Here is a 207,821-nt window from a genome sequence, read left to right as displayed (position 1 = left end):
ATAGATAGATAGATTGATTGATTATATTGGAGTTAAGGCGCAATATTTCCCCCTTAAATGTTGCAGAGTAGAAGTAAGTGAAGTCAAGTTAAGTACACCTCAAAACTCTACTTTAAAGTGAAGTCACGTAAAATGAGGAAAAACAGAAAAAGTGCCGTTAAAGTTACAGTAGAAAGTAAATGGTGCCATAATGTAGGTCACCCAAACAAAGTCTCAGGTTGAATTGCAAGCAGCTGTCCTGGCCACTTCCTGCCTGGCATGGAGAAGGAGTGCTGAGCCCGATGGCTGTTCCTGCACCGCCCAGTCGGACTGTATGAGTTCAACATTAAAATGGCTGACAGAGAGAGAGAGAGAGAGAGAGAGAGAGAGAGGGGAGAAAAGGAGTAAAAGGCCAAGATGGCTGCCAAAGATCTCATCTGTATTCATCTCTGTGACCTACAAGACAAGGAGAGCAGATGCTTGGCTCATAAACTTGGTAGCACCTCCAAACAGACATCCACACTACAGGACAAAGCAGCCAGAGTTGAGTGAAAAAATGTGCGGTCTGACACAGTCTGAGGAGTTTTATGTCTTTGCTCTGCCCCTTCCTGATCAGCAACATCTTCAAATATCTGCATCAGTGTGAGGCAAAAAAAAAAGAAAAAAAAAAAAAGGGCTTTTTGGCAACACTGTATTTTACAGGTCCCATAGTTTCGTAATAATTTCCTAGAAAGGAGCAATAAAAGGTTCCTGGAAAGAATTTGGTTGTAATTATAGGGAACGCGGAGACATTGTTAAATTGGTACATGGCCAGTTAATTAATTCCAGTTAATTAATAGCAGTGGTTGCCAACCTAATGACTTACCAAAAGTTGACCTAATAAATCTGAGGGGTCGTGAGACAAATAACACAATATGAAAGCAGAAAAAAAACAGCTACACAAAATTTTATTTATTTACTTCCAGGAATTCCTCTAAACTTTTTTGTGTAAATTATGTAGAAATTTTTATGTTTTATTTCAAAGTACTCAGGTAATCACTTTTTGGTTGAATAATTCATAACCCAAAACCAATAAGACGTTGCTTCATTTGGTTGGGAAGCACTAATCTAGTCTTTTAGTCAGTGCAAAGCAGCTCAGCTGATCACAAAGAAATGTGTCTATAGTCAAGCATACTATTCAAGAAATATGCAGAGGAGAGTTTCATCAACAGATGAATATTTACTTAAATGATTTCAGGTCATAAATATTTGAGTGGCTCTTTCCAGGGAATTCCTGGGAAAGAATCCTCAGATGCAAATAAACTAGGAAACTTTTATCAGGTTGAAAAATTCTCTTTTGAAGGTGTTAATCCTTTCTATTTGGTATTAATGTAGTTATAAATAGTTGGAAATATATTGATAAATGCTCAGTAAGTTGTTTATAAATAGATTTTAGTCTAGATCCTCTGAAACTCTTTCCAGGAAGAGATTTTTCACAACCTGTCAACCCTAAAATTGTTCTTATTAATAGCATGCAACTTAGATAGAAATGGCTTTCTTAGATAGCAGTACCATCAACTCTATGGTGAGCGCTTAGGAGGCTATTGTGGAAATATTATACTTGGAAACACTGAGTATTCAGACATAGTTCAGTAGCATCTACACATCCATCAGTGATCCAGTGGAGTGGAGGAGGTTTGTCTAGAAAGATAGATTAGTCAAAACAGTTATTGTGCATGAGAGACATCCACCGAGACAAATGGAAACATCAGGTGACACAGAAAGAGAAGGAGAGCTTGGCGAGTGTGGGAGGAAAGTGGATGGCCAGATGTGAGCAGAAAAAATAGAAAAGGTGAGGTCAGTCAGGCTAGTGTACAGTATATTCGCACAAGTGAAGCAGACAGGCCACATTTGAACAATTCTTCAGTCTCACAGAATGACTCACAGAAATGTGGTTGATTTGCCTGAACTCATCAAGCTAATTTTCAAATATGAAATACCTCTTCCTTCATTGGAGAGGAAGTTTGCAGACACATTATTTTGCAGCCTGATATTAAGTTCATCTTTAAAGCAGATATAATCAATATCTTTATAAGAACAATGGATGAAGTGACTGTGTAATATGAATGAAAGGTGTTGCCTGTAGTGACGAACCCACAGAGAATTATCGCACAAATCTTCAGCCCTACAGAGCATTTTAGTATCTTTCAGCTCATTGTTTTGGTTTACTGTCACGTTCAGTTTTCAGTGTCGTTTTCACCAATGCCACAGCAGGCAGCTGTGATAGTGCAGCGTTAAGCAGCTAAAGTGCCAGAGATTTCCTTTAGTATTTGGTGGTGAACAAAAACAAAGCAAAAAGAGGGTGAATATTAGACTTATGTTTTTTTTTTCTTCGCCCTTGGGGATTCACAATTAGTTTAAAGTAGCCAAGGTTTGTTACTACTACATAGCCAGTGTTGGCATCAACAGCTGTTTACTTACCAGTCTTGACAAGAGCTTCAGCCATTGTTCATTTACAATACAAGAGGTTATAATACGTCCTCTGAGCAGCCACTTCTTTTCTTCAGAGCAGCCTGGACACTACACTGCCTCGGTATCAGAAAGTAACGATAGGGGCTGACTGGGCTGGGGCTAGCTGGTTAGCATGCTAACTTCAGTAGAACAAGAGGGTTGGTTTCCACTGCTGGAGACAGCTGTTGGTGAGTAAAGGAATTAGGTCTGATGTTGAACTTACAACATTTCTTCTAGACTCATTAGTAACAGATGAGATTGACAGTTCATTCTTAACCTTGGGAAAAAAATAGTGAGTAAACTATAGGTTAGGTATCCTGTAAAGTCAGAGGTCAGCTGTAAAAACTCCTTTATTGGAGCTGGGAGAGCTTCCACAGGCTAAGATCCAATTAAAACTGAGATAAAACTGTATTTATAAAGTGCTTTTTATTTAGTACATACTCTGTATGTTGGACTGTCAACAGCTTCACTGCAAAAGGACAAAAGTCACATTATAAGCTGCAATAAGTACTTTTACTGTAACTTTAATGTGTAAAAGTAGCCAAACCGTCATTATGTACTCTGGAAAATGTCAAAACAAGGCTTTTTAAAGACTTAACCATAATTGCACAGCAGAAAGATTTTCAGCCATTTTTCTTTTATGCTGGTGGTTGTTTGTCCTGCTCTTGTGGTTTACCCAGGTTGTTGTTGTTTACCGTTGCACTCAGCATGCAGCATGTGAAGAGTTAAAGCAGAAAAGCGTGAGGAGAGAGGGGAGAGAGGGGAATGGGGGAGGAAAGGGCAGAGAAAGAAAGAGCAAAAACAGACCAGAGATACTTGTGGTGAGAGGAGGAGTGGTTTGAGACTGAAGCCTCATAAAAAAAATAATTTTGCAATGGGTGAGGAAATAAAAGAGAGAGAGAGAAAGGGGAGGTGGGGTAGGGGGGCTGCATGCAATAGATTTTTTTTGGATAGAAGTGTGCAGAGGGAAAAATATCCCCAAAGCATTAAAATGATTCCTGTTTTACTGCCCCTCTCACTTCTCCCTCCTCACCTTTCCTTTTCTTGCTTCTTTTTCTTTACACACTGTTTTTCTTTACACATTTGCTTACAATTAATTTTAAGAGGAGAGAGCCAGGGCGTAAACTTTTCTTTGCATAAACCTGAACACACACACACACACACAAACACACACATACAGTATACACGCATGCAGACTACAGCTGGGCCTGGCCAAGAGGCTCAGATGTTTCAAGAATACCAGATGCTCAGCTGGAACGTACTTCCCTGAAAAATGTGACCGTTCTATCACTTTTTCCAACTGGTTCCTCAACACATGACTGGCTGGCTGCGTGTCCAAAACAACCACCGGTGTAACTGCATCCAGACTGCGCCAGCAGGCGAAAACCTGGTCAGTCCTGGTCTGTCGGGAGGTGAAGATTTGTCACACACATCACATCTCTTTGTTCCATCCTCTTTGTCTTTGCACCGTAATGACATTCCTCAACATGGAAGTCTGGATCACCGGGGCTTAAACAAAGCAGGTTAGAAGAAAAAACATTATGTAGAGAGTCACACTTGATGTTAGATCTCAAGATTTTTAAGAAGTAACTTAAAGTTTTTTTCTTAAAGTCATACTTCTTTTTAAAAGTCTATTTGGAGTGTGAATGGTCAGATGAACTTTGTTGGTATGTTTTTGTATTTCATATGTTTGGTTTTGATGACGTTTTTTGTGTTTCTTGCTCTGTTAACATGGTCTTAATAGGTGGAGATTATTGCTGCACTGTAACATAGTGCATAATGGTGTAGAGGAATAATTGTTGTCAAGGTAACAAAATAATGGGATCCAAAAAGCAATAAATAATGAAACCATACAAAACAACAAAGTACACTTTAAAATGCCAATATGTCTTTAAAAATCACATCACTTGATTTTGAAAGTGTACAGTTGGAGGACATTATTATTCTCCAGAGCAGCACATACTGGAGGAAAAGAAACTAAGAACCATAAAAAAGTGGAAAAAATTGCAGATGTTGACCTGATGGATGATGAGGTCATCGCCACCACCAAAAACTGTGTTTCCAAACACTTCTGCCTCCAATAAATTTTCCAGTTTTGAAAAATGGTGTCAGTTCATTATGACATTGTATTAGTTTATGGATACGAACTGTCAGAGTAGTTACATTATGAAGATTACAACATTGTATGGTTTCAGTATTCGTTGCTGGGACACTGTCGCAATCAAAGCCACTAAACTGAGGCTTCAATCCAGGTCATCATTATGTGAAACTGCCAAAATGAAAACTGTGCCATCTCCAAAATGTCAACAAAGACAGTGATATTTTTAGTGATGTTTTTAGTTATGATATTTAATGTTTTGTTTGTCTACAATGTTTGTAAATGTTCACATAGTGCTTATAGATGGTAAATCAGGGGATTAAAGTAAAGAGTTACACAACTGACTATAGTGTGTTACAGAGACATTTCCCTTAAATATATATATATATATACAAAAAATATGTTTGCATTTAATGTTTTGCTGTAGTCTGTAGTGTGAAAAGGTGTGTGTGTGTGTGAATTAAGACACTGGTGAAAAGATTCTGAAAGGATAAAAAAGAATGTTATGACTGTTTGTAGAAAATAGTTTAATTTCACTTTATCTACTGAAATACAAAAGTGAAAACAGGCAGAAAAAAAAATCTCATTGCATTTTATTGATATGATCATCATTATAAATATCATTACCATTATCATTGTTATTAACTAAACGAATTCACCTTCAATTTTGATTTGAGTAAAAAAAAAAAAAAAAAAAAAAAAGAAAGAAAAAACATTGAGCACCATCTGTGTCAAAGTTCATAAATAGCATTGCTTGTTATTCTGTGCCAACGTCTGGGTAATTTCGGGTGTTTCAGAATAAAAAGAAACTCCCTCACCTCACATTTACCCTCTGATCTGATCTAATTCACCACACGCTGAGTGTAAACTGGGATTCATTTCCATCATTGTCACGTTATGCCTCTGTCCAGCAGGACTCCAAATGACAATGTACAAAAGCAAAAAAAAAAAAAAAAAAAAATTATAACTTTACCAGGAGAACAATAATAACAATAACCATACTTATAATAACAACAATTTCCCATAACAACGATAATAATTAAAAATTGCACCATATTGTTGGAAGCTGTACCGCTTACTGACACATTTGGACAAGCAGCTCTGCTCGAATTCAACAAGAAATGTACTGGAATGTTTCAAAACTGTCATCATCACGTTTTAACAAAAACAAAACAAAACAAAAAACAACATTTCCCGTCTGACTGCTTGCACTGAAAGAAGAGTTTTGCCTGCACGTCTGAGTGTCTGAAGTTGCAGTTACACAATCTGGCTGTGTGCTGACATAAAAAAAAAGGAGAAATCCCCTCCAGCAGCCTCATTAAAGTCTGACTTTTGTGGACATAATTCTGGTTAAACAAATACCAATCATAAATCCAAAGTCTGCATTGATCAATACTAATACTTTGCATAAGGGATGTGCTCATAATAACAATAACTAAAACTGAACATGGTCATCTTTGGTGTTTAGTAGCAGGGCTGGGTATTGTTTTAAAATTTTCTGAATTAGTGCGGATATGATACCTGAGTAGCAAAACAAGACTTACTTCAGTACCTTCCTTTGAGAAATATGAACATTTTTCTCCTTTTTGACATGAACAAAAGAAGCCACAGTTCTCAAATGTTAAATGTCGTCTGAAAACAAGCAACAGTACGAGTGCTTTGCTGGACTGAAACTGTCTAAAGTCAGCAAAATGTAATTTAAATCTGGAGCTATTTGATCTGATGAATCTGACTAGACTACCTGGTGCTGTGGGCACATTTCTGGCAGTAGAAACAAGTCTGAGTTTTGATACCCAGCCCTACTTAGTGGTAGAAAGAAAATCAAACAGATACAGGTGATATTGCTTGGCCGAACTTTAAAACTTTAGGAGAAAATGTCATATTGAAACAACAAATTTAAAAACTCCCGCCAAAAAAACCCCCCCAATGAATGTATTCCAGAGCAAAAACTCTCAACAGAGATGATGAATTTCTGAGTAAAACCCAAACAGAAACACAGATTTCTAAACAAAAGTTTCTGGTTGGGAAACTAATGAATCAGACAGCAGTTCAGCTGGAGTCGTCCAGTTGGAGAAGAGGAAGGGAGGAAACGGGGATTTTTTTTTTTTTTATACCTGGGATGTGAGAGAGGAGAGGCGGGAGGGCAGTCGATGAAGAGTCTTTGTGAAGTTCCCTTCTCTATGTGAGACTGTGGGTATGTTCTTTAATCTCTGAACACAGAACAGTACATGTAAATAGTTAAAATACAAATACACATTTTCCTGATTTCAGTTTCTAGGGCCTTTCTCTTTTTTTTCCTCTTTTGTGGTACATACAAACCACCCAAACCTGAACACATCGTCCCCTTTCTATCCCCCATATCTTCTGTCTTTTTCCTCCTGTTGCTCTCTCCTCCTCCTTCACTTCTTCCCCCCTCTCAGTTTCCATCTTCACCCGGCCCTCGTTCTCTCTCCCCCTCTCTTTCTGTCCCTCTGTGGCAGTCTGTCAATCACCCGTCGCTTTGTCTACACCTTGTCCAGGAGGGATCTCTGGCAGTAGAGGAGGCGTCGAGGCGTCCCGTACTTCCTGAAGAACAAAAGCGCTCCCAGAGTGACGACCACCAGCACCAGTAGCAGGAGAGGGATCACCACGGCCACGGGCCCGGCCCCGCTCTGTGATTCGTCCACCTCGATGATGATCACCTCCTCTTCCCGACCCTTCTTGGGCTCCTCGCTCTCGCAGCCCATCCAGTCACGGAGCACAGACTTGGGATAGCCGGACTCCACCTTCATGTACTGGTTGTTGAACTTCCAATACTTGTTGGCTTTGTAGAAATATGTGTAAGCTGAGGAAGATGGAATCAGAAGTTAAGTGCTTTTATTCAAAACACAAAAACACAGCTGATTTTCAGGGGCTGTAAATGATTATTTTTATTATCATCCAATCTGCCTTTACTGTTCTCAGCGAATAGATAAATCTTTCTACCAACTGAACGCCAGAAAATTTTGAAAAATGTCCAACACAGATTCCCAAAGCCCAAGGCGATGTCTTGAAAATGCCAAAATTCAAAAACATCCAATTTATTATCACTTACAACAAACAAAAGCTGCAAATCCTCACATTTGAGAACCAGAAACCAGAAGAAATGTTTGGAATACAGACATTTAAATGCTCAGTTTAAAAACAAGGGAAACTTACATCCATCTTCACTCATGATGGCAGCCTTGATGTTTTCAGGTGCTCCGCTCCATGTGCTGATGGGCTTTGGATAACCGCTGTCCACGGTGCGAGTCTGCTCGTTGAACCGGTAGTACCTGCAAATGACACAAAGAGAGAACTATTACACATCCATGGCATAAAAAAATAATCTGAACGTAACATTTATATTCCACAATTCTGCAACCGGCAGTTTTTCAGGCTGATTCTGATATTTTTTAGACTCAATATATTTGAATTTAGCTAAAACTAAAAGAAGAAAGAAAATGAAATCTAAGTGACACTTAGCGACAGACTCACTTAGTGCCTCGGAAGAAGTATGTCTGTCCAGTGGGTGTGTAGAAAAGAGCAGCATCCAGCTTGTCTTTGGGTAGACCAGTACCCAGGTCTTTCAGGCTCTTGGGGGAATCCTTGTCCATACTGGACTCACTGAAAACCCAGTATCTGTCACCTGGAGATAGAAGAGAAAAAAAAACATAAGAAACATAAGAAAGGAGAAACAGAAAGGATGAAGGATCAGAGGAGAGAGGAGATCAAAGAGGACCAGTCATTTATAGTCAACACATGAAATTCATCATCTGGTTTCAGTCTAATCTCAAAAGGAACCTACCCTTGAAGAAGACAAATTTCCCATCATCCCTCTCATAGGCGGCGTTGATGTTTGAAGGCAGTCCCCTCCAGAAGTGACCAATGGGCATTGGGTAACCTGGCAACACCTTGTTGTTACGCACACGCCAAAACCACTTGTCCTGCAAAACACATAGAGTTACATTGCCTTTTAGACATTTTTAAAATTAATTTAATTCATATTAGTGCCAAGAAATTCTTGTTTTTACTTGTATCTATTCCTGGAGTTTCTAGTATTGCTGCTTCTTTCAGTTTCATATGGTTGTGAATTGAATATTTTTGTACCATAGGTCGGTCAAACCAGGCACTAAACAATAAATTGAAAAACGAATTGACGGATACCAATCATCGATAATGAAAACAATCATTGCTTGTAGCCCAGATCATATTATTCAGGAAACAATAATTAAAAGGTTAATAAGGCAAAATTAGCCAGGGTTATTCCATTTTTCGTCTACAGGTCCATGTTAGTTAAACACCACTACTTGCGACTACACAACACAGCACAGGCACAATCCAGCTCTGTCCTGCTGATATTTACAATTTGGTCTTGGGAAAGTTTGAGAAAAAAAGGTCTCCTGTACCTTAAATACAAACTTTTCCCCTCTGAGGACAGCGATGGTGTCAAAGTGTCCCTCGCAGATGTCTGGGCCATGATCTGGCTTGTCAGGGTTGGATGGCTTTGTGGGTCGAGGAGGAGGAGGGGGAGCCCCAGACTTGGTTCCTGTGGTAAAGGTGTTGAGAGAGAGAAGTGAGAGATGGATCATTTGCAGTAAGACCAACCTACAAAGTTCTGTACACACTCTTCAACTTTTATGCTCAAACACCCAAACACTTACAAGTCACTGTTCTCAGCTTTTTCATTGGCTTTTACCTTATTTTTATAACGTGGCTCTGAAGAAACATTATTACACTTCAAACAAGTGCACTGTTCCCGGTCGAAAGGACATAGGGCTTTCAAGGACTTGCTACATTGTTGGATTGCCAGACTGCACAAGTATAATCTATAATTTCCATACTAAAAGATGTCACAAGACCATTATTGGAAACTTTCATTGGGAACATCTCTGCAAATATCTGCTGCCAATAGATTTCCAACTCTTTCCGGAGACCAACCCACCATAAATTGCCTGGATGCCTCTGCGGTCGTCGTCAGGGAGCTGAAAGTTTTCGGTGTCAAACCACTGGTAGAAGGGGGCCATGATGGCTGAGGGGTTGTTGGAGTGCTCCAGACCAAGAGCATGACCCAACTCATGGACGGCTACCAGGAAAACATCATTACCTTCAAATAGAGAGAGGGAGAAGGAGAATATTTAGTTCGCTCTGTTCTGGTTTGTCTGTAGATCTACCTCTCACCGTCTACTCTTCTTTCTCTTACCTCCCTGGTCGACATTTCCGGTGGTCCAAGGCTCGGCAAGGTCAAAGTGTGTGTCTCCCCCAATGCCCTGTCCAGGGAAGTAAGCATGAGCCAGGAAGCCACCTTCACCATCGAACGGTGTGCTGTCCCCGTGGAAACCCTCTGCGAAGGAGAGCATGATGTCTGCGTACTTGTTGACCTTGCCTCTGATGTGGCTGTAGGGGATCTCTCTGAAGGTGAGCGGGATCACGCTCTCCCACACCTTGAAGGCCTTTCGAATGGCTTCATACGTGGCTCGTTCTCCGACCTTAGGGGTGTAGTTCTCTATGCTGTTGTAAAGAATAGAAACGTAGGGATTCAGGGCTGGGATGGTTGGAGTGAGAAAGTAGGTATGTGAAGGTAAAGGTGTCCTGAGTGTGATACTGACCTGAAGGTCACCTCAGACTTGTCCCACTTCAGACCCTGAATGGCATATCTCTTCCTCCTCAGGTTAGTTTTCAGCTGCGGGCCGAACTTGTCAGGGACACCACACCGTGGCCTGCTCATCGCCCTGGCAACAGCAAAATAAAATTCCCACTTTTCAGCTATGTAAAACATTTTCACTGCTTTGAAGGGCACATTGTTTGTGAGTGGTAACCTTGCTTTCTTAGACTCCCTTAGTTTGTCTTGCAATCTTCCCCAAGTCATCAAATGACCTCCAGATGTTTGAATCCATAACTTTTTATATATTAACAGATAATGATATAAAACCAAGCAGTTATTATTAAATCACTGCAGTCAATCAGGACTCACTGTAACGTGTTGGAGTCTATGGAGCCGGTGACAGTCAAACCGTAAAAACTCTGCATGGCTGCTATCGCTGTTTCGATGGACTTCGGCGAGCGGATGGCCTGGGCTCTGACATCACCTGGAGGCAGGTAGCCAAACTTCTGCAGCCAAGCCTGAGAGAGAGAGAGATGGACAAAAAGAAAGAGAGTAAATTATGTGTTTATTTTAAGATACTTACTGAGACTTTTGTTTGTGGGATGCTTTGCTTTCTGTTGAACTAAGCTAAACAAAGATAGCTCCACCGGAGACAGGATGTTATTACCTAAATAAGACATGACATGATGATTCCATTACACACAGCTTCTTTTATCAGTCATCAGACAGAGATCTTATAGATGATCTTTAATTAAATGCATTGCTATTTGAGTATTTTAGCTTTGGACAGTCTAAATGCTCTCACAGAGCTCTTTTCACTCCACTAAGAGAAAGCTTCTAAGAGAGAGACACTGCAATTCCACCATGTTTACTCCAAAATCAGGTCTCCAGACCAACTAGCCGACTCTGTATACTCTGCAAAAAACGTGTCAAAGCAAATGTGAACTATATTCTGCTGATCCCACATTTTCAAACCACAAATTACACTGTGCATATAAGTACCTGATGTAATAATGAGAAACCTCCCTATTGGCATCATGTGCATTCAGTAAGTATGTACAAATATCAGTATTTTCTTTTAGTCAGGGAGATTTCAACAATTTAATAACCTTAGACTTTTACCTGTACAATAAACTGAGAAACAAAAACTGAAGCTTTTACAAAAAATATCAAATATGTAGGATCTTATTAAAAAAGTGAGAAAATGTGATATTCTGATGAAGTCAACACCCCCCTTTTCCATAGTTGTGTCTCAAAATAAATGAAAGAGACACTAGATTAAGACACTTTATGCAGAAGAGGAGGAGGGTATGCTACAAACACTGCATATGGCTGCCTGCAGTCTCTCTCATCTGGAACAACAAAATCTAAATATACAGTCACTTAAACCCTAAAAAAAACCCACTCATCGTGGCTCCTACACTCAGTATACAAAAGTTTTGGTACAACACTTTATATTTCCATGAAATACAACATACAAACAACTAAAATAATTAGGAAAAGCAAAAAGGAAATGACATTTAGCTGCTAAAATGCAATGAGGAGGCTTGGAGGTTGGACAAGCACTTCTTGGAAGTTTTGCAACATAATTGTTTTTTCTTTCTTTCTGTTGTATTTCTAAGTCACCCAGGCGGGTCTTAGTCAGAGATGCCAGAAACAACGCGAAAACATCTTGGAAAACATCTTAGTCAACAAAAAAGAGGGGATCGGCCACTTGTGTGGACTTGTGGGTCCTTGACTTCTTCCTGGCAACTTTCAGTGCTTGTTATGACCTGCTTTTCTGAGCTCAGATGTGTAACAGATTGTATAGTGAATAAGGGAGACAAAGGGTGTGTGGGTTTTTGTGTGCCAAGCTGACTTGTTAACCTACAGCAGCCAACACACACTGAGGTAACTCAGCACGTTAAATTTATTGTTTATTTATTAAAAGCTAACACCAACCCCTCTCACGTCCCCTGATTTATGCTGAGCTCGTTACGGGAAACTTTGTTGTGGGGTCATAAGGAGGGATGAGAGAGGAACTGAAAGCCAAATAAAACACACAATCTGAAAACACTGATGTCATTTTAGTCACAATGACCCAGAACGCTGTCTAGACTTTCGCAGCCAAAGACAACTGGCGGTCATAACGCTGGAAAAAGCAACATTTTCAGCAACATTGAGGCTCCTCAGAGAGTTTAAGATCTTCCTGCTGCTGTCTCTGTCTGTCCTCCTCCCCCTTCTCTCTCCGTCTGTCCTCATGTCAACCAAAACCACCACTATTTATCTTTACACATGAAAGGCCAGCCTATTCTTTCCACTGCCTGCTGCTGGTGGTCTGAGACTGGACTGAGCTGCTGTTAAAGGAATAGTTTGACATTTTATTCACTTTCTTCCGAGTGTTAGATCAGCAGATAAATACCAGGAGATTGTTTTTGCATAATATTCCTTTAAAGCTGAATAATTAACATGTTATATCTGTTAATTTTGTACAAAAACTTAAGTGTACACTTTTAGAGGAAGTGGTCGGCATATTTTTTTTAACATCATATGGAGCCAGGCTAGCTGTTTCCCCCTGTTTCCAGTCTTTATACTAAGCTAAGCTAAGCTAAGCTAACTGGCTGTTAGCTGTAGCTTCACGTTTAAAAAAGATCCACGTGAGAGTGCTATCCATCTTTTCATTTCTTGGGCCCCTTGGTGGTGATGTTGAGGGTTAACTGCATCTTTAAGTGTGTGTTTCCAATTATCCCTCTGCGCACACGAAGTTAACACACATTTTCATCCCCAACCACAAATTAAAGTTGGTGGAATTACCCCGAATTCCTTCGTTAGCGTCATCTTAACCTCAGATATCTCTCTTGTTCCACCATTTGTGCTGGTTTTCTCTTCAAGCTAGTGAAGGGAAAAGCAGGGGGAGGGATGGAAATGTAGCAAACCGGGACAGGACTACCTGGCCATAGACTGCCTGTGTGCACACACAGCTACTGTTAGTCATGTGGTGGGCAGAGAGGCCAGAGAACAAGGTTCACTTATGAGGACCTGCAGAGAGGCAGCTTATCCCCCTACTCCCCGTCTCTGTATTCACAATTTCTTCAAGATTTCTCTGGATTATTCAAGCATCTAGTTAATTTAATTTATCCCCTGACTCTCGCTGAGTCAATCTGCCTCTAACACCGACCAAATTTACTTTCTCTGCCCCTCTGCTGAGTGCTGCTAGTGTGTCCTGTGGCTCCAGTGTGGTGACGCGTCTGCTTCTATAAAAACACTCCCATGAAAAAGTCTCCCCCACACCGTCAAGACCTCCACTTCTCTCCCCTAGTCCCAAACTACTCCACACACCACCACCACCACCTCCGGTTGGGACGCCAGGTATCCCAGCATACACCCCTCCTCCCTGGAATTCCCAGCAGCCACCATCAAAGCTTCTATTTATTGAGAGTTGTACATGGCCGGTATTGTTGGCCTCGGAGTAGCTGGGTAGCTCGCTACGCAGCCATGTGTGGTCAAAGGGCTGGCTGCTGGTTTGGTAAACACACCCCTGGGTCTGTGTGCAGTGTGTGTGCAGTGACATGAGGTCTGAACATATAATGCACAGACAGTGAAACACAACCAGCGTGATGTAAACAGGTTGTTTCGGTGGAGCTGTGTGATGTATACATAGATTCTCTGACCCTACTGTGACCTTACTGCTATATGTGGAGCTGAAACATTTAATTCATTGGATTTTTGTCAATCCTTTAATAATTTGTGTCATTTTTAAGTCAAAAAGGTGAATGTTTTATTGTTCCTGCTTCTTAAATGTGAGGATTTGCTGTTTTTCCTTGTCTTTAATAATAGTTAACTGAATATCTTTAGGTTTTTGATCACTGGTTCGACAGAAAAGGCAATTTGAATATGTTACTTTAGGCTCTGGAGAAACCGTGATGGACATTTTTCGCCTTTTTCTGATATTTTTTAAATCTATTAATCAAGAAAACAATCCTCAACCCCACTCTTCCCACTCTCTGTGCAACATGGACAGCCTTTTCTGTGCTGGGCCCCAGATTTACTGTGTGGTTATTTGATTAAACAAATACATTTGGGAACAGATAAGCACAAAATTGAACTTTTTTTAAATGTCAGGTGACATTGTGCCTTAATGGTGCATATTCCTGAACAAATGTTCAGTGGCCACAAACAACCTGAAACACAGTGAGGCTCAAGCTTTCAGTGCTCTTCAGGGCAGCTTCTAACTTTTGTAATTCTTGAAAACTGGGACGAAGGTGCTGTGCAGCATGTCTCAATGTCTCAATGTGTCACCCATCGCAGGACACATGCTGTAGGTGCCATCTATTGTCACGCACTCTTACTCATATTCACATGACGCTGAGTTGCAATTTGCTTTCCACCGACCACAACTTCCTACAAGAGTTATAAACAAACAAAAAAAAAAATCCCCTTTGCTTTTATAGATTTGTGGTAAAAAAAAGGGATGATGACATTTTCATAGGAAGTAAAACTGACATTAAATGCATCATATATATTTTTATACAATACCTACTAAAAGGAACTAGAACTAAAACAGGGATAAAGGTGTAACTGTGCACAAAGCTACATTAAAGTATACATTTTGCAGTGCAGTAATGTGACTTTGCCCAATTGCTTTGTGTATGACAAGGCTACCGGAAACTGCCTCTTGGAAAGAACGACGGCCTTTTTAGTGTAAATCTGTTTTTTCATGCTTTAGAAATGAGTTGGATACTTTAATTGCAGTCTTTAAAATCTCAGCAGGGCCGACGGAAGGAAAAAGGACAGGCAGGAGGCTGAAGGACAGCAGAAGATGATCTAAAGTGCAGAGTTACATTAGAGAAGGAGCGGTAAAGACATTAGAAGGAAGAGTGGTAAAAGAAAAGCAGGGAGAAAGGAGAGTTAGAGGAGTATGGCTGAATTTAAATTTGAGGGACTGAGTCAGATGTTCCTCTCGCTCGGTGCCAACGGAAAAAACAGAGAATTCTGCTCATGAGGGGCTGAATCTCACATCACCTTCATTTCTTGGCTTCTCTGACTCGCTTTGCGCTCACACCAGCGCAGTGTGATATTTTTTCTACATTTACACTTCTGCTGGGTCAAACTGGTCACATAATACAACCACTGGATGGTTTTATTCTGCGTAATGAAGCCTCATTACACTGAAGCCTGCCAACAGTACACTGATAAAAATCTTCACTGCACTGTGGGACAGTACAAATGACTGTTTTGAGGTACTTGTAATTTACTTGAATATTTGCATTTCACGTCACTGTATACTTATACTACAGAACTACATTTTAGAGTGTATTTTACTTTTTACTTCAATACACATGAAAGCTGTAGCTGCTACTGTAGCTGCAGATTAATATTTTTTATAAAATATGATGCATAGTTGAATAAACTTCACTTAAGGTATACTTATATACTTTGGTTATTTATTTACTATTATAAATTACTGAATGGGACAATTGGAGTTGCTGAGTTGTGTAAAAAATCCACTTATCCAATGAATACTAATTTGTAATGATCCTTTCTGCTCAATGAGTGCTTTACTTTTGATTCTAAAGTGCAATTAGCTGATAAAACTTCGACTTATGTAAATGTTTAACTGTAGTACTTTCAGCTGTAATGGATTGTGTTTACATTTTGGTCTTGCTTTTTGCCTGTTAAAGGTTTGTTTGAGGGAGTTTTCCTTTATCTGAACCAAGGGTCAAAGGATAGCGGCTGTGGTTTGCTGTACAGGATGTAAAGCCTTTGTTCAACTCACAAAATCTCTTGCTTTTGTGTCATAGACAGTTTTGCAGTGAAGGAATAAGTTTTTAGACCCTAAGTAAGCAGCAACACCACATAGAAAAAAAGTAAAAAAACATTAACAGTATTGACAGCAAAGTATCCTTTAGTATCAAATGTGAAAGTACTCATTATAAATCACATTTTAGACCATTAATGACGCATTGGTTAATCTTAATGTGTAGTTTGCTGAGTTGGAGCCATAACTATATAATTATAACTATAACTTGGGTCACGTGATGAAAACTCAGCCATCTCCTTGACAACTGAGTAAACTCCATCCGGTGATGAAGGCCGTGAGACGTAGCTGAAAGCTCCAGAAAAAGGAAGTGAGTAGACACTGAGCTGTGATTGCTTTTGTCAACTCTTTGAATTTTGTTATGATCATGCACTGTTTTCTATAATCCACAGTAGTCATTTATTTTGTAAGTCAATTATGGAGTCTGTGAAGTAGAAATTAACAAGTAAATGTGTGGTAAAAAAGTACAATATTTCCCTTAGTAGAAGTACGGTATTTAAATGGAAATCTAATAAACTGTACTTGAATGAAGTACTTAATAAATGTACTGAGTTAATGTCCACTACAGGAAATTGGCCAAGTCTTTAGCCAAGATTTCAACCTCATTCAAATCCAACCATCTGAGCACCTGAGACAAAAACTGCTCAAATGTAAATCTGGGTCCAAACTATGGTAGAAATGTATCTATCTTGACAAAGACTCACGGATCTACACTTAATATCGTCACAGTGGAAACTTTCTCTCTTTGATGTCCTCTTTGTTCCCAAGGTTGTTACCATTTTCTTAGCTGCAGGGCAAAGATAAGCTGCCTCTCTCCCTTGAAGTTCACCGGTTTCTCATTAAGGCCGAAGCAGCCGATTGTTTTTGACATGTCTGAAGTGACAGCCGCTGCCTGTCAGAGCAGCGTGTACCAGATCCTGAGCAAGGCTCTTCTTTGATGCTACATCAACAGCGACTCTACTTGAGATACAGAGAATTGGACCCAGATGTGTTTTGACCAGATGTGTAAGCCTCCGCTGCGATCACGAGACATGTGTCTCCAGACGGCAACGGGAAATCTCCAAAATTTTTTTAGCCAGATATGGAGAGATCCGGTTTTAGACCCTGTTGTTTTCATTGCTGCCCACTTCCTTTACTCACAAGGTCCGACTAAGCATTTTATTCAAGTGAAAAAGGTTAGACAGGGCAAAAACTAGAGACTGAAAACAGATGCGGGAGGGTACAAAGGTACTCAGCTTTACCAGAAGTGGTTTCATTTTTCAGAGAATAGTTGAGAACTCATTTCTCCTTTGGTGGAGCTCTCTTTTCACTCAGCATGGATTAAGTAGGTTTAGTTTGTCCAAGCCAAGTCAGAGAGGGATGTTCAGATGTTGAGCAACACTGATAAACCACAAAATTCCTCTAAGGCTAGTTTCTCCATCTGAGTTCTGCTTGCTCAATCCTCTCAACCCCCCTGAGACTGACCTCTATCAACGTAAATTACACATTGTTTAATGAAATTGTTATTTTGTCTTTGTTTTCCCTGTTTTTGCTGTCCCCAAGTTTAGTCTACTTTGTCCACACACAGACGAGTCTATCTGTTGATCACAGGGTTCATGTGCAGATCTCAGGTGATGTAATCCTGAGCCCATAATTAAGGCTTATCCTCCCTGTGCATCAGGCCTGTCTGGTAGGTCTGACAGCATCACAGATAAAACAGTGTGGCACAACCTGAATCAACAGACCAGGCATTCACTTTAGATCTGATGTGCCTCCACACGGCTGCGGGGATGTCAGAGATATATTATCCTACAGCTGCAGTAAACACTCATGTTTTCTCACTTTGTTTACAGACGTTCATCACCGTGTCGGTGTGTTCGCCACAGGAGGGCAGCGGCCTGTGGCGTCTTATAAACTGTCTGACTCTCTGAGTTATCCGCCATGTCTGGCTTGACTCACACGCCAGCAACTTGTGGTCAGTGACTAAGGTCCTCCTTCATTTCTTCATGCATCCTGTGTCCTCCTAAAACTACAATCTTTTTTGTCACTCTGCAGTTCTAGCTAATGGACCTCTTGCTCTTTGCAGTTTCCTGTGACAGAAAGACCTCGTATCTGCACTTCCTGACACCATGACTTAATGAGACCTGTTTCCGATGCGGTGCTGTAAATGATCACATTAAACACCTTGTATGTTTCCATGCACTTGTGACCACTTGTTGTTATTGATGTTATCTGCAGGGCGAGGGATGAAAGACTACATTTAGAGCAAATCTAAAATGGGCCGAGACTGGAGGCGCCCAGGGTGCTCGTAACCAATCATTTGCGAAGCTGCACGAGACCCGATGACAAAATCTGTTGTTTAGATGAGAGTTAAACTGCGCTTCAGTGTCTCTTCACAGCCTGAGGCCTAACGTCTCCCAGATGGAGCCCCTCGAGTCCGGCTTGTTGTGAAGGCAGACCAACTTCCCGGCCTCCTGTCTGTGTAGTCTACACAGGCGGATGAAAACCTCCTCCCCCCTCCCATACCACCACCTCCACTACCCCCTTTTCTCTCAGAACAAAGCAGCTCAGCTGAGGCTTTCTAAACTGCACACTGCCCCTGCATGGCTGGACCCCCCGTCCCCCCTCCCTCCTCCTCCTCCTCCTCCTCCTCCTTAAGCCACTAAAGTTTAGACTCATGACATTTTTTTCCTCTGGATGAAATTTCATCTCTTGTTACATCTTCTACTGGACTCTTTTAAACAGTTCTTAGCAGAGGAAAAACAGAGATCAGGAATGTTTGAGGGAGGGAGAATAAACATGAGGGGGATATAAACAGTTCCTCCCTTGCCACTGCAAGATTAGAGAAAACCTTACAGATAACAGTAAAACCAGTTTTCCTGTGAGCTTAAAAACACAACAACATGAGACTGGTGTAAAAAACAAACAAACAGATTTTCTGCTCCAGAATCTTGTGAACTATAGCATACAGCAGGAATATTGTGGAAAACTTACATATTGAAAAAAAGGAACATACACATTATAGCATGACTTGTTGCATAAATGAACAAAAATGTACTCATATGCCTATGCATGGTTTAAAGCAGTCATTGAGCCCAGTTTTTCACGCCACTTACCTCGGCTTTTAGGACATTTGCAGTGACGGAGGTAAAACCAAAGCAGCAGAGACCACAGGCCACTGTGAGGAGCTGGGGCAGCATTCTCGGATCTGCAAACTACCGCCCCCCCAAAAAAATAAGTTTAGAGAACTAACTCTCTACAACACGGGTCCCGCCGTCCTTAAGGGGGGAGAAGAAAAAAAAAAATCAAAACAATATCGATCGGTGCAACTCCGTTGTGCTTCTGAAAACGTGGCAGAAAAACCGGATCCTGCGTGGAAACACAAAAGCGACTCCTTCAGAGCAGCGTGGAAAACAGGCGACAAATCATCAGCTGTCTGCGACAAATGTTCAGCCGCTGGCGACTAAAGCTTCATAGTTTGGCTTCCTTTTTTCCTGCAGTGGGATTGTCTGCAGAGTGTGTGGACGTGGTCAGAGAGAGAGAGAGAGAGAGAGAGAGAGAGAGAGAGAGAGAGAGAGAGAGGGAGAGGTGGATGGATTTTCCTCTGGGTCCTCCTCCAGATGTGCAGACGTCATTTTTTTTTTTTTTTTCCAAGGGTGCCTAACGATTAATGACACAGATAACACCAGTGGAGGGATCAGCTCTGAGATATTTTTGTTTACTTAAGTACACATTATAAAAAGAACATTAAAAAAAAGTCATGAATGCAAAATGTTATTTTGTAAAAGTGCAGAGGTACTTTCAGAAAAATGTACTTAAAGTATTCGAAAGTAAAAGTACTCGAACCCAATGACAGCATTTAGAGGGTTGGGCTGTATTTATACTCATCTCAGTGTTGTCAATATGAAGTAATTTTACATCACTGTTGCAAACTGATCTCATGTTTTATAGACACAGCAAAATCTTCCTTTTTCTGAATTCTGAAAAGTAACTACAGCTGTGAATACTGTGGAATAAAAAGTACAACCTGTGGTGGCAAAGACGTATAAAGTAGGATTCATTTTATATAATCAAGTAAAGTACAATTACTACAAATACGCACTAAAGAACAGTACTCTCACAAATGTACTTAGCTATATTACACCTGTTTTTAAAAATATGTTTATCTTGTTTACTACATTCTTTAGTAACAAAATGACCAGAGCCACTGCTTTTTTTTTGGGGGGGGGGGGGGGGATTTTTTAGTACACTTGGCTGACAACACTTTTGAATGCATAACCTTTGTAGTATTTTGAACTACAATTTTACATAAAATCTCCCTGCACTGTTCCCCTGTATGTTTAACCTTCACTGTTGCAGCATGATGTTTGTGCATGGTCATGTGATTTTGCATTCAGCTGCTTGAGAAGGAAAGTTTCACTGTGGAGCCAGATGAGTTTGTGACATCACAACTAGTTTGGAGCCAATCATGGTGCAATATGCAACTTACACAAGTTTAATATGGAAACTTGAAACCTCCGGTGCACATGCACTGAGATTGGAGGCAGGAGACATCGTGAGCTCAGCACTTAAATGATTGAAATGAAAAATATTTGCATATTCATAGTATGTGGATTTTTCACCGAGAGAGGTGGAGTTGACCTAGATGTAGTTTTAGGAATGTTTAATGAGGTAATAGAACTTTTTTTCTGGAAAAACCATATCAGACATGGAATCATTTTCAAAGCAGAGTGGTGATAGAAGTAAATATTGAAATGCTTTGCAAAAGAACGCATAAAAAGCTCCCCAGAACAAAAGTGGAAGAGAAGAAGAAATGCCCATGTGGCACCATTAGATTTTTTTATACTTCAGTGCACAAGTAGCATTTTATTGTTGTAGCTAGTCAAAATAACTTGTTTGAACTACAGGTAGTGTATATACAGTTAGGTAGTTTAGTCCAGTGGTTCCACTCCTATGGGTCAGACCCTCTTCAAAGGTCACAAGATAAATCTGAAGGGGTCATGAGATGAATAATGAGGCAGTAAAGAAGGAAAAACAGTTGTGATACACACATTTGTAGTCTGTTTTGTGGATTTATGTCTAATCTTGTGAACTATTGGACTATTTTGCCTCATTTTGCCTCTAACAGTTATTTAAAGATTATCTGAAATGTTTAAAGGGGCAATCTAGACATACATTTCTGAAAAATGAAGGGGCTTGCACTGCTTTTTTGTAAGGGGTCACAAGCCAAATAGTTTGAGAACCACTGGTTAAATCTGAAGTGGAATCGCTCTTTGTCAGAAATGCTACCAATTCACTGCCTCTGAAATGTGACAAGGAGTCTCAGTGGTCTTTTTTAAGACTAAATGTTGTAACGTATATCATAAGCTTATCATATCTTAAAAAAACATTAATTTGAAAAGTAAAAAGTGTTTTCATTGAGGGAGGACTGTTAATCATAACCACATATTGTTTTACTGCCCAGATACCTAACAATATCGGATTGATTATAGATAGCATAAATGTATATGCTCACTTTTTTGGGCCAGAGCAATTGCTCCTGGGTAAAACATCTAACTTTTCCCCTCATCAGTCTAATATAAATGTATAAAGGAGGAGCACTTTAGCAGATGACCAGAAATCAGCTAAAACTGAGTGCACCATGGGAAATTTACAAAAAATATTAGGAATCTAGGTAATTACTTATAAATACTTCAGCATGGTGCATGATTAAATTTCCACCAGTGCTTTTATCTGTCTTAAAACATGTCTGATCTGTCTGGGATCATTAAGTTATATTAAATATTTCTTCCATTGCTGCTGCTGGAAGGCCTTGTTAGGTTTTTGTGAATTAAAACAAATGTATGACACTGACACCTTGTGTTAAGAAATAAACGTTTCACCTTTTAGACTCTTTTTAGACATTATCCGCGGCCTGTATAAATATATAAATTTGCAGTGTTTTAAATAAGAGTAGGATTAGGTTTAAAATATTTGATCTGAAGTAAAATTATGTTTACATTTTTATGAATGAAAGACAGACAAGTTGACATCACAAGCCCCGCCCCCTGCCATGAGCTAAAATACACGGAAGTAGCTCAGAACTTGTCAACAAGAAAGGCCGACGGACATGGTAAGGTACCCGACTCCGCTCTCTCTCCTTTTTGAAACGATTTTATTATCTTTTTTCCCGCTTGTGACCAACATATTATGATTCATTTGGATACTTAAGCGTCAAGTGTTGTGCTCGAAGCTATTTTCTGCTGTTGTCGCGGCCCAGAAGAAGCGAACAAACGAAGGTGGATGTTAGGGTGTTAGCGGTTAGCTTGGCAGTAAGCTAGCTGCTAAACCTATAAAGAAGGCGAGCAGCTGCTCCTTCTTCCTGCCCAGAACCGAAACTAACTCGTTTTATTATCTCAGGACGTAATCTAAACTTGAAAGGAACAACATGAGGTATTAATCGACCTGACCTGGATAGCGTAATGATTTTACCTCGGTAGGAATAATAGAAAGACTCTGAAACAGTTTATTTTTGTGTCGGAAATGGTGGCGATCCTGGCGTCATTGTTGAGAAGCTTATGGGAAGGAAATCGTTGTGTTGTGTTGTGTTGTGTTGTGTTGTGTTGTGTTGTTGTTGTGGGCGTGTAAACATTGTGTTAGAGATCAAAATAACTTAGAGCATATTCATACAGTAATGCCCTGATAAATGTATTTTATTTATTTTTTAAATAAAAAATTTATTTATTATGTAATCTATAAAATCGTATTTATGGCTACTTGCAGTATATTGCAGTAATCACTTGTGTTGGACCACAACAAATGCTCCTAAGTTAAACACCTCATTTGGTATTTTTCTCATCAGGCTAATAAGTATATGGTTGAAATGCTTAAAGTAGGAGAAGTTAATCGAAATAGGTTGAAAATCAACTGCGTCAAAGGGGATTAATGGAATTTACGGATTAGGATTTTAGGTAATTTAATTGAATTAGGATGAAGTAAAGTAAGAAAGACTAAATTAAGCAAAATATAAATAAAAGTATTACAGTGTTATTCTTATGTTGAGGTCTTACAGTTGAGATTAGTACTTTCAAACTAACAATTGTTTTTCTCTTTCTGGTTAATCTGCTTATTATTTTCTAATCATTTGGTATGCAAAGTGTAAAAAAAAAAGGACTGTTATGAGTTTTCACAGCTTGTGTTAACATATTTAGACTGCTTCTTTTTGGTTGTTTCAAAACCCGACTATATTTAGTAATACTAAGACATCAGTGAATATTTACATTTGAGAGGCTGGGACCAGTCAATTTTTGCTTAAGACAGATTTGAAAATGTTTGCATCTTAATTATCTGTATCCTGACTGATCTATTACTGGACTAATTGTTTTACACAATTATAAAAAGGCAGCGAGAAGCCAAATCTAGCTTTCATGTTATGTTTTTTTTATGTTTATCATCTGTTAACAGCAGTTAGACAGCTGTCCTCTCCAATGAGATAACCAGGTTTTCATCTTATATCATATGTGGTCTGTGTCTGTAGAGTTGAAGGGGCTGTTGTGGATGCCAAAAAGAGATATTGTGATTTTTCTGAGATTCCTTTTAAAAGCAACAGTTGTTTCAGCCTTAAGCATAACTAGCAAATTAAAAGGAGACTCACAAGGCTGATGGTAACCCTCTGTTTGGACGTTGGCTGGCTTATTTCTTGTCAGAGGAATGGAGTAATAATGCTAAGAGGCTAAGAGCTTGACTGGTTTGTGACAACCAGATCAAACGCACTTTTAATTCCTCTTTTCTTCTTTCACTTTGCAGGTGATGTCTTCCTGAACAAAGCCTGCTAAGATGGCACCTCTCTGACATTTTATTTTTTACCCTTTTTAAGTCTTCGGTTTATTTTATAATTTCCAGCTTTTTAGAGGAGAAGGATTACCACGATGACGGTCACTTACAACCTCTGTGCTCTCCTGGTTTTCACCATAACAGGTGAGTGAATACACATACTGTACATCTGTGTCCTTGTGTGTATCCCTCTAAGGTGCCTACTTTTAAATGTTTATCAAGCGAAGGTCATGTTTGCACTTTTCATGCCGTACAATATTTACGATCTCTGTCAGCCGTGGTGATTACGCACTGGCCTGACTTGTTCTGTTTTTGCTCGTCTCCTCTGCAGCATGCAGCCGTTTTGAGCCTGCCCTCTGCGCTGGTAAGGAGACAACTAGTCAGCACTCTAGCTCATGTTCTGTCTGTGGATGTCAGGAAAGGATTTTTCAATGTCACATTCTTGTTTAATACTTTCCTGTAACCTATAACGTGTCAAATTGATTATAAAAGGAGAAATCAGCCTGAGCAGATCATATTTAGCAGAACTCTCACTTTACTACTTCTCTAATCTATTTCCAACTGTAGTTTGAAAATGGGTGTTAGGAGAGGCCTGTGGGTTTTGCAACATAAAATAAAACACTTGAAGCTTGACATTTTGACCTCTGAACCTTCTTTTCTCTTGCTGTTTCTCAGCCCACTGTGGGCATTCACTTCAAGTCTTAGACAGCAAAGTGGGAGAGATCAGGAGCTCTGCTTATCACAGCTGGTCCTACCGTTTTGGCTTTACCTATGACTGCTGGATCATCAAGGGTTTGGAAGGAGAACCTGTCGTTCTGAGGTACAGATGCTGTGGGAATTTGACATACCAGATACACTGGATATTGCAATCAGTTCCACGAGTTCTACTTTTTCTTATTTCAAATCTTTTCTGCAGCTTTTCCCAGTTTTCAGCACGGTGTAGGAAGGAATGGGTGTCTATAAAATCCTCAGCTGGTGGTGAGCCGGTTGTCCTTTGTGGCTCTAAGCTGCCACCACCCATGGAATTCCCAGGGGGAAATATTACGGTGATGCACCACTTCCTCCCACATCTGTTCCCTGTGTCATCGTTTCTGTTGAACTATGCCAGAGGTATGATGGCAGGGTGCTTTTATTTTCTTAAACATGTTTTGTTTGAACATTTGCAAAGCGCTGTCCTCTTGTAACTTATCAAGGAAACAAATGTCTCTGCATTTCTGCTGCAAGTTCTAGTTCTTCTTGTCAGAACATCTTTATTCCTGTTTCCACAGATTCAGACTCGGGTGAATGCCCAGTGACATCGTTTGAATGCCTGGGGGGGCGTTGTCTTCCCTTCTCCTGGCGTTGTAATGGCCAGGTGGAGTGTCTTGGTGAAGGTCCTGGCCTCGGCAGTGATGAACAGGGCTGTGATGCAGAAGTGGAAACCCCAGAACCCCCAAACCACGGTAGCACACAGGCAGAGGAGACCGAAAGGGAAATGTATACAGAGAGAAACCATGACTGGGACTCAGAGAAACATAAGCCCATAGATAAAACTCAAAGCTCAGACAGATCAGCTGAGAGAGATACTGACTCTGATATGTGGACACGGCTGAAGGAGAGGGCGGAGGAGGAGGCCCAGATGGATCAAGAGCAGCCACAGACTCATAAGGCGCTCGCTGTGACACCCACTCCCATTGAGTGGCCTTGCGGAGGCCTTCTCCAGACATTTTATGGGACCTTTTCCCCTCCAGCTATTCGGGGTCCTGCTCTCTACTGTGTCTGGACTCTGGACCCTCAGGACTCCAGGCCGCTCAGACTGGACCTGCAGCAGCTGGTTCTGGGGCCCGGTGATAGACTCACTGTCTACAACAGAGAGCAAGGCAATGGAGACACTATTAAAATTGTGAGTTTACTTCATTTATTCAAACATTTGTCCAAACAGTCTGTTATTCTGAGTAATATGAAACAATCTTTATAGTGACACGATGTTCCTTTTTTGCATTTTCACAGATCACCAGCGCCTCCAATTACAAATCAGTCCAAGTGGAATCCCATACTGGTGTACTGTCACTGACGTATGAGACACTGCCTGGTTCAGAGGGAAGTGGTTTTAATGCCACATTCCATGTTGGGAGCTACTGCCCTCCATGGGAAGGCCGGTGCGGGGGAGCATCAGGAGGCTGCTTCACCCAGGAGCAGCGCTGCGATGGGAAATGGGACTGTCCCGAGACGGGGAAAGATGAGGAGGGATGCAGAGGCTGCAGCCTGAACCAGTTTGCCTGCGGGGTGGCGGGACAGAGGGCAGTGGCATCTAGCCACTTTGCTGGCAGGCCAGTGTGTTACCCAGTCACAGAGAGGTGCAACTACCAGCTGTACTGCGCTGATGGCAGTGACGAGAGGGACTGCACCGTGTGCCAGCCAGGGACCTTTCATTGCGACAGTGACAGGTGCGTTTTTTTCATGTGTGTTTTGACTGCGTCAACCAAATCTGAGGATTTTCAGCCTGAAAATCTGGTTATCTCACTGCAGAGGACAACTGTTGCTGTTCCCATATTTTGAGAGCTTCTGCATGAGCTAAAATTGAGGATTAGAGTTCATCCTCGATCGTGGAAATAGCAGTTAATGAAACAATCTCACCCCCAGGTCCATACATTAGTTATTCTGTAGATTCTGACCATATCAAATGGCCCTTAATGGTAGATTGAGTTTCCTCAGTTACCATGATTACAAATGTTCAAAGTTTTGGTCTCTAGGCCTTTTCAGACAAAACAGTCTGTCTTCAGGGTCCATTTAGTAGCTCTTCAGCTACTATTATTTTGTTTTTATATAGGTTGCTTTGTCAAATGGTTTGTGTCTTCATTGTGGTCAGGTTAGTTAAGTGCAAGGTGTGTCTTGGTTATTATGTAAGTGTGAGTCAAGAGGATGTGTGCAGGTACCTGAACATGTAAGACTTTAAATGCAATGAAGTATGAGCCCTGGATTTGGTTTATTTTGTGGCTTAACATTTGTGTTGCAGTTAAGTAAAATGTACATTATCTTGGAGTGTGATGATTATAAAAAATACATACTGTAACATAAATTTGGTAAGTTGCAGTGTGTGATGATTTGATAAATATTCAATAGATGAAAACAAGTGCCTGAGGATGTGCGATATGTACGTGTTTTAATTTATTGTTGCATTCAGTGAAATAAAACTGTAATTTTAAACTTGAGAATGGGAAAAAAGGAGTTCTGTGACAGCTTTAGAGTAGTTACTCAAGGAATAACATTCATGGTGAATTGTTCAAATAATTGCGGAATTGACAGTCCCCAGTTTAAGGATGCAACCCTTACATTAGCCAATAAAATACTTCATCCATAGTACCTTTTTACACATTCAAATACAATATTACAGTGTTCACCATGTGCCATAATCATGGTTTACGGATCTCTTTGGTTTTATTTTGGGTTATCCCACAGGCTTCAGAATGCATTTTCATGTGAAACTGAATCTCTCATTCAAATCATCCCTGCTCTAACACACAAATGGCCCCATTGTCCTGTCTGCAGGTGTGTGTTTGAGAGCTGGCGCTGTGACGGCCAGGTGGACTGTAAGGATGGTACGGATGAGGTCAACTGCACTGTCATCCTGCCCCGCAAGGTCATCACCGCGGCAACGGTTGGCAGCCTGGTCTGTGGACTCCTGCTGGTGATTGCCATGGGCTGCACCTGTAAACTGTACTCGCTCAGGACCCGGGAGTACAGGTAACTGTTGTGTACATCGTATTTCAATTGAAAGCATGGGTCTTCATTTTCTCATGCTACCTGCTGTGTAGTTTATGCTGCATTCCTTGAGTTATTTCAGCTCTCTAACTGAAACATGTTTGTTTTCCAGATATTGTAGCATTTCGGTTCTTTTTAATCAAGCATAATGAGCTTTTTTTATGACTACTTCGGCCAGATTTAGTGTTGATAATCTGACATAGTGAGTCACAAGAGGCAGACGTTGTTTTCCTAACTGCTACCCTCAGTTGCTGCCAACACTACCAGACAGCACCTCTCAAACACCTCAGAACCTCCCACAGCACAGCCAGTACACATCATACTCACTGTTTTGGATAAGAGACTTCAACTACCACTTTGCTGTTGTATACAGTTAGCTGCCCACGTGCAATTTGTTTCAGCTAAAGTGGGTCAGGTCATGTGTACTCATTTAAAAATTAAACTTTTTGACTACGTACAGCATCTTTATGAAGACATAACATTAATTACATACAACAAGAACTGACCATGTTTGGTGTCAGTGACCATGTGTGGTGTCGAACATGGCGGCAGTCAGTGTGTATGAATGCATCTTAACATGTCTGTTTTCTTGCAGCCTGTTTGCTCCAATTAGCCGTCAGGAAGCAGAACTGATTCAGCAGCAGGCTCCTCCATCCTACGGTCAGCTGATTGCCCAGGGCATTATCCCCCCAGTGGAGGACTTCCCCACAGAAAACCCCAATGAGGTGAGAGGGAAGCGCATCACAAGGACTGGCAGCTGCTTACAGCATGAATTTAAACCTGTTTTTAATCAGTGTCAGTGTCATGGCTTAATGTTGATTTAAAGAAGCGTTCTGATTGGCTGATTTAAAGCCGCGATCTGATTGTTTGTGACTTTAAATTTAATCACCTGACAGTAATGTGAAAGCTTACCACACTGGAAATCAATCTCCTGAAGTAAGCTGCGCTTATTCTTTAGAACTCCGTTTGAGCGTCAAAAGACCATAACAAGTTCTTTTTATGCTTTTAAAGTTTGAAGAAAAGGCAAGAGAATGAATCCGCTGTCTTACAAACTGAAGATGCAAGCATTGATAATGTTTTTATTCATGGGAAGAGAGGCCACATTGCCACACTGAGTATAATAGTCGACAGTAGCCCTTGTGTCGTCTGTCTTAAAGTCATTTGCTACACCTTAGCAGTCTCATTAATCCCCAGCAGCAGTCATTTGGGCTAAAGAAGGGTGACAGTTGAGGTAAAGCTACTGTGCTGTTGCCATGAAAGTTCACATTAAGGTGCTCTGTTATTGGCCAGTGAGGACAGCCTGGGTGATTGAGGTAGAGGATTAACTGTATAAAACAAACCATGTGCTGTCTATGGGATATGCCCAAGATACCAACTTGTTCCTTTAACTTTGAACGGTGTTTTGTGCATACAAAATTTAATAGTTTGGGTGATTTTAATACCATTTAAGGAAATCAAGCAAGAGTTGTAGAAGGTTTTTTGACTAAAATTTCTCTTTTTATACTCTATTTCTTTACATCTTCCTTCGTGTCAGACCTCGTCACTTTCTCTGAGGGGAATTCTCCAGCTCCTCCGTCAGGATGCCGCCAGCTCCCCACATCGCAGACGCAGACCCCGATTTGTCCGCCGGGCTGTTCGCCGCATGAGGAGGTGGGGTCTAATCCCGAGACCTCCCTCCAGGCCGACTCAGACATCAAGCTCCAGCCAGCAGCAGGCAGACGCTGCTCCCTCTGGTCAGGAACCAGCTCACTCCACTCCCACAAGCTCCTCGTCGGCTGTGGAAGCGGTCAACCAGCCGGTGCCTCAGAAACTTGGCTTGTTGGCTCAATCAGAGCAGCAGCAGCCGCAGCAGAACCAGCAGCAGGAAGTGCCACCTCTACTGCCACTGCCCCCACCGCCGGCCACCGCCTCACCTCCACCTCCGTATGCTCCCCCAGCTCCACCCCCAGCCGCCCCTCACACTCCCCCTGTTGCCGTCCCCCCGAGCAGCCCCTCTCTGGCCTCCATCTTCCACACGCTGGGCCTGAGTATCTCCCTCTTCAGAGCCTCGCCCTCTTCCTCCTCCACCAACTCCATGCCCCTCTCTGCCTCCCCTTCTTTCTCCTCGTCCTCTTCAGATGACGAGGTGCTGCTTATCCCCCTGTCTGAAGACACCACTTCAGAGGATGATGTGCCCATGCTCACCTGAATGACTTCCTCACCCGCCCAGTTAACCCGCACCACCTCTTCTTTATCTCTTTTACCTACTAATAACTGAAACCCAGTCTTTCCACATTTGTTTGAACTTCAGCACAGGAGTGGCCCACAGCGAGACTCACCCTCACTGTGCAAGTCTGGTGCCTTTTTGAAATTGCTTTGATTTGGATTTGTTGACTTATGGAATCAAGTATTCGACCATTTCTAAAGACTTCCTTAAGAAAGTGTAAGTTTCAGATGAAAAGCATGGATGGTGTATGTTGGAGAGTGTGTAGTGTAGGTGAGTATTGGTTGTGCACTTAATTAATGCTGGGCTGCACATTGAAGGTAAACTTTTGCACAGAAGAATCTTCCCTATCCAGATACTGAGGCAGGCTACTGTCAGATTGAATGATTAGAGTTTTTATGATGGAAATTATTGTGTTTGTATGACTGCGACTGTGTGAATGCATTTGCATTTTAGTCTTACATAGACAGTGGAGTATGTTTGTAGATGTGGATAGTCCCCACATACTTCAGCCACTTGCATCCAGTCTCCTGTTATATCACAAATAGTTTAGAAAAAAAAAAAAAAATCCCCTATTTAAGTGCCTTTTGAGGAGTTTCCTGTAGATTGCTTGAGGTGATTGAGATGATTCCTGAGATACACACTGCACACGAAACACACAGAGGCACGTTTTCCTTACATCACAGCACGCATCCACACATCAGTGACGTTATTATAACATGAAAAGAAATGCATGTCAACTCTGCAAGCTGGCAATAATTTTGTGGGACCCCTATTTTAGTGCACAATAATTGCAACATAACTGCGTGTTTGAAGTACACACACACGTGTACACTTCCTAAGTGAATGTATGTAACCTACAAAAGCAAATGTGTCAAAAGACAATCTCTTTGGTGCCTGATTTTAGGATGTGTGTATGAGTGTGTGTGTCTGTGTAGTGTGCACAGGAAGATGAGGTGCCCTAGTACTGAAAGGGGCCCCGAAATCACGAAATAACCTCAACTTGAATCTTCAGCCCCTGAGGGGAAATGATCGCATTCTGTCACGTTTTGACACAACAGACTTGTGGTGTGCCATTTGTATTGTTGTACATTTTATGGTGTTTTTATTTCAGCAAGTTACTTATCCTTTTTCTCTTAAGTTGTGTTTTTTTTTTTGTTGCTTTGTTGAATGTATTAGGGTCAATGTGGAGTAGCCGGAAGTTTTAAATTTGCAGTGTGTTGAGGTAAATAAGAGAAAACGTGATTTTATGATTTTATTAGGGTCAACTTCACTGTATATAAGTAAAAATGTGGCTGAGATTAAACGATTTGCACTTTTAGGTTTTGTGTATTGTGTTCGTTTTTGATAAGTGGAATGTGTGACACCTCAGTAACAGAGACAAGAGTAGTTCCTTTGTGCTTTGTATTCAAAAGTCCTGTAGAAATTCACACAGACTCCTGAAAGAGCTCTACAGAGGTTGTCCTGGAAAAAGAGCAGAAGCTGATATTGTCACTCAGGTGCAGAGGATAAAGGGTGAATGCACAACACAGAGACTCCATGGGGAGACTGATGCTGGAACAAACTACAAGGTAATTATAAAGACTGCATTGAATTTAATTACTGACAGATTAATGCTGTAGGACAGTGGTGATTGGGGATGAATTTCTCTCTACATTGCGATACTGGTTCTTACAGCAGAGTTGGAGCCCACACACAAAAATTCACCAACAATAGCCTTTGATTTAGTCTGGGAGATGACAATGACAAAAACTAACTTTTCTTAATGAATATTAAATATTTGTAGAACGTGGGCATCAAACTGTGTGAGTCCAGTACATTACATCCACCTTAAAGTGACCTGATAGCCTATCAAAGGTGCACCACATGATTGCATTTTTCTCACTGGAAGAAAAGAAAACTAATTTGACGTAATATGGTAAAGTATGTGAACCATTTTGACTAATGCTAGACATTAAAAAAAGTGATCTACAATAGGCCTAGGCCAGTAAACAAGTAAGCTACCCAGACTGATGTAGCATGGCTTTGGTATAAGAGCTTGAACTCTTCTGAGTATCAATAGACAAATGAATATGCAGCATTTTACATTATCTTCATATTGTTGTAAAAATAGATTAAAATTAGAATCAAACTCCTTTCATGTCACTAAAACTTCCAAATATTCTCAGATTTCTTTACAAAATAAAAGGCATTCATTAATGAACACAAAGGGTAAAATTGAATCATGGAATATTAAATAAAAATAAACTGCATCTCAGTATATGAATTTATATACTAATGTGTTTTTATTTATATGAAGGCACCTACTCTCTAAAGACAGTTGGACATTTATTTCAAGTGTCGCTATAATAAAGATTAGCAAGGTGGGATCCACAACAGCCAGAGAAACTTCTTTTTTTGAAACCTCCTCAGACAACATGTGAAACAACTCGCCATCGTCCCCGTGTGACTTTTAAATAGCTTCCAGCCATAATTATGGTTTTACCTCAATCCCTGAGACTCTGGGTGGGGATGCTGGTGGTAATGTTGGTGGTTGAGCTCCCTGGAGCCCTGCAGAAATGCATCTTTGATGAGGTTCAGGCTCAGGTCAGTGAGGTTAGACCTGCACCCATCCACCCAGACAGCCCACCCAACAGGCCCAGACTCAGACCTCTGATGGGGCAACACACCAATCTCAGAGGACGGAGGTGGTCACCTCTGCATGGCCTCTCAGTGAGACAGAGGAGCAGCCTGGGACAGGGGGCCCCGCCCACTCCTGCTTCTCCACAGCCAATCAGGATCCACACCTGGATTCCAAGAGAGAGCGACAACCTATCAGAGGCTGAGAAAGACAGACTGAAGTCAGCAGTGGAAGAGGCTGTGAGGATGGTGTCTTCTTTATTATCAGGTGAAAAACAGACCACACACACACACACACACACACACACACACACCTACAGAGACTAATGTGTATCAACTATTGACCTTTTAACAGTGAACAGAGTAGTGGGACCTTTGCTGCTCAGCAGAGACATCAACAAATACTGCAAGTTTCTCTGGAGCAATTCAAGAACTACCAACTACAACAGGTGTGTGTGTGTGTGTGTGTGTTTTCAGCTCCTGTCCTTCAAACACACTCCTTCCGCCAGATGTGCATCTGCTTATCCTTAAAATTCTTTCCATCCTTAGTTTACATACCACGGAAAACTGATTTCTTTTTCTATTTATTCTAATTCTAATTCTAGAAACTGCTTAAATTATAGAAGATTATATAAACTTAACTTTATGTTACAGCATGAAAATCACCAGAATTAGAGGAAAAAACATTTCAGCAAACAGTCATGTCTTGTAGTAGATGAACAGTCACTCTTCCACATCAATTTTAAAAGAAGGAGAAAGTAAAGGGGATTCGTACAAATATTTGCACTTTAATGCTCAGTAAACATACATTTAAAACGATTAGTAGGTTTAATTGGATCACCCATGTTCTCTCCTGTCACTGGGGACTAGCAGTGAAAGAAGAAAATGGATTTAAAGAGTTAGTTTTCCTCCTTCAGGTGTGGTCGAGCCAACAACAACTACAGGAATGAGACCTGCCTGGATGTGACAGTAAGAATCTGAATGATTTTATTTTATTTCTTTGGTAAAATGGAAAAAACCCATTCACGGTATGTACCTGTATCTGTTCCTTTCCCATTAAATGACCCTTAAAATCCAGTTTCAAGTTAACCCTCCCTGATATCAACAGATCCCCGATGATCACCTGGCTGGATGTGATATTTACCCGCAGCCTGATTCACCTCGCAGGACTGTTTTCAGACCTGAAGGTGCTGGACTCCCTGACACCGACTTCCTGCTCTACCTCCACATACAGTCCACAGACAAGTGTAGAGCAGAGGTGAAGACTCACTGAAAACACAGATCTTTGACATCAGTGTAAAACACATCCACACGTGTTGTGTAAATTCCTTTTATAAAGGAAGCAACAAATAGTTTCACAATAAAACAGAGAGAAACTTTAAGTATTAAGAGTATCAAACTAATAAGAAAACAAAAGACAGGGTTTACTGTGTTATGAGCTTTGAAGACAATAGTCCACAGTCACTGCTAAATATTTATTGTCTTTCAATTTTATTCACATCTTAAACACTCTGTGCTTTGATTTTGATGCTGCATTAAAATGTAAACTGTAACTGTGTCGTTGTGTCTGCACAGATATTTCTTTAAATTATTCATTAGTACAGATATTTCCTTGAATGAAATTACACAACATCAGATTATTACAGTAGCAGATGTTTAAACTTCCATTCACTGATGACAGACTGAAAGAGCAATAAAAGATTGTTGATATTAAAATAAAAAATAAAAATGGTGGATTACAACATTAAACTTTATTAACCCAAAGTCAAAAGTAAGGTGTCTTGGTTTGCACAGGGATCTGCACTCATTAAAATCTGCTGCAGCCATTTTATCATCAAACACTTTTTTATTCTACACTCTCTCTTTCTGTGCACGCAGCCGAGTGTGTTGGCCTACGCCGTCCACTGCCAGACAGACACCCATGGGCGACCTGTGGCCGGGGTGGTGGTCATCTGCAGGGGCAGACTGACAGCAGCCACATACGAGCACCAGGCTACAGTACAGGTATCATTTATTATATGAACCATTCTGGTAGCCGAAGCCTTTAATTACAGGCGGTTTTATGAAATGTTGTCTGTTTAAAGTTTGTCTCAAAAATGACTGATGACACTAAATAAAAATAAACGATGGTACTGTGGGATTATGGGAAGGATTATGATGAATAATCTGTTTTCCAGACTGTGATCCACGAGCTGTTCCACGCACTTGGGTTCTCTAAAGATCTCTTCCACACCTGGAGAGACTGCTCCTCCTCCTCTCAAGGTTTTTAAACCCATTTTAATATTTCTATGTCACTATATAAACTTTAATACAGCCTTTGGTAGTACGCTCTTCTGTAATGCTGTGCAGTTGGTCCACATACTGCTCAGATTAATTTAGTTGAATGACACTGGGTGTGAAATAAAAACAAGCAGCAATAGAAAAAATACATTTAAGCGAGATATAAAGAGCAACTGAAATTAGTGAAAAGTGATGAAATAAAATGAAAAAAAAAACACAATCAGGGAAATAAGTTCTAAAGAAATAGAATAAAATTATAAGAATAATAAAAGAAAGTTGCTCTTCATTGTGTTTTTCTCTGATTTGTGCTGCAGTGGCTGCTGGATGTTTCCCTCGGGGGAAAGTGATTCACTCTGACGGATCGGGCCAGATGAGGATCTACTCCCCCTCTGTCATCTCAGCCCTGCAGAAGCACCTGGCGTCACCTGACCCTGAGCTGGCAGGGCCGCTGGAGAACCTGGTACTGAGAGTTCAACAAACTCTCTAACGCTTCTTTTCAGATTCAACAAAAGCTCTCCTTACCTGAGTCAATCGTCCAGCTGCCGACCTGCCATGCCTTCTTCCTTCAGGATGCGGCTTCGGGCAGAGTGTCCTCCCACTGGGAGTCCCGGGTCCTGAGGGGGTCCATCATGGCAGCAGTGCTGGGGGACTGGACCACAGTCCGGATCGACCCGGTCACTTTAGCCGCATTACAGGACACAGGCTGGTACACAGTCAACCTGAGCCGGGCACAGAGTCTGGTCTGGGGTGATGGTAAGGGGTTATGAAGTGTGTTTACAAAGGAATTACAAAGAGTATATTAGACATGCAACAGGTAGAGTTTTGACATAACTAAAACCACCTGACGTCTGAGTCTTAGGATTGTTTAAAGGAAGAAAAAATAAACAGTTTAGTGATAAATGTGTGTCTTTGTAGGTGAAGGAGCCACGTTTGGCTCCCTGTCAACCTGCCGGGACAACTCCTCCTCCTTTTTCTGCACCGGCAGGTACAATCTAAAGCCACATATTTTATTTTCAACACAATAACTTCATTTCATTCAATTTCTGGTACTAATATTTTTCTCTCAGTGGACTTGGGTGTCATTTTCTTCACCTCCACAAGGGGGAGTGCCAGACTGATCCATACCTGGAGGGATGTGGAGTGTTTAAACCCCTCAAGAATGCAGTGAGTTATGTTTCCTCTCTGTAAAGTCATCTTCACCAAATATTATCCCCAGAATTTTGGTCTGTTTCCAATTCTATGAAGCGGTAATATCTGTATTTTATTTATTTGTAACTTGTGGTTTTTATCACTATTGCAGCACCGTGTTTTCACACTTTCTCCCCCTCTTATCCTCCAGAGTGAATGTTGGATAGAGGAAAACACCAGTCAGTCAGCTGGAGACGATCAGAGTGGGGAGATATTGGGCTTCGACAGCCGCTGCTTCTTCTCCAACCTGACCAGACAGGTGCCTGTGCGTGTCTGTGAATGATTGTCACCTGTGATTTGTTTTGATCAAACTCTTTCCTTCGTTTCACATTATTTCCTTCTGTCTCCACTTGTCTTTCTTTTAGGACCAGAGTCAGTCTCTTGTGGTCAGCAGCTCGGTGGCCGGCCGCTGTTACAGACACAGGTGCACTGGTCCAAACAGGTACCAAATCCAGGTGTCTGGCTCTGAGTGGGTGGCCTGTCCAGCAGGAGGCACAATCCAGGTAGAATGACCTTATATGTAACTGTAGTAACTCAGTATGGTTGTATAGAGACACTGCATCTGAGGTGAACAAAGTTTACAAAGTGCTTTACATACAATTAAAATGATAAAGAAATAAATTACAATAGAATAAAAAAGAGAATAAAGCAAGATAAAATAAAATAAAACAATTCACACTAAATGACAAAATGGTATTAGCTACATAATAACCAACCATAAAGCGATGGATTATAGTAGTTTTAGTTATATTGCATTGCTTTTAGTTTGTCGAGCCTATTGAAGTGGCAGTGTAAAACTATAACTATAAGCCAAGGTACTGCAGGGAAATATACTTTTCTTCTCTACTTTTCAGTATTTGTTTAGAGGGATTTTACTAATATGTCACAGTTAGATTAAAAATGATACACACAGCACCAAGTTTCTTGTATGACGTTTAGTTATATTGTTGTTTTTCTGTTTTTAATTCTCAGCTAAAAGGATACCAGGGTTTAGTCTTCTGCCCTGACAGGAGGTTATGCCTGTACCCTGACATTACTCCTCCCTCAGATGATGTCAGTACATTTCCTGTTTCTTACACAAGGCAAGTATGATTTTTAAAAAAGCACCATCTTGGCTTACAATGACCTGTAACTCATGCTAACCTTACTTTACTGTTTTTTGTTCAGTGACCCCTATGAGACGTTGACTGCAGCCCAGGATGGGACCTGGTCGTCCCTCAGACCTCCGACACAGATCACTGTAGCCACAGCGCTCTGCTTCACTGCTGCTGTGTGTCTCCTTGCTGCGCTCATAGTGTCTTACAGCAAACGTGGCTCCTGCAGGATCAGGATCCACACTGTCCCAGAGGCCCACAGCAGCCTTTAAAAACTTTGACTGTAAACTTTCACTTGTGACAGGGTTGAATAAACTGTATCGTTGATGGCTTTTTTCCCTCATATTTCCCCTCATTTTAATCTCAATGAAATATTTCATTCAAACAAATAACATATTTTTTATTTTAAGATTTACTGAATAGAAAATACAATTAATTCAAGGATATTATTTGTTGTGATCCTGTGTTTGTGTCTGTGTTGTGCTCCACACAATGATAATAAATGATACTGACATTACAAAATGAGAAAACATGGCAAAAAAGCAACAAACAAACAAGAAACAGTAAATTTAAAACTAACAAATTGAAGAAAGATGTGGTGAGATTTAGTTTGATGTGATATTCATGTGTTTTTTTCATACAGGGGTAACAAAGGCAGTTTAATTTGGATTATTTAGAAATTTTGTATTATTAGTTCTCCATTGTTTTGAATTTTGATTTTGAGATGGTTTGCTGTGATTATATATAAAAGTTACATATTAATTTTACTATGCTTCCATACTCTGGATTTAAAAAGTAGTGCATGATGTCTGAGCGACTTTGAATATATTGACTAACAACAATAGCTGCCCATTGGCACACCTGTTTAAATGTCACCTACATTATCTTTAGCAACAAAGAAACAAACAGGTTTGGGTTGTCAACACCACACTATCCTAAATCAAATAACAAATAACCAAGTAATTGTTATTGAGGAGAAACACAATTAACATTCAGCATTTCATAAAATGCCACAATATTAACATATTGTCCAACACAACTATTTATAAAACAGACTCTTCTACAGCTTAACGAGCCAATAAAAAATGTAAGACACTGTCTTGACATCATGACCAAGCAATGTGTGTTTGTGGCTTCAATGTATTTTTATTTATGTGTGTGTGTGACTGTGAGTGCATGTAAATGACAACACAAAAAGCTGTGAAAGCAGTGCACTTGCTGTGTACTTGTACTGGTAAACAATACTGAGACCAAAGAGACCTATGTTATGAGAGTTCATTTAATACAGGTCATAACAGTAAAACATTTACACTGTTACATTGTTGTACTTATTTGTGCATTAAACTTATGCAAGCGTTTTATATCAACAAAAAAGATGACAGCAATATATGGATGTTACCATTTCCTAATTAGTGGTATTACAGTGGTATTTGTGACCATAGAGTGTCCTTTGTTGGACTCAGCACTAAGATGTTGTTCCTATTGTAATATAACTGTCCGGTTTGTTTTAATTGTAGACTGCAACCAGCTCTGATGATCTAGCTATGGAGAAATAAAGATCTGAAAGAATAACACATGTCGCACTCAATCTTGACTGGATGCACATGGTGGCTGTAAATATTTAACGGACGTTCCTGACACATTTGGAATCGGCAGCCTCATTGTTTACTGCACATGTTCTGAGTGCAATAAACAGTTAACAGCCTTTAAAATTACACAATAGCATATTACGCCTGGGATATATAGGGGTTTTATTTGTGTCATGAAAATGGATCAAGATCCCATCCTGGAAAACAGCTTGGGAAACTGGTCAACAACAGTCCTCACATAATATAATTATTACATTAAAGGATTGTAACGTCATAAACATTTAATATCATTGTACACAATCTCATTTCTATTGTACAGATCAGTACAGATGTGCATTTCATTCATGCATTCATTCCACTGTAGTAACACTGGTACAATTTTAACATAAACAGTTAATTAGGGCCGACTACCACAGGCCTTTTTTAAAAAAGTCATTTACTACTGTGCATAAAATAACTGTACATTACAGTGCATAGAAAAAATACAAAAATGAAAAAAATAAATAAAAATCTACCATGTAGGTTGGGATCTAAAAGTCTGAGCGCAGACTTTCTCTTACTTGAATAGGATTTTTTGTAGCTGTGTTTTTCTGTGATGTCCAGAGTCAAAGTGTCTGCATCATGCACTGGGAAGGTAAACCAAAGAAAGAGGTTAAATCAATTCTGACATACATACCAGCGTCACACTACACTACAGTAGTAAGTACAGTAAGCTTAATGAAAATGTTTGGTATCTTACTTTTCATTCTCCTGTTGAATGGAAGATAAGCACTCTGGGATCTAGTGGGAGAAATGTGAAAAGGAGGTAAGGTCATGTTCATATTCAGCAAATGTCTGGTGGGGAAGAAAAAACAAATAAAAACTTACTCCTTCTTCTTATTGTTATCATGACACTCTGCAGCCCTGTTGAGGTGTTTTGTTTGGGAGTTTTCCTTCTTTTTCTGAGAATCCTCCAGTCTTGTCCTTTTAGCACTTTGAGCTCCCTGGTTCTCAGTCAGTCTTCCCCTTTCTGCTATTTCTGCTCGTCTTTGAATTGGTTTGTCTTCTTTGTTTTCCTGCTCTTTGGCTTGTTTCTCCACACCAACATTTTTATAAGTTGTATGTGTGACACTGATTTCCTGCTCTGGTTTGTTCTGTCTAACACCCTCGAATCTTCTCTTGTCCTGATCCTCTACACTTTCACTGAGGTAAGGTTTGGTCGTGAATGTTTCTTTTCTTTGTGCTGGTTCATCATCTCCTCTCTCTTGTTCCTTCTGTCCCTTATCATCCCTCCTCTCCTCTCTCTGTTGCTCATGTTCTTTATACAACCTGTTACTGCCTCCATGTTTACATCCTTCATCATCTTCTGGCTTTTTCTTGTTCTTGTTCTTCTTCTTTCTCTTCTCCCCACTCCTCTCTCTCTCTCTTATCTTTTGGTCATCGTGGTTACTGGCAGCAGGTGAGAAATGTCCACTGGTTGACTCCCCCCTCATGTCTTGAGCATCTGCTGTTTGGAGAAAGTAGAATTATAAGTAATTCAAGCAAAGTACCAAACAATTTGATGTAATCTTCAACTACATGTAAGTTAAAATGTCTGTGTTTGCCTCTTACTTTGGTTTTTCCTGTAAAACAGGAGATAAACACTCTGGGATCTAGTGGAACTGATGTGAAAAGAAACAAAGGTCATTTTCATATTTAGCAAAATATAAAGTGGAGATGAAAAGATTAAAACTTACCTCTCAGTGTGATCCACCTGGAATGTCTGGTAATCAAGCTGTTGATGAAAAGAAAAAAATTATAAATAAATAATCAGATAAAGTGTTAACTACAATAATGTTGGAGTTAAAGTGATCAGTCTTACCAATGTGACTCTGGTATCATTGAAGTTATACCATCTCTCATCATCCTGGGACTTTACTGTTGCAGTGTAATGTCCACCTCTAAGATCACCATAATGATCCACCACAGCGTACAGTTCATACGTCTGGTTCTGATCAACAAAGAAACAATGACAGGAATTAGAGTCAGGAATGAAGAAGAAATATGTTATGATAAAATAGTGAAATATAAAGTAGATATACCTCTGGGATCTGTAGGGTGTAGGGAACATCCACAACACAGCTGTTTTTGACATACGTCATGTAACGGTAGTTAAACTCAAACCTCTTCAGCAGCAGCATCAAAACCTCTGGATGATGCTTTACTACACATTTCTGAATGAAACACATGGGCCCCCAACATGTTGTTATCAGTTGTTATAATTCACTAACAACATAATAGACTCTTAAAGCTTAATGTGCACAAATCAAAAACATGTTCACTCACAACAGTGGCATCAGCTTTGGCATCACAGTGGTCACAGAACAGTTGGTTTTCTCCAGTGATGAAGGAAACCTTGAAAAACTCCTCAATACCATCAACCTGAAAAATGCATCTGTGTCACTTGCCTCTGACATTAGAGCTGTAGTATGTGTTTGAATTGATGAAATATTTTTGGATAACCAGTAAAACATTTAACTAGCTGTACTAACACATACAATCGGTGTCAACCAACACCTGCAGTATTTTCTCATTTTTGTTAATAGATTTCCAGTCAGCTGATGAGATTTAGTAGAAAGCTGAAAGCTAAATCTGCAAAATGGCACATTTAGTCTAGTAATTGTCTTCTGGCAAAAGAAAAGTGCTGTGTAGTTTTGGAGGTTGTCAGATCCTTACCACACTATAGCATTTACTGCAGGGATCCACCAATGCAAGAGGAAGATGCCAAAATGGTCCATCTGTCTCAGTGAGGATATGACATCCAGAACATTCGCTCTGGTGTGTCAACAGTCCAGAGAATATCTGAAAACATTGAACCACAAAGACTGGTGAAAACATGTTATTGTGCAGGTAACTTACACATTCCCTCGATATTAATGATGTCTTTACCTTTGACGCCTCAGGACTGGTCAGAGATAAAATCTGATCAAAGTGCTCTGCAGCATCACGCTGTTCATACACTGTGGGTGGAGGAGGAAGCAGAAATCAATGTGTATTTCTAACAACATGACCATTTTTATATTTGGTCAACTTATCAATTATTAGTTCAAAGAATAAATAAAGACATTAACACTGGATTTTGGGAGTTTCTCAGACACCCTCTATCTGTGGGTTTTATATGACTATATGTTAACAACTCTTTTAAGCCCATGACACAGATCTGAATCACAAGAAGTTTTTTCAGATACTTCTCTGAGCAAAATCTCCAAAAAGCAGGTCTGGTCCTCTAACACACAGTCTATTAAAGGCTTCATGTTGTTCTAGGTTTCCACGACTTTACCTCTGTGGATGCCCAGCTTCCTTGTGATATTATGGGTTTCTGCTGTGTTATCTTTCAAAACATGAAACAAGGTTTTAAGCTGATGGTCAATGTAGTCATCTCCTTTTTCACAGGGGTTCCTATAGGAGATACAAACATAGTGGTCAGTGACACCAATGACCACTGCTGCCTAAAATGTGTGAATGTGAACGTTTTGTAACAAACCTCTCCACAGCCTCTCTGAAGTCTTTGGTCATGAACAGCACCTGCAGCACACTGTTCAAGTAACACGTTGCTCCTTGGTTGTACAAGCCATGGTGCTTAATAGCAGCTGCTGGGAGGAGAGTTTTAATAACACCTTCAACAAATGCCTTCATCTGTTGGAAACATTTTTTATCAAATAATCCACATCGGCGCATTTTACCTTCAGATGTGCGAAACTGTTGATCGCGTTCATTCATTTTGAATCGTTTCATTTCATGAACATGTCGCTCCACTTCTCCTTTCCATGTGGTGCCAGTGGCAGATTTGCAGGTGGGATCTATAGTGTAAACCGATGTAACTGCAGAACAGACGTTCACACTCATAATATTTTCACTTTCTCTTGCTGGAATGTTGCATTGAGTGTGTGTCGGAAATCTTGGTTGTCCTTCTTTTCAATAAACAGACGGCTCACTAGAAACGGACACTAATCATGATTTTGATCAACGAATGATGAAAATGTGGCACAGAGACGGATTTAAGAAACAGATCCAAAGAAACATCCCATAGTTGTGTTGTGTTACACAAATATAATCCCAAGCTACCATAAAGCTTCTGCTTTGTTAAAGTTAAGCAAATTACTCATTTCATGCAGCAGCAGTTTCTTTGTGCTGAATGGTATGACCTTCATTTTTAAATCATGTGTTTGACATGAAGGTCTGTATGTTACAGTGTGGCTCAGTGTACTGTTTACTGAACATTGGCATTGAATATCAACATATGAAGGATTTTTAATGATTTTTTTTGTTTACACTTTACACAACCAGGAGGCTGACTGGTGAGGTAACTGGTCAGGGTTCTCCCACACTACATCAGACTGTCTCTGTATGGAGCTTAGCTGACCTGCCAATGCTAATGTGGCAAAATGGTCCACCCAGTTCCCATTCAGATATTGCTCACTCATATCTTTATACCTGTTTTTGTAACACACATGTGTGGGTGTCCACCCCGGGGGGTCGGTCTCCCTCTATATACAGTAGTTTTATGATACCTTATTTGTTGATTGCAATGTTTGTTTGTTCAGATGAAAATACAAGTTTCAAGCCATACACCGTGCATGCTAAGCTACAGACCACATGGCCATAAAAGAAATGTCTGAAGGAATATGTATTGAATAGAAATTGAGAGAATACTGTGTGTATCTTTTGCTTATGTGTTACATTGTTGTACTTATTTGTGTATTAAACTTATGCAAGCGTTTTATATCAACAAAAAAGATGACAGCAATATATGGACATCCCCATTTCCTAATTAGTGGTATTGCAGTGGTAATTTGTGGTCATACAGGGTTGCAGGGAGGCTGCAGCCTATCTCAGCTGACATTGGGAGAGGGCGTGGTACACCCTGGACAGCATGCCAGTCTATCACAGGGCTGACATGTAGAGACAAACAACCAGGCACGCTCACACTCACACAGATGTACAATTTAGAGTCACCAATTAAACTAATGTGCCTGTCTTTGGACTGTGGGAGGAAGCCGGAGCGCCCGGAGTGAACCCATACAGACATGGGGAGAACATGCAAACTCCACACAGGAAGGCCCCAGGCCCAGGGTTCAAACCCACTTCTGCACCACTGTGCCTCCTGCCCTAAATCAAATAACAAATAACTAAATATGTTGATTATTGAGGAGAAAGATAAGAAATATTCAGCAGTTCATAAAATGACATAATATTAACATATTAACACAATACAAAGGTCTAAAACAACTAATTGAATATTTACTGTATCATCCACACTTGTCTATAAAATGTCTGTGAAGCTTGGAAAACTGATCCCTCAGCTGTTGTGAGGTTTATTCCTTTTTGCAGTTTTATTTATTTCGCATTTTATTTTATTTCTTCACGTAGTTTTGTATTTTTTTCCATGATACAAGTCTGATTGTAAAAGCCTTTTTGTCAGTTTATCATTAGTGATTTTGGCCTCTACAAATAAAACTGACTCTTTCACAGTATAACAAGCCAATGATAAATGTAAGACAATCTCTCCTGCCATCATGACACGTGAACCAGCATCATGTCCCCATGGCTTCTTTTTATTTTCTCATTTTTAAATTTAAATGTATTTTTTCATATATATTTTCTCAATTCTTTAAAGCGACCACAAAGTCAATGACGATACAAGAGTAAAAGTGATAAACATAAACAAAATTAGTTTATTGGCAGTAATGGTTTACAGGTGCAGTGTAGCCTAGTTTGCAGGTAAACAACACTGACAGCAAGAGACCATTGTTCTGAGAGTTTATTTAATCCAGGATATAAATGTCAAATAAAAGACATTCAGTGCCATCTTTTCATATATCTTTGAACAATCTAATATAAAATTGTACAAATATATTATAATAGGTTCGTGCATCTTTTTATCTGGAAAAATGTGTGATTTCAAAAGACCTTAATTTCTCCCTATATTTACATTTTCATTACAGTCAGTTTCATCATATTACTTCCTATTACAGACTAATGCTATGAGTCAGCACTAAATCAACACTCACTGTCATTAAAACGTTTTTATTTGCAGCTCTTTCCATTATTCTGTGGTAAAAAGGAAGTGAAGCATTTTACATGTCCAAAAAGTAGCAAAGGTGATGTGTTAACAGATTGAACCACACTGAAGAAAGAGAAGAGAGCAACGAAAACTCAAACAACATTAACCAAGAAGATAAAAGGCAAAATATACAGTATTACAGTTCTATGCATACTGCCTGATAGCTAAAAGACTGCTGGCAATACTGCTAAGTATCAGAAAGCATCAATTAAAAATACAATATTGTGTATCACAACAATGAAACCCAGTCTTGCAAAATGACAATTTGTGTTATCGTGGACAGATAATGTTCTTTGTCTCATTCTATCTCTGAACTCTAGTCTTTAGTTTTGGACTTCAGACATTGAGGACACCCACGAATTTTCCAGTTTTTCTTTTTTTTCCCATTTCTTTGTGAATTGCCGACATCTGTTTTTGGATCAGATTTTCTGTCAGGACTCCTTTCATTCTTCACCTGATTCCTAATGTGAGGTTGTGAGGTTTCCTGTAAAGTTTCTATTATTTCCGCACTTTGAGCTCCCTGGTTCTCAGTCAGTCTTCCCCTAGATGTTGTATGTGTGACACTGATTTCCTGCTCTGGTCTGTTCTGTCTAACACCATCGAATCTTCTCTTGTCCTGATCCTCTACACCTTCACTGAGGTAAGGTTTGGTCGTGAATGTTTCTTTTCTTTGTGCTGGTTCATCATCTCCTCTCTCTTGCTCCTTCTGTCCCTTATCATCCCTCCTCTCCTCTCTCTGTTGCTCATGTCCTTTATAAAACCTGTTATTGCCTCCATGTTTACATCCTTCATCATCTTCTGGCTCGTTCTTTTTACTCTCACCAACACTTCCATCATTCTGAAGCCCGTCAGTGTAGAGGCCAGATTGTGTCAATTGCTGTCTCTTCCCTGATGTTACTTTATCAGCTCCAGTCTTTCCTTCTTCATCATCTTTAACATCTAGTTCCATCTTCTCCTCATCTCCTGTTTTGTCCACACCAACAGTTTGAAGGCTATAATCTTGTCCAACTTCCTGTTTTTGTCCCTCATCTTCATTAATGTTGTTTTTAACATTGTCTAATCTTTCACTGTCCTGACACTCTGCAGCCCTGTTGAGGTGTTTTGTTTGGGAGTTTTCCTTCTTTTTCTGAGAATCCTCCAGTCTTGTCCTTTCAGCACTTTGAGCTCCCTGGTTCTCGGTCAGTCTTCCCCTTTCTGCTAATTCTGCTCGTCTTTTTGTTTCTCTGCTTTGAATTGGTTTGTCTTCTTTGTTTTCCTGCTCTTTGGCTTGTTTCTCCTCACCAACATTTTTAGATGTTGTATGTGTGACACTGATTTCCTGCTCTGGTCTGTTCTGTCTAACACCATCGAATCTTCTCTTGTCCTGATCCTCTACACTTTCACTGAGGTAAGGTTTGGTCGTGAATGTTTCTTTTCTTTGTGCTGGTTCATCATCTCCTCTCTCTTGCTCCTTCTGTCCCTTATCATCCCTCCTCTCCTCTCTCTGTTGCTCATATCCTTTATACAACCTGTTACTGCCTCCATGTTTAACTCCCCAATCATCTTCTGGCTCGTTCTTTTTACCATCACCCACACTTTCATTGTTCTGAAGCCCGTCAGTGTAGAGTTCATATATTGTCAATTTCCTTCTTCCAGTCTTTCCTTCTTCATCATCTTTAACATCTAGTTCCATCTTCTCCTCATCTCCTGTTTTGTCCACACCAACAGTTTGAAGGCTATAATCTTGTCCAACTTCCTGTTTATGTCCCTCATCTTCATTAATGTTGTTCTTAACATTGTCTAATCTTTCACTGTCCTGATACTCTGCAGCCCTGTTGAGGTGTTTTGTTTGGGAGTTTTCCTTCTTTTTCTGAGAATCCTCCAGTCTTGTCCTTTCAGCACTTTGAGCTCCCTGGTTCTCGGTCAGTCTTCCCCTTTCTGCTAATTCTGCTCGTCTTTTTGTCTCTTTGCTTTGAATTGGTTTGTCTTCTTTGTTTTCCTGCTCTTTGGCTTGTTTCTCCTCACCAACATTTTTATATGTTGTATGTGTGACACTGACTTCCTGCTCTGGTCTGTTCTGTCTAACACCATCGAATCTTCTCTTGTCCTGATCCTCTACACTTTCACTGAGATAAGGTTTGGTCGTGAATGTTTCTTTTCTTTGTGCTGGTTCATCATCTCCTCTCTCTTGTTCCTTGTGTCCCTTATCATCCCTCCTCTCCTTTCTCTGTTGCTCATGTCCTTTATACAACCTGTTACTGCCTCCATGTTTACATCCTTCATCATCTTCTGGCTCGTTCTTTTTACTCTCACCAACACTTCCATCATTCTGAAGCCCGTCAGTGTAGAGGCCAGATTGTGTCAATTGCTGTCTCTTCCCTGATGTTACTTTATCAGCTCCAGTCTTTTCTTCTTCATCATCTGTAACATCTAGTTCCATCTTCTCCTCATCTCCTGTTTTGTCCACACCAACAGTTTGAAGGCTATAATCTTGTCCAACTTCCTGTTTATGTCCCTCATCTTCATTAATGTTGTTTTTAACATTGTCTAATCTTTCACTGTCCTGATACTCTGCAGCCCTGTTGAGGTGTTTTGTTTGGGAGTTTTCCTTCTTTTTCTGAGAATCCTCCAGTCTTGTCCTTTTAGCACTTTGAGCTCCCTGGTTCTCGGTCAGTCTTCCCCTTTCTGCTAATTCTGCTCGTCTTTTTGTCTCTTTGCTTTGAATTGGTTTGTCTTCTTTGTTTTCCTGCTCTTTGGCTTGTTTCTCCTCACCAACATTTTTATATGTTGTATGTGTGACACTGATTTCCTGCTCTGGTTTGTTCTGTCTAACACCCTCGAATCTTCTCTTGTCCTGATCCTCTACACCTTCACTGAGGTAAGGTTTGGTCGTGAATGTTTCTTTTCTTTGTGCTGGTTCATCATCTCCTCTCTCTTGCGCCTTGTGTCCCTTATCATCCCTCCTCTCCTCTCTCTGTTGCTCATGTTCTTTATACAACCTGTTACTGCCTCCATGTTTACATCCTTCATCATCTTCTGGCTTTTTCTTGTTCTTGTTCTTCTTCTTTCTCTTCTCCCCACTCCTCTCTCTCTCTCTTATCTTTTGGTCATCGTGGTTACTGGCAGCAGGTGAGAAATGTCCACTGGTTGACTCCCCCCTCATGTCTTGAGCATCTGCTGTTTGGAGAAAGTAGAATTATAAGTAATTCAAGCAAAGTACCAAACAATTTGATGTAATCTTCAACTACATGTAAGTTAAAATGTCTGTGTTTGCCTCTTACTTTGGTTTTTCCTGTAAAACAGGAGATAAACACTCTGGGATCTAGTGGAACTGATGTGAAAAGAAACAAAGGTCATTTTCATATTTAGCAAAATATAAAGTGGAGATGAAAAGATTAAAACTTACCTCTCTGTGTGATCCACCTGGAATGTCTGGTAATCAAGCTGTTGATGAAAAGAAAAAAATTATAAATAAATAATCAGATAAAGTGTTAACTACAATAATGTTGGAGTTAAAGTGATCAGTCTTACCAATGTGACTCTGGTATCATTGAAGTTATACCATCTCTCATCATCCTGGGACTTTACTGTTGCAGTGTAATGTCCACCTCTAAGATCACCATAATGATCCACCACAGCGTACAGTTCATACGTCTGGTTCTGATCAACAAAGAAACAATGGCAGGAATTAGAGTCAGGAATGAAGAAGAAATATGTTATGATAAAATAGTGAAATATAAAGTAGATATACCTCTGGGATCTGTAGGGTGTAGGGAACATCCACAACACAGCTGTTTTTGACATACGTCATGTAACGGTAGTTAAACTCAAACCTCTTCAGCAGCAGCATCAAAACCTCTGGATGATGCTTTACTACACATTTCTGAATGAAACACATGGGCCCCCAACATGTTGTTATCAGTTGTTATAATTCACTAACAACATAATAGACTCTTAAAGCTTAATGTGCACAAATCAGAAACATGTTCACTCACAACAGTGGCATCAGCTTTGGCATCACAGTGGTCACAGAACAGTTGGTTTTCTCCAGTGATGAAGGAAACCTTGAAAAACTCCTTAATACCATCAACCTGAAAAATGCATCTGTGTCACTTGCCTCTGACATTAGAGCTGTAGTATGTGTTTGAATTGATGAAATATTTTTGGATAACCAGTAAAACATTTAACTAGCTGTACTAACACATTCAATAGGTGCCAATCAACACCTGCAGTATTTTCTCATTTTTGTGAATACATTTCCAGTCAGCTGATGAGATTTGGTAGAAAGCTGAAAGTTAAATCTGCAAAATGGCACATTTAGTCTAGTAATTGTCTTCTGGCAAAAGAAAAGTGCTGTGTAGTTTTGGAGGTTGTCAGATCCTTACCACACTATAGCATTTACTGCAGGGATCCACCAATGCAAGAGGAAGATGCCAAAATTGTCCATCTGTCTCAGTGAGGATATGACATCCAGAACATTCGCTCTGGTGTGTCAACAGTCCAGAGAATATCTGAAAACATTGAACCACAAAGACTGGTGAAAACATGTTATTGTGCAAGTAACTTACACATTCCCTCGATATTAATGATGTCTTTACCTTTGACGCCTCAGGACTGGTCAGAGATAAAATCTGATCAAAGTGCTCTGCAGCATCACGCTGTTCATACACTGTGGGTGGAGGAGGAAGCAGAAATCAATGTGTATTTCTAACAACATGACCATTTTTATATTTGGTCAACTTATCAATTATTAGTTCAAAGAATAAATAAAGACATTAACACTGGATTTTGGGAGTTTCTCAGACACCCTCTATCTGTGGGTTTTATATGACTATATGTTAACAACTCTTTTAAGCCCATGACACAGATCTCAATCACAAGAAGTTTTTTCAGATACTTCTCTGAGCAAAATCTCCAAAAAGCAGGTCTGGTCCTCTAACACACATCTATTAAAGGCTTCATGTTGTTCTAGGTTTCCACGACTTTACCTCTGTGGATGCCCAGCTTCCTTGTGATATTACGGGTTTCTGCTGTGTTATCTTTCAAAACATGAAACAAGGTTTTCAGCTGATGGTCAATGTAGTCATCTCCTTTTTCACAGGGGTTCCTATAGGAGATACAAACATAGTGGTCAGTGACACCAATGACCACTGCTGCCTAAAATGTGTGAATGTGAGCGTTTTGTAACAAACCTTTCCACAGCCTCTCTGAAGTCTTTGGTCATGAACAGCACCTGCAGCACACTGTTCAAGTAACACGTTGCTCCTTGGTTGTACAAGCCATGGTGCTTAATAGCAGCTGCTGGGAGGAGAGTTTTAATAATATAAAGCGTCAAAGTGTCTCCATTGCAACATGATTACAGATGTAAATTAATCTACTGGAGCGCATCTTACCATGAGGCGAAAAGGAAGAAACCCGTGGACCCATTTCCACGTCATTCACGAATCGTCTCATCTCATGACGATGTCAGACCACTTCTTCTTCATGTGTGCTGTCAGTTGCAAAGGGTTTGCAGAAAGGATCTCAGAGTATAAAGCGAGTGGACCTTCAGTTGCACGAATCCCACTTGTCTCTGACTCCTGTTCAACATCACCGTCGGAATGCTTTCACTTTCACTTGTTGTCATGTTGCCTGCAGAGTCGGAAATATTGTCAGTTTTTCTTTTGCAATGAACAGAAACGGAAACTAAATAATGTGAATTATGTATAAAGCATGAAGAGGGATATAGGTAATCGATCCAAAGAAATATCTACACAAATATACAGATCTACAGTGGTTACAAAATAAATCCCAAGCTACAAAAAAGCTTCATCTCTGTTGAAGTTCTGCAAAAGAAATTAGGAGTTATAGCAGAAATTTAAACATATTTCAGGATGAATTCAGCTTTTGCAGCAGCAGATTTAGTTTATGGGTGAAAACTGCCAATTTGAGGGTTGTATAGGTTGGTATTATTTTTTATATGTATTAATTATTTAAATGCCTGCAGCATATTTTTGATGTATTGAATTTTCAACTTTAATGTGATTCAAAATCGTGTTTAAGCAAAGATGAAGATTTAGAGACAAAATTTGTTTTTCAATTCAATTCATCCATATCATTATATTCATTCGAAACCGCCAACAGAACCTGAGCCAGGCCTAACTATAAGCTTCATCAAAGAGGACGGTTTTAAGTCGGTTAGAGAAGGTGTCTGCCTGCCGACCGGATACTGGGAGCTGGTTTCACATCCTGATAGCTGTAGACTCTGCCCCCCATTCTATTCTTAGACACTGAAGGAACCACAAGTAGACCTGCATTTAGAGAGCGTGTTCTGTTAGGTTAATAGGAAACTATAACTTTTTAATGCCAACGACATGTTCTAGTCTCTGTAATAGAATCTTATGATCAATGTGCCAAATGCAGCACTAAGATATAGTAGGACAACTACAGAGACATGTCCGTTGTCTGAGGTTATAGAAATCAATGGTAACCTTAACTACAACTGTTTCTGTGCTATGATGGACTCTAAACCTGACTGAAAATCTTCAAACAAACCATTCCTGTGCAAATAATCACATAACTGGTTTTCAGCTACCTTTTCAAAGATTTTAGAAATAAAGGGGAGGTTGGATATAGGTCTATAATTGGCTGAAACATCTGGATCAAGAGTAGACTTTTATAAGTAGAGGTTTAATTACTGTAACGTTATGTACTGGAACATAACCTGTTAATAAAGATAAGTTGATCAGGCTTAACATAGAGGTCAATAACATCTTTGAACAGTCTTGTTGGAACAGGGTTTATAAGATAAATTGATGGTTTCGATGAAAAAACTGTTGAAGTTTACAACTGCAACTGCAACTGTTTGCAACTCTGAGGCTACTGAATAAGACAGTACATCTGACTCAGCTGTCGAGAGGAGATGGTAATGGAAAATAGACAATTTTATTTCTAAAGAACCTCTTAAGGTCATTACTACTGAGGGCTAAAGGAATACGAGGCATGACTGAGGCATCCACATGAATGTTAAAATCACCCACTATGACTGTATCTGTGCTGAGAACTAACTCAGATAAAAAGTCTGAGAACTCAGACAAGAGCTCAGAGCAAGGGGCAGGTGGACGATATACAGTAGGACTGGGTTTTGTGTTTTCCAGCTTGAGTGTGAAAGACTAAAAATGAGGCTTTCAAATGAGTTATGGTTTAGGTTTCAGGTTAATTAATAAAGTGGAGTGAAAAAGCGCTGCCACCACTCCTCCTCAGCCCATGCTTTGAGGGACAAGAAAATTAATATGAGTAGAGGGTTGATTCAGAGTAACATATTCTTACTGCTGCAACCAGGTTTCAATCAGACAGAATAGATCAACATGATGAGCAGTTATCAGATCACTGACAAGTAGGGATTTTTATTTTTTAATTTGTAGAACAATTGAATATTAAAACACTGAATGGATTTTGCAATAAAAACAGTCCATGCACTAAAACACTTGAAATCTAAGTGAAATCTACCTTCAGAAGCATGAAATTAAAACAGAAACAGTTCAGTGGCGACAACCACACCCAACTGCAGTCATATGAATTCCTGTAAATGTGTGGCATTGCTTGAAAGTGATCATCACATCTCTGTGGCAGAACTGTGGCATAGGCTGATGAGAAAGTTCCCAGAAATTCTCGACCATGTGTCTAAGTCAGTGGCAAAGTTATGTCTTGATGTGTTTCCTGGTAAGATGAGACAGGGTACAAAGTGTCCTTTCAAAGTCTACATGATTGTGTTTCAGGTCAGAATACACCAGTTGTAAAATAAATGTCAGAATACCTACTTTCTTTTTCACTTGATGCCACGCCTGGTGATATGATGCATCAATGTTTTTTCTGAAATGCAGTCAGGAACAGTTTGCACACATGAGCTATGAAGGGTAAATTACTCACACTATTATAAATTGTTCCCGCGAGAAGGATTTTGTGTTTATCTATTATAATAACACAGTCAACAAAAAAAACAAACAAACATTTTTTCTGTTGTTCCTTATTTATGAAAGTAAACCCATGTAATTACTGAAGCACATGAATGTTAATATTAAGAGTTATCTGGAATTTAATGTCAGGACCCTAAATATGCAGCTAGGGGATAGAAAACATAATTTTACTACACTTGGAAAGATGTAATGAAAACATTTTTTTCTGTGTGTGTATGTCCTTGGTGACAGCATCACTCAACAGCATATACTATGAATAAACTTTATGTGCAAACATGCAACTCTGAATTTTGCTTTCTGCTTGCACAATATCCCAATAACCCTCTTTTTATTCTTGCTGCATTTTTCACTTTCACCATATACTTGATTGTCAGACACTTTTGCCATTTTTTCAACATTTGACAAAGTTTCCATATCATCTGCCTTTGGATCACATTTTTTTACATTTTTTAAAATTATTCCTTGCCAACCTAATGAAACTGTCTCCTAAGGTTTCTGCTGCTGCTTCTGGTGTCATCTTTGTCTTTTTCTGCTCGATGATCTGTCCCTCCACACCAAGATCTTGGTAAAGTCTGTTTTGACTAACAACTAATCATCCATTGTCCTGATCTGCCACACCCTTCCCACCATGTCTTTGACTTTGACATTCCTCTCCTTTGTTCAGGTTCATCATCTCTCTTCCGATACCTTTTCTCTTCTCCCTTTTTATCTACAGATGTTTTAAACTGGTTACTGATTTAGTGGTGTTTGTGTATGTGTGTGTATGTGTGTGTTGTGTCCTTGGCCCCTCCCCAGCACAGCTGTACCTGGTTTGGCAGTCAGAGCTGGAGTGTATAGGGAGCATTGAGGAGGCCTAGTCAGGGCCAGTGGGTCAGACAGCAGCGTGAGGCTATGTGTGCGAGTGAACGAGTGGTGACAACGCTAATATTATTGTTATTGGCCAGTGGGTTTGTTGAGTGTATACACAAGGTAGTGTCTGTGTGTTACTCCCTGTGGTTGGGAGGGTGTTTTCTGTTTGTTGTTCCTGGCTGTTGCTCCCTATTCCCCTCCAGCCTGCGCCTTCGGGGGTGGTGGTCCTACCGCCCGGGCTGCCTGGAGGCATCTCTGGGCACCCCGGTTCGGCATCCTGCCGGCCAGGCGGGGGCAAGGATGGGGACCAAATGGGGGCCAGTCAAGGATTTGGCCCCTGTGGAGGAGGGCATGCCTTGCCTGCCCTTGTTGCTCCCCTGTACCACATACCACATTCCATGACACTAGGGCTCTGAGGGGTGGTGCGGGGATGGGGCAGGACTGCCCACCGGCCCTGCTACTGTTGTCGTGCTGCTCCTCAATTTTAATTGCACATTTGATATCACACGACACTAGGGCCTTGGGGGGCGGGATGGGGCAGGTGAGACTCTGCCGTCTACCAGCGGTGGAGTACCCACGCCCCGGCAGCTCCCACAATTTTCCCGTGTGGACTGTGCGAGGAGCCTGCCGTGTGGGGGGAGAAGATCCATTGCAGGGGTGGGCAGCCTCCTCTCATGGGTGGCGGGCCAGGTGGGGGCCTAGGCCGTGCTGCGATGGTTTAGGACCCCGACGGGTAATCCAGGCAATTCTGGGATGCTCTGGGCCCTACTGGCGAATTTGGGGGATTGGGTTTGGGGCTGGGCAGGGGGGCCTGCTATTCTCTCCCTGCTCTGTTTCCTGGCGGGGGGGGGGGGGCTCCATCTGCCTTCCTTCCCCCTTTTGTCCTGCAGGGTCACTGGGACCGGCATGCTGGGCCGCTGTGACGGGCTGGGGCCTCTCCAGTGTGTGGGCAGGCCTTTGGTTGCTGGGGCCATTTGGCCCTGGGCCCGACTTGTGCTGGGGTTGGTGGTCGCGGGCTGGCTGGGGGGCTTCCTGCCTGCTGTCCCTCTACAGGCCTCCTTGCACTGGGGGCAGTTGCCTCTGTACTCCCTCGCGGGCTCTCCTCTGGGTTGGGCACGTGGCTGTCGTGGGGGCAGCTGGGGGCCTTGGTGGCCTGGTTTCTGGCTGCTTGTGCCTTTGGTCTGGGGGGGTGATGTTACTGCAGCCCCCACATCAACTACCCACTACATCAAATGACAATTCAGTACACACTTACACATGCATACACACATGAACGCACACACATACATACACACACACCTACCCCTCCCCTCACACACACACACACACACACATACGGAGCGTCTAATGATTAATGACTATAGAGCAACTATAAATGTGGATGTGGTTAGTTATTGTTAATGTCACTGGGGTTGTTTTGCTGTTGTTGTTGTTGTTGTTGTTGTTGTTGTTGTTGTTGTTGTTTTTCTGTGTCTTTCTCTACCCCCTTTTTTCTTTTCCCCCACATTCTCTGTTTTCCTCTTCCTGTCCACTCTCATTCCTGATGTGGTCCAGTTGTCTTAATATAGTTAAAATATGTGGCAAGACAACTGTCCCACACTGCTCCATCGCAGAATAAATCTGCCCCAACAACACAAGGCATCCAAACCACTCATACTGCTTGCTTATGGTACCGGGACAGGACACACACAAAAAAAAGGAAAAAATAGAAAAGCTGATTGGTCTTACCGGTCTGACAATGCTATCATTGAAGTTATACCATCTCTCATCATCCTGGGACTTGATTGCAGCAGTGTAATGTCCACCTCTCAGCACTTTCACAAAACTTCTCTTAAATGTGTAACCTGTTTTCTTACACTAGATAATGCAGCTATTTGTCTCTTTAATTCACCAAACAAGGCCTTAAGATGATGATCAATATGCTCACGATTTGCAGAAGGGAGCCTATACAAAATAAACACACACAGCTGAATATGAATAAACAACAAAGACAAATGTTAGAGCCGTGCTGGGCTCAGTGTTTTTTTGTTTTCCTGTGTCCTTCTTTCCCCTGCGTCTCCTCTCACAGTCAAGACCGGCTGAAACACACCGGCTTCACACTCACTCATCCCCAGGTTGTTCCACTTGCAGTGTGGTAACACTCAAGGCCCCTCGTCTCCAGTGATCGACCAAAGTGCTTTAACTGCTCCAGAATTTTCCAGCTCCAGTGCTGCCGCCTGTCCCTGCTCGGATCACCTAGTCCCTACGACGCCACTCACCTGCATTCTCCAGCTGAATCCTACCACCTTTTCCCTGGAAACCCTAACCCCTGGCTCCCCCCTCCCCAAGATAATTCTCTTAACATCCGCTGCTGAGATTTACAATAAATCTTTTATTATACCAGTGCCACTTATGATTCTATTTCTGCTTAGGGGTTCAAATCATAAACTGAACCGTCACAATTGTATGCCATTAAAGTTTGGTAACAAACCCTTCCACAGCCTCTCTGAAGTCTTTGGTCATGAACAGTGGTCTGAAGTTCTAGCAACACGTCGCTCCTTGGTTTTTCAAGGCATGGTATGTTGGCTATTGGCAGGAGATAATAAATAATACACTAGCTTCGGAACAGTCTTCGAAACATTGTCTTTGATGATCAACTGTCATACAAGGCACGACTCTTATCTGGATGCATTGTGATTCCTTCAATTTGCCTAGAATATCACCCCCACTGCCACACCTATAGGAAAGTTTTGGTTTATTCAGGGTCCATTGAAGTCTGCACTTACTGCTTTATATAGAGACGAAGAGTCAGAGAAACGTAGATTTATTTTTCTGACAACTGTTTATTTTTTAAACATCTTGCATGTGAAAATTGCAAAAAAAAAAGGGGCGTAGAAGAACAAGGAGATGATGATTATGGTCCCTAAGTGTCACGCTGCCAGTCCACCAGGAAGTATCACGATCACGTAGATAACTGATTTGTGCTGGATTCCGTATTGAGACAGCGGGGCAAGATCATCATTCAGCCTCTCGTTCCCGAAGGCCATCCTCAGGTCATGCCCTGCACACACACACAGTAGAGAAAAGAAATGCACAGACAGAGAGAATCAGAATACACATTTGTGAAAGATGAGCACTCCTCCAAAATAAAAACCCAAGGACACCATTCACACCATTTCAAATGTAAATGAACATTTCATTAAATGAAGCATGTTCTGATCTGCCTAAAGACCTGTTGTTGCTACTCTCTCACTCAGGTGCAGGGCTTGAGTGCAGCTTAACAGGATGACAGAGTGAAAATCAGTGAGCGATGAAATAACTCAAAGCCACTCACATTTCAAGGAGAAAAAAAATATATAGCCTATTTCCAAACATATGAAATTAGTATATTAACCTATAAAACACCAAAGTGCAGCCCACATACTGGCACATGGCACTCTAGCTGCTCATTGGATCTTTTCCTTCTTACCTGGGATCTTCTCCGCTATTTTCTCCCTCAGCTGCTTCACGGTGGTTTTCCGCATCTGCTCATCGGTGTCGCAGACGTCGACGGTGAACAGCTCCCCCGCTATCCCGCGCACCTGGACCTGCCGGACCATGTTGTTTACCGCGTCCCTTCCAGTTTCACCGTCCTCGGGGTAATGACAGCTCGAGTTTCTGTTTCTTGTCTATGAAGGGGATCCGACGTCATGAGGCCTGTCTCTTCCGTTTTTAAAAATGCGATGCATTCTTCAAACGAAAGAGAAAGATAGGCTGCGTTATTCTCTTTATTATTAAAGTTTAAAAATGTCAAGTGAAAGCACTTTATTTCACGGTACGTTGATAAAACTCTTTATTAAATTAGACAAAACTAGAAGAAATAGGCGTAGGCAGTCATTTCCTAACTAAACCCCATAGGCTGCACCTGAGTGATGCTGTAGAAGCCGCATATAATGAAAAAAAAAGTAAAGCCTATATATTTGTGAGTGTGTGTGTGTGTGTGTGCGTTATACATATAACATATGTTATACATACATACATTATAAACGCGGTCATATTAATAACACCTGCTCCTCAGTACAAAGATGTAATGTGGTGGCATCAGAGCCACAGATAATGTCGGGGTCAGAGATATGATCATTTTATGTTCTAGATCATGTCCACAGCATGTGAAAAACCTGTTTCACACATAGATACATAGACATAGAAGACATAGATTATGACAGATGCTGATGGCATGAAGTGGAATAAAGTTACAGTTAAAACAATAAAGTAGGCGATTGTAAAACTCTCCCATGAAATAATAAATTGACTCATTTCTCCAAGGCTATTGGGGATTTCCAGAGACAACCAGACCCGAGACGGTTTGTTGACGGTTGACACTTCGTAAATGAAACCAAAAGCGTGTGCCAGCTTTGGGCTGGACCCCGGTGCAGCTCTGCAGTTGTCTGGCAGGGGGAACTCCAGACAGCAAGACCGTCTCAGACATGGCAGCTGAGCGGGAGAAGCGTTACGACCCTCTAGACTCGACCCTTACGTTTGTGGACAGAGAGGATGAGCTTGACTGTGAGTACCCGAGTTATGGTTTTCAGTCCAAATTTCTAAGTGAGGCGCCGGGATTTCACCTGAGGGCGTGAGGGGTTTGAGTTCATGAGCTTGTCTCCACAGTTTTCAGCTCTACCTCCCCTCTTTCCTGTAGCTACTGTTCTCTAGGTTCTTCTTCTCTCAGTAGAAAAACATCTGCGATCATGAAACTAGACACTTGCCAAAAAACCAAAGCCTTTATTCATAATTCTCATATAGACACATGCAGTACAGAACTAACACACTAATAACACTCCAGAGCACAAAAACAACAAACAGGCTGCAAGGAATTAAAGAGAGAAAAATAATTCCTCACTATTATTGTTGTAGGCCGGTGTAAAATGGCCTGTTGTGATTGGTGCAGAGTTCTCATACATCTTTTACTTCTTAGGCAGGGAATTGTTTTTAAGTTTTTATTTTTAATTTCAATAATCAAATGATTAATATTATAACTAAAAATAAAAGTCAAGCAAGTGCTGTATATGTTCTCCAGGTCACTTAGGATGGGCCAGTTGTACAAGTGGGTGGGCCAAGTTAAGCTATATGTGGATTACAGTGTGTACTTTTTTTTTTTTTTTTTTTACAGTAGGAAAAACATATTAGCATTTCATGTCATTCACACAGTTTCTCTGTGTTTTCCTCAGTCCTGTGTGAAGGTTTCACGTCCCGCAGAGCTCTGATGTCCTGCGGTCACGCTGTCACTCCGACGTCTCTGACCAACTGGTGCCGCAGGTTACTGGACCAGGTAGGATGTTAGTGCTGAACGCTATGACCTTCATTTTTAAAGCATGTGTTTGACGTGAAGGTCACAAAAATAAACTCATACAGTGGGTGGTAAATCAGAAACATGCCATGTGCACTGGGCCTGGAGGTTACAATATGGCTCAGTACAGCCTACTGTTTTACTGAACATCCAACATGTAGTAGATGATAAAGGAGTTGACTCTGAAAACAGAGAGACATTGATAGTCTTTTAACACTTAAAAACAAGGCTGTGTGTGGACTTTGTCGCAGGTGTTTGTACATTCAGAAACAAACAGGGGGTAATTGGTTGCTGGTTTTCCAACCAGTGATACTAATGAATAATTTACTTTTCCATATTTCAATAAAGGGTGAGAGCAGATTTACATGTGGCCAGAGTGGTTGTGGTGCTGAGTGGCCTTACACAGAGGTTCGGAAAATGGCTCTTCTGACACCTGGAGAAATGGAATACTTTGAAAAAACCTTGGCTTCCAATCTTACCAAGGATAACTTTAAAGTTGTAAGTGTCTTATTGATATTTACTAGCTATTCTTGGAACTATGTTTGTCCTAAAACGGTGAAATTAAATAAAAAAAAATACCTCTTCTTTTATCACCTTCCACATCACAGTGTCCTGGATGCAAATCTTCTGTGGTGAGACAGAATGACTCTAATCTGAGCGTCCGCTGCACCGTGTGCACAGCTAAGAAAAAACAGACCTATGAATTCTGCTGGCAGTGTCTGAGGAAGTGGAAGGGTCCAGCTCCACGTTCAGACCACTGTCAAAATTATGGCTGCTGCGACGAAGCAGTAAAAATGCTGAAAACCTGCCCAGATATCGTCTTTCAGTCCGTGAAAGAGGTCACTGGGTGTCCTTCTGTCCGTGCCTGTCCCACCTGTGGCACACTGGTGGAGCACGACAGCACAAAGTGTAAAAACATTGTATGTTCTCGATGTAAGGTGGAGTTTTGTTTTGTGTGCCTCAAGCTGACAAAAGAGTGTTTGCAAACAAGTAGACATTTCGAACGATGCTCCAGTGGTGTTGCCCCCAGGCAGACCGCTATACCTGTGTGGAAGAAGGAATAAAGTGAACAGCACTCTGAGTGCTCCAGTTTGTTATGATGTGTCTTTTCTGAAGTAACACAAATGCACCATTGCTGTATTTTACATTATTCTGTAAATTAAAATTAGCATGCAAACATACTCTTCATTTGAGTGAATTATTTCTGTTTCACACTAAAGTGATAATAATTTAGCCCCGGATTAAAACAATGCTATGTGGATAGAGCTGGTTCATCAGGAGAGACGTCATCCTGAGTCAAAGACTAAGCTTTTATTGCCATGTGCAAAACAACAGGAAAACTGAGAGATTTGAGAGTTGGACTCAGAGAAGGGTGGCACATGTAAATAACATCTGAAAAGTAAAACAGCAGCTCATTATTCTCAGTAATAATGGACTGTACATTATTCATAATCAAATTGTTTATTTCATGTAAAAGGGAATGCAAAGTAAATAGCAATAACAAATAATTTACACTGGTACGTACTATAGACATAATTGTGATAAATGATAATATACATGTATGTTCTACAAAGGTCCAATTCTCCTTTTTCACCTTCAGGGATTTGGCTGTGAGTACAAATGTAGGCAGCCTGAGCAGAGATGAGAACTAGGAGGTTCTTTTGAATGTACCATATCAGGTATAGGATCAATCTCTAACCAGTATGAAGATCTGGTGAACAAATCTGTTGATGATGAGGTTCACACAGTGCGACACCTGCTACTTTTGTTAAGCTTGCTGTTGATTTTATGCATCTTTCTAACAGAACTCACTGTCCACCGTATATCAAGAGGAAAACTTACTAAACTGCTTTCAGATTCAGAAAAGACACAATGTGTTATAGTCACACGAACAGGCAACACATGGCTGTTGCATTACTTCATCATCTCTGCACCAAGAGATCATTTGGCAGAAAATGAAAGACACTGTGTACATTTGATATGAAACACATCTGTATTGTCATTGCAGCTCATAAAACTAAATAATGTACATTATTATTTAGTTATAATAATTATCAATTTGTTTTGTCAGAAAGAACAGATAGATAGATAGATAGATAGATAGATCAGTTATCACATCACGCTGTCTATCGCGGTATCTTCCTTCTTCAACCTCTCGCTGGTATCGAAAGTGAAAGATCACAGGATCCCGTCAGATCAGCAGTGATGCTGCATGGTGAGTATCCCTGTGTTCACCCTCCCGTTCACTACATATCCTAAAAGAGATGTGTTTGTCGGACCGAAAGCGTTATAGTGTAGCCTACATGTGGTACTTTACAGCGGGTTTATTATAGTGCTATTGTATGTTGTTTTAGCCATTTTTAAAGTCTGGTCTTAGGCGCCGGATAATGGGGGATTGAGAGGCCGCGTAACTTCCCATAACACCCAAACACAACAGCTGCGTTCACTGGTCCCTGTCAAATGTTTGTAAAAAAAAAAAAAAAATCAGTGTTTGTTCAGACTGAAAATCATTTAAGATGAATCCCAATCCTGTTTTCGCCATTTACAACTGAAATCGATCTTCTACTTTATTGTGATTTTTGTGGCTCGCTTTCAAAGTCAACGTACTGTATTTAGAGTTAACACATTTCAAGCGGTGGTGAAGTGTTGGAGATCTTGAACTGTACTTTAGTGAAAGTAACAAAGAGTAATAGAAAAATGTCCTATTACAAGTAAAAGACCTGCCTCTATCATTTCAATATTTTAAGTGGAAGTTCAAACTCTGATTAATACTTGTTATGCATTAGAATGGACCTAACCACAGTGTTATATTATTGCATTATTATTACTTATGTATTGACCCGCAAGTATTTTATTGTTATATCTGGTGGCTGTGCTGATAATTTTGACTATTTTATATAGGTGTAATTTTAAAGATACATCATACAACCTCTCCAGAAGAGTTGGGACACTGCGTCAAATCAGAATGTGATGATGTGCAAATCTTGTAAATCCATATTGAATTGAAAATAGAAAAAAGACAACATATCAAATGTTGAAACTGAGAAATGTTGTTGTTTTATAAAAAATATATGCTCAATGTGAATTTGTTGCCAGCAACACATTTCAAAAAAGTTGGGACAGGGGCATGTTTACCATTGTGTTGCATCACCTCGTCTTTTAACAGCACTCTGTAAACGTTTGGGAACTGAGGAGATCAGTTGCTGGACTGCAGGCTGGCCAGACTCTTCTACCACAGAGCCATGCTGTTGTAATATGTGCAGAATGTGGTTTGGCATTGTCTTGCTGAAACATGCAAGGCCTACTCTGAAACAGACGTTGTCTGCACGGCAGCATGTGTTGCTCCAAAACCTGTATATATCGTTCAGCATTAATGGTGCCTTCCCAGATGTGCAGGCTACCCCAAACCATGGGCACTAATGCGCCCCCATACCATCACAGATGCTGGCTTTTGAATTGTGCACTGATAACAAGCTGGATGCCCCCTCTCTTCTGTAGCCTGGAGGGCTACTTCTTTCCAAAAAGAATATGAAATTTTGATTCGTGAGACGACAGGACAGTTTTCCATTTCACCTCAGACCATCTTAAATGAGCCCAGGCCCAGAGAAGTCAACAACATTTCTGTATCGCGTTTAGATATGATTTTTTCTTTGCATGGTACAAATTCAAATTTAGCATATATTTTGCAGAAACAATAAAATATCAGCATTTCAACATTTGATATGTTGTCTTTGTTCTTTTTTCAATTAAAGATGGGTTTACATGATTTGCACATCATCACATTCTGTTTTTTTTACATCTTACACAGTGTCACAACTTTTTTTGGAAAAGTAACCAATACCTACTGTCGTCAAATAAATGTAGAGGAGAAGTACAATATTTCCTTCCATAATGGAGTGGACTAGTAGAATAAAATAGCAGAAAGTGGAAATACAAGTTAAGTACAAATATCTCAAAACTGTAAGTACAGTAGTGAAGTAAGCCGAAGTGTAGGCTACATAGTTACTTTCCACCATTGGTTTTAAAGTATGAAACTACATGTAGACTGATCCAGTCTATAGAGAATCAAAACTATATTACAGGTATCTTTATTGTCATGTACATTAAATATTGTCCTCTTCACTTCACTTTATATCTGTCGTATACCATTACAGCCAGGACATCCTCACGTTTTGAAAGCTTAGACAAATTTTTGCTCTAAACTTTTAAATACAAATATAAAAATAATGGTAATTTAGATATTTGTATGTTTTGTGAGTGTAAAATGAGGTCTCTTCAGAAATAACATGTGCTACTCCCTTAATGTTTGTCCTTCTGCGTGTGTTTTGTAGGTCATTTTATTGCTAAGAAAAAAACTTCTGCAAACGTTCCTTTGAACTTGTGAATGCTTCCTGTCACTTAACTTCTGCTGTTTCTAATGTATTTTAACAGGCTCAATTCAGGTTAAGTTCAATAATCTGAAATTGTCAACACTCTCATTTGAAGGACATCACTATGAATCATGACCGTGTGGAACTGTTAAGAGCGAAACTAGACAACTTTACTATCTCAGGTATGTGGCATAAAAATGACGATGCTTGCCACAAGCATGTGGCTCACAGATTTTCTAAAATGTATAATAATGTCCCAGTTATTCTTACACTTCATTTTAACTACTGTGTCTCTAGATTACCATGGCCTGAAAAGTCCAGGTCTCACATGCTATTTGAACAGCGTGCTTCAGGTGCTTTTTATGACTGAAGACTTCCGGGAGGCAATAAAACGGTTTGTTACGTCAGCTTCATTAAGGGTGCCTTTATATTTTTAGAAATCAGAAGAATTGTTTCTTTAGCTCTTTTCAGTATAATAATGGAATAGTTTGGCTTTGTGGGGACAGTGAGATGAGAAGATTGATAACACTTTCGTGTCTATACACTGAATATGAAATGACAGCCACCAGTTAGCATAAACACTGGAAACAAATAGCCTGGCCTATGTTAAGGCAACCTACCATGACCATAAAAGGTCACTGCTGAACAAAAATTGAATTGTAAAAAAAAATACATTGTGGCACTGGCAGGGCCAATGGGGTGACTGGGGGTGACATGGACCACTGTTATAATCTCACTGGCGACCCTAAGTGCCCCCCACAACAGTGTCAGTCAGTGCCAGTGTCAGTGTTGTTTAGTTTTTTGGTTACTCCAGCTTCATATTTGCTGTATGAACATGAGAGTGGGATTGATCTTAGTTCATCTAACTCTTAGCCAGACATCGAATCAGTGTGCTTTACCAAAATGTCCAGTGCACATGAGCAGACTTGTTCTAAACCGTATTAAATAATCTGACCTTTTTTCACTGGTTAATAAAGATGCAGCTACTTCTCACTGTGCCACAGGTGCTGTAGTAAAGATTCAACAACCATTGACTCACTGCTGGGAAAGCTGTTTTCTGAGTTAGAGAGAAGCTGGGCTAGAACACATAGCATCACAAGAAACCTGGGGATCGCAGATGGTAAATTTGGATTTGAGACATTAAACTCAGTGACTCCATCATTAGTGTATATTGATGATGATGTTATCTGACAGTGAAAAATATAACCTAACCCTACTTTCAGTATGCAGGCAACGTGATGCTGCTGAGTATTTTGAGAAGATCCTGTGCTTAAGCAGCGTAGAGGCATCCAAGGTAGGAGCACATTTATTTACAGCATATTGGTGCATGGTAAAGTTAGGAAATGAAGTGAAAAAACTAGATGTAATATAGACTGTCACAGCACTTTCTATAGATTTTTGAATAGATTGCACAACACAATCTATAAAAAACAAACCATTAATGCATATCTTAGTAGATTCTTATGCCTCCACACCAGCAATGGCCAGTGCAGGATTGTTTCTTTTAGACTCAAGGATGAACTGGTTAGATTTTGGTGGTCAAAGTGCTCAGTGACCTCACAAACACAGTTTTGGCTTTGTGAACGTGATATCTCACAACACCTTAAGGGAATTTTTCCAAATTCACTTGCACTCAAGGATGATTTGATTAGCTTTTGATGGTCAAAGGTCACTGTGACCATAACTCACAAATTCATACTCTTTGATACAATTATGACACAATTTAACATAAATGTCTAATAGGACAGAAAGATAAAGTGATGGGATTTTGCGTCCAAATGGTCAATGGTTAATTTCACTGTGACATCATAATGTTCCGCAAAAATACAAATGGCCATTATTCATTGCTGGTACTCAGGGAGGTCGTAACCATAGTTCTTGCAATTTGCCCGGTTGGTGGAGGCAAACAACCGCAAGGTGGTAATTCTAGTTTACAATATTTCAAATCTGTGTGTCGCGGCTTCCTTATTTCCATCAATAGAGATTTGGAGAGATTTTCTGCTCTTAAAGAAAATGCCAATGGACAGTTTTGATTCATATTAACAAAGCAGTTGAGGGGTTGCCATTCTATGCAAATCTCAAAAATGACACACAACTCCATATACTGCTGAAAAGTTTCCAAACTGAATAAATTATATCTCTGAATGATATAACAATAACAGTGATGGTAACTGTTGCTTTAATAAGGCACAAACTCTTTGTTTATCAAAAACTCATAAAACAAGTTATTAATACACCCTCATTTTGCCATAATTTACATGTCTAATTGATATATTTTTTTTAGACATGCAAATGTTTACTTTACTCCTTGGACATGTGGGGGTTCCAGTGCTGTCTATAGTACTAGTATGCAGGGATCAAACCTGATTTAAAGTACTCAACAAAACTATCAAATATCAAAATATCAGTTTAGTATCAGATAAATTCACACTTTGACAGAGAGTCCCAGCAAAAAGCCCATAAAAACATTACTGTTGTTGATTCAGGATATCCCAAAACTGAGAAATTATATTGTTTTAGGAGAAACACTTTGTATGTATGTATGTATTTAGATTATGAGCATTCAAGCATACGGGGGGGAATGTATTTGATACGGCACTAACTGAACCTCTGCTGTACCTTTGTATGTAGATTTTCAAGGGAGAGCTGAATCATAAAACCACATGTGTCAAGTGTAAGACGAAGAATGTCTCCAGGAACTTTTTCTGGATTCTGCCACTTACTGTGGAAAATTTGGGTCGTCAAACCTACACTGTGGTACTGTACTTTTTCTAATGTATTTTTTTCATCAAGGGAGAGAACAAGAACACAATTATTAAATAAAATACCCTGTTTACAGGAGACAGGACTGAAGGCATTCTTTAAAGGAGAAACATCCTGCAGCGTCAACAAGCTGTATTGTGACTGCTGCAATAAAAAGCAAGATGCAGACGTTGTGAGTAATGAACTAGATCTTTTGAAGTCGTCATCATCATCGTGAAAATAAACACACGAAACATTCTGGAAACAAACAGCACAGAAAAATCCCGCCAGATGCTAACATGAAACCAAACCTACTAAGTCATATATTAATAAGCATATCTTATATACCACCAGGCCTAACTGTAAACAGTCACAGTAATTGTATTTACTTACAGTAAGTAATTAAATAAAAAGTATACAGAATAAAAAAAATTAATAGTGCATAAAACCAATGATCTCAGGACTAGCATTGTTATGTAATATTAAAGATATTAGGAGCAATAATTAATTGCACTTGCACCAACTCTTTTCTTACTAAATCTCAGCTACAATAAGCTTTTCTGTTCTTTCAAGATATCATTTAGTATAATAATTTCTGTTTGCAATATATTTTACCAAAAACAAAGCAACATTACAGAAACATTCTGAAACTGAAGAAGCCATGTAGAAATCTGTTGTTTTACACTGTATGTTAACCCAAAAACTTGATTCCATGGTATAGGGCAATCAAATGTGCAACATGAAGTGTCTCTTAAAGGCATTTATCTTGTGTGGTTTAGGGCTGTGAGATGACACTAAATCCACAGATTCTGTCCATCCTGCTGAAGAGATTCAGTTTTGACCACAACCATAGGTGTCATGTCAAGCTTCACTGCAAAGTGGATGTCCCCCAAACTTTGCACATGGAGGTATGTTTGAATATGTTTTATCAGCCAATTGTTTTATGATTACTAATATATTGTGACTTTGTTCTACTTCCCTCTCTTCAGCAATGCACGTATGAACTCTATGCTTTGGTCAACCACTTTGGTAGCCACAGAGGAGGTCATTATACTGCAGAAATCAAATCTTTTGAAACTGGGGAATGGTATCACTTCAATGATGACATTGTTGAGAGGGTGAGGAGGCTTATTTTTTCAATATCTGGTCAGATGTCACTAATCATTAGACAATTAATCATACAAGAACATAAAGTTTAAAACACTTAATTATCCACCACAATATTGTTTTTCATCTCTACAGGTCAAACAACCTCTGTTTGGGGCTGGAAACACCTCTGTGAGGTAAATGGTGCCCTTATTTAATCACCTATGAGAAAGCTTCACATGTACATGGAGCTTGGATGGCAGTTGTATTACTGCAACATAAAAAAAAAAAAAATCACATAAATACAAACAATAGGAAAACTAGACAGCCACGCAGAAACTTAGATACAAAATTCCAAATAGATCAGAACATTCACACTTAAAACGGGCCCAGGTTAAAAAAACACAAAAGGACGTTAAACGATTACAGGCCAAACAACCAGAGGCAAAGCAGCAGCGTCCCTGCGGTGTGCGCCGCAACACCAGCCGCCGCTCCAATAAGAATGCGAACGCCAACATAGAGCATATTATAGTGTGTCCCTTGTGGTGATTGGCCAATGATCACCAAGCGAACTAACAGAAAGACCCTCTCGGGCCAAAAGCCGCTGCAACAAATCTTTATTCTGCTACACATACTGAACCCTTTACTCACAATCAGAACTGGGGCCACTTTATAGTCCTCAGTGCTGCAGCTGGGGTTTATGTGCCCCACTTTTGTTTTTGCTGATGAAATATTTTTTCCTCTTAAACCAGGTCCCATACAGCATACCTCCTCATGTACAGGAAGGGTAAGTTTGCAAATGTACCACATTTACTGATTAGTTAATAGATTTATTTTTGTTACACTGTATTTACTGTGTTTTGAAGTACCTAGCCCTCTGGATTTGTAAATCAGTACAATACTTGGTAGCAGGTTAAGTTCACAACCTTTCCTCTTACTCTTCAAAGTGAGCAGATGTCCTGAAAAAACTGATGAAGTCAACCAGGAAGCTCCCTTCATATATTCTGATGTCAAGGCTGAAGGAAGACGTGATGAGGCAGAGGGAGGAGAGGCTCTTGTTCCTCATCATCAAGTGAAGGATGAACATTGCAGCATAGGGGGAAACTTGATGTGCTTGAATGCTGATATGGTTTAAGAAGAGCTATAATGATATAGTTTGAAAGAAATGGACAGATGGTCAATGAGTTGTTGCCTCAAAGGGACACTGAAGCAGATGGAGACAGTTACATGTAAAGTCATATGTTTACTCAAATGGTTACTCTTACTCTTCACATCACACTCACACAGTCACTATAGAATGAATAAAGCCACTGAGTGTAACTAAGACCACATCATTTTGTATTGATATTGTGGTGGAATCTACTGCTTGTTGGATTAATGTTTAAATATATTTGTTCAACTGTGACCTGACTCACTCAAAAGTATCACATCATCCACAATATGATATAATAGCTATGATAGGACTGTTCAGTAAGACCAGTCAGAAATCAGAGGATTGTGTGTCTAAAGCTTCACACTTTTTTTTTTAACAGCCATCAATGTATTTATGTATAGTAAATGTTTCTGTGGACATTAGGACACCTGTCAAATTGATAACAATGTGATAGGTGTCTTAATGTCCACAGAAATATTTACTATATCTGTCACATTGTTATCAGTTGACAATGACAATTTGACAGGCGTCCTAATATCCACAGAGTCGCAGTGTTATAAAAACAGACAGTGCAGGTTTTTTTTAAAGATATTTTAGGCATTTTATGCCTTTATTTGACAGGACAGTAGAGAGTGATAGGAAAGGGGCAGAGAGAGGGGGAATGACATGCAGGAGCGAGTCAGGCAAGTCAGGAGTCGATTTGGCAACTTGCCTGCTAAGAGTGTTCACGCTCATGTGGGACACGCCCTAACCACTATATCTATTGGGTCGCCTCAACAGAGCAGATTTAATTTGAGCTGAGGATGAAGCCTTCATGTGTCATATCTAAATGCCACATTACATCTTTCCAAGTGTAGTAAAATTATGTTTTCTATCCCCTAGCTGCATATTTAGGGTCCTGACATTAAATTCCAGATAACTCTTAATATTAACATTCATGTGCTTCAGTAATTACATGGGTTTACTTTCATAAATAAGGAACAACAGAAAAAATGTTTGTTTGCTTTTGTTGTTGACTGTGTTATTATAATAGATAAACACAAAATCCTTCTCGTGGGAACAATTTATAATAGTGTTAGTAATTTACCCTTCATAGCTCATGTGTGCAAACTGTTCCTGACTGCATTTCAGAAAAAACATTGATGCATCATATCACCAGGCGTGGCATCAAGTGAAAAAGAAAGTAGGTATTCTGACATTTATTTTACAACTGGTGTATTCTGACCTGAAATACAATCATGTAGACTTTGAAAGGACACTTTGTACCCTGTCTCATCTTACCAGGAAACACATCAAGACATAACTTTGCCACTGACTTAGACACAGGGTCGAGAATTTCTGGGAACTTTCCCATCAGCCTATGCCACAGTTCTCTGAGATCTGATGATCACTTTCAAGCAATGCCACACATGGTGCATGGGCTGTTTTTATTGCAAAATCCATTTAGTGTTTTAATATTCAATTGTTCTACAAATTACAAAATAAAAATCCCTGCTTGTCAGTGATCTGATAACTGCTCATCATGTTGATCTACTCTGTCTGACTGAAACCTGGTTGCAGCAGTAAGAATATGTTACCCTGAATCAACTATCTACTCATATTAATTTTCTTGTCCCTCAAAGCATGGGCTGAGGAGGAGTGGTGGCAGCGCTTTTTCACTCCACTTTATTAATTAACCCGAAACCTAAACCATAACTCATTTGAAATCCTTATTTTTAGTCTTTCACACTCAAGCTGGAAAACACAAAACCCAGCCCTACTGTATATCGTCCACCTGCCCCTTGCTCTGAGCTCTTGTCTGAGTTCTCAGACTTTTTATCTGAGTTAGTTCTCAGCACAGATACAGTCATAGTGGGTGATTTTAACATTCATGCAGATGTTGAAAGTGATAGCCTCAGTCATGCCATGTATTCCTTTAGCCCTCAGTAGTAATGACCTTAAGAGGTTCTTTAGAAATAAAATTGTCTATTTTCCATTACCATCTCCTCTCGACAGCTGAGTCAGATGTACTGTCTTATTCAGTAGCCTCAGAGTCAACTGCAACTGCCTCTCTTGAGCTAATTTCAACAGTTTTTTCATCGAAACCATCAATTTATCTTATAAACCCTGTTCCAACAAGACTGTTCAAAGATGTTATTGATCTCTATGTTAAGCCTGATCAACTTATCTTTATTAACAGGTTATGTTCCACAGGCTTTTAAAATTACAGTAATTAAACCTCTACTTATAAAAGTCTACTCTTGATCCAGATGTTTCAGCCAATTATAGACCTATATCCAACCTCCCCTTTATTTCTAAAATCTCTGAAAAGGTAGCTGAAAACCAGTTATGTGATTATTTGCACAGGAAGGGTTTGTTTGAAGATTTTAAGTCAGGTTTAGAGTCCATCATAGCAAAGAAACAGCTCTGGTTAAGGTTACCATTGATTTCCATAACCTCAGACAACAGACATGTCTCTGTAGTTGTCCTACTATATCTTAGTGCTGCATTTGGCACATTGATCATAAGATTCTATTACAGAGACTAGAACATGTCATTGGCATTAAAGGAACCGCACTAGGCTGGTTTAAGTCATACTTATCGGATAGATTCCAGTTTGTTTATGTTAATAATGACTCTTCTATGAACACAAAGGTAAGGTTCTGTGTGAGGAGCAGTACTTTTCACCCTTTATATGCTTCCTTTTGGCAATATTATCAGGAAGTACCAGACACATTTTCATTGTAACGCAGATGACCCCCAGCTGTACTTATCTATGAAGCCAGGTGAGACTAACCAGGTGGCCAAACTTCAGGTGCATCTCAAGGACATAAAAACCTGGATGACCAGCAACTTTCTTCTTCTAAATTCAGACAAAACTGAAGTTTGGCCTTAAACACCTCAGAAATACATTTTCTAGTATTATACTTACTCTGAATGGCATGACCTTGGCCTTCAGTGCTACAGTCAGAAACCTTGGGGTCATTTTTGATCACGACATGTCCTTTACTTCACACATAAAACAAGTCTCTAGGACAGCCTTCTTGCACCTGTGCAACATTGCAAAAATCAGAAACATCCTGTCTCTACAGGATGCTAAAAGAGTAGTTCATGCATTTGTTCCCTCTAGACTGGACTACTGTAATTCTTTATTATCAGGAGTTCCCGGTAACCCAGTGAAAAGCCTCCAGCTGATACAAAACACAGCAGTACTGACAGGAACTAGCAAATGAGATCACATCTCTCCTGTGTTAGCGTCTCTGCATTGGCTCCCTGTAAAATCCAGAATGGAATTTAAAATCCTCCTCCTCAAAGCCATCAATGTTCAGGCACCATCATACCTTAAAAAGTCATAGTTCCCTATTATCAACAGAACACGCTCTCTAAATGCAGGTCTACTTGTGGTTCCTTCAGTGTCTAAGAATAGAATGGGGGGCAGAGTCTACAGCTATCAGGATGTGAAACCAGCTCCCAGTATCCGGTCGGCAGGCAGACACCTTCTCTAACCGACTTAAAACCGTCCTCTTTGATGAAGCTTATAGTTAGGCCTGGCTCAGGTTCTGTTGGCGGTTTCGAATGAATATTATGATATGGCATTATACAAATAAAAATGAATTGAAAAACTAATTTTGTCTCTAAATCTTCATTTTTGCTTAAACACGATTTTGAGTCACATTAAAGTTGAAAATTCAATACATCAAAAATATGCTGCAGGCATTTAAATAATTAATACATATAAAAAATAATACCAACCTATACAACCCTCAAATTGGCAGTTTTCACCCATAAACTAAATCTGCTGCTGCAAAAACTGAATTCATCCTGAAATATGTTTAAATTTCTGCTATAACTCCTAATTTCTTTTGCAGAACTTCAACAGAGATGAAGCTTTTTTGTAGCTTGGGATTTATTTTGTAACCACTGTAGATCTGTATATTTGTGTAGATATTTCTTTGGATCGATTACCTATATCCCTCTTCATGCTTTATACATAATTCATATTATTTAGTTTCCGTTTCTGTTCATTGCAAAAGAAAAACTGACAATATTTCCGACTCTGCAGGCAACATGACAACAAGTGAAAGTGAAAGCATTCCGACGGTGATGTTGAACAGGAGTCAGAGACAAGTGGGATTCGTGCAACTGAAAGTCTACTCGCTTTATACTCTTAGATCCTTTCTGCAAACCCTTTGCAACTGACAGCACACATGAAGAAGAAGTGGTCTGACATCGTCATGAGATGAGACGATTCGTGAATGACGTGGAAATGGGTCCACGGGTTTCTTCCTTTTCGCCTCATGGTAAGATGCGCTCCAGTAGATTAATTTACATCTGTAATCATGTTGCAATGGAGACACTTTGACGCTTTATATTATTAAAACTCTCCTCCCAGCAGCTGCTATTAAGCACCATGGCTTGTACAACCAAGGAGCAACGTGTTACTTGAACAGTGTGCTGCAGGTGCTGTTCATGACCAAAGACTTCAGAGAGGCTGTGGAGAGGTTTGTTACAAAACGTTCACATTCACACATTTTAGGCAGCAGTGGTCATTGGTGTCACTGACCACTATGTTTGTATCTCCTATAGGAACCCCTGTGAAAAAGGAGATGACTACATTGACCATCAGCTTAAAACCTTGTTTCATGTTTTGAAAGATAAAACAGCAGAAACCCGTAATATCACAAGGAAGCTGGGCATCCACAGAGGTAAAGTCGTGGAAACCTAGAACAACATGAAGCTTTAACAGACTGTGTGTTAGAGGACCAGACCTGCTTTTTGGAGATTTTGCTCAGAGAAGTATCTGAAAAAACTTCTTGTGATTGAGATCTGTGTCATGGGCTTAAAAGAGTTGTTAACATATAGTCATATAAAACCCACAGATAGAGGGTGTCTGAGAAACTCCCAAAATCCAGTGTTAATGTCTTTATTTATTCTTTGAACTAATAATTGATAAGTTGACCAAATATAAAAATGGTCATGTTGTTAGAAATACACATTGATTTCTGCTTCCTCCTCCACCCACAGTGTATGAACAGCGTGATGCTGCAGAGCACTTTGATCAGATTTTATCTCTGACCAGTCCTGAGGCGTCAAAGGTAAAGACATCATTAATATCAAGGGAATGTGTGAGTTACCTGCAGAATAACATGTTTTCACCAGTCTTTGTGGTTCAATGTTTTCAGATATTCTCTGGACTGTTGACACACCAGAGCAAATGTTCTGGATGTCATATCCTCACTGAGACAGATGGACCATTTTGGCATCTTCCTCTTGCATTGGTGGATTCCTGCAGTAAACGCTATAGTGTGGTAAGGATCTGACAACCTCCAAAACTGCACAGCACTTTTTCTTTGCCAGAAGACAATTACTAGACTAAATGTGCCATTTTGCAGATTTAGCTGTTAGCTGTTACATCCCTATGTGGCCAGGGGATGTGGGGAGTAACACAAATTTAAACCTAGGGGAAAAGGAGAGGAGGAAAGCGGAGGTATACAAAAAGAAAAGATAATTTATTTACAATCATTAACACAAAGAAACATCAACGAAAAGCGGACTTCTTCGGAAGGAAGTGGTCGTTCTGCCTGAAACAGAGATACAACAAATAATTAAATTAGTACCAAGACTTTTTTTACTATGTTAAACTTAGGTTCCAAACTGTACCATATCCGGTACACAACAGCTGCTCACCTATTGAATGTTTTAGTACAGCTAGTTAAATGTTTTACTGGTTACCCAAAAAATATTTCATCACATGATGAATTTGAATACAATTCAAACACATACTACAGCTCTAATGTCAGAGGCAAGTGACACAGATGCATTTTTCAGGTTGATGGTATTAAGGAGTTTTTCAAGGTTTCCTTCATCACTGGAGAAAACCAACTGTTCTGTGACCACTGTGATGCCAAAGCTGATGCCACTGTTGTGAGTGAACATGTTTCTGATTTGTGCACATTAAGCTTTAAGAGTCTATTATGTTGTTAGTGAATTATAACAACTGATAACAACATGTTGGGGGCCCATGTGTTTCATTCAGAGATGTGTAGTAAAGCATCATCCAGAGGTTTTGATGCTGCTGCTGAAGAGGTTTGAGTTTAACTACCGTTACATGACGTATGTCAAAAACAACTGTGTTGTGGATGTTCCCTACACCCTACAGATCCCAGAGGTATATCTACTTTATATTTCACTATTTTATCATAACACATTTCTTCTTCATTCCTGACTCTAATTCCTGTCATTGTTTCTTTGTTGATCAGAACCAGACGTATGAACTCTACGCTGTGGTGGATCATTGTGGTGCTCTTAGAGGTGGACATTACACTGCAACAGTAAAGTCCCAGGATGATGAGAGATGGTATAACTTCAATGATACCAGAGTCACATTGGTAAGACTGATCACTTTAACTCCAACATTATTGTAGTTAACACTTTATCTGATTATTTATTTATAATTTTTTTCTTTTAATCAACAGCTTGATTACCAGATATTCCAGGTGGATCACACTGAGAGGTAAGTTTTAATCTTTTCATCTCCACTTTATATTTTGCTGAATATGAAAATGACCTTTGTTTCTTTTCACATCTGTTCCACTAGATCCCAGAGTGTTTATCTCCTGTTTTACAGGAAAAATCAAAGTAAGAGGCAAACACAGACATTTTAACTTACATGTCGTTGAAGATTACATCAAATTGTTTGGTACTTTGCTTGAATTACTTTTGATTCTACTTTCTCCAAACTGCAGATGCTCGCACTCAGGACATGAGGGGAGTGTCAACCAGTGGACATTTCTCACCTGCTGCAAGTAACCACAATGACCAAAAGATAAGAGAGAGAGAGAGGAGTGGGGAGAAGAGAAAGAACAAGAACAAGCCAGAAGTTGATCAAGGATGTAAACATGGAGGCAGTAACAGGTTGTATAAAGGACATGAGCAACAGAGAGAGGAGAGGAGGGATAATAAGGGACAGAAGGAACAAGAGAGAGGAGATGAACAGCCAGAGAAGAAGGAAAACTCCCAAACAAAACACCTCAACAGGGCTGCAGAGTATCAGGACAGTGAAAGATTAGACAATGTTAAAAACAACATTATTGAAGATAAGGGACATAAACAGGAAGTTGGACAAGATTATAGCCTTCAAACTGTTGGTGTGGACAAAACAGGAGATGAGGAGAAGATGGAAATAGGTAGGTCAGAGAGTCCAAGAAAGTTGAATATATTCATAATTGAGGAACATGTCAAGAAACCCACTAGTGGCTCTCAAATAATTGAGAGAACGATCATGAAAATTGAAAATGTGAAAATCTTACAAGCTGACAGCGTTAAGACGAATGTAAAAAAATCAAGGAAGTACTGAAAGAAAATCTGATCCTAAAACAGAAGCACAGGAAGCATTGCCAAGGTTGTCTGAGATTTAAAGCTGAATGAGTCAAAGAGACACAATAACCAAATGCCAAAATGCCAAAAAAACAAAAAAACAAACAGAGCCTGATGCACAGTATAAAAGTAAGGAACGGGGTGCTGAAAGTCACTTGATTGAGGGAATAATCTTTTATGAATTAATTATATTACAAATAGTACTGCAACTTTTTTTAACTGCACACTTCCCTATCCTCTGGGCTACCTACTGCTCATCTATTATTCCTACGAACCCTTTCTAATATAGCAGGCTAAGCCTGACCCTGGTGCACACAGCAAAACAGGAAACTGAGCCAACAATCTGGCCAGTAAGCATGATCATGCTTAGTTTGTAGAGACATTTCATTTGAGTGATGAAAGCCAGTGACCCAGACACTCATGAACACAAATCTTATCAATGCCAGACACACATTTACGGGAATTCACATGACTGCAGGACACACAGATGTGGTTTCTCCTTTAACATGTATCTCACTCACTTGGATTTTAGTGGTGCAGTGGTTTTTGTGATGGTTACTTCACTTCCTGTTTGTGTCTGTGCAAATGAAAAAGCTTTAATTAGTAAGTTTTAATGATCCATGATGAATTTGTTGTGTGCTGTTGCTCTTTTTTACATTTACAATGTATACAGTTGAAGAATTGTACTGTACCTATGACATTTTATTTTCAATATGTACTTATTAAATTGTTATGAATATATAAATAGACACATAAATAGATGGCACTGAATGCAGCATTGTGCTGGGAAATTAAAATGTAAACCCTTTGTATAGATATTTTATTTTTATTTTTTATGTGTTGTCTTATTTTGTAGGTCACTTAGCTCTCAAGAGAGAGGCCTTTTGGTCTCAGGGTTGTTTTACCAGTAAAGTTCCCTATACATCTGTAAACCACTACTGCCCAGTGACTAATGTCATAGATGCTTTAGAGTTTATGTTTATCACTTTGAACTAAATCAAACTGTTGTGTTGTCATTTACCTTTGTCTAACTTACAGGATTCTGTTGGGGATTTAAATGAATAACAAATATCTAAGAAATAATTTGATAATAAAAATAAAGCCTTTTTTTGCCTGTTTTGTGAAAGGTCATAGGTAATGATGATAAACAAAAACTGTTTTTGTTGTTATTTACCTTTATATATCTTGAAGATTTTAGAGTGTGATTTATATCCTCTAAATAAAACTATGTCTATAATAATAATAATAATCATCATAATAATAATAATCACTTTGTAGAAAATAGTAGTTCATGATTGCTTCATAAGGTATTGCCTTGTTGTAAGTCAGAGTCAGAGTCAGTCGTCCTGTAGAACTAAAGTTTGACTTATTAAAGTTGCTGAACTACAACAGAGAAGAAGTGTTTTGGAAGCTCATTTTTGCAGCCAGATTAGTAAAGCGCTACAATGAGCATTTTGCAAAAGTTTAGAGCAAACTTTTTTCACTTTGTCATTACGGGGTATTGTGTGTAGAATTTTGAGGTAAAAAAATGAATTTAATCCATTTTGGAATAAGGCTGTAACATAACAAAATGTGGAAAAAGTGAAGCGCTGTGAATACTTTCCGGATGCACGGTATATGTGAGAGAAAGAAAAGGACATGACGTCAGTTGTTCCAAAACAGTTTTCATCTTCAATCTCACACATTGACCACATGTGGCCCAAGCACATACTAGGTTTTGACTTTGTCTTGTTTTTTTATAGTTAGTTTGTTTTTATTCTGTATGCTGGTGAGATTCATATAACTTTTTTGGGTCAGAGTGTGGTATAGATGGTATTTTCTTGTGTAGGAGCTAAATTATGTTCGTCTCCTTTTTTTGTATTTTTCAATTAGGGATGTGTAATAAAGCAGCATCCAGAAGTTTTGACGCTGCTGTTGAAGAGATTTAAGTTTGACAACTGTTGCAAGGAACATGTGAGAATAACACTGCTACAATCAAGTCCCAGGAGGATGAGAGATGGTATAACTTCAGTGATACCATTGTCAGACCGGTAAGACCAATCACGTTTTCTAAAGCGTTACTTGTCTCAGAGCAGCAGTGCTTCAATGTGTAGTTGTGCAGTTACGTGGTAGATGGTGAAAAAAAGAATTAATCGCAGAGAACCTGCTATTCCTTTTATCAACAGCTCGATCAATGGTAAGTTGACACTTTGACTCAAGACACCAGTGCGTCATCCACTCCTGTCAGCTGTGAACAGGAAATCAGTGACAATGTGAGATGTACATGCACTTTACCTAAATCCTCAGTAAAATTCATTCACAGTAATGTAAAAATATGGGATGATACAAACTTAAATGATGTTGGACAGAGCAAATGCTAACATCTGCTGGGTAAACAGGAACATTGCAGCGTGAAACATGGTCGCCTGGGCCAACAGAGAGATGAGGAGAAGATTGTGAAAAATGTTAAGATAGAGGAGGACAGCAGAACTGGAGCTGATGGCAGGAAGAAGGCAGCAGGGAGTGAAAAGCTCTTCACCTCTGATTACCATGAGTCTCAGTATAAGAGAAATGTTGGTGATACTAAACACAACATGTCAAAGACTGCTCAAGACCAGAAACCAGTAAGCAGTAATACTTTATGTAAAAGAAACAGGCAACAGAGAGAGGAGGAACAGAGTTCAGGAGAAGTTCATGGCCCTGAATTGTATGGTGTAGAGAAACTAAAAGTTAAGACAGATGAACGACATCATCAGGACAATAAGAGAAATGCTGACATTCAACAAACCAAACCAGAAAAGAAAATCAGTGTGAAAGGGGGTGGTATGACAGTTGATGTGGACACCTTGTCACAAAATTTCAAAAAGTTAGAAGTGAAAGATTAACTTCTACAAAGCCGCAGAAAACACAGTCAAAATCACTAAGAAGGAAATGATAAAAGAAACAAAAGGAGAGAAAATATGCACAAAGTAGAAGTTTTGCCCAGGATAATGAAAATTGTTGCTTTACAATACTGCATGTTGGAGCAATACACAAGATTGTTGTATTTTTTGGCCAGGTCAGCCTTATAAAGGCAGTTGTCCATGGTGCTGACAAGCAGTGTTGCTAACTTGAGGCCTTAGATTCACAGACTTTTCCGAACCCTTGAGCAACTTTTTAAGAATAACAATGGAAAAAGGACCGAGCAATCTACTTACTTTTTGGACAAACCTTAGCTACTTTCCAAAGAAGTGAGTCGTCAGTATTGGAGGCTGTGCACTGTGTGAGAGACAAAGTGTGTCCATGTTCATCTGCTCACCTGAGATTACAGTATATCATGTATAATTTTGAAACACTTTATACCAGGAAATATATCTTTGAGATATAAATAACACTGCCTCTTACTCTAACACCCATGAGTCAGAAAGAGGCTGATAATACCTAAAAAGACCAAGCACCAAGTCTCCGCCCAGCTCTAAATGATGCAGTCATGAATGCAACTCTAATAGACAAAGCTGATATTTGATATTCACTTGTGTTATTCACTCTTGATGTTTGCCAGTCAGATGTGGTTTTCCATCTAGTTTGTATGTAATCTAATTTTATTTTTAATGGTGCTGACGTTATATACTCTGTATAATGGCTGATTTCAACTATAATGTTTGCAATGTTGTACTATTATTTTTCATAATTTTAATGTAAAAAATTTAACTTTGAAATTATTTGTCATGATCGTTACATATTAACTGTTCCATATTAATTATTGTGCTACTATAGGCTACTATTAAATACCATAATTAAACTGATTGTTAGGCTATTTGAAAATTGGTGCATGATGTCTGAAAATGCAAACAGTGTGTAAGAAAGTATTTGATAGTCAGCATTTTATCTTGAACTGTTGAACTGTGTTTTGTGTCTTGTTATAATTCTCCAGGTGAAGGCTCTATGCAGATGGCTCTTCTTAGGGTTAAGACACGGGTTATTCTGAGTTTATACTGTGTATGTGTGTAACTTTCCAGGCCCTAGTCTTGAACCAAAGCTTTTTCTGTAGGCTCATGGAATATCACCAGTCTCAGAAAGACCTAAAGAAATGTTTGAAATCTGTCATTGTGTATTTAGATGTGTCAATTTTTTTAACCCTAATTCATTTTAGGGTAAATTCATTCAAATTTGTTAATTTTTATGAGGTGTTGTTTATTAAAACACTTTACCTGTCTAAACAGAGACATCAGCGTCATCATTGTTCAGTGTTGTTTTGGGACTCACCTATAGAGGGTGCAACAGCTCTTTCTGGGTTTTGGATTGACTCTATATCAGGTGTGTCACAGGTCATTACATTTTTACACATATATCCACATCAGCACAATTTGACCAGTTTCCAGTTGTAAAATATCAGTTTGATATTGAATTTTATATGATGCACTCTGTGGAAAAATGTTATTATTTTGCTGTTATTTATCCTGTACAACATTGTTTGTGTCAGACATGAAGAAAACATTCTGTGTAAAAGGAAACTTTAAAGAGAAAGTGAGGCAGTTATTAATGATTAACTAGGAAGAAACCTTCAGTGACACTTTAAAAAAAGAACTGTGTATTATGCAACATTATATGAAAACAGCAGATATTTTTAAACCCGTCACTGATTCCAGGCCTTGTAAATCTTTTCCTTGTCCCAGGATGTCACCAGTCTCAGAAAGACATCATATATTTACATCAAATGATCAAATGTTTAATCCTAAAATTTGTCATTTTTGTTCATTTTTCTGAGTTTGTCGTGTATTAAACCACTTTCCCAGTTTTCAGAAAACTGTGGAGTGTTGTTGTTGTTCACTGTTATGTTAGGATCGACCTAAAGATGGTGCTACAGCTGATTCTGGCATCATGACACTTCTACATAAATAAATACTAAAGCTGACTTTTGTGTACTTGGTTTAAATCACACAAAATCTGCACAAGCACAACAACTCAGAAGGACCCCGCAGCCACACTACACACTGAACAACCCTCGAAGGCAATAAGCTCTAATTGGTCAAGAGACAACACAAAGAGCCAATCACAACATGTGATGCTGCTGCTTCAGTTGTTAGAGGCCGAGCACACTTTCACTGGAGCATCCCCAACACTGCCCCCTGTGTCACCTTTACTAACTGTTCCTTTCAGTTTAGAGGCAGATACAAGAAGTCATGTGACTGCTGGACAGAGGGTCAGGATTCCCCCTCTGGATTCCCCCAACTTGTTATTGCATTGTTTTGAATATGCATGACTCTAAGATAACACTTATAACACTTAATGAAGCTGAATAAGGAAATGTTTGCACACAGTGGTTTCTTTAGGGGAATATACTGAAACACTGCCCAGGTATTATGATGCAAAGTGCTGGACAAACTCTAAGTGCTTTGTGATAAAATTCAGTGCTGTTGTGATGATAATAAACTACCTGGCTCAACAGTCATGCATCTGTAACACTTAATTAAGCATGTTAAAACATCTCATAATAATATAACACATTAGTTTTCACTAAAAATACCTGTCAACAGCAAAATTATTATCATTATTATCAATAGTGACATTAAAATTAAATGACACAGTTACACTGGCAAATCCTTGGGTGAGTGAAGATCCAGAGCTTTGCCCTGAAATCTTTAAATTGCAAACTACAAATTGCAAATATCTAATCAGCCAATCACATGGCAGCAACTCAATGCATTTAGGCACGTAGACATGGTGAAGACGACCTGCTGAAGTTCAAACTGAGCATCAGAAGGGAGAAGAAAGGTGATTTAAGTGACTTTGAACGTGACATGGTTGTTGGTGCCAGGCAGGCTGGTCTGATCAACAAAGAATCAATGGCAGGAATTAGAGTCAGGAATGAAGAAGAAATATGTTATGATAAAATAGTGAAATATAAAGTAGATATACCTCTGGGATCTGTAGGGTGTAGGGAACATCCACAACACAGTTGTTTTTGACGTACGTCATGTAACGGTAGTTAAACTCAAACCTCTTCAGCAGCAGCATCAAAACCTCTGGATGATGCTTTACTACACATTTCTGAATGAAACACATGGGCCCCCAACATGTTGTTATCAGTTGTTATAATTCACTAACAACATAATAGACTCTTAAAGCTTAATGTGCACAAATCAGAAACATGTTCACTCACAACAGTGGCATCATATTTTGGATCTAATAGGCCTACGGAGTTATGCAGCATAATTTAGGTGAATGGTGTCTAATTAGGGTACAGCCTAGCTGTATCTACTGTCTAATAAACAGTCTAACATACTAGGCTAATTCTAGTTTTTGTCTAACATAATTCAAAGTGCCATACGGCTTCCTTCATCATTAATAGTCTCACTGTATTTTCAAAACGAAAGCGACAGCCCTGATGACGCCATTGCCTCTGAGACAGTGAAACTGGAAGGACCGCAGCTCGGTCTCACACACAAACAAAGCAAATAACATGGTCCGGCAGGTGCTGGTGCAAGGGATTGAAGGGAAGTTAAACACGGTCGACGTCTGCGACACCGATGAGCAGATGCGGAAAAAGACCGTGAAGCAGCTGAGGGAGAAAATAGCGGAGAAGATCCCAGGTAAAGCGCTAAAGATCAAGTAGGCTGAACAGCTAGAGTGCAGGCCAGTGCGCAGCAAATGAAATGATATAGACTACTGTGTTATGTTAAAATATATATTCATTCCATATATTTTGAAATACGTGTTATAAAGTAGGCCTACAGAAATGCAAGCAATAATAAGATAAGATAATAAATATTTTATTTATCCCTCTGGGGAAATTCACAAAATAAGCCCATGACCAAAGTTTTCGTGTAGCTGGGCATACTTTGTCTATCACCAGCATTTTTTTTTTATGAATAAGCTATTTTTTTCCTTGAAACTTGAGTGGCCTTGATTTTTTTCATAACTGACCATCTCTACCCTATTAGCTGCAGCCAGACTGTGTAACCTAACAACTTCAGTGGCTGAGCAACAACATTAGGCCTTAGCGGTTACAGCTCAGTTGTATTAAACAACTCATTTCTCATTCCTGATGTCTTAGCCAACTTACAATTCAAATTGAATCTACATTTTCATGTGATGTGAATGGTGTCCTTGAGTTTAATGTTGAAGGAATGCTCACTCTTTCGCACATACTGTACTTACATCATCTCTCTCTTTGCCTCTCTCTTCTGTCTACCGTGTGTGTGTGTGTGTGTGTGTGTGTGCTTGCGTGCATATGCAGGGCAGAGCGCAGATGATCTGCAGATGATCTTCTCAAACAAGCGGCTGGGTGATGATGATGACTCCCTGCTGTCTGAATATGGAATTGAGCACAGATCTGTTATCCAGCTGGTAATGAGGGTTCCTGGAGGACTGGCAGCTTGACACTGCGAGACCACAATCACCATCTTCACTGCTTCTACTTGCGTCATATCTCATGATACACTAACAGACTTTTGTTTAAAAAATAAATTGTTGTCAGAAAAAAAATCAACTTTTTTCTTATTCTTCATATCTCTATAAAGCAGTAGGCTAAGCGCAGATCAGAAGCTGCAGGATTCTCTGACAAATCAAGCACATATCCTTGAGCAGAGGAACATGTTCTCTGGTTAATGTACAAGACCCTATAGTCCTTGAAATACCTTAAGCAGACCCCCAATAACATAAGGGTCAAAATACTATATGTTGAATGAGTCATTAGTTGAAATGTGTAACTGTTGAGGAAAAATCACTCAAGTCCGAAGTTTCCAAAGTTTGCTGTAGTGGTGTGAGTTTATTAGTACGATGAGCCCAGTGACACAGAGCAAATCTGAGGCAATAGACTGACCAAGGGTGACAGGGCAGGGGGACAGTTATACAGTTGAGCAAATGCATGTAAATACAGTTGCTACAGTTGTTACAGGCACTGTGGTCATGATTACAATGAATCAAAAGAAAGTAGGAACAAAGGCATTTGAATTCAGAGACCTCACAGTGTAATCAAGGGGCAGGAAGGGCCCCCAGGTTAAATCGGTTAGCAAGGTAATGGTATTATATGACACCTGAGGAAATTAACAAGAGCAGACAAAGGGGGACACTGCAAGCAGACAGATGGGTGCCAAAGTCCCCACTGCACAAACTGTCTATTTTGTGTAGAGTTATCTAGGATCAAATGTAATTCATCACATTTGAGACTTCTTGTCTGGCAATAGTGGATGACGAATCATCATGTTACCAATCACAAACGTCCTGGATGGTGTCAGGCAGCCTCCACGACTGTCTGTGCGGCTTCTGAACTGCGTGTCTGTTGAATACCCGACTGATTTTACCAAGAGGTCTGGAGGCAGACAGGATGACAGATGCAAATCGTAACAAGTTTTCCAGCACAAAGTTTACGTTGCTCCTATAATTTGGCTTGAATACGGCTTTCCAGTAGATGTGGTGTCAGGTGAAACAGAAACAGAAAGTAGGCTACTCCGACTTTTATATGATGGGGCACATAGTTGTGCGCATCTGTAGCAGGAGCTTGTATCCCCAACAAGCGTCTTCCAGGCGCACAGCTAAAAACGAAAGATAGACCGTTTCTTCTGTCCGGTAGTGGCTTTTTTCAATTTGAAATCAGACTTGTAGTTTATAATTTGAATCGGAATTAATGAATTTATTTATTATTATTATGCTCTTGTAGTTATTTCGCAGGGGAAATCAAGACGGCTACGTTAAAATGGGCTCTTCTGAGTCAACCCCTCAGCTTGTGTGGACCCGGGTTCACCCTGAGCGGCCCCGGGTTCAGCCTGTGCGGCCCCGGGTTCAGCCTGAGCAGCCCCGGGTTCACCCTGAGCGGCCCCGGGTTCAGCCTGAGCAGCTTCAGGCTGAGAAGTGTTACGACCCTGGAGACCCGACACTTCGCTTTGTGGACACAGAGGACGAGTTGGACTGTAAGTACCTGAGGATGGCCGCGGTTAGGGTTAGGGTGAATTATGATGTGTGGATTGTGGATGATGTGACGGGTTCTCTGTGTTTTCCTCAGTCCTGTGTGAAGGTTTCACGTCCCGCAGAGCTCTGATGTCCTGCGGTCACGCTGTCACTCCGACGTCTCTGACCAACTGGTGCCGCAGGTTACTGGACCAGGTAGGATGTTAGTGCTGAACGCTATGACCTTCATTTAACATATAGCCTATATGTTTGACATGAAGGTCACATAAATACACTCAAATAGTGGGTGGCAAAGAAAGAAATTCGTAGTTTAACAATTTTGCATAAGGAGATTGTGTATAGACTTAGTAGCAGTGTGTGCGCATTTGGAAACAAACGGGAGGCTGACTGGTGAGGTGATTCGTCAGGCTACTCCCAGATTGCTTCAGACTGTATGTTTAGAGCTAGACCGACCTGATGTGGCGGAATATTCCACTCATTTGTCTTTCAGATAAAGCACAACCGTTTATGATTTTTGTTTCTTCTTTATTACACACACGCATGCACACACACACACACACACACACACACATACGGCTCATTTTCTCAAAACACTTATCGCAATTCACAAAACCCGAGTAAAATAATGCAATAAATGTAACAAAATGATATTTCAGCAGGGCTATTTATTCTCTAGGCTTAAAACATGAATTGGGTTTCTTACACAATCAAAAACACTTTTACTATTGGTGGGGCTGTCATCATAATTTTGAGTGCAGAGAATTTACTGAGAGAAAGTGTTTACATCAAAGAAATCTGCGCAGAAACACTAAAACTGTTGAGACAATGCCACCTATGCTGCTCTGCATCATCCCTGTGGTCTGCTGGTATTACAGCTTTGGTTACATACCTGTGCTTAAATGTCTGGATGGCCGAGGCAACAGTCATTCAGCTCATGCTGGGCTGGACCCCCTGTCCAGCCTCTCTCAGTGTCAACCCATGGTTGCTAACATAGTCAATTTACATTGCCTGGATTTCATCTGAAAACTGTGCCCTTTTTGTCCCCATCCTCCCCCTCCAGCTCTATCCCTACCTGTCACTTTTCCTCCACTTGTCACTCTCACCCCCCTGACTGCTTCCTCTCACCGCTATTTCCACTGTTATTGTAAAAATATATCTGTCTATAGTGCGTACATTCTGATTAATGAGTCAACAATTAAGCAGTTAGGCATTTGGCCAGGTAGCATGTGTATTGGCCAATTGGTCGATGGGTGTGGTATTTTGAATAGCAGTGATTCCTGTGCCCTTACATAGAGAACTGTGTGCAATGTCATGTTGAATAGCAATTTAGCTGCAAAGGTGAAAATGTGTTTAGAGGTTTGGAGATGTGACCTGAGGTTTGCTCTCTTAGTGTCAGTTTTAGTAATTTTGCTTTTTGTCTCATTTTAGTGTGTTAGCAACTGAAAGACCACAAGCGTGTACATTTTTACAACAACCCTAGAAGCAGCAGCAAGAGGGTGAGGGTGAGGCAAAGTGAGGGTGAGAGGTAGAGAACAAGTGAGAGGTAGGTGTAAAGCTGGAGGGAGAGGGTGAGGACTAAGAAAAACACAGCCACCTGATCAACTCCAGGAAACTTTTGTCAACCTTGTTATCAACCATGCTTTGACACTGACAGAGCCCAGCATGAGCCGATTTACTCTTGCCTCTGTCATCAGCACATTTAGGCTTGAGTACAGGTACATAACCAACATATCACTGTCCATAATTCAGGATTCACCCAATCATATTGAGTAGCCTACATTAGTTGTGTGATACTTATTTACTTTATCAATGGCTGCCATGTCATACATTCCATAATTGTTCAAGAATCCTGCACTATTTACTGTGGAACAAAATGTATTTGCGTTACTCTGACCAGTTACTATATTTTTTGTTTGTCTAAAGTTCAACAATATAATTGTGGAATGGGTCAAATGCTCAGAGAGGCATGAGAAGCAGCAATAATTAACTTGGTTTTGGCAAATAATGCAATAAGACTCTGAGAGATTCAAGGCCACATCCCAAGAGACAACACAATTTTCAATAACACTGGGCAAGTCAGCCTGTCAGAGAAATTCTGAAAGATTGTGCTGTGCATTCGATTGCTTGATTTGACTGGTTGTGGAGAAAAATAAAAGGTTTTGTTTTAGCATTTTTTGTGTTTGTGCATGTATTCTGTAGACTTGAACAATTTCCCTCAGCAATATTCTTTGCATTCAGAACTATGACAGGCATGTGTGTAGTTGGCTAGATAAAAAATTTGGTAATATGAATGAAGTGTGTGCCATTTGGTTCATAAATTTGATTTTGATAATCGTCTATGTAGTTTTGAATGCAGTGCTTCATTTTGCATATGAGGTGTTTATATATGAGGTGTTTTGCCCTTTGGGTGTCTGGTTTTGTGAATTGTGTTAAGTGTTTTGAGAAAAAAAAAGAACCCTGTTTTCAAAATCATGCATTATCGATTGTAAAAAAACTGTAAAAAGTTTCATAGTGTGTGGTGGTTCATTTCCAAACTGTGACACTAATAAATAATTTACTTTTCCATATTTCAATAAAGGGTGAAAGCAGATTTACATGTGGTCAAAGTGGCTGCTCCGTGGAGTGGCCTTACACAGAGGTTCGTAAAATGGCTCTTCTGACACCTGGAGAAAGGGAATACTTTGAAAAAACCTTGGCTTCCAATGTTACCAAGGATAACTTTAATATCAAATTCGTAAGTGCCTCATTGAAACTGTGATATTTACAAGCTGTACTTGCAAACTAAATTTGTTCTGCATGCTGATAAAATAGTGAAATAGAAAAAAACCCTCTGTGTCTTCCTTCTTCTTTCACTGTCTCTCCATATCACAGTGTCCTGGATGCAAATCTTGTATGGTGAGAAAGAATGACTCTAATCTGAGCGTCCGCTGCACCGTGTGCACAGCTAAGAAAAAACAGACCTATGAATTCTGCTGGCAGTGTCTGAGGGAGTGGAAGGGTCCAGCTCCACGTTCAGACCGCTGTGAAAATGATGGCTGCTGCAACGATGCACTAAAAACACTGAAGAACTGCCCAGATATCGTCTTTCAGTCTGTGAAAGGGGTCACTGGCTGTCCCAGCATCCGTGCCTGTCCCACCTGTGGCTCACTGGTGCAGCATGACAGCACACAGTGCAAAAACGTTGTCTGTCCTCGATGTAAGGTGGAGTTTTGTTTTGTCTGCCTGAAGCTGACAAAAGAGTGTTTGAAAACAAGTAGACATTTCATACACTGCTCCAGTGGTGTTGCCCCCAGACAGACTTCTATACCTGTGTGGAATAATAATATATAATAATAAGAAGAATCATTGTTTTCATCATGTTTTGTGATTGGCTCTTTGTGCTGTCTCTTGACCAATTAGAACTTGTTTTAGAGGTGCATGTCAGTGTGTAGTGTGGCTCCATGGTCCTTCTGAGGTATTGGATAGTCGAAGAGTGGACATGATTTAAACCAAGCTTACAAAAGTTAGCTCTTGTATTCATTTAGTAATATGATGCCTTATTTGTTTAATGCAACGTAATTTTGTTCAGATGTAAATAGTGAAGTTACTCACCAAATACCTGGCACACTAAGCTATAGACCACATGGGCATAAAAGAAATGTGTGAGGGAATATGTATTGTTTTTGCTAATGTAATTTGTTACATGGTGTTGCTGATTAATACTGTATGTCCTATTCTAATATAACTGTACTTTTTGTTTTAATTATAGACCACAGCCAGTTATGGAGAAATAAAGATCTGAAAGAATTACAGGAGTCTTCATCACACTGCATTTCGATAAGTTCCCACTGCAGACTCTCTTCTACTTCTTCTGCCTCCATCAAGGAGTCGAGAACAGCTTGATGTCTTTCTCAACAGACAATTTTGGAAGCGCTGAGAAAATTCTGTCATGAGAGAGGTGATCACAGACACATATTTCTCCTTTTTTATCAGAGAGATCGGCCTTTGGAAAAGCAGATTTGATTTCGGACAATGTGGGGAAGTTGCGTCACTGGTCGATTTCTGATCTCAGGGAATAAAACCCGCTGCAGCACGGAGTCACGACTTAGCCATGGGTTGAACAGGAAACTGCCTTGTTCAACTCAGTGGCTCCACCTGGTGTAAGGAATAAGAGATGCAATACAGTCAAGCCATGTTTCATGTGTGGGCCATATTCCATTATATTTTTAGAATATAAAAATGGTCCACGGGCCGCAGGAGGAGAGTTTGTAACGCATGTAAGCTGCAGAAATGTCTGAACATTAAGCCGACCTGACAGCAGATATATCTCACTCTCACTCTCACTCTCTTTGCAAGAAATCCGTTTAGATTCATTTTTGAAGACGGAGATTTGACTTCGGTAAAGTTGGAAAGATATTCACAGATTCGAACTTCGGAGTGCAATAATGAAAACACTGCCTGCTACATAAATACTCAGCAACTTCCGTCTTGTACACTGTAGTGTCACAAAAACATGTCAGACAATAATGGGCTGCTGTTTATTATACAACAATACTTATACAGCATTTCACAAGGTAACACTTGTAACTTGATATTACATTTTCAGTAGGGACAAAACTTCTGTTTCAAATCGAGCTGTCTCTGTGCAAATGTCAAGAAAAGGAAAAAAGGAAAAAGAAAGAGAAACAAGAATGTTAAGATAAGGTAATGGTGAGGTTTGTGAATAGATTCTGAAGTCTAGATGAACTTTACTGAAAGAAAAATAGAGTATAATGAAACGCATTCAATACTTGCTACTGAGCCTTGTTGTTGTGCTATTTAAAATCTGAGCAGAAGGGGGCAGAGTAAGATCACAAGTAAAAAATGATCGTCCATGTCTGTTGGTGTCACAGCACAGGTATTTGTCACACACATTCTGTATATACTAACAATATATATATATATATATAGGCTATATATATTGCTGATTTGGCCATGAAGTTAAGATGAACCATTTTTCGTTTTCATTTCCTCTTCCATACAGGGATAGAGGTCTGTCTGGGAGCCACACCACTTGGGCAGATTTTGTATGGTGAACTGGTCTGGCTGCATTCGCGCTTTAGTTTCAGGCAGACAAAACAGAACTCCACGTGGCAGCGAGGACAGTTAATGTTTTTGCAGTATTGCCGGTTATGTTCCACCTTCATGCCACAGGTGGGGCAGGCCCGGACAGAGGGGCAGTTGGTGGCGCCTTCCACCTCGGGCAGACTGATGGTTTTACATGTCTGCAGAAGTTCCAAGTCCTTGTTGGTGCAGCCGTCGTTGTCGCAGCGGTCAGATCGAGGACCATGACCTTTCCACTGCTTCTGACACTGCCAGCAGAACATGTAGGTCTTCTTCTGATCAGCTGTACAGATGGTGCACTTTACACACAGGTTGGAGAGATCCTTCCTCTCCATATTTGTTTTACACTGTGGGCACTGAAAAGAAGAACAATCACATTATATGAAAATAAGTGCACTTGATTTTGTTTTAAATTCTTGAATAAAAGAAAATCTACTGAAAAGTCAGCACTCAAACCAGAAACCACTGGACCACTTACTGGCTGGATCTCACAGTATTCTGCAGCAGCCAGTCGGGCAATGGTCTCTTCAAACTGCTGCATTTCCTCAACAGACAAATCAGCCAGTCTGCGCACTTCTTGGTACGACCACGGTTTGTTGCACAGTTTGGTACCCTCTACCACTGCAGGGCATCTGAATTTGTAAATCCCCTTCAAACAACAAAAAGAAGATCCAGTTTAAGATCATAGAGAACAGGTAGGACAGGAGACAACAGTTCATCCAACTCAAATCCATTATAACATCCAAAATTAATAAACCAACAACCCACTACAGACTTCTATAGCTAATGGATGAGATACAGAAAATAACCAACGTAAGGGAATTAACCTCTAAACTCTATGAACCTATATCCAGTTCAGATAAACCAAAAAAAGAGTTTTCAAGACATAAGATACCTCATCCAGCTTGCTGCGACACCACAGTGTTAGAGTTTCAGGGGTGACAGCGTGGCCGCAGGACATCTCTGCTCTGAGGCTGTCATCTTCTGAAGCTTAAGTGCACAACAATAAGTGAATTTCAAAACCACAGCATAACCCCAAATACTATCCTTATTCGTCTTTTCTGTGCATGTGCTCAGTGAGAGAGAGAAATGAATCTTACACACTGGATCCAAGTCGTCCCTCCTGTCTACAAACTTCAGGGTTGTATCTCGTGGGTCATACCTCTTCTGTTCCTGTCCCTGAGAACTCATTTTGATTCTCCTACGTGGAAGAAACATCTGGTAATATGATAACTGAAAACTTTTATATTTAGAGCAAAGTCCATGGGACATTCTGAGGCAGCTGTGGGCAACAAAGCTCATATTTGTTAACATTTTGGCAATTTGGCACTGTTATAAGTTTGCTGAATTAGCTGTTTGCAGTTCCTGTTTGCAATGTATCCGTGGGTGTACAGACAACTATCACTGGGTACCTTTGTCACTGAAGAAAACTTAAAAATGTGATGATTCCTAGGCAGGTTCTGGAGTTACATGGAGCCTCATGTTTATGATTTCTATATGGATTTATCAACATTTATTGCTGATGCACATCTGTGATTGTAACATCCACAGAAAGGTACAGACCATACTGAATCTAATAATACATGCATCACGTCGCTGTGTTCAGACTTGACTGGGTTAATATAGTAGGTAGTGATTAGTAGTTTGAATGACCTGTGATCTGATGTACTGGAGACATAATGTTGACAAAACAAACAAAACAAACATCACGGTTACCGCCATATTTTATCACATGACTTAGCTGATTACACCTGATTCACAGTCCTTCAGGGAATTTCCTCAAGTCAACATAAATGCATTTACAGTGAAACACAGTGTGAACACACCTTGAAGAAATATATTGTATGGCTCAAAATATGTTCACTTTGCACACCTGGATGTAGACTAATTAAGAAATTATTAGTGTGGAGATCAATTAAGATAGTAAGCAATCAAATATGTACTTTAATAAAGTTTTAACCATTTAATATGTCAAGTAAAACACACATAAATATGAATTGATAAGTTTGTAGATGCTTATCTCTCACTAAGCATTTTGATGATTTTATTTTGAAGGAGACACCCAGTGAAGGATAAAACCTCCCTGACACTTTCTACCCAGCTGTTACCTTTTTATATACAGTCTATGGCTGTTACACATTAAAAGAAAACATTAATTAGAGGAAGTGGGTGAACTGAATGAATTGTTATGTCTTACCTCGGTGGGACAGATTGTCTCTCTGTTGTCTCTTTTAGGACTTCCGCTTCTTTCTCAACAGGAAGCGCGACGCCAGCGCCTGAAACCACACAAACTCCTGAGGATTATTTCGCTCAGACTCAACACACACAATATCCTGACATGATGTAGCCAGGTTTTGGGTGTAGTTTGGCTGGTGTGTGTGTGTTTGTTTACCCTGGCTGTCGCGGTGTCTTCCTCCTCGCCGGTATCGAAAGTGAAAGATCGCAGCATCGCTTTGGATCATCGGAAAGGCTGCGTGGTGAGTCCTCCCGTGCTTCACCCTCCCATTTTACCCCAAACACAAACACAAAGTCATGTGCTCATCGGATCACAAGAGTTATAATGTAGCCCACATGTGGTAGTTTATAGTGGGTGTGTTATTTTTTGCAACTGTTGCTTAGTTTTTTGTCATTTTTAAGGCGGGATAATGGGGCTGCGTGAGTTTCCATAACACCCAAACACAACAGCTGCTTTCACTGGCCCCCCTCAAATGTTCGTAAAATCAATCTCCTGTTTTATATGGACTTAAAATCCTTTAAGTTTCATTGTTCAAATATAAATCCAGCTGCTTTCTTATTGCATTATGAATATTTTCTTTTTTTTAAGGAGTGATGGAAGAAGTACTGAGGTCTTAAAGTAGCAATTCCACACTTTGAAAATACTCCTTTACAAATAATGGGTACTTCTGTTCATTCTGTTTCTTCTTGCTTTCCATTAACTTCTGCTGTATCTGATTCCTGCTTCCACAGGCTGAATATTTCCATTCACTCTTCAATAATCTAAAAATGTCAACACTGTCACTGGAAGGACACGACTATGAATCATGACCGCGTGCAAATCTTCAGAGAGAAATTGGACAAATTTGCCATCGCAGGTAAGTGACATAAAAAGAAACCGCTGAAGCATAGGGCTCATATATGTCAGGGTTGTTATTAATGTTGAGGTTGTGTGTCTTTTGTGTACTGTTGTGTCTCTAGATTACCATGGTCTGAACAGTCCAGGCCTCACATGTTATTTGAACAGTGTGCTTCAGGTGCTTTTTATGACCGAAGACTTCCGCGGTTCAGTTAAAAGGTTTGTAAATTCATCTTCACAAGTGTTGTCTTTATATTTTGAGACAGATTACATGAAGTGAGAACTGAAATAAAATGTCTCATGTAGCTCTGTTCCTGGGGGCTGGAGCCAGTGGTTTGTTAGCGTAGCTTAGCATAAGGACTAGAAAGACAGGGAAACAGCTAGCCTGGCTCTGTCCAAAGGAAATACACACAGCAGCCCCTCTAAAGCTCACTAACTGACAGGAAGTTACTGATCCCAGGCATGAAATAGTTCACTCTTGGCAAGAAAGCAAAAACTATCAAACTATTTGTTTAAAAGTGATTTATCAGAAATGACTCTAGGATAAGATGTGAACTCAGTCCAGTTCACACGAGCAGATTGTTGTTAAATGATCTGACTTTGCTTCATTGGTTATATGTTTAATAAAGTCACATGTACTTCTCACTGTAGGTGCAGCAGTAAAGATTCAACAACCATTGACACACTCCTGGGAGAACTGTTTGATGACTTAGAGAAGGGTTCGGCTAAAACACATAGTTTTCTACAAAATCTGGGGATTACAGATGGTAAGTTTAGATCTGAGCCATTTCACTGCAGCTGCCCTGCAGAACCAGAGAGGCAGAATATATGTTAATGAGGAAAAATCATTTTTTCTGTCCGCTCACTCCCACATTCAGTGTACGAACAACGTGATGCTGCAGAGTATTTTGAGAAGATCCTGTGTCTCACCAGTCCAGAGGCGTCTAAGGTAGGGACAGTGCACATTGATCAACACTGACATTTAACATTTAACAGATGGTTTACACCTGTGGTCATCATATAAATAAAAACCAACCATAGATTGTAACCGTATAACCATGTAACCAAGTTTGAGTTTTAAAGCACTACATATAGCAGAGATCCTTATGTTCATCAGCAGCATTTTCCAAAGGAAAACAGACCCATAAACAAACCTATCTAAATTTTCCATTCTGATAAAATTATATATTTGAATAATATGACAACGGCGTGATAATTTGGTTTGTCCTAGAGCACTTTAATAATTTTTTTGTCACATCAGTCCGTTAGACAAACCATATGTTACCATATTTTCATGTCTAAGTCTGTCATTTTTCCTTAGTCACTAGAGGCATTCTCCACATGGAAACATACATTTTAGTATCAAATATACACTTACTGTGGGCTTTGAAATGTTCGTGGCTTTCGTCAGTTTGGATTCACAACAATGGATTCACACTTTGACCCACAGTCACAACATATCATCCACAAAACTTGTTAAAACACCTGTGCTCCATAGTCCACTTCCCTATTGTTTGATTTTTTTTTTTTTTATACATAGAATCTTAATTTGTCAGGTAACTATCTGACTTCTTTCAGGTAAACATGGTGCTGTAAAAGTACATGAATAGTGTATAAAGTGTCATGAAATAGAAATACTGAAATAAAGTACAGACACCTTAAATAAGAACATAACTACACTAACTGAGTGAATGTATTTAGTTAATCCACTAGAAAACAGGATCAACAGATCATCAGAAAGTATTGTGTACCAAAAAAAAAGATTCTGAGTGTTATATTCTTTTACCATCATCTATGAAGCTACACAGCTCTAACTGAAGCTCTGCTGGACCTTTGTGTGTAGATATTCAAAGGAGAGGTGAATCATAAAGCCACATGTGTCAAGTGTAAGGAGGGGAACGACTCCAGGAACTTTTTCTGGATTCTGCCTCTAGCGATGGAAAATTCGTACCATCAAATCTACAGCGTGGTATTATGCATTTCTTAAACATGAGTGAGAATTCTGTATTTTTCATACTGAGAGAGAAAAGACGGTGCAGGATGAATAGATATAAAATGTTCACAGGGGAGAGGGTTGAAGGCGTTCTTCAAGAAAGAAAAAGTCTACGGGGACAACAAGATGTACTGCGACCGGTGCAATAAAAAGCGAGATGCAGACATCGTGAGTAATGAATTTGATCTTTATTAGAATATAAGTGACTGTGACTGTCCCTTGTTAATGCAGATGTTTTCTCTATGGTATTTAGGACTGTGAGATGACACACACTCCAGAGATTCTGACCCTCCTGCTGAAGAGATTTACCTTTGACCACAAGAGGCTGAGCTACGTTAAGCTTCACTGCGAAGCTGACGTGCCTCAGACTTTACACATGGAGGTATTTTATTAAATTTCATTTTACATTCACCGTAAGATTGCTTTGATCGAACATTTCTTAAATGGGATTTTGTTTTATTGCCCTCTCTTCAGAATTGCAGATATGACCTCTACGCCTTAGTCCACCACTTTGGAAATCTCACAGGAGGTCATTACACTGCAGAAATCAAATCTTTTGAAACTGGAGAGTGGTATTGCTTCGATGATGACATTGTTGAGAGGGTTAGTTTTTCCAGTGTCACAAATCATCGCACAGTTAAACATACAGCAACATAAAGTTTAACAGCAATTCAGCATTAACGCTTCAGTGATATTTTTAAATTCTACAGGTCAGACAGCCTCTGTTTGGGCCTGGAAACTCCTCTGTCAGGTAAACGTTGCCGTCATTTTAACCATCATTCCCTGAGTGGTCATAATGTCTCTGTGCTTATCACATCGTCTTAAACCCCTCCAACGTTTCTGAAGTCGAAATGCACAGACATTCATGGTCCCCAGGGAATGAATTCTACTTATTTGGTTGACTCCCTGACTTTTGATCTCTTGCCACCATGAAGTTCGCATTTATTAAGTGAAATATCTCTGAATAAACAGCTTAGATACCATGAAATTTACCCAAATATAAATGTTCCCCTCAAGATGAAGTGTAGTAATTTGGCAATACCATCTATTTCCATTTACCACCATCATCAGGTCACAATTTAAATTAGTGCAATAGGTTGTTTTATGTCTGTACACCTGCAAAACTGATGACACTCCCATCAGCCTCAGTCATACTTTTTACTTTTTGTGCTACACACACAAAACATACAGAGTCCTTGGAGACGGGGTCATGGTCCAAACACTTGTACAGACGACTTTGTGTCCAGCATACTGAACCGTTTACTCTCAGTTAAACCTGGAACGTCACTGGTGCAACTGTACAGTCCTTGGTGATGCAGCTGTGCTCGAGGTGACTTCATGTTTTTGCTGTTCCTCTCAAACCAGGTCCCGCACAGCGTATCTTCTCGTGTACAGAAAGGGTGAGCAAATGTGCCATGTTTACATCTTGATTAATAGAATCATTGTTTGTTATAGTTATGAATTTGGGTTTTTAGATACCTAGCCCTCTGGATCTTTAGATTAGCCAAGCCAAATAAAATATTTCTTTGCTGTTTCTCAGTTTAAATGACGTCTTGTTGACACCAAGTCTGTACACTCCCGCTGTTTGTGTTCATCAATATTAACCTCCTCTCTCTCTCTTCAAAGAGAGCACGCATTCTGAAGTCGACCAGGAGGCTCAGCAAACACAATTAGACGTCGAGGCTGAAGGAGGATGTGACGAGACAGAGAGAGGAGAAGCTCTTGCTCATCATCTAAAGGATGAAATTTATAGTGGAGATGAAAATGTGAACCACTTGAATGGTGATGTGTTAAAGAACAGCTACGATGATACGGTTTGTGAGAAACAGGCCGACTCTTCTTGGGAAGTGGAAAAACAGCCAAACCGGAGAGCAGCATCTGTGAGAGCACACAAAAACCTGTTGCCTCAAACAGACACTGATGCAAAGAAGCAAAAAGATGGAGGACATAATGAGCCAAAGAGACAGGAACTTAATACAAACTCAGAGCTCATTACAGCACCATGTGTCGCCAGTATGTTCGAGCAAAACCATGATTCCGTAAAGAAAAGACTGAAGCCAGATGATATTTCCTGGGATGGTACAGGACAGGACAGCATTGCTACGATGACTAGAACAAAACCAAAACATGTGACTGATAGTATCCGAACAAGATCTAGAGCCAATCCTGCAGAAACGATAGGTGTGAGAAATAAAAGGGGGGTAGCAACAGAGGAAGGCATAGAAAAAAAGAGTACTGTCACACAGGAGGCCACACAAACTGTTACAAAGGGAGCAAAAACTGTAAGTCTGAGAACGACAAAAGCCACTAAAAGAAAAGAGGAGAAGGTGAAAAAAGTGCCGTGGAGGTGATTTAAATATGAAGAATAATGTCTTTATTTTCAAGTAATAACTGGTTTCATTCTTTTATCAATCTGTGATCTGTGCATCACTCTGTGATCAGGGATTTTTTTTGTTTAAATAATATATGTCCTGCTTAATATTACAAGTCAAAAACGGTTAACATTTCACTGTTTGATTCATAGACTGTACAGTGTTGGAACTGTCCTAGTATCCTATTGGTTAAGATGTATTCAGTATGACCTGTTTTAGCCAGGGACTGTGTTGTTCATGTCACCCCTATGTTTCCTGTCTGCTAAATGGAAAAAAAAGAGTAAATTCACTCACATACAAATATGGACAATGTTTTTGTTTTGATTGGAAAACTGTATTATTTGATGCAGTCATTAACTTTTATCAGGCAAAAAAGAATCCCTCAATAACATTATTATCTGCAGTGAGTACACATATACAATATATTACCAGTCTCAGAAAGGCCTAAAGAAAGGTTTAAAAAGTGTCATTATGTATTTATGAAAACATTTATTTTTTTAAGCCTAAGTAGTTTTTGTTTATTTTTGTTTGTTGGATATTGAACCACTTTACCAGTCTGAAGACAATCATCAGTGTCATCATTGTTCACTGTTCAGGATTCACCTATAGAGGGTGCAAACTGCTCCCTCTGGGCCTCTGATTGACTCTGAAACAGGTTTTGCTCTGTGTGAAAGGTCTCACAGGTCATCGGAGTTTCACACTTACACATATATTGGCACAACTGACCACTTTCCAGCTTCATTATGCCGATGTATAAACTGTATATATCAGTTTGATAATACATTTTATATGACTCATGACACTGTTTGCATCAGGCATCAAATAGACATTCTGTGTTCATGTCTCGGTTTTATGTTTAATGGGAATACAGGAAGATGTACTAAGAGATGATGTAATGCTATGACATGTGTCATTATTCTCAGTAAAAAGAGAAAGAAATTTTTTTTAAAAAGAAACAGTCGAGCAAGTAGCAGCCCACGAAAAGGAAGAAGTGTCATTTTTATTTGTGAAGTAATACATATATGTAGTGTGTACAGGAAATTTGAGGCATCATAAGTTAGGCACACAGCCTTTATTATCTGCATATGATCTATCTATGCAGTAATCTATAGAAAACGGTGCCTTTACATCCTGTGTGTAATCACCATCAGGATAACACTCCCTTTCATTTAACCACAGAAACAATAAAAGTTTATTTTTATAGCACATTTAAAAATCAAAAACAATATAAAGTGATAGTAAATAAATTACAGTTGTACCATGTGTGCATTTTTAGAGCAGGTTTGAAAAGACTAAATTCATGTTTTCTCTCAAGCAACAGGCCAGTATATTTTTTAATTTTAATTTAATTTTAAGGATGTAAGTGATGGTGTATTTTTCAACGTCTCTCTGATATCATCAGCTTCTGTTTTGGGCGGGCACCACTGGAGCGAAAGACTGTGCAGCCAGGAAGTACACCGGCACAGGAGACTGCACCACAAACACCAAGAAATAACCACAAAAATGGTTGTCCAGGTTAAGGTTTATGGGTTTAGAGGGGAAGCGAAGACGGTCACCCTGTGTGCCACTGAGGAGCAGTTTCAGACCATGACAGTGCGGCAGCTGAAGGAGAAGATAAAAGAGGCTGGATCTTTCAACGACTACGGTAAATCTACTTTCAATTATGGCTACATCCGACCTACACATGTTCATAGTTTAGATAATGTTTTAACAGCCAGCCTACAGAGAGGCAGTGTAAATAAAACACTTGACATTAATGTGAAGTTGTCATCTATTAAACCCAAATTCGTGTGAGTTGGCGAGTTTCAGCATGATGGTTGTGGGTGATGAAGTAAGACTGCAGGTTCAAGAGGGACAAATGAAATTTACGTTTTAAATGACAGTGTTTTTATTTACTCTGGAATACAGATGCTGTTAGGTTGGTCTTCACTGACAGGACGCTGGACGAAGACTCCAGACTGCTGTGTGAATATGGCATCCAGCACATGTCTGTCATTCATGTGACCAGGCGAAGGGAGCAGCAAGGCAGTGGGTGCTTGGCAATCCTTTGATTGACTCTATATCAGGTTTTGTGCTGAGAATCACAGGTCATTAAATTTTTACACTTATACCTACTTTGGCAAAATTTGACCAGTTTCCAGCTGTAAAATATCAGATTGATATTGAATTTTATATGATGCACTATGTGGAAAAATGTTATTATTTTGCTGTTATTTACCCTGTACAACATTGTTTGTGTCAGACATGAAGTCAACATTCTGTGTTCATGTAAAGGGAAACTTTGAAGAGAAGGTGAGGCAGTTATTAATGATTAACTATCACTCACCAGAGATCAGTTTGAAGGAAGAAACCTTCAGTGACACTTTTTTTAAAAACTGTGTATTATGCAACATTATGTGAGAACACAGCAAATATTTTTAATTCTGTCACTGTATGCGATCGTCTTTCTGGGCCTTTTCTGAAATTTTTTTCTGTGTCCCGGGATGTTACCAGTCCCAGAAAGACCTAAAGAAATGTTTAAAATGTGTCATCATGAATTTACATCAAATGATCAAATGTTTAATCCTATAATTTGTCCTTTTTGTTCATTTTTCTGAGTTTGTTGTGTATTAAACCACTTTCCCAGTTTTCAGACAAATGTGGAGTGTTGTTATTTTTCACTGTTATGTTGGGATCGACCTAAAGATGGTGCGACAGCTCCTTCTGTGCCTTTGATTGACTCTGTAACAGGCATTGTTACAGGTCATCTCACACACACACACACTCTTTAGGAAGGTGCTTGGCTTGTATTTGAACTATTTACATTAGAACAAACTTACATTGCAATCAACAAATACGGCATCATGATACTTCTACATAAATAAAGCAGGTTCACTGCTCTGGTGTCACGTAAAACACATCCTGGAGTATGAGCTACTTTCCTCGTTTCATGTCAGTGACAACAACACTTAATGAAGCTGAATGAGGAAATGTTTGCACACAGTTGTTGCTTTAGGGGAATATACTGAAACACTGCCCAGGTATTATGATGCAAAGTGCTGGACAAACTCTAAGTGCTTTGTGATCAAATTCAGTGCTGTTGTGATGACAATTAACTACCTGGCTCAACAGTCATGGATCTGTAACACTTGAATGTGCACATTAAAACATCTCCGAATAATATAACACATTAGTTTTCACTAAATACCTGTCAACAGCAAAATTATTATTATTATAGTGACATTAAAATTAAAGAACACAGTAACACTGGCAAATCCTCGGGTGAGTGAAGATCTGAATTACACTGGGGTCATGTGCTGCTTAATACAAAGTGCAATAGAATGGGTGTTATATGAACAAACTATTATTATTATTATTATTATTGTTATCATTATTAACTCAAAGGCAAATGTGCAAGAAAACATTATTATAAAACATCCATCCATCCATTTTCTACACCATTTATCTGAACCAGGTCTCGGGAGGGCTGGAGCCAATCCCAGCTGACACTGGGCGAGGCAGAGCTAATGGTGCCACATTTGTAAGGAACATGCATTTGTGGTTTGCGCCCATGAAAGATTTGCCAAATCTTCTCTGCCAATGCCCAACAGCTTTTTTTTTTTTTTTGCTGTTGCTATGGACTCTTGTTTTGAGCCTCTGGTACCCCCAGGCACATTATTGCACATTTCATTAAAATGACTTAAAAACAGCAAACACACAAATCAAAAACAATATAAAGTGATAGTAAATAAATTACACTTGTACTATCTGTAGATGAGGTGGAGTCATTGTGCATTTGTAGAGCAGGTGTGAAAAGATGAATTTCATGTTTTCTCTTATGTAAGAGGCCAGTATAGATTTTATTTATTTTTAAGGATGTAAATAAAGGCGCATTTTTTAAACGTCTCTCATCGGCTTCCGTACGAGACGAGAACCACCACAGCCTTAGACTGTGCAGCCAGGAAGTGCACCGGCACAGGAGACTGCACCACAAACACCAAGAAATAACCACAAAAATGGTTGTCCAGGTTAAGGTTTATGGGTTTACTGGGGAAACGAAGACGGTCACCCTGTGTGCCACTGAGGAGCAGTTTCAGACAATGACAGTGCGGCAGCTGAAGGAGAAGATAAAAGAGGCTGGATTTTTCAACGACTACGGTAAATCTACTTTCAATTATGGCTACATCCGACCTACACATGTTCATAGTTTAGATAATGTTTTAACAGCCAGCCTACAGAGAGGCAGTGTAAATAAAACACTTGACATTAATGTGAAGTTGTCATCTATTAAACCCAAATTCGTGTGAGTTGGCAAGTTTCAGCATGATGGTTGTGGGTCATGAAGTAAGACTGCAGGTTCAAGAGGGACAAATGAAATTTACGTTTTAAATGACAGTGTTTTTATTTTCTCTGGAATACAGATGCTGTTAGGTTGATCTTCACTGACAGGACGCTGGACGAAGACTCCAGACTCCTGTGTGAATGTGGCATCCAGCACATGTCTGTCATTCATGTGACCAGGCGAAGGGAGCAGCAAGGCAATGGGTGCTTGGCAATCCTTTGATTGACTCTATATCAGGTTTTCTGCTGAGAATCACAGGTCATTAAATTTTTACACTTATACCTACTTTGGCAAAATTTGACCAGTTTCCAGTCTGTTTGATATTGAATTTTATATGATGCACTATGTGGAAAAATGTTATTATTTTGCTGTTATTTACCCTGTACAACATTGTTTGTGTCAGACATGAAGTCAACATTCTGTGTTCATGTAAAGGGAAACTTTGAAGAGAAAGTGAGGCTGTTATTAATGATTAACTATCACTGAGCAGAGATCAGTTCGAAGGAAGAAACCTTCAGTGACACTTTTTTTAAAAACTGTGTATTATGCAACATTATGTGAGAACACAGCAAATATTTTTAATTCTGTCACTGTATGCGATTGTCTTTCCGGGCCTTTTCTGAAATTTTTTTCTGTGTCCCGGGATGTCACCAGTCCCAGAAAGACCTAAAGAAATGTTTAAAATGTGTCATCATGAATTTACATCAAATGATCAAATGTTTAATCCTATAATTTGTCCTTTTTGTTCATTTTTCTGAGTTTGTTGTGTATTAAACCACTTTCCCAGTTTTCAGACAAATGTGGAGTGTTGTTATTTTTCACTGTTATGTTGGGATCGACCTAAAGATGGTGCGACAGCTCCTTCTGTGCCTTTGATTGACTCTGTAACAGGCATTGTTACAGGTCATCTCACACACACACACACTCTTTAGGAAGGTGCTTGGCTTGTATTTGAACTATTTACATTAGAACAAACTTACATTGCAATCAACAAATACGGCATCATGATACTTCTACATAAATAAAGCAGGTTCACTGCTCTGGTGTCACGTAAAACACATCCTGGAGTATGAGCTACTTTCCTCGTTTCATGTCAGTGACAACAACACTTAATGAAGCTGAATGAGGAAATGTTTGCACACAGTTGTTTCTTTAGGGGAATATACTGAAACACTGCCCAGGTATTATGATGCAAAGTGCTGGACAAACTCTAAGTGCTTTGTGATCAAATTCAGTGCTGTTGTGATGACAATAAACTACGTGGCTCAACAGTCATGGATCTGTAACACTTGAATGTGCACATTAAAACATCTCCGAATAATATAACACATTAGTTTTCACTAAATACCTGTCAACAGCAAAATTATTATTATTATAGTGACATTAAAATTAAAGAACACAGTAACACTGGCAAATCCTCGGGTGAGTGAAGATCTGAATTACAGTGGGGTCGTGTTGCTTAATACAAAGTGCAATAGAATGGGTGTTATATGAACAAACTATTATTATTATTATTATTGTTATCATTATTAACTCAAAGGCAAATGTGCAAGAAAACATTATTATAAAACATCCATCCATCCATTTTCTACACCATTTATCTGAACCAGGTCTCGGGAGGGCTGGAGCCAATCCCAGCTGACACTGGGCGAGGCAGAGCTAATGGTGCCACATTTGTAAGGAACATGCATTTGTGGTTTGCGCCCATGAAAGATTTGCCAAATCTTCTCTGCCAATGCCCAACAGCTTTTTTTTTTTTTTTGCTGTTGCTATGGACTCTTGTTTTGAGCCTCTGGTACCCCCAGGCACATTATTGCACATTTCATTAAAATGACTTAAAAACAGCAAACACACAAATCAAAAACAATATAAAGTGATAGTAAATAAATTACACTTGTACTATCTGTAGATGAGGTGGAGTCATTGTGCATTTGTAGAGCAGGTGTGAAAAGATGAATTTCATGTTTTCTCTTATGTAAGAGGCCAGTATAGATTTTATTTATTTTTAAGGATGTAAATAAAGGCGCATTTTTTAAACGTCTCTCATCGGCTTCCGTACGAGACGAGAACCACCACAGCCTTAGACTGTGCAGCCAGGAAGTGCACCGGCACAGGAGACTGCACCACAAACACCAAGAAATAACCACAAAAATGGTTGTCCAGGTTAAGGTTTATGGGTTTACTGGGGAAACGAAGACGGTCACCCTGTGTGCCACTGAGGAGCAGTTTCAGACCATGACAGTGCGGCAGCTGAAGGAGAAGATAAAAGAGGCTGGATTTTTCAACGACTACGGTAAATCTACTTTCAATTATGGCTACATCCGACCTACACATGTTCATAGTTTAGATAATGTTTTAACAGCCAGCCTACAGAGAGGCAGTGTAAATAAAACACTTGACATTAATGTGAAGTTGTCATCTATTAAACCCAAATTCGTGTGAGTTGGCAAGTTTCAGCATGATGGTTGTGGGTCATGAAGTAAGACTGCAGGTTCAAGAGGGACAAATGAAATTTACGTTTTAAATGACAGTGTTTTTATTTACTCTGGAATACAGATGAAGTTAGGCTGATCTTCACTGACAGGACGCTGGACGAAGACTCCAGACTCCTGTGTGAATATGGCATCCAGCACATGTCTGTCATTCAGATGGTTCTAATGTTATATGGAGGAGGGAGTCCTGGCAGTGAAGATGGTGACATGGGGAACAAGGATGGCAAAAATAGAAGCGTGGAAAGGCTCTCTGGTTTTTAAACCTACTCATGTTCAGTTCCCTTCTGAGATACATTTTAATATCACACCAGAGGGTTTTCAGAGCTACACTGAAGCTGGTTAAATACTCTAAAACCAACACTGTTTGTTTGACACTTCAGTACTTTTACTTTAAAGTTGTTATACCAATGAAAAGACCTCTTGCTTTGCTTTGTGTGCACATACTTGACATTTCAGGCCTTGGTCTTAAACCACAGCGTTTTCTGTGGGCTCAATATCACCAGTCTTAAAGAAATGTTTTAAATCTGTCATTATGTGTTTAGATCAAAGTATTCTTTTTTTAACCCCTAAGTCATTTTTATTAATTTTCATGAGTTTGTTGGATATGAAACCAACCGACCTGTGGATGGTGAAACAGCTCTTTCTGGGCTTTCAATGGACTCTATATCAGGTTTTGTTCTGTGTGTCACAGGTCATTAATTTTACACTTACACTACGTTGGCACAATTTGACCAGTTTCCAGCTGTAAAATATCATATTGATATTGAATTTTATATGATGCACTATGTGGAAAAATGTTATTATTTTGCTGTTATTTACCCTGTACAACATTGTTTGTGTCAGACATGAAGTCAACATTCTGTGTTCATGTAAAGGGAAACTTTGAAGAGAAGGTGAGGCAGTTATTAATGATTAACTATCACTGAGCAGAGATCAGTTCGAAGGAAGAAACCTTCAGTGACACTTTAAAAAAAGAACTGTGTATTATGCAACATTATATGAGAACAGCAGATATTTTTAAACCTGTCACCGATTCCAGGCCTTGTAAATCTTTTCCTTGTCCCAGGATGTCACCAGTCCCAGAAAGACCTAAAGAAATGTTTAAAATGTGTCATCATGAATTTACATCAAATGATCAAATGTTTAATCCTATAATTTGTCCTTTTTGTTCATTTTTCTGAGTTTGTTAAGTATTAAACCACTTTAGTTTTAAGATAACTGTGGAGTGTTGTTATTGTTCACTGTTATGTTAGGATTGACCTAAAGATGGTGCTACAGCTGATTCTGTGCCTTTGATTGACTCAAATCTTTACACTCACGCCAACACTGGCAAATTTGACCAGTTTCCAGCTTCACTGCAGGTCTATACTGTGTGAGTCAGTATGTGAATAAATGTTACTGTTTTGCTGTCATGTAACCTGCCCCACATTCAGTACATTTATCCACATATATTAACTTATTTGGGTCAAACATCAAATAGACACTCTGTATTCATGTAAAAGGAAACTTGATTAAATGATGCAGTGATCAATGATTGACTGAGCAGAGATCAGCTCTAAGGAAGAAACATTAGAAGGAAAACAGTTTCAAAACAACATCATAAAATAAGAGATAAGATATTTTTTAATCTGTCAATGCAGATAAACAAACAGGCCAATAAGATAACACTTTTGGCTAAGATAAACAATCAATCTCTCTGCAAAGGGCAGATGATGGTATGGGCACTGGAAACTTTTAAAAAGATGTTTCAAAAAGCATTGTCAGCAGGCCGGAGTATGTGCCTGGAAAAATAAAGTGATATTTTATTAACAAAATACTGCAAAACAGAAGACCAAATAAATTCAAAAAGAAAAAGGACCTAAGCCGTAACAAACAAATTCTTAAACGGCAGCCTCACAGCAAGCTGCCGCCTGCTCTACACCTCTCTCCCCTCCGACCACTGAATGGCTTGCATTTAATCTTCACCTACCTGGAGCATACCATCCTCTCAGGTAAGTATGTTTTCACACACTTATATTAAAGAAGCAAGATGCAGTGAAGCCAAAAACTAAATGTGGTGGATATGAAAGGATATGTACACGTATGTTCCACCTCATTTTAAATTTATGAATTGATAAATGCAACACACATTCAACACATTCTGATAATGATCACATCTGGCTCGGTTTCTCACCGACAAAACAATAACATTCTATTTACCAGATGTTTCTATGAAGAAATCAGATTTCAGAACCACAGCAGAAAGTACAAAAATACAGAAACGGTTCATTTGTACCACTTGAGAAAAGACACATCAAAAGAAATCTACTTGCTCAGTGTTGTTCACATTATTTCCTCCTCCACACAGGTATAGAGGTCTGTCTGGGGGCAACACCGCTGGAGCATTTTGCTGAAATCCCACTTGTTTTAAAACACTCTTCTGCCAGCTTCAGGCAGACAAAACAAAACTTGACCCTACATCTGGGACAGACGATGGATTTACAATGTCTTCTGCTGTGCTCCACCAGTGAGCCACAGGTGGGACAGGCACGGATGGTGGGACACCCAGTGACCCCTTTCACAGTCTCAAAGACGATGTCTGGGCAGTTCTTCAGTGCTTTTAAGGATTCGTTGCAGCAGCCATCATTTTCACAGCGGTCTGCCCGTGGATATGGACCCTTCCACTCCCTCAGACACTGCCAGCAGAATGCATAGGTCCGTCCATTGGTAGCTGTGCACACAGAGCAGGGGACCCTCAGATCAGAGGCCTTCTTTCTCTGCATAGAAGATTTGCACCCAGGACACTGTGTGCGAGGAGGTGGAAGAAGAGGGAAAACAAATTTCACTATTTTATCGACATGCAGAACAAATTTAATTTACAAGTACAGTTTGTAAATATCACAGTTTAATCGAGACACTTACAAATTTGGTATCCAAGTTATCCTTTCTGGCATTGGAAGCCAAGGTTTTTTCAAAGTATTCCCTTTCTCCAGGTGTCAGAAGAGCCATTTTACAAACCTCTGTGTAAGGCCACTCCACGGTGCAGCCACTTTGACCACATGTAAATCTGTTTTCACCCTTCATCAAAATAAGGAAAAATAAATTAATAAAACTATTACAGGTGGATATGAGCCACTGAACACTGCAAATTATTAACAGTTTGCAGTAACAGTCAGATTTTAGGGACTGCTGGGGCAAAGTCAACCTTTCATTACTAAATCATAAACATCATATTGTTTACTGGTCACTGTGTTTGGCCTTCACCCACTGGTTAATTCATCCCTTGAAAAACAACTCATGAACCAAATCATGTCTTTGACAAAACATTTCTGGAACAATCTGAAAACAGACGGCCATCACTTTTGTTGCTGAAATTTGTAACCAGATATTGATGGAAAAGGCCTTTTCACAGCAGCCATTTTGACATATAATGAATATAATGTATGTCCCTATATCAAGACTGATGTTGCCATATTTGCTAAGGCCATATATTATTATCATATATATACATTCTCTGGATAGCCAATATGAAGAAAAAGGTTGATAACATATATGAAAATTATGATTTTTTAAATATGGCATTATATGTTGTGACCATATATGTTAACTATATATTTAATTTATATATTCAAGTTTATTAAAACAACACACACATGAAATTCTATGTGCTTATATGTTTTACACATACATGTCTATCTTTTACAGGCTTACATATCAACATATTGACAGGCTTTGATACAGATTTAACATCGATATAATATTATGTATGTATGTCTACAAATATACATACATTTGTATGGACTTGACAATTGTTCGAATTTGTAATAGGTTTCATAAATATTATTTTTCCATATGCTGTGGGCCTGTGTTTTTACTTATACCCGCAATATTTCCTGTAGCCTATGGAAATTTGATATATGTAAATATAACCTGTTACATTTATATATGGATTCATGTGTCAAAACCTCTTTGGAGGATAAAACCTGATGGTTAAATGAAGGTCATAGCGTTCAGCACTAACATCCTACCTGGTCCAGTAACCTGCGGCACCAGTTGGTCAGAGACGTCGGAGTGACAGCGTGACCGCAGGACATCAGAGCTCTGCGGGACGTGAAACCTTCACACAGGACTGAGGAAAACACAGAGAACCCGTCACATCATCCACAATCCACACATCATAATTCACCCTAACCCTAACCGCGGCCATCCTCAGGTACTTACAGTCCAACTCGTCCTCTGTGTCCACAAAGCGAAGTGTCGGGTCTCCATCCTCGTAACACTTCTCACCCTGAAGCTGCTCAGGCTGAACCCGGGGCTGCACAGGCTGAACCCGGGGCCGCTCAGGCTGAACCCGGGGCTGCTCAGGCTGCTCAGTTGACCCATTAGAGCCCATTTTAACTCGCTTCGTTAATCTTTCTACGAACTCCTGAAGATCCCTGTCGTGTCGTCTGAACTGCGCCATTTGTGAGTGAGTTACTTTCACTTTGCGATGCAGCTGTTCGTTTCACAGTGTCATCAACTGTAACTTGTAATCGACATTTCTTCTCGTTTTTTTTTAAATTTCTGAGCCCAAAGCCAGATTATAGCAGTGATGCACCACCATCACCAAGACCCTTACACTTAGACCTCACCAAGGAAAACGCGTTTCTCAGCAGAATGGATACACTACAGAGCCTGATGATCTGCAAAATGCATTAATGTGAATATTTTTCCCAATATTTGTAGATACCTACATATCACAGACATCTGCAAAATCACATTTAAGTATTTCATTTTAATTCAATAACTGTGTTCCAGTGTTATGCATCTTATGAAACAAGTACCTTGAACATGTCTAAATCAAAACCTTACACAGGCAAACTAACTGGGACAACAGAAAAGTGTAAAACAATAACAGAATATGCAACACACTGTTATTGCTTTACTTTAATGTCAATGTCATTGTCTCTTTGACTCTAGCAAATTTGACCAGTGGGGATACAATGATGACCAATGACAAAATTACAGAAAACCATGAAAAAATGATTTTTTTCAGAGTTTTCATTGGATGGGCAGATGATTCCTCTGGGTGGCCAACCTGTAGACACGCCCCCGGAGTACACTCCTCACATTTTTGTAAATATTCTCTTATATCTTTTCATGGGACAACACTGAAGATATGACACTTTGATACAATGTAAAGTAGTCAGTGTACAGATTGTGTTACAGTGTAAATTTGCTGTCCCCTCAAAATAACTCAACACACAGCCATTAATGTCTAAACCGCTGGCAACAAAAGTGAGTACACCCCAAAGTGAAAATGTCCAAATTGTGCCCAATTAGCCATTTTCCCTCCCCGGTGTCATGTGACTCGTTAGTGTTACAAGGTCTCAGGTGTGAATGGGGAGCAGGTGTGTTAAATTTGGTGTTATCGCTCTCACACTCTCTCATACTGGTCGCTGGAAGTTCAACATGGCACGTCATGGCAAAGAGCTCTCTGAGGATCTGAAAAAAAGGATTGTTGCTCCACATAAAGAGGGCCTAGGCTATAAGAAGATTGCCAACACCCTGAAACGGAGCTGCAGCACGATGGCCAAGACCATACAGCGGTTTAACAGGACAGGTTCCACTCAGAACAGCCCTCGCCATGGTCGACCAAAGAAGTTGAGTGCACGTGCTCAGCGTCAAATCCAGAGGTTGTCTTTTGAAAATAGACGTATGAGTGCTGCCAGCATTGCTGCAGAGGTTGAAGGGGTGGGGTCAGCCTTTCGGTGCTCAGACCATACGCCGCACACTGCATCAAATTGGTCTGCATGGCTGTCGTCCCAGAAGGAAGCCTCGTCTAAAGATGATGCACAAGAAAGCCCGCAAACAGTTTGCTGAAGACAAGCAGACTAAGGACATGGATAACTGGAACCATGTCCTGTGGTCTCATGAGACCAAGATAAAGTTATTTGGTTCAGATGGTGTCAAGCGTGTGTGGTGGCAACCAGGTGAGGAGCACAGAGACAAGTGTGTCTTGCCTACAGTCAAGCATGGTGGTGGGAGTGTCATGGTTTGGGGCTGCATGAGTGCTGCCGGCTCTGGGGAGCTACAGTTCATTGAGGGAACCATGAATGCCAACATGTACTGTGGCATACTGAAGCAGCGCATGACCCCCCCCCCCCCCCCCCCCTTAACGATAACGACCCCAAACACACCTCCAAGACAACCACTGCCTTGCTAAAGAAACTGATGGTAAAGGTGGTGGACTGGCCAAGCATGGCTGTGTTGAGTTATTTTGAGGGGACAGCAAATTTACACTGTAACACAAGCTGTACACAGACTACTTTACATTGTATCAAAGTGTCATATCTTCAGTGTTGTCCCATGAAAAGATAGAATATTTACAAAAATGTGAGGAGTGTACTCACTTTTGTGAGATACTGTACAATGCTGCTGCTTCAGTAGTTAGAGGCCAAACACACTTTCACTGGAGCATCCCCAACACTGCCTCCTGTGTCACCTTTACTAACTGTTCCTTTCAGTTTAGTGGCAGATACAAGAAGTCATGTGACTGCAGGACAGAGGGTCAGGATTCCCCCTCTGGATTCCGACATCTTGTTATTGCATTGTTTTGAATATGCATGACTCCAAGATAATGTCAACAGGTGGTTGAAGTTATGTTTTTGTGTGGTTCTATCCATAGAGCATTGTTTTCATCCAGGACCAAATTATTATTTCATTGAGAAACAGAAGAAAATCACTCAGATGAATTGTATGTTTCTATATTAACTTTTATTAAACCAGAACAAGCTGCTGTGTGTCTGACTCAGCCGAACACAGTGAGCACCAAGGAGCAGTAAAGTAGTTTCATGAAAACACAAAACAAAAGAAGTGGTGGAATAACAATGCACTTATATTAAAGAAGCAGGATGCAGTGAAACAAAAAACTAAATGTGGTGGATATGAAAGGATATGTATGTATGGTATGTTCCACCTAATTTTAAATTTATGAATTGATTAATGCGTCAGAGACTTTTCAACGTTATAATTCAGACAGGATCCAGGTATGATGATCACATCTGGCTCAATTTCTCACCAACAAAACAATAACATTTTATTTACCAGATGTTTCTATGAAGAAATCAGATTTCAGAACCACAGCAGCAGAAAGTAAAATACAGAAACAGTTCATTTGTACCACTTCAGAAAAGACACATCAGAAGAAATCAACTTGCACAGTGTTGTTCACATTATTTCCTCCCCCACACAGGTAAAGAGGTCTGTCTGGGGGCGACACCACTGGAGCAGTGTATGTGATCATATCTTGTTTCAAAACACTCTTTTGTCAGCTTCAGGCAGACAAAACAAAACTGCACATTACATCGAGGACAGACAACGTTTTTACAATATTTTCTGCTGTGCTCCACCAGTGAGCCACAGGTGGGACAGGCACGGATGCTGGGACACCCAGTGACCCCTTTCACAGTCTCAAAGACGATGTCTGGGCAGTTCTTCAGTGCTTTTAGGGATTCGTTGCAGCAGCCATCATTTTCACAGCGGTCTGCCCGTGGATATGGACCCTTCCACTCCCTCAGACACTGCCAGCAGAATTCATAGGTCCGTCCATTGGTAGCTGTGCACACAGAGCAGCGGACCCTCAGATTAGAGGCCTTCTCTCTCTGCATAGAAGATTTGCACCCAGGACACTGTGTGCAAGGAGGTGGAAGAAGAAGGAAAACAAATTTCACTATTTTATCGACATGCAGCACAAATTTAATTTGCAAGTACAGCTTGTAAATATCACAGTTTAATGAGACACTTACAAATTTGGTATCCAGGTTATGCTTTCTGGCATTGGAAGCCAAGACTTTTTCAAAGTATTCCCTTTCTCCAGGTGTCAGAAGAGCCATTTTACAAACCTCTGTGTAAGGCCACTCCACGGTGCAGCCACTTTGACCACATGTAAATCTGCTTTCACCCTTCATCAAAATAAGGAAAAATAAATTAATAAAACTATTACAGGTTGGACATGAGCCACTGAACACAGCAAATTATTAAGAGTTTGCAGTAACAGTCAGATTTTAGGGACTGCTGGGGCAAAGCCAACCTTTCATTACTAAATCATAAACATCATATTGTTAACTGGTCACTGTGTTTGGCCTTCACCCACTGGTTAATTCATCCCTTGAAAAACAACTCATGAACCAAATCATGTCTTTGACAAAATATTTCTGGAACAATCTGAAAACAGACGGCCATCACTTTTGTTGCTGAATTTTGTAACCAGATATTGATGGAAAAGGCCTTTTCACAGCAGCCATTTTGACATATAATGAATATAATGTATGTCCCTATATCAAGACTGATGTTGCCATATTTGCTAAGGTGAAATATTATTATCATATATATACATTCTCTGGATAGCCAATATGAAGATAAAGGTTGATAACATATATGAAATACCCACACTGAAATTTGTATATGTATACATTTAAAAATTATGATTATTTTATATGGCATTATATGTTGTGACCATATATGTTAACTATATATTTCATTCATATAGGCTATACAAGTTTATTAAAACAACATACATATGAGATTCTATGTGCTTATATGTTTTACACATACATGTCTATCTTTTACAGGCTTACATATCAACATATTGACAGGCTTTGATACAGATTTAACATCGATATAATATGTATGTATGTCTACAAATATACATACATTTGTATGGACTTGACAATTGTTCGAATTTGTAATAGGTTTCATAAATATTATTTTTCCATATGCTGTGGGCCTGTGTTTTTACTTATACCCGCAATATTTCCTGTAGCCTATGGAAATTTGATATCTGTAAATATAACCTGTTACATTTATATATGGATTCATGTGTCAAAACCTCTTTGGAGGATAAAACCTGATGGTTAAATGAAGGTCATAGCGTTCAGCACTAACATCCTACCTGGTCCAGTAACCTGCGGCACCAGTTGGTCAGAGACGTCGGAGTGACAGCGTGACCGCAGGACATCAGAGCTCTGCGGGACGTGAAACCTTCACACAGGACTGAGGAAAACACAGAGAACCCGTCACATCATCCACAATCCATCACATCATAATTCACCCTAACCCTAACCGCGGCCATCCTCAGGTACTTACAGTCCAACTCGTCCTCTGTGTCCACAAAGTGAAGTGTCGGGTCTCCATCCTCGTAACACTTCTCACCCTGAAGCTGCTCAGGCTGAACCCGGGGCTGCACAGGCTGAACCCGGGGCCGCTCAGGCTGAACCCGGGGCTGCACAGGCTGAACCCGGGGTTGCTCAGTTGACCCATTAGAGCCCATTTTAATCTCTCTACGAACTTCTGAAGATCCCTGTCGTGTCACCTGCTCTGCGCCATTTGTGGGTGAGCTTGTGTTACTTTCACTTTGCAGTCAGGCAAAGTCAGAGCAGCACAGCAATGCAGCTGTTCGTTTCACAGTGTCATCAACTGTAACTTGTAATCGACATTTCTTCTTCTCTTTTTTTTTAAATATTTGAGCCCAAAGCCAGATTATAGCAGTGATGCACCACCATCACCAAGACCCTTACACTTAGACCTCACCAAGGAAAACGCGTTTCTCAGCAGAATGGATACACTACAGAGCCTGATGATCTGCAAAATGCATTAATGTGAATATTTTTCCCAATATTTGTAGATACCTCCATATCACAGACATCTGCAAAATCACATTTAAGTATTTCATTTTAATTCAGTAACTGTGTTCCAGTGTTATGCATCTTATGAAACAAGTACCTTTAACATGTCTAAGTCAAAGACATGTCGAGAAACAGCTCTGGTTACGGTTACCAATGATCTCCTCATAGCCTCAGACAATGGACTTGTCTCTATACCTGTCCTGCTAGAGCTTAGTGCTGCATTTGACGCCATCGATCATAAGATTTTATTTAGAGACTAGAACATATGGTCGGCATTAAAGGAACAGCACTAAGCTGGTTTAAGTCAGATTTGTCAGATAGACTCCAGTTTGTTCATGTTAACAATGACTCCTCTATCATCACAAAAGTCAGTCATGGGGTTCCACAAGGTTCTGTGCTAGGACCAATACTTTTCACTCTATATATGCTTCCTCTAGGAAACATTATTAGGAGGCACCAGATAAATTTCCATTGTTACGCAGATGACACCCAGCTGTACTTATCCATGAAGCCAGGTGAGACTAACCAGGTGGCCAAGCTTCAGGTGTGTCTTTAGGACATAAAAACCTGGATGACCAGTAATTTCTTACTCTTAAATTCAGTTTTTGTAATTGGCCCAAAACACCTCAGAGATACACTATGTGATAATATACTGACTCTGGATGACATCACCTTGGCCTCCAGTGCTACAGTCAGAAACCTTGGTGTCATTTTTGACCAGGACTTGTACTTTACTTCACATATAAAGCAAGTCTCTAGGACAGCCTTCTTCCACCTGCACAATATTGCAAAAATCAGACCCATTCTATGTCTAAAGGATGCTGAAAAGTTAGTTCATGCATTTGTTACCTCAAGACTGGACTACTGTAATTCTTTATTGTAAGGATGTCCCAAAAATTCAGTAAAAAGCCTCCAATTGATCCAAAATGCGGCAGCATGAGTACTGACAGGAACTAGGAAACGAGATCACATCTCTCCTGTGTTAGCTTCTCTGCATTGGCTCCCTGTAAACTCCAGGATAGAGTTTAAAATCCTCCTCCTCACCTACAAAGCCATTAATGGTCAGGCACCATCGTACCTTGGAGAGCTTATAGTTCCCTATTTTCCCAATAGGACACTTCGCTCTCTAAATGCAGGTCTACTTGTGGTTCCCAGAGTTTGTAAGAGCAGAATGGGGGCCAGAGCCTTCAGCTATCAGGCTCCTCTCCTGTGGAACCAGCTCCCAGTGTGGGTTCGGGAGGCAGACACCCTCTCTACCTTTAAGATCAGGCTTAAAACTGTCCTGTTTAGTAAAGCTTATAGTTAGGACTGGTGTGGGTATGTCCTGACCCATCCCTTAGTTATGCTGCTATAGAGCTAGACTGCTGGGGGATTCCCATGATTCACTGGGTGCTCTCTCTCTCTCTCTCTCTCTCTCTCTCTCTCTCTCTCTCTCTCCAGATTACTTTATGCCATTAGCTTAGTATTTTTTTTCTCTCCCGTAGTTTGTGTTTCTCCTCTCTTTCCCTCTCTCTGTCCTCATTCTGCAGGTCTCTCTTGGAGGTTTCTTCCTGTTGAAAGGGAGTTTTTCCTCCCCCCTGTCGCCAAGCGCTTGCTCTTTGTGGGAACTGTTGGGTTTTTTCTCTGCAACAAAGTAAGGTCTTGACCTTGCCCTGTCAAGTGCCTTGAGATAATGTATATTATGATTTGGCACTATACAAATTGAATTGAATTGAATTGAATTGAAGAACCTTACACAGGCAAACTAACTGGGACAACAGAAAAGTGTAAAAGAATAACAGAATGAGAAACACACTGTAGTTGCTTTACTTTGATGTGAATGTCAAGACTGTCAAACCACAGCGCTCTGAAACGGAAACAAAAGTTCAAGTCAGGTCAACAAACCTCAAACAGAAACGATAACAACGACAGGGCAGCTTTAACCCGCAACGTCATTCTGTTATTTCAAAATAAACACAATATAATATATAGAATATATATTAAGTGCTTTATTTATTCATTTATTTAACTTTGTGAGACTGAAGCAGTAAATACTCTTATGACACATCCACATTTATCTATCATACTAAAGCACTTCTCTGTGGGCGTCACCGCCTCTGCTGAAGCTCAGCTCATCTCAAACAGACATAAAAGCCTGGTTCAAGCTCAGATTGCTCTGATAATTATCCCTCACGCACTGAGACCTTCCACTGACAATCTGCTCTGAAACTACACAGAGTTATTTCACAGAGCTTTACCTTCTCACTGAATATAAATGCTCAAAACGGGAATCCCGTAATTCCTTTATCTCATGTGCAATAATTTCTCCTCCACCACTTGACTCCTTACACAACTTAGTACTTTATTTTCTTATCTTTATTCTCTCATGGCTGTTTATCTTGATTTGAACAAACATGCTCACAGTTTGGATACTTCCAGCACTTTTATTGTTTTTTTTATTGGATTGTGGTTTTATTGTGATATCATTTATGCTGCCTTTTTGCAAAATGGAATTTCCCCCTGTAGGACAATGCAGATCTGTGCTGAACTGTTATGTTCCCAAAACAGAGTGTACGTTAATGCAGGAGTTCAAAAATAACTGAGCGTCTTAACAGTTCACTGTTCGATTCAGTGCTTCACCCTTAGTTGTAATGAATTACTGAAATCTAATCCAGTTCTCTCTTTTAGGTCCAAACAAGGGACACATTGGGCTGTATTTTCACTTTCTCGTTTGCAGTTATAAGAAATCACGTGGATGATGTGACGTCATGTGTCTGGTTTCCCCACAGTTTTCCATGTCATGAAGCAGTAATGTGCTGTTGAAGCACCGGTTTATTTTCTTTTTAGTGGAGCACCGTGTTTGGTTTCTTTTTCACCAGGACTGATAAATGGTGTCATATGCACCATTTAATAAAACATCCAGGATGTGAAGCTGAATAAGGAAATTCATTCACACACTGGTTGTTTTTGGTGGATACACTGATGTTGTGTTACAGTATAATTTAGTGCAGTTGCATAGATGGCAACAAAGGTAAACGTATCAGTCAGCAGCAAAATGAAGATATCATTATTATAACTGGTAAACAGCCCCTGTTCACATGTTAGCGCTCGTGCTGGAATACCAGGTGATTTCCCACACACAGCACAGATACAGTGAGAATGATGGTGATTGGCTCCTGCAAAAACGAAAGTGTGCTTGTTTATAAAAGCAGAGAACAAAAAGCACCAACTCATTTCCTGCCAGAAAGCTGAACTAACGGGATCCATCTCACGCAAAACAAATCACACAAAATGTGTGAGGTCCAATCACTCGTGATGTATGGGCCTATGGGCGATGCCAAAACGATCGAGACATGCAACAAGGTGGAGAACTGGACTGTGGGGCAGCTGAAGGCGGAAGCAGGGATGAAGTTTCCAGGTAATACACTAAGAAAATGACTAGTTTGTCACATATAGTTTTCTGACACACTTCAGACTGTGGACTTTACCATACATCTTCAAATAGCTTTGTGTTTTTAAAATACATACTGTAGCTAATAGCTTATAATATAATGTAAAGCAGCCTGTATAGAATTTTGCATATAATCAGCATCACGGGGCGTTTGAAATGTGAAGTTGACATGTAGTTTTTTTTTTATATCACTAACGTCTTAAAATTATATTTTATCCTTGAATCTCTTATGTAATTTACAATAACAGGCTTTAATGTGCGGCCAACCTACCAAGGCAAGACCCTGGAAGATGACGCCACCCTGCTGTCTAAATATGGCATCCGTTCCATGTCTGTTATCCACCTGGTGTTCAAGGTTCATGGAGGATAGACGGACTGACAAAGACCAGAAGAGAATATCAATATCATCTAATTCCTGCAGAAAACCAAAGCAAAACGGCTGATAATTTAACATGAAGAAATCTTTTTCATCATAAATTGACATCCTAAACATCCTTGTAATTTTTGTTCATTTTTCTGAGTGTGTCGTATTAAAACGGTTTCCCAACCACCAGATAAATGTGGAGTGTTATTGTTCGCTGTTATGTTGGGATTGAAATAAAGATGGTGCGACAGCTCCTTTTGTGCCTTTGATTGACTCTATAACAGGCATTGTTACAGATACACTGGCAAATTTGACCAGTTTCCAGCTTCACTGCAAGTCTAGTAGTAGTTAGTACTTTGCTGTCATTTAACCTGCCCAACATTCAGTAAATTCTGTCAGTTCATATATGACCCTGCTGCTTCAGTAGTTAGAGGCTGAACACACTTTCACTGGAGCATCCGCCCTGTGTCACCTTTACTAACTGTGCCTTTCAGTTTAGAGGCAGATACAAGAAGTCATGTGACTGCAGGACAGAGGGTCAGGATTCCCCCTCTGGATTCGGACATCTTGTTATTGCATTGTTTTGAATATGCATGACTCTAAGATAATGTCAACAGGTGTGTTTGGATTCTTTTTCAGTGAGATTCATAAATAGTTTCAGAGCAACAGGATGTGAAACAGGTTCACTGCTCTGGTGTCACGTAAAACACATCCTGGAGTATGAGCTACTTCCCTGTTATCATGTCAGTGACAACAACAACATTTAATGAAGCTGAATGAGGAAATGGTTGCACACAGTTGTTTCTTTAGGGGAATATACTGAAACACTGCCCAGGTATTATGATGCAAAGTGCTGGACAAACTCTAAGTGCTTTGTGATAAAATTCAGTGCTGTTGTGATGACAATAAACTACCTGGCTCAACAGTCATGGATCTGTAACACTTGAATGTGCACATTAAAACATCTCCTCATAATATAACACATTAGTTTTCTCTAAAAAATACCTGTCAACAGCAAAATTATTATTATCAATAGTGACATTAAAATTAAAGAACACAGTTACACTGGCAAATCCTCGGGTGAGCGAGGATCTGAATTACACTGGGGTCATGTGCTGCTTAATACAAAGTGCAATAAAATAGGTGTTATATGAATAAACTATTATTATTATTATTGTTATTATCATTAACTCAAAGGCAAATGTGCAAGAAAACATTATTATAAAACATCCATCCAACCATTTTCTATACTACTCATCCAAACTGGGTCATGGGAAGGCTGGAGCCAATCCCAGGAGGTGAGGGTGGGGTACACCCTTGATAGGTCGCCAGTCTATCACAGTCTACCACAAAATATACAGTGGACATATTTAATATTGATGACGTTTTAAGTTTTGTTTTCGTGTGGTTCTATCCATAGAGCATTGTTTTCATCCAGGACCAAATTATTATTTCAATCAGAAACAGAAGAAAATCTCTCAGATGAATTGTATGTTTCTATATTAACTTTTATTAAACCAGAACAAGCTGCTGTGTGTCTGACTCAGCCGAACACAGTGAGCACCAAGGAGCAGTAAAGTAGTTTCATGAAAACACAAAACAAAAAGAAGTGGTGGAATAACAATGCACTTATATTAAAGAAGCAGGATGCAGTGAAACAAAAAGCAAAATGTGCTGGATATGAAAGGATATGTACATGTATGTTCCACCTCATTTTAAATTTATGAATTGATTAATGCGTCAGAGACTTTTCAACGTTATAATTCAGACAGGATCCAGGTATGATGATCACATCTGGCTCAATTTCTCACTAACAAAACAATAACATTTTATTTACCAGATGTTTCTATGAAGAAATCAGATTTCAGAACCACAGTAGAAATTAAAAAATACAGAAATGGTTCATTTGTACCACTTGAGAAAAGACACATCAGAAGAAATCAGCTTGCACAGTGTTGTTCACATTATTTCCTCCTCCACACAGGTAAAGAGGTCTGTCTGGGGGCAACACCGCTGGAGCAGTGTATCTCTTCATCACTTGTTTCCAAACACTCGTCTGTCAGCTTCAGGCAGACAAAACAAAACTCCACGTCACATCGAGGACAGACAACGTTTTTACATTGTGTTGTGTCATGCTGCACCAGTGAGCCACAGGTGGGACAGGCACGGATGCTGGGACACCCAGTGACCCCCATCACAGACTCAAAGACGATGTCTGGGCAGTTCTTCAGTGCTTTTAAGGATTCGTTGCAGCAGCCATCATTTTCACAGCGGTCTGCCCGTGGATATGGACCCTTCCACTCCCTCAGACACTGCCAGCAGAATTCATAGGTCCGTCCATTGGTAGCTGTGCACACAGAGCAGCGGACCCTCAGATTAGAGGCCTTCTTTCTCTGCATAGAAGATTTGCACCCAGGACACTGTGTACGAGGAGGTGGAAGAAGAGGGAAAACAAATTTCACTATTTTATCGACATGCAGAACAAATTTAATTTACAAGTACAGTTTGTAAATATCACAGTTTGAATGAGACACTTACAAATTTGGTATCCAAGATAAACTTTCTGGCATTGGACACCAAGGTTTTTTCGAAGTATTCCCTTTCTCCAGGCGTCAGAAGAGCCATTTTACAAACCTCTGTGTAAGGCCACTCCACGGTGCAGCCACTTTGACCACATGTAAATCTGCTTTTACCCTTCATCAAAATAAGGAAAAATAAATTAATAATGATAAATAATATGAGCCACTGAACATTGTTTGCAGTGACAGACAGTTTTTAGACACTGTGCTGGGGCAGAGTCAACCTTTCTTCACTGAAATCATAAACATCATATTGTTTTCAAGGCTTTTCCCAGCAGCCATTGTGACATATAATAGAGGAATGTGAGAATTTGAAGATGCAAGTTAATTACAGACATGAAAAACCCACAGTAAAAATATTATATGTAGCCTACATATATTGAAACTATGATTTTCTAAACATAGAATTACGTGCTGCAACCACATATGCTGAGGGGATGTATTTAATTTTATAGGCTATGCAAATTTATTCAAATGTGTCAAAACCTCTTTGGAGGATAAAACCTGATGGTTAAATGAAGGTCATAGCGTTCAGCACTAACATCCTACCTGGTCCAGTAACCTGCGGCACCAGTTGGTCAGAGACGTCGGAGTGACAGCGTGACCGCAGGACATCAGAGCTCTGCGGGACGTGAAACCTTCACACAGGACTGAGGAAAACACAGAGAACCCGTCACATCATCCACAATCCACACATCATAATTCACCCTAACCCTAACCGCGGCCATCCTCAGGTACTTACAGTCCAACTCGTCCTCTGTGTCCACAAAGCGAAGTGTCGGGTCTCCAGGGTCGTAACACTTCTCACCCTGAAGCTGCTCAGGCTGAACCCGGGGCTGCACAGGCTGAACCCGGGGCCGCTCAGAGTGAACCCGGGGCTGCACAGGCTGAACCCGGGGCCGCTCAGGGTGAACCCGGGGCCGCTCAGGGTGAACCCGGGGCTGCACAGGGTGAAAGGCGGCCACGTTCGTGCCCAATTCGACCCACTGCCTTAATCTCCCTGCGAACCCGTCGTGTCGCCTGCTCTGCGCCATTTGTGGATGATCGTGGGTTACTTTCACTTTGAAACTACAAGTGACGTGGATGATCCGGTTTAAAGCAATACTGATGTTTTCCCCACCGTTTATATACAACAGACATCGAAACAACATGTCCTTCAAATGACTTCAGACTTGTTTCTGGATTTAAACGTTATTGTGAACATCAGCCTTTAACAGAATGTGAAAGAACTGTTAAAACAAAGATTCATTTCAGGGAGTTTCCGGGTGAGATCAGTCACCACAACAACACTGGCATGATCAAGATGGGCCAAAAAAAACCAAAAAAAAAAAACAGATAAAATGAGAAATGAGGGCACCATGGGTTCACATGTCGCCAACTAACACTTCAACACGGTGACAGCTTTGAGGCTGGACGATCACAACAATCACATTGCTATTATTGTGGCAGATATTGCAATTGCAATATGAGTGGTGATTTCATTTAAAAAGGTCAATGTTGCATTTCATTTCTATATAAAAAATATATAAAAATGATGATGATGATGATGATGATGATGATGATGATGATGATGTGTTTTTGTTGACGTCTCTGTAGCAGCATGATGTTTGACCTTTGGTCTGTTGTGACATTTGCAGCTCTTGCAATGTGGATGTTGCACTTGGCCATATTGCGATTCTGATCATATTTTGATGAGCTCTTCACTGGCTGACTCCAAGTGATGTGGATGTTCACCTCTCATGTGAGACCACTCACATTGTGATTCTGTCTGACTCTTTTTTCCGTGTGTGTGTGTGTGTGTGTGTGTGTGTGTAGGGAAGGGTGATGTGCGGCTGCTGTTCAGAGATCAGACTCCAGTTATAAGAAATCACGTGAATGATGTGACGTGATGTGTCTGGTTTCCCCACAGTTTTCCATGTCATGAAGCAGTGATGTGCTGTTGAAGCACCGGTTTATTTTCTTTTTAGTGGAGCACCGTGTTTGGTTTCTTTTTCACCAGGACTGATAAATGGTGTCATATGCACCATTTAATAAAACATCCAGGATGTGAAGCTGAATGAGGAAATACATTCACACATCATTTGTTTTTGGTGGATACACTGATGTTGTGTTACAGTATAATTTGGTGCAGTTGCATAGATGGCAACAAAGGAAGTGATTGGCTCAAAAGCACATGTGTGGGCTTTAAAATGACGCCAAACGGGCTTTTTTTTGTTTGTTTTTTTTGTTAAACGTATCAGTCAACAGCAAAATGAAACTATCATTATTTTATTTTACATATTTTACTGGATACCAGGTGACTTCCCACACACAGCACAGATACAGTGAGAATGATGGTGATCGGCAAAAACGAAAGTGTGCTTGTTTATAAAAGCAGAGAACAAAAAGCACCAGCTCATTTCCTGCCAGAAAGCTGAACTAACGGGATCCATCTCACACAAAACAAATCACACAAAATGTGTGAGGTCCAATCACTCGTGATGTATGGGCCTATGGGCGAGGCCAAAACGATCGAGACGTGCAACAAGGTGGAGAACTGGACTGTGGGGCAGCTGAAGGCGGAAGCAGGGATGAAGTTTCCAGGTAATACACTGAGAAACTAGTTTGTCACATATAGCCTCCTGACACACTTAAGACTGTGGACTTTACCATACATCTTCAAATAGCTTTGTGTTTTTAAAATGCATACTGTAGCTAATAGCTTATAATATAAATTAAAGCAGCCTGTATAGAATTTTGCATATAATCAGCATCATGGGGCGTTTGAAATGTGAAGTTGACATGTAGTTTTTTTTTTATATCACTAACATCTTAAAATTATATTTTATCCTTGAACCGCTTATGTAATTTACAATAACAGGCTTTGATGTAGCTTAATTGTAGAGTACTTTTTTCCCAGTCATGGTTGCACTGTCAGCTTAATTAAATTTTCCCTTCGATTTTTAAGTGATATGAATGTTCATCTTTTATTCCCACACATAACGTTGTTCTCTGTGTGTGTCTCCCTCTCTTTTCTTTATTGTATGTGTGTGTGTGTGTGTGTGTGTGTGTGTGTGTGTGTGTAGGAGTGGGTGATGTGCGGCCAACCTACCAAGGCAAGACCCTGGAAGATGACGCCACCCTGCTGTCTAAATATGGCATCCGTTCCATGTCTGTCATCCACCTGGTGTTCAAGGTTCATGGAGGATAGACGGACTGACAAAGACCAGCAGAGAATACCAATATCATCTAATTCCTGCAAATAAAACCAATGCAAAATGCAAAATGCTGATAATTTAACATGAAGAAATCTTTTTCATCATAAATTAACAGCCTAAACATCCTTGTAATTTTGTGTTGCGTATTAAAACGGTTTCCCAACCACCAGATAAATGTGTGTGTGAGTGTTATTGTTCACTGTTATGTTGGGATTGAAATAAAGATGGTGCGACAGCTCCTTCTGTGACTCTATAACAGGCATTGTTACAGATACACTGGCAAATTTGACCAGTTTCCAGCTTCACTGCAAGTCTAGTAGTAGTTAGTACTTTGCTGTCATTTAACCTGCCCAACATTCAGTAAACTCTGTCAGTTCATATATGACCCTGCTGCTTCGGTAGTTAGAGGCTGAACACACTTTCACTGTCAACAGGTGTGTTTGGATTCTTTTTCAGTGAGATTCATAAATAGTTTCAGAGCAACAGGATGTGAAACAGGTTCACTGCTCTGGTGTCACGTAAAACACATCCTGGAGTATGAGCTACTTTCCTCTTATCATGTCAGTGACAACAACATTTAATGAAGCTGAATGAGGAAATGTTTGCACACAGCGGTTTCTTTAGGGAAATATACTGAAACACTGCCCAGGTATTATGATGCAAAGTGCTGGACAAACTCTAAGTGCTTTGTGATCAAATTCAGTGCTGTTGTGATGACAATTAACTACCTGGCTCAACAGTCATGCATCTGTAACACTTGAATGTGCACATTAAAACATCTCCTCATAATATAACACATTAGTTTTCTCTAAAAATACTTGTCAACAGCAAAATTATTATTATCAATAGTGACATTAAAATTAAAGGACTCAGTTACACTGGCAAATCCTCGGGTGAGCGAGGATCTGAATTACACTGGGGTCATGTGCTGCTTAATACAAAGTGCAATAAAATAGGTGTTATATGAATAAACTATTATTATTATTATTATCATTATTAACTCAAAGACAAATGTGCAAGAAAACATTATCATAAAACATCCATCCATCCATTTTCTATACTACTCATCCAAACCGGGTCACAGGAGGGCTGGAGCCAATCCCAGGAGGTGAGGGTGGGGTACGCCCCTGATAGGTCGCCAGTCTATCGCAGTCTACCACAAAATATACAGTGGACATATTTAATATTGATGATATTTGAAGTTTTTTTTTGTGTGTGTGGTTCTATCCATAGAGCATTGTTTTCATCCAGGACCAAATTATTATTTCATTGAGAAACAGAAGAAAATCACTCAGATGAATTGTATGTTTCTGTATTAACTTTTATTGAACCAGAAAAAGCTGCTGTGTGTCTGATCTCAGCCGAACACAGTGAGCACCAAGGAGCAGTAAAGTAGTTTCATGAAAACACAAAACAAAAAGAAGTGGTGGAATAACAATGCACTTACATTAAAGAAGCAGGATGCAGTGAAACCAAAAACTAAATGTGGTGGATATGAAAGGATATGTACATGTATGTTCCACCTCATTTTAAATTTATGAATTGATTAATGCATCAGAGATTTTTCAACCTTATTATTCAGACAGGATCCAGGTATGATGATCACATCTGGCTCAGTTTCTCACTAACAAAACAATAACATTCTATTTACCAGATGTTTCTATGAAGAAATAAGATTTCAGAACCACAGCAGCAGAAAGTAAAATACAGAAATGGTTCATTTGTACCACTTGAGAAAAGACACATCAGAAGAAATCAGCTTGCACAGTGTTGTTCACATTACTTCCTCCCCCACACAGGTATAGAGGTCTGTCTGGGGGCAACACCACTGGAGCAGTGTATGAAATAATCACTTGTTTCCAAACACTTTTTTGTCAGCTTCAAGCAGACAAAACAAAACTTGATCCTACATCTGGGACAGACGATGGATTTACACTTTCTTCTGCTGTGCTCCACCAGTGAGCCACAGGTGGGACAGGCACGGATGCTGGGACACCCAGTGACCCCCATCACAGTCTCAAAGACGATGTCTGGGCAGTTCTTCAGTGTTTTTAAGGATTCGTTACAGCAGCCATCATTTTCACAGCGGTCTGCCCGTGGATATGGACCCTTCCACTCCCTCAGACACTGCCAGCAGAATTCATAGCTCCGTCCATTGGTAGCTGTGCACACAGAGCAGCGGACCCTCAGATTAGAGGCCTTCTTTCTCTGCAGAGAAGATCTGCACCCAGGACACTGTGTGCAAGGAGGTGGAAGAAGAGGGAAAACAAATTTCACTATTTTATCAGCACGCAGAACAAATTTAATTTACAGCTTGTAAATATCACAGTTTGAATGAGACACTTACAAATTTGGTATCCAAGATAAACTTTCTGGCATTGGAAGCCAAGGTTTTTTCAAAGTATTCCCTTTCTCCAGGTGTCAGAAGAGCCATTTTACGAACCTCTGTGTAAGGCCACTCCACGGTGCAGCCACTTTGACCACATGTAAATCTGCTTTTACCCTTCATCAAAATATGGAGAAGTAAATTAATAATGATAAATAATATGAGCCACTGAACATTGTTTGCAGTGACAGACAGTTTTTAGACACTGTGCTGGGGCAGAGTCAACCTTTCTTCACCGAAATCATAAACATCATATTGTTCTCAAGGCTTTTCCCAGCAGCCATTGTGACATATTATAGGGGAATGTGAGAATTTGAAGATGCAAGTTAATTACAGACATGAAAAACCCACAGTAAAAATATTATATGTAGCCTACATATATTAAAACTATGATTTTCTAAACATAGAATTACGTGTTGCAACCACATATGTTGAGGGGATGTATTTAATTTTATTGGCTATGCAAATTTATTCAAATGTGTCAAAACCTCTTTGGAGGATAAAACCTGATGGTTAAATGAAGGTCATAGCGTTCAGCACTAACATCCTACCTGGTCCAGTAACCTGCGGCACCAGTTGGTCAGAGACGTCGGAGTGACAGCGTGACCGCAGGACATCAGAGCTCTGCGGGACGTGAAACCTTCACACAGGACTGAGGAAAACACAGAGAACCCGTCACATCATCCACAATCCACACATCATCTCCGATAATTCACCCTAACATCCTCAGGTACTTACAGTCCAACTCGTCCTCTGTGTCCACAAAGCGAAGTGTCGGGTCTCCAGGGTCGTAACACTTCTCACCCTGAAGCTGCTCAGGCTGAACCCGGGGCTGCACAGGGTGAACCCGGGGCTGCACAGGGTGAACCCGGGGCTGCACAGTGTGAAAGGCGGCCACATCAAGGCCCATTTCGACCCACTGCCTTAATCTCCCTGCGAACCCGTCCTGTCGCCTGCTCTGCGCCATTTGTGGATGATCGTGGGTTACTTTCACTTTGAAACTACAAGTGACGTGGATGATCCGGTTTAAAGCAATACTGATGTTTTCCCCACCGTTTATATACAGCAGACATCGAAACAACATGTCCTTCAAATGACTTCAGACTTGCTTCTGGATTTAAACGTTATTGTGAACATCAGCCTTTAACAGAATGTGAAAGAACTGTTAAAACAAAGATTCATTTCAGGGAGTTTCCGGGTGAGATCAGTCACCACAACAACACTGGCATGATCAAGATGGGCCAAAAAAAAAAAAAAAAAAAAAAAACAGATAAAATGAGAAATGAGGGCACCATGGGTTCACATGTCGCCAACTAACACTTCAACACGGTGACAGCTTTGAGGCTGGACGATCACAACAATCACATTGCTATTATTGTGGCAGATATTGCAATTGCAATATGAGTGGTGATTTCACTTAAAAAGGTCAATGTTGCATTTCATTTCTATATAAAAAATATATAAAAATGATGATGATGATGATGATGATGATGATGATGATGATGATGATGATGATGTGTTTTTGTTGACGTCTCTGTAGCAGCATGATGTTTGACCTTTGGTCTGTTGTGACATTTGCAGCTCTTGCAATGTGGATGTTGCACTTGGCTCTTCACTGGCTGACTCCAAGTGATGTGGATGTTCACCTCTCATGTAAGACCACTCACATTGTGATTCTGTCTGACTCTTTTTTCCCGTGTGTGTGTGTGTGTGTGTGTGTGTAGGGAGGGGTGATGTGCGGCTGCTGTTCAGAGATCAGACTCCAGTTATAAGAAATCACGTGAATGATGTGACGTGATGTGTCTGGTTTCCCCACAGTTTTCCATGTCATGAAGCAGTAATGTGCTGTTGAAGCGCCGGTTTATTTTCTTTTTAGTGGAGCACCGTGTTTGGTTTCTTTTTCACCAGGACTGATAAATGGTGTCATATGCACCATTTAATAAAACATCCAGGATGTGAAGCTGAATGAGGAAATACATTCACACATCATTTGTTTTTGGTGGATACACTGATGTTGTGTTACAGTATAATTTGGTGCAGTTGCATAGATGGCAACAAAGGAAGTGATTGGCTCAAAAGCACATGTGTGGGCTTTAAAATGACGCCAAACGGGCTTTTTTTTGTTTGTTTGTTTTTTTTTTTAAACGTATCAGTCAACAGCAAAATGAAACTATCATTATTTTATTTTACATATTTTACTGGATACCAGGTGACTTCCCACACACAGCACAGATACAGTGAGAATGATGGTGATTGGCTCCTGCAAAAACGAAAGTGTGCTTGTTTATAAAAGCAGAGAACAAGAAGCACCAGCTCATTTCCTGCCAGAAAGCTGAACTAACGGGATCCATCTCACACAAGACAAATCACACAAAATGTGTGAGGTCCAATCACTCGTGATGTATGGGCCTATGGGCGAGGCCAAAACGATCGAGACGTGCAACAAGGTGGAGAACTGGACTGTGGGGCAGCTGAAGGAGGCAGCAGGGATGAAGTTTCCAGGTAAGACACTGGGAAAATGACTAGTTTGTCACATATAGTTTTCTGACACACTTCAGACTGTGTTTTTAAAATACATACTGCAGCTATTCGCTTATAATTAGGGCTGTCAACATTAACGCGTTAATTTAATAATTTATTTAATAATTAATTCATTAAAAAAAAAAAAAAAAACTTAACGCGTTAAAATAAATGAACGCCACAGTTGTGTTTACTTCCTGCGTGGGCGCCGAGCTGTGACACGGTGAGATGCAGAGTTCGACCGAAAACAAAAGACATGCGCACAATTCGCAAAGCCGAAGCAATTCGTTATTTATTCATTTATTAATTAATATTCATTATTAATATCACCTCAATTTTAATCGATTGACAGCCCTACTTATAATATAATGTAAAACAGCCTGTATAGTTTTATATAGTATAATTAGCATCATGGGGCGTTTGAAATGTGAAGTTGACATGTAGCTTCTTTTTCTATCACCAATGTCTTAAAATTATATTTTATCCTTGAACCGCTTATGTAATTTACAATAACAGGCTTTAATGTAGCTTAATTGTAGAGTACTTTTTTCCCAGTCATGGTTGCACTGTCAGCTTAATTAAATTTTACCTTTGATTTTTAAGTGATATGAATGTTCATCTTTTATTCCCACACATAATGTTATTCTCTCTGTGTGTCTCTCTCTCTTTTCTTTACTGTATGTGTGTGTGTGTGTGTGTGTGTATGTGTGTATGTGTGTGTGTGTGTGTGTGTGTGTGTGTGTGTGTATGTGTGTGTAGGAGTGGGTAATGTGCGGCCAACCTACCAAGGCAAGACCCTGGAAGATGACGCCACCCTGCTGTCTAAATATGGCATCCGTTCCATGTCTGTCATCCACCTGGTGTTCAAGGTTCATGGAGGATAGACGGACCCACAAAGACCAGCAGAGAATATCAATCATCACCCATGTTTTCCACAATTGTAATGAATCACTCCACTATATCTTCTCCTGAGGATGAGCAGTATGTTGCCATTCCAAGCAGCTGGTAATCCAACGTGATTTTCTTTCCAGACCGTATAAATCTTTTTCTATGTCTCAGCCTCTGAACGACCGAAAGAAATGTTTAAAATGTGTCAAATGAATTAACATCAAATAATCTATTGTTTAAGCCTAAAATTTGTCATTTTTGTTCATTTTTCTAAGTTTGTCGTGCATTAAACCACTTTCCCAGTTTTCAGATAACTGTGGAGTGTTGTTATTTTTCACTGTTACGTTAGGATCGACCTAAAGATGGTGCTACAGCTGATTCTGTGCCTCTGATTGACTCAAATCTTTACACTCATGCCAACACTGGCAAATTTGACCAGTTTCCAGCTTCACTGCAGGTCTATACTGTGTGAGTCAGTATGTGAATAAATGTTACTGTTTTGCTGTCATGTAACCTGCCCCACATTCAGTACATTTATCCACATATATTAACTTATTTGGGTCAAACATCAAATAGACACTCTGTATTCATGTAAAAGGAAACTTGATTTAATGAAGCAGTGATCATTGATTAACTGTGCACAAAAACAGTGTATTATACAACATCATAAAATAAGAGACAAGATTTTTGGCGGGGGCATTTTGCCTTTATTAGACAGGACAGAAGAGAGTGACAGGAAAGGGGCAGACAGAGGGGGAATGACATGCAGTCGAACTGGCACTTGCCTGCAAAGATCATCTGCCTTCGAGACAAGATATTTTTCTGTCATCTGTGCTAATTGATCAAGAGACAACACAAAGAGCCAATCACAACACATGATGCTGCTGCTTCAGTAGTTAGAGGCCAAGCAAACTTTCACTGGAGCATCCCCAACACTGCCCCCTGTGTCACCTTTACTAACTGTTCCTTTCAGTTTAGAGGCAGATACAAGAAGTCATGTGACTGCTGGACAGAGGGTCAGGATTCCCCCTCTGGATTCCCCCAACTTGTTATTGCATTGTTTTGAATATGCATGACTCTAAGATAATGTCAACAGGTGTGTTTGGATTCTTTTTCAGTGGGATTCATAAATAGTTTCAGAGCAACAGCATGTGAGGCAGGTTCACTGCTCTGGTGTCATGTAAAACACATCCTGGAGTATGAGCTACTTTCCTCGTTTCATGTCAGTGACAACAACAACATTTAATGAAGCTGAATGAGGAAATGTTTGCACACAGTGGTTTCTTTAGGGGAATATACTGAAACACTGCCCAGGTATTATGATGCAAAGTGCTGGACAAACTCTAAGTGCTTTGTGATCAAATTCAGTGCTGTTGTGATGATAATAAACCACCTGGCTCAACAGTCATGCATCTGTAACACTTAATTGTGCACATTAAAACATCTCCAAATAATATAACACATTAGTTTTCACTAAAATATACCTGTCAACAACAAAATTATGATTATTATTATTAATATTATTATTAATAGTGACATTAGAATTAAAGGACACAGTTACACTGGCAAATCCTCGGGTGAGTGAGGATCAAGAGCTTTGCCCTGAAATCTTTGAATTACACTGGGGTCACATGTTGTTTGATACATAATCCAATAAGATATGTGTTATATGAATAAAGTATTATTATTATTATTATTATTATTATTATTGTTATTGTTGGAAAAATCAATCAGGCTGGTGTATGTGGTGTAAATAAACCTGAAAATGTACTGTGGACAGATTTAAGATTGATGACATTTGAAGTTTTTTTGTGTGGTTCTATCCATAGAGCATTGTTTTCATCCAGGACCAAATTATTATTTCAATCAGAAACAGAAGAAAATCACTCAGATGAATTGTATGTTTCTATATTAACTTTTATTAAACCAGAACAAGCTGCTGTGTGTCTGACTCAGCCGAACACAGTGAGCACCAAGGAGCAGTAAAGTAGTTTCATGAAAACACAAAACAAAAGAAGTGGTGGAATAACAATGCACTTATATTAAAGAAGCAGGATGCAGTGAAACAAAAAACTAAATGTGGTGGATATGAAAGGATATGTATGTATGGTATGTTCCACCTAATTTTAAATTTATGAATTGATAAATGCATCAGACTTTTCAAATTTACATAATTCAGACAGGATCCAGGTATGATGATCACATCTGGCTCAATTTCTCACCAACAAAACAATAACATTCTATTTACCAGATGTTTCTATGAAGAAATAAGATTTCAGAACCACAGCAGCAGAAAGTAAAATACAGAAACAGTTCATTTGTACCACTTGAGAAAAGACACATCAGAAGAAATCAACTTGCACAGTTATGTTCACATTATTTCCTCCCCCACACAGGTAAAGAGGTCTGTCTGGGGGCGACACCACTGGAGCAGTGTATGAAATAATCACTTGTTTCCAAACACTTTTTTGTCAGCTTCAAGCAGACAAAACAAAACTTGACCCTACATCTGGGACAGACGATGGATTTACACTTTCTTCTGCTGTGCTCCACCAGTGAGCCACAGGTGGGACAGGCACGGATGCTGGGACACCCAGTGACCCCCATCACAGACTCAAAGACGATGTCTGGGCAGTTCTTCAGTGTTTTTAGGGATTCGTTGCAGCAGCCATCATTTTCACAGCGGTCTGCCCGTGGATATGGACCCTTCCACTCCCTCAGACACTGCCAGCAGAATTCATAGGTCCGTCCTTTGGTAGCTTTGCACACAGAGCAGCGGACCCTCAGATTAGAGGCCTTCTTTCTCTGCATAGAAGATTTGCACCCAGGACACTGTGTGCAAGGAGGTGGAAGAAGAGGGAAAACAAATTTCACTATTTTATCGACACGCAGAACAAATTTAATTTACAGCTTGTAAATATCACAATTTGAATGAGACACTTACAAATTTGGTATCCAAGATAAACTTTCTGGCATTGGACACCAAGGCTTTTTCAAAGTATTCCCTTTCTCCAGGCGTCAGAAGAGCCATTTTACGAACCTCTGCGTAAGGCCACTGCACGGTGCAGCCACTTTGACCACATGTAAATCTGCTTTTACCCTTCATCAAAATATGGAGAAGTAAATTAATAATGATAAATAATATGAGCCACTGAACATTGTTTGCAGTGACAGACAGTTTTTAGACACTGTGCTGGAGTCAACCTTTCTTCACTGAAATCATAAACATCATATTGTTTTCAAGGCTTTTCCCAGCAGCCATTGTGACATATAATAGAGGAATGTGAGAATTTGAAGATGCAAGTTAATTACAGACATGAAAAACCCACAGTAAAAATATTATATGTAGCCTACATATATTAAAACTATGATTTTCTAAACATAGAATTACGTGTTGCAACCACATATGTTGAGGGGATGTATTTAATTTTATAGGCTATGCAAGTTTATTTTACATGTGTCAAAACCTCTTTGGAGGATAAAACCTGATGGTTAAATGAAGGTCATAGCGTTCAGCACTAACATCCTACCTGGTCCAGTAACCTGCGGCACCAGTTGGTCAGAGACGTCGGAGTGACAGCGTGACCGCAGGACATCAGAGCTCTGCGGGACGTGAAACCTTCACACAGGACTGAGGAAAACACAGAGAACCCGTCACATCATCCACAATCCATCACATCATAATTCACCCTAACCCTAACCGCGGCCATCCTCAGGTACTTACAGTCCAACTCGTCCTCTGTGTCCACAAAGTGAAGTGTCGGGTCTCCAGGGTCGTAACACTTCTCACCCTGAAGCTGCTCAGGCTGAACCCGGGGCTGCACAGGCTGAACCCGGGGCTGCTCAGGCTGAAAGGCGGCCACATTAAGGCCCATTTCAGACCACTGCCTTAATCTCTCTCGGAGCTCCTGAAGAACCCTGTCGTGTCGCCTGCTCTGCGCCATTTGTGGATGATCATGGGATACTTTCACTTTTAAACTGCAAGTGACGTGGATGCTCCGGTTTAAAGCAATACTGATGTTTTCCCCACCATTTATATACAACAGACATCGAAACAATATGTCCTTCAAATGACTTAAGACTCGTTTCTGGATTTAAACGTTATTGTGATTTTTAATCAACAGTGCAAACAGAGCCTGGCAGTTTTTCCAACAGCAGGTGACAGAGTATGATTATAAAGGATTTATTTCACTTTGTCAAAGCTCATTGTTTATTGTGCATTTTTATATTGGTTATTAAAAGTAATCTTGATGCAGTCACTGCTTCAAGATTACTTTCAGTTGGATTACTTCCAGTTGGATTACTTCCAGTTGGATTACTCTCAGTTGGATTACTTCCAGAGCTTTGCAGTTACAAGAAATCACATGAATGCAGGATGGTCGGGACTTCCCGTCTGCATATTCATAAAACAAACAGTAGCTTAAAATACATTTCATTTCATTTCAAATTTCATTTCATTTACTGTTAAGCAGTGTGAAACGCCAACAATTTCAAAATGATGTACTGTAATTTAGAAATACAGTAATAAACATTACTCAATAAAATGTTTTTTTTTTCAGTGGGGTTTATAAACCATTTAATATCAGATTTTGGGAGAAACAGAATGTGAAAGAACTTCTTAAACAGAGATTAATTTCAGGGAGTTTCCAGGTGAGATCAGTCACCACAACAACATGATCAGGATGGGCAGGTCCTCTCTGTCACAATAAAGAGGCAACAGTTTCAGCTCTTATTATCCACAACAGAGAGAAACTGTGAGGAGCTTCACACACGCAGACATGTGCAAGGGATCAGTCAGGGTGCACAATGGGCTCACGGGTGGGACGATGACGCTCCCCCTGGCCAACACCAAGGCGCAGATGCAGGATGTGACCACGCAGCAACTGAAGGAGAAAGTAGTGCAGGCGATTCCCTACATCCAAGGTAATCAATAAATAATTACTCTTAAAACACATACAATGAGAAATGACGGACATGTAGCCAACTAACACCAACACTATCACGGTGGCATGGTGACAGCTTTAAGGCTGGACGATCACAACAATCATCGTGTGATTATTTCGGCAGATATTGAAATTGCAATATGAGTGATTTCATTTAAAAAGGTCAATGTTGCATTTCATTTTTATAAAAAAAAATAATAATTATATATATAAATGATATGATGATGATGATGATGTGGTTTTTGTTTTTGTGTAGGCTAATATTTTGATGAGCTCTTCACTGGCTGACTCCAAGTGATATGGATGTTCATCTCTCATGTAAGACCATTCACATTGTGATCCTGTCTGACTCTTTTTTCCCTTGTGTGTGTGTGTGTGTGTGTGTGTGTGTGTGTGTGTGTGTGTGTGTGTGTGTGTGTGTGTGTGTGTGTGTAGGGAAGGGTGACGTGCGGCTGCTGTTCAGAGATCAGACTCTGGCCGCTGACTCCTCCACGCTGTCTCAACACGGCATCCAGCACGACGACGTCATCCTGATGCTGCTGAGGGTCCACGGAGGATAGACGGCTGGAGTAACGGGGGACCACCATCAGCGCCTTTCTCCTCCTGCTGCCAGCTCACTTTGCAAACTTTTGGTGCGGGATTCGCACCCTGTTGATTCTAAGGACGCTTGAGAAATAAGTTGTAAGAAGTAATTTGATCTTTTCAGGACATCATCTGAATGAACTTGAAGAAATGCATTCACACATTGGTCGTTTTGAACTACTAAATGGAAATGCTCAGGCATTATGATTAGGCGTCCAATATTCAGTGATTTCTGCAAAGCTGTGAGTTACCCACATTTACATAAATGCCTAAAGAAGACAGGGGGAAACCGGGGGGATTTTATGTGTCCAGTATGTGCACAAAGACAGACATTTAATTCATTAAAGCCAGGTGTGCTTCCTGAGGATGAGCAGTCTGCTGCAGTTCAGAATAGCAGGTGGCCCAGGCCCCTTTGTGCTGGTCATCAAGTAAATGCATTTGTGCACATATTGAGACTGTTGCTTTTTGCATTCAGTGCCTCCCCTCCTTTTTATTCCATCACTCCTGCTTTTGAAGCGTTTTCCCTCTGTTTTTGTGGATTGACGGATGATGGATGATGCCGTCATGCACTGCATATAGATGTGTCTACTATTTGGAGCATGTAATCAAAGTGAACAGATGGAGCAGAGGGGTGTGTCTTGCTGTGTGTCCTGTGCACTGGTTAAGGAAGGAGGGTGGTAAACAGTGCACATTGACGCCATGCCAGTCACACAACCTGCACTGTGTCACACTTTGGTTTATGCCCACACTTAGTTACAAAAAAGAAACAGGTCCATGAGACAGTTTCATTGTGTGTTGAAGAATAAATGCAGATTTTAGGATTGGGATTTACACATGCACTAAATACTCCACAGTCAATGAATGCAAGATCTTCTCCTCATCACATTAAGCTTTGCTTCAACAGTGTAATTTTTGTAAAATTTTGTAACTTTGGCTATTAAACTTTCCCTTTCTTAAGACAATCCATCATCATCATCATCATCATCATTGTTCAGTGTTATCTACCAGCTGCTTCTGGTCCTTCGATTAAAATTGACTTTATATCACTCTATGTATACGTTTACCAAAGGTGATCAGATTATAGACCTCTATACTTATACTGGAACAACTGACCATTTTCCAGCTACGCTATAAGTCCATACTATATGTAAAACATCTGTTTGATATTAAATTTAATATGATATGTGGATAAATGGGACTATTTTACTGTCATGTATCCAACTTACAGGAAGTTTATTCACATATTTGGTCAAACATCAAACAGCCATTCTGTATTCAAGTTAAATGAACCTTTATTAAGTGATGCAGTTATTAATGATTAAGAATCATACAACATTATGAGAGAATACATCAGCTATTTTTCATTCTGTCAGTGAACTTGAACAAATAGGGCCTTAAGACAATGCTTAGTTGCAGTAAGAATGTCACAGTGAAATCTGACAGGAAAAAGCATGACAGAAGAAGGCTGTGGGAATACGCCATGAGCACTGAACGTGTGTGCATATTAGTTTCGGCGCCACACAGGTATGGAGGTTTGTCTGGGGGCCACACCATCGCTGCAGGGGATGAAGTAAGAGCTCGTCTCCAGGCACACAGGGGTGAGCTTCAGGCACACAAAGCAGAACTCGATCTGACAGCGAGGACAGATGATGTTCTTGCAGCCCGTTTTGTCGTGCTCCACCCGCTGACCGCAGGTGGGACAGGCCCGGATGGAGGGGCACTTGTCGACCCCCTGCACCTGAGGGAGAGCGGTGTCCTTACACTTCTTCAGAAGCTCGAGGTCGTGGTTGACGCAGCCGTTGTTGTCGCAGCGGTCGGAGCGTGGAGCTGTACCTTTCCACGGCTTCAGACACTGCCAGCAGAACTGGAAGGCCTCCTTCTTATCTGCTGCGCAGATGAGGCACTGCACGTTCAAGTTCGTCAGGTCTTCTCTCTCCACGTAGGTTTTACACCCAGGACACTGTTGGAAAGGAATAAATCAACATTTAAGGGAATACATTTATCTGCTTTCTCTTTGAAAGTTAGACGAGAAGATCAATACCACTGTCTTATTCAGAGTTAATGTTAGCTAATGTTAAAGATCAGGACCAACACTTGGACACTCACTGTTTTGAATTCACAGTATTCGATGGCAGCCAGACGGGCAATGCTCTCTTCAAAGTACTGCATCTCTTCAGTGGTCAGCACTGCCAGCCTGCGCACTTCTTGATAAGACCACTCTGCATTACACTTCTGCAAGGTGCCCTCCCTCAAAGCAGGGCACTTAAATTTGTACCTGCCCTGATATTAAAAGCACAAATTATGTTAAACTGCCAGTCAAAGACATGATGAAGCTGGATTAGGTCCCACACATTCAGCAGCTGTGGAGCAGCATCATTTATTCATTTATTTGGAGTTGTCTTTGTATCCACCTGATGAATGAAAGTTCAATGTTCAATGAAGGCCGCCAGCATTTTTGAGATCTTTAAGTGGACTGTGTGTTGGAAAAGGTTGGGAACTGCTATTTTAGAGCTTTTTTGCTAAAAGCAGAGAAGCAGACAGCTAAACAATGAGCTGGAACTCACTATAAAATATGTTTACTGTGTAAAATTCAGATAATAATTCTGTACAGATTCATCAGCAAGTGACCAGGTTTAAGACAGATCATAATAAATCAACTTAACACTTTAAAAATTGGAAGAAAAAAAAAAATCAACAGCTCCGGCCTGGTCAAAATAAATAACTCACTCTCTGGATACACACTAAGGAAATGCCTGTAAGTGAGTGAGATGTTGGAAAGTACCTGGTCCAGCAGGCTGCGGCACCAGCCGGTCAGAGACTCCGGGGTGACGGCATGGCCGCAGGACATCTCTGCCCGGAGACACAAGTCTCCCTCCTCTGGCGCTGAGGAGGACAACAACAAGAGCAGACACTGAACGCAACAACACAATCACATACGGATGCTTTACCCCGACCCCACCTGCTGTAAACAACTGAGAATGTACACGAATATACACATTCACAGCTTTAGTTACATATTAAAAAAAAAAGATGTTTCTTTCTTTATGAGGTGCAAACATGAATCTAGGTTGAAAGCGTTTATGATTCCGTTCTTACGCAGTGGATCCAGATCATCCGGCCTGTTGACAAACCTCAGAGTGGTGTCTCTGGGGTCGTATCTCTTCTCGTCCTGACCCTGTGTGGTCATCTTGTGTCGGCTCAGCTCTTCCAGTCCGCCTCGGCACCCTCCTCCTGTCTGCAGTCGGGATGTGAGCGGTGAAGAGCGAGGCCGGCTGCCGTGACGCGTTCACTGACTGCACCCTTTTTTTTTTCTTTTTTTTTTTCTCAAACTTTCACTTTCGCCCCAACATTTACAAGAAATCCTAACAACCTATTGATGTTTTATTTATTTTTTTATTTTTTTAAGCAGTATTAATGTAGCGGATAGTCGCTGTTTAGCCTCATTTGTGGAGAAAAGGCCCCTTATTGTAGGCCACTATTTTTATTGCATTGTTTTGAAGCTGAAGATAAAACCCCAACAATTCATTAATCACTCCATATTAATAAATAGTGTAGCCTATTAGTCTTAATACATATTGTTTTGAAACGAACTTATAAATGAATTGTTAAAGAAAATCAGAATGTAGGGCTTTTTTTTTTTTTTTCACATGCCAAACACTGCTGGAAAATCCAGTTGTCCTTTCAGCACACTGTGACCTGGATAAAGAAATGCTTCCCTGTTTAGATGTAAATGTTGCACAGGCATCATGGTGGAAACTCCCAAGACAAACTCACAATAATAAATGTCCAAATATATGGCAGGACTCCATGTTATTATTGCCCCCCCATCACAAGGAGAAATAAAGTAAAGGCAATGATGGGTTTAAAAGACACACACGACTACAAAAACAATAACAATTTAAAGGTGAAAGTGAAACTATCATCGGCCGCAGTCGTGCGTCAGCTCTTGTTGATTAGTCCCCGAAGTGGCGTCACAAACACTCAGAGCGCCGCCGGTGAAGCCACTCGCACGCAAAAAAACACACACAAAATGGGCAAAATCTACCAGGTGATGGTCCACGGACTGAGAGGGGAGAAGATGCTCGTCGACCTGTGCAACACTGACGAGCAGATGAAGAGCATGACGGTGCTGCAGCTGAAGGAGAAGATAGCGGAGAGGCTTCCGGACACCGCAGGTAAAGCCAGGGGTCATACGCCTGAAGGCAGTTAGGTTGTGCATGGTCTGAAGTTTTCTATCCTGTTATCAGCAAAATAGGCTGTCCCATTTTTTTTTTTTTTTTTTTTTTTTGAAGTAAATCCTAGCAGGTGTGGATTTTATAATTTTCATGATAAAGACTGGAGACAGAACTACATAGAGGAAATAAACTAACGACACTCTGCTAAATACTGCATTCAAATTATAGGCTACCAGAGTATTATTAGCAAAATATACTTTCAGTGTCAAAAGTAAAAGTGTTCACATTATTCAGAGTGGCTCCTTTCAGTGAGTTGGAGTTATATTTTTTCATTTTAACAGTTTCCACCATCACTGTTTCTGTACTAACTAACTAACACACATGTCCACCCCAAGGCCAAGATCTAATATTTGAACTTGACCTGATATTTTGAATGTAAGTACATGTTTGGGACTGAGTGACTCTGACTCTGTCTCTGTCTTCCTTTGTGTGTAGGAGAGGAGAACCTGCGGCTGATCTTCACGGACAAGATGCTCGATGGAGACTGCGCTCTTCTGTCTAACTATGGAATCCAGCACATGTCCGTCATCCAAATGGTGGTGAGGGTCCCCGGAGGCCTGACCGCTGGACAGACACCATCTCCTCCTACCAGCGCCACCAGCACCACCAGCACCACAGCTGCTGCTACTTCATGAAGGCTTCTGACACTGTTTACAAATGTTAAACCCTTACTGTACATGGGGAATTATAAAGCAATAATCTTTTAACTTGTTGAAGTTGTTGGAAAAATCGGCTGTTTTTACGCAATAAAATTATTTTCTCTGTAATATCTCATCTTTTATTAATGTGCATATATTCAGAAGCCTACAGTAAAGCCTACAAGCCGCTTTAACGGGGCATCAAATACAGGCAGAAAAGTCTCAGTCATGCTTTCTAACAAACAGAGCAGCAGGTTCGCTGACTGCATCAGCTGGGACCACCATGCTCTACAGTGGTCTGCAAGGAAATGAGGAACAGAAATGATCCCATGCATAAATCAGCTCCCAAAACTATCTGCTCAGTTTGATTAAAAAAAAAAAAAAAAAACCAAAATATTAAACTGTATAATTCAGTTCAGTGACAACAGGCTATAGGCAACAAATATATGTGGGGGCATCTTCTCATAAGTATCACAATTCGCCACCTGTCTGGTGTGACAGGTGAAATTTGCCAGAGGTAAAGGACTTCAATTCTGGATATAGATGTCTGTTTACATATGTGTCCCACAAACAGGACATGCGCAGTTTGTCGCCCTTTATTCAAGTCCTACACAAAATATGCCACAACAAAACTCATTTCAGTTGTTGAACTACAGCAGCTTTTTGTAACCTTGTGATTTATTTTACAACTAGTGTTTGTGCAAAAATGTTCAACACCCTTCTTAGTTATGTGAGCTGTTTGCTGTTTTCCGACACGCCCTGAATGCAGCATTCCAGCAAGTGAAGCACGTAGCAGCAAATGAAAGAGAAACTATTCCGATGGTTGTACTTTAACAGGCGATGGAAATAATGTTCGTGTGAGTCCATAATAAACAGAGAAGATGTTTTGCAATAAAGTTAAAGGTAGGCTCACATTTTTCTTCTGACTTTCAGGCCTATTTGTTTCCGTTTGCAGCACATTGCGATTGATTTGTTGCCACTAATCGATCGTCAAACTGTAAATGTCGGTGCAGCTGCAGCAGCGTGAAGGTGGAGTGATAAAGTCTTCAAAAAATAAATAAAGATGAATTTGTTCCAAAGTGGTCGACAGATTCTCAACGGCATTCTCAACCCTCCAGGTGAGATAGCCTGAACCTGCTGTCAGGTCGGTTTAATGTTGTTCAGACGTGTCTGTAATTTACATGCATTTCATAAAACTGTCCCCCCAGCAGCTGATATAAAGCACCATGGCTTGTTGAACCAGGGAGCAACATGTTACTTGAACAGTGTGCTGCAGGTGCTGTTCATGACCGAAGACTTCAGAGAGGCTGTGGAAAGGTTTGTTATCAAGTCCAACTTCATGCCACATAATGTCTTCATTTTAAATCAGAGCTGCAGTGCACCTTTGTACCACTCATGGACCCTGTGTCTGAATTCTGTTCAGGTACATCTGTGAAAACCCTGGCAGTGAATATATTGACCGTCAACTGAAAGACTTGTTTGATGACTTAAAGGAACGAAATACATACACCTATAAAATCACAAAGAAGCTGGGCATCTACAGAGGTACAGTAGTTGGCACATAGAAGAACATGTCACGTTCATGTCGTTGGACCAAACCAATTTTGGAATTTGGGAATTTGATCTGGTGACATTAAGTTAACACAGATTAATATCTGAAAATAACATCTTGTGATTCAGATCTGTGTCCTGGACGCTAGAAGTGTTCTGATGAACCCTTTAATAATCCACAGTTGGTGTATTTTTTACCCCAGAATAGATAAACTGGCCAAAATTCAGTATGGCAATTTTTACACTTAATTTTTTTTTTTTATTTTTGAATTTTCTAAATAAATACTTATATCTGCTTTGTTCAGTGTATGAACAGCAAGATGCTGCTGAGTACTTTGAGAAGATTTTAGCTCTGACCAGTTCTGAGGCTTCTCAGGTAAATACATCATCAGTATTGGAGGGAATTTGTTACATGAAAATGCACATATGTTTATCAGCGCCTGTATTTTTATGTTTTCAGATCTTCCACGGACAGCTGACACACAAGACCATATGTTCTGAATGTCTCGCAGAGAGAAACACAGATGGGCCATTTTGGCATCTTCCTCTTGAATTGGTGGATCCCGGCAGTAAAGATTACAGTGTGGTAAGAACCTGACAACCTGCAAATTTCACAGCTGTTTCGTCTTGCTAGAAGATGTCAACCTGTAAGCATGTTTCACCTGAATGGTCAGTAATGTCAGCAGGTGTGTGGATTTAACATGTGACCCTATTGCCATCAGTAATGTGGTGCCACAAGGGTCTATTCTTGGTACATTACAATTTACTTTATACATATATAACATTAGACTTCTTAATCAGTACTTCAGGGTCCATTTTTATGCGGATGATACTGTTTTATCTGTCCCTGACTCCACTTAGAGCAAAACTATCTAACTTTGCCAACCAGCACCAACAGTGGCCTCCACAGCTACAGCTGGTAATTACAGTACGCTGATGCAATAATTCTGTTGGGCTCTGAATCCGAGTGTTTATGGGTACTGGAAGCAGTGTACCTCCCAGAAGCTCATAAATAGAAAAACAAAGCCTGGCAGTTGCTTGGGCAACAAACAAAATTATCATCTCAGTACAAACCAACAATCATGATGTCATGATGTCATCTGACTGAATGAAAACATACGATCCCACTGCAGTTGTGTGCTAAAACGTAGATGCTGGAATCTCTTTGCCTCTGCCTTGATGTAGATAGCTAAAGACAAAGTTTTTTGTTCTCGGGAATTTCTTGAAAAGAGATCTTGACCTCAGTCAAGAGGCTGCCTAATTTAAGAAAGTAAGCGAAGACTGCCATGTAAATAATCTACTTTCTTGACATGAGTGCATTTCTTCAGGTGGATGGCACCAAGGAGTATTTCACAGCTTCACATTTCAGTGGAGAAAACCAGATGTACTGTGAGCACTGTGATGCCAAATCTGATGCTACTATTGTGAGTAATGAGAAAACCTGTTTCTGATTGATGTACAACGACTGATTTTGTAATGACAACATTGAAACTTCACGAAGGGAATTATAACAACATGTTGGGGGCCCATGTGTTTCATTCAGAGATGTGTAGTAAAGCATCATCCAGAGGTTTTGATGCTGCTGCTGAAGAGGTTTGAGTTTGACTATCGTTACATGATGTACGTCAAAAACAACTGTGTTGTGGATGTTCCCTACACCCTACAGATCCCAGAGGTATATATACTTTATATTTTACTATTTTATCATAACACATTTCTTCTTCATTCCTGACTCTAATTCCTGCCATTGTTTGTTGATCAGAATCAGACGTATGAACTGTACGCAATGGTGGATCATTATGGTGATCTTAGAGGTGGACATTACACTGCAACAGTTAAGTCCCAGGATGGCAAGACATGGTATAACTTCAATGATACCAGAGTCACATTGGTAAGAACCTTAACTCTAGTGCTGTTTGTTTAAAAGCCACTTTGATGTTTAGTTACATATGACAGTAGGGAAAACAGATTCATCATGTTATATTTGATTTTTCATTTCATCAACAGCTTTCTCAGCAGCTGTTCCAGACAGATAACACTGAGAAGTAAGTTCCAGTCCCTCTTTTCATCCCAACTATACATGTTTTATTTCTTAATTGAGTTTTTGCATTAGTCTAGTCACAGGTAGACTAATAACAGTCCACTTGAATATAACAGAAAAACATGTTGAAAGACTGTATAACACCATGCTGTATCCCCAACTGCAGATTGTTCCTCTCACCCGTTCCTCAACCTAATGTCTAAAAGCACTTTCACTTACTCCATCGTTTTGCTGATTGTTTCGTTTCAAATTTCTCCACTAGATCCCATAGTGTTTATCTTCTCTTTTACAGGAAAAAGAAAAGTAAGAGAAATTATATTTTCATTATACTTACACACATGTAGTGTGAATGATTATATCAAAGTATTTGATACTTTGCCTATTCATTTGAATCCTACTTTCTAGTCCAAGCTGCAGATACCTGTGCTCAAGACACAAGGGAGGAGCTCACCAGTGGAGGTTTCCTGCTCGCCACCAATGACAACAATGACCAGTGTCAAGATGGTGAACAGATCAGAGAGAGAGAGGAGGATGAGGAGATGGTAGAAGTTGGTAATGACACTGCAGAGGCTGGTTCCATCAACAAAAATGAAGAAAGAGAAATAAGAAACATGGTCAGTGTTGGGTCTGGAGGTGTGGAGCTGTCACCTGACCTCACCTGTAACGTAGAACATCAGGACAGTGGAGCCGATGTCAGGCAGGGAATTCAAGACAGTAATCAGGGGTGGGACGAAGAAAAGGGCGACTTGTGTGATCAAGATTCTCACACTGAAAAACTAGAGCAAGACGAGGAGAAAAGAATGAGGGATGATGAGGAGGGAGGAAAGAAGGAAAATTCCTCAACAAAATACCTCAACATGGATAAAAATGATCAGGACAATGAAAGACTAGACACTGAGGAGAAGATGGATATAGATGTTAAAGATGACAAAGAAGTAAATACTGAGGCTGATAAACTAACACCAGGGAAAAGAAAGCTCTTGACAAAATATGACCTCTATCTTGACACTTTTTGGAACAATGGAAGAGTCAGTGATAGTAAACAGAACAAACCAGAAGTTGAGCAGGAAAATAAAGGAAACCAACAAATTCAAAGCAGGGAGGACTCTTCTCGAACAGGATTGGAAAGAAAAGAAAAACTGACTGAGAACCAAGAAGTTGAAAGTCTTGAAAAGCCACAAGAAACAACTGGAGTTAATGAAGTTATATTGAAAGGTGAAGGTGGTTCAAAGCGGTCAAAAATATATATGAAGATAATTGAGGAGGAAGTTAAGGAAACACCTAGTGGTACTCAGAGATGGAGTGAGACAGAGATCGTAACAATTCCTACTGTAGAAACCTCCAAAGACTGCATGAAGGGTCAGGTATATAATGAAGGGAGTACTGACGGAAACACTTTGTGTGAGAGTTTGCACAATTCATGGCTGAATGATTCCCCTTTGTCACAGCCACAGACACGCAGAAACAAAAGAGACATCGAACATGCACAAGAGGAGAATGAGACAAACAGTACGATTCATACAAAAAACAAGAAAAGGCAAAAAGTGTCTGATGCACAAATTCAAACTGCTGGAATAAAACATGCAATGAAAAAAAGAAGTACACGTGATAAGAGAAGGAGATGGTGGCATGTCACAGCCCCACTGAAGAAACACAGGAAGCGAAAGAAGAAATACAACAAGACAACCAGATGTTTTTCATAAAAGCCAGACTAGAGTTCAGAGTTTGATTTGGGATAATATGATATAAATTGTCATTTTACAAGACTTGCATGTCCGTGTGGCATCCTGTAAAATACTTGACTTCCTGTTTGTTTCTGAGCAATTGTAAAAGGTTTAATTAGTAACTTTTAATTGATCCATGATGAATTTGTTGTCTGCTGTTGTTCTTTTTCACATTTACAATTTATACAGTTGAACAATTCAATGACATTTTATTTTTAATATGTAGGCTTCTTATTAAAATATTCAGAGACATATAAATAAATGGCACTGAATGTAACAGGTCATATGGTTTCAGACTAAAGATTGTGTGTGAAAAATTTAAATGTAAGCCTTTTGTATAGATATTTTATTTTTTATGTGTTGTCTTATTTTCACTTTCACTTTGCTCTCATGAAAGAGGCCTTTTGGTCTCAGATTTGTTCCCTACACATGTTTAAACCATCACTGCCCAGTGACTAATGTCATAGATGCTTTAGAGTTTATGTTTATTACTTTGAACTAAACCAAACTGTTGTGTTGTCATTTACCTTTGTCCCACTTGAAGAATTCTGTTGGTGATTTAAATGAATAAAAATATCTATGAAATAATTTGATAATAATAATAAAGCCTCTCGCCTTTTTTTGTGATAGGTCATAAGTAATGATGATAAACAAAAACTGTTTATGCTTTTTTTCTTTCTTTGAAAGCACACCATTATGTTGTCATTTGATGTGTCTTAAATGATTTGGATTGTGATTTAAAATGTTAAATAAAGATATGCCTAAAATAAAAATAAGAAATGAATATAACTCTGTAGAAGATCATAGGTTATGATTGCTTTATACTGAGGTATTGACTTGTTCCAAAACAGAGAAATGATCCTCTGTGGAGCTCTTATATCAAATAGCTAATGTCGCAATTTGTCTTTCAGTTTTACTTCTGCTGTCAGGTCAGTAAGACGCCTTTTGGCCTATGATGGTCAGTTTTCGTATTAGTCGTGTGACCCTGAATGCAGCATTGCACCCAGGGTAGGGACAAGTGAAAGAGAAAGTCTCACTTTAAACAAGAGACAGAAATACTTTCTATGTGAGTCGATGATAATCAGATATGAAGACAGGATTGTGACTCTTACAGCTTCTTCCGTCTTTTGTTTGCATTCGTTTGCAACACTTTGTGATTGATATATTGTCAACAACCGTGGACCTGCAAATCTCCGTGCAGCCGGCAGCAGTGTGGAAGTGGACTGTGAAAATCTTCAAAAAGGAATCAGGATGGATATCTTGCAAAGTGTTGGACAGATTTTAAATGGTATTCACCCTCCAGGTGAGATAGTCTGAACCTGCTGTCAGGTTGGTTTAATGTTGTTCAGACGTGTCTGTAATTTACATGCATTTCATAAAGCTCTCCCCCCAGCAGCTGATATAAAGCACCATGGCTTGTTGAACCAAGGAGCAACATGTTACTTGAACAGTGTGCTGCAGGTGCTGTTCATGACCGAAGACTTCAGAGAGGCTGTGGAAAGGTTTGTTATCAAGTCCAACTTCATGCCACATAATGTCTTCATTTTAAATCAGAGCTGCAGTGCACCTTTGTACCACTCATGGACCCTGTGTCTGAATTCTGTTCAGGTACATCTGTGAAAACCCTGGCACTGAATTTATTGATCGTCAACTGAAAGACTTGTTTGATGACTTAAAGGAACGAAATACATACACCTATAAAATCACAAAGAAGCTGGGCATCTACAGAGGTACAGTAGTTGGCACATAGAAGAACATATAGTCCTTGAATGACATATTGAAGACTGAACCTGACTTTATGGAAAATTTTACCTGCTCACGTTAACACAGATTTTAAAATGTTTTAATATTTTATCTCTATGACATATCTATAAGATAAATTGACCAAAAGTCAATATGGCAATTTTATCTTTTATTTTATTGTTAAGATTTTCAAAATAAATATGGATTTCTCCTCTGTTCAGTGTATGAACAGCAAGATGCTGCTGAGTACTTTGAGAAGATTTTAGCTCTGACCAGTTCTGAGGCTTCTCAGGTAAATACATCATCAGTATTGGAGGGAATTTGTTACATGAAAATGCACATATGTTTATCAGCGCCTGTATTTTTATGTTTTCAGATCTTCCACGGACAGCTGACACACAAGACCATATGTTCTGAATGTCTCACAGAGAGAAACACAGATGGGCCATTTTGGCATCTTCCTCTTGAATTGGTGGATCCCGGCAGTAAAGATTACAGTGTGGTAAGAACCTGACAACCTGCAAACTTCACCACAGTTGTCAGTAGATACCAAATTTACAGATAGAGGTCTCATCAGTTAAGTGAATCCCCATTAACAGGAACATTTGTCATGTAATACAAACTGGGAGATATTGTATTAGCCTCTACTGAGTTGTTGGTTGTACTGCTGGTGTGCACAGAGAAATGTTGCTGCTCTGCCCTCTACTGTGTGTGTTGAGCCCTTCAAGCATGTTTCACCCAAATAGTAACTTCAGCAGATTTAACATGTGACCCTCTTCCCATCAGTAATTGGGCGCCACAAGGGTCTATTCTTGGTACATTTATGTATTACGTATGCACATTTGCATTATACATACATAACAGTATTCTTCTTAATCAGTACTTGAGTGTCAATTTTTATGCAGATGTTACAACTTTATTCTCGCAGATGCATTTGACATGAGTGCATTTCCTCAGGTGGATGGCACCAAGGAGTATTTCACAGCTTCACATTTCAGTGGAGAAAACCAGATGTACTGTGAGCACTGTGATGCCAAGTCTGATGCTACTATTGTGAGTAATGAGAAAACCTGTTTCTGATTCATGTACATCAACTGATTTTGTAATGACAACATTGAAACTTCACTAAGGGAATTATAACAACATGTTGGGGGCCCATGTGTTTCATTCAGAGATGTGTAGTAAAGCATCATCCAGAGGTTTTGATGCTGCTGCTGAAGAGGTTTGAGTTTAACTACCGTTACATGACGTATGTCAAAAACAACTGTGTTGTGGATGTTCCCTACACCCTACAGATCCCAGAGGTATATTTACTTTATATTTTACTATTTTATTATTACACATTTCTTTTTCCTGACTCTAATTCCTGCCATTGTTTCTTTGTTGATCAGAACCAGACGTATGAACTGTACGCTGTGGTGGATCATTATGGTGATCTTAGAGGTGGACATTACGCTGCAACAGTTAAGTCCCAGCATGACGAGAGATGGTATAACTTCAATGATGACCAAGTCACACTGGTAAGACTGATCACTTCAACTCCAACATTATTGTAGTTCACACTTCATCCAATTATTTATATATAATCTAATGTTTGGTTATTATTTTCATCAACAGCTTGACAACCAGCCGTTCCAGGTGGATAACACTGAGATGTAAGTTTTAATCCATCTTTTTTCCACCATATATTTTTCAGAATATGAAAATAACGTCATGTTCTTTTTACAGTTCTCCCACTGGATCCTGCAGCGCTTATCTTCTTTTTTACAGGAAAAAGGAATGTAAGTGACGTTTATGTTCGTAATTCTTTCTCATGTATAGTGTGAATTATTGCATCAAATTTCTTTAATTGTTTTATTTTATATACCTTTTTATAGTCCACGCTGCAGATACATGCACTCAAGACAGAGAAGAGGCGTCCATCAATGGAGGTGTCCTGCCTGTTGCCAGTGACAACGATGACCAGTGTCAAGATGCTGAAGAGATAAAAGAGAGAAAGGAAGCTGATGAGAGAGTAGAAGTGGGCAACGATACTTCAGATGCTGTTTCCATTGACAGAAATGGAGAAACTGGAGGAATTAGAGACATGGTCAGTGTTAGGTCTGTAGTTGATGTCAGACAAATCCAAAAATACAATGATCAGGAGGATCATGAGGAAGGGAGTGGCTTGCGCGACCAAGATGCTCATTCTGACAAATGTGAGAGAGATGAGACGAGAATAATAAGGGATAATGAGGAGGAAAATAATACAGAAGCTAATGAGCAGGAAGGAAAGAGAGGATCGTTCCTTACAGAAACTGAGCCTGGAGAGAGGGTAGAGGATCAGGATTACCGTGCAGGACAAGATGATTTTAGACTGAATAGACCACAGGAGGGCCTGGAGGGAAAAGTCATGCACAACACATCATATAATGACCAGAAGTGTGAACAGGAAGTCAGCAACATGCTTGTCGGGCATGATTATCCTCAACAAGTTCAAACGGACATGTTAAGAGGTGAGAAAAGAATTAGAGAGGAGAATGGAAAGACTGAAGGTGATGAACAGTCAGACAAGAAGGGAAAATACCTCAACAGGGACACAAAGCCCCAGGTCAATGAAGGATTAGACGTTGATAAACACATCAATGACTATGAGGGAGGTAAACAGGAAGTTAGAAAAGGTCGTAGCCGTCATCCTCTTAGTGTGGACGAAAAGGGAGATGAAGAGGAGAAGGAAATAGATGTTAAAGATGACAAGGGAGGAAAGACTGGAGCTGATAAACTAATACCAGGAAAAGGAAAGCTCTCAACAAGACCTGACCACGACTGTCACGAGTTTAAGAACCATGGTAGAGTTGGTGATAGAAAACAAGACGTATCAAAAGGTGATCGGGGGCGTAAACAGGGAGGCAGTAGCAGGTCGTTTGAAAGATGTGAACTTAAGAAAGAGGTGAGGAAGGATGTGAAGAGTGGCATGGAACAAAAGCGAAGTGATGATGAACCTGCACAAAAGAGAGGAGCATCAGAGAGAGGACAACACTGTGGTCAGGATGTAGAGGATCAGAACCATGGAGCTGATGTTAGACCGAACAGACCAGAGCAGAAAATCAGTGTCAGACATAAAAATGTTGGTTTGGAGAAACAAGTCAAAGAGAGCAAAAGTACAGGAGATACTCATCATATTCAACCCAGACAGGGCTCGTCCCTTGGACAGGCAGGATTGACAGAAAGGGGAAGACAGACCGAGAAGCAGAGAGTTGACAGTGTAGAAAAGACGAGACAGGGGAATTCTCAATCTAAAGCCAGAACATATTTTAAGGGTGTTAGAGTAGAAGGAGTAAAGGAAAAGCAAAGAAGCAGCAAGAGGAAAGCTGAAGAGAAAATCACTCAGGACAATAAGTGGGCAAATAGAAGAGGGAGTATTGAAAGACAATCTGATCCAAAACTCGATGGTAAGGTCACTTTGAGAAAGGGTGTTTCCAACATAAACCTGAATGATTCACCTTTGCCAGAGCCACAGAAACACAGACCCAGAACAGTCTCTGGAAATGTGCAGCAGGAGAACGAGACAGACATCGTTCTTTGTTCAAATGCTAAAATAGAGTCTGATGCACAAATACAAGCTGGAAGAAAACATGCATTGAAAAAAGTAGGTGCACTTGAAAATATAAGAAGTTTGTTGTGTCTCCCACCGAGGAAACGCAGACAGAAAAAAACAAAACAGAACAAAACTATTGGGTGTTTTTCTATGTTCCAGAGGAAGCAGAAAAATGCAGACCAGAATACAGAGCCAGAATAAGATCACTCCCTGTTTGACCACAGGATTGTTTCTTGTGTAAAATGAGAGGTTTCCTTTACATTTAAGTGTTGAATTATTGGATCATCCTTGTTTGATTTTTCAAATGTTATTTTTTTCAGATTAGAGAAATGTGTTGAGCTAATATGTTATTAATATTATATAATATTTGTTTTGCCAAATTGTTCAAAGTTTACACATGAATGGATGCCATAAAATGTAACGTGTAATTTCAGACAAGAGATTGAGTGAGGAAATGACTTTGAAATGTAAATCTTTGCATAAAGACTTGTATGTGTTTTCTTATTTCACTGTTAATTTGTGGTGTAAATTATTTAGCTTTTTAGTACAAGTACACTACATGTGTAAACCATTACTGCCCACTGACTAATGTCATAGATGCTTTAGATTTTATGTGTATCACTTTGAATCAAAGCAAACTGTTGTGCTGTCATTTACCTTTGCCTGACTTGGAGGATTCAAATGGTGAGTTAAAGGAATAAAAATACAAATGCATGAAATAATTTCACAATAATAACCAGGATTCTGATTGTGATTTAAATATGCTGAATAAAAATATGTCTAAAATAACAATAAAAAAAATAAATAACTAGTAACTAGTCGAGGATAATAGGTCATGGTTGCCTCATATTCTTAGATTGCATTGCCTTGTTTTAAAACACAGAAGTCAGTCCTTCTGTCAAGCTCCTACATCAAATAGCCCATGCCACACTTTGTCTTGTCTTAAAAAAACACCTTGTGTCAGTTGCTAAATTACAACAGAGAAGAAGCTTTTTGGCAACTTGTGATTTATTTTGTAGCTTAATCAGTAGGGCGCTATTTGGGCAATGACATTCAGTTTTCGTGTTAGTCGTGTGACCCTGAATGCAGCATTGCAGCCAATGTAGGGACAAGTGAAAGAGAAAGTATCCCGAGGGTGGTACTTGAAACGAGACATATACTTTCTGTGTGAGTCGATTATAAACAAAGAACAGTTGAGATTGATTTAACCATTCAACAATTGATCGCCAAACTGCACATCTCCATTCAGCTGCAGCAGTGTGGAAGTGGACTGATAAACTCTTCAAAAAAGAATCAAGATGAGTTTGTTCCAAAGTGGTCGACAGATTTTCAACAGGATTCTCAACCCTCCAGGTGAGATAGCCTGAACCTGCTGTCAGGTTGGTTTAAAGTTGTTTAGACGTGTCTGTAATTTACATGCATTTCATAAAACTCTCCTCCCAGCAGCTGATATAAAGCACCATGGCTTGGTAAACCAAGGGGAAACGAGTTACTTGAACAGTGTGCTGCAGGTGCTGTTCATGACCAAAGACTTCAGAGAGGCTGTGGAAAGGTTTGTTATCAAGTCCAACTTCATGCCACATAATGTCTTCATTTTAAATCAGAGCTGCAGTGCACCTTTGTACCATTCATGGACCCTGTGTCTGAATTCTGTTCAGGTACATCTGTGAAAACCCTGGCAGTGAATATATTGACCGTCAACTGAAAGACTTGTTTGATGACTTAAAGGAACGAAATACATACACCTATAAAATCACAAAGAAGCTGGGCATCGACAGAGGTACAGTAGTTGGCACATAGAAGAACATATAGTCCTTGAATGACATATTGAAGACTGAACCTGACTTTATGGAAATACTAGGAAAATTTTTAATCTATGCCAATATTAAATCAATATGGATCCATGTCTTAAAATGTACATTTTGTGATTCAGATCTATGTCCTGGAGACTTGAAGTTTTAACATTTAGTGGATAGGGAGTATTGGATTAACCCTCTTATAACGCACAGATAGTGTTTTTTTTTTATCTCATACTAGAGTAATTGACCAAAAGACAATATTTTTTATCATATTATTATTATATCATTTAATCCTGTTCTATTTTAATTTAATTTTTTTTTCTAAATAAATACTTATATCTGCTCTGTTCAGTGTATGAACAGCAAGATGCTGCTGAGTACTTTGAGAAGATTTTAGCTCTGACCAGTTCTGAGGCTTCTCAGGTAAATACATCATCAGTATTGGAGGGAATTTGTAACATGAAAATGAACATATGTTTATCAGCGTCTGTGTTTTTATGTTTTCAGATCTTCCACGGACAGCTGACACACAAGACCGTATGTTCTGAATGTCTCGCAGAGAGAAACACAGATGGGCCATTTTGGCATCTTCCTCTTGAATTGGTGGATCCCGGCAGTAAACATTACAGTGTGGTAAGAACCTGACAACTTGCGAACTTTACAGAGATGTCTAGGCTAAATAGGCCATTTATAGACATTTTGGATTCAAAAAACAGTTTAAGTTAAATTCCACAATAAAATTTGGTCACCTGTCAATGACCTACCAGAAGCTCAAAACTGACTTTCAAGCCTCATGGTAAGATACACTTTTTACACCTTGGTTGTTTTCAACAACATATTTTAATTTTAAGGCTTTTAGTCATCAGGTCTCAGACAAAAAAAGCCAGACAATGTTAGACAGCTCAGCTCCCAGCCACAAGATGTCTCAGTCTCAGTCTCAAGTTATTTTTGGGCATTTCTTGGCTTTATTCAGATAGCTCCAGTGAGAGAGACAGGAAAGTCAGGGAGAGTGAGGGAGGGGATGACATGCGGCCACAGGTCGGACTTGAACATGAGCCACTGCGAGTAGAACTAAGCCTTTGTGGTATGCACTCTGCCAGCAGAGATGCCATGTGGCCCAGCATCACTGATTTTTAAAGTAAAAGTATTTTATTGGCCGTTTCTTATTATGGAGAGGAGGACACCTCTGTGGATAATTCAGCTGCCAGTAAAAATCTCATCAAAAATCTTGCAGTTTAAGGCTACTTGAAGCTAGAACAGCAGCATAGAATAATTCATATACAGAAAACAAAGCCATCAGTCACTTGAGCCACGGATAAAACTGAAATGAACAAAAAAATCTTGAAAAGAGATCTTGATCTCAGTCAAGAGGCTGCCTGATTAAATAAAGACTGCCATGTTAAAAACCTTCCTTCTTGACATGAGTGCATTTCCTCAGGTGGATGGCACCAAGGAGTATTTCACAGCTTCACATTTCAGTGGAGAGAACCAGATGTACTGTGAGCACTGTGATGCCAAGTCTGATGCTACTATTGTGAGTAATGAGAAAACCTGTTTCTGATTCATGTACATCAACTGATTTTGTAATGACAACATTGAAACTTCACGAAGGGAATTATAACAACATGTTGGGGGCCCATGTGTTTCATTCAGAGATGTGTAGTAAAGCATCATCCAGAGGTTTTGATGCTGCTGCTGAAGAGGTTTGAGTTTGACTACCGTTACATGATGTACGCCAAAAACAACTGTGTTGTGGATGTTCCCTACACCCTACAGATCCCAGAGGTGTATATACTTTATATTTTACTATTTTATCATAACATATTTTTAATTCCTGACCCTTACTCTTGTTGTTGTTCTTTTGTTGATCAGAATCAGACGTATGAACTCTACGCTGTGGTGGATCATTATGGTGCTCTTAGAGGTGGACATTACACTGCAACAGTTAAGTCCCAGGATGGCAAGACATGGTATAACTTCAATGATACCAGAGTCACATTGGTAAGAATCTTAACTCTAGTGTTGTTTGTTCAAAAGCCACTTTGATGTTTGATGTCCCTATGACAGTAGGGAAAACAGATTCATCATGTTATATTTGATTTTTCATTTCATCAACAGCTTTCTCAGCAGCTGTTCCAGACAGATAACACTGAGAAGTAAGTTCCAGTCCCTCTTTTCATCCCAACTATACATGTTTTATTTCTTAATTGAGTTTTTGCATTAGTCTAGTCACAGGTAGACTAATAACAGTCCACTTGAATATAACAGAAAAACATGTTGAAAGACTGTATAACACCATGCTGTATCCCCAACTGCAGATTGTTCCTCTCACCCATTCCTCAACCTAATGTCTAAAAGCACTTTCACTTACTCCATCGTTTTGCTGATTGTTTCATTTCAAATTTCTCCACTAGATCCCAGAGTGTTTATCTTCTCTTTTACAGGAAAAAGAAAAGTAAGAGAAATTATATTTTCATTATACTTACACACATGTAGTGTGAATGATTATATCAAAGTATTTGATACTTTGCCTATTCATTTGAATCCTACTTTCTAGTCCAAGCTGCAGATACCTGTGCTCAAGACACAAGGGAGGAGCTCACCAGTGGAGGTTTCCTGCTCGCCACCAATGACAACAATGACCAGTGTCAAGATGGTGAACAGATCAGAGAGAGAGAGGAGGATGAGGAGATGGTAGAAGTTGGTAATGACACTGCAGAGGCTGTTTTTATTGACAGAAATGGAGAAACGGGAATTAGAGACATGGTCGGTGTTGTGTCTGGAGGTGTGGAGCTGTCACCTGACCTCACCTGTAATGTAGAACATCAGGATAGTGGAGCTGCTGTCAGGCAGAGAGTTCAAGACAGTAATCAGGGGTGGGACGAAGAAAAGGGCGACTTGTGTGATCAAGATTCTCACACTGAAAAACTAGAGCAAGACGAGGAGAAAAGAATGAGGGATGATGAGGAGGGAGGAAAGAAGGAAAATTCCTCAACAAAATACCTCAACATGGATAAAAATGATCAGGACAATGAAAGACTAGACACCGAGGAGAAGATGGATATAGATGTTAAAGATGACAAAGAAGTAAATACTGAAGCTGATAACCTAACACCAGGGAAAGGAAAGCTCTTGACAAAATATGACCTCTATCTTGGCACGTTTCGGAACAATGGAAGAGTCAGTGATAGTAAATAGAACATGCCGGAGGATGACCATGGGTGTAAACAGGGAGGCAGTAGCAGGTTGTATAAAAGACATCAGCAAGCTGTGAGCTGAGCTGCCAGTAACATTTGCTCAGCTTTTTTTCTGATAGCTTAACATTCAGTCTAATGAGAAAAAATCTTCATCTGGTTAAAATACATACATACATACAGACAAATACAGACTTGGACAGCATTGTTAAGATGTGGTTTAAATCTGGATAAAAAGTCAATTTTACCATTTACTGTATGGCAGATAACTACAATGCTGATGAATGTGCAAAGGGAATATGACGTTACTGACAAGCAACCAAATGAAACTGACCACTACCTTACCAAAATCATACATTCTGTGCTAAGTAGTATGTATATCTTAGCTGTATCTACAAGGTAGCTGCACTTTCCATAAGCCCATACCTGAATTTTTACTGTTGCTATGGTAACATGTGACAGCTGAGGATATCATATGTGTTACCTAACTAAGCTTAATTGTCTAAACAACAGTAAACAGTAAAGCTCTTAATCAACAACAACTACCAACAGTTATAGTTGGTATAGTATAGTCCTTACAAATACGCAGTTACCTAACGTCATACAGTGGTTCCCTCAAACAATATAGGGTACACTACTAAGAGTACGAAGTATGAAGGTACTTAGTAAATACTTTATTGTATCTTTACACATACATCTGTTCAATTTAATGCATTCTATTTTGATCAAAAGGCACAAGAGGAGAGGAGTACAACCATTATTTCCATTGGGGTGAGCCTAACCATATCTTCAAGGACTGCATGAAACCAAGACTGATGGGAAAATGGGGGGCTTTTAAGAGGGAAGAACCAGGAGTTCCTGTCCATGAATCCCATTATCAATCAGAGCCCAAGAGAGAGACACCTGAGAGGGAGACACATGTGAACCAAGCCAAACACAAACAACAGCCTGTCAGCCTGGTTAGTCCACTAGGGAAGAAGTGCTTGGTGAACTGCATGCTTGATAGCGTAGCAGTTGAAGCCCTGTGGGATAGTGGTGCGCAAGCCACTATCATTAATGAGACCTGGAGAGCTGAACATCTGCCTCACACCATTCTGAGGTCCTTGCAAGAACTCCTGGGGCCTGATGCATGTAGCTTTACTCTTACAGCTGCCAATCAGACAGAGATCTCCTTGATTGGATGGGTAGAAGTAAATTTTAAGCTCTACAACAGGGAGAAGGAAACAGAAGCCCTCACTGTCCCCATACTCGTGTCTAGTGATCCAGGTGTGGCAAAGAGACCCATCATTGGCTTCAATGTAATTGAGAAGTGTAAAGACACAAAGCCATGGATTGAGAATTGACCTTGAGACCATCCATACTGTAAGTACTGAACTCAGCTTTAATTACATAGAATCTTATATACAAATGTGTAGCTCACCAAAACAACACATACATACACATACATGTTAATACCATAAAATAAAATAAACAGAGAGGATAAAAAGCGATTCTAAGATCCAGAGCCAGTGTTTTCTGCAATTAGAACAAAAAGTGGCATCAACAGTACTTTAATGGTACCCCAAAGAAGGCTGGAGCACAAAACGAAAAAAAAATTCTAATGTTTGCCATTTAAAGCTTTCTAGACAGGTGAAAGAAATTTTAAATCAATTCTGAAAGGTACAGGTAGTCAGGGGAAACAGATGTATTGTGTGTAATTAGTGAAAAAATGCTCATTGACATGGTAATGAATCACTGTTTGTTTTCCTTTGTCTTTCAGATTAAAACCATCCTCCCATTCTTAAAATATGTTCATCCTGAGACCCGTGTGATTCGTGGGTGCAAAGTGGTGCTGTTCTGTTTGTTCAGTTTGGTTCAGTCTGTTTGACCAATCACCACTGCTGTATCCGATGCAATCATTTCCTGCTGTACCCCAGGATTGTTTCTGTGGAAAGTCCAGCAAATGGGAAAGGTTTAATGAGCAATTTAAGTGCTGATTTATTGTATCAGTCAGTAATGAACCGTAACACTGAGTGGTCTCAGTGTTGCTTTGGACACCTTGTTTTTGTAGAAAGTCATAGATCATGATACAGTTCATGCTGTTATTTACCAGGTTACAGTTGTGTCAGTACTGATTGATGTTGTTAATTGTTGTAAACTGTAAAATGTTATTTGTTCTTCCTGATAATTACCAAAATTGTCACCTGACCAACCCAATCTGTGAGCCTGTGTTCAGGATCATAACCCATCACATTATCAACCTTCCCGCAGTTTGTCTGTCACAGGCGCAGGTCTGAACTCAATTAAGATCATATCATGTAGACTTTAAAAAAACACTTTGTATCAGGAAATATGTCCTTGAAACAAAAATACCTCTGCCTCTGTCTCAGACATCCATGAGTCAGATAGAGGCTAAAGATATCTGAAAGGATCAAGCACCAAGCTTTCACCCTATGCTTAATGATGCAGTCATAAATGCAAATCTAATAGACAAAGTGTGCTGGTGTTTAATAATAACTTTGCATATACACTTTTGATCTTTGCCACACACTTACAGGAATTCTTGTGATGTCTGTTAGATGAGATACAAACCACAACCATATGTGGTTTGTATCTCATCTAATTTGATTTGACAGTGCTGAAACTATACTCTCAGAATGATGGTTTTCAACTGTAACCTAATTTTCATTATTTTGTAATTTACTATTATTATTTTTCATCATTTTGCATTTGAATTTTAGGTATTTATCATGATTATTACATACTAATTGTTCCAATTATGTATAATTTCTGCACAACTATACTGTAAGATAGCATACATTAACATGAGAATATACTGAATAACAATTAACAGGTTAACAGCATTGGTACAACTTTGAAAAAACACCCACATAGTTTTTATCTCCTGCATGTGTTTCATAACAAAGGAAATGACACACACACATTCAAACGAAATGTTTAACCTGTTCTTGATTGCCATGGTTACTCAGAGTGAAAAAGAAAGCATTATTTATTTTGTTGATGCATCTTATTTTGTATTCTACCCACTTGCTTGTACATAATGGTCAAAATTTAGGTTTATTAATTTTTGTTGGCCTTGTTTTTGCTGTATGTCCACGTCTGTCCTCCTAAACACTGTTATTGGTACTGTATATACATGGTAGCCTACATAGAGAGACACAAAAAACTGGCGTCATTCCTTGTTCGCACAAAAATACTTTGCCAATAAAGCTGATTTTGATTCTTTGGAAAACGTTGGAAACTGTATTATATTTCAACGGAACGACACTACACTGGCTCCCCCGAAAAAACACAAACAAAAACAAACATCTACAGTACCATGGGCGAAGTCAGTTGCAAAGAATTGTCTCCTCACGCTTTCCGTAGTAGGTCATCGTCTTCCCTGTAAACATGGCTGCCATCAGGAGCGGGGTGACTCCGGGCTGCCTAGCAAGATGTTTCCTGAGACAGACTGGAAAACCGAGCCGAGGCAGTCACCCGCTTTCAGACATTTGGAGCCACGTAGGTCTTCTTCACGTTTACACGTCTGCGGCTTTATTCCTGCCCCTGAATTAAAAATACAAACAGCGACTTTCTCCGGCTAACTCGCTAGCCGGCTAGCATCCTCGCTGCGTAGTTACGTGTGCGTGCCTCCTGTGTGACTTTGACAGTAACAGCATATCTGTAAATTAAACATGTTTAATATAACAATTAAATCGTTAGGGTTTTAAATAGCAGTAACGTAGACTGTCAAGGTAGAGGCACTGGAAGATGTTGAAATAACATCAGGACCTTAGTAATGACTTTATTGCAACGTGCTATAATATTTCTCCAGGGGTAAAGTCACTGGGCCTGTTTCTCTGCCACAAGCTCAGCTGTTTGGTGGTCAGGATGGGTTCATATGTTAATAAGCTAATTAACCCATGGTTAAGCTCAAACCGCAGGTATAAACTTAAACCCAGCTGCAGTCCGGTATAAACTCCCAAATGCCACAAGAGGTCACTGCATCTTAGGTTTAACTATAAAAAAACGACCTGCGGTTCTCCTCTGAATTAGGTGACTAACTTTAATAATCATTATCAAAATGGTCACTATCAAAATGATTAATTTTCTGTTGGTTAATTAGACTGAGAGTTTCTGGTTATGTCAGGTTCACGTTAGAAAGCCACAGGAACACAGTGACACAGAAACAGTATTTGTCATCAGGTTGTTGTTGTTGTTGTTGTTGTTTATTGTGTGAAGTGTGAACTCAACTGACAATCTGACCCTCTGCTTTCTAAATAGCGGTTGCTCCAGAGATCCCACCTGCACACAGTGTTGGAGTGTCGCAGTCCCGCCACCAGGGCTCTGCTGGGCCGCAGGCACCACGGGAAGTTCCTCTGGGTGAACGCCGTGGCAGTCAGACACAACAGCTCACAGGTGATTAGGCTTCTAATAAAGCTGCTGTTGTCTGAGAGGTTTCAGTGACCGGCAGCTCTGTGGGATCAAAGTCAGGTCAACCTCAGAGTTCAGGTGGAACTGCTGCAAACACCCTGAGGTGTAAAGTTCACATTTAGCCGTAGAAGAAGTTCTAGCTACAATATGTTGGGTTTTTTTAATATTTTTGGATCTTACTTGCAGGAGTGTTCATCAAGACTGATTTACAGCAGAGAAAAATAAGCATTTTGTACATTAGATTAACGATTAAATTTGAGACTATTAGCTTGTGTTACTGCCTCGTTTACAGTGATTACTGATGTAAGCAAATCTTATATCACAACAGAAAGTAAAGTAACAGTGAAGTGTGTAGTCTCTTTATTAAAACACCTGCCAATCAGTCAGTATTGACAGTAACAGGTTTTAATACAATTTTATGAATTTCAGATAATTAATCACCTGTTTTATTTACATTTGAATCACAGATTTCTCTTAAAAACACTTAAAGGCACCTGTTTTATCAAAGAAATACAATGTAGATCTGATATTTTTCTGTTACTGTTGAACTTCTGTCAATTATCATCACCAAGAGTAGGTGATAAAATCTTTTATCACAGAAATTTTATATCGTGATATCGATATAAATTGTGGATGTACATACTTAGAATAACAAAATGCAAATGTCTGTGTTTGGCTGATCCAGGAAAGCAGTCGTGCTCACTGATTTGCAACCTTGCCAGCAATAAACTGATACCACTTCAGGTATTGAATAGCTGCACTGGTGTAAACTCTATGGAAGAATCTCTTAGTGGTGGCAAAAGTTATATAGCCCATCCACAACCAGTGCTATGTCATGAGCTGCTGTAGCTCAGTTATCAAACTAGTGTGCATATTTTATGTGATTTTATGATGCACAGAATTTTGCTAAGAGTCCCTTTGTTGGTTACATTCATTTTAAATTGTTACATTCCTACTAAAATGTATCTTGTTACACTGATATTAGATGTATATTGATATTTCCAGATCCCACCTGATGATGGATCAATAGTGGCTCCAGTGGCACAAGCAATCCCTGAACAGGTGGCTGAGACTACATCTGAAATTCTCTACATCTGTCTACAGTTAGTTGCCGTCTAACTTGAATGACGTTACTCCATTTTCATTGATAATTTCAGATCCCAGTTGAAACCCTCTCCATGGCAGCAGCAGTAGCAGACAGCTCTGCTCCTCCTCCACTCGTGGATCCATCCCCCGTGCTTGTGTCCACTGACCCCACCCCTGTTTTAGCGCAGCCAGTCATTGAGCAGGTGGCTGGTGCTGCACCGACGGCAGCGGACGTCCTGCAAGCTGCGACTACAGAACCCACTTTAGCAGAGCTGGGGCTGGCCAGCCACACACCTGTGGGACTGATCCAGAACTTGTTAGAGTACATGCACCTGGATCTCGGTTTGCCCTGGTGGGGGGCCATCGTTGTAGGTAAGTGCCGCTCAGCAAAAAGTATCTAACCGTGATATTTTCCTTGATTCTGAGCAACACAAACGATGTGCATTAAATTTCCTGTGTCCTCCTTCAATCTGTTCTTCCTCTTTCCCGTCTCTGTGAATCTGTCACTCGTACAGGAACAGTGCTGGCTCGTCTGGCTGTGTTTCCAGTCATTGTGAAGGGCCAGAGAGAGGCAGCCAAGCTGAACAATGTGCTGCCTGAGATGACCAAACTCACCAACAAGATGAGCGAGGCCAAACAGAGTGGAAACAAATTTGAATGTAATTTTTCATCCTTCTTTCTCCATTGAACTTTACTTTTTGGTCACAATGCAGATGTGTGTGTGTGTCTGTGTGTCTGTGTGTCTGTGTGTCTGTGTGTCTGTGTGTGTGTGTGTGTGTGTGTGTGTGTGTGTGTGTGTGTGTGTGTGTGTGTGTCTGTGTGTGTCCAGTATGAACAACTTGTCATGGCTATTGATGTTGTGTTGCAGTTGCCAAAGCCTACTCTGACCTGACCTTGTTCCAGAAGAAGCACGATGTGAATCCTCTCCGTGGCTTCCTGGTTCCTCTGGTGCAGGTCAGTTTCTCCCCCTTTATATTTTACCGAGCTACAACACTTTAACAATATCTTTTAATGTTTTTGATATTTAAAAAATTACAAACCTCAATTTCCCGGTCAAGTTCAACAGTATAAATCTTAGTGATTAAAGAAAGATAAATGTTCATGTCTGTGTTTCTATTATTGTCCTATTATAGGGTCAAACCTGAAATAAATGAATGAATGATCAGGAACTGGTTACTGATCAAGACAAATCACTTATCCGTCTTTCCCGCAGGCACCAGTCTTCGTCTCCTTCTTCATCGCACTGAGGAAGATGGCGTATCTGCCAGTGCCTAGCATGCAGACAGGAGGTCTGCTCTGGTTTCCAGACCTGACGGCAGCAGATCCTTTTTACATTCTGCCCATAGCCGTCACTGGAACCATGTTCTTCATCCTGGAGGTGAGGCTGCTTTTAATCTACTGCTCTTCTTCTCCCTCTTCTTCTTCTTCTTCTTCTTCTTCTTCTTCTTCTTCTTCATCGTCTTCTTCTTCTTCATCGTCTTCTTCTTCTCCTCCTCCTCCTCCTCCTCCTCCTCCTCCTCCTCCTCCTCCTCCATCTCCATCTCCTTCTGCTTCTGCTTCTGCTTCTGCTTCAGTCCAGAATAAAGAATCAGCATGAGCCTTAAATTGTGAAAATTGTAAACTCTTGTTTACAGCTCTTGTTGTAAACTCTAATAATAACCACATCCATCATTTTTTTTCTCTTCCAGTTGGGTGCAGAGTCTGGTATTGACAACCCCAATCTGAAAGCCATGAAGACTGTGTTCAGGATCATGCCCTTAGTCATCCTTCCCCTCACTATCAACTTCCCCACGGTCAGTCTGTCATTCACTCAAATCAATTTTTGTTCTTGTTGTACAGGTTGAACTCACCTCAAATCTTACCAAAAGGGCACTTAGTACCAGAAAACACACCTTAAAGTTCATTTCTTCTCAAACTAACTTCAGGCAGTGTTCACCTACTGGCTGACCTCTAACTGCTTCTCCTTGGGTCAAGTCGCCCTGCTCAGACACCCGCTGGTCAGAGACAGGCTGAGGATCCCAGAGAGGATCAAACACCCAGACAACGCTCTGCCTCAAAGTGACGGCTTCATCGCAAGCATGAAGAAGGGTTGGTCTTCTAACCATAAAACTAAAACATCAGGACATTTAATAGATTGGTTATTGATTGTAATGTTAAGCCATAAAGGCATTTATTTACTCAAAAAAAAAAAAAAAAAGACAGGAATTTGCAACACTGATTGTTTCTGTCTTTGCACTTGTTGTAACTCTGTGTGTGTTTCCAGGCTGGAAGAATGCTCAGCTGGCTCAGCAGCTGGAAGAGAGAGAAAGGAGGATCAAAAATCATCTGGACCTCGCTGCTAAAGGTCAGTGCCCCATTGCTTTAGCAACTTTACACCCTCATGTGGTTTTGATTTAGGAAAAAGGTGCAAAATGGAAGATAGGAAAATAATACATTGGTATGTGGCATTTAAAAAAAACACAATGGATAAAATGACCAAAATATGTGAGTTTATCACAATTTATTTGCACAATAATTGCTCATGAAAACTGGAAAAATGAGTTGGTGTGCAAGTGCAGAACAGGCGCTCCCCCTTGTAGCTGCAGCCAGTTATGTCGTAATGACACTTAAAGAAACTGGGACTCGATGAGGACTGTATTGTGTTGTGTCTTTGCTGATGAGCCCTTTGCACCGGACTGTGAGAAAATAAATGGTGGATTACATGTAACAATACCTGAAAATACCTGCCTCTGAAAAGACACGTCTTTCACCGAACAATTGCATAAGATCTCCACATTGAAAAGAATGTTTTTTGCTGCATATTCACTTCACTTCATGGATAAGTAAAGGTGTGATTAAACAGACAAGACAGGAATGCATTTTGAATTCTGCTGCAGCTACAGCCTCAGTTCCATCATCCGTGTGCGCTGCTGTTGAGTCAACAGGGCCTTAAAGTTGTCTCACTGCAAAATTAGTGAGCGATGAATTTGTGGAGAAATGCACCTTTATCAAGTTGGATTCATGGAGGATTAAAAATAGTGATTTTGTTATTGCTGAAATATCGCAACTGCACTCAGTGAGTATCTTACTCATTTGTTTTTATTGCATTTAATGTCGTGTCAGACTAGTGCTGAGATGATTTAGTCAATTCCCACATTAACTGTTAAGCAATGTTGTTGTAAAACTGTCAGAAATTCACTTTTTCCAGCATCTCAAATTTAAATATTTTTTATGACTGTAAACTAAATGATCTTTTCTGCACTGTTTGCAGCCTTTTTATAGACCAACAGTGAATCTGTCATGTGAGACGATCATTTGTAGATTTGTCAATGGTGAAAATAATCATTAGCTTTAGCCTTACATCAAGCAAACATATTTACTAAACCATTTCCTGTATGGTTTTTATCTGCAAACAGACAATTGGGGATTTGCAGGTTTTCAGACAAGTATAATGTTAATGAAGGCTCACTCTCAGGAACAGACACCAGTGTTTATAAAGTGCACTTGCACATCTTGAAAACTAGAGGGAGCTGTTTGCACAATTATTTCTCTGCTGCCTTGTAACACCTCCACATGCACTGAAACTAAGACTGTCTTTACAACAAACACTTCAATACATGTATTTTCTTCAGTTTCTTGTTCCTTAAAGTGTTTCTGTCCATTTTTCTCTACAGGCCCTCTGAGGCAGACATTTACCCACAATCCTCTAGACCAGAACCCTCCCATGGCTGCAGCATCAGCTAAAGACAAGCAAGATCATGGCAAAACAAAGCCATGGAAGGACACTATTGTATAAGTTTTACTTGCTCATGGTGTGATGGTATCATGATTTATGTACATATTTATGGTTTGAAGAGCGAACAGATTGGGAAGGGGTTGTGACGTTGTATTATTCTAATTAAAAATGTAAAATCTGCCCCAAAACACCCACTTTGTTGCGTACATTGTCTTAATATTTGAGCACACAATACAAGATGAATGAAAGAAATTGAAGTCATTTATGTTGTCCAAAAGTCATTTTATTATAAATACGTGTTTGCAGCTCAACTGTCTCAAAGTTACATTTAATAGCCTGTGTTTGAATTTGACATTTCAGAAAAAAATGAGTTACTTCGTGTAAAAATAGCCCTTTACTTCTATAGACCTCACAGATGACAGTATAAAACTTTATTTGAACTTTTTCCTTGACATATTTATTGCTTTGACATAGTCTGATTTCTTTTATTGCTTGATTTTCTTTTTGCAAATGTATTAATAATAATACCAAGGCTATTCCTATGGTCAGCAGTGCTTTCAGTTTCAAGGATGTTCTCCCATCCACTTCTACATTGGCACCATATTAATTTGCCACCTTCCAGTATGATCAAAAAGATATTACATGTATGTAATTGCACAAATATCGATTAAATAACTCTGTACTGTTCTGCAATAGAAACAGGAGTAGATTTCTTCAGGAGTGCATTAAAGTGTTCTCTGAAGTCACAGTCAGCTATAGTGAAATCTTGCCATCAAGCACCCGGGCGCCATCATCATCATAACATCACCGGGCGATGACTGACAGGTCAGAGAGCTGGGTCCAGCTCAAGCCCGAATCTCCGTCCATCGAGGCCACGTGGCAGCAGCGACTGGGCAAGATAATTTCAGGTTGAGCCTCTATGTTTGTGCGTCATCAGTCTCCGGCAGGGTGTTAAAATCAAACGTCTCTACTCTGCCTTGTCATCAACATCCATTTCAGTCAGAACAGAGTAGCACACTTTCTGAATCAGCACTCCAGATTTCGCTGAAAGAGGTGGAGACAGGAGAAAGGTCAGAGAAACGTGTGCATCAGCCTGAATCCGGCTGTCATTTAAAACAGCTGGATTCAGTTAAAGTCTACATCAATAAAAATCAACACTTCAGGATTCAAGCTAAGCAGCTGCACATCAGCAAAATTCACATGAAATGGTTTTATTGTTGTGAAAAGATGAAACACGTTGAGTTTCATACATCCTGCTGTGCATTTAATGAAATGTAGTTAAGAGATGTATCTTTCTATCGAGAAAAAGGACTAAAATAGGACTATAAACACAACCATATAAGGTGCAAGCTTTCGTTCAGGTAATGAGACAAATAACTGGAGACAGAATTCCCCCACAGGCAGAAGTCTGTTCTGTAAGAGTGGAGAGGTTGTGTAATAAATAGAAAGGATATCGTAGTGACAACAATGATAAGAAAACCCTGCGGGTCTCTTACCAATGAAGCGCCGTATCCACATTGGCCTCTTCTTGGCCGGAGTGTAGCAGCAGAGGAAGTAGACGGGCACTCCTGACAGGGCGATGCCGATGCCGATCAGAGAGTTGATGGTGTCACTGTAGAGCGGCACAACCACCAGGAAGACGGTGAGGAGACAGAAAATGATGGGGTATAAGAGACTGAGCTGTGGGAGGAGGAGAGAAGGAAGAGATGAGATGATGAATCACCACATTGGATATGAAAGAAGCTAAAACGGTAAAATTATGACCCCCTTTTGGTTTGATCCCGGATTTTTTAACAGCATTTGTTTGCTTGACGTTAGTGATTTGTGGCCTTCGATTGTTGAACTGTTCCTTCCAAATCTAACTAAGTTATTGAACTGCTCTTATACTTTTTAGCATTGCCTTAAGTCATATCTCACAATCTGCACCAGTGACTGCAGTAAAATACTAAACCAGCTTACCTTCAGGGGTCTCTTTCTCTCTGGCTGCTTCCAGCGCAGATACAGTTGCCCCAAAATGGACAGACCCACAAAGAACCAGTAGCTGAAGCTGTAGTAGTTTATCAACCTGAAGACGTCTTCAACACACAGGTATATCAGAGCCATGATGCCCTGCAGAGACGCACGAGAAACAGTATGAGTCAGACTAAGTAATGTGGGAATGAATGGAAAGACAGAATCCTTGGCAGCTAAATCTGACATTTAGACAACAGAAAATAAAAGGATGCTAAGGGCTGACTGACGTTGAAGAGCAGGGCGGGGATGGGAGTGTAGCGGTGGACATGGATCATGCACAGGTAATCGGGCAGGTGGCCCTCTCTGGAGCCCACGAAGAACAGCCTTTAAAGACACAAAAAAAATGAATCAGGGAGTGGTGATGAGTGACGATGATGGACAGACGTGACAATGAGTGGCGTTCTGGCAACAACGGGATGAAGTGGGTTCACAGAATATTCACGTGCCACTCACCTGGAGGAGGCCAGAATGGAGGCGTTGAGTCCTCCAAAGCAGGACAGAGCCACGGCGAGGGGAATAGTCCAGTTCATCACACCAAACACCTGGTCCGCAAATGTCTGTAGAGAGAAAAGACAGAAGGACCTTAAACAAAAGCTGCACTTGATGAGTATAAAGCTAGAGTAGAGTGATTTATCAAGGCACCTACCACAGCCACAGCATCACTGTCTAAGATTGCGTTCATGGGGAGGATGGTGTAGTACGCCACGTTGGTCAGGATGTAGATCACAGTCACTACAGGCATGGAGATAGCAATAGCCAGTGGCAGGTTCCTGTAATTCACACAAAGAGACAGCAGGGGGAAGCAAAACAGATGAGATAAGGAGACTGAGTCTTGGTTAGGAGAGCGTTGAAGTGATGGGGCGATTCATCGGGAGTCTCCGGGTCAAGAGCTGATCAACCCCGTGGTTTAAGGGAAGGATGGGGATTGGGATAACGAGTGGGTGTTTGTCACTTAATCTGCCTGGGAACTCTGGAAGAAGCTTGTGATCCAATCACATGTGTAGTCTTAGGCCATTTACTCAGTATCTGGCTGTGTGAATCACACCTCCACAGACACACACAGACACCTACACACATACTTTCATTGTGGTTTCCACAAGAAACATCACAACAAACTATTAAGCAATTTCCTCTTCCTGGCTCTTCATCTCTGTGTATTGCTTACTACTCAACAGGTTATTTGTTATGGACTGACATCTCGCAGAGGGGAGCAGTGTAATATGATGAATATAATGTCTACATATCCACATATGTGAAGTAAATTGTAAAAGCTGGTGTGAGTGACATACCAACATGAAGTAATACTCAGTTGCAGATTCAGAAATCAGGATCAAAAAATGAGCTAACAAGTTTCATTCATTCAATAAATACCTTCGACTCATCAGTGTCAAAGGGAAATAAGTGGTAAATACAGAAGGGAAATATAGTAGGACAATATTTAATGGCACCCTTGAAGGATTTTTCTGTGTTTTTAGCCATGCTAGCTGCGTAGGCGTGGCAGTGTGTCAGTCAGTCCACCACTTTGGTCCTAACTAAAATATTTCAACAACTATTAGATGGATTGCCAGGAAATGCATAATGCAGAAACTAAAACGATAAACATGGTCAGCCATCGTTGAGGACCAACTCTCAGTGTTGACTGAAGTCAGTAGAGACAGTTAGAATGATTATTCATTTCCAAACGCTCATATAGGTACAGCTGGTGCTTAAGAAAGAAAAAAACGAAACAGGCTGAACTGTTGTCAGGGCCTGGCCTCCTCACCTCTCTGGGTTTTTGATCTCCTCCGTGACAAAGTTGAGGGTGTCCCATCCAGAGTAGGAGAACAGAGCTGAGTACAGAGCCAGAGCAATGTCCCCTGGGTCATGAGATGAGCCATCGAAGAGGCCCTCGAAGTTCTGAGTGTGACCTGAAAAATACCAAAACGATCATCTAATTATTGTTATATTGTTAAATCACTTAAAGAATCAAATTCCTATCTCCATACACTATTTGTAAGTAAGAATCATGACTTAGTCAATCATTAAAACTTCATAAACCAACAGCAGGTGTCATCTAAGTCTGATTATTGTTGCCATTTAAGTATTTGCTTTGATAATGTTCAGATTTTAGGATATCCTGGAGGATTTAAGATTAGAGACAGTCAGAGTCAGCGATAGAGTCAGCACCTTGTCCAATCTTCACCAGGCCTGTGATGATGACAGCGATGAGAGCGATGACTTTGGCGTAGGTAAAGAAGTCCTGGACCCTGGTGCCCCACTTCACATAGGCACAGTTCACAAAGGTCAGCAAACCTGAGAGGGAAGAACCACAAGTAAGATCATAATTATCCATTTATTAATCATACCCCTCCCACCCCTCCACCCCCCACACACACACAGAAACAAACTCTGTAAACTGAGTGTGTGCCAGCATGTTTCCGTGTGCGAGTATGGCTGATTTAAGGAAACGCTGCTGCTGACTCAAGCAGACTGGCTTGTTGTTGTTCAGATGAGGAAACAGCTGAGGGCAGCACATACAACCTCACACACACACACACACACACACACACACACACACAGTCACAAGGCCACACAGGTACAGTCATGGAAGTAAGACTAACTTTAAGGGCCATAAACGAGAGTTTATGAACAACTGATAGGAAAAGCGAAGCGGTCTTTTCATTTATTGCCCTCCTTCACTTTGAGCAGCTTTGATGTTCTTAGAAAAGGGAAATTTTTTTGTGCAACTTATCTGTGTCTTATCAGCACACGATCCCTCCTAGTTCATAAATGTGGAAATAGCCAGGCACGTGATTTCAGCTCATTTTATGTTATCCAGTTGTAAAGCAGCAACAGTGAGCTTCATACACACTGCTCCTCTTTTCATCATGTTGTCATTTATTTCTCTTTTTTTTCTGTTAAAAAAAAATCTCCTCCTTGTGATGAAAGTATTTATTGTGTAAATCATCCCCCTGACTCTGCAGGTCTTGTAAGCACTGATTAAACAAATTCACCTGCAAACAAGCTGAGCGGACACATTTTATCTACACTACAGTCAAGCTCATAACGCTCCCGCTCACAGATTGGACTTATCGCTCCACACTGACCTCCACCAGACATTTAAAGAAGAGACCAAAACAAGATTGCATCACCGCCTTCTCCTCCGCATTGACCACCTCCAGCCACGGAAAAGGGAGGCGAATCATAACACTATCATCTTCCACCACATTGACAAGAAGAGGATCATAACAAGTCTGTTCCCAACAGGACGCCCGGTCAAACACAACAAAACACAATGCCTCAGACAGAGGCGACCAGCGATGAGCGGTGGAGAGGGAGACTGTGCCACACAGAAAGTAGTGGGCGTGGTGTGTTGACAGTGAAAGGTTAGAAGGGTGGGAGGTGTGAGATTGGGTTTAGGAGGCTGGCTGACTGGTAGTGGAAGACAAACATGGTCCAGATGTGAGGTGAAATGGAGATCTTGGAAAACTCATTCACTGGCTCCACTGTTGACTCGTGTGAGAATGCAAATCTATGACTCTGGATGTCCGCTGCTAAAAAGTATTCAATTTACATGTAACTGAATGAAAGAATGATGAGATCCTAAAAAATCATATAGATTTGGTTCATTCTTGACTCTGTGTACCAATGGTGTTTTCTGCTTACTGCTTACTGCTGTTGGATTAAAGGTTTTCATTCTGACTCATAATTTGAAAACCAAGGGGGCAAAATTTTCCCTCACTTTCTCACTTCATAAGTCAACCGAAAATGAGAAAAAAAAGTGTTTGATATTGTCTGAATGCTTGGTGGTCCTTTGCAGTACCTATGTTACATTACTCATCAAGCCTATTTCTGCCAAGAAAAGAAATACGTACATGAAAAATTTGATCTGACAGACAATTTACTACCATTTAAACGTTTTAAATAATAATTTAATACATCTAAATAAAATCATATACATATCATATGTAAGATTAAATAAAATCTTATCTATATATATATATATATATATATATATATAGAGAGAGAGAGAGAGAGAGAATTAATAAAATAATATTTTATTATTAATAAATATATAGTAATAGTGATACATATATTTACTTATTAAGGCATATCAAGTCTTTTTTGGGATTTTCTAATAATGAACTAAGTCATAATTATTATAGTTAATAAGTCAAAAATAGAAAGTGCTAAGTTGGAATTTTGATTTAATTTGACACAATAATGAGACACTATTTGTGATTATGAAATACTTATGAGATACTTTTAATCAGTATCTCATAAGTTTGAATTATAATGTTGAAACTTGGACTTACTGTCTCATCAATTTTATTTACAAAACTTTGACTTTATATCTGATTGTTTTTAGTTGTAATTGAGATAATTCTGATTTAGTATATTATGATTTTAGACTTTTTATTTTAATCATGCAAACATTTTCATCATTTTTTTTTCTTCTTTTTCTTGGCATGAATGGGCTTCTGTATAAATTGGACCAACTTCAGTTAAAGTCCCATGAGAAGTTTTACCTCAAACTAAGAAAAAAAATAGGATGTAAAAAATGACCTTTTAACAATAATAACATGACCGAAAACCTTTTCGTAATCTCGACTACATTAGAGTAAAATTGGGATACAGAGGAGCTACAGTTTCACAATTGCAGTCCCAGAGAGTAAAACCTTCTCAGTGAGACCTTCGCTAACAAGGTTGAATTTGTTTTAAACTTCAATCCTGTGCTGAGCTGTCAGTTGCCCGTTATCCTCTCAGGTCAGATTCTCCGTGCACTAAGGACTTTACCTCACAGCTATCAGCACTCACAGCACTCCTCCGACCACTGCTTATCGGACCATGGCGTAAGTGAGTATGCGTGGCTGCCTTGCAGGTGGGTGGATGAATAAGTAATATTTATTGCAAACCAGCACAATATGTGTATTTTTTTATCTAGATTATCAGGGTTTATCCGTGATTTGTTGCTTTAATAAGCTCTCCGTCTGTCTTTGTCTTCTTGTCTCTGTGTCTGGTTGCCAGAGTGTTGGTATTTCTTTGCCTCTAAAGTAGTGCTCAGTTGCCTCGGTGAGCAGCCCTGTGAATTTCTTATTGGTTTGATTAATTCTGTTTGTCAGCTTAGCTCTTTCTCAGTGCCGCTGTGCTTTGATTATCTCAGCAATTTGGGCCACACCCACGCTGAAAGGTCACCTCTACGTTTATGAAGAGTTTGCCATGAGAAATGCCATGACTCAAGTCCACATGTGAGACACTGCTGAGATTTCTAAATGATGGGATTGAGTAAAATGGCCTTTTCCTTTACTCCTCCTAAGTTTTTTGGGTTGCTCAGTTCCTCCTTCATCTGATGTCAGTGAGTCTGTCTGCTGCAGACCTGCTGACCTCAGCTGTGGTGTCACCGTTTTTCACTTCCCCAGTCTCTGAAGCTCACGTGCTTTGTCTAAGATGTGAAACCAACAGTGGCGATGACAGCTATCATCACTCATTCCGTAGGTCACTTGCTCTTGTTCTGTCACACACAAGGAACAGCTGCACACTCACACACTCCAGATGTGTACTTACATATACAAGCAGCAGCCAGCAGCCTGTTGGCCAAGTATGGAGCTATACAGGTGGGGAAAATGGGCTGCACCATGTAGTTGGAGAACGTGATGGCTATGACGGCCTGGCTGGTCGGCTCGATGATCAGCAGCGACGTCCACAGACGGATGAAGGCCAGGAAACCCCCGAAGGCCTCCAGGATGTAAGCGTAGGAGGCCCCTGACTTGGTGATGGTGGTCCCCAGCTCAGCGTAGCACAGGGCCCCGAACACGGAGAAGATCCCACCAATGGTCCACACCACCAGAGACAGACCATATGAGGCGCTGTGGATGAGGACGCCCTTGGGCGAGACGAAGATCCCTGAGCCGATCATGTTGCCCACAATTAGGCAGACCCCGTTCAGGAGGGAGATCTCCTTCTTCAGCTTCATAGACTCTTGAGAATCCTCCGACTTCACAGATGGAGAGCCGCCATTAGTCGCCTCTTGCGTTGGGGTGGGGGTGTAGGATGCCATTGTTCGTGTTTTGATAGTTTATTTATCAACTGAAAAAGTGTAGGACTGCTCTCTGTACAAAATTTCAGTCAGAAACAAAAAGTTTTTTGTCTTGAAGTGAGACTTTCCCCTCAGTTATCTATGATCATCTCCCGTCATCTGTGGAGGCAACACGTAAAGTCATATGAGTGATGCTGTTACCATGGAGACCGATTTGTCATAGCAAGCATACAGCAAATACTTGTGTTGTTTCAATCCCGTCCATATGTAGTCGAACATAAACATATTTACATGCCACAGGCGCTAATGCAGGAACAAACGTGCAAAAAAAACATAAAATGACACAAGTGTGGACACTGTTGGATTTGAGAGCAGTTTGTGGATTGGAGAGCCATTAGGCCGCACAGCAAATGGCCTTTTAAGGTTGAGTGTATTGACAGAGAGAAGGGGAGCGGAGCAAACACGGCGCATGCCTAAAAACACCGGTTCTTCATTAGTTACCTTAAGCTAAGGAAGAATTACTGACTGAGACACACCGTTTTTTGACTCAGCCACCCACCAATCCAGCTACACACACACATTTGCAGAGTTTGAGGGTGTCAGCATAGTGGCTGGTCCAAAGTTCATTATCCTCAGCCTGTATGGAGTTTGATGTTGTGACAGACACATGCTAGGCAGCATGTTCAGTCACCTCTCTGCGTGACTGGCTTCTGTAAGACAGTGTTACTCCAGGCTAATAGGCTCCAATTTTCCACTATCTAATTTACTTACACATTGATCACCTTAAATTTAATTAAATGTTAATGGGGTTTTGAATGAGAAAGGGTTCGGTTTGCAGTGATACTACACATAGGTTTTCAACATATATCGCAAATCTGTTGAATTGAAATGTGTGTTCACCTCAAAAACACTTTTTTTTTTTTTTGGATGATTTACATGAAAGGATCCAGATGATGTTTAGATAAAAGGTGAAAGTTTAGATGTAACTGTTGTTTCAAGGTGATTTCAAATACTTTCTGTAAGCTTTCCTACCTGTTAGCTATGTCTGCATTTAAAAAAAAAAGTTGTGTCACCTTTAAATCATCATCAGCTCCTCAGGCCTTTCTTGATGAGCACAGCCAGACATGAGATTGATCAAACAGCTTAGAACAGTGGCTTAGATTGTGGACAAATGGAGGCTAGAAACACAGGAACACTGAAGACAGATTTAGATAGGAAGAACAATGGAGGTGTTTAGGTGTAAAAATTGATCCCAAGATGGTAAACAGACACTAAATAAGTAGATATATGAGAAAGCCGGGCCGAGAGAGAATCATCAAAGAGAGTGAGATAATCTTACATCAATATGTACAAGAACATACTTCACTGTAGACGTAAGAATTCAGATTGAAAAGTTTAAATACCTTGAGGCAGCAGCAGCAGATCAGCAGCACGTGGTTTCATGAAGGAAGTGACTGCGAAGTGAGGGACAGTATATTGAGTATCCATGCATGTGATCAAACGCGTGCCGGAGACACCGAGAGGCGAGGCTCTTAAGGTCCAAAAGTTGCTGATAAGTAGTCCTTCATGAGTTACTCAAGGTTACATCCTGGATCCTCTCCACTCAACTCTGTTATTGAAATGATTCAGCCTGCTTTTTAGGGATTAATGAGGCACTGATCAATCACACAGACCTTTTATTTTCCATGAGGATGTTTGCTTCTCTAGTGGAAATTTGAATCTGGTCTGAAAGATGACCCTGAGATATCAGGGGGAGGAATCACCCGGATGCAGGATGTCCAGCTCCTACAAAACCTTTACCACTGTAAAGGGGATACTGTGATTTGTCACACAGGCTAAACCTGAAAGTCCTCACGTCGCTCACTTGATTTGTTTTTAATGATGCAGTTGCTATTGCTGAAATGCATTTTTAAGTTAGTAAATGATATACAGGCTTGAGCTTGGTTGGTTCACCTGCATGAATCACCAGGAAGAACTGTTCTGAGGAAGGGCCGGGGGAGGAGGGGGGGGGGGGACTCACCTTCTCCAGACAGGTCTCAGCTCCGTGTGCGTCCTCCTGAGTGTCCAAAACCTGCAGCAGCAGCAGCAGCAGCAGTCTTCATTGATCTCAACGCAGAGAAACAACAAAACCCCGCGTCTACAGGTGATGAATCCCCCTGTCCTCGCCTGTTGCTCCCTGTCTCTGAGCCTCCTCGCAGACTGCGCCTCCCTCCTCTGTCTTTGCGCCGCAGCTTCCTCTTGATTTGACTGAGCTCTCTGTTCCTGCTCTGCGCTCCTCGGCTGATGCACTTGCGGCTCTTATGTACTTGTGGTTTCCAGCCAGTCAGAGGGTGGAGGCGGTGTTGGAGGGGGGGGGGGGGGGGGGGCTTTATTGGCTCGCATTGTGTCTCCTGAGTGAGTTTATGAGTGAAATTATGGGGTTTAATTAAATTATCGCGCACATCAAACGGGTGTTAAACGGTGGTCCTCTGATGAACATTACAAGGAAAAATAACAGCAACACAAAGTGTTAAGCGATATTATCATGCAAATACAACCTCAGTTCGTTAAGTGAACTCATTAGGTGGAGAGGAGACATTGTTCAAGGCCATACTGTGATCCGCGGGGTGTAAGAATGAATGAATCTAAGTGTTTAGAGTCTGAAAAATACTTGCTGGTAAAACTTGAGTCTGTCTACATACCGTAATATTTCTAAGTAACCTTTTATACTGTAATACTACATAAAATAAATAAATAAATAAAATGAAGTGAACGGAAACAGACAGGGGTAAAGCTTTGTGAAGGATTACCTGTTTGTTGTGAGGGGATAGTTGAGCTGTGGACCCCTCTTGTGGATTTTAAAAATATTGCAGGACTTGGACTATTATTGAGTCTCTAACGGGTACTTCCTTCCAGAATATTTACAGTCATCTCTGAAAAATATAAATGTAAAGAATATCATGTAATGTCTCCAGATTTTTCCCGGATCCAATATTTAGTTTTAGTTCATTTGACCTTTTTTTTCTTCTTTTTTTTTTATAAATAAATACAGGACTATCAAAAAGTAGAAATTCAAATTTAATGTCCCTTAATTATTAGCCCACACAATTAAAACACAATTAATGTGGTTGTACGCAGATATAAGGACATTTATAACTTCTATGCAGATGTGTTATTATAACTGTGTTTTACTATATTGTCATTCTCATTCAATATCCAATTATAAACCAGCCTCCACAGAAGGAGTTGTAGTTGCTGACAAAGACATTAATAAACACTTACACCTACACTATACTTTATGTGTTGTAAACCATATACTAAATGTTTATATTGAGCTTATAAAATGATTTAAAAGAGGGTTAAAGTAAGTGTTAGCCTTTTGGATTTGATATACCCATATCTATATTTTACAGATTTTGCTTTCAAATTAATACAAAACTTCTCTGATAAGCAGATAATTAAAAAACAACCTAATAGTCTATAAGCAGTGTGGAGATGTGGTCACATTCCACTTACATGGCCGTTAATCACCAAAAGTCAAATGAATCAGTGCTGATGGGGAATAAACAACTTCTTTGTCTTCCAAATGGCTGTGGTTCCTTCATTAATAGAAGGTTAAACATTCAAGTTATATGACCTTTAACACCTTCAGAAACTTTTGTCCTTCCTATTGAAGATGACTGATGTCCACAAGGAGATGATTGATGCGTACTGATGAGTGTTACATGTGAAAGATGTGATCAACGTGTGCGACCATCATCATCATCATCACACCTGTGGACTTTTGTTTGCAACTACCCCTCTTTGCTTCTTCCTTAAATCGAAAACTATTAAATTGACTCTTTTTTTTGTCTTTCTTGTTTTTTTGATTGAGACAAGTCCCTTGTCGCTCACGAACGCATGTGGACAAACTTCTCACACATGGCTCCTTTCACTCCTTTTGTCCCGCTTTCTGCCCTGGCCATTCTTGTCCTTGGTTACCAGTTGTCATGGTTTCGGGAGCCCCTGTTGGCTAAAAACTGGAGGGATTAAAGGCGGCCATTTTGGGGACAGCTGGGCCAGGTTGGTCCTTGTTGCCCCCTGTCCCGCTCCCAGTCACTCTGGGGGGAAGAGGGGTGGCATTGTGTGAGGATTAGAGCTTCCTGTGTGTCAGCTCATTACATGGGGTGGGAGGAGGAGGGGGAGGGGGTTTGGTACAGGGGTGAGGGGGTGAGTAGAAAGAGTGAGGGAGAGAAATGAAAGAGAAAATGAAAGAGAGTGCGTATGAAAGAGAGTATGACACAGAGAGGGGAGGGAGAGGCAGGGGAGGGGGAGGGAGGGAGGGAGAGAGAGAGGGAGGTGGCGGCCTCTACAGCTGCACCCTCAATCACACTCATACAGGCTCTGATTATCCTTTTCACACACACATACACACACACACAGGCACACACACAGTACCGGGGAAAAGAAACATATTAAAAGACACTGAGGGGGAAAAAAAAAGCAGAATTAAGAGACAGCTAGCCCAGCGCCCCAGACAAAGGACCCCCCAATCCAGACACACCGAGAGCTGGAACAAACACGAGAAACTGAGCGTACATGCAGGCGCACACAGAATAAGAGTCATGCAAACAGAATACTTAAACAGATAAATTAATTCACAGAGAGACAGGCTTAAACCAAACCCAGACAACAACAAAAAAAAACCTTAGCCCTAAAAAAAAACACAGATGAGCAACAAACAGGTCTCCTCTTCACATCACCATTGTTTTATTTATCTTTTATACATCACATGGGAAGCATGGGAACATATTTTGTCATTGCTACAAAAAGGGGTTTACAAAGGGTAAAGCAAAGCATACAAATACTAAACTGGGCTAAGCAGGAATGCAGTGAGTGCAGACAATTTCTGCGGGGAGCAGAAAACTCTCAAGTGCTTTGAGAGAGGAGAGTGAGGTGGGGGGACAAAGGAGGGGGAGTTTTAACGGACGGAGCTCATCCTTGTTGTCACTTTGACACTGCAGACCAACAACAAGAAAAACCATTTACAATCATCAGTATGAATAAGGTCATTTGCTGCTAGCAAAGTTTACAGCTATAAGTAGAGGACTGTTCACAAAAGTACTGATAATCTAACACAATCATCGCCATCGTCATTGTTATCATCCTCATCATTGTGGTTATCATCATTGCAAGCATGTGTTTGCTCCAGTTGATGTTTTGGCAGCATAGGACACAGTGCAACTCACAGTGCAACTCAGCACATCAGAAACATGCATTCAGCAGCATCACATTAAAAACAGGAAAGAAGAAAGAAACAATAAAAAGGCATAAAACATAACCGCAGCTCATATTTACAAACACTGGCCATTATTAATTTGGCCTATTTTGGTATGGAGTTCATTTTGTAAAATTCTGGATCCTCCACTTTTTAAAAATCAGCTTATACTGGTTTGATATCATACAGTATGTGCTGTAAAAGGTGTCAGCAAAAAAGCGCAAACAATTAATTCTCATCATGACAATGCTGTGAAGTGTGTAAGATAAGGCCTCACTGTGGTCTTTGAAATACAAAAATACATTGCTAAAATACTACATTCAAAAGTCTCTTGTATTGGTACTACAATGTAAACTAGATCTAGCTGCTTAATACAAAAGGTAAACATGAACTTGAATTAATAACTCTAAAAACAAATCTCATTCTATTAAAAAAAATACATTCCCTTGTCAGGACCCTTTAAAAACTGACTGCAGCCATTCAACAATACTAACTCTCTACACAGTAGTGTCCATAGGTTCGCCCGCCACATCAGAACCAACACTGATTGGTAGAGGATCTGTGCTGTCACCTTTCTCTGGGGATTTAGCCAATCCCTGCTTTTCATCCTGCTGTGTCGGGGTTTTATTGGCTGAATGTGAACTGCGATCCTCCGCAATGTCATTGTCATTGGTTTGAGCCTTGGAGGGGGTACTGGTCAGTGCTCCTGGGTGAGTTTTCATATGTCCCTGTTGATGAGAAACACAACACAACAGTCATTTACCCCTGGTCCAAAAGTACAAAATCCCACCAAACATAAAAACACATCACCATTTAAATATGTTCATGTCACAATATCGAAATCATTGACTTCGGACTCAGGCACAGTGTTAACTCTTACCTTAAGTCCACTACGGCTAGCGTATGCCTTTCCGCAGTGGGAGCAGCTGTAAGGTTTGTCTGGGCGGGGAAGCTGGCTTTGTGGTGCTGGTGCTGGGACAGAGGGCTCTGGGTCCTCTGAAGATTTTTCTGGAACACCATAACCCTCCTCCACTGCAGTGTCTTTGTCCAGCTCTGGATCCAACACTGGTAAAGGCTCTGTGGGTGGGGTCGTCTCACCTTTCCCAGTACTTTGGGCAGCATCTCTCTCCTGTGGCCCCTGTGATGAACTGCCAGAGGTCTCCTCTGCTTCTGGGATAGCTTTAGGGCTGGCAGGAGGGGTGAGTGCAGGTAAAGGGTTTTCAGCTGGGGGTTTTGGGTTAGAATCAGGGCTAGTCGTGGGCTCATCTGTGGAGCAGGCGTCATCATTATTAACCCCTTTGTGCAGCGTATCATTTTCTACCCCAGGTTTTGAAACACAGAGGGAAAGAGGGGCATCATCTGCTTCTGCATCTCCATTCACTACAGCTGAATGAGAACTTGCTAAGGGTGCTTTGAAAGGGCTGGTGCTGCCCGTGTGAGCTTGAGTTTCCTCCTCAGAGTACATGGAGCTGTTCATGGGGCTACCATCAGTTAGGGCGTTGTCTCCCAGACGCAGGGGGTCCCCGGCTCCCACTGAGGGGGGATTACGGGTCAGGGGTGGGCTAACACTGGGTGTTGAGCCCTCGGATTCCTCGGTCTTGACAGAAGTAACATCAGAAGCTGTGGATTGCTTAGAAGTGGACCCTGAGTTGAGCACATCATTTGGAGACTTGGAGCCTGTTGTTAAGGCCAAGGGAAGGAGTTGTTGGGCTTTAGATGGGGAACTGATGGAATCATTTTCACCATCATCAAAGATGGCACTTTCCGTTTCTGCGCCATCTTCAGGTGGCATGTCTTCATCAGGTGGTATTTGCCCTCCTAGGTGCAAGCGGATGTGGTGCTGAAGAACCAACGCATTGGTGAATTTGCGTGGGCACAGTGGACAGGAGTTCAGGGCACGTGCATTTGGTGGTCTTGCACGGTGAGTGGCCAGGTGGGCCCTAAGGCTACCCTTTGTGGAGAAAGAGCGACCACACAGCTTACAGGGGAATGGACGCTCTCCCAGATGTGTGGCCTGATGCAGACGCAGAGCTCTGGGGCAGCTGAGTACACGCAAGCAGACACCACACTGGTTAGCAGCCTGGGCAGTAGGCAGAGAAGGAGCAGTCGTGGTTGTTGTAGTACCTGAACCTGAAACTCCGTGGCTGGTCACAAGTCCTGCAACATTGGCACTTGGGCTCAGGCCGAGTGCAGCCAACATTTCCCTGCGATAGGCACTGGAGGTGGTGGTCAGGTCATGGCCATGTGTGTCCCCATTGGCTTCAGAAGGTGTTTGTGAAGAGGTGGAGGGAGAGGAGGCAGAAGAAGAGGAGCCACCCTGTGGTTGCTTTTCAAGCTTCTGGACCAGCCGTTGCAACTTGGAGGTGTCTGAGGTCTGGGTAGAGGTGGTGGGAGAGGATGAGGAGGGGGATGAGGTTGATGGTTTAGGGAAAGGTGGAAAGGGGAAGGGTAGTTGATGAGGGGAAGTGAGGTGGGAGGTGGATGGGTGGCCCGGGGGCCGGAGAAGTGCAAGGTGATGAGGGGAGGTACCTCCAGGGAAGAGAATCTTGGGGAGGTGGGCCAGTTGGGAGTATGGGGAGGTTGTATGGAGGGTAGAGTGAGGGGGTGTGTTTTCATCAAAACGCTGCTGCTTTGCTCCTTTAAACTGGCTTCCCATGGAGGAGGAGGAAGATGAAGATGATGCAGAAGACGGCAGTACAGTGCTTGATGCACTGGCGGCAGCTGCAGCTGAGGCTCTGTTTAGCTGTAGCAGTGAATGGGCAGTGGACAGCAGCGCCATGTCCACTGAGGGGGGCAGAGGTAGAGAGGAAGGCGAGGGCCGAGCCGACGCACCAGACAGAAATCCTAAAGCCATGTTCTCTGTCATTCCGGGAAGGCTTCCTTTCACTCCATTAAATGGCTCGTCATCATCAGCCCGCCGTTTTCGCCTTCTCTGGATGGCACCAGGGGCAGAGCCACTCTGTGTTTGCTCAGACAGTGCTGGGGGCAGCAGCGAGAGGGACAGCTCTGGGTTCTGCTCTCTGTGTCGCAGGAAGTGAGCTTTGAGGTTCCCCCTGGTTGTAAAACGGCTCAAGCAGACTGGACACTGGTAGGGCCTTTCACCTGTATGTGACCTCAGATGGATCTGGAGTGATGAATCACTACTCAACACTTTCCCACAAAAACGGCAAACATGCTGAGGGCGTCCTGATGAGGAGGCAGAGGCAAGGGAGGAGCTGGGCTGGAGGTCCTGGGAATGGCTGATGGTAGGAAGGGGAGGAGTAGCGAAGCTGACACCGTTGCTGTGGCCAAATGAGGAGGTGTTAGATGATTTCTCATGGAGGTAGCGTGGAGGTAGGCCCAGTGACAAAGACAGTGGGTGTAGGGAGGCAACAGAGGAGTTGATAGTAGATGAAATAGAGGAAGAAGAGGAAGATAATGAGGAAGAGGTAGAGGAGGATGAAGCTCTGTTGCCATTGAGATGTGAAGAGCCTGATTTGGAGACGGCTGGTTGGGGGAAGAGAGAAGAGGGAAGGCTAGTCAAAAGCGATGAGGCTGTGGTCGCTGGAGTGGCAGAGGAAGGATGTGTTGGTGATGAAGATGCTGCTCCTGTAGACTTCTGGTTGCTGTCTGCACCACTGGCCTGTGTATCATTATCTTGGCCAAAAACAGCCCCTCCAAGCCTTAGCACATGCCTGCAGATCTCTTCTGTTATCTGCATCTGGTGGATTTGTCTCTGCTGTAAAACTCTCAGCTCCTCCAGGAGCACTGCCAGGGTTGGAGGCACCTGGATCTGTCCCTGCTGTCCCGGAGAGGTGGAGGGCTGCTGCTGACCTGGACTGGAGCTGTCCCGGTGAGGCGGCACACATTGAGAAGACATGGAGGAAGAGGAGGAGGAGGTAGTGGTGGTGGCCGAACTGCCCATCGGCGGGGAGGTCATGGTGGAGTGAGAGTTTCCCTGATGGGATAGGCTGTGGGAACCTGAGGTTTGACCCAGGGGAGGAGGGGAGTGAGTCTGGGAAGACAGCGAGGGGTGAGGAAAGTCTGGGGAGAGGGAAGAGTGGGTATTGGGGAGGGAGGTGGTGAAGGGGGCAATGTGGCTGGGCCAGTGGGGAGGAGGCGAGCTCTCGCTGGGTAAGGAGGGCGCGTGGAGCCCACCGGGGGATGGGCGAGGGGCCAGAGGCGGCTGGCAGTCTTGGAGAGAGGTGGGGGATGAGGATGAGGATCCCGATGACGTCACTTCAGAGCCCAGAGATGTGGATGGTGACTTCATTCCCAGGTGGTCATCTGAGGATTGACAGAAAAATAACAATGCTAAGAACTTCTTAAAACTTGAAAACCTGCTTCCAGGCTTCCTTGCAGGGGCATAATTATGTGATGTCGCCAATATCAGTTCAGATTTCCAGATATGTAAATTCATTAAAACTTTCTGCTTCAGTTACAGTTTGTTTATTTCATTGTTTCCAGTTACTGTTTATAAATTTAGTTTTCAAATTTGTATGCAGACCAAAAGATCGTGTTTCAGCTTCAAAAGAAATGCCTGCTAGGAAATGGCCTTGAACAGGCAAATAAACAAGTGGAAGAAACTCTGCAGTCTACAAGTCTTTGTAATGTCTTGTCTCAATCTGTGCTCTCTGCAGCAAAACTTCTCAAACATCTTGCACACACAAAAAAGCTTACAGACCACCTTGCTGCTATGGCAACACATTTTAGAGGACAATGGGCATCACCAAGACAACCCATAACCCCTCTTAACCCACCCCCTCCCTATAGCAGTTACGTCTTTCATCTCCCTATTCACCCTTCCCCCCTTACGTCACAGTGGAGGTCAAGGGTCAGGCCATGCTAAGGGTTCTGGGCACTGTCCAGACACTCTGATTGGTCAACTAATCTGACCTCTGCCGCTCAGGGGTCAAATTCTTTCAGAATCTTGAGCACAGAGTGAGAAAGAGTAAAAAGAAAAAGAAGGGGGGAGGGTAACAACAATGGAGAGACAAACTAACTATTCCCTCCTGGAGAGATATAGTGATGGAATGAAAGACTGTACCTCAGTGAAATTCCTTCCCTCTGACTTATAAACAAACCTGAACCTGCAGAGTACACATAAGTTAGTCAATCTAAACCTCCACTTTCATTTGTGGAAGTTTACCTGCAGAGACTCTTAGGTGCATGCACTTGAAGCAATCCCACACATTACAAGTGCGAGAGCAATCTCTCTATCCCCTCTGAATCTTTTTTTTTTTTTCCCATCCATCTGAAACCCCCCAACTGTGTAGGAGTATACAGTCAATAGGGCTGGGGAGAAAGAGGGAGAAAGAAAGGGGAGGGAAGTATTGAGAAGGTGGAAAATGGGGGGAGAGGGGTGCATTAGGAAGAAAAGCATGGACGAAGAGCAAAAGAAGAAGAGAATAGAAGGGTGGAAGATTAATCTTTACCAAAAACACTGCCTTCCCTTCCCCCCACCCATGCACCTTATTGCTAACAAATAAGAGAGTATTCTATACTAATCAAAGACCTCCAGCAGTCAGCACTGAGCAGCCTGTTGGTTTCCTAGAGGACGCCCAGCACATGAAAATGGCCACAGATGTATGTTAGTTAATCCTACTCTATTCACTTCACAGGGACAAGTTTATTGGCCCCGACCAAAGTGCCTGAGGCCTCCATTTAGTGGGGCCCATTACAGTGAATGGATAAGCAGGAGGGGTGTCCATAGTTGACAAACTTAGATCTTAAACTTTTAAGTCTGTTAAATCAGGTGCGTTTGTTGGAATGTGGCCATGCATACATAAACGTATGAAAATCAAAGAGAAGCCAAACACAAAAAAAAAGTCTAAACCCAAACATTTGCTTTTGTAAAGTTTTTTTTTTTTTTTTTTTTTAGATTTTTTTTAAAAGACTGAAGGTGAATTCTACATGCAGTGATGAGCACCAGTGGACCGAGTATGTGGGACACCCAGCCTCTCCGTCAAGAAAGCCAAGGACAAAAACGCATGCACGCTGGTAAAGATGTTTTCTTACCGTGAGATAGCAGCTTCGGGCCACCCGGATCCGAGTTAACAAGATGCTGGGGTCGCTTCTGCTTCCGGCGTGACATGATTCACGGCGACTCAGACGGAGAGGGGGGCATCCGTCGGTTGAATGGCACTAGGCACGTTTTTGCGCACTTTGACGCGCTCCTGAAACCACCCAAGCATCCAAAGTTCAAAAGTCGCGCAATTCCCCGCAAACTCTTAAATGGAAAAAAAAAAAAAATATTAAATTTGTATTAGCAGTTTTAAATGTTGCAAGAGCGGTCTTTCATGAAAGAAAGACCAAAAAAGGAGGACATGGGTGTTTGGAAATCCGCAGGTCTGCACCGTGTCATATGAATCTGCCGTGAGTGCGTGTGTGTGGCTGTTTTGTAAAGTCTCTTCTCCCCCAAAAAACTTGTCCAATTTGCGCCCCTCCTCTCCCACTGCTGCCCCGCTGCATGCACATACAGGGAACACACACACACACACACACACACACACACACACACACACACGCCATACACACTCACACACACAGAACCACTCCTTGTTCTTCAATGATATTTGCATTTCAATGGCGTGTAACACACAGCCTCCCTGGTTCTCTCTTTCTCTTTCTCCCCAGCTTTATTTTTCTTTACACACTCACACAGCAGCTATAAACTTTCAATGAAACATGACAGTGAGGTGTCAAAGCCGTTGGATGTCTAAAAGCAAATTAAAACGGGCGTAGGAATGATTGGTTTGTTAGGGATAAATGTTTTAATCATTGCAAGTAGGGAATAAAATCACAATGAAGGAGTAGCCCAGTAATAAGTGTAAAAGAAGTCTAACAGGTGACTTATCAGTCAGCTGACCTGCATCTACTTTCTTATCCTCAGCAAGGTGAGTACATAAACAATAATATAGCTATGATTGAATGACAGGGGTTTCCATCAGCAAGAGTCCAAAAAAATCCGTCTTCCAAGCCATGTTATTTTTTCCAGACGAGGAGTGCACAGGCGACACTTCCACCCTGTGATTTCTATAGGGCCAATTATCAACAACGGTGCGGTGAGTGGCTGTTGTGTGCAAGTGGGGCCACACAGCCATTCCCCATGCATGCATGTATTTCGTGTGTTATCACCAACCGCATAATAAACTCTCCCACCCCACCCCACCCCCCCCCCCAAAAAAAAAGCATCTTACACTGGAGCTCTATTTAAAAGGCAGAGAATAGATGGGAATCTTTGACAATGGCGTGCCGGACACAGTTGAGTGAGCATCTCCCCTCTCTCACTATGAACCCCCGGATCCACTGCTGCACAGCACAATGCCCCTCTTTCACCCCCTGCCTTTACTCCTGTACCACGTGGAGAAATGGATAAAAGAGAGAGAGAAAACAGTGGGAGGAGGAGGGAAGGTGGGGGGGGGGCATATTTAAGTAGGTGTCTCACATTATACATATAGCCACTCAGAGGCTGTGTAAGAAAACAGGGCATTATTTGATTTGGGGGGGGGGGGGGGATTAATCCGCCATATTTATCTAAAGGGACACAGTTTGGGAAGCTCAATAAAGTGACTGCATCCATCACATGGAAAATAAAAAGAAAAAAATAAATAAATAATGCAGGATATATAGGATATAAAGTCAAAGTCCAAGAGATCCTTTTCTTGAGTCAGCATGCAATAATATAGACAAAAACATATGCAGAGGAGTTTATATCTCATAATACCCTGGAATTGGTATGATGTTTATTGTTTTGTGTATTTTCAAGAGTCATTTTAGGCTAATTTCTGAATTTGTTAAATATTTTTGAGGCATTATTGCGTTCAGTCGCAATCAGCCAATCAAATTACAGCATTCATTGAGGTCACCTGCTGCCCCCACCGGAGGAAGGAGCTAGCCTCAACTGGTAGGTGGTGTATCTCCTGAAATTAACTATAAAATAATGGCTAGGTTGCGGTTTAAGTTTCACAGGAAATGTAGTTTTAAAAGTCAAAATTTCTTTTCCAAAAATAGCCGGTGAACAGCGAGCCGACACGACATTTTAGCCCGAGAGTCGTCACTTTGCCTGCTAGCCTGCTAATGCTAACTTTTAAGGGCAGTTAGCTAGATTACCTAAACTTGCATTTATACGTCTTCATACAACAAAGTTATGGTATTTGGAGTATTTCGTTTTTCCTTACCTAATAATTTTATTATTGGTAATTTGAAATAAATTATAAGTTGAAATAAAGAAATTAGTGGAAAGTAGGCTAAGGCTAACCATTCAGTTACTATTGAAGAGCTACCAGTTAACACAAAAGAGCATTATCAAAACATGTAAATAACTAAGCTAGTTAACTCCAGACCTACAGGAAACATAAACAATGGATATAGTGGGTTCTTGTAGTCCATACAAGTGGTAACATGAGATTTTTGTAAGAAAAGGGAAAAAAACAACTTCCCAAACAACAAAGAGTTATTTAAGATTACGGTACAGTACTGAGTGAGAGGGAGAGTTAACCTAGTTTAAAAAATAGCATATTAAAAATATGGACAATATCACCAGTTTTCCCAATCCCAAGAAAAACATGAGGGCAGGGAGAAAAGCTTGCAGTCTACAAAACAGCTAGATACATTAAGCATTCACTGATAAAAATGCACTTTGAACCCCAAACCTGGTGATTTTGATTCCCTAAACTTAACCACTGAGACCCTCCACACAAATACGTTGCCTTACAAGGAAATCTTAGTTTTTATTGGCTTTACCTTCATGGTAAAGGTGTCTCCCACTGAAAATGTTTATATGATCCTCAGTTAACATCTTGCCTTTTGCTCTGATCTCCATTACCACGCCGTCACTGTACTTTCTGCAGACGGCCATGTCTCTCTGCGATGACACACTCCTGTGTAACTTCCCAAAGTGCCGGACCAAGCTGAATGGCTTTGCCTGGGTCACAGCCTGCTCACATGTTTTCTGTGATCAACACGGGTCCGGTGAGTTCAGCCGCTCTCCTGCCATCTGCCCGGCCTGCTCTTCTGCACTGTCTGGGAAGTTGGACATTGTGAGGACAGAGCTGTCGCCCTCTGAGGAGTACAAAGCTATGGTGCTGGCTGGTTTGCGACCAGACATAGTTCTGGATATCAGTGCCCGTGCTCTGGCCTTCTGGAGCTATCAGGTCAAATATCTTTCCGTTTGTATGTCTATGACCTTTGCATAGCTCTGAATCTGTGATCCTGGAATTGTCAATGTCAGTCCGGTTGTCTTAACTTTATTATAAAACACCCAGCTTGTCAGTTTCTTGTATACAGGTCCATCAGGAGCATATGTACCAAGAGTACAGTCTGTCACGGGCCGAGTCCCAGCTGAAGCAGATGGAGAAGCTGTTGAACCAGCAGAGCCAGAGCAGAGAGCTGGAGCTCAGCGCCATGAGAGGGGAAATTGCTTCCCTGAAGAAAGTAAACCACATCTCTTTAACCCAAGTGCACATCCATAACCTCATATTTAGAATGAAACCATAAGACTGTTTCAAGTGGCAAAATTATTTTGTGCAGGTAAAGAGCTCCAGCATGCTCTCTGACCTGCTCTGTTGCCATACTCTATGTCTTATACTTTAGATAAGCTTGTGCAAGAGTGTAAGGGGAGAGGTGACAGAACCTGAATTCATTTTCTTGATCTCAGATGATGAAAAAGTAGAAATAGGATTAAAACACCTCATTTACCAAATGTTTTAAACCTTTATCTCCACTCTTGGGCCACAAATAGGTTAAAATTTGACTGATGCACTGTTGAAAAACGTCTCTATTGTGATATTACTTAATTTAGCCATGTCTGGGGCCGTATTACAGAAATTTCCTAACCTGAAATCTTTTATGTTAGAGCTCGATTTTAAAATGTAGAATTTAAGAACCATACGACTTCAGAAAGAATACACGGAAATGTAGAAAATGTTATATCCGTCAGGTGATGGAGGAGTATAAGAGGAAGTACAGTGAGGTGTCTGAGAGGCTGATGGAGAGGAACAGGCAGTACCAGAAACTACAGGGGCTGTATGACTCTCTGAGGCTGCGCAACATGGTGGTGGGTGCTGGGGAAAGAGACACGTCACAACCAGGACATCATGACTTCCACACCGGTAAGAACAAGAATTTGAACTTATACTAATGCCTTTGCAAGAACGGTGCACTCTTGAAATAGATGCTTTTGTGCAGGAGATGAATTAATATTTCACAATGAGGGAGTACTTACAGTAACAAGGAAGTATTTAATATATATATATATTTAACTTGTTTTTAATGAGTAATTTATGGATAATAATGTTTTTGATGTTTTAATGTCAAATCCCATGAAAAACATTTAAGATCATTGAATGCTTGTTGTATATTAAATAATATGGTATTCAAATGTGAGCAACAATATCAGTGCTGAGAGATGACATGAAATCATTCAGCAACAATTTTGACAATCAGATAATCATTAAATTAAGTAATCTATTAAGCAGAAATGTCACCTTTTGGCTCTGGGAAGCTGTAATGGACACCTTATAGGCTAAATGAATATAAATATTGATTAACTGATTAATTAGGTGACAGATTTGAATGATAATTGGTTGCGCCCAAAACAGTATGTTTGGTAGGAAAATAAATAAACTTCATCCAGTGCAGATGAGAAAGATTAAGTGTCTCTGCCTGAGAATTAAATGCTTTCATCAGTTGTTCCACGCTGATTAATGAGAAGAGGAAGGAAGCTCAGCAGGAATAATGTAAACTGGCACAAAGGAAGACACAGCTGTAGCTGTTCTGTTGAGAAGTTGTCATCAAGAAAGAACAGTGGGAGTAATGAGCTGATTGTCTATGTAAGGGAATTTTAGTCAGCGCAACAATGAAGGACATCCATCAACCTCCTGTGTGTCACGCAGGGGTGGCTCGACAGGCGACTCCCCAGAGAAGCCCTCAGTTCCTCTCCATGGGCCCTGATGTGGACAGTCGATTCTTCTCCTGCCTGGAGGCTGACGGAGCCAAGACCTTCTTCCAGTTCAGCTCCCCTGCCAGGGAGAAAGGCCAGCTCTTCATCAAGAAGCACTAAGAGCAGGTTCCAGAGTGACTTTAGTTTAATGGCTATCATTCACAACAACCAAGTTGTTCTGGTTCAATATTAATTTAGTTGGAGGTGTTTGCCTTTAGTGCATTTTTGTATAATTTTGAACCATTAATGTGTTTTGGACAAATATTGAACTGAAATTTCAGGTAAACATAACTGTGATTTTTTTTCTCTCGCCTTTGTACATTTATAAGTGCAGTAAATGTAAGTAAAATACAACATTCACTTGTTCGCATTTATGTTACTGAATGAGTAAAGTTAGGTGTGCATGGTGTGAAGTTTGTTACTGCATAACAAACAACTTAAGTGGTGGGTTAACTGGTTGACCAAGACCAAAAGAATGAAGAACAAAATGTTTAAGGCAAAAGGATTTTCTTTTAGGTTAAACTGACTCACAATTCTGACATCACATTGTCGTCATCACAGGTTCATCCATTTACAAAAACAACTCTACGTTGTCCCCACAACAACAGAATACAAAAAAAGAAATATTTATAAATATAAACAAGCTGTCTCTCTAAAGACAATGTAATGTGATGGGCTCTATATACAAAACAACACATAAAACAGGCACACACTTTGGATTCTTCATACTTCCATATTATCCAAACTGTTCTTTCATATCCAGCAAACAACTTGGTCCTCTCGCCTCTCGCTCGGCTCATTCGCTCTGGGGCTTGTAGCTGACAGAGACAGCAATCTGACTTTGGACGTTTTGTTTCTTGCCATTGACGATGAGCAGCAGAGGAGAGTCCACTCGTATACTTCTGAAGTCGAACGACTACCACAGAGAAGAGAAGTATAAGTCAGACAGTCAGAAAGACATTATTCAGTTCATTTTTAATTAGATACATAAAACACTGACCTTATCTTTATGTGTTATACTGTGTCGTTTGACCTGAGGTTCGGGAATGACTACAGTGTCTCCTATCAGGACGCCCCAGCTGTCCGCTGTGTTGTACACCATCACCACGATACACATCTCCTCACTGTCCACCATGCCGAACGTACTGGAGAAAAGAGAGTTCAAGATTTCACAAGACCACTCCAAAAACCCAGAACTCCTCCTCCACAGTCAAGACTGAGGCAACCTGCAGGAGGATACGTGGAAAGATAATGACAGAAAGAAGCTGCACTCACAAGGCCATGCGACCCTCAGAAGCCAGGCTAAACACCACCTTGCCCAAGGCAGCCACTCCAGCATTGTGGCCATGTGAGAGGGAGGAAAGAGTTCGAGGCTCGAGGCTGCCCACGCGGCCTGTGGGGGACCGGAACTGAGGGGAGGAGCAGGGACCCAGAGCCGACGTGTTGAGGTTAGAGAGCATGGTCCGTAACCGACGTGCCTTCACCTTCCCCTAAAGCAAGATGCAGACTGAGGGTTAGGAGTGAATCAAGGAACATGGCTGCACCGTGCTGCCACCTTGTGGTAAAAAATAAAACCGTATTAATGTCCTTTCTGACAATGTAAGAAAACAAATTTATTCTAGTTTTTAAATTACAGACAATATTAAACAGAATAAACATATTAAAAAAACAAGAGGAACAAAGAGGTGATGCCAAAATTACAAAACATAAACACCTCTGAGGACATATTTCTTTCTATTTAACAAGTTCAGGATCATCACCTGCAGTGTCTTTCCAATAATTAATTAAATTTTAGTGGTGTGTTGTTCCACGTACACTATTTGCTCATACTATGAAAAAAACAAGATATTACTACAACTGTATGTTTGGAGCACAGCTGTGATGCATCAATGGTTGGTAACTGGTCAAACGCTAATTGTGTCCTAACAAATAACACTGACATCTGTAGTGTGTGAGTGACCAACACATTCTCTTACCTTGTTCTGTATGAGTTCTGTGACTTTCTCCAGATACTCCAGCAGCTGCTTCTCTCTCTCTGGAGGCTCCTCCCAGCCCGGGTCGAGTGCCGCCGCTCGGCTGTAGCCGCCGAGCGCAGACCCGAACATCTCCTCGTACTGGAACAGAGTGGCTCGGTTGAAATGCAGCTCCGGGTAACAAGAGGCAGCTCTGTCCACCTTCTCCTACAAAGGTGGGAGAGGAGTGAAATATTAGTACAACAGTGCAATTGGTGCTGATTGATTTTAAAATGTGCGTGTGTGTACTCACAGATTGTGCATAGGCGCTTAGAGCTTGTTGAGACAACTGTGGATTCTGTCCACAGGTGAAAAACAGAGACACATAGGCATTTCCCAGGATATCTGTTAAAAAAAAACAACATAAATACAATTTTGTTCAATCATGTGCAGGACAGCACAGAATCAGCATAATGAGTGTTATAACTGATCTAACTAACAATCTGGGTCTGTGTAACGAAAAGCTCCCTCATTACAGAGAGCAAAAAGACCACTCCTCATATCCCCCCTAACACAGTCTTCATCCTCTCTGCTTCCTAAGGACTCAGACGCTCTACTCACACCAAGACGTCCCATCTGTGACATCCAGCTGGACAGCTTGCCGGGCCATGTCCACACTCTCCAGCACCTGTTTGCCATGTGCGTCACTGTCCGCCGCTGGCAGCTGCCTCAGCACCATGGACAGGTTACGTAGAGACACTTTGTTCTTGCTCTACATAGGTGGAAGATAAAGCATAGACACATGATTTCATATGTGAAGCCTAACATGGTGAGACAGACAGAGGTGATAAATTACAAAAAGTAGATTAGTACTCAGAAGTGGTCAGCAAGTTTATTGGATATAGTTCCAGATTTTCTGTAATTTTACAAAGGGGATTTTAAATAAAGAACAAGTTTACATCACTGAAAACAATAGATTTTATTATTTAAAAAAAGTACATTACAGAATACCTTTCTTTCTACTCTACAGCTTGGTTTGTGATTCTTAAATAATGGCTTTCTATGTGAAGCCATAGCCAGTGAATGAAAAAAAGACTTCCGTCACTCTCTCTTTCCTGTACCTGCTGCAAGGCTCCAGTGAAGCAGTTCTTGGCACCGGTCAGGTCTCCTTTTTTCCAGTACTGCTCCCCCAGTGTGTTCCAGCCCTCGACCAGGCCAGGCTCCAGCTTCACAGCCCGGGAAAGGCACTCCTCTGCTACGGCACTGAAGTCGGGAGTTACGTTCAGACATCTGCCTTTCTGCAGCAGAAACTCTGCTTTGTGTTTATAGCGATCTGTGGCAAATCACAAACAGAGATACGGTGGGTGTGAATGATATTCTGCAAATTGAAGCTGCAATGGAGTGCTGTTGTGTAAAGACAGCACTCACCTTCTTTCTCCTCCAGCTTCTTTAGTGTCTTCTCAGTTTCCTGTGCGACATCACTTTGTTTCCTTCCAGCTTCCTCCACGCTGTGAGTCTCAAAATAGCAATCTCTGAAATTATACAGTTCATCCACAAGCTCCTGTAATGGGAGGGCATGGAGAGGAAGAAAAAATAGGACAAAATTATGAATTCTTAACAACAGTTAAAAATAGATCAAAGGCACATTTGTCATTGTTGAATCTGTCTGTTACACTAGGGACTATGTGAAAATCTAGGACAATCAAGTCCTGCACCAATACACCAGCTTACTATTGGTACTTACTAATTATTTCTGTTTATCACTTAATACAAGACAAAGGCTTGTAAAGCGATTTAGTCCTGGACTTATTTCCATCTGTATCTTTTGTGTTTTTATATTCCATTAACCATCATGATTAAGATGAGGACAGGCAGTCTTTGTCTGACAAAAGAAAGATTGGAAACTGGGAACTAAAAACTGGAAAATTAAATCCTAAAACGAGATAGTTATTTTTAACAAACAGAGGGGAATTTTTTAGGGTAATGATAAAGCATTGTAAATAATAGGCCGACCAATGCATCTCTAGTGCCTGTGTCTAGTGCATTAAGCCTGAAGACACACTCACAATCTAGTGACTCAGCAAGAAGCAGTGGTGCAGATTCAAGCAAATGATGCATATTGTAATACATTTATCTGGTGGTTTAAAGGGGAAATTAAAGACTTAAAGAAGACTCTACACCTTAAACATGAAGTGAAAGAAAGAGCAGAAATACAATTAGTATGACAGTTGCAGCCAGTTGTTATAGTAACGAGTCGTTAAGGAGATGTCCACCAAGCTAACTGAGAAGCAACGCACGACCATTACCACACAAGAAATCAACAAAACACGACGACTCGAAGCACTTGATAGATTTAAATATCAGTCTGATATAACCGATGGGGCTCACCTTAAATATCTGCAGTTCATTTTTGTCTTTCACAGGCTCGCCACTCTTCTCGTCTTCCGCCATCTTTGCGTTAGCGTATGGTAGCAATAGCTTGTTAGTAGATGAAGTGGAACAAAATGCACCGAGTTACAGGTCGAGTATTAAATCCAAGGCTCTGTTGTTAATATCTTGACAGAAAATAGTCATTTCTTTCACAAATTATCACGAATGCAATGAATTTTAGCACAGAGGAAACAGGCTTTTAATTTCAGTGACGCCGGAAGCTGGAGTAGTCCGCAACGAAAATGATTCCGACAATGGGCCGTCTCAAAAAAAAAAACAAACGGAGAAACTTTTACCGTGGAGTTTTTCGTTTCCTAAAATACATCTCAATATATATGCTAATGAAAGTATGATACATTTTAATTGCAGCTAATTGAACCGCCAGTATAATTCCTTCACCGTCAGTCGGAACCTTTCAATCAAGCTGTTGCTGGTCCGACACCTTTTTGTCGTGTACCATACATTCTTCGCTCCTTTCAGGGCGGACGGTGTTAAACTGTTGTGGTGGAGCCGTTCAGGGCAGCTGGTGTTGGGTGTGTTTGTCGCTGTTGAACCCAGCTCGTCATGTCGGACACATGGAGCAACATCCAGGCGCACAAGAAGCAGCTGGACTCTCTGCGGGAGAGGCTGCAGCGGCGGCGGAAAGACCCAGCACAACTGTCCGCAGGTACGTTTAGACTGGACGGCGAGTACCAGCGGGCCCACAAATATAACGATTACTTTAGTTATTAAGTAACCAGACCAGTTAATAAGTTAATTATTGACTCCATAAATTGTCAAGAATGGAGACAAATGTCAATTTATTATTGCCAGAGGCCACAGCGATATCTTAAAATTGCATTTTCTTTTACCATAAATTACAGGTAATATGTAATCAACAGATGATCCCAACAATGGGGCAGCTGTCAAACTTTAAACTTACTTCAACTGTAAGTGACATATTACTTTTTGCTCACAGGCCAATTGAATAATTGACAATAGTTGATGAAGCTAAAATATTGTATAACAATGTAATCCTAATGTTCATGTTTGAGAAAATGAAGATAATTCTAGTTTGGTTTTCCACTGAACTCCCAAGAAGTAACTGGTTATTTCAATTTATAGGGCTTTTCTTTATCAGTTGAACTCACAATTGTGTTCTTTGTTTGTGAGTTCAAAAATTATGGATGAAAAGAAAAACCTCACATCCAGATGAAAAACCTATAATCTCAAGCGTAGAAATGTTTTTATGTAATTCTTGACTTGGCCTCAACTGAAAATTATAAAAACTTCAAATGGCCGTTTTGGGTCCTTAAATTTGATCAAATAAGACTGTTAACCAATGGAAAAGTCATTTAATTTGATATATAAATGATTTGGAAAGCACTTTCTTGCTGACAAAAAAAAAAAAAAAAACTTTTCAAAACTGGGCAAGTTAAACTTAGCTTAGTCCTTAACCTCTGTTTTTCCCTCTCATTGTAGATGGAGGAGGCAGCACAGATGGTTCCACAGCCAGGAGTGACAGTCCGGCTCCATCAGCTCCATTCACCTCTCAGGAGGAGACAGAAAAACCACCAGATCCCGAACTGGAGAAGAGGCTGCTGGGATATCTGTCTGATCTGAGTCTTTCAATGCCTACAGACTCTCTTGCAATCACAAATGAACTTAACAGTGTGAGTTTTTGTTTGTGTGTCCAAGAGTTTAATGTAGTAAAATGGTCATGTATCATATGGACGACTTAATATTCCTGTCTTTTTAATTCATCATTGTCTATTTGATTTTCACTCTCAGTCTGAATCAGCTGTCAGTCACGGGTGCATCCAGAGTCTGCTGCTCAAATTCTCAGCTCAGGAGCTCATCGAGGTCAGGCAGGCTACCTCAGCCTCTTCTTCTACAACTTCCTCCTCCACTTCCTCCTCCACAGTCGTCGTAGCCGTGGACCACACGAAACTATGGGCTATGATCGGGTCTGGGGGTGGAGCCCAAAGGGCTGGAGTCAAGAGAAAAGCAGAAGACCAAACCCACAACAAAAGAGCTGCGGGCTTCTCACCCTTGCTACAGAGCTCTGCCTCCCCCCCACATACATCCTCCATCTCGCTGACGCCGGCTTCCTCCTCGCAGCTGGCGGGGTCTTCAGCGTCAGGGAGCGGGGCTGAGAAAAAGGGCAGGAGCAGTAAAAGCCAGTCGTCTCATGTGGACATGGAGATCGAGAGCCTCTTGAACCAACAGTCCACGAAAGAGCAGCAGAGCAAGAAGGTTGGAGGGATGATTACAACCATTTCAATTTTCCGGCACTCAGAATGGAACCAGGAGAGTGTGGAGGTGTGATTACTGTTATGACATCATGTGATGTTATTTGTCTGTAGGTAAGCAGAGAGATTCTGGAGCTGCTTAACACCAGCACAGCAAAGGAGCAGTCCATCGTGGAAAAGTTCCGGTCTCGCGGCCGAGCTCAGGTCCAAGAGTTCTGCGACCACGGGACCAAAGAGGAGTGCGTACGCTCTGGGGACACGCCGCAGCCGTGCACCAAGTTACACTTCCGGTCAGTGTTCCTCAGCATCCTTTTTTAAACTTCTCTATTTATGCCACCTGACATGATGAAATCTGCTTGTCAGAAACAACAACTGACATATAACACACTGCTCACCTAACAAAAATCAATTGAAATCAACGAAAATAAAAGTTAATATGATTTATTTCTTTAGTGATCCAGGCTACTGTGCCTCTGCTACATTACAGACTTAAGAGAAAGTTGTAATATGTAGACGATAATACTGATTTAAAAAATGGTACATTCTCAGCAAATTATTACATTTGCTAATTTCTGCACCTGTTTTTGAAAACTGTAACAGATTCCAAGTATCGAACTTAAATTTAGATAAGTGATGAATTGAGTGTTTGAGAAATACTCTGTTAGACCTGTGGAGGGCACCGTAGTGAAGGCAGAGAAGGATAATGCATCTTGTCATGTGCATTTATCTAAATATATACAATTACAGAAAATGATGGCATTACTCGCCAAGCTGGTGTTCAGGACCTCACAAAGGCATCGCAAGATAAATCTGCAGGATCATAAGATAAATAATGAAATATGAAACACATATGCTGCACAACATTTTATTTTTGAAATACTGGATGGTCTTATTCCATCAAGCTATTAAAATAATTCAAATTAATCTGAGAAGGGAAAATTATTTGTAAGTTAATGCATACTGTTTTACATATTCTATTATTTATTCTATTTTAATATTTGTAATAAAGTAGTTGAGTATTTTATGTGTATTTTTATTCAAGCCTGAAATTATTAGAATAAATGACATAACACGAACATGTGCATGAAGCTGTTTTACCTTGTGATGTGTATTTCCTCACTCAGTCGCATCATCAACAAGCACACAGACGAGAGCCTCGGCGACTGCTCCTTCCTCAACACGTGCTTCCACATGGACACCTGCAAATACGTCCACTATGAGATCGACAGCCCTCCAGAGACCGAGGGGAGCCTGCTGGGGCCCCAGGCAGGGACCGCAGAGCTCGGCCTCCACGCAGGGGACGGCGACAGCAACGTGGGCAAGCTGTTTCCTTCACAGGTGAGGAAGAGGGCGGAGAGAGGGAGGGAAGAAGATGGGAAAGGATAGCAAGAAATAGACCAGTGTCGATGTTATTGTTTGTGTTTTAATTCCCAGTGGATCTGCTGTGATATCCGCTACTTGGACGTTTCCATCCTGGGTAAGTTTGCTGTGGTGATGGCCGACCCTCCCTGGGATATCCACATGGAGCTGCCCTATGGTACGCTGACCGATGACGAGATGAGAAAACTCAACATCCCCATCCTGCAGGACGACGGCTTCCTCTTCCTCTGGGTCACCGGCAGGTAACTAAAACAACCCAGCACCGTCTCAACAGTGTGGCTCAGCTCATAGACCTTCATGTTACTTAAATGTAGTCTGGTTTTATAGACGTGGTAAAAGCAAGTGGACAAAGGAATGTGTCCATCCACAACTTTGTGTCCTCCAATGTCAGAATGTCCTTAAACTAAGCACTAACTCATCTGGTTTGTGAAAAAGAACATCAGCTATAAATCTGAAGAAATTACATAATTTAGTCCACAAACATTTTTATACACATTGAATCTGCATAGGTTCTGCACATCCAGATCGTATTGTTTGCTGAAACTACTCATATGGCCCACTCCTCTTCTTACAGGGCTATGGAGCTGGGCAGAGAGTGTCTCAGTCTTTGGGGGTAAGGCTTTCTTTCTGTTCATCTCCCACCATCAAGTCATCCCTTTGCTATGGCACAGTTTGATTTCACGTCTCATATATTTCCTCTTTTTGTGGCTGTATCTTTTTCTCTCTCAGTTACGAGCGCGTCGATGAAATCATATGGGTGAAAACCAACCAGCTCCAGAGAATCATCCGTACCGGGAGGACAGGCCACTGGCTGAACCACGGGAAGGAACACTGTCTGGTGTGTTTACATGCCTCTCCTCTTGTACATCATCCTATATATTGTATTTGAATCTGTCTCCGTCATATGTGCATGAATCTACGCAGGTCGAGGCTTGAGGGGTCTCACCACATGAAGATTCTGTGTCTTATATTTTCATATTTGTTCATCAGAGATATCGTTCTATAGCTAGAAGGTGTTTTGGAGCATGATGCTGAGCTGCATTTCATTTTTTTGTAAGCATGCCTGTAGAAGTGTGTCTGATATATTTCCACAATATAAAACATACCATATGATTTGTTTCCCATCAGGTGGGGGTAAAGGGAAACCCTCAGGGATTCAACAGAGGTTTGGACTGTGATGTCATTGTGGCCGAGGTACACCGCTACATCTTCTGTGACACGTGCTGCAGTTACCTTGAATGACTCCTTCAGCCTGAAGAGTTTAATTCATTGAACTCTGTGCTCTCTCTCCCAGGTCCGCTCCACCAGTCACAAACCAGATGAAATCTACGGCATGATAGAGAGACTCTCGCCCGGCACCAGGAAGATCGAGCTGTTCGGTCGACCCCACAACGTCCAGCCCAACTGGTAACACGCTGTCATGCTTTAAGGATAACTAACTGTTTCACATATTTTACATCTACTGATTGTGCCTTCTTCCCCCTTAATTTCCCTTCTATAGGATAACTCTTGGAAACCAGCTGGATGGCATTCACCTTTTGGATCCTGAAGTCGTGGCTCGGTTCAAGAAGCGTTATCCAGACGGCGTCATCTCCAAACCCAAAAACATGCAGTGATGAGATCATCTGTGGTAACAGGTCTGAAGAAGTTTGTCTATAGATTGTTTGTGTTTTTGCTATTTTTTTTTTTTTCATACCAGTGAACTAATTTTTTAAAATAAATATTGTCAACAAGATACACTGTCTCTGTGGTTAAGAAATGAAACCACACATAGATGCAATGTGAATTACTTTTCAGTGTTTTCATCACATTAATGTATGTGATCCCCATATTTAATGCTGCAAAACTTTCACATTCACCACCAATAAAAACACAGGAGGCATTTTTTATATGTACATTGTTATTATTTTGTTAGTAAAGAATAAAGATGCTTTTCTTTTGATGCACTGTGGATTTGAATAGCTGATAACTGGTTTTGGATCAGAGGACAAAATGTTGGATGTTTCATATTTCAGCAGGTTCTTCACAGTCGTTTGGGATCAGCGTTTACATTCGTATCTGTTCTTTTTGTAGGCAAATACAGAACCCTGTTCATCCTTAAAAAAAAAAAAAAGATCTGCATGGTTAAAAAGTTAATACATTTTAATATCAAACGCAGCCGGGAGTGTTTTAATAATAAAAAAAATATAAACAAAAAGAAATTAGTCAGAATGAGCTAAAGCCAAGTATGACTCTCAAAATTCCTTAATAGAAATGGAACCGCTGTACAGCTTAGTTTACTTTATGCTTTTTCAAAGAGGAACTAACTAGAGGCAGCAGCTGAACATCCTCAAATATTATACAAACTGTCAACATGACCCTAATGCGTTATGCTAGAATTAGAGTTAATATCTTTTTGCTTTTCTGTTTTGTTGTATTTGACTGTTACTGTGTAGGGTTTTGTGTCATAGAGCAGGATTAGAAAGTTAACCCAGTCATGGTTAGAAAAAATTTCAACACTGGAGTTAAAAATACAATGCACTCATGATGATGATGACTGCTAATGAGAAAATTTAAACAGAGCTTTAACTGTCTCATCCTGCTTTATGAAACACCCCCATGGGCCATGATGTCATTTGCAAATTAAAAAAAAGAAGAATCCACAAAAGTCAGAAAAGAAATTTAAAAAAAAATCAGTAGAAAAACAAATCCTCTCCCCCACCCACCAAAAATAAAGACAAACAAAAAAGAATAATGCACTTGTTGGTAGTGAGTGTTGTAAACAAGTCTCTATGTTGTCTTCTCTTTCATCAGTATTTTGTCCATTGGATCCGCTGTGTTTAGTCTTCAGAAATCTTGGTGCACTGAGACTAGAAACCCCGTCTGTTTCAGTCTGTTCCTGTTCCTTTGTCCCTTATTGAATCTGATTCATCATCGAGAATTCTTTATTGGCAACAAGGACCGAGGGGTTAAAATGCAAATTGTGGCTTGTTCACAACTACTGTTGATCACATCTAAGGGTGACGACAGATGCATTTGCTCAGCTATCAGGCTGCCAGGTCTGCACACACACAGGCTTCGAGCATGAGTGGGCAACGGAAAACTTTGATACTGGAGTCCATTAATCTCCTCCACAGCGCCCTGTCCTCCTTTAGTAGGTGGCATCCACTGCGTTGATGTTGCTGTCCAGCTGGTGTCTGAAAGACAGCCTGGCCTTGGTGGAGAAGTAGATTTGGGAGCCCCGGCTGAGGCTTCCTGCTCCTTCACTGTCGCTGCCCCAGGATGTGGTGGAGGACAGACGGGGCTTCATCTCCTCTATGGGAACTGAAGGGCAGAAGATAGAGAGTCAGGCTTTATCAGGCTGTACTACGATGATTTTTCTTAAATAGTCTAACAGTAGTTGCCCCTCACCTGTGGCTGGGGGGCATTGCCTCTTGCAGCGCTCTTTACAGCGTCTGTAGAAAGGAAAACACTGCAGCATCTTCACACCCATGACAGACGTCTGTAAAGAGAGAAGAGAGAACAGATACATCAATATAAAATCCCCTTTACTCCAACAGTGACAAACTTTCTCTCAAATATGTAATAAACAGTGCATTAAACATGCAATACAGCATTTCCCAGCATGCTCCATTCTCCCACAGCTCACATTTAAGCTGCCTTATCACACCCACAGCAGCTTTGAGTGTCTGGCCCTGCTGACAGCTCCTCATCTCCTCACCGGGTCACAGTTTAATGGAATTATGATCCTGCACTTCGGCGACATGATGTCTTAATGTAAGCTGATAATATCACAGAATGGCTTGGTGGCCCAGCAACCAGCCAATCAGCCACTATTTACAGTGCCCATCATCATCATCATCATCCTGTCCGGTGTCTAATCCTGGAAGAGGACGTCAACGGTCTACAGCAGCCAGAGAAATTGATAAGCCCTTGTCTGACAACCAAACAGATTACACAGAGGTCATCTGATGCATGCGAGTGATGACAACCAGGCAGACAAGTGGACACCTCAAATGAAGCTATTGTTTCCATTTGAGAAAAAAAAAAAAAAAAAAACACTAAAAGCTTTCTTTCCAAAGCGTTTCCCTCTAAGCCAGCTGTTATTCTTTGCATTGTAGGGTTTCTCTCGACCTGCAGAGTCAAGCAGGACTCAGACAGTGGCTGCTTTATGTTCTATTTGGCAATAAAGCTCCACTCAACATTGACCTATCCTACTGCAGATCTAGACTCAGATCTGCCGTGAACATACGGCCGTGGTTTGATCTAACAAGGCAGGTAGTGTAGATCTGACTGACTGAGCAACAAGTAAGTCAAATTCATAATTTCCCTGAGGATTGTCTTTCTATTTGTGGCACCTCTGAGTGATAAAGTCTGGGCCGCACAATAATGACGAGCTGGGATGTGAAGCAGAGGGAGGTGATTGATCTCAACAGTTTCTATTGTAATTGTGGTAAGGGGTAAAATAAAAAATTAGTATAACCTTCCCTGGTCAAACATTAGTAGTCCCAGACACAATGGAAATAGTTCTATTGTCTTCTCCCAGTTGAAGAAATGCATGACACACTATATAAAACATTTAATAAAGTCTTCCCTCATAAAAAAATGAACCTGAACAGCTCATGGGTTATGACAGGATGATATACAGAACACACTCCTGTTTCCTCAATGAGCTCTGGAGAGGTGGCAAAACCACAAAGAGTTACAAAACAACTGCAAAGAGAATCAACAGGACCTCAGAGAGCTGCAAAACAAAATGAAAAAAGGCCACGTGAAGAAGCAGGACAGCTACAAAGAGATGCAAACTGGCCACAAAGACTCAAACTGACTACAAAGAGACAAAAGTCTTAAACCTTTTTATTCATCTTACCAATGCCCCCCTTTGTTAAAACTGTTAAAAACCGCACATTCAAAATTTCCTAAAGCTGCCCCTGTATCTACCAAGGTTTGACACAGCATTAATAAACTTTGACACAACTGTCATCAAATTTTAAATAATGTTTTAACACTAGAGCAGAGCTTCCAACAGGTTTAATCAAATCCCTCCCTGCAGCGTGTGAAATAAACTGCCAACCTTGTCTGTCTGATGGGAAAACCCACTAGTGTGATAATCCACTGAGCCCCATTGTTCATTAATCACAGAGGGGTTAGATTAGGATATCTGATGACAAACTGTAAACTGTGATTACAACATAAAGGAGAGCAGTGTTGGGCTAACATCTCTTTCCCTTTTTTTTCTTCCCCCCACTGTTTACTGTCGATTCCTCGTGCTGCTTGACTCAGTGAGGCAAGTTCATGGAGACGTGACGGCTCACACATACACACCGAGCTGCGGAGCTGCTGGAACACGTTGCGGACAAAACCAGGAGAGAGACCCGAGTCCTGCGTAAGTGCAAAACCGTGTGTCTCTAATTTCGCCGTCTCTCCGTTTCTTAACCATCTAGTGCACCTCCCTTCTCGGTTTCACTCAGGTGTGCCTCTGAAATCCTATCCCATTCACGGACACAGTGAATCCATTATGGCGCGGTCAATGTAGAGGTTCTCTTCAGAGGTTCTCACAGTATAGCACACACTGTAAAAACGGAAGAACAGGGACAGGACAGACTGACCAGGTTCTCCCCACCTAGTTTAAATGATGCTTGCGCAGAGACTAGAAGTTTGTTGTGTATTTATAACTCCGAAACACTTTGTCCCCATCAGAACTAGTGTGCAAAGTCGTTCTCACACACACACAAACGCACAATATTAAGGCTCTGGTCAGTGGTGAGGAATTTTGGACTGAGATCATGATTGGTTGTGGGGGTCTGGCAGCACACAGCAGCCTGGGAGCCTGGAGGAGAAAAACAACCTCAGATCACAAATACGCACACACACACACACTCAGTAAGCACAGAGACAGTACCCACATTGACCACAGAAAGAAAATAGAGGAAGAAATACATCAGAGGTTAAGGATAAAGAGCATGAGACAGAGAAGATGAAGGGAAAAATTAGGGGGAAAAAAACGCTGGATTGAAGTTAGAAAAGGTGGAAAAAAGGGGAGGGGACTGGTCTGAACTTGACCTCTTTTTCTCTTCATGTTTTTCTCAAACTGGTGGCTCCAGGCTGCAGGCAGCTGATGTGAACATTGTGCAGGTCCTGAATTATGTGGTCCTACTTGTTCAATCAGTGGTGACCTGCTGACGGAGCTGAAAATTGCGCAATCCCTCCAGGGGGACATTAGTGAGTGGCTTTTGGTTTGTGATTCATTATCTGTGTTGTGTCACATGTTGCAGGTTTTCATCACTGTGAGTGCTTGCTTGTGCATGTGTGTGTTTGCAGGGGAATTCTGTGGGAGAGTTAAGCTACTTAAACATGTCTGTCGAACATGATTCCTGGATATACTTTCCATTTTCGGACGTCCGTCAAAGTTTTCTTTCAGTAAAACCCTCTCTGTCCACACTCTTATCTGCTTTGTACACAATGTTAAACAAGCAGCAGAGCACATATGCAGTAACATGATAAGAATCTGCCCACAGCTCCACATTTCCACTTAGCCACCCTTTTACAGTCAGTCCCTGGGGCTTTATAAAAAAAAAAAAAAAAAAAAAAAAAAAAAAAGTGCAGTCTTGTAGTCACTGCACAAAGCTTCACACAGGCCTGCCAGAGTGGATGACGCACACACTCTGTGCACATATACCTGCACAAGTGTGTGTTTGTCCATTAATAGCAGCATACAATACATCCTCTTTAAATCATACTCATTACAGACACTGGATAAAGCAGCTTTTAGGTGCTTCAAGAGCTCTAACACAACAGACTGATCAAATAATGGCAATAATGTAGGTTATTGTCACTTTTGGACAATGAGTAAAGCACATTTACTCAAGTACTGCACTAAAGTACCCTTTAAAGGTACCTCCATTTTATGCTACTTTATACTTTTCTGATCCAAACATTGTACCTTTACTACACTGCCTTTATCTGACAGCTGTTACTTTGCTGAGAAAGATTTTTACAAACAATAGGTATTACCAGCTCATAAAATAGCCTAAATTAAACTACCCATGAAAAATTAAAGTTGTTAAAATTAGCTCCACCATGATGAGCTACATATGTAAAATGTTGCTTACATGTTAATGCATCAGTCAAAAAAAAAATCCATCAACATAATAGGTATAAAATTGTAGTATAACAACAGTCAGAAGTAAAATGCTTATATTTCTGTATATTTACTTAAGTATAAGTTTGAATGCAAGGCTTTTAGGGACTGTATGAAAATTACTCAGGTGGTAACCTTATATTTTAATCATTAAAAAATTCTAGGTCCTCCACAGGGTGAGCCCTCCTCTTAACATCTACCCCATGACGTGTTAAAATAACCTAACAGTGTAAAATTGGTACCAGGTGTTTAATCGTGTACCTCAATTTACGCCTCTTTAAAGCTTCAGGGAACTTGCGCCACCATTGTACACAGTGATAAATCCCTGACACAGAGACAGACCAGTTGTCTGCTGCATATAAAAAACAAAATGAAAGTCTCAAAAAAGCCATATTATCCCACCTTTAGCCTAAAAAATTACAATATCCTCCCCCTTTTCTTACGCCCTCCACCTCCTTATAGTTTTTCTACAGTCCCTAACCTGTATTTGAGCATATGCACACTGTAGCATTAACATAAACAAAGAAACAAATTCTACCACAACTGCTTATGAATACACTTTACACATTAATATGTTACAACCTGGAGCACTACTTCTCTGCAATGCCAAAACCTGACACCTGAGGTCCCAAAATACAAACTGTTTACAACTTTTTTTTTTTTTTTTTAACAAATCCTCTGCTGCCTCTTCGCCAGACAGGCTAATCTGAGCTTTCATCTGGAGCACTGCGTACCACCACTTATCCCTCCTCTGTCTCCTTGGAAAAAATGAGTACAGGCTTACTTGTTGACGTACTGTAAGTGTGGTGGGAGTGGGCGAACTCAACATTTCCCTGTTTCATTATTTCAGCCTATGGATGACACATTTTGAAGGCTGCATTTGGTGACAGATGAGTGATCCCTAATGAAACTGGCGGACTGGATCACTGGAGATCAATAGCTGAAAATATGAAGTTTGACCAGTGGTCTTCACTCGCAGTAACACAGCATACCATACAGGCTTATTTATGACCGGGATCCACCCACTGACACACCTCCTTCTCCAGAACCCCCCCCCCCCCAAAAAAAATATGCAACTATTTCTCTTTGGATGTTTTGATAAGAGAAGCTTGCATGTCAAGTATTATATTCTCATTTATTCCCACTTAAAGGTCGCTTTTTTTTTTTTTTTTAAAGAAATCTGCAGTCTTATTATAAAAAAAAAAAAAAGAAAAACCATTTCAGTCAAGGTTTATATTTGACCTACCTGGTGCAGCACCCTCGTCGACAGGCGGTCGGTAGTGGATATTCTTGATGACCCTCCAGTTACAACACGACTGCTCTCCCTTCCTCCGCGCTTCCGTCCCTCATTAAAATGTGGTTCAGTGTGTGTGTGTGTGTGTGTGTGTGTGTGTGCGTTCCTCGGAGCGCTGCCCGGTACTGTGCGTCCTGGTGCGTCCTTATTGGCAGCGTGGAAAGGTTTCAGTGGCGCGGAGAGACTGAACTTTAAATAGCTAATCCTCGGAGCGTGGCGACTGAGCGGACACGCCTGCTCTCTCTCTCCCTCCCTCCCTCTCTCTCTCTCTCTCTCTCCCTTCCCTCCGAGCTCCTCTCCTCACCCATCCCTCAAACACAGATACATACATTCACTTTCTCCTGCATGCTTTGCCCTGCTTTGTTTTGCCTCTGCATATTTGTTGACACAGATAACACGAATTTAACCAGAAATAGCCTCAAGTGTATTTAAATAGCCTCCCCTTCCTGTAGTGCTCAGGTCATGAGGGATATATGTCATGTGTGAATCCAAAATTACTCATTAAAATCATGAGTTAGGGTGATTTGACCTCTTAAACTATGATCAAGAAGAGGTAATCATGTTCTAACAATAGACTCACTTGTTCTCGTTCGCTCTAAAAGTGCATTAATCACAAAGGAAGTGACCTTTTAACCTTATTCTGATACATGTAAGGCCTTTTCTCTTTCCTTAGAGAGGTCAGAGGTCACCGTCAACAGTATCACTGGTACAAGTAGGATTGTGGCTTTTTAAGATTTAGAACTCTTATTATTTTACTTCCCTCCTATATTTGGATTATTCACAAGAAACAAAGATGCAATATAAATAAGGTTTATCACCATTACTATTATAATGGTGATATAATAATTATAATGGGACTATTTTATTTTTCTAAATCAGCAGCTCAAACTACAAAACAACTGGACATGTGACAATGAGCATGTGCAAGCTGCCTTAAAATACACGTCCAGGCCCATGAAGAAAAGCAAAGGCAGAAACGCACTCTCCTCAGTGAAAAAGTTAAGCGAAGGACATGAGATCAGATATAATATGATCTTTAGATGATGTGAAAACGAAGGGAAGACAGTTGGGATGGTGGATGTACAACGCCTTCACCTTGAGTCAGTTCCCAGCTCATGCAAACCAAATTCCTGGAGGTTTTTTCTCTTATTTAACCACAAACAAAACGTCAGTGTGACCTTCACCACATGATCGTTTCATTGGCCATTCGCTCGAACTTGAATATGCCTTCTAATACTGCGAATATGAGACAGCAGCGCTTGAGCGATGAACGAACGGGAGACATATACTGCGCAGGAAATCCCAATCCTGTTAGAGTGAGAGGGTTTTAGTCTGAAGTGGATCAAACCTACTGAGAAGAATTAAAATCACAGATAATTCGGGTAACAGTGGATGCTTTTCCTGCCTCTCTCTGTCTGTCTCCTTCTCTCTCTTTTTACCCTACTTTCACCCAATACAGCTCACTCAGAGAGCACTTGAATTTTCATCAAAACATATTTCTTGTCCGTGCAAATGTTCCTACAGTATTCTTTCGATTCAGACCTGTCATGTAACCACCTGTTTCCTGGCTCATGTCCTCTAAATTCTATGAAAACCTGTTCTACTGTTTCAAAATATTACAGTGACAGCAATGCAACGTAACAAAGAACATAACACCTTTAGATTCATTTGGCTTTCATGGAACCAGAGGTGTTGTCAGTTGTTGCTTCTTTGTCACCAACATAAATGAGTCACGCAGAGCTGGTTGCAGTCGGCTGGTTCAGATTGCTTTACCCTCCTATCTGTTGCATTGTTCGGTATGTGCAAACAGAAAGCACTTCAAAATACCCACAAGCTACCTCAGCATCAGCCCAGCCTGCGATGAAGCTGCACCTAACAACCAGATTTGCAGTGATACATGGGCGTGAGCCAAAGTAAGGCTGGAAACCAAAGCATTTGTCATGTTATCAAGGGTCGAAGCCTGGAAAATAAATTAAAATATGACTGTTTTTCGGAGTCTAACAGCTCTGAGGAAGAATATTCACACATATCTTCCCTATAAAGACAAGTATTGATAAATAGACTGAGGAAAATCTGGCTTTTCTTGGCCCATTAGATGGCTTATTGCAGTTTATTACCTCTCTGGCCTGGGTTTAAGGCTTATTGAGGCCAGTTCTTTGGTTGCAGGGATTTGGTCTGGTGGAAATTTACCCAGATGAGATCTCAGAGTGAGTCTGCGCCTGCTGGTCAGAAATCACCCAGGAAACCGGCTGCGTAGCAGCAGGCGCATTTCTAAAGCTGTTCCTGTTCTGTGAACTCCAAAAGGGGAGTTACCCACAAGTAGATGAGCCATTTTCACATTGAATTCATGTGGGAATGTCAACTTCGTACAACCCAATTACAGTCATGATACAATTAATGGATTATTCAGGTGTGTTTGTTATGTCAGAGCAGTTTTTTTTTTTTTTAATCACAGTCTAAGTGGAAAAATACTGCTTTTAATTTCAACTCCGAGATTTGTCTAAAGGTCTCGATGTTCATTTGAATTCCCTGTGTACCAAACTGAAAAAGAAGCTAAAAACCAGATGAGGCTGCAAAAGGAACGTCACAATGAGAGATGCGCTGAAGCAGATTTTTCACAGTCTGTCAGCTTTGATAAAAGGTCACGTTGTATGGCAGCTTCAAAATCTTGGCCATCTGCGTGAGTTTCCAGTCTTATATACCCACACGGACGAGCTCCGTGCACACTCACATATAGAGATTTACACCTGTGGATGTGGGTGAAGGACGAACATACTTCAGTGGCACATTGTCTCTAATTTTAAATCTGCCCCATAGATGATTAACAGCAGGGCAGCAGACTCGGACGATTGCAGTTGTACAAAGATATAGTTTTGAATGAAACATAAAAAACACACTGTATAACTAATGACATCAAACCAGAAAAAGATTGATTGATTTCAAAGTAGAGACATATCGTTATTAGTCCTATCTTAACCTTCTTGTTGCTCACTTCAGTAGGATTTTAACTCCCCATAACAAATTTAACGCATATTTCATAAACTGAAAAATGTGAATTATGAAAGCGTATTAAACAACAGCCTTTTTCTTTTTTTGAGCAACAGGTTCCAAACGTGCCCTGAAGTTATTGTCATGCCTTCACAGGAAGTCAAGTGGTCCCTCTGCAGTGCATTCGCACACTTGTTCCTCTCCTTGTAAGGTGACGAGTGTCCCTGCCTGTCTGCTGGTGGCCCGACTATGATTTTCAGGCAACACACTCGCTTCCTGTGAGTCAATGAGGAGGCTCAGTTATCAGGAGCCGAGCCACTCCCACTGTCCCATTGGCCTCAAGTGCCATTGTGATACCAGACACTTTTAGCTCGGGGTAAGGGGACAAACTGGATGGCAAGTGTAAAGCGACAATGTCATAATACTGACATCATCCCTTGTG

The 207,821-nt window shown here is 40.5% G+C and overlaps 27 protein-coding genes and 4 long non-coding RNA genes across 66 annotated transcripts; 17 read left to right on the top strand and 14 right to left on the bottom strand.

Moving 5' to 3' along the window:
• Positions 1 to 5,077: 5,077 nt before the first annotated feature.
• mmp14a (matrix metallopeptidase 14a (membrane-inserted)) lies at positions 5,078 to 19,454 on the bottom strand. The gene is made up of 10 exons (XM_071459434.1): positions 19,062 to 19,454; positions 10,539 to 10,687; positions 10,174 to 10,296; positions 9,768 to 10,075; positions 9,510 to 9,671; positions 8,974 to 9,113; positions 8,373 to 8,511; positions 8,063 to 8,213; positions 7,745 to 7,860; positions 5,078 to 7,391 (listed from the first exon to the last, which is right to left on the bottom strand). The coding sequence occupies exons 1-10, from the start codon at positions 19,143 to 19,145 to the stop codon at positions 7,072 to 7,074; spliced, it is 1,692 nt and encodes a 563-aa protein (XP_071315535.1). The 5' UTR covers positions 19,146 to 19,454; the 3' UTR covers positions 5,078 to 7,071.
• A 2,556-nt stretch (positions 19,455 to 22,010) lies between these two features.
• lrp10 (low density lipoprotein receptor-related protein 10) lies at positions 22,011 to 31,022 on the top strand. Its single transcript, XM_071459222.1, has 10 exons — positions 22,011 to 22,057; positions 23,731 to 23,901; positions 24,089 to 24,121; positions 24,433 to 24,577; positions 24,674 to 24,867; positions 25,026 to 25,639; positions 25,747 to 26,183; positions 27,286 to 27,480; positions 28,094 to 28,223; positions 29,033 to 31,022. Exons 2-10 carry the CDS (start codon positions 23,853 to 23,855, stop codon positions 29,684 to 29,686), a joined length of 2,451 nt encoding a protein of 816 aa, XP_071315323.1. The 5' UTR covers positions 22,011 to 22,057; positions 23,731 to 23,852; the 3' UTR covers positions 29,687 to 31,022.
• Positions 31,023 to 31,168: 146 nt separating this feature from the next.
• LOC139606845 (ciliated left-right organizer metallopeptidase) lies at positions 31,169 to 37,389 on the top strand. 2 transcript variants are annotated; one of them, XM_071459224.1, is made up of 14 exons: positions 31,169 to 32,588; positions 32,676 to 32,769; positions 33,238 to 33,289; positions 33,429 to 33,578; positions 34,199 to 34,324; positions 34,498 to 34,582; positions 34,915 to 35,060; positions 35,170 to 35,353; positions 35,516 to 35,585; positions 35,668 to 35,764; positions 35,940 to 36,047; positions 36,154 to 36,291; positions 36,761 to 36,870; positions 36,956 to 37,389. In XM_071459224.1, exons 1-14 carry the CDS (start codon positions 32,177 to 32,179, stop codon positions 37,152 to 37,154), a joined length of 1,971 nt encoding a protein of 656 aa, XP_071315325.1. In that variant the 5' UTR covers positions 31,169 to 32,176; the 3' UTR covers positions 37,155 to 37,389. The 2 variants fall into 2 exon arrangements, with proteins under 2 accessions (XP_071315325.1, XP_071315324.1); XM_071459223.1 differs by having other exon boundaries at positions 35,940 to 36,053.
• A 756-nt stretch (positions 37,390 to 38,145) lies between these two features.
• LOC139607103 (uncharacterized) lies at positions 38,146 to 81,385 on the bottom strand. 11 transcript variants are annotated; one of them, XM_071459730.1, is made up of 24 exons: positions 49,926 to 50,161; positions 49,725 to 49,833; positions 49,521 to 49,639; positions 49,131 to 49,201; positions 48,918 to 49,043; positions 48,528 to 48,623; positions 48,284 to 48,415; positions 48,064 to 48,192; positions 47,939 to 47,976; positions 47,814 to 47,863; positions 47,554 to 47,709; positions 42,173 to 42,310; positions 41,974 to 42,082; positions 41,770 to 41,888; positions 41,379 to 41,449; positions 41,166 to 41,291; positions 40,776 to 40,871; positions 40,532 to 40,663; positions 40,312 to 40,440; positions 40,187 to 40,224; positions 40,062 to 40,111; positions 39,339 to 39,957; positions 39,211 to 39,251; positions 38,146 to 39,097 (listed from the first exon to the last, which is right to left on the bottom strand). In XM_071459730.1, the coding sequence occupies exons 1-24, from the start codon at positions 49,984 to 49,986 to the stop codon at positions 38,904 to 38,906; spliced, it is 2,949 nt and encodes a 982-aa protein (XP_071315831.1). In that variant the 5' UTR covers positions 49,987 to 50,161; the 3' UTR covers positions 38,146 to 38,903. The 11 variants fall into 11 exon arrangements, with proteins under 11 accessions (XP_071315831.1, XP_071315833.1, XP_071315834.1 ...); XM_071459732.1 differs by having other exon boundaries at positions 39,339 to 39,954; XM_071459733.1 differs by having other exon boundaries at positions 40,062 to 40,102.
• LOC139607255 (ubiquitin-like protein NEDD8) lies at positions 56,139 to 56,971 on the bottom strand. The gene is made up of 2 exons (XM_071459978.1): positions 56,785 to 56,971; positions 56,139 to 56,376 (listed from the first exon to the last, which is right to left on the bottom strand). Exons 1-2 carry the CDS (start codon positions 56,912 to 56,914, stop codon positions 56,246 to 56,248), a joined length of 261 nt encoding a protein of 86 aa, XP_071316079.1. The 5' UTR covers positions 56,915 to 56,971; the 3' UTR covers positions 56,139 to 56,245.
• LOC139607254 (uncharacterized) lies at positions 56,818 to 59,822 on the top strand. Its single transcript, XM_071459977.1, has 5 exons — positions 56,818 to 56,953; positions 57,621 to 57,860; positions 58,523 to 58,623; positions 58,990 to 59,139; positions 59,250 to 59,822. Exons 2-5 carry the CDS (start codon positions 57,782 to 57,784, stop codon positions 59,703 to 59,705), a joined length of 786 nt encoding a protein of 261 aa, XP_071316078.1. The 5' UTR covers positions 56,818 to 56,953; positions 57,621 to 57,781; the 3' UTR covers positions 59,706 to 59,822.
• Positions 60,812 to 68,173, top strand: LOC139607261 (ubiquitin carboxyl-terminal hydrolase 47-like). 3 transcript variants are annotated; one of them, XM_071459986.1, is made up of 12 exons: positions 60,812 to 60,856; positions 63,073 to 63,193; positions 63,309 to 63,405; positions 64,016 to 64,131; positions 64,235 to 64,305; positions 65,643 to 65,768; positions 65,851 to 65,946; positions 66,533 to 66,661; positions 66,743 to 66,871; positions 66,996 to 67,036; positions 67,592 to 67,626; positions 67,787 to 68,173. In XM_071459986.1, exons 2-12 carry the CDS (start codon positions 63,136 to 63,138, stop codon positions 67,972 to 67,974), a joined length of 1,086 nt encoding a protein of 361 aa, XP_071316087.1. In that variant the 5' UTR covers positions 60,812 to 60,856; positions 63,073 to 63,135; the 3' UTR covers positions 67,975 to 68,173. The 3 variants fall into 3 exon arrangements, with proteins under 3 accessions (XP_071316087.1, XP_071316085.1, XP_071316088.1); XM_071459984.1 differs by having other exon boundaries at positions 60,831 to 60,856; positions 63,127 to 63,193; XM_071459987.1 differs by lacking the exons at positions 65,643 to 65,768; positions 65,851 to 65,946 and having other exon boundaries at positions 60,831 to 60,856; positions 63,127 to 63,193.
• On the top strand, positions 71,901 to 79,526 carry LOC139607206 (ubiquitin carboxyl-terminal hydrolase 12-like). 3 transcript variants are annotated; one of them, XM_071459921.1, is made up of 11 exons: positions 71,901 to 72,272; positions 72,368 to 72,473; positions 72,559 to 72,677; positions 72,997 to 73,067; positions 73,155 to 73,280; positions 73,801 to 73,896; positions 74,009 to 74,140; positions 74,232 to 74,360; positions 74,448 to 74,485; positions 74,561 to 74,610; positions 74,718 to 79,526. In XM_071459921.1, exons 1-11 carry the CDS (start codon positions 72,212 to 72,214, stop codon positions 75,326 to 75,328), a joined length of 1,539 nt encoding a protein of 512 aa, XP_071316022.1. In that variant the 5' UTR covers positions 71,901 to 72,211; the 3' UTR covers positions 75,329 to 79,526. The 3 variants fall into 3 exon arrangements, with proteins under 3 accessions (XP_071316022.1, XP_071316023.1, XP_071316021.1); XM_071459922.1 differs by having other exon boundaries at positions 71,903 to 72,272; positions 72,365 to 72,473; positions 74,570 to 74,610; XM_071459920.1 differs by having other exon boundaries at positions 71,903 to 72,272; positions 72,365 to 72,473.
• A 283-nt stretch (positions 81,386 to 81,668) lies between the features above and the next one.
• LOC139607263 (potential E3 ubiquitin-protein ligase ariadne-2-like) lies at positions 81,669 to 87,985 on the top strand. The gene is made up of 6 exons (XM_071459988.1): positions 81,669 to 81,899; positions 82,547 to 83,877; positions 83,969 to 84,218; positions 84,311 to 84,411; positions 86,795 to 86,950; positions 87,088 to 87,985. The coding sequence occupies exons 3-6, from the start codon at positions 84,005 to 84,007 to the stop codon at positions 87,544 to 87,546; spliced, it is 930 nt and encodes a 309-aa protein (XP_071316089.1). The 5' UTR covers positions 81,669 to 81,899; positions 82,547 to 83,877; positions 83,969 to 84,004; the 3' UTR covers positions 87,547 to 87,985.
• Positions 87,986 to 88,743: 758 nt separating this feature from the next.
• LOC139606701 (E3 ubiquitin-protein ligase RNF19B-like) lies at positions 88,744 to 92,004 on the bottom strand. Its single transcript, XM_071458977.1, has 6 exons — positions 91,691 to 92,004; positions 91,496 to 91,574; positions 90,399 to 90,499; positions 90,194 to 90,288; positions 89,777 to 89,947; positions 88,744 to 89,654 (listed from the first exon to the last, which is right to left on the bottom strand). Exons 1-6 carry the CDS (start codon positions 91,758 to 91,760, stop codon positions 89,199 to 89,201), a joined length of 972 nt encoding a protein of 323 aa, XP_071315078.1. The 5' UTR covers positions 91,761 to 92,004; the 3' UTR covers positions 88,744 to 89,198.
• On the top strand, positions 91,544 to 97,037 carry LOC139606698 (ubiquitin carboxyl-terminal hydrolase 46-like). The gene is made up of 12 exons (XM_071458973.1): positions 91,544 to 91,775; positions 92,266 to 92,390; positions 92,494 to 92,590; positions 93,023 to 93,138; positions 93,250 to 93,320; positions 94,215 to 94,340; positions 94,437 to 94,532; positions 94,618 to 94,746; positions 94,839 to 94,967; positions 95,075 to 95,115; positions 95,730 to 95,764; positions 95,991 to 97,037. The coding sequence occupies exons 2-12, from the start codon at positions 92,333 to 92,335 to the stop codon at positions 96,713 to 96,715; spliced, it is 1,623 nt and encodes a 540-aa protein (XP_071315074.1). The 5' UTR covers positions 91,544 to 91,775; positions 92,266 to 92,332; the 3' UTR covers positions 96,716 to 97,037.
• A 3,579-nt stretch (positions 97,038 to 100,616) lies between these two features.
• LOC139606707 (uncharacterized) lies at positions 100,617 to 104,759 on the top strand. Its single transcript, XR_011684673.1, has 3 exons — positions 100,617 to 100,873; positions 101,137 to 103,350; positions 103,614 to 104,759. It is a non-coding gene; the product is annotated as an uncharacterized lncRNA (long non-coding RNA).
• Positions 104,760 to 104,912: 153 nt separating this feature from the next.
• LOC139606702 (potential E3 ubiquitin-protein ligase ariadne-2-like) lies at positions 104,913 to 108,270 on the bottom strand. The gene is made up of 4 exons (XM_071458978.1): positions 107,750 to 108,270; positions 107,557 to 107,657; positions 106,451 to 106,606; positions 104,913 to 106,332 (listed from the first exon to the last, which is right to left on the bottom strand). The coding sequence occupies exons 1-4, from the start codon at positions 107,988 to 107,990 to the stop codon at positions 105,877 to 105,879; spliced, it is 954 nt and encodes a 317-aa protein (XP_071315079.1). The 5' UTR covers positions 107,991 to 108,270; the 3' UTR covers positions 104,913 to 105,876.
• A 2,125-nt stretch (positions 108,271 to 110,395) lies between these two features.
• On the bottom strand, positions 110,396 to 113,015 carry LOC139606704 (uncharacterized). The gene is made up of 4 exons (XM_071458980.1): positions 112,655 to 113,015; positions 112,461 to 112,561; positions 111,316 to 111,471; positions 110,396 to 111,198 (listed from the first exon to the last, which is right to left on the bottom strand). The coding sequence occupies exons 1-4, from the start codon at positions 112,836 to 112,838 to the stop codon at positions 110,743 to 110,745; spliced, it is 897 nt and encodes a 298-aa protein (XP_071315081.1). The 5' UTR covers positions 112,839 to 113,015; the 3' UTR covers positions 110,396 to 110,742.
• A 2,399-nt stretch (positions 113,016 to 115,414) lies between these two features.
• On the top strand, positions 115,415 to 117,240 carry LOC139606705 (uncharacterized). Its single transcript, XR_011684671.1, has 2 exons — positions 115,415 to 116,590; positions 116,872 to 117,240. It is a non-coding gene; the product is annotated as an uncharacterized lncRNA (long non-coding RNA).
• A 1,237-nt stretch (positions 117,241 to 118,477) lies between these two features.
• On the bottom strand, positions 118,478 to 120,717 carry LOC139606699 (uncharacterized). Its single transcript, XM_071458974.1, has 4 exons — positions 120,309 to 120,717; positions 120,116 to 120,216; positions 119,526 to 119,681; positions 118,478 to 119,407 (listed from the first exon to the last, which is right to left on the bottom strand). Exons 1-4 carry the CDS (start codon positions 120,715 to 120,717, stop codon positions 118,952 to 118,954), a joined length of 1,122 nt encoding a protein of 373 aa, XP_071315075.1. The 3' UTR covers positions 118,478 to 118,951.
• Positions 120,718 to 123,403: 2,686 nt separating this feature from the next.
• LOC139606703 (potential E3 ubiquitin-protein ligase ariadne-2-like) lies at positions 123,404 to 132,567 on the bottom strand. Of its 2 annotated transcripts, XR_011684670.1 has the most exons (5): positions 132,282 to 132,567; positions 132,088 to 132,188; positions 131,502 to 131,657; positions 130,032 to 131,389; positions 123,404 to 123,571 (listed from the first exon to the last, which is right to left on the bottom strand). XR_011684670.1 is itself a non-coding variant. In XM_071458979.1 (4 exons), exons 1-4 carry the CDS (start codon positions 132,499 to 132,501, stop codon positions 130,934 to 130,936), a joined length of 933 nt encoding a protein of 310 aa, XP_071315080.1. In that variant the 5' UTR covers positions 132,502 to 132,567; the 3' UTR covers positions 129,863 to 130,933. The 2 variants fall into 2 exon arrangements, 1 of the variants encoding a protein (XP_071315080.1); XM_071458979.1 differs by lacking the exon at positions 123,404 to 123,571 and having other exon boundaries at positions 129,863 to 131,389.
• Positions 124,140 to 126,474, bottom strand: LOC139606700 (potential E3 ubiquitin-protein ligase ariadne-2-like). Its single transcript, XM_071458976.1, has 4 exons — positions 125,888 to 126,474; positions 125,701 to 125,801; positions 125,111 to 125,266; positions 124,140 to 124,998 (listed from the first exon to the last, which is right to left on the bottom strand). The coding sequence occupies exons 1-4, from the start codon at positions 126,231 to 126,233 to the stop codon at positions 124,543 to 124,545; spliced, it is 1,059 nt and encodes a 352-aa protein (XP_071315077.1). The 5' UTR covers positions 126,234 to 126,474; the 3' UTR covers positions 124,140 to 124,542.
• LOC139606706 (uncharacterized) lies at positions 126,774 to 128,871 on the top strand. The gene is made up of 2 exons (XR_011684672.1): positions 126,774 to 127,651; positions 128,429 to 128,871. It is a non-coding gene; the product is annotated as an uncharacterized lncRNA (long non-coding RNA).
• A 577-nt stretch (positions 132,568 to 133,144) lies between the features above and the next one.
• On the top strand, positions 133,145 to 135,044 carry LOC139606719 (uncharacterized). The gene is made up of 2 exons (XR_011684674.1): positions 133,145 to 133,480; positions 133,936 to 135,044. It is a non-coding gene; the product is annotated as an uncharacterized lncRNA (long non-coding RNA).
• Positions 135,045 to 135,356: 312 nt separating this feature from the next.
• LOC139606717 (E3 ubiquitin-protein ligase DDB_G0292642) lies at positions 135,357 to 137,349 on the bottom strand. Its single transcript, XM_071459006.1, has 4 exons — positions 137,179 to 137,349; positions 136,865 to 136,965; positions 136,189 to 136,362; positions 135,357 to 136,042 (listed from the first exon to the last, which is right to left on the bottom strand). Exons 1-4 carry the CDS (start codon positions 137,267 to 137,269, stop codon positions 135,587 to 135,589), a joined length of 822 nt encoding a protein of 273 aa, XP_071315107.1. The 5' UTR covers positions 137,270 to 137,349; the 3' UTR covers positions 135,357 to 135,586.
• Positions 137,350 to 138,048: 699 nt separating this feature from the next.
• Positions 138,049 to 139,084, top strand: LOC139606718 (uncharacterized). The gene is made up of 2 exons (XM_071459007.1): positions 138,049 to 138,257; positions 138,753 to 139,084. The coding sequence occupies exons 1-2, from the start codon at positions 138,113 to 138,115 to the stop codon at positions 138,950 to 138,952; spliced, it is 345 nt and encodes a 114-aa protein (XP_071315108.1). The 5' UTR covers positions 138,049 to 138,112; the 3' UTR covers positions 138,953 to 139,084.
• Positions 139,085 to 139,206: 122 nt separating this feature from the next.
• LOC139606712 (ABC transporter F family member 4-like) lies at positions 139,207 to 150,327 on the top strand. 13 transcript variants are annotated; one of them, XM_071458998.1, is made up of 13 exons: positions 139,719 to 139,858; positions 139,969 to 140,073; positions 140,164 to 140,272; positions 140,379 to 140,500; positions 140,812 to 140,882; positions 140,967 to 141,092; positions 141,835 to 141,930; positions 142,050 to 142,181; positions 142,269 to 142,397; positions 142,514 to 142,551; positions 142,810 to 142,850; positions 142,953 to 144,093; positions 144,148 to 145,020. In XM_071458998.1, the coding sequence occupies exons 2-13, from the start codon at positions 140,019 to 140,021 to the stop codon at positions 144,248 to 144,250; spliced, it is 2,163 nt and encodes a 720-aa protein (XP_071315099.1). In that variant the 5' UTR covers positions 139,719 to 139,858; positions 139,969 to 140,018; the 3' UTR covers positions 144,251 to 145,020. The 13 variants fall into 13 exon arrangements, with proteins under 13 accessions (XP_071315091.1, XP_071315090.1, XP_071315087.1 ...); XM_071458990.1 differs by lacking the exons at positions 140,164 to 140,272; positions 140,379 to 140,500; positions 140,812 to 140,882; ... (6 more) ...; positions 142,953 to 144,093; positions 144,148 to 145,020 and adding exons at positions 145,668 to 145,773; positions 145,880 to 146,001; positions 146,236 to 146,306; ... (5 more) ...; positions 147,743 to 147,795; positions 147,892 to 150,327 and having other exon boundaries at positions 139,207 to 139,858; XM_071458989.1 differs by lacking the exons at positions 140,164 to 140,272; positions 140,379 to 140,500; positions 140,812 to 140,882; ... (6 more) ...; positions 142,953 to 144,093; positions 144,148 to 145,020 and adding exons at positions 145,665 to 145,773; positions 145,880 to 146,001; positions 146,236 to 146,306; ... (5 more) ...; positions 147,743 to 147,795; positions 147,892 to 150,327 and having other exon boundaries at positions 139,207 to 139,858.
• A 369-nt stretch (positions 150,328 to 150,696) lies between these two features.
• Positions 150,697 to 157,494, top strand: LOC139606714 (ubiquitin carboxyl-terminal hydrolase 12-like). 3 transcript variants are annotated; one of them, XM_071459000.1, is made up of 13 exons: positions 150,697 to 150,944; positions 151,038 to 151,143; positions 151,250 to 151,371; positions 151,743 to 151,813; positions 151,898 to 152,023; positions 152,829 to 152,924; positions 153,044 to 153,175; positions 153,263 to 153,391; positions 153,509 to 153,546; positions 153,805 to 153,845; positions 153,948 to 154,094; positions 155,317 to 155,946; positions 156,344 to 157,494. In XM_071459000.1, exons 1-12 carry the CDS (start codon positions 150,890 to 150,892, stop codon positions 155,925 to 155,927), a joined length of 1,674 nt encoding a protein of 557 aa, XP_071315101.1. In that variant the 5' UTR covers positions 150,697 to 150,889; the 3' UTR covers positions 155,928 to 155,946; positions 156,344 to 157,494. The 3 variants fall into 3 exon arrangements, with proteins under 3 accessions (XP_071315101.1, XP_071315100.1, XP_071315103.1); XM_071458999.1 differs by having other exon boundaries at positions 151,035 to 151,143; XM_071459002.1 differs by lacking the exon at positions 153,044 to 153,175 and having other exon boundaries at positions 151,035 to 151,143.
• Positions 157,495 to 157,927: 433 nt separating this feature from the next.
• oxa1l (OXA1L mitochondrial inner membrane protein) lies at positions 157,928 to 164,055 on the top strand. Of its 2 annotated transcripts, XM_071459004.1 has the most exons (11): positions 157,928 to 158,085; positions 158,848 to 158,982; positions 160,003 to 160,059; positions 160,155 to 160,455; positions 160,599 to 160,742; positions 160,952 to 161,037; positions 161,297 to 161,461; positions 161,772 to 161,876; positions 162,009 to 162,171; positions 162,347 to 162,427; positions 163,737 to 164,055. In XM_071459004.1, exons 1-11 carry the CDS (start codon positions 157,975 to 157,977, stop codon positions 163,856 to 163,858), a joined length of 1,470 nt encoding a protein of 489 aa, XP_071315105.1. In that variant the 5' UTR covers positions 157,928 to 157,974; the 3' UTR covers positions 163,859 to 164,055. The 2 variants fall into 2 exon arrangements, with proteins under 2 accessions (XP_071315105.1, XP_071315106.1); XM_071459005.1 differs by lacking the exon at positions 160,003 to 160,059.
• Positions 164,056 to 164,059: 4 nt separating this feature from the next.
• On the bottom strand, positions 164,060 to 174,097 carry slc7a7 (solute carrier family 7 member 7). Its single transcript, XM_071459003.1, has 11 exons — positions 173,848 to 174,097; positions 173,231 to 173,281; positions 171,356 to 171,986; positions 167,978 to 168,103; positions 167,574 to 167,718; positions 166,458 to 166,581; positions 166,265 to 166,368; positions 166,039 to 166,135; positions 165,758 to 165,907; positions 165,295 to 165,478; positions 164,060 to 164,842 (listed from the first exon to the last, which is right to left on the bottom strand). The coding sequence occupies exons 3-11, from the start codon at positions 171,846 to 171,848 to the stop codon at positions 164,766 to 164,768; spliced, it is 1,500 nt and encodes a 499-aa protein (XP_071315104.1). The 5' UTR covers positions 171,849 to 171,986; positions 173,231 to 173,281; positions 173,848 to 174,097; the 3' UTR covers positions 164,060 to 164,765.
• A 2,436-nt stretch (positions 174,098 to 176,533) lies between these two features.
• Positions 176,534 to 183,493, bottom strand: LOC139607158 (sal-like protein 2). 2 transcript variants are annotated; one of them, XM_071459828.1, is made up of 4 exons: positions 183,061 to 183,493; positions 177,944 to 181,329; positions 177,635 to 177,791; positions 176,534 to 176,803 (listed from the first exon to the last, which is right to left on the bottom strand). In XM_071459828.1, the coding sequence occupies exons 1-4, from the start codon at positions 183,134 to 183,136 to the stop codon at positions 176,793 to 176,795; spliced, it is 3,630 nt and encodes a 1,209-aa protein (XP_071315929.1). In that variant the 5' UTR covers positions 183,137 to 183,493; the 3' UTR covers positions 176,534 to 176,792. The 2 variants fall into 2 exon arrangements, with proteins under 2 accessions (XP_071315929.1, XP_071315928.1); XM_071459827.1 differs by having other exon boundaries at positions 176,534 to 177,791; positions 183,061 to 183,492.
• A 1,309-nt stretch (positions 183,494 to 184,802) lies between these two features.
• Positions 184,803 to 188,328, top strand: LOC139606663 (E3 ubiquitin-protein ligase CCNB1IP1). Of its 3 annotated transcripts, none has more exons than XM_071458928.1 (5): positions 184,803 to 184,948; positions 185,895 to 186,197; positions 186,331 to 186,477; positions 186,983 to 187,154; positions 187,938 to 188,328. In XM_071458928.1, the coding sequence occupies exons 2-5, from the start codon at positions 185,901 to 185,903 to the stop codon at positions 188,102 to 188,104; spliced, it is 783 nt and encodes a 260-aa protein (XP_071315029.1). In that variant the 5' UTR covers positions 184,803 to 184,948; positions 185,895 to 185,900; the 3' UTR covers positions 188,105 to 188,328. The 3 variants fall into 3 exon arrangements, with proteins under 3 accessions (XP_071315029.1, XP_071315031.1, XP_071315032.1); XM_071458930.1 differs by lacking the exon at positions 184,803 to 184,948 and adding an exon at positions 185,173 to 185,194 and having other exon boundaries at positions 187,880 to 188,014; XM_071458931.1 differs by lacking the exons at positions 184,803 to 184,948; positions 186,331 to 186,477 and adding an exon at positions 185,173 to 185,194.
• Positions 186,271 to 192,590, bottom strand: ttc5 (tetratricopeptide repeat domain 5). Of its 2 annotated transcripts, XR_011684666.1 has the most exons (10): positions 192,325 to 192,577; positions 191,365 to 191,497; positions 191,058 to 191,269; positions 190,558 to 190,708; positions 190,250 to 190,341; positions 189,961 to 190,164; positions 189,260 to 189,474; positions 188,985 to 189,129; positions 188,714 to 188,900; positions 186,271 to 188,063 (listed from the first exon to the last, which is right to left on the bottom strand). XR_011684666.1 is itself a non-coding variant. In XM_071458927.1 (9 exons), the coding sequence occupies exons 1-9, from the start codon at positions 192,385 to 192,387 to the stop codon at positions 188,781 to 188,783; spliced, it is 1,335 nt and encodes a 444-aa protein (XP_071315028.1). In that variant the 5' UTR covers positions 192,388 to 192,590; the 3' UTR covers positions 188,475 to 188,780. The 2 variants fall into 2 exon arrangements, 1 of the variants encoding a protein (XP_071315028.1); XM_071458927.1 differs by lacking the exon at positions 186,271 to 188,063 and having other exon boundaries at positions 188,475 to 188,900; positions 192,325 to 192,590.
• On the top strand, positions 192,581 to 197,928 carry mettl3 (methyltransferase like 3). The gene is made up of 11 exons (XM_071458926.1): positions 192,581 to 193,033; positions 193,828 to 194,018; positions 194,137 to 194,601; positions 194,712 to 194,887; positions 195,722 to 195,935; positions 196,032 to 196,219; positions 196,552 to 196,590; positions 196,707 to 196,815; positions 197,106 to 197,171; positions 197,272 to 197,384; positions 197,479 to 197,928. Exons 1-11 carry the CDS (start codon positions 192,931 to 192,933, stop codon positions 197,591 to 197,593), a joined length of 1,779 nt encoding a protein of 592 aa, XP_071315027.1. The 5' UTR covers positions 192,581 to 192,930; the 3' UTR covers positions 197,594 to 197,928.
• LOC139606623 (uncharacterized) lies at positions 197,638 to 205,964 on the bottom strand. Its single transcript, XM_071458883.1, has 4 exons — positions 205,934 to 205,964; positions 204,344 to 204,687; positions 199,368 to 199,458; positions 197,638 to 199,280 (listed from the first exon to the last, which is right to left on the bottom strand). Exons 1-4 carry the CDS (start codon positions 205,962 to 205,964, stop codon positions 199,108 to 199,110), a joined length of 639 nt encoding a protein of 212 aa, XP_071314984.1. The 3' UTR covers positions 197,638 to 199,107.
• Positions 205,965 to 207,821: the final 1,857 nt, after the last annotated feature.

Source organism: Trachinotus anak, unplaced genomic scaffold (assembly GCF_046630095.1).
Source record: "Trachinotus anak isolate AG129_WGS33_773 ecotype Australia unplaced genomic scaffold, CSIRO_AGI_Tana_v1 ptg000023l, whole genome shotgun sequence".
NCBI classification, from domain to species: domain Eukaryota; kingdom Metazoa; phylum Chordata; class Actinopteri; order Carangiformes; family Carangidae; genus Trachinotus; species Trachinotus anak.
This window is presented reverse-complemented; position numbering and strand designations above follow the sequence as displayed.

Bases quoted from the DNA above. Each gene is read 5' to 3' on its own strand.
- slc7a7 (XM_071459003.1), bottom strand. From the start codon at position 171,848: ATGGCATCCTACACCCCCACCCCAACGCAAGAGGCGACTAATGGCGGC. The intron at 167,719-167,977 runs GTGCTGACTCTA...GGTATTTTTCAG, and splicing joins CCTGGTGAAGATTGGACAAG to GTCACACTCAGAACTTCGAG. The intron at 164,843-165,294 runs GTAAGAGACCCG...CACCTCTTTCAG, and splicing joins GTGGATACGGCGCTTCATTG to CGAAATCTGGAGTGCTGATT.
- LOC139606623 (XM_071458883.1), bottom strand. From the start codon at position 205,964: ATGAGCCAGGAAACAGGTGGTTACATGACAG. The intron at 204,688-205,933 runs GTCTGAATCGAA...ATGGGTGAGGAG, and splicing joins AACAGGTGGTTACATGACAG to AGGAGCTCGGAGGGAAGGGA. The intron at 199,459-204,343 runs GTAGGTCAAATA...CTCTCTTTACAG, and splicing joins CGACGAGGGTGCTGCACCAG to ACGTCTGTCATGGGTGTGAA.
- LOC139606663 (XM_071458928.1), top strand. From the start codon at position 185,901: ATGTCTCTCTGCGATGACACACTCCTGTGTAACTTCCCAAAGTGCCGG. The intron at 186,198-186,330 runs GTCAAATATCTT...TCTTGTATACAG, and splicing joins TGGCCTTCTGGAGCTATCAG to GTCCATCAGGAGCATATGTA. The intron at 187,155-187,937 runs GTAAGAACAAGA...TGTGTCACGCAG, and splicing joins ACATCATGACTTCCACACCG to GGGTGGCTCGACAGGCGACT.
- LOC139607254 (XM_071459977.1), top strand. From the start codon at position 57,782: ATGGCAGCTGAGCGGGAGAAGCGTTACGACCCTCTAGACTCGACCCTT. The intron at 57,861-58,522 runs GTGAGTACCCGA...TGTTTTCCTCAG, and splicing joins CAGAGAGGATGAGCTTGACT to TCCTGTGTGAAGGTTTCACG. The intron at 58,624-58,989 runs GTAGGATGTTAG...ATTTCAATAAAG, and splicing joins GCCGCAGGTTACTGGACCAG to GGTGAGAGCAGATTTACATG.
- LOC139607263 (XM_071459988.1), top strand. From the start codon at position 84,005: ATGGGCTCTTCTGAGTCAACCCCTCAGCTTGTGTGGACCCGGGTTCAC. The intron at 84,412-86,794 runs GTAGGATGTTAG...ATTTCAATAAAG, and splicing joins GCCGCAGGTTACTGGACCAG to GGTGAAAGCAGATTTACATG. The intron at 86,951-87,087 runs GTAAGTGCCTCA...TCCATATCACAG, and splicing joins ATAACTTTAATATCAAATTC to TGTCCTGGATGCAAATCTTG.
- LOC139607158 (XM_071459827.1), bottom strand. From the start codon at position 183,136: ATGTCACGCCGGAAGCAGAAGCGACCCCAGCATCTTGTTAACTCGGAT. The intron at 181,330-183,060 runs GTAAGAAAACAT...GTCAATCCTCAG, and splicing joins CCCGAAGCTGCTATCTCACG to ATGACCACCTGGGAATGAAG. The intron at 177,792-177,943 runs GTAAGAGTTAAC...TCTCATCAACAG, and splicing joins CTAGCCGTAGTGGACTTAAG to GGACATATGAAAACTCACCC.
- LOC139606698 (XM_071458973.1), top strand. From the start codon at position 92,333: ATGAATCATGACCGCGTGCAAATCTTCAGAGAGAAATTGGACAAATTT. The intron at 92,591-93,022 runs GTTTGTAAATTC...TTCTCACTGTAG, and splicing joins TTCCGCGGTTCAGTTAAAAG to GTGCAGCAGTAAAGATTCAA. The intron at 94,968-95,074 runs GTTAGTTTTTCC...TAAATTCTACAG, and splicing joins ATGATGACATTGTTGAGAGG to GTCAGACAGCCTCTGTTTGG.
- lrp10 (XM_071459222.1), top strand. From the start codon at position 23,853: ATGACGGTCACTTACAACCTCTGTGCTCTCCTGGTTTTCACCATAACA. The intron at 24,122-24,432 runs GTAAGGAGACAA...GCTGTTTCTCAG, and splicing joins TGAGCCTGCCCTCTGCGCTG to CCCACTGTGGGCATTCACTT. The intron at 27,481-28,093 runs GTAACTGTTGTG...GTTTTCTTGCAG, and splicing joins CTCAGGACCCGGGAGTACAG to CCTGTTTGCTCCAATTAGCC.
- LOC139606701 (XM_071458977.1), bottom strand. From the start codon at position 91,760: ATGATCCAAAGCGATGCTGCGATCTTTCACTTTCGATACCGGCGAGGA. The intron at 91,575-91,690 runs GTAAACAAACAC...GTGTGGTTTCAG, and splicing joins AAGACACCGCGACAGCCAGG to GCGCTGGCGTCGCGCTTCCT. The intron at 90,500-91,495 runs GTAAGACATAAC...TCTTCCACGTAG, and splicing joins AGACAATCTGTCCCACCGAG to GAGAATCAAAATGAGTTCTC.
- LOC139606717 (XM_071459006.1), bottom strand. From the start codon at position 137,269: ATGACCACACAGGGTCAGGACGAGAAGAGATACGACCCCAGAGACACC. The intron at 136,966-137,178 runs GTAAGAACGGAA...TGTCCTCCTCAG, and splicing joins GGATGATCTGGATCCACTGC to CGCCAGAGGAGGGAGACTTG. The intron at 136,363-136,864 runs GTACTTTCCAAC...TTTTAATATCAG, and splicing joins GCCGCAGCCTGCTGGACCAG to GGCAGGTACAAATTTAAGTG.
- LOC139606704 (XM_071458980.1), bottom strand. From the start codon at position 112,838: ATGGGCTCTAATGGGTCAACTGAGCAACCCCGGGTTCAGCCTGTGCAG. The intron at 111,472-112,460 runs GTAGGATGTTAG...ATTTTGATGAAG, and splicing joins GCCGCAGGTTACTGGACCAG to GGTGAAAGCAGATTTACATG. The intron at 111,199-111,315 runs GTAAGTGTCTCA...CCTTGCACACAG, and splicing joins ATAACCTGGATACCAAATTT to TGTCCTGGGTGCAAATCTTC.
- LOC139606699 (XM_071458974.1), bottom strand. From the start codon at position 120,717: ATGTTGTTTCGATGTCTGTTGTATATAAACGGTGGGGAAAACATCAGT. The intron at 119,682-120,115 runs GTAGGATGTTAG...ATTTTGATGAAG, and splicing joins GCCGCAGGTTACTGGACCAG to GGTAAAAGCAGATTTACATG. The intron at 119,408-119,525 runs GTAAGTGTCTCA...CCTCGTACACAG, and splicing joins TTATCTTGGATACCAAATTT to TGTCCTGGGTGCAAATCTTC.
- ttc5 (XM_071458927.1), bottom strand. From the start codon at position 192,387: ATGGCGGAAGACGAGAAGAGTGGCGAGCCTGTGAAAGACAAAAATGAA. The intron at 190,709-191,057 runs GTACAGGAAAGA...CCACCTATGTAG, and splicing joins TCACTGGAGCCTTGCAGCAG to AGCAAGAACAAAGTGTCTCT. The intron at 189,475-189,960 runs GTAAGAGAATGT...ATCTTGCTTTAG, and splicing joins CAGAACTCATACAGAACAAG to GGGAAGGTGAAGGCACGTCG.
- mmp14a (XM_071459434.1), bottom strand. From the start codon at position 19,145: ATGCTGCCCCAGCTCCTCACAGTGGCCTGTGGTCTCTGCTGCTTTGGT. The intron at 10,076-10,173 runs GTCAGTATCACA...TCTTTACAACAG, and splicing joins AAGTCTGAGGTGACCTTCAG to CATAGAGAACTACACCCCTA. The intron at 8,512-8,973 runs GTACAGGAGACC...TGTGTTTTGCAG, and splicing joins GGGAAAAGTTTGTATTTAAG to GACAAGTGGTTTTGGCGTGT.
- LOC139606702 (XM_071458978.1), bottom strand. From the start codon at position 107,990: ATGGCGCAGTTCAGACGACACGACAGGGATCTTCAGGAGTTCGTAGAA. The intron at 107,658-107,749 runs GTAAGTACCTGA...TGTTTTCCTCAG, and splicing joins CACAGAGGACGAGTTGGACT to TCCTGTGTGAAGGTTTCACG. The intron at 106,607-107,556 runs GTAGGATGTTAG...ATTTTGATGAAG, and splicing joins GCCGCAGGTTACTGGACCAG to GGTGAAAACAGATTTACATG.
- LOC139606703 (XM_071458979.1), bottom strand. From the start codon at position 132,501: ATGGCGCAGAGCAGGCGACACGACAGGGTTCTTCAGGAGCTCCGAGAG. The intron at 132,189-132,281 runs GTAAGTACCTGA...TGTTTTCCTCAG, and splicing joins CACAGAGGACGAGTTGGACT to TCCTGTGTGAAGGTTTCACG. The intron at 131,390-131,501 runs GTAAGTGTCTCA...CCTTGCACACAG, and splicing joins TTATCTTGGATACCAAATTT to TGTCCTGGGTGCAAATCTTC.
- LOC139607255 (XM_071459978.1), bottom strand. From the start codon at position 56,914: ATGGTCCGGCAGGTCCAGGTGCGCGGGATAGCGGGGGAGCTGTTCACC. The intron at 56,377-56,784 runs GTAAGAAGGAAA...GTGTGTGTGCAG, and splicing joins AATAGCGGAGAAGATCCCAG to GGCATGACCTGAGGATGGCC.
- LOC139607206 (XM_071459920.1), top strand. From the start codon at position 72,212: ATGAGACGATTCGTGAATGACGTGGAAATGGGTCCACGGGTTTCTTCC. The intron at 74,141-74,231 runs GTATATCTACTT...TTTGTTGATCAG, and splicing joins ACACCCTACAGATCCCAGAG to AACCAGACGTATGAACTCTA. The intron at 74,611-74,717 runs GTAAGAGGCAAA...TCCAAACTGCAG, and splicing joins GTTTTACAGGAAAAATCAAA to ATGCTCGCACTCAGGACATG.
- mettl3 (XM_071458926.1), top strand. From the start codon at position 192,931: ATGTCGGACACATGGAGCAACATCCAGGCGCACAAGAAGCAGCTGGAC. The intron at 195,936-196,031 runs GTGAGGAAGAGG...TTTAATTCCCAG, and splicing joins GCAAGCTGTTTCCTTCACAG to TGGATCTGCTGTGATATCCG. The intron at 196,220-196,551 runs GTAACTAAAACA...CTCTTCTTACAG, and splicing joins TTCCTCTGGGTCACCGGCAG to GGCTATGGAGCTGGGCAGAG.
- LOC139606845 (XM_071459223.1), top strand. From the start codon at position 32,177: ATGGTTTTACCTCAATCCCTGAGACTCTGGGTGGGGATGCTGGTGGTA. The intron at 32,589-32,675 runs GTGAAAAACAGA...ACCTTTTAACAG, and splicing joins GGTGTCTTCTTTATTATCAG to TGAACAGAGTAGTGGGACCT. The intron at 35,765-35,939 runs GTGAGTTATGTT...CTTATCCTCCAG, and splicing joins TTAAACCCCTCAAGAATGCA to AGTGAATGTTGGATAGAGGA.
- LOC139606712 (XM_071458986.1), top strand. From the start codon at position 140,019: ATGAATTTGTTCCAAAGTGGTCGACAGATTCTCAACGGCATTCTCAAC. The intron at 140,074-145,652 runs GTGAGATAGCCT...CATTTCATAAAG, and splicing joins CGGCATTCTCAACCCTCCAG to CTCTCCCCCCAGCAGCTGAT. The intron at 145,774-145,879 runs GTTTGTTATCAA...AATTCTGTTCAG, and splicing joins TTCAGAGAGGCTGTGGAAAG to GTACATCTGTGAAAACCCTG.
- LOC139607261 (XM_071459984.1), top strand. The intron at 64,132-64,234 runs GTAAATTTGGAT...CCCTACTTTCAG, and splicing joins AAACCTGGGGATCGCAGATG to TATGCAGGCAACGTGATGCT. The intron at 66,872-66,995 runs GTGAGGAGGCTT...TCATCTCTACAG, and splicing joins ATGATGACATTGTTGAGAGG to GTCAAACAACCTCTGTTTGG.
- oxa1l (XM_071459004.1), top strand. From the start codon at position 157,975: ATGGCTGCCATCAGGAGCGGGGTGACTCCGGGCTGCCTAGCAAGATGT. The intron at 160,456-160,598 runs GTAAGTGCCGCT...TCACTCGTACAG, and splicing joins GTGGGGGGCCATCGTTGTAG to GAACAGTGCTGGCTCGTCTG. The intron at 160,743-160,951 runs GTAATTTTTCAT...GTTGTGTTGCAG, and splicing joins GAGTGGAAACAAATTTGAAT to TTGCCAAAGCCTACTCTGAC.
- LOC139607103 (XM_071459724.1), bottom strand. From the start codon at position 49,986: ATGAGACGATTCGTGAATGACGTGGAAATGGGTCCACGGGTTTCTTCC. The intron at 49,202-49,520 runs GTAAAGTCGTGG...CTCCACCCACAG, and splicing joins GAAGCTGGGCATCCACAGAG to TGTATGAACAGCGTGATGCT. The intron at 48,624-48,917 runs GTAAGGATCTGA...TGCATTTTTCAG, and splicing joins GCAGTAAATGCTATAGTGTG to GTTGATGGTATTAAGGAGTT.
- LOC139606700 (XM_071458976.1), bottom strand. From the start codon at position 126,233: ATGTTGTTTCGATGTCTGCTGTATATAAACGGTGGGGAAAACATCAGT. The intron at 125,802-125,887 runs GTAAGTACCTGA...TGTTTTCCTCAG, and splicing joins CACAGAGGACGAGTTGGACT to TCCTGTGTGAAGGTTTCACG. The intron at 124,999-125,110 runs GTAAGTGTCTCA...CCTTGCACACAG, and splicing joins TTATCTTGGATACCAAATTT to TGTCCTGGGTGCAGATCTTC.
- LOC139606714 (XM_071458999.1), top strand. From the start codon at position 150,890: ATGAGTTTGTTCCAAAGTGGTCGACAGATTTTCAACAGGATTCTCAAC. The intron at 150,945-151,034 runs GTGAGATAGCCT...CTCTCCTCCCAG, and splicing joins CAGGATTCTCAACCCTCCAG to CAGCTGATATAAAGCACCAT. The intron at 153,846-153,947 runs GTAAGAGAAATT...CCTACTTTCTAG, and splicing joins CTTTTACAGGAAAAAGAAAA to TCCAAGCTGCAGATACCTGT.
- LOC139606718 (XM_071459007.1), top strand. From the start codon at position 138,113: ATGGGCAAAATCTACCAGGTGATGGTCCACGGACTGAGAGGGGAGAAG. The intron at 138,258-138,752 runs GTAAAGCCAGGG...CTTTGTGTGTAG, and splicing joins GAGGCTTCCGGACACCGCAG to GAGAGGAGAACCTGCGGCTG.